Genomic DNA, 241,048 nt, shown 5'->3' on the forward strand with positions numbered 1-241,048 from the left:
ATCTCTGTGCGTGCCTGCACATGCTGGTGTTTCTATAAAAATTCTGCCAACTCCTGTAGGAAACTGTTTTCTAAAAATAGTGGAAGAATAAAGGCTGAATCCTAGATTAATTGCTTACTACTTTAAAGCTGTGATATCCTAGAAACTTTATTTCATTGAATACACTTTTAGTGTCTAAGCTAGTTACTATCATTTTGGGTAAGGCTGCAGGCTAAGCTGCCATTTTTTCCAGTTCACTGTTTTGATGATTTCTTTCAGTCTTGACATTCTTTGGCCCTTTGAGTTACATATGTATTACTAAAACATAAAGTGTGTTCCTGAAAGTAAAACTCTTAAATACTTAAAAGCAGTCATTTCCATACCATAAACAGCAGTAAACTACTTTAATCTCTTTGCTATCTTTGGAAGGACAAAGAATTGTTTTGTAACCAAGTGAATAAAATATACTCTAAAGCCAAATAACAAAGAGATGTCTTCATTTAATGGGTTTCCAATTGTTCCAGTTGTTTTAATATGAATAGGGTTTTCACCATCTCTAGATTACTGTAAGAGAAGGGAGTAGCTTCCTAGTTGAATGACCCAAAGATTTGATATCTACTTAATGTTCCACTCTCCTCCTCTCCCATCTTCCTTTCACTAAAGTAAAGCATTAATTTTCTTTGTATGATGTCATAATTTATAGTTCCTAGGCTCTTAATAGGTCTTGTTGCTCTTCTCTGGACCAGACCAGCTGGTTCTTGTCCTTCTGTGCTATCCTTCTAAAGATGAATACACTAATTCAGCTCAGGCCTTAGCAGCCTCAGATGATAGGAGGAGATTTACACTTCTTGGTTTTTATCAATTTGCTTCAGCTACAAGGAATATATCATTATTTATTGACAATTCAGTTGAAGGGAAATACAGTCAAAATACAGCAACATCACGTTTTCACATCTGCTGCTAAGCAGCCAGATCCTGGGGGTGAGAGAGTGTTCAGGGCAGGGGTGAGGTTTGGTTGTTGACTTTAGATTTATTTATTTATTTATTTTTAGTTTTGTTTTGCTGGTAGTTGTTGTTTGAAATCGATGTTAGATCAAATATATGGTCTCTAAACAACCTCATTGTGGAGCTGGCACATAAGCCTGCGTTAGTAATAGGTGTAGTTTTGTGTTTAGGGTGTGCGGTTGGTTGATTTGTTGTGGTTTTTCTCTTAGGAAATTCAAGAAGCAAAACTGAGGCTGTCTTTTTTTCCTTGCTTTTTTTTTTTTTTTTTAGATCAGACCATATTGAACCCTATAGTCTTGGGAAATTAAGGTGGTTAATGCTGTTTAGTTGTCACCATTTTCAAGAAGAGAGGAATTGTTTCACCATAAATGTCAAATTTATGATTAATGCTGTTCAAAGCATTAGACCCTGCAAAACACTGGTTGGTAGGGGACTCTAGGTATTAAACATAGTGGTCAACATTACATAAGGATTTCAGTCCTCCCTGCTTTATTCAGCTTTTTCTTTCTTAGTCAAACTATCATTTCTAACAGAATCCTGTAACCTTAAGAAAAGTGTCAGCTAGCAACTACATGAACTTCTTCTCTGCTGGTAACGTGTGGTAAACTTCCTATATTCCAAATTAACCAGGGATAATGTGTTTGCTTTTGATAAAATTTTGGGTTGAAGTGGGTTTTTTTCTTCTTTTTTAACTTCTAGAATTAAAAAGTTTCTAACTATCGTGAATTATCAAGAGAATACATTGTCATGGTCCCAGGCTATTTGTGTCGTTTCTTATCCCTGACATTTTAATTCACTACTGAATTTATACTTTGCATGTTTAAGTAGTGGTAAGACATGAAAGTTGTAGGGTTAAATCTGTAGACAGTGCTTTAAAGCTCCTATGATAATTGTTCTTAGGTATGTATTCCTTTACTGTGGCTCTTGAGACAACTATTTAATAGACAACATTTGAATAATACAAATGTGCAGTTGGTAAAAATGGATTAGAGTTTCAGGGTGGTACCAATGGGTGATATTTAATATTGAATGACATGTATTAAGACAAATGCTTTTATATATAATTTATTTGGCATTGTAAATGCATTTATCTTGTGAGATACAGACCCCCTGTTGCCACATGAAGTATTCTGGAAAGGTTTGGAGTAAATAAATAATAAAACCACTTTGATATACAATCTAACAATATTAAATATTAAGACTTTCACATGATTTATTTTAATACTTAATTAACTTATTTAAAGTCCAATGTAACTCTGGTTTTGTATTAAAGATCAGACAGGCAGAAGTTAAAATGCAGGAAATGTTATTAAATGGGACAAAATTAATTGCATTTCATGATCATCAGACTCACTGACTGTTAACCTGTCCATCAGTGGCATGATCTTGTTTGTTTTGTTCTGGACCCCAGCTGATGTTAATCTATTCCACCATGTCAGTCCGTTTTTATGTTTGCATCATTCTATTTTAATGATACATAATCTGATACATTTTATGAAAGAAAACAGACTTGCTTTATGCTATCCAAAGTTTGTCAAATTGTGCACTTTTCTTCTGAGTTAGGAAGCCTTCCTCCAAAGGCACACTGCTTCAGTGGCTGAGTAGAAACTTCACCTAGTTTTAAACTGGTAGCAGTGGAGGATGTTTGGTTATGGTGTGGTTTAAGGTTTTTTTGGTGTTTTGGTTTGGGGGGGGGGGGTTGGAGGCACTTGGACTACTGTTTTCTGTATTTAAATGAAGGTAGAGGTAGCAGTGATGGTGAGCGGAAGAGCTCGGTGCTATTAGATAGGTAATCCATGTGGCCTGAGTAAAAGTCACCCCCGGAGTAAAAGAGTGAAGTTTACGGGTTGGAACAAAATTTTCCAAAATGCCTCTTGATGAGCATCCTACTAAAAAGTATCCAGCTTGACATGTAGCAAATGGCCCTCATTTGCTAAAGTTCATGCTCAGGACTGTCTTCTGCTCAGCCCTCTGTTCAGAGAAAACATGACTTTTCCTTTTTTCTTTGTTTCTTCCTTTTTTTTTTTTTCATTCCTAGTTTAGGAGGAATAATTTGAGGCCCAGGAGATTTGGCCAAGGAAAGCAAACCTGGGGGGTGCGGATCTGGAACTGTTTCTAGATTATTTGCAAGTCATCTGTACTTCATTGCTTTAAATAAACACAATGCCTGTTTATTCTCCTAATACTTAATTCCTTATCTACTTCAAAATGTTTTCACATTCTGGAGAATCCTCACTTCTGTGTGCTAACATGCTTGATTACTTCATAAACTGCAAATGAGGGGCAGAATTGTGAACCCACATAACATGATGCTGTCAAACTTAACAAAACATGCATAAGACCATTACCACATCAGACATTTGCTTTTAGTCAGGTCGTTTTAATCAATTTGACTTCACAGGGCAGCTAATTTATCACTTAGCTAAACAAGTATTTCCTGTACTTGTCATCAATTTAAGTAATTAAAATGGTAAACTTTGCTATATGGCATGAAATAAAGGCCCAAAGATAATTTGGAGAAGGTGGTTGATACAGTCTGAAAGAATGAATGCAAAGTATTATTTAAATACTTTGGTACGCTTCAGTGGTTTTCAGAAATGTCATATTCCAGTTGCTTTGCTGCTACTGATATAAACTGATTTTTATTTTTAGCATATCCAAGATTAAACAGTATTGTTCAGCTCCTTCCTCAGTGTTAGTGGGTTCTCTTTTTCCTTTCTGTAAGCATAAAACGTTTTTCTTTTTTCACTTGATCATTCGGGGGTAAGAGAACATCGGAGCACAAGAGTGGGGCAACTGCTGCAATTTGTGCAGTTCATCTGCCCAGGTCCTGAGTACCTGGAAACCTGCAATTCCTCTTCGTTCTTTTCACCAGAGAGGGGGAATGGATGTCATAAAAGCTCAGAATTGCTTTTCCACCTACTCAGTTACACTTTCAAATTATCCTTTGTGAGACTCATTATATATCGCCTAATTTTGCCCAAACGATATGAATACTCTCCACATCGTAAACATCAGTTTTGATATGTTTTGGGAAGTTTCATATTTTGAATAAATAATTATTTTAAGTCAATATAATTACTAATGACTAAGGGAAATATTTTCCATGAGGTGGGGTTTAGGCTTTTAAAAATTGAATTAATTTAGTAATTATTTTTGAAATAATGTTTGCTATCCGTAAACTGCTGCTTTCAGTACTGAATATTTGTATTCAGTATGTATTGGAAATTAAGAGGTAAATTAATGTCTTGTGCCACATACAGTCTTCACGTCAACTGATGTTTTGTTCATGCAATACTGATTTCAAATTTACCAAAATTTTTGAGATTAGGGTAGTCTTACCACTTGTTCTCATGGTACTGAATCGCCTCACTTTCGTCTTATAACTGAATATTTATTATAATCTATTCTATTCTATGGACATTTATTATAATTTTATTACAGATGACTCTGCTGTTTTGTACAGTTCTGGATATAACAATATGCTATTTTGTTCGTGTAGTACATGTTTTTGCTGTGTTTTGCCCAGCCCCGTTCCAGACATGACTGGAGCTTGGTAGGGAGTACAGAAAATGATAGCAGCATATCTCACTTAGGCTTTTATCTTTGTCTTGTATTTCTAGATAGATACAACTTAGCATATTAATGGGGGTGATCTATGGCTGATTTGAAGCTGTTACTGCCAACATGGAAGTGATTTTTTGCTTTGAGTGTTTTTAATTATTCTTTTTTCTAATAACCATTGCAAACTCACCGGCCTGAATGGCAATGCTGATATAAGAAAGATGAATGTATGGCGATAGGTGATAGAAATTATATTATCTGTTAAAGCAGCTAATATAGGAGGTAAAAACCTGTAAACTCTCAGGAGCACAAACCTTCCTTAAAAAGAAGGAACAGAGTTAAAAGCTAAGTACTCTTTGAGAACAAAAGAGTTCTCTGAATTTGAATAGATTTGTGTCCTGGTTCTTGCCATTTCTGTTAGACCATAAAATACAACAGGTAGAATCATCATAGAATCATAGAATGGCATGGGTTGGAAGGGACCCCAAGGATCATAGAGCTCCAACCCCTCTGCCACAGGCAGGGACACCAACCTAAGGCCTGGATCTACACAAGGTTGCCCAGGGCCCCATCCAACCTGGCCTTGAACACTTCCAGGGATGGGGCATCCACTACCTCTCTGGGCAGCCTGTTCCAGCACCTCACCACTCTTTCTGTAAAAAACTTCCCCCTAATATATAATCTAAATCTTCCTTCCTTTAGTTTTAATCCATTCAACTAAAGTAGTTGATCCTCGCTGAGTAGAAAGAGGTTGTTAGTAAAGTGGATCTTAGTAAGCATTAGTAAATTTTTTCCTAATGGCAACAGTTACCTGTCTAATATGGAGAAGGCCATGGGGACAGAGAACGATGTGAGCGTGAGGAGTGAGTGTCTCCACAGCATCCTTGTTGATATCCAGTGGGGTCCGTAAGCCTGCCTTACAAGGGGTGGCCTCCACTGAGAACCAGGGCTGACCATACGGATGTACTGAGGAGCGTCCCTTACTGTTGGACTGGTCGGTGAGGAGCGAGCCCATGGTGCTGCCCTGGGTGGAGGCACGGCAGAGCAGGGGCAGTGCCGCAGTGGGGTTCCCCTTCTCCTCTGTCTGAGAATAGTTGCCAGGCGAGAGGTTTATCTGCCTTGTCTTTTACTTGGGCTCGTGGGTGGAATAGCGTCTCCTTTCATTTCTCTAACTAGATAAATGTTTCATGTGCAGCCTTAATTATTTTTTCATGTATATTAAAGAATAGTTGAACTCCCAGCGCTGGGAAAGGTGCCCGGTCTTTGGGTTTTTTAGCCCTTCATATTTGGAAGGGGAAAAAACCCTGTAGGAATAGATAGAAGAGTCTATTGTAGCTTTGACTGAGATGTTAGGGTTTAACTAGATAGCCAGTATCGAGTCTAGTAATCTTATAATTGGATTTCAGATGTTTATAACGTTTTTATTGTTTCACATTGAGAATGTTTTTAAATTGCATCTTATTTAATACGAACAATATGTTATAGGCCATTACAAATCAACCACAAACCTGTAAAGAATTAATCTTTCTCAGAGTAAGATCCCAAGTGTAATCATAATTGTTTAATAGTTCTCTTTGCTCTTTGTTAGAAGAGCTGAAAGGAACTTAAGTATAAAACTGTAAAGAAAATTGCTTGGACTAAGGAGTGACAAGACTAATAGGTAGTGGTATTTTTTTTAACACTAATCAAATGTATCCGTAAACAAACACAAGTAACTGATTAAATCACTGTGTGAGTATCAAAAGGAATTCTGTTCAGCAGTTTAAAATTGCTGTCTGTAAAATAAATTACTGCTCATATACGTTGTGAAGGCGTGGCATTTCAGGAGTATGTAGGAAAAAAACCGTGGATACAGAACAGGAGAATTTAGAAGAACAAACTTAGTAGAGCTAAGTTCATACCGTGTTCTGGATGTAAGACAGTGTAAGTCTGAAACACATTGTGAACTTAACTACATGGCAGCTGCTAAATCTGCAAAGGCTGGTACAGTCATTTTGTGCCTGGGTCTCAGCTTGAAGGGTGCTCGGGTTTGTGCCTTGGTCAGATCATGTAGCAACATCTGAAAATAAAAACTGGCAGCAGAGTTCAAAGTAAGCTTGTAACTTTTCTGAAGACAAAATCAACAGATCAGTAGAAAGGTAATGAAAATGATATAGGAAGAGAAGCAGAGCAGCAGCTAAAATTCCAGCAGGAGAAAAATCATAAACATCTTTCTGCAAAGTTGTTGTTTGGGGTTTTTTTTAAAGTAAATTCTTTCAAATTTTTCATTTATTTATCTAAGATACCAGGTAGTTATAAATATTTCTCTGTATTATGTAGCCATAAGGCTGCAGGTAAACATTGAAATGATATTTAAGCGGCTAGCAAGTTTATAAATGTTTTTCTCCAAGTTACCATTCATGCATTTTTCATGATTATGGCTTATAAATGATATAGGAAACACATGATGTCTACTTGCAATCATAATACTGTTCGTTGAGCTAGTACAGAGAGTTGTTGAAGGCAAGTCTGTGTTTTAGTGGTGTGTTTGGTCAAATGGTTATAGGATTGTAATAACTGGGCATAAAGGTGGACCACTGCAGAAATGGGCAGTCCTACCTTCCCTCAGATCCTGGCTGCTTGTTCCCAAGAGCATCAGATGTTCTATTCTAGCTAAAAAGCAGTGGGGGATGATGGTGCGATCATATCAGCACTGCACTGACATAGGTTCTGGGGCAAATAAGGGACAAAACCCTCATGGAGTACCTCTGAGAGATCATCTCTTCGGAAATAGCCTGGGCACATTAATTTGAAAGAAATGCCTGACAGTGGTCCAGCTAGCTTTGTTTATTATTTAGCATATTATTTTTTTCCACATAACTTAGTGGGAAAGTAAAGCAGATATATAAAAGTAGAAAAGTCTTAGGAATCCCAGTCCCCCTTTCATTTACTGACAGTTAACTGAACGTATAGAGGTCAATGCCAAGCCTCGTAAGAACCAAAGGAAAAGCATAATCAGTGATTTCTGAATTGATAACATACCAGTCCTGAAAGCATGGGTGCATTCTCTTCTCTCTCTCTTCCTGTTTGGTTTTCTGTATTTATGTAAAATATAATTTCCTCGGAATTAGAAAGTTAAGATACTGTAAACTAAGCAGTTACAGGAAGTGATGTTTAAAACTTAGGTGGCAGTCATAGGCAAATCAAAGCTGTTTGGCTGGCATAGGTCTTTCATGTTGCCAGTTAGATACATCTATTTCAAGGTGTTAATAAATTGCTGTACCGTGACCAAAACGCAGTCTTGACAAATGTGCTCTATCGCTTTTAATGCACTGGAAAGGTCGCTTTTCCTTCTTACTGCTCTGACCGTAACATCATCTGGTTTTCCCCCTTTTATTGGCATCCTCTCACTTGTTGCAATGACTGTTAGCTTCCAACACTCCTCATGAACTTGTAACATAGTTCTTGCTTGCTTAACGTGATAGTCATTTAAATGCCATTCAGCAGCATGTGCTGATGAACACGTGTCACCTACTTCATGGGCTTCGGGTTCTATGCTATCTCCCCTTTTGCCCTTCATTTTTGGAGTAACTTCCTTGTAAATACTCACTAGCTAGCTGATTTTGTTTCTTCAAATGCTTCTTAAACGTCATTTTTCTGGTAAGCTATTACAAATCTTGATAAAACGAAAATCAGCCATCATACCAGTCAGTATTACCTCATACTGTCATCTTTGCATATTTTGCATCCCTCTTGCAGTTGTCTTATAGTTGACCTGTGATTTCTGAAAAAGTAGTGGTTAAAAAGAAGTTTTTCTGGGATGAGAAGTCTAAAATCCAGGAGAGTGATAGTGATGGGTCTCATCTCAGCTTTGCTCTGTAACCTTCACCGTGCCTGAGGACTAGCATCAGTTCTCCATAGAATCAGATTAAGAGATGAGTTGGGGAGGCTAGAAAAAGGAAGGAGAGGCTTCTGCCCCACTTGATAGTATGTCAAAACCGCACGTGGACTTCTACTTGCAGAGCGATGGTTGGAGGTACTCTTACCAATTTCTTTTCGACTCCAAATTATAAAACATTTGAATGGAAAGACAGTTTTTCTGCTATTAGACGTCTAGTGGTGATGTTACACCTGGCAAATAGAGAAAGGTTTTAAACATTTTTGCTGTTGACTTGTGTAATTGAAAAATAGCTAAAGAAATGCTGAAGTGTTTGTTTGCTTGTTTGTTTTCCTGCAGATAAATACCCTTCAGTTGGAATTTACTGTTGCCAATATGTATCATTCTGTGTCTGAAACCAGTCACCCTTTGCAACCAGAGGATCAAGAAATAGGCATTGATCCCTTGCAGGGCTATTTGAACAAGCCAGGAGAAGGTGAGTTTTGTTATTTCTGTACTTTTTGGACTTTTTACCTAGAAACCTTATGGAAGTGTTGTCGTGATTACTGTGCCTGTCATAATTTGTTTAATTCTCTCAATGGAGTTGAACAGGGCAACTTAAAGAACATTTCACAAAGTATGTGTAGAACACTCTGACACTAATGAAAACCACGAAAAGTCAACTTTCAATTACAGACAGAAACATTAGCCAAATGTTTAATGCGCTGTCATCCTTTTTAAATCATAAACCAAACACTGACTTCAGCATAGGAATACTGAAATGCAGCATGGCTTTGTGATACTTCCTCAAGTATGAGCTCTTAGACTGCTTTGATTTTAGGAATTGTTTTCTGGCTTGAGTTTTTTTTAAACTCTCCAGTAAAGTTCAGGATGTTATTTTGGGTGAGATTATGCAAATTAAAAGGCTGATTTCTTTTTGTTTTCTTTTCTTTTGTTTGACTCAGCACCTATGTTCTTATTTGAAAAAGAAAAAAAAAAAAACACAAAAACAAACCATTCTGGAAGTTGAAATAAAATGAACAGGCTCTAAAGGTAGAAATTACTATGTAACCTAAAGTAAATTAATTAAATGCAGTATTTGGAAGACTCTAATGAACAGTGAGAACAAACTGCTTGCATAATGCAGTGCATGTCTGTGTTGCTTGTCTTTTCTACTTATTTGCCAGTAGTGACAGTATAGTTGGTTCGAAGAAAGTGATAAGCTTAACGAGAAAGCTCGTCCTTGTCATGAAAACATTCCTCAAGTACTCAGTTATACACAGTGGCACCTTAACTACCTGTAATTTTCCAGTCATTGAACACATGTACCAGGAGGGCAAAATAAAAAATTTATTTTAAATTACAGAGTTGAAACAACTTTGTCACATTTCTTAAGTCCCTAACCCAGATCATCAACCAGTTTTGTGTGGGTGTATCTGTCTATAAATCTTCTGTTAATACTGCTTATTTAAAAAGCTATGTCAAGTTTTGCTTAGTCAGGTTTATTACTTCAGTTTGTAAGAAGGTGATGTTTTGCTTTAAAATATATTGGTAAAACTTCATTGTCCCTTTGAGCTAATGTTTGGGTTGGTTTTGTTTGGTTTTTTTTTCCTTTTTTTCTGCATTAGTTTATAAAGTTTTTTTCAATGTTAGAAAATGAGAATGAATATCTAGGGGTAAGTATTTTAAAAGCTGCTGATAAAATGAACTAGCTTTTCCAGGTCAGTATTCCTCCTCTGTTATATTTGATGTCTTAACGATATGGAGCCATTTTAGTTTGATAATCTAAATACATTTTTCTGCATAATATTAGAAACTAAAAAAATAATCTTTTGCAGTAACCTAAACCGATAGCCATTTTCTACAGGAAATATAGCTTGCTTGTACTGTATCCCAATCAAAAGAAAGATAAGCATTTTCCTCTGATTTTTTTCTTTAAAAAAAGTACTGGCATTTCTCTCAACTCCATTTCAAGAAAAACCAAGATATTAAGCATGTTAAAAAACCCACTATAAATTAATTTTACCCTTTATTGTGCCCAGAAGCGATTAGTTACCTTGACTGAGAAGGTTTCTCATTTTTATCCCAACCTTAACATTTCTATGACATACAAAGTTATTAGTATTGAATTGATGTTTAAAAGTGCCATTAATTCATTTACCCCAAATGTTCATTAACAATGTAAATGTATGCTGATGTTCTATGAGACAAGGAAGTGACTAATGACTCTTCGCACTAACAACACTTAAAATGAATAGAAACTTTAGATAGCTAATCTTGAAGTAATCAAGACCCTCATTCAGCTTGGCATCTCTGTATGCTCTAAAACAGCTGTCAACTGTTAAAAATATATACACAACACACACATACGCACATGCGAAGATAAAGATATGTAAATACATGGTTCCCCAAGTCATAAAGGTTACCAACTATGGTACATTTTTTATGTTCTATCTATGTAAATATTTTATATAAAGCATCCATTTCATCTTCATAGGTTTTTTTACTGTGAAACACATACTGCATTTTAATTTGAAACTTTATATATCCAAAATAAGTCTTCGAAGTTTTAATATTTCATTTTAAATAAAGCATATGCTTGCACGGTGTTAGGATTTTTGGCATCAAAGTACACAGTCGTTCCTGTCCTTGCAGCCTGTCCATCATTATCTTCACAGAAGTATTGCAAGACAAGGTTTTTCAAGTTGGCCTCAAGTTTCAGGCATGATAAAAAATCACTTGGTGAAAATCTGTATCTTCAGGTCTTCTATATCATGTGTGATACAAATTTGCAAGAGATGTGGTCCATTATTTGGAGATGTTCAGGGCAATATTGTGGGAAATCAAGACACCTGAATTGTGTTTTTGAAGCTGTGCTGAAACCTTCAAGTATTACCTTGGGGGCATCAGAAGTCTTCACTAAGACGAGGCAATAAAAGTAAAGCAGGTCACTGATAAAGATGCTGAAAAGAAATACTTAATCACAGAGCTAATCAGATTTGTTAATCTATATGAAGTATTGTACTTTTAGCATGTACAACTGATAACCAAAACTTGATGGAGAACCAGCACGTGTCTGGTCCAGCTGGAGTTTTGAAATTCTCTCAAGGCATTTTATTAAAATGGAAGAAATTTCAGGATTGCTGTTAAGTTAAGCTGGTTGGAAAACTGCACACATAGACTGCTTTTTGTTCCTTTGCAGTCAGCTGGGAAGGATATATTGGATGGGATTCCAGAAATTTCTTGAGTCTAGTAGTACTTGGTGGTTTTATTAAAATCTAAGCAAAGGTATAGAAAGGAAAGATGGGGCATTTGGGACAGGGCTGTTATGGAGTAACATAGTACAATGGAGGGTAGACATACAATTCAAAGTATCCTTGAAATTTTGGAGAAGTGGCCTGAGAAGAGTAAGACATGGTTCACTAGGAACAGCTGCGGGGTTTAATGTTGCAAATGCTAGGCAGGAGACAATTACCTAGCTGAACAAATAGAAGTAGACCATAAAAGATGAGTTAAGCATCATTTGGAGAAAGATCTGGGCGTTCTTGGCACTCCAAATTTTATGTAACTGAGGAACTTTGAATCCTGAGTTGTTATGAATCGTGAGAATGTGCTTGCTGCAAGTTTACAACATTCAGGATAGACCATTAACTAATTGACAGTCAGGAATTTTTTTTCTATCCCTTTAAAATACTCCACAAAAGCAGGTAAGATAATTTCAGACTTTTTCTGATCGGTGATTTGTTATTTTCCTTGTGTCTGATTTTTTTTGAAGATGGAAAGATGTGTATTTCATAAATGCAGTCATAATCTTTTTAAAGTAGTATTTTTAATAGTTGGTAAGAAATTTGTGACAGGGATTCTCACTTGTCTAATCTGATACTTCAAATGGAAGATTGTTGCAGTTTTTTGTTGTGTTGTGGGGGTTTTTTTAATCTGGTTGTATTTTAATCGATATTCATGTATCTTTGTGTGCATTGTTATGTTTGCTTTGGACTATAGCATGTTGATAGTATCTTGCTACCTTTCTTATTCTGGAAATCTTCATGACGTTAATTTTATTCTAACTATTTTGGAAGCATTCCCTCTGAAATAGGGATCATCATCAAAGAAACTGATGAATATCATGGGGTTTTGTCTCCAGCAGAGACTTTATATAATAAAGACAAATTTCAGAAACTCTGCTTTTCTACTTTTCTCACTGTGTTTTGCATCTGACAAACTATTTTGTTCATTTCCAAATGCTAGGAGTTTATATTACATTGAAACAGGATAATTAGGTTAACTGTTTCTGAGCTGTCGTAAATTTTTACTCTAAGTTATAATGTTCACCACATTCTGACACAGGTTTTGAAGAACATAGTAGGTAGTATTCCCATTTCATTGATGTAGTGAGAAAGTTGATCCTCTAAGGACAGACTGGAACAATACATTTAATACTCTTCAATTAAATTTGCTCAATATCACAATTAATACAATTAAGGTCACTTGAAATGAAACTATTAACAAAGTGGGTAATTTACTTTAACAATGTCAGTGTGTTCTCACAATTACATTTGCTTTAATTAGTGTACAAGCTATTATTTAATAGCATACTTCACACAAAAAAATATAATGTGTTCTTTGTTCTTAATAGAAGGAAAGGGGAAGACTTTAATGTCTCTGAGTGTTTTAGAGTTCTAGGGGAGTATATTTCTTCTTTAAAGACTGTTGCTGGAGGTGACGACAGAGAAAGCTGACATAGCTGGAAGGACAAAGTTAACTAGTTACCTGGTTTAGGTAGATCAGTTGCCTACCTCATACTTTCTATTGCATCCCTCCTGATTCACAAAGCTGCCAGGAAAACCTGTAAGAGACAGAAAGAGAATGTTTGTATTTCCAATTTGGCTGTATTCTGGGTGCTTCCATTGCTCCTCTTCAGAAAATTTCTCTGTTCTAACCTCATAACCCTGATGACCAGAAAGAGCTGATATGTAGAACTTTATCTTGTGTGGAGTTTGAGGTATCTGTTTTATAACAGTGTCATACAGAAAACACATAGAAAGCAGAAGAGAATCAAATAGTAAGTATGTACTCAACCTTTTCTGGGCCTAACAGGACCCACATGCTATCAAATAATTTCCCCAAATCTTATGTGTAATTCACATGGGACTGTTTTAGTCTTGAGTTCATCCTTTTATGTTCATTCTGCAGTTAAGTGAATTTTTGCTGTCAGAAAATTCTATTAGCTTACAATCAGTCAGTAGGTATTCAGTGTTACTGGTTGGAGGTTTTTTTCCCTTTGAACTGCCTTCAGCCAGGAAAACAGTGCTAATGCATGTTGTCCTGTATGGCGTTTATCTGCCTCCATTTTTAGAGATCATATCCATGATTAAATTTAAAAGAAACAACCACAGAGGTCTAGATTTCTCTGTGCAAGAAGTGCATCCCTATGTAAAAGCAATTGAGAATGCAAATACAGTGTGTTCATGAAGCCTTATTACTTTCATATCAAATATTTTTCGATGAGTATGGTATGACGTCACGTCTGTCATGTAATGTGTGTTCTTTCATCTTCTCTGCAGGGAGGGACATGTACATGAAATACAGCATTGTGTTTTTAAGAGTCCTTTTAAATATGCATGCTACTTGGTGTTTTCATTAAAAAGACAAGATGGGAACAGAGAACCTCTTTGCATTATCCTGGGAGCAGGAGATGCTGAGGGTTGTGATTGTTCTTAAGGCCTTTGGGATTTCATGCCATGGTTTCACCTGTGTCCTTTGTTGGGGAGTTCTGCCCTCAGGAGGAAAGCTTTGGTGTGGCCCACCAACACAGTTGTCACTGGTAGTTCCAAACTTGGGGGTTGGCTTTTCCATTAAAGGTACGGTAGCAGAGAAAGAGCTGTCTTCAGCCTGGTTCACTTTGTATTGGATGAATAAAAGCAACAATGGTTTTTACATCTTCAAACACCATATGCTGACATAACAAGCGTTTTAATATTCATTTATTAATAATAAGTACTGTTTAGCCTGCTTTTAATTGAGCAGCAACAGGGTTGTAGTGACAAAGGCTATTGGAGCAGCACAGTATGTCTTGAGCTAACGCAGCCTGTCACTCGCTCCTGCCATACGACTCTTCCATTTTCTCTTCTGTTTTCTGTATTAGAAATATGTTGCTATTAACAAATCACCACAGAAACTGCACATTTACAAGTATGTGTATTTCATATAAAGTTGTTTGAAAATAGCAAGCACAGGGTCCGTTTTTTTTTTTTACTTCAAAGATTGTATGGGCATTGACATGCCCTGAGGTTGGTAAAAGAAGTTTGCCAGTTGTGAGCCCTTTAATTCAGCACCGTGCTGCAAGTCTGTATTTCAGAACTGCAGGAGTGTTTTGAACAACTTCAGCTCTGGGAGCAAAAGTGAGTAGCCGACAGTGTCTTGTGGATTTTTCTCCCTAGAACTAGTAGCTCCAGGCTTTTTGGTGGCTTCATGTTGAGTTGCACGTTAATTTCAGTTTGGAGGTTATACTGTGGTATGGGTGACTGGCAAAAGCATCACATAAGGAAATTGCTTTTGGTGGGTGTTAAGGCAGATATTAGAAAACAACTTTGAAAACAGCAGTGGCTCTTGATCTAAAATGTTCATTTTGAAAGCACTTCTTTCAGTCAGTGTATGAAAATAAGACTGTTCTCACTAATGATGTTGGCACTGCACCTCTGGTCAGTCATGTCAGTTGGGAGTTTCCAGTTCCTTCCAGACACAGCTCTGCCCAAATACTGGCATAAATCACTTGTCAACCTCAAGGCATTCTTCTGATAACTATTGTGACCCTACTTTGGGAAATGCTGATTTCAGCATTTCTTTTTTTTTTCTTTTCCTAGCTTTTCCCAAATCCAGCTTAAAGCTCAACTACTTGGCTCTCCTCTCCCTTCCTAGTTAGTATACCTGTAGTATAACACGTCACATAAAAGGAAATTATGCAAGGTGAATGAAAAAGATTTTTTTACTAAATTTTACTTGTTCAGAGAAGCTTAAAATACCAAGGAGACATTTCCATTTTAACTATAGTAACTTACTGTACAACAAAATTAAATCAGAATACTCCTTTTTAATACAACCTCTGCAAATGTAATTAAGAGTATGTTATCTAGCTAACTGTTAAAAGTTAAACAGAAGCTAACAATGAGAATAGAATCATTCTTTGAATACCTTACTCAGACCTGATACAAAAAATATAATGTAAATGTTAATACCCATAAACACTTCACATATTAAGTGTTTCTAAGCAATGATCAAGTGATGTTAAATGGCTATGTCTCTTACATATGGAAAAGGCAGATTCTCTTAATGTAAAAGAACTGAACTGTACAACTTTGATTGTACTTGTGGATGTGTAATAAAAGACTAGTAAATCAGAATTCTAGCTGAGGCCAGCATGATTGGTTATGGATAATAATTAAATGTTTGAGTTCGCTTCTGTCCTGACATGCAGAAGACTGTAATTTACAAAGCAGTCTGAATTGTGTGCAGCTCACTGATGTTACAGACCTCTGCATCTGAGATTAAATGTATGTTAAAACATTTTGAAAGAGTTTAACTGCCACAGATCTGATTGTATTGGAAATTGATTGCCCTACATTACATAAATATGACAGCATAGACAGGATCCTTTCCTGTCTATCATTTATGTGGGCATTTATAAAGATGTGGAATTCCTTATTTTCAAGAGGGAAGGGCTCAGCCTACTCTTAAGTGCCAAGTGGTACTGCAAAGCCCCAGTTTTAAGCTTCTAATTGACTAATAAGCCTTATTCTTTATCCTCCTTGGGTACTCCTGTCCTTGTCCTCTTTGGACATACAAAACTAAGAAGTATGGAAGGGGGAAGAAATAAAGCGCCATCATACTTATCTGGAGTGGTAAGAAATTATCTGGTAAGATGTGTATTATTTATGGACAATCTGGCCTTTTAACAAAGAAAAATAGGCCTCTGCTTAGATTGCCACTGCTACAACCGAAACAGCTGATACTTTAATGAACAACATACTGAGGGCCATCCAGGACATAAGGCAAATTAAGCGGGTTACAAACTGCATATCTTCTGTTTAGGTATAGGAGATCTCCCCAGCTCTGACAATTAGCTCCACTGATCAGGCAAGCAGACAGACAGAAACAGAAGGAGGCCATTTGTATCAATTTGAGGAACAGAACTAGTAATGAAGTGAAATATCCATACCAGGTAGTTTCACCTCCGCTTTGGAACAGATATTTCCAACTGCTGGTTTCAGCTTTGCAGCAGCAAATAACTAAATATGTGCTGCTTAACAAAAGCTTATTTTCTGTTGTTTACAAATCGAGAGCAAAGGAATAATAATACTTCTAACCTAAAGGGTTTTTTAAAAAGGAGAAAACATTTTCTGGACATACAAACAAATATGAATCTTGGTAACCTGACAGCTTTGTTTAAACGTTGAATTTGAGTTTCCTTTCATGAAAATCTTTTCAAAGTACAGCAATTCAGCTGTGAAAACCTGAATACATTAATGATGACAAAGAACCTCTGGAATGAGCCAACATTTGTTTTTGTTCTTTTACAACGTTTCCTGATGAATTGCACATACAGAAGTGTTGCAGGTTATTTTAATTTTCTTTTCTTACTTTGATAATAAATGTCTCCACTGTTTACCTTTTTGGTTAAGGTACCTTATTATTACTAATCAGCTTTAATTATTTATAACAAAATGACTGTGAAAGATGTTTCTTTGATGTCAAAAAAGTCAGGGACCTGATCCCGGTCCTATTAAAATTAATGGCTGGGTTCCAATTGACTGTAAAGGTATCAAGCCTCAGTGCCCTTATTGTCTGAGGGAAGCGGTAATGCAGCCCAGGGTACCGGGTTGTGGTTACTCACTTGGAGTTCCTCAGTTTTCGGAGCATTCAGATTACAGGCGTTTGGTCTCAAGATTTGGCCACGCAGTGACAGGGTGCAGACAACTGACATTTTTTAAAAGTCCTGGTCTTCCTTTTACTCACACGATGTGCAGCAACTGCAAAAAGGCTAAATATACAGGATAATGGGAGAATGCCTTTGTCTCTATAAACAAAATTTGAGTGCTAAAATTAGGGGACTGGAAGAAATGTGTGTAGCCTTTCTGCATTTGTCTGTCTTCTCAGTCAACAAAATAGCAAACCATCCCAAATCTAAACAGTACTAGGTAAGGAGCTTCATGTTTCCAGTGCATGTATGTGAGCTTGTCCTTAAATCTTGTTTTGTGTAAGTGGGCAAAACTGGGCTTTGTGGAAGTGAATAACTGGGTCTGGGTTCTAAATATTTTCAGCTTGAGATTTGTATGGATGTATATGTACACACGTGCTCTGTGGCAAGATTGAATACTGCTGTCAGATCTAAAGTATCTTTTAGTTATTTGTAAGCACTCCTGTTCAGCTTTTTCATCGTGTCAGATGTTTAGACCACTGCATCAGTAACCATGTGACTATAGTCTTTCAACTGCAGTACAAATGACACAAAATTATATAGCAAATTAGATTTATTTTCACTAGTTGTGGCAATCACACATGTTTATGACGCAGTTTGTGCTCCATGGTTTGATCTATTCAAAAAGGGAAGTGGGACCTGGGATGTTTGGTTTGCATCTGTGTGCTTACCTCATCCTATTAGAAGGTGTAGAAAGAAACTACAAAATTAATTCTCCATAGGAAGAAGAAGTAGAATATATGTTCTGATAGAAGCAGAAATCTGATGCAGTCTTAAACAGTGTAGTCTGTAGCAGGGCCAGGAACTGGACCCAGGTTGTTCAAGGTCCAGAAAACTGCCATGGTGACGATGCTGTCCTTCAGCTCTTGCTTTCTTGCAGCCAAAGGCAGGTAGCTAATTACAACAACAACAACAAAAAGAGTAACTTGTAAATGTCAGAGTTTTCATGTTTTATATACAAACTTAAATAAGCACTTTCAGCTTAGACATTTCAACTAAAGGTATTTTTAGTAATGGAAATGAAAAATACTTTGAAACATGAAGATCACTGTCACCTTTTCAGTATTATGAGTAATCAAGTAAACTTAAAATGGTTTAAATATGTTAAGCTATTCCCTAAACTTTGGTGAACAGTGGCTCTGTGCAGATACATACAGGTGTTACTATTAAAACATGATTTGGCCACAAGTTTAAAGATTGTGGCTCCAGCTTAATTGAAATCCTTATCAAAGTTGATCTGTTTGTGCTTGTTTATTTTGCTATTTTGTATCTCCAAATGCCAACTCCTGTTTTAAGAAGAGGGAAAGTGCTAAAATTTCTTAAGAGACTTTTAAAAAGTGAGCATTGCACACTGCTTTCACTGTTCCGTCATGGCATTAGGTACTGGGGTCATTAGCTGGCTTGCTGCGTTGCTCAGTGGACCTTGCAAATGAGTTAATACACTGGTACCTTCATGTTTACATTGCAACTACTGTTGAGACAGGTGGAATACCTATCTGTGGTATTTCAAGGAAAGTAGTTGGGAAAGTTAAAAATCAAAATTACAGTAAGTAAACTGTAATGGTTGCTTTAAAAAAACCCCACATCAACAAATAAAAAAATCAATTCAAACTTTCTCCTGTTAAACATCTTAATTTTGTACACAGAACTGGCAGTTAAATGCTTCTGCTTGGCTACCAGAGTGTTAAACAATAATATATAAACTCCAGGATAGGAAGACTACACTCAAATTTTTGAACAAATCCTATTCAGTTCAGTGCAACTGGGACCATGTAACCAAACAAAATATTAGCAGTAACCCCGTATGATACATTTCTTCACTGAAATTTTGCTATACCATTACAAATTATTTTTCTTGATCTTCCTAGAAGTTAAAAGGCACCAACTTCATCCAGATAAAGCTTTTACGGTGGTGATAATTCTCTTCTTCTGAGAAATTGGATTTGTAATGGAATCAGTGATTTAACCTTAGGAAAAATGAACTGTATAGTGTTTCAGTACTAAGTGCAATTGAAAGGATAGAGTTCGCATGTAATACATGTGATAATATGTTTTCAGTGATGTGGAAATGTTTGAGTTTCATTTTGGCAGAGTACATTTTCGATACGTTAGTTGTAATATCCGAAGATGCCATTGTTGTTTTTGTTTACTTTTCATTGGAAATATTTAAAAGGTGGAGCAACAGAACATGAATCTGTCCATTAGTGGATATTTCTACTTTGCACAGAGATGAATTCTCATCAAATTTGATTTGCCGACTGGTGGCCAGAACAGATGTTATCTTAATGGAAAAGAGAAGCATACTGAGCCACAGGGCCACCTCCAAACTTCTGTGACCCAGTATTGGTTCATTCTTTATCGAAGTATGGAAGAAAGTACTCCTTTGCAAAAGCATACAAAGCTCCATTCTGAGTTATCACAGCAAGGTGGCCACAAAATTATCGGCTGCACTAAGACTGAGATTTCATTACCACAAAAAAGTGTAGCATTATTTGTTGCTATTCTGGGAAAACGGAAAAGAAAACAAACAAACAAAAAACCCACCAAAGCAAAGTAAAGAAAGGCACACACCAAAAAAAAAAAAAACCCTGGCAGATGAGTTTTTCTCTTTTGCATTTAGAATTGGAAAGGAAGATGTAAATTGGAGCTTATGCGGTGGAAAGGTCTAGCTCTGTTTTGGGGTCCTTGTGACTATAATCAGTGCAAACTTCTGTTTTGGGGTTCTCGTGACTATAATCAGCGCAAACTTCTGTCTTAAAAGTTCTAGAATTAAAACCAACATAAAGAGCAGGATTAAATTTAATGCATTTTAAAAATATATACTTATGATGAACACGTGACAGTTTTAGTTGTGGCATTTGCACCCTTGTAACTGTGCCATTAGAATAACTTGCTCAAGTGAAGATTTATTTTTTTTTAAGAAGCTGTATTGTGACATACTTCTATCAGAAACAAACTTCTCATTTGTAAAAATACCATGTAAACCCTCTATTAAATGCTCCTTGGTGCTTATAAAGCACATGAAAAGCCTATATTAAATGGTCCTTGCCTTTTTAGCATAGTTTTGCTGGATTTTTTCTTTTTTTTTTTTTTTTTTTTTTTTTAAAGCAGCTATAAATGAAAACCACAGATTTAATTCTGGACATGAAAAATCTGCTGCAGATTTGTCGTCTTGGAATTAATACGATATTTATGATACTACAAGTCCTCTACATATTACAAATTTAGGAAGATACTTGCAGGTTTTCTGTGTTTTCAAAGACACTTACTCATATCTGTCAGATTCAATTTGAGATTCCTCTGGAAAAATGAGCCTGCATTTGGTATCTGGCATTTGCATTACTTGGCTAAAGACAGTTTTTCTGCGTATTACTCTGTTCCTTGATAAAGCTGTAGCACAATGCAGAAACTCTGAAAATTCTGAACATACCAAAGTGGGTTTAGGGTTTTTTGTTAATACATAAAGATGAATTTAAGTTGAACTTTGTATTAACTGTGATGGTCTCTTAACTCTAATACAGAAGTCAAATATTTATGGGTTTTGTGAAGCTGAAATCAATTGTCAGTTGCCAGTTTTGATAATGCAAAATTTAAAAGCATAACAATTGCATTAAAACAAAACAGATTCTTAATAAAGGAAGGAGTGATATCTGAAAATCAGATAGTAATTTGCATGTACAGTGGTAATCTTCTGTTAGCCTAGCATAAGAAGCAACTTACACTATGGATCCTACAGCAAGGGTGCTTAATATAATACTAAGTCTTTGGTGCAAGAGAATAAAAATAAGCAGTTACTTTGATTCCTTCATGCTGTGATTGAGTTAGAAAAAAGACATGATTATTGAGAAAGGTTCTTGGGTCAGGTTTTTTTGACGTAATTTAAATCTTTAATGCTTACTCAAGGCATTGAAAGACCAGCGTAGGTCTTTGTGAAAGGAGCAGAATTGTACAAGTACCGTGTTCAGCTGCCTGTTAGTGTCCTTTCCAGCTTGCTACCTAGGTCGCATTGATGGCTCAACCCATGCTACCACAATGAAATTGGTATACCTTGTAATTATTCCCCTATTTAGGTCTTTACTCTGACCATGAAGTGATTTTTCTGTTTATGAATTGACACCATTTTACATCAAAGGTGATGAGTCAGTTTTGGGACTTGTAACTTAACTTTAGTAGTTGTCATTGAGAAGTTGCTCCTAAGTCCTTATCTGGTTTCAATTTTGATGAGGTTAAGGCAAAGCACAATTTGAGGTTTTTGGATTGGGTCTGGTTTGGGTTTTTTTTCCATTTACAAACCATATGTCAACGCTCCAAAGGCCTGTTTTGTGGCTGGTTAAAACAAAATAAAAACACCTATAAAAGTCCCACTTTGAGAAACATGTACTAATTTCAGGCAAAAATTCTTTTCATTTGGTGTTTATGAATTGCACTTTTAAAACTTTGCCTAGAGGTAGGGAGGAGTGTTTCAAAAATAAAATGTTTAAATAAAATGACTACAGAAGCATGTAATCTTCCATTTTAGTGTATTTCTTCTTCTGAATAAGTTATGCTCTAATAAAAATTAAAGAGCAAGTTGCATTTCGAAGATCAGGTCATCGTAATTCATTGACATTAGGCCACATAACTGAATAATGTCTTACTTCAGTGAAATACATCAAATGAGATCAACAATTATGACTCATAAACATGCCTCGCAGGCATAAAACAGCAGGGAATTAGCATGTGAGGCTGATAAATATGCATGTAAATAAGCTCCCAAAGGAATAACATGGGTTTGATTGATAGGTTTAGAATTGGAACATATGTAAACCCCTTTATTCCTCATTCTGGTGTAGCTAAGTAAAGATGCGTTTTACTTGTTAAAAGTTTCAATAACTTTGTAAATCTTAATGCCACATCTGCTTTTGTGTGTGCAGGCACGTGTGGGTGTCACTTGAGAGATTGATTGAATTGTCTACAGGGTAGATGCCCTCACGCTAGGATTGTAGTGTTTGCCTATGTATATCGGAGCGGTTGTGTATGTGCACGCACATGTATGCATATTTAGGCACTGGGTATTAGGTGGTACTGAGCAAAAGCTTATTCTGGGGTTTCTGATACTCAGAGTTTACAGATTTAAAAGTTTGCTTTTTAAGTAGAAAACTTGAGTGTCGAGTTTTTGGTATATGCATGTGTATATTTATTTTTGCGAATATATTCTGCATTGAAGGTAATTGCTATTTATATTACAGAAAGTCCCACAAGTGCTACTACATTTAAGAGTCTGGCAGTGATTCTTTATAAACTTCCATTTTTGTTGGCATCTTGCAGCTTGAGCTCTTATCTACAACTTCAAAGTACCTATCACAGCAGTATCTTTATGTTGATCAGCACAACTGCTTATGCTGCGCAGAGATTTACATCGGTATTGTTAGAAAAGTATATAGTATACTTTGGGTTTATAAAACATTAATACTTTGCCTTACCAAATACAGACCAATTGGTTGCCATTGTCATGTGACCTGGTGTACATCTGCTTTATTACCTCTCCCTGCTACTAGGCAGTAAAAACTTTTCCAACTGATGCGCACTCACTGATGTGATGTTACATCACACTGTAATTATGTTAAAGTGATCTTAGACCGGTGGCAGGCAAGATGCAAAAACATTTTTAATAGTACAAAGTGTCTATTGACTGTAGATTTTAGTTACGTGTGGTTTATAGCTCAAGTCGTCATTCTGAGAAGTTTGAGATGGGGCTGGTATCAGAGATCACAGTTGTTCACATGTGAAACCCTCAGTTCTGTAATACCTGCCTTTTGCTTGGAGATACCTTTCTGTGGAAATAAAGCTTCGGCAAAATCACTTCCATCTGTTTAGATTTACAGGGCAGCAGAGAATGTATTTCCCAGTTAAGATCAGTAAATTCAGGAGCTACTGCTTAGTCCTGAAAACTGGCTCTTTTTACTGCTTAAAAATAAATAAATAAACTTGTAGCGCTTAGACACATCAGCATCAAATCTCATGTGGGTTCTCTTGGAGCAATTTATAGCTACCCTGTATAATTTGTATAGAAACGTTAAGATCATCCCTGCTCCAACAGCATCAACTGCTTATCCCAGAATGTAACAGCCTGTGACACCAAGAAAAAACAAGCCCTGTGTACAGACTAGGGGAGAGGATTTTGCATAACAGAGCTGAATAAGCAGATTGCTATCGGGAACTCTGATGGACCATGCTTCTAGCTGCATAGCGCTGTCCTTTTTCACAGAGGATGCCTAGATATGTCTTGAGCCAACAGAAATAGAAAATAAAACACTTTTCTCTTTTTTTTTTTTTTCCTTCTTCTTTCTTTTTCCCCCCCTCCCTAACAATGTGCCCTTTTTATAGTTGGGGCCTTGGCAGGCTGTCACTCTGTCTCCACTCCCCACAAGGAATGTCCTTGAATGGCCCAAGAGTAAGCCAGAAAATCGTTGCTAAGTATTTTTTTCATTCACCTCTAGAATTTTCCACATTTTCTCCAACATGTGTGAAGCCACTGGGAAATATGGTTAAATGAGTTAAGCAGACATCACCCATCTGTGCGTCTGAGGGAAAATAAAAACAGTGCTGTCCTTCCGAAAGCTTTCTTGGTACATAACCAAAATCAGAAGAACAACCACACTCTGAAGCTAAACCTAGGCAAGGCTCTTGCAGGAAGAAAGAGAGGAGCACTTTGAAGAAACTGCTTCTTATGGCTTACCCCAGTCTGGCTGGTGTGTGCCCTTTGCAGGACATGAGGTGGTCCCAGCTCCTCTGAAACACCCAAAGGCTACTGGACACCCCACTAAACATCGTTACACGTCATATCTGCTTCAGACTGTTAAAAACCTGGCATTCAGCCACAGCTCTAAATTTCAGTCCCCTCACAAGCCAAAATGATCACGTTGCAACCTCTTCCTTGTTTTGTATAAATGTTTTATAATTCTAGATGGAAAACACTGCAAGAACTCTACTTTTGCTCAAGTCTTGATTCACCCTTTAATTTTGCTCATTGCCGCTCTTGCCACTACTCAAATGATTTGTAATTTGTATCTCTCAAACGGTTCCCCCTTGGATTTCTCATGCACTGAAAAGTCAGATGCCTGACATTACTGTGTAAAGTTAAGTGCTTGGGGTTAATGAATGGCATTAAATTTTATGAGGTCATGTCCAGTAGATGTTAAAAGAAGCTTAAGGGAACTTTATCACTGATAGAAATTAACAGTTGGCACAAAAGAATGCCTGAGGGAGTTCAGTTCTAAGCAAAAATAAAATTGGTGGTATAAAACCTAAAATATAGAGTCATTGTGATTAATGTAAACATTTTTGTTAGGTAATTGGTTACGTGTTGCAGTAAAAGAAATGAGACCTCACAGTTTGAAAGGAAAGAATATTATTGTATTTAGAAAGCAATTAATGTTTCTAGTCAAATAAAAAAAAATCTACATCACGTACAATATTTATATTCTTTCAGTAAACATATAACCTTTGGGGCTATATTTATCAAATAGTCAAGTCTCCACTTATTTACATTAGGTTTTTTCTTTGGGCAAAATGTGTTTTCCCTAGTGGAGTGCGTTATTTTGTTTCATTAAACCTTTATTTCTACTCACATGCATTGCTTGTATTACAGACCAAATGAGTAAATTCTGTGTACTTAAAGTCATCTAAGGTTTGTCTTTTGGGGTGACTGATGGATGGCATGAAAATTCTGTTTCAAAAAGAAAATGGCTACATTAACTTATGGATAGATCTGTTTTGCATAATTATGTGGGGAACTATTCAGTAATTACACTAGTATTCACATGCTGTAATTTTCGTCGTCTTTATTCACTGTCATTCCGATGAGAGGAAACGGAAAAACTTGTTCAGACGTATATATTCTTTCTTGCTGTGGATTATGACCTGCAGTCACAGCATATAGTGCTTTTAAAAATAATGCCTGTGCTCAAGTAAGGCAGCCCTCCTCTTGAAATCCACTCCCACGGTACGGGTGTAAATTCTGTACCCCCATGCTTTAAGGTCTCTAATGCCACGTTTTGTATGTGCCTGAAAGACCTTGTGCAGAACCATTCCCTTCACATGGCTTGAGGTCTGTGCTGTTTGGGTGCACTGTTGAAGGTCAGGACTGCTCTGTTGCTCTCAAGTTGTTTATTTTTCTGGTTTAAGATGAGCTACGTATGTGAAACATGCTTCTCCACATTTTCCTTAGGTAGAACCTGGTCAAAAAAAACAAAGTCAAAAAGCTGATGCTCTCTGATGCTAGGTGACATTTTTGTCTAGCACCCAGACTCTTTTGGCTAAAAAATGTCACACCTTTACTGTCTTAGAAAACTGGGGTAACTGTCTGGAAAAATCTACTACTACTTAACATTTATCCTATTACCATGTGAAGTAAATCATCAGTCTTTTAAAAAACTTCAGGGTAATTGTTGTCTGCAAGAAAAATCTACTCATACTTGTCGAATTTACATTTTTTGAAATCTCATGTTTCTTACGTCTCCAAGTGCTTTGTACTTGCATCCTTAGTTCCGTTCTGAAGTGCCACCTGGGACTGACAGTACTCATCTTCCTCACAGGAGGCCAAGGGTGGAGAACAGTAGTCTGTCCCGTGATGGATTACCTACTTACTCACAGAAATGTTTTGTGGGGAGTTTTTCTTAGTATATACAACAGAGCGGCCATTGCTCGACAAACTACTTTGTGCTGTAGTAAATAGAAGTGTTTTGTCATTCTGGCTGTCAATTTGATATATTTTTATATTCTGATGTAGCTGTGGACTTTCATCTCTTAGACATCTTGAGTTTACTGCTAATGCATAAATACCTTTGCTCTTCACATTTTTCCAGATCCATCATTCACAACATGCATCGGCTTTTGCACCAGCAAAGTACACAGTTGGTGTTCTCCAAATTAACTAAGGATGAATTTAAAGGAATTTTGATTAAAAACTAGTGTTTTCATTATGCTTTGACGTATATTTTGATTTGGCAGTTTAAAAGCTCCAGCTCAGTACTACTTTTATACTGTTCAGTGACATGTTTTTTCATCGGAGAAATTTATAGAAAATGGGACGTCTCCATTTCACGTTGCCTGAGGTGTGGGTCTGCTGGATACACAATGTGTTCTGGGAATTAGCAGCCTTTAAGCTCAGGTATCCCATTCTGGGGCAAGTTCCTTCTGTATATTTAGTTTGATTAAGGTAAAGGCTGTTCCATTGGCGTTGGGAAGGTCCATTTCAGGGTTGAGTGTTTGAGTCTGTGTGGCAGTGTTGGTTGTCTTTAGGTTGTTGGGGTTTTCCTGAGAGTCTTGCTCAAGTTTCCTGGGTACTGGTCCTGTCATAAGGTAAAGGTATCCCAACGTGATTTTGGTTTTAGATTTCTGGGGTTTTTAACAGTACATTTGTGTATTTTCTTACCACTAGACTCTGCTGCTGATGGAACATCTTTTAAGTTTCACACAGATAACTTCAAACTTTACCCACAAACTACGTTGCTTTTTCAAAGTCATTTACGTAGTTGAATTGTTAAGGAATGAAAAAATGTGCTCTCTGTTGTGTTATCAATGATGGATAAAGGAAGTCAAAATCATATGCGCTTCTAAGATGTGGTGTTCATGGTTTAATAAATTAACCATTAGTTCTCTCTAACTTTTTTTGTGTGTAATGCTGCTAAAGTGCGTTACGTATTTACATTATTAAAAATGTGTCTTTTCAATAGATACAAGCAGGATCCTGTTTCTAACTAATTTAACAGATGGTCCTGCAGTTTATGTGGATATAAATCCAAAGTAGCCTGTCCGACCTAGAGATCTGACTGCTTCCAGCAGTGGTAGAAGGAGTTGTGGTACAGGAAGAGGGGGCTGCAGCTGGAAGGATCTGGAGGTGCCAAGCTTCTTGGGGTGGCAGGGTGCTGTGGGTGCCCGAATGCCTGTCCCTAGGTGTTTTAGTAACTGGCTGCTTCCCACATTGCTTCATGTGGGACTCCCTTCCCCTCTTACTGTGTGCTTTTAAAACTGTAGCATTTAATGAAAGTCCAGGCGTTGCCCAGTTTTGCACCTCTGTGACACCTTCCTAACTTGAAGCTTCTCATCTGCTTCCTCGTCCTCAGAGCTGAAACCCCCAGTTCAGCTGCCAGCCCCTCCACAGGATGCCAGGTACCTCCACTGCCTTTTAGCTTCTGATGTCCCTGAATTTCCGTGTCTCCATTGACAGCACCAGTGCAGCTGCTTTTCCTTCCCAGCCCTAAATGCTGGCTGTCATCCCATTCCAGGCAAGCAAGTAGCTAGTTACACATGTCACCGCAATAGCTACATGGGTGCTCTGATTTCAGGCTGAACCTCTTTGAGTACATGTGCTGGGCAAAGGGATGTGCTATGATTTTCACAGTGTTCTTAAACATATTTACACTTGAGGAAGAAGATCTTTGAGCAAGTACATTCTGCTTTCAGGAGAAACCTTTAGCACCCATCAGTGGTGCTGTAAGTCATCAGCCTGCTGTAGTTGCTTCCTTTGATCAGAAACAGCAAAGAAACAAAGCAGAATTTCTCCTGCTCTTTTTAACCCACCTAGTTATCAGGAGACCACCCTCCCAGACTTCAGGAGGTGAGGTTGTGTATCGCTTCCACATGTCTTGCTGCCTTTTCTCCTGATAAACCTGTTATTCTCAGTTGAAGAGCAGCTAGCTTCTTGTTGAAAGGGCAATTCTATTCAATAAAAGAGCACTTAATCCTTTCTCGTTTGCCTTCTACTATCATTTAATCTTGGCAAAACAACAGAATGTTAGAAAACTTCTGCTCAATCTTTTTTGGCTCTGGGATTTTTTTCCTAGACTCAGTGGAATATGCATTAGTGCCTTAGAATATGGAAATCAAACTATACTTACGTATGATTTATTATCCCAAACAGAAGGATTGCATCTATCTATAAGATAGAAATGTGGTTAAAAATAGGATGTAATTGAAGTAAATTAAAGGACAAGAGTAGCCTTCAAACATATAAAGAGATGGTATGTTTTTCTTATTGTCAGTGTAAATGGTCTCTGGAGACCACCTTTTTACAGCGATTGTGCATGTCTAAGATTAAGCAACGCTGTATGACCAGTGCTATCTCAGGAGGATGCTGAGTCATTAACTCATGTTTATTGCCTCTTGCCATCTTTAGATTATTGCAATTTATAGCTCAAAGGCCTTTTAGGTTGTTTATAAGTTAAAATCAGCTAAATTCTTCTGGATGCAAGTGATAAGTCACTCAGCATTTGTATATCATGGGACATAAGTTCCTAGCGATGATGCCAGGCAGCTTCTAAGATTTTTTTTTTCTTTCTGTGCAAACTGTGATATTTGTCCTTAGTTATACTGGATTACCATATCTCCCATTTTGCTTATGTTGTTAATCTGCTGTTTTGTTAGCTGAGTATGTTCTTACAGAGTTTACTGAAGTTAGAGATTATTTATTAGGTGTACAGCATCCACTTCATTCAGATGAAGTTAATATGTTTGTGCATTATCCTGGAGTCTTTCAGTCACATTTGATGATGACTTTGGAATTTATTTAAGTTATATGTGGTAAATGAACAGACAGGTTAAGCAACAGATGTGGACTGTAGTTCTGAGGATGTGAACAGAATTGGATGTTATTTACCGTGGACCAGAGACGGGCACACTATGAGAAACAGTGATTGGAAAATAGTTAGAAGAATCACACAGCTTATCCCATGGATTTTGTTTTTTTCTTTTATCAGTCTTATTGCTGCTGGTAACAAATTGAATCCAGGCATTACTGGAGTAAATACTTACAGCTTCAGTGGAAGTCACATTTGCTTATATAAGCTAGTATTGTGTAGTTCCCACTAAACGGGAAGCCAAGCAGTTTTCCCATCTACGTTCATTTTCTGAAGTGTTTAAATCACTATTAGCATCACAGTTAAACTCGGCCTTCCCATCGTGCTCAAAGAGATTATATTAAAACATCTCTGGATGTAAATTATTTAAGATTTTGGTACCTTACAATTACCTGAGAATTCTTCTCAAGTATTACCTTGAGCTAGTTCAGTGATATTATAGTATAATTCCTTACTCTGTGTATTTCATAAGGGTTTTTTTTTAGTTTAGGGTGCAGTGTGTGTCTCAGCCTATTTTGGTGAACACAGAGGCTTCATGAGGAAAAGAAATGTTGTAAGTCCTTTGAATAAACTTACTGAAATCTTGAGCTGCAACGGGGCAACATTTCTTACACACTGGTGCTATGTTTTAATTTCAAAATCAGTCATTTAGACTTTTGTATATGTTTTCCCATCCACACTTTTTCACACATGCATTTTGCATGTGGAAAACCGGTATGTTAATTTACAGGCTAACCTAATGACAGGGCTGGTGTTTAGGTTTGTGAATGCTCCGAAGCAGTTTCACTTAAAATGGAAACCCTCTTATTTCTGCGTGTCTTGATTTAAACTGAAGTGCGTAGACAAAATTATTTGAAACAGAGGGTTTTGCCTGGAGAATAGGCAGAGTTTACTCATATATGCGTATACACATATGCAGTTGTGATTTTATATGCAAAGATCATAGAAGATGCCACTTGATTGTCGTAAATCAGCAATCCGAAAGACACCGGAATTGACTGGATTTGAGCAACGTGCAGTACAGGATATTCTTATTATCTCCAGAAGTTTTTGTTTGTAATTGCAAACCGGTGTGGCTCCCCCTCGTAGTGTTCAGCAGCTTTCCACGGGACTAAACCAGGCTTTGATTTTGCACCTTGGTCTGTTTTCCTTACCTGTTTCCAAATGTGACCAGCTTTTCACTATCACAAGATTAGCGTATGTGCTGGTTACTCCTTGGTGGTTTACGATTGGGTTCCCTTCCTAACTCAAATAAGCTGAAAGGGGAAAAGAAAATACTCGTGCTTAATGTGTTTTCCTCATATTAATATTGAAGGATAAACAAAATATTTCAGCCTGTGTATGAATTTTGTGTATCTCCTGGCAAGGTCTCGCAGTTAATTATCTGCACATATTGCTAATTATTATATTGTATTATTTTTTATTTCACTCGTGGCAAAATACAGTATTTTTAGGGCATAGTTGCTGAAACTAAACTGCTACCAAAAGATCCGTGCGGAGCAACACATGGATTCAGAGTCCGTGTCTAGAGCTAAATGAACTTGAAGCGAGGGCCTGGAGAGTCAGGTTCGCGCTCCACAGGCTGCTCACCAGAAAGTTGCATCATATTTATTTCAGAAAACTCAAAAACAACTTGCTCAGAGTGAAATGCGCTTCCACTTTCCAGCCTAATAATTATTTTATAAATATCAGAAGTGCTGTGCACTTAATTCTTTAGCTGAAGGCATTATTTTCAGTTTCTGTACACTGCTCCGAGCTTGATCCATTTAATCATTTTAAAAGCTTATTTGGTGTAAATTGAATTTAACACTGTAGTTGCAAGGGTGTTATCTAAAAAAAAAAAAAAAAAAGTCCGAAAGATTGTGGGTAGCGCCGTGGCTGCCGGTACCAAGGATGGAGCCTGCGAAGGGGAGCGGGCACCGGCTGCATCATCCTCAACTCTGCAGCACCCTCTCTTGACGCGATGCCGCGGCGCCGAGCGCTTCCCTCCCTCCGCTCCTCGGGAATCTATCACAATGCACCGCGGAGAAACCCACGCGTTAGCCCCGCTAGCTTTTTACTTTTCAAAGACCTGGTTGGTGTAGTAAAAAAATCTCAATTTGCCGTATGTTTTGGGATTAGTTCTCCTTTCGTTTTTTATCCATCCCCCCCACCTCTCCCTCCACGGCCATTTCAGGCTATCAGCGGACCCAAATCAGAAAGCTTCAGTCGTCTTCGTCTTTCTGTATTTTATTTTTTTCCCCCTTTTTGCTGCAGAGATCCTGAAGACTTTCCAAACTGCGTATTTGGTGCTGTGGAAATGCAAATTGCCTGCTCTTTTGTAAACCTTTCAATTGTCAGGCTGCTCTCTTTCAAAATAATAGAGGAGCCTGGAATCGCCCATGCTAAAATTAAGAATTTATAACTGTATGGAACAGATGTTTTCATAAACATTTGCTATAATTAATTTCAACTAGGGGATTGAAGGAACAAAGCAGTTTTTCCCTCTTCAAAACTTTATTGCCTTTTCCCCATACAGCGAACTCAGAAATCTTTGCTTTAATATTGTTAATGAAACAAATCTACTCCTCTGTTTGGTTTTCATTGCAAGAAAAGGGAAGCTTAATCTGAACAAGATACCGGCCCTTGGAACAATGGACAGATATGCTGAATTTTGAACATCGCGTGTAAGGAATTAAAACACAGAGAACATAAGACTTTAGGTGCTCGTTTCTGAGCCCACAGCTCTGTGGCGTCGTTTGTCAGGGATTCCTACGTGTTAGAATAAATTTTATCCAGCTCAGATTGATTAATATCTGTCTATCTGTGGAGTAAATAATATGAAAGAATTTTATGTTTCGGGAGTTGTGAACCTTGGTGTTACAAAAAGCAAAGGAGTCTCGTGGCATTATATATAGTTTTAATGCATAGTAAAATGCTTATTGTATGTTGATTACCCCTTTATACTCACAATAAAGGTCTGCAATCTGTTAAGCAATTTTTTTTTTGTTTGCATTATATGAGGAACACATTTTGACTAAAATCATTCTTCCATATTTGTATTGTCACTAGTTTTTGTGGGATACTGTTTGGAATGTATAGGGCTTAAGACCAGAATTTTGGTGTTATTGTGAAGAAGAAAAAATATCCCTATATTATTGTTCTGGTTTTGCTAGCTCCTGCATATCGTATAAATATCGCTTGAGAAAAAAAATGTTTAAAGTTTTAAAATAAGCACAGCTTAATTGTTTTACACCTGAAAGAACCAGTGCAGCTGCAAGGATTTTTTTTTTGAGCAAACTAGAATTCCTGACTGATCTGTCATCTATAAAGTGTGCAAAGAAAAATAGGTAGCTGTCATTAAAATTACATTTCAGCTTTCAATAACCATTTAATGAGTAGCGTAATTATATAAGTATGGTACCTCAAGTACTTCACTCAATAATTAAAAATAATCTCATCTTTAAAGTGAAAGCGCTATAATTATTATTTGACTTAACCAGGACCACTGTTATGATCTCCAGTGGCACCTCAGATTGTTCAAAGTGGTTTTGAAAGTATAAATTAAAATTGGATAAATCATTAAATTATTAAGCTTTAAATATGCTGAAAATGAATATAGCATGGAATTTGGAAGTCATGTTATAAGAATTGACAACCTTAGGCTGCAAGTATGTATTTGTGTTAAAATTTTCCTTGTCTCTAATCATAAAACACTGCATTAATGATGGGGTGTTTTATATCAACCTGAACTTAAATTTTCACAACCGTTAAATAAATTTCAGTTTTTAGCAACACTTTAACCTTTGATTAGAACACAAAGAAAATATTAAGCCGAGTACAGACTCGTCAGCAGAGAGATCTATCTCCATTTTGACACTTGTAAGCAGGGGAATGCGCAGTTTGATTTCCTAAGTGGGATCACTTTTATCATGAATTCCTAAACTGCCAGCCATAAAACCCTTTCAGGGCTGACATGGGATTGGTACGTCGGTTAGCACTAGATAAACATACATCTGTGCCCACACGTAGGCATGTGTATGTGTATACATACAGAAATATGTATATACGTAAAGGTGTTTCTTCAGTATCAAAACACATTTCAAAAGAAAAAGGAAATGGATGGAGTGCAATTATTTTTAGAAGCAGGAGTAGGATATCCATCAAGCAAGGGGATGCAGGTCAGGCTTCTTGTCTTGGTAGACTTGCAAGTGGTTATGAGAGTATCCCACCCCTTCTCCATCTGAAGTCCTATGTTGAATTTTTGCATCTCATAGGAATAAAAAAAGCTGTTGTCAGAGAGGTAGTGAAGGAGATGGGTGAGAAACACCTGATCCCTACATGGTTCTTCACACGCTTTTTACTCTTGTTGAGCGCATGCTTGAGCTTAGAGTGCTCACTGTGCCTGGTGCGTACCCAGAGCGTATTCCCGCTCTTGAACTGGGATGCTGAAATGCTATCCAGTTTCTTCTTGTTGCCTGAAGTGGAAACTCTGCACTGCACCTTGAAAATGCTCTTCTTTGAGAAGAGATTATGCTATCAGTATAATAAAAGAAATACAATGCATAAATAGTGTGAATATTTAAATTTGGCTTCTCCTTGTTACCATTTCTACACAGGGTTTTCAGATAATCTTCAGAAAGTGTATTTGGCATCCTCTTTATTCTGGGTTCATCTATTTTATTGTATGTCCATAAACTCAAACATATTCTTAGAAGAAAACAGTTACTGTAGGTGACAAGCCTGCATGTTCTGGGTGAATCCTGTATCCTAGTAAATGTATGATTTACAAATCCTTCTCCGTGCATCTCTGAAATCTAAAGAAGCCAGCATTTGAAATGTTCTTTTTTGACTATTTAGTAAAAGTATTGATTTTGAGTTACGCAAACTTTCTTGAAAGAGCCTCCAGCTGTGTCCAGTTGTACCAGGTCCCAGCTTCCTTTAGCCCTTGGGCTCTGTTCATGGGAACAGACTTAACTAAAATAGGGCAACGGAATGGAATTATTTCAGGAGAAAGTGATCATTCTAAGGAAAGGAAGTTTCTTCAGTTAAAGCAGCAGGAGGAAGGATGCACAGATGATTTTCGGTCCCTTTGGAAGCATGATGCCTTGTTTTATTACTGTATTAAAAACAGTGCCTGCTCTAGTGCCGAAAGCTGGATACCTTAGCTGTGTTTACTTTGATACTGTTTTTGTTCTGGTTATTTCCCTTCTTGTTCCCCTGAAAAAGTGGTAAGATTTATTTTAACTTTGCTCCCCGCCCACCCCCCAGTTCTTGCATGTGAAGTTTGGAAACCTTTTCAGGTGTGGGGCAGGGTTGGCAGAGCATCTTCTCTTTCTTCAACAGAACCCTTCTCTCCATTTTTGAATGTCAGAAAAGATCAAAATACTAGGATAATACTGAATCAATTAGTTTTAAAAGAGACCACAAATTCTGTTGCCAGCATCATTAATCTTATATTCATAACTGTTCAGTATATATCCTTATTTCACCAGAAATTTGTGTCATTATCACTGAGGAAGATGTAAGTAATTTACCCATTCTGCTGAGAGTTCGTCATACCTTTTGAAAGGAGGAGTAAGTGGAACTTGCCTGAGGAGAGGTAATCCAGGGCATGGATTCCCACAGTTTATTGTCATTAGGTAGTGAAGCACCTGCCCTGTTCTCAGATATATTGATGACTATGAATGCTTACCAGGATTTGCTAGAAAAACTTTGAGGTAACATTTCAATAAAATTTAGGGAATTATCTTTTAAGTCAATTAATATTTTGCACCTTCTTTTATAATTTTTATTGTTTTCAGTGAAAGACATTTAAATCATCTTTCAAGACATTGTAACAAACCTACCTGTCTCAAAAGGGGGTAGACCAAGAAAATGACCTCACAAATGCCTGTTCCACTAAATGCTGTTTCTGAGAGCTTAATATACCTAGTCCGATCCATTTTTGGTAGCTGCTGCTAGTGATACAATGGAACAGAAAAAGTGGCTCTCAAAAAACCCCACAAAACAAACCAAGCAACCAACCAACTATAAAACAAAACCTCACCAAACCAAAAATAAATCCAATAATAATTTATATCAATATGAGATTTGTTAACAATGGGTGTACAATAAAGAATGCTGAGGTATTGTCTTCAGAGAGAGTGCTTCAGAATAAAGCAGCTACACCTAGAGTACTTTGCAAAGGACAACTAGCTGCAAGGGAATCCTTTCACACTGGGTGGATGTAGCAGAAGGAGCATCCCACCAAATGATCATTGTGGGATCCTGATGAAGGAATAACTTTTATGACTGAGATTCTGGTTGTCTTTGCAGAGTCCTATTGACTCTTCAAGCAGGACGAATGGTTTAGTTGAAAGGTGATAAAGGCCTGTAAGTTTTTTGAGGTACTCTTAAACCCCCATACTTCAGAAAGGAAGGAAATTGTGTTGCCATTCTTGAAAAAGTCCCAAAAGTATTTTTCAACTTAAAAATTTAGCACTGTCAATGCATTTTCTTTTTCAGTCTGACTGGTGTGATAAGTGAATGCTTAGGAGATGCTGAAGCACCAATAAAGTGCAGTAGTGTGCCTGAAAGACTGGTGAAGCATTGGAACATGCTGCCTTGGGGGGTGGTGGAATTGTCATCCCTGAAACTGTTAAAAAAAAACAGGTGGATGTGGCGCTTTGGGAGATGGTTTAGAGGTTACAGTGGTGTAGGGCTGACAGTTGGACCTGATGATCTTGAAGGTCTTTTCCAACCTTGATGATCCTGTGATTCTAGTGCAGTCAGGACCCATTTTAATGGGCTGTGTCCCTATAAACTATTGCCCAGTATCACTGCATCTGGGCATATGGCTTTAAAGGAGACTGAACATACTTTAGTCATTTCTCTGGATGGTCAGGATCAGGTGTGGAGATGGATAATATATGAAAAGGAGTATTACTTAAAATTGTCCTAATATGGGAGACTATTTTCCAAGATACAAGAAAAAAAGGAACAGATGGTTATTAATAACGAGAGGGTCAGCTCCTGGATGAACTATCTGGCGGTGTTAATTTAGTTAAATTTAGTAAACAAAAAGCAGATTGAATAAGTAGGATTTCCATTTTCAAAATAAATTGAGAGAGCTAATTAGCAAAATCAACTGGACTGAGCGATTTTAGGCTAAAATGTAGTAGAGGTTTGGGCTTTATTTTTGACAAAGGTGCGAAAGTTAATAAAAAATGCATTAAAAATTAGATGAGAAAAAAAACCTCTTGGATGGAAAGTTCTCTGACAAAGTCAATGATTAGGTGTTTTTTAAGAAATGTCTGGAATAAGAAAAGATCCTGAAAGAAACAGAACAGTTTGATCTGCAAAGAAGGCCTCCTCCTAGATAGCAGAAAGGGTGGGGTTATACTGACAGGTTAAATTGAATTAGATCATAAGAAACAAGCTTAACTTTCTTGACTATGTAAAGAAGCTTCCTTGGGAAGAAAACTGGAACCATTGTGCAGTGCAAATGGACAAATGGTCTGCACTGGAAAAGTTTAAATTTTCAATAAAACCAAAATTTTGGACAAGGCCTGGAAATAAATACAAGGGAGTGTTGGGTAGATATTATAAATTAGCACATCCAGTAAAGATTAAAGCATCTGCCTTGCATAATCACTGTCTTTGAAGCATTCTGAGAAATACATGGACCAATTTTTTGGGTCTTTTTAGTTTACATCTGATAGCATATATTTGAATGAGGGGAAATGTTGTACCCATACTTAGATTAAGAGGAAAAAAAGCGATAGCAAAGCAGCTATATAGGTTGACTGGTGTCTGTGTAGGGCTTTAGAAAAGTTTTAAGAAGAAGACAGGAAAAGCAAAAGGCATATTTTTTGTGCTGAATTTTTGTTGAACTGTAGATTGTGACCAACTAACCTGCTAGCCTTTCAAAATAGGCATATAGAAAATATGTTAAGTCGATCTGGACCTCAGTAAGCCATCTGATGTCATGCCGTGGGAGATGGTTATGAAATAGAAAGGATGGGGATTAGTATAGTAATTATAAGATTAATAGAAAAATGCAGATTTTAATTAATTATTTGTAGTGGAGTTTTTCAGCAGTTTATAGTGGAACTGATCTTATCCAGTACTTCTATTCATTGTCTTGCCACATTGGTTTTGCCAGTTCAGTAAGCAGCATGGAGGATACAAAGATGGGCTATGCTGTCTGTAAATGAATTAAGGAATTATTCTGGAGCATAGAAGAATTATCAAGTTAAGTGTGAGGTTGAGCAAAAATAAATAGTGTAAGACAGGACATGAATAAATTTTCTGTGAAAAAATTAGATTCTTTCTGTTAAGGGTCCTTCAACAGAAGTAGTCATTATAGAGAGGAAGGTTTCCCTGTAATCCTTGGTTTCTTTGAACATCACTGTTCTATATGTAAACAGCCCACAGGATGTATAACAAAATGTTTTGCAAACATGTTACTTAGGTAGTTTCAGAGAAGCTTTGAAATTGTACTATAACAAAAAATATCTGGTATCATGCAGTCAACTTGAAGTGTTCCACAAAATAGATTTATTTCTATGTTCCTTGACTTAGATGTTAGTAACATCAAACTCTCCTGTTTATATGGTATACCACTGTAACCTTATACTAAAAAAATTTTCTTTAATAATTTGAGAAGGACCTCAGAAAAATTCAATCTTAGATTTTCAGAACGTTCAGGCTCCAAATTGAAGATAGAGGGTGGGGGTCTCTCTTGCCAGCTTTAAGAGTTTGAAGGTGTAAAACTGAGACATTCGTGTAAGGTTTGTTGTTAACTGTTGTTGCTGTATATGGTAAAATCAACTGCAGATCTCATCAATATTGTGTTCTTTATTACCAGGGCTTGTTTTACAATAAGGGTCTTTTATTTTATCTTTGCATTAGGAGGATCAAATGAAAATGGAAGCACACACCACACCTCAGATTCTGATAGAACATTTCTTTCTTACAGGTTTGTAATTTTTTATATTTATCTTCTGATTTTAAAGTTTGACTATAATATGCAGCATGAGCTATTTAAAGCAAAAGAACAGGTCCATATATTTTAAGAGTATTGTGCAATCTAAATTGCAACAGTAGGTAGATTAACGGACATGAAGGATTTAATTAATGATCTGAAAAATTGTTGTCTGGATTATTATTTTTTGAGAAAGCTGTTCAAAGTGCTTAACTAACAAAAGTGTAGGATGTTTGTAAGCCTAAATATTTTAAAGTTGGGTTGTGGGGTTTTGGGGGTTTTTTTTCCTCCAAAGCATGCAATAAAGTAGCAGTTCTCACCTAAACTCCTGTCAGCTAAGCTGAACACCGTTGAAATATTTAACTTGACAGGGATCACCTTTCTCATCTTCTCCAAAGTAACCAGATGTATGGATGACATGAACTCTACTTGGTCATTATTTCAGGTCAATACCCAAAGGCAGGATTTGTTAAATTTCAGGTTTTCTGAGAGGAAAATAATATTTTGAGTCTGTTGGTGGTAAACACCAGTTTAAGAAACATGATGCTCAGCAACTTTTTGCAGCACCATCACCGAGCTACAGCCTTGCTTGGGTATGTACCAGAGGGTGTCTTGTACTTGAAAGCACAGAAGCAGATGTGGAGTTTTCGTCTTTCAGCCAGAAAAATACTACCTCTGCTACACATGCTAAATCTTTGTCCCTGTAACTGGTAAATTTATAGTAAGATCTGCACTAACCAGAATGACTGCATCTGATTTTGATGCTTAAGTATAGGAAAATAAAAGAAGCTTACCACATGAGTATTTTGGGTTCATTTATTGAACTATGATGGATGGCATCTTTTTCAGGGTTTTTTTTTCTAGTCTGCTGAAATCTGTACTTCAAAGAGAGGTAGGCAGGAAGGGAAGGAGGAGCCTGCCTGTTCAGAGCCCTCTGGGTGAGGAGTATCACACCATCCTGCATGGCAGGCAGGAAGCTGTGCTGGGCATGAGGAACTTTCAGGTGTGGGGTGGTAGGAAGGGACACAGCGGCCTGGAGACCTGCTGCAGGCTGGACACACAGACAGCTGAAGAGAGCGGGGAGTAAACAGCCTGGTCTTCAGGATGTTGAAAAGAAAGACCTCTCCTAAGGACACAGAGGGAATAGCAGAGTTTGTTGTGATTCAAACACCCAGAGGAAGCTTTTGGACTAAGAGCAAGGATGGGAAAAAGGGTATACCTGCAGGGACACGGTGGGACAGCAGAGGTTTGATTCACAAATCCTTCCAACTTTCTGTATTCTTCAAGTATGTCTGCTCTGATAACACCTGTTTTGTGATGATGTAAAACACTTTGATGGTAGTTGGGATGTTCATTTTGAGAAAAGTATGCTAGCAGATCCATTTGAGTTCTGCCTGACTTGATTTCTTGTCATATTTGCGTCCTGTAATGCACGTGGCATACTAAGTTAGAGGATGGGCTCGAAAATACCACCCAGAATAATCTTCATGGGGTTTTCAGGTGAGAAGCATATGATGATACAGAGACCATGAAGCTGTCTCTGAAAAGTAGGCAAGATCGAATTTAGACAGATCAGCAAAAGAAAAGAGCTGAGAGCTTTCTCTGCCATTAATTCCAGGACACTTGTACCTGAAAGCCATTCACTCAAGAGCTGCAGCTATTGTACCTGCCAAGGTAAAACTAGAAGAATCAACCAGCTTCAGCTAGGCTCTGGTTCCACAGGAGTGTAAGCTGTGGGGTTGGGATCCAATCCTCGCTCCTCATCCCTTCTTCGCTCCTCCAGTGGCACTCATCTCTAAGCCAGTCCTGAGGGGTTGAACCAGCCCAGCTTAAACTGTAATGAATCCTCAGCCATCTTTAATGTTCTACAAATAAGAGGAGATTAAAGCTGCCCTTTGTATCTCCATATTCTTTAGTCCAAAGTGCATATAAAAAAATATGATGTTGGCTACATCTTCCACTGAATAATAATCGCATTCTGTCAGAGAAGATTACAGCCCAACATACAAAACTGATATTAATATTTTAAAAGTGGTCCCATATACCACTGCCAGAGTATTGTTATAATTAGAGACAAGATGCTAAAGCAAGATAGTACCATATATATATATATATATATGTCTGTGTGTATATACAGGTATATATGTATATAAAAGAAACGTCTGACTTTTAATAGTTGGCAGGCTGATGCTGTTATTACCTAGTATTACAATGTTTAAGGTGTGAAATGAATATTTTCTGCTCAGTGGCAAGTAAGTCCCATCATATAATGAGACTGGCTGTAAATATGCTACTTGGGTTGGATATTGTGTCGATAGTTACAGTTCTGTGCTGCGTGTTAAGCAAAAATGAACAGCTAATACCTTATGAAAGATGCAAAGTGAATCCTAAACTACCTTGAAAGGTAACAATATTAAATGGTTGTTATTTCTTTAAGGACTCTATTAGAGATTTTGACTCATTTTAGGATGAATGAATATTTTTTCAGGAAGTCAGTAATTCGACAAAACAGATGATAGTCTTCTTTACCCAATGTATTTCGGTCTATTACATATGAAAAAAGACTGGCTAGTGAATTTTTACCCTAAAAGAGCCCAAGGCATGTTTGGATCATGGTAGATACCATGCTTGCAGAAGGCTAATACATGCAAAACCCTACTGGAAATTTTTCCTGAAACAAAAACTAGCTGCTTTATATTTTATCAGTAGCAGTATCTTTACAGTTTATTTAGGAGTAGAAGTAACTCCAAATGTTTAAAAATATATGAATGTGAATGTGTTTTGCTATAAAAGTGCTCTTAAGAGTGTATTATCGGACATGGAGGGGGGGTTGTTAATTGAGTCCAACACTTTTTATTTTAAAAGGCAGTTCTATACTATCCAGGACCAGACTCTGAGTGTATGTGCATGTATTAATAAAGGATGTCAGGCAGTTATCCCTTGATAAATTTAAAATTCTCCTGAACTGTTTCTATGGCTATATTTTTAACAGGATGGTGTCACCTTAGAGATTGTGGCTCTTGTTTGTGTTGATCATGGCACAGATATAACGTTGCTTATGTTCACGTAGTGAGCATTTCCCTTCAGGTCATAAAGTTTGTAAGTAATGTAAGTGAAAAGCACGTGTGACTGGCACATATTTCTAAATATTCAGTAAGTTTGTGAATGCATCCTGTCAGGTCACAGAAAATTTTCTAGTTGGTCTTCAGGGCCTGATGGAAGAAGCTTTACTAATGGAAATTATAAAAATTATTTCCTAGAACCACATCATCAAAATTTGAAGTTAACCATCAGAAAAAACTGAACAAGGATTTAGACACATAGTAACTCGCATCTTTACAAAGTAAGAAACTTGAGGAAAATAACTCTTTTTAATTTTCCTGCTGTGGTTAAAGCATTTTCTGGATGTGCAAATTGGCCAGACTTTACCAAAAAGGGAAAGAGAAATAGGTGTGGGTCTGTAGTTTCAGTATCTGCAATGCAGTGCCACTGGAAAGTAGAAATACTGTCTTTCTCCTGCCTTCCCAAGGGCAGCTGACCTTCTCCTCGCCAAAGAGGTGAACCCCTTGCCAGCACATATGACTACAGACTATTACATTAATCTGTTTAGCCTCAGTACCAGCTGCTTGCATGTTTTTAATTATCTTATTAGATGGTATAACAGTGACCTATGAAATAAAATGAAGGTGAGTATTTTTTAACTTTATTTTACAGGCTATTTTTCTAAATATATTTTAATGACCTAATTATGACTTTTAGGGAGAGCCATTGATGCAGACATTCAATTTGGCTGATAGAATCTAACATCTCAAGGACACTTATTTTCTTCCAAGGTGGATTCAAACATTAATACTGCTTCTAATAAATATATAGCCTAGAAAAGGCTCACTTTTCATACTTGTGTTGTTAACTTACTTTATGATTCAGAGACCCATGACTACTATGCCAGATAATTTCTTAATGCATCTCTGTTTAATTTCTACCCTGTGTGTCAAGATAAAAGTTCTTTTCTGTGTGCCTTAAACTCTACAACAAGTGACGACTGCTCCACGTTGTGGGTTATGTAGGCGACATACTCTTCCTCCGGCTGATATTTCAAACAGGCGGCAGATCTGGTGTAAGAAAGACTTTCATCGACCGTTTTCTTCCCCTGACTCCATACAGATTCTGCTTACCAGATGTTCTCTTTCTTACTGCAAAAAGGCAATGTGGTCCCGCTGGCTGAGGCATGTTTCTTGTGTGCCAGCCAACAACCGCAGGACTGATACTGAGCATACAGAAGAAGGACGGCAAGGGGTGCAAGCTGCTCCTCTCTTTTTCTGCCCCCTTCCAAAAGGGGATCGTGAAACCAGTTTAATTCCTGTTTGACCTATGGCTTTTCTTGGTGGCTGAGCCAGAAGTGGCTACACAGCTTCTGTCCTTATATGTTAAATACAGGGCGAAGATGTAGGCAACTTATATACCTCCACCTTGCAGAAAATTCTTGTTCTAATCTGTTAGGAAGCAACCCTTCCCATCTACACAAGCCTACTTACTCTGGTTCATACTCAGGTGGTGTTTATTGTACTTATAAGCAACCCTTTGCACTGATCACAGGTTTTCTCTAACAGATTTTTTTCTTCACATCCAAGAAGATCACTATCACACCTACTCAGAGTTTAGGAGATTTCTGATTTACTCTGAATTATTTCAAAATTACTTCCCTTTCTTTTCCCACTTAACCCTTATACAATTACCATCTCCATTCTGGTCAAAACTTCTGTTATTGACAACATCTGTCACACCTGAGCCACTGTGCAATCCTTGCCTCATGTCCTAAAGAATTTGCAAAAGATGTCATAAGACAAGGAGTAAACAGTTGTGTTTGAGGAACTGAAGCCCTTTATGCAGTATACTTTTTCTAGAGATCTTGAATTTCAACAGACATAAATTGTGGATTTCTTTGAACTTTTCCTGTGAATGCTATATTTCTTTCTAAAAAGTAGTATAGGTTTGCTTTCTGTTTGTATGGTATTTGATCCCTTAGAAAACAGGAGAAAGCAAATCTAACAATTGTCCTTAAAGCATGAAATGCGCTGAGCAGAGAATCAGAAAGGAAGGATTGAGCACTAGCATCTTTTATTGGCAGAATGCTTCTTGACAGATTGGTAGAAAAAAGAGTACATGAAGAGCAGCCATGGAAGGGAGAAGAGTAGTTTAGAAAGTGAAATTTTTTGTTTATTCTTGATTTGTTCTCTTGTACATTAAAATTGGCATGTGTACCACTGACACCATATTCAGCTGATGTCATGCTATTCCTTACTGTTTGGGGGTTTTTTATTGTTATGGATTTCCTTTACTTTTCCATACTCTATAATCCTTGAATGTACATGGTAGTTGAGAGGTGAATGAGGACTGGAGGGAAGAAAATGTCACATATCTTCAGGAATGTTAAGGAGGAGAACCCAGGGAACTACAGAGCGGTCAGTGTCACCTTGATCCCTGGGAAGGTTATGAAGCAGCTAATCCTGGGAACTGTGGGTTCGCCAAGGGGAAGTCATGCTTGACCAACCTGATAACCTTCTATGATTAAATGACTGGTGTGGTAGATGAGGACAGAGCAGCACATGTTGTCAACCTGGACTTCAGGAAGGCCTTTGACAACATCTGCCGTAAGATCTTGGTAGACAAACTTCTGATGTAAGGACTGGAGAAGCAGACAGTGAGGTGAGTTGGAAAATAGCTCCGAGAGTTGTGATGGATGGCATGTAATCTAGACAGCTGATAACCAGTGTTGTACCCCAGGTATCAATTCTAGATCCAGTTTATTTAACATCTTCATTAATGATTTTGATGATGGGGCAGAGTGTACCCTTACAAAGTTTACAGGTAACACACAACTGATATACAGTTGATCTACTACGTGGATGTGCTGCCATCCAGAGAGAACTTATCAACGTCTGTAGGTAGCTGAAGGGTATAAAGGAGATGGAGTAAGGCTCTTTTTATTGGTGCCCAACAACAAGACCAGAAGCAACAGGTGCAAACTGAAACACAGAAGGCTCCGTCTGAGCATCAGGAAATGCTTTTTCACTGTGAGGGTGACTGAAAACTGGCACAGGTTGCCCAGAGAGGTTGTGACATCACTCTCCTTGGAAGTATTAAAAACCAGTCTGGGCAACTGGCTGTAGGTGGTCCTGCTTAAGCAGGGGCTTGGACCTGCAGAGGTCCCATCCAACCTCAGCCTCTCTGTGATTCTGTAAACCCTATTGTTCAAAATCCTTAAAATGGAATTAGTTTTTTCTAAATCATGAAGAGGAAATGCCTGTGGCAAGAGGAGAAGGAATAAGGTCTGTGTGAGCGAAAAACGTGATTTTCTAAGCAAAGTTTTAGTGCTAGGCTGAGTAACATGAGGAGCATAGCATTTGAGGTCAAGAATGTCAGGTTAGAAAAATTTCAGAAGTATTTTGTTCTTTCTTCTTTTTCTAAAATCTCTGTTTTCCTTTATTGTAAGGACCATTGGTCATTTAGGAAACTTACAAAAAGGAAGGGAACTCAATTGAATTGCCCTCATTATTTTAATTTTGGCCCCCAGATTTGCACAATTCTTCCTTCTAACACCACATCTGGCAAAAAATAATTTTAAATATTTATTAAAAGCTCTGAAGGTCAGTCAGTCTAAGGAATGCAATGAACTTCTTCATTGTCATTCATTTAAAACTCAGGACTCGTATCACCTTTGCAGGAACATCACTAACACTGACAGGTGAATGGCACCATGGGGTTTTTTGTACTAAAGTGCACCTTTCATGATCTTAAACACATTGACATTAGCTTCTGGTCCAGTGACATAAAAGCAAGAACATCTGCCACAGAACAGGGAGTGAGTTCTTGGCTGAGCTTAGCTGCAAGAGAAGCTGGAGAGGATCAGTTCTTAGCTCAGGACTAGCTCAGTGTCGTCAGTGAGATCTTAAACAGAAGTGTTGTGTACTATACCTTTCTAACAAAACTCCTGGAGGTTGGGCCAGATGTCTTGATTTTCCTACACTGTGTTCAGAATATATCTGCTGAGAGATTTCATTCTGGGTTTTTTTATAAAAAAAAAAAAAAACTCAACAACCAAACACTGATCTAGTGCTTTATGTAAAACTTGAGGGCAGGTTTGAGGAATTACAGTTTTTAATCCAAAGAGTCTTGAAGACAAAAGCTGTCTCAAAATAATGTACAATTGAAATAAATGTAAAAAGCAAAAACTTGCTTTTAGTGAGATTATGTGGGTTTTAATGATGGTAATAAAACCTAGTCAGTTCAAGAGATTGAAGTTATATAATGAAATCACTTGTTTTCTTATGTCATTGCATGAAAAATGGACAGATTTACAAAGTTAAGATGGAATATTAACAGTTTCTACTATAATTTTGTGCTTGGCACCCTGTATATCATGAAATCATCCAAGGTTTCAAATCAGATGCATAATTTTAAATATTGTCATGACTACGTCAGTTCTAGACCTGCTCTAGCTTGTCAAGTGTGAGTACAGATACATTTTGGAGCATATTCCTGTAAGAAATATCTCCAGTCTACCTGTTACATTCTTTTTTTAGTTTGATGATTTGTAGAACTGTAACTTGCAACTTCTGTTAAGAACTACAGAAAGCTCTGAGTTTCCTCTTAACGTCTGTTTGTGTAACAAGGCACATGAACACACAGAATTCACAGAGCTCCAGTTAGGTGTGGGTATGAAGTAACAAAAGGGGAAACTCGTGAGTCTGTAGTGGAAACACCAGTTAGAAGGAAGTGGCATATACAGTCTCTCTGCAGCCTGCATCATTGACAAAATGGTGGAGGAAACTACCACTAGATGTTTAGAAGTTTACTGGGTGGCTCTCCCTCAATGCCTGTTTGTATCTCTCCCTTTGCTGTAGAGGAAGATGAGACACCTTGCCTAAACCAGGTGGCCAGTGTTTAGATGGCAGGCTCTCAGTAGGAGCTCCAGTCAAGTCAATGGGAAAAGAAATGTTCTGCCTGTACGCGCGAAGGATTTTTTCACTCTGTTGGGGGGGATTCAGAACTAGAAAGCCGTGACTCTGCAACTGGCAAATCAGTCCTGATACAAAAATAAACCCAACTGAACAAAATACCTAAATTTTGTTTCACTGTTCTGTAAACGTGAGCATGAAGTAATGAGTAGAGGAGAATGAGCTGGTGAAATTTCGATGACTGTAACAAGAATTCTTCTACAAAAGCTAAACAATTACAGGCTTGGCAGTGAGGTGGTTCTCCCACAGCCAAACCTGGCTCATCAGCCCAGAACCACCAAGGCAAAGTGGACAATTTGGAGTATGGAGAAAGGTATCTCAGGGTTCTGGCTCAGATCTAATGCTCTTACGAGAGGTGCTGGCCTTATTTCAGTTCCCTGAACTGTACTGCGCACGCACCACTAGCTTGCAGAGCATACACAGCTAATAACCTGAAGTATTTGCTGGAGTGTGTACATTAAAAAAAGTGATTTTACCTTTCTTCACTCAAACCTATTTAACTGTGTGTCAGCCAAAAGCGAACAAAACCCGGACTGTTCAGAAAAATCTAGCCTTTGAATGTTGAGCCTCCCAGCCACGCAGCCATGCATATCCACACTTACATGGCTGTTAACTCTGCCTCGTATCCTGAGGCAGGAGTTTGAGAAACAGAGGAAAATACATATATTTTCCAAGCAGATTGATAAGTCTTCACATTAAGGCTGTCAAGTGGATTTTCAGGGTTGCAAATAAAAACCCGTGTGTTTCAGAAATGGTTTTGTTTTAGAAACTTACTGCTTATTACTTGATACTACCTTTCAATTGTTTTTTCCCCCGTTTTTATGGAATTAACTCTGTTTTCATTACATTCCTGGCTCTTGCCTCACTTTTTTCTCAAATGTTCAGTTTATAGGATAGTAAATAATACAAACTATGCATGGTTCTTGGATGTATGCAGTATGATTGAAAAGAATTGTTGCTTCTATTTAAATATAGATACTGTATTCACTTATTGATGTTCCTACCGATAAAGACCTCATACTGCCAAACATATGATGCAATAATACGAGAATTTGTTTTCTTTCTGACGGCCTGTTCAGTAGCCTGTTGCTTTACTGGGTGCCTCTGGGGAGCTGATTTTGGGTCTCGGGACTTTAACAAGCACATTCTGAAGATTAGCAAAAAACGGGATGAAAAGTGAAATTGGCTTTTCTGGGAGCATGCACACCATTTTGTTTTAGATGATTTTGCCAATACTAACAGCACTGCTCAGGAGTTTTCCTTGGATCTCTATGAGACTATCCATTTTATCCTTCAATATTGGTCTAGAGGGTAGAATAAGCTTGAGATTTAGATTGAAATCTCAAATATGTATGCAAATGTTCACACCTTTCAACAGTATTGCAGTATTCTTTCATGAACTGAGAAATATTCCCTGCTATCTAAATATTGTAAATGTTGAATTGGCCTTGCTTCATCATGGACACCAGAAAAGGGGATTTCAAAACTTGGCATAACATATTTTTAAAATGCATGAGATAAAGCAACTACACACCCACTGTCTAATGACTTGATAGACAGTGATATCTTTGTTATCCACAATTTCAACTGCAAGTTAAATAATCGAGGAGAGTAACATTTACCTGGTAGGTCTGAGCCCTTGCAGTCCCAGAACCGAATCTTTGCCCCTTTCCAGTGGCAGAGATTGTAATTTGATGTAGCTTATTCACATTCGTACATTTCTGCAGGTTTCAGTGTCTTCCACAGAATTTGACATTGTCTGATCATCATTGTACAGAAATGCTGCTTATATATGGGAAGGATCTGTATATGTCTTCATCAGGAGCTTTATCCTGTAAATAGGTAAATGCAGAGGTTAACCCACGGTGATTACTGGCTGTGCTGTAGCACTCTACCTCAATTGCATTTGTTCCTCTTCTGAATAGAGTATTTCTGTTACGATGACCTTAGGTGGGCTACAGTTGCATTCTGCATACCCGTGCTCGACGCAGACGTTTTGACATCATGCTGCACATCAGATTTTAGCAGCAGAGCCAGAGGCTGATGTTCCACTACAGGCTGTCAGCAGAAGGAGGTCTTTGCTACCTCTCCCAGCACTACCACAGCTCAGTGTTGCTTCAGTGAAGCTCTGGAAACTGCTGTTTCAATTCCAGAATTATTTTCCATGCATCTTGTTACATTATTGGTGTCAGCCATTCTTGAGGAGTTTACAATTGCATGTTCCTCTCTAGCTGTGCCACAGTGCCATTCCATTCGGTCTTTTACTGAGATGTTAGGCCTCAGGTATCTAAATGCCTTTTGAAAATGGGTTTTTAAGTGCATGTAAATCTTTGCTTAGACTTTCTGATGTAAAGTCCTGCTCACGGTACTCCCTTCTGTACAGTGTGTTATCAGAGAGAGGCATTTCTCTTCCACAACTTTTATCTCTGAAAATAGTAATTGCCTTAACAGGTACCAGATCCACAAAACAAGTGCAGTTGGAAATAAAGGTGCTTATATGTGGTTTGCTAGAAGATCAACCTCATTACTTATAAGCAAGAAAATGTGTGTATTAGAACAGCCCCAGTATAAAATTCTTTTGCAGATTCAAACTCTTGCATGCATGTTTCCAGAGATGGAAAGGAACAGATCAGAATGGAAAACAGAATGAATCTGCAAACTTTGCCCCTTCCATTGATTTGCTTGCTTTTTCATTCATACATGTTGAGCACTTTTCCCACTTCTGAGTAATGCAACTGTCCCTAACTCACCACCATTAAGTATTTTACATGGGATGGTTACTGCATAGCTACAGTGTGTGAAATTAGGTCTCTTAAAGAAGCAGTAGTCCATTTCCTTTTCCCTCACATGTGCCTTATGTTATGAAAACTTTACAATAGGTATGACAGTATATTAGATGGGATATTTTTATTAGACTATGAAATGAAAACTATGTGCAAAAAACATTAACATTGGCGTGTGCAACCTAAAGGTGGTGTTAATGTGTGATCATGCATTTAATTTTCTAGCTTTATTAAAAACAATTGTGTGTACTAATTCATAGTTTTAAGTGGTTCCAATGGGCTGTTGAGGTCTTTCACTTCAGTGAAGCAAATGGGATGTGGTAGACTTGAGTTCCAATCTTCATTGCTTGTTTCACTTTGACCAGTGAGTTTTCTGCAAGCCTGAGTTAACAAGGCTCATGGGTATAGGTTTACAAAGTAGGGCTATATAATATTTAAAATTACCTTTTTAGAACTGATAGCTTGTTGATATTACACAGTGTTACTATTACTGAAAGAGTTTCAGGAATTGTAAGGCTTAATTTATTAGCCTTCATTCAAAATATTTGAGAAATCAATTAGTGAATGCCGTTCAGGAAGGATTTTTAGATATCATTCAGCTCTACTAAAACTGAAGTAGATTCCAGCTTCCAAGTCTTTTTTTTTTTCAGTTGCTCATAACTTTTCTTTTTAGTGATCCCCGCAGCCAAGGGGGGTGCAGAGGAGATATGATCTTGCCAAATTTCTTTTGGCTGTTTTAAATGTAATTTCATTCAAAACGTGTTTGGAATTGCATTACAAATAAAAAAAAAAGACAAAGCATAGTATCTGCACTAATATAATTTAAGAAGTGTTGAAATTACTTTCTTACTGTGTAGCAATCACTCCCAGCAGTTGGTGAAAAAAATAACCTGAAGAGTTTCTTTCCTCTCTGTTCTTTCTATTCACAGTTACACTGGTTGAAACCTTTTGCTAACTCAGCTGACATACAGGCATTTTCAAAGACGTTGTGGGAATGTCATCCACTTGCAGAACAATGTGCACAGCTTCTGAGTCTGACCTGTGGTGTGCACAGGGGAATGTGTCACTCTTGAAGCATCGCTACCTTAGGGAGGCAGCTTGGCAGTAGTTATAATGGCCAACGATGCTACAAAATTTACAACGGGAAACAAAGAATATTATATGTGATTGAAACAGGAGGGTTATTTAGATAGGCATAATATACTATAGTTACTGAAGTATAAATGACTGTGACAGAAAGGGCCAGATTTTTCTCAAGCTGTGTCTGCTATATACCATACGTTGTATTTAAAGGAGACAGAATTGTGGTAAACAGTTGTAGGCAGCTCACTGCAGAAGATGAGGACGTATGGGACTTACAGAGCCAGCAAGATGACCAGATAGTCTTTCTGGCTTGGAGAATGGGGGATGTGGCAGGGTGGGCTATGCCACACCATTGGAGTTACTTGCTATTTTGGTCACTTGGGAACATCGGCAGTTGGCAGAAGCTAAAAGGAGCCCTAATCCCAGCAAAGTAACACCACTTGAGTTGTCTTTGGCCTTATCCAGAGTACCTTCAAGAGTCAAAGTAGTTAATAATCAAGATACAGCAGTAAACACCCTTTTTTAAAAAAAAAAAATCAGTCCTAGCTGAAAGGTGGTGCATTCACAAACACAACATGTCTGGTCTCGGCGTAGATTGTAAGTTCACTTCTGTCACAGAGGAACAAGATGATAATTTCCTGGTTTGACAAGTCTGTTCCCCACCTATTCCTAGCAAATGTACCATTATTCTGTTCGGAAACCAAACAAGTTTTTTAAAAGTCACCTTCATTACTCATCTTGAAAGCCTGAAAACTAACTCTGGCTTTCATGTATTTAGGACAGTTTGCAAACCCAGAGTTCTTTGGTATTTACTATAACCCACTCTGCGACCCTCCTTTGCAACAGAAATCTGGTGAGAATTTACCCTGGAGTCACAATAGTAGTTTCCCTCTCTCTGGTTTCATTTGGTCTCCTAGGGAGAAGTAATAGTCTCCCACATGACAGTGGGAGAGGGAGACGTTTACCTTAAGGACATGCATTGAAAATAAATCCAATACACGTTTCCTTGCGCATAACCCAGCTCTTCACATTGAAATTACCCTTTGGATTTGAGAGTGGTTGCTCAATGTCTGCGAGCAAGTATCAGGCTACGAAGACCATCAAATGGGCTTATCCTGTTCTGGAGATTCGTTTCAGTAGAAGATGCAGGAAATATAGATTTAATTCTTTTATTCTAACTCAGTAGATGGTTTGGGACAATTAATTTCCAATTGTTTCCCAGTAGAGCAGATTTACTTGTATATTAATGAGGCACAGGTGTTAGGCCCCTGGTGCCTGCATGCCTGGGAGGCATATTTAGGTTGTTTATCTAGTCAGCCATAGGTACTGCAAGGTACTCAAGCTTGCCTTTAACAGTTTATACAGTGAGGCTTTTTAATTTTTTGATGTTTTTTTAAATTTGCTAGCACCTGTTAAAATTTTAAAACTGATCATGTAGAAAGAAGTAGGAGTGATTTCAATAGTAAATAGCACTAAATGTTAAAGAAAGTCATCTTCTATTATGCTTAACTGCCCAGCTTGACATTAAGAAGAAAAGAAGGTTCATTTAAGCAAATATGTCATGTGAGGAGCTAATACAGTCAACAGTATACTTTTCTGTTGCATATTTTTGGAATAGGTAGTTCTTTGTCTACAGCTGAAACATGAATGTGCTTATATTAATATTCATTTTTCTTGTTTATTCACTGAACTGCAGTACCAACATTTTAGAGGAAATGGAATAGCCTCCATAGACATTATGAATTTCAGTAGCTGGCATAATTATAGCGATCTACATATTCATTAAATCCAAAGAAGAAATGTGTCCAAAAAGACAGCCATGCATTTAGAAATGGTACACAACTAAATATATACATTTAAAAAGTTCCTTTCCTCTGCTTATCCAAAATTGTGTAGTGTCATATAGTCCTTAAATCAGCTAAGACTATTTTTTTTTGTTTAAATGTTCATTCCTTTTGCTTTTGCACACAGTAAAGAATGGGAAGAACTATTTGTAAACAACAATTACTTGGCAACTATACGGCTGAAGGGGATTAATGGGCAGCTGAGAAGCAGCAGGTTCCGTAGTGTTTGCTGGAAGGTAAGAAGAGAAAATATTTATTTACAGTTTGTGGTTGCAATATATCAACACATTACCTGATGCGCTGGAAGATTATTGATGCAAAGAATCATGAATTTTCCAAGAGACTTCATCCCAATGTTTTCCTACTCATTTTTATAATTCATAGGACATTTGCTAATCATATTGAGTTGCCTTAAAGCTGAATTGTGGGTGATAGCAAAAGATGCTTAGGAAAGAATCTCTTTGTGCTGGGTGGTGTGTTTAGAATTGAGCACCACACAGCCATCTCTCTTCTCGGTCTCTGCACAGTGAAGTCATGCACTGGAAATAAAAAGGAAGTTTGTCTCACGATTTATGTTTTGTGGAACTTGGGACTCCTTTAAAATCAGTCTGATGCTTCTGCTAAGCAGCTTTTCCCAGTGAAATGAGAAAATGAGGACCAATCCATCTTGTGATGAAGCCAAGTCTTCCAATCTTAAAACACAACAGGTCTTCAGAGGTCTCTTGTGTTTTGTAACAGTTGCAGGGAAAAGAGGAGAAAAAGAGAACAAGCAAGATGCTGTATGAAGTCCAAAAGAATTTTGTTGCACTGGCATCAGCATCACGTCTTCTGTTCTGCACTAAGTTTGATACTGGAAAACATTTTCACGGGTAGAGATGCTGTATGTTAACACTGGTAATTTAAATTGCTTCACTTGGAATTTCTGAAGATACACTTTGGCACAAAGACCCATGAAAAGAAAATGGAAATACTCTTTGTATAGGAATGAAAGAAATCTGAAAAGTTAAGCTTGAAATTTGAACTTAGATAGCATTGAACAAACTTAAAGTTAATGAAAATACTTCCTTCAGGAGGCCAAATGAATGTGTGCCATAGGTGTTGTTTCACCAGTCTGATGCTGCTGCTTGAGCCCCAAAATTGGTGGGGAGGGGTGGTGTGTATGTGTCACTCAAAACCCTGAACTGACAAAAGCATCAAGCCCCTCCCTGTCCACTGATTTTTTTTTAGAAATAATACTGGTTTTATTTGTATGTTCATATACAGATTAGGGCTCTGTTTAGACTTTTTTAAAAATTCTGTCAATGTCTTTGTTATGTTCTGAAATACTTAAGTATTTTAATAATTTTGGGAAAAAAATGTTGGTCAGTATTTACTGTTTCATGTCACTTCGTAGTGTGCAAAAAATAAAAAGCAAAAGAAAATGTTCTGGGGTTTTTCCTTATTTTCTATGTGATTAAGTAGTATCTTCCAATAGATGTTTCTTTCTAACCCTTTTTAGGCAGAAATGTGAAAGAACTGAGAAGTAAGCTTTCTCAAGGACTTTTTGCAAAATCTACACTTTTAACAGTCTTGCAGAATTGTAGAACATGTTACTTCTCTATAAACTAAAATTTTCCCTTTCCACATTCCTTAGGTAGAGTATCTCTGAGTGCTTAGTTTCTGTTCTGCATTCCTGTTTGGTTTTAATCACGTTGCTCATCAGTGTTACGTAAATAGGTTCAAGTTTTTTATACTTATTTCCATCTCTCCTTTGCATTTTGTTTCTGCCTTGGAAATCTCAATCAACTTTGCTGAAGTTATGACAGTTTACAAAGCTTGAGTTTGTGGCTTCAGATTTTTTTAATGCTTTGTTTCCTACCATAGAAGTGTTATTGTTTCTAGCTTCTTATTTATTGACTGAAAAGTTCTAAAGCCAGGAGTATTTTACAGGTCTTTGCTTTCTTCTCCTTGTGTGTAGAGTACTTGCTCCTCCTTTCTGAGCTGATTAATGCTGTCTGGTAGGATTTGCATGAAAAGCTCTGTTAAATTGATTAAACTTAATGGATTTATTTTGTTTTGTTGATAGTTATTTCTGGAGGTTCTACCCCAAGACAGGAGTCAATGGATTAAAACCACTTCAGACTCAAGAACTTCTTACAATAAGATCAAAGAAATTGTAAGTTTGTACAAAATAGGTTTTTTACACTCATCCATTGACATAGGTATTAACACTTATAATGTAACTGAAGAGGACTTGATTTTTTTCTGTTTATACCCAGCACATTACAAACCCTCGGAAAGCAGGACAGCAAGATCTGATAATCAACAACCCACTCTCTCAGGACGAGGGGGTAAGTTGACCTTTGGTTCTATCAACATATGTGCTACTAAAATTATCATCATCATCATCATCATCCTGACACAAGTGAGTTCTTGCTGAAGAAGGAAAATGGCAGGTGTTAGTATCTCCCTCCTAAATTTCCAAACTGATTTTTATAAACAGTGGTTCACGGGCTCTGCTGAACAACCAAAAATGTTCATTTCCGGGTTAATATTCCAATTTTTCAGGGTTTATCACAGGGAAGGCTGTGATGAACAAAAAAATCGGTGCTGGACAATAAATCCAGTTTCACAGCATTTCCTCTTTTTGACTGAAACGCTTTTTTCTTGCTGTGTATTTTCATTTTATACGCAAACTGGCTCTAATTGAAGGAGTGTTTAAACAGTCAGTATGAAGGGAATCTGTTAACTGCAAATACTGAAAAACCCTCCTCTGGAAGACTGTTCAGTCTTGGAAGTTTTTCTCCAGCAAAATAGAATTGTTGTATGTCTGGGTTGTGTACGTGCTGAGTTAATGTCTAAAGCACCAGGCTGCAAGATACGCATTTCTTCCAAGGTTTTTAATTCTTTTTCTCTATACTGTTAAAAGAAACAAAAGTTTCTTTTCTAATCAGAAAGCAGCCAGCTGCAAAATGACAGATCCAGATTTTAAGGGAATACTGAAAATGTGGTAGAAGTATTTGGCCTGACTGTCATTAAATGCAGAGCATCCAGCTCTCACTGAAATGAATGAGACCTCCTAGTAGCTTGGTATTTTCACAGATTCACAGAATCGTAGTGACTGTAAGGGACCTCCAGAGATCGAGTCCAAACCCCCCTGCTAAATCAGGTTACTTATGACAGGTCGTACAGTACAGCATCCAAATGGGTCTTGAATATCTGCAGAGAAGGTGATTACACCACCCCCCTGGGCAGCCTGTTCTAGTGCTTCAACTGTTCGAAGTCGTGATGTTTTGATCAGGGTTTTGAGGGTGTATATGTAAGCTTGGGAGCTTAATTTTAGGCCTTTTATTTTGCTCCCAAATGGAAACCCAAATTTTGTTTAGAGCGTGTTTGGTGTAGTGTTTCATATTTAGAATAGAAGGAGAGACCTGCTTGTGGCAACATGGGAGTGCTGATCATAGGCGCACTGGTGGCTCTGCAGCCAGTATGAGTGGGTCAGATGTAAAACATCTGAAGTGCTTCTGCTGTAGCTTGTGATTATACACAATGGCAGAACCTTTATTCTGCCTGTGATGTCTTCAGGAGACAGAAGACAAAGGTTAACATGTCAGGGAATGTGTGTGTGGGGGAATTAATCTATGAAACAAAGCCACAGGCTAAAGCAGGCACAGGAACAAAGAGCTAAGAGCCTCTGGGCTCTGCTGTGACGTAACGTTTTACCCTTTCAGTGTCCACGGGTTCGCTTCCTTTCCAGCAACGGAGAATGTTTCCTTCATCCTTTGCTCTGATGGACCTGGGGTGGATGCAGGGGCAAGGGAGTTTCAGAATGTGATCTAGCTGCCTGAAAAGAGCTAGGAGTTAAAAGGATATTAGTTCAACGTGAAACATTGTCACAGATATAAATACTTTTTAAGTTTGGAGGGTTTTTTTCATAGTTTGTAGCACAAATATAGACGCTAATTAACATTTTCTTTTCTGTTACTTTACCTTCCTTTTGCTAGATAGCATTAATTTACTTTCTTCTTTCTTTCTGTGGAGCGTAAGCCACCGTGAAAATGAACTGTTTATAGAGGAGCAAGAAATTCTGGAAGTAGCCACTGTCTCTGTACGGTATTCCATTCACTGGTGCTGCTGCTATCTGAAAACTAACCTGCATGAAAAGGCTGCTGTAGATTTTGTTCCTTCTTTATTTTATCAATATGGCCAAGCTGCCATCCCTTTAAAATAATGAATCAGTTTCATAATACCTTTTCTGGAGTACACAAGCAACAACATTTGCTGACTTCTTTCAGGTTAGCTTTTTCAAAATATTGGTAAGCAAGGCATGGAAAGCAAAGGAGGAGAATGGAAATAGCACAGATAGAGAAGTTAAACCTACTTCACACTCTTATATTTACTTTTTTTATTGCTGACAACTTTAAATACTGTGGTTTCCCCTATCAGAACTTTTTTAGAATGGCCAGTCTTGATCTGCACTCTGTATATGTACTGTCAGAATGTCATTTTCATAATAAGTATTTGATCATCATGCATTCCCTATTTGATTTTGCCTCCACTAAGACAAACTAGCTTACTTCAAAACATTTTCTTAGTATAGAAATCAGAACTTCTTCCAATTAGAGTCTGAGCAATCACAGGAGATATATATAGTACAATATGGTGGGACAGACATTTTCCATCAGTGAACTACTGTGGGGTTTTTTTTTAGTGGAGCTGCTGGTTCTAGTAAGTTTTATTTCACTCTGCCTTCCTAAACGCTCTTCACAGACACATAACAAGTAAGTTACAGACCTGCAGCCATCCAGGGAGCCAAAGAACTGAGCCTAGAACAAGGATCCAGGAGCATGACTGCTTTCATCTCTGATCTACACTGGTTTTCTCAGATACATTAGGCTGGTCATCTTTTTCACCCATAAAATATTGATAATACCTATCTACCAGTAATGTTGAGGATTAATTAGTTAATATTTGTACAGTACTTTGCTGATGTAGTATATAAGCCTTAAGTATTAACAGAAGTCTCTGTTTCATACAATTATTTTTCCTTATTTCAGAGTCTTTGGAATAAATTTTTCCAGGATAAAGAGCTTCGAGCAATGATTGAACAAGATGTAACAAGAACGTATGTAGATCTTTAAAAAAAATTCTCTATATAAATTTAGATTCTGCGTTTTTATGTGGTATACATTATATTGTGTTGTCTTAACTTTGGTTAGTGTAAATGTCAGGATTGTTGAACACGAATGTGTAGAAACATACATTAGATGTATAAAAATATGGCTTTCTAGGAGTGAAAACGGGAAAATCGAGCTAAACATTAAACCCTGGAGATTTATTGGTATCATTGAAGAAAAGCTCTTCTAAATTAAGATATTAGGCAATGTATTACTATGTGAAATTTAAAGTAGAATTTTCCATACCAAGCAAAGGGAAGGTAAGAGAAACTGAAAGGTCTTGTCACTAAATTATGATCATAATAAAAGATTGAACGGATTACTTTCTTTAATTCTTAAAACTTATTCAATCAATAATAAAAAAGCAGTTTGTAATTAGTAAGGGAAATGTCACTCATCTAGAGAAGTTTTTTTTATTTTTGTTTATAACATTTCTAGTATTATTTGTCAACATATGTCTTCTGAAATTTGTCCTAATATCACTGGGATTATTTTTTCATCTTCTTGGCCCTTAGGTCATTCCTGTGTAGGAACTTGTTTGATTTAGAACACTCAGTCCCTGAAAAAACTTCTTTTCAGAGTCAAAGCATTGACTGAAGTGTAGGTCTAATTAATTCAATTAATGTTTTTGCTACCATGTGAAATTCTAATGTATTGCAAATATTTTTCCTTATAACTTGAAGAAATGGTGGTAGTCATAGATTTTACAAATCCCAAGATCTCACATTTTCATTTACAGAAACAAAGTCGTGCAGTAGAAATCACTGCTCTCTGGTTTTGGAATATTTTATATGTCCGTCCCTAGACCCATTCTTGAATGCATTTTACCATGAGATGTATAATTAAAATCTGAATATGCTTTCATGTGCATTCTCACAGATGGTATTTTTTGTTTGTTAAAGGAAACAGTTCAGGATGTTCTAAGATTAAAATATATACATATCTAAACTATAATTGGAGAATGAAAAGTTGTATGGAGGTTATGTTGGATATAAGACTGTTATTTAAAAAAAAATACATATATATATATATATACACACACAAAGTGCAGGCTCTCACTCTGGCAAATGGCAGAATGAGTAATATTCACTAATATCAGTAATAGTGACTAAAGAAATTTCCATTTATGTATTTATTCAAAATAATGTCTACTTGAAACACTAGCAGCATACATTATGTGTCATCAATATCAAAATAAGTAAAATTATGAAGGACTGAATTTTATCAAAGTAACATGAATTTATTTTGTAAACTACTTGCCCTTATGTCACAGAATCACAGAATAGTTGGTGTTGGAAGGGACTTTTCGAGATCATCTAGTCCAATCCCTGTGCCAGAGCAGGATCACCTAGAGCAGGCTGCACAGGACAGCATGCAGGCAGGTTTTGAATGTCTCTAGAGGAGGAGACTCCACAGCCTCTCTGGGCAGCTTGTACCAATGTCCTGCCACCCTCCCAGTAAAGAAGTTCCTCTTCATGTTTAGGTGGAACTTCCTATATTCAGTTATGTGCCCATTGTGTCTTGTGTTGTCACTGGGCACCGCAGAATAAAGCCTGACCCCACCCCTCAAGTATTTATAAGTATTGATGAGATCCCTCATCAGTCTTCTCTAAGCTAAAAAGTCCCAAGTCCCTCTTCATAAGAGAGATGTTCTGGTCCCCTAATCATCTTCACAGCCCATTTTTGTACCCTCTCCACTATCTCCCTAATCATAAAACATAGTGTGCATTTTATGTATGCATATTTATCTCTCTGTAAGCTATCATTGGTGTATGAAGCAGCAAGTTCTACATTCCTTCCCTTTGGAATGTGAGTACCCTCTCTTTAATGTCCCTTTCATTTCCATCCTTCAAGTAAATTCCTGGAGTTACAATTTAAAGATTTGTCTTTATCTTATAGTGGTTTTTAGTAAAGGTTAAAATAATTGAGTATTATATTCAGTCACCATAGCCATTACCTTCTAGCTTCTGTTTCTTATTTAACAATTTTTATATTATTTGCCATCGAGTTCAGCACCCCATCATTCAAGTGTCAGGTGAATAACGCTGTAGAGAGTGGAGTTAACTGCACACAGAGTAGCAAACCAGAATCCCATCTATCAAAGCAGTAAACAATTTATAATGTTTGTATTAGAATTATCTGAAATGTTGTAATAATACATGGGAAAGGTGGGTAGAAATAAGCTTTTTAAATTGATAATGGATTAAATTGTTTTAAACTTCAGAATTCTGTTACCTAAGGGGAACTCTGATCAAGTCCTTTAATGGGTGTGTGTTCATACACATTATTGAATCCTTATCTCACCTAATAATTATATTTTTTAAACATAGATGCTCACAACTGGGCTAATCATCCTTTAGAGTCTGTGTACGTGAAGATTTTTAGGACAAATCATCTCTTCCTGAAGTAACTGTCTAGTGTAGGTCTGATGAGTCACACTGTAGAGAAGTGTGTTTTTCTTTGTTAATTATAAAAGGCTTCCAGTTTACCTGGATGTAGCTAATGTGTAGTCATCTGAATTCAGGGTGGAGTGAGCCAGGCCATAATGTCTAAATACAACTTTTTTGCCTGTTGCATAGTAAGTACTTCCAATATTCACAAGGAAAGTAGGGAAGGACTTTGTTAAGTTAGTCCTAACTCATTAGTGATCAACATTTCTAATTAATCACCTGACATATTTTTATGGTAGTGGAGAGGTTTAGAATGGATTTTCCTTTAGCTGTCTAGAAATGTGGACTTCTGAGCTGGAACCAAATGCCATCTCTTTTTGTCTAAAGTGAGAAGCTTCTGAGAATGAAGGTGGGAAGGAGGGTAAGGGATGTTTAATTAATGCAAGTAAAAACCTTACATTAGCTGTGGATAGCAGTACTAACCAAGTTATGACTATAATAGTACATTCTATTGTTCTACAAAGAAAGGGAGGTGTGTGTGAATTAGCACCATAGGAACTCATAAGAGACTTAAGAATGCAGTGATTAATTACTGTCATTCAAAAGGTGTACCAAGGAACAATACTGATTTATTTTGTGATGATTAAGAAGGTAAGGAATAAATAAGAATTTTTTAAAATATTCTGCAGAGATGGAAAGCAGCAGATTGGCAGGTGCACAAGCATCTAAGCTACCAGTCAAATCAAAATACACATCTCCTTGCTGGCATCACCTCGTACATCGAGGATTGTAAATGGCTAGATTGGATTACCCTTTTTATCTCTACAGTATTTTAAGAAAGCCAAATGTGTAGGGGGCATTCCCAGTAGATGAATCGAGTGGATTTCTTTTCTTTTGTAGTAGTATTTTTATTTTTAGTCTGCCTAGTTTCAGCTTTGAGTCTACCTAGTTTCTGCTCTAGGACAGTGGAGGCTGAAGATGAGTAGTGGTGGTTGGTGCTCTCCATCTCCTAAATAACAACCCCCTGCCCTTAACAAGATGGTGTAAAAGACGTTAGACAGCTACATCTTTCCTAGGCATGTAGAAGAGATGGGAAGAAAGAGCAATCCCTTGAGTATTGGGCACAGGAGACAACATCTAGTTTTTATGTAAGAGGAGGGACTGCTGCAGGGGAGAGCTACCTTAATAGCAATTTATTCCTTTTCAAGAAAATAGTGAGTGGGGCGGGTGACACAGTTGTTACTACTCTCTACCAAACCTTTGCAATTGCAAGAGCACCTTCCATGTTTTTCTGATTTAGTAGCTTTCCTCATTCCAGCTGAGCAGCAGGGTTGAAGAATGGCAGGGGATGGATTCTGTTGTTGAAAGAAATGATGGTCTCTCCGTGGGTGTGGTTAAGAGCCTTATTTCTGTCTACTGCCAAATTCATTGTATAAAGTACTTATGCGTCCTTTTATTTGGTTGCCAGCCTCAGTTTCTTCTCTGTCAAAGTCTGGCAGCTTCTGGTGTAGGACCCCTACATGGGCTAAAGGAATATTTTAAAAAAATACAGCTAACTCACACCAGCCTTCACTTTCAGAAAGCAGGAGAATTGAATGTGCCGTTTAATTGTAGTAGTTGTGGTAAAACAGTCTAGCAAAATTGTCCTGTCCTTATGCAGTCTGTCTCAGAAATGTAATTAAATGTAATATTCTAGTGTTCGTGAAAAGTATTTTTCCTTTGCCTTATTTGAGGATACTGTATTTCTAAAGCAGTGCTTTAATCATAAAATGACATTCTCCATAAAAATCCATCCTGAACCGATAGTTCCCTCATGATCTCTTGTATTTACATTTACTATAATTAATACTTCAGCCAGCTTATTCCTGAGTTTGTTATTATCCTTTCTGTCACAATCTCTGCTATTACTAGATCCTCACAGATATCTCTGTGTATTTTTGAGTTTTCTTTGTTAGTCTTCTCTTCTTAAAACTTCATAGGGCAGGCCTGAATAACAGTCCTTCAGAAATAATCTCTTCAAACCCCTAAATTATGTCGATTGCCATCTGCTGTAATGCACTTCTGGTCTCAGCTGTGTCCTTCCTTTACTGTAATATGATTAGTACAAGTGCAAACAAGTTTCCAAATGTTGGTCTACCATTACCCCCACCGGGTGCCAGGAAAATGCTACTTCCCCCCCCCCCCCCAGCCCAATGCCTTTCTCAGGACTTCAGTGTTGCTGCTTTTCAGTCCCCTTCTCTTCTCAGGTCCTTCATCCAAGGTTTTCAAAGCACCTTTCTAGGCTTAATTAGCTATGCGTCTGTGCTTACTTGTCAGCACCTCTGTGGGGTGAGCACAGTGATTATTGACACTAATAGTTTTATCTGAAGTAATTTGTTGTAATTCCCTGTATTGTGTCTCCGTGTCAGGTTTTACAACAGCTTTAATGTAATTGGTCTAAAGTTCAGCATTGGAAGCAGGAAAAACAATATTTGCTAGAAGAAAATTTACCTGTAATCCATGTGATTTCGTTTTAAAACTGACAATACAGTAGCCTCTATTTCAGCAATCTGGCCTGAGGCCTATTGTTATTGTCTTTTTAAGTATTATTCTGCTTTTCTTCTTTCAATCTCACCTCTTCCTTTTTTTTTGGTATCATACCTTTCAAGGTATTTTAAATTGTATTTGTTCCTGCTCCACATAGCTGGGTGTGGATCAGGGTGGTTGCTTTTACCATTGAGGTACTTCTTCAGTAAGTGTGAAAACACTTTTTTTTGTGCACTTATTCATTGAAGCGCATCCTGCATAACCACTTGATTTACTACTTCTCACAGTCAAGGAACAGGATGCACAGGTGAGAGTTGCTTCAGAATAGTTATACGTTCTAAATATTTCCATGTTCCTGGATTATATGCAGATTACATGATTTTGCCAGAAGTTTTTTTCCTTTTTCTCACTCTAGTTCCACTTTGATCCATTTCACTTAGTAATGTTTACCCTGCCAGAGTATCAAATTATTTCAATACTTATTCGATTACTTATTAAATACTAAAGACAGTGAAATGCCTACATGCTAATAAGGTATACTGGAGCTTGCTTAGAGCTGAAGCAAATTGGGATACTGGTTTTCATGTTGGTTGTGAGATATTTTAATAATCTTGTAATTAAATTGCTAATCATTTTTCAAATCTCAGTGAAATATTGAACCCTTGTGGATAGGTTTCTTCTGAAATACTCTTCTTCTATTTAATTCCAGTTTAGAAGTGGAAATTTTGCAAACATTTGCAACATAACAGTAGCTCTTGTACTTTTCTGTAGCCCAACTTTCATCTGGAGAAAAAGGAAGAGCAGGACTAAGCACTGTTTGTGAACTGTAGGGGAGACTGATGATCCAGTTACAGTTGCCAACCTAACACGAATTTAAAAAGTGGGAGCATGTCATATAAAGTACATTTTCTATCCATGGAGCTTTCATCTTTGTGGTTATTTTTCCAGTGCCTGAATCAAATCAGTACTGTTTGCAGCAGTTTTAGTTTTAACTGACTTGGTTTTTTTAGGGGAAAAAGAAGTGTCTTTTCCTAAGTGTTCCTAGCAGGTTTTAGATTCTTTAGTCAAGGGCTTGGCAATAAGTGGGGCAGTGTTTTGGAGTTAGTACTTGGGATTCTGTGCAGCCAGGGGCCAGAAGAGTCTTCTAGGCTTCTAGGTTTGACAGTAGGAGTCTGTACAGAAAGGAGAGTGTAGGTAGATCTTCACTTCAGTCATTCATTGCCTCTCATTCTGTCTCCTTCCCCTCTGCTTCAGCTTGTTTTCATGGCACGAAGGAGGAAGGGAACTTGATCCTTTAGGCAGTTGGAAACATATTGTACATTGTTTTATTTGGATTAGATTCTCCAGCTCATTCATTTTCAGTGGATTGGTGGTGTGTAAGAAGTTGACGATAAAAACAGTCTGCTATTCTGTTTCATTCTTGCAGATCTCTAGTCTTCATAATGCTAAAAGGGATTACTTATTTAAATGTAGCTGGTGATGTCATCATATCTGTGTAGCATATTAAGGTATATTAAAGAACATGCTTCAGAATTTTGGTTGCAAAATGAATGTTACAAGTCTTCAGAAGTATTCTTACTCTAGCAGCGCCCATAATTCACAGGACGGTGGGAAAGCTGACAAGGGAGGTGCTGTGTCAGCTAAAACCATATCTGGTTTCATTTAGAAGACCAGTGACTGTGATTCTGTGTGCTATATTGTTTATTTCACTGTATTTCTTCATTTTCAGCTTTCCTGAAATGCAGTATTTCCAGCAAGAGAATGTGAGGAAAATTCTTACAGATGTTCTGTTCTGCTATGCCAGAGAAAATGAGCAGTTGCTTTATAAACAGGTAATGAAAATACTGTACAGGTGGCATTCATTGACTCAACACTTTCTATACGGTTTGACAATAATGTAGTTCTGTTGTATCTGAAGTTGTATCATAATGCTGAAGTAATCAAAGAGCTGCTTGTCAGCTGGATAGTAAAAAAAGTGAAGCTCATTGAATAACATATGCTTTTTCCTCATAATGCCGTCCCTCAAATTGTTCTCTTTAAGGTTGCTAAGTCGTCTAACTTCAAATTTCTTTATAAACATCTTTCCTCTTTGGTGTTGGTTAAGAAAGAAAAGAAAAAAGAAAGGATTTCTCTGCTTAGTGAAAGGACATATGTAGCAGGACTAAAAGTGGTACTGAATAAACAAAAAAACATCAATAGTGACTTCCAAAATATAGGCAAATTTTATTATTTTTAGTTTTACATAACATCTTAAGTTTTTTCTCCAAGTGCTGAAGCCACACAGTACATTAGTGAATAGATCCTTTATCTAACCCTGTGGCATCCAAATACAATGCAGCTGACAAACGCCTCTTGACTGAGGGATAAGGGTGCTACAAATACCACTTCTGACATCATTACCTGAAGGAGAGCCTGCTCGAACCATTTCTGATAAACTAGTAAAGAAAGCCTTAAAGCTGCACTATCCACATCCATATGGGATGCAGGCTGAATTAATTGAACAGTTCGTTCTGAAGGTTTTGAGGTGAGTATAAACTTGATGCTAAATGAATATAGCAAGACCAATATGCAGAGTATTGACATAAGTGTATTTGTTTCTTCAGGCTCGTAACTGTAGGGTGAATAAAGACTGGCAGACTGAGGGATGCTCTGTGAACATGGACAAAGGATAAATGGTAGAGCAGCAGACTTTAGCTAGACAGAAATTTTTTCATTACAAAAATACAGGGGTTCCACAAATGTGAAGATTTTTATAAGACACTGTATACTTTCAGGCATGGTCTGTGACGACCCTGTTCTCAAGCCAGGAAATCAGTGGTGTTTCATGAAAAGAAAAAAAGGACACATACCAGCTGAAGGAACAGTTACTTCTGACGAACTGTCTTACACGTTGTATCATAAATCAAATCTGTAGTTATCAAACCTATGCAGTCTCCATCAGCTGGTTATTTCTCATCTTTGACAGACTGTGAGCAAGGAATAGCCTTGCATGAGAGCAAGAAAAAGTAAGATTTGTGAGCTGTATTTTGAAGGGCACTGCTAAAGAAAAAAACTTCAGCCTCCCCTTTCTAGTGAATATAGGCTGGAGAACTGATGGTGAGAAAATGGAAGAACACATTCCAGCTAATTTAGTCTATCATTTATTGAACAAGAAGTATTATTTTACTCCTTGATATAACTTAAAAGGACTTAATTACCCTCTGCTCATATTTAAAATCCTCTTGATTCCTTACTAAGAAATAATACCTTTCTGCATAAGGATGGAATATTTAGCCAGATCAAATTTAAAAAGAAAAAAAAAAAGAAAAGCCCTGAGTTTCATCACAAGCTGTTAAAGCTATTATTTTCTACTAGGTGACACCCCGTTTAACATAGACCATATTGTTAATAGTTATGGGATTTTATTGAATTAATGAGACTGTTATCATGTAGTAGAATGTCTTGCTGAGTTAATTGAAACTGCAGAGATTATATAAATGGTATTAATGAACTTTGACTGCCTGATGCCTCAGCTTTAATAAAGACTGCTTGGTGGGCTAAATGAACATAGGCAGATAAAAGAACAGGTTCAATTTTGCGAGCCTACAGGCTGTTGACAAAGAAAACTTCTTTACCTCTGTTTTCAACTGGTGTGCATCAGTAATGCAGTAATTGCAGGAAAGGGGTTGCCACAGGACTAAGGGGAGAGGTGAAGTGCAGGAAATGAAATAAATTTGGATCATGAAAAACTGTTGATTTAATCTCCCTGAAGCATATTCAGTTTATCACCCAAGTCTCATGGTGCTGCGCCAAGTTCACAGACAGCAAATGACTGTGGTTTTCCTCTCTTCTTGTGGTCATGTGCCACTTTTATTAGGAGCTTTTCTTTTTTTATTATTACTTCAAGGTGGGTTTGTTGGGGTTTTTTGAAGTCCTGCTCTTGTTAGCTTATTAGTAGCAATCCTCCTTTTTCTGTCCCCATGTCCCTTTCTTCTTAGACATTTCTTTCATGTCCATCAGTACCCTTCTTGGAATTAGCTAATAGGAAATAGAGGTTGTGATGGTGACAGGATACAGAGGTTTTTCACTCTTTTAGCAAATGCCTGTGTTGCAGTCAAGCTCCCTGTCATATGGTTCAGTTTTTACCATTGACTCAAGCCCCCCTTCCTATAATTTACACTACATATTTTCTTGAAAATAATGGTTACCACCAATTCATCAATAACAGATCACCTTTAAGCTGCTCTTTCCACAGTGACCTGAATGCAAAGCCTAGATTACAGAGTTCATATTCAGTATCCATCATGGGACTGGTTCTGTTGTTCTTAGGAATTCCTCTGTCTCATTTGTATGTCTACGTACAAAAGCTACTATGTTTGCTTTACATACACTTGGCCAGTAAATGAAAATCTAGACTTCTGTCTGTCAGTATCTGCACAGGACCCACGTTTCTCTTTCAGAATATTTGGAAAAAGTTAGAGCTCCTTTACAATTTGCATACTTAGAAATGTAAATAAAGCGTATCTGAAATTTACAGCATTTTATTGAAAAAGTTACATCAGCATATAGTCTTACAAGGAGCAATCAATAATGTTTGTTTAATATACATATATGCATGGAAGTTGTCTTTGTAGTAGGGTTTGAGGTTTTTTGACCAGCATGAAGTAACATTTTATTTGATGAGGAAAAGGATATTTCTGTCCCTAGTCAAATGGAGTAGAATGTTGTGAAGCTGTATTACAGATTTTAAAGACAGAATCCTCACTGGGATCATTGAATTTTTAAATAGCAGCTGTAAATATAAAATCTAAAGAGAATAGTATATTGTACTTAAGAATATGTAAAAATTACTCTTAGCATTTTTCTGTAAGATTGGTGCCAAAATTCTGGTCCTAGTTACACTGAAAATAGTGACAATTAAGCTAAATTAGTAGGCGAACTATTGTTCGCTCATGATTTGATTGCCCATAGAGAAGTCAATATAATTTTGAAATGCATTGATTCACTTTTCATCTAAGGAATGCTGTGTTTCTGGTTTTCTTTCTAAACTGTGGACTGTATTATGAAATCAATATTTTGTTGTAGCTGGGATGTGTCATAAAATTATCTGAGCTCTGTCAACTTACTTATTAACACTAAAGAATTTCAGTAAACTGCAGCATTGAAAAAATATGTGTATGCATATTACACTGGTGGCTTCTCTTGCAAGCTAAAAATCTCTAAACATTTGAAGTACTCTTGTAACTGAAAGATCAGAGGTAGCTTTTTGAAATCCTGATATTTCATCATCTGTTTGTTTTGTTTTTGTTGTATGTGGGCAGCCACATTATGATTCTACTTTATTATAAAGTTGAAATATTATTATGTTGGAAGAATGTATGATGTGCTTTTATCTTTCATAACTAATTCTTATTTTATGTCCTCTTTCTTTTCCTTCAGCTTATATGTTTACAGCTTAGGTGGTAGTTTTATTAGATAGTCATGTTTTTGGCATTTCCATTTCTCTTATTTGATGTTAGTGTATCAGGGCGAATAAAAGATCAGACATGGAGCTGTTAATTAACTGAGGACTGTTCATATGTATGCAAGTACAACCCAGATTATCTACAGTCTATTTAAATATTTTTGCCACTTATATTTATTCTAATTCTGGATCTGTCTCTCTGTCTCTCCTGTTCCTTTCCCTCTTGGTTTGACCATGAGACTTTCAGAAATCTGAAGTTGTCAATTTATAATCTAACCCATATTGTTGCGATTGGGAATTTTACGTCAGCTTCTGAAAGCAAGTGGCTATGTTGTGGTTAATCTTTTTTTTTTTTCTAACTGAATTTCTATTCAGCCTTCATCTTTCCAAGTAGTCCCTAAAGGTTCAGAAACAGAAAGAGTAAGGAAACACCCAAACCTCAGTACTTTTGCTTTTGTTAGTTTTGCCCAGTCAACTGACAGTTATTGCTGCACCCTACAGTTGAGGCTATAACCTTCATCTCAGTACTGAAGAATTAAATTTCCAAAGATCTCAGTTGATAGCACATAGAAATTTCCAAACTTTTCTTTTTCCTTCAACACTGCTAGGTATTGGAATTTCCTCATACGAACAAAAAATAATGACTGTCACACTTCCCATCACACTCAGGATAGATAATCATCAAGAGGGCACTTCCACATCTGCCTCACTGCATAGTTTGGACCACTAAAGGAAAATCCCCATAATGTCCAATAAAAGTGGAAGGCTTATAGTTGTCAGTGTATCTGCTTGATACACATGCAACTGATAAGCTAACTCAGTAATATTGAATACTCCTCAAATGCTATGTGGAATATCAACTGATATACTATCAAAACAGCAGGGTAGCTCCACAGGCATGTAAACTCTTTCATTGCTCATGTCTGTTCATCACTGAAAGGGCTGGAAAACCAAGTGGAGAGGTTTCTTAGCTTGTAACTGCAAGCATAAAACAGCTCCTGTCTGGGTACCCATCATCTAAATCCCAACAGCAGCTTGAAATGCCTATGGGCTTGGTGGGCCAGCCCCAATGCTCTTTCTGCCAACAGGATAGACAAGATGTTCTTGTGGACACCTCTTTCTGCCCAGAGCTTTCATCTGCAGTTAGGACTGAGGCTCCACTTGGTGAAGTAGTTGCACCTTTGAACTGGAACACTGCTGGCAGCATGTTCTTTGTCCATACAGCTGGGCAAGGACTCCACCCAGAGAAAGACCTAGCAGTGGTACCCAGGGTGCTGGTACCAAGCCCTGGCTGTACTTGGTGGTTTGGGGCTGAGGTCAGGAGTTCCCTCCTTCTCTTGGAGTGATCCTTGTGTCCAGAGGCAGCCAAAAGGTCTCAACCATTCATCCTACATCCCTTTCATCCCCAAAGGGCTCCCCTTGCTTCTTTTGTATGGCTGACCCTTATCGCAGCCTGTAGCTTGCGTAGTTCCTACCTGCCATCCCAGTCCACCACTGTGAGCCCAACTTCTCTGACATAACTAAATTGCCCAGTCATGATACCCCAAATCCTCCCTTCCCCTGATGTAATCTGAGAGAAGGGGCTGAATATCTGCTGAAGATGAGGTTTCATTCTGCAGGCTATAGTTTCACCTGCCAGTGCCTTGCTGCTTGCCAACTGGATTTGTTTCCTGAAGTGATTACTTCTGCTCCTGATAACAAATTGACAAGCCTCAGGTGAATCAAGGCAAATCAAGACTCCTTTTCGTTCCTGGTGAGCTCTGGGTAAAGCACCAATGACTGGCCAGGTTGGCCCAGCTGTGCTTCTAATGCTGACCCAAGTCCTTGACTATCCACCAGTTTTTCCTTTGCTGGTTCCTGCATGTTTCTCTATTTTTCCTATATCTCACTATAGATTATCTTACTATAGATTTATAGAATATCTTACTATAGATTATGTATATAAGTAATAGTCTGTACTGGAAGCGAACCAAGTCTCCTCTGCATAGTGTTGCAATGAGTTTATTTTTAATATTGACAGAACAAATTGTAAAAAAAGACCCAACTCATGTTATTTCTCATGTCCATTGAAATGGAAGTTTCATTTTCTAATTTCCCAGATAGCCACCCTTGTCTCTTTGAAGGCTACTGTTAGCTTTTATCTGTGGGTTTAGAACATTATCAAATACAAAATAATTTTAAATTTTGTAATTTGTCCCTATTGCAGATCTTTGTACTGTGGATCATGAATGTAATTGTTGTAAATAAAATTCATATTTATGAACATAGATCTTGGAGTAAGCTGCCAGGTGCAGGGTTGCCTACCATTGCCAATTTTTTGTCTGTTATGTTAGAAAAAGAGAGAATAACTTGCTTCTGTATATTTGAGAGGAATAAACACTTGGATTTAATCAGAATTTAAGATAAAAGCCATTGATTATGAAACTGTTATGTTAGAATGTAAATGTTAGTGCTTTTAGGTAGTCTGCAGCTAGTATTGCTGGCTGTCTGATGCTCTGCATTAGGAACTATTGCATGACTGGAAAAACTTACTGTAATTTTGCTTTCTTTTATGTTTAGGGTATGCATGAACTTTTAGCTCCCATTGTTTTTATCCTGCATTGTGACCACCAAGCGTTTTCACACGCCAGTGAAGCTGCGCAACCAAGGCAAGCATTGTGATTTATTTGTATAGCAATAAAAATCCACTCTCTATAAAAAAATAAGTAAACTGGCTGGACTAGAACTCATGCATTCCTTAATTCTTTGTTTATAATTGAGAAGTTAATATCAGGAATTGTTGCATCTTCGTACTTTGATGGGAGTGTCCTTATTTAATTTTCCCTGCCACAGCCTCTGAAATGGGGATTAAAAGTGTAGACATTGACTCCTTCACGGGTGAAAAAGGTGGGGAGAAAGAACCTAGGTTAACCTAAATCATAAAATCTGCTTAGCTGCCTACCTACTTTTTCACCTCATCCTTATTGCCAAAAAGGATTTGGTCTTTGTCATTGCAGAGGAGGCAGATCAGAGAACTACAGTCATAGAACAGACATGTTACCAACTATCTTATACCTTAAAAGACAAAACAAAATCAATATAGACAAATTACTGTGATTAATATTTCTTTCATCACCTGGAATGTAGCTGCAGTATCTGACTTTCCTTTGACTTGGTATCAACATTAAGTTTAGCTATTGATTCTCCATTCTACTCAGACTGTGTGTGTGTGCTTGTACACATATGTATAAAATACTGCATCACACATGAGTGTCAGCCCAATTCAGGTGTTTTTTTTTTTCTTGCCCTATATGTAAATTCATTTAAAAAAAATTAGTTGTCTTCTGGTATCGCTCGTATTTAGGTAAATTCTTTTTATTTGTCTTTTTGCACTCTGATTTGAAGTTTAGCAGTGAATAAAAGCCAATTTGATTACATGTACTTTATAATGTAACCTCTGTTAGCGCTCCTCGATGTGGTTGTGCAAATGCAGTTAAGCATAAGGGTGGAGATTATTTACAAGTGCGTGTTTTGTTCAATGTCTGTCCTTAGATATCCTGAAATTACCTAGAAGATGCTCTTCAGTGCTAAGTAACTTAAAATAACAGTGTGTTATGCACAGCATTCTGTTCCATCCCCACTGAAAAAGTGGAGCAAAGTAGATGGAAAGGAGGTGCTGTCACTGATTAATTGCTGTTAAAGTACAATAAAAATACAGGCTATTAAAACAAAATAAATTAATGTTTTGATACTGCATATTTGACCAGTAACCATTTTTTTGTTGTTGTTTGGGACAAACAGTGATAGATTGTGCGGCAATCAATTATTCTAGATCAAGCATATTCAAATAATACATTGTGACATTCAGTAATTTGTTATTTGGAATAATTAGATGGTTACTTCATTGTAGTGCAGACAAGGCAGCTAATTTGTTTTTGATCTTTATAAAAAGGAAAGACTTCATTTGTTCAATGGAGTTGCTCTTTTTAATTAAAAAGGCTAGTTTTCTCATTTGCACTTTATATGAAAGTTGGCTTATAAATACATAATAGTACATGCAGAACGCTGACCAAAAATAAACATTCACATTTGGATTGTTCACTGTTGCCTTTTTCAGCGAGGAAATGAAAGTTCTTTTGAATCCTGAATATCTGGAACATGATGCCTAGTAAGTCTTAACAACTTCCTTTACATTTAATTTGCACTTATTTGTAATACTTTATTTAACAAGAAGTTTCTGGGTTTTTCCCCTCCAGTGCAATGTTCACGCGTCTTATGAAAACTGCAGAACATTGGTTCTCAACTTTTGAACATGACAGTCAAAAGGTAATTACTGCTCTAAAAGGTATTTATTGTCTTTTTAAGCAAATGTGATTTTTAGTGTGATTGAAGTGATTTGAAGCTAATAAGGCATCTTCTGTTAAACAACTTGATTAAAGCAGGCACAACCGAATTTACATTCTGTAGAGGTTCTTCAGAATTTTGTCAGAAGCATTGGTGGAAAGCCTTCCAGTTGAGAGTTCCTAGCTGTCAAAAGATCACTTGGTAATCAAAAGCCAAATGTGCAAACACGGATTCTTCTGTGTGTGAGTGATGTTCTTGTGTAGAATTGGAAAGAACGCCTGTCATGGGTACATCTGTGTGCCCAAAACCTGTGCAAATGTCATGTTAAATACATGCATATAGGCAGTTTAAACTATTGAGGCTTGAATTGTTATCAGCTGTTTACAATATAAACAATTTTCTGTGAAAACAAAACTTTAGTTGTAGACTGTCTGTCAAAGGTCAGGATGCATCTTTCCCTGACTTTATCAGTCCACTTCTTTACTTTTATTTTCCTTCTTGACTGCAGGATATTCAAACAGAGGTCATGTCTGTACCCTCAGACACCACTGTATGCTACTGTTTATCACAGTAAAGCTTTCTCTGTGATCTGAGCTTGGTTCTATAGAACTCTTGTTTGTAAGGACCTTCTAGGGACCATTTAGTCCTTGTCTGTAACTGTTTTTCATGCATGGCCTGAGGGACAATTCCCTCAGTCAATTGCTCAAGATTTCCTTTGAATACTTTTTTTCCTATCCCATTCTCTGTTTACGTTTCTCTCTTTTATGATTCCAAAAAATGATTTCTGTGACAGAGTATATGTAGAAGGTTCTAATAAAACATAACCATATTACAGGTATTGCCAAGACTTTCAGTGTATTATATCCTGAGAGAGTGTTGCTCCAAACTTAGTTCCAGCTTGATTCATTTCAACATTTTTCATGTAGACTGCGGAGTGAGTATCTAGAGTTAACAAAAAATTAATAAGAATTTGGTTGGGTTTGGATGATCACCTGTGGGCATCAAAACCTGTATTTGCAAATTGTGATTAGGGAGCACTAGTTCGAGAGATAGTTTGCCTGTTTGTTGAAGAAAAAGTTGTTCACCTAAAATGCACATAAAAGTTTCCATTTTCTTCAAATGTTTCAATGTCTCTGTGTATATATTTTATTAGGCGTGGAGCATTGGCATCTTGGCCTATGGTATCTACAGTTATAAATTACTGTTTGGATTTGGGCTTTTACATAATTCTCAGTAACTAAGGATAAAGCATATGAGATACAGATTTTATGAACTTATTACATAGTCACTTTTATTCCAACAACAAAGCTGTGAGACATGTTTCTCTGAGTGTCGCTTTTCAGAATTAAGAGTGTTCAAATGTATTTGTTCAGATTTCTGTGACAGAGCTGGTTAAGTCTGAGGCTGGATTTTATTCTGGGAAATAACTAGGTCTGCTTAAAGATGTGCAGTGCTTGGGTAGAAGGTGAAAGTTTACATTGCCCTTTCCAGTCCTTTCATGGCATAAAAAATTAACAATGCGGAGCGCATGGATTAATATCTAGTTGTTTGTTCTTGTTCTTTGCAAACATGTATAATCTTTAATAATCCTTTCTTGTACGTATGCCTTTTACAATCATGACTTTGAGGGTTGGCTACATAATAAAGTCTGAATCTTCACAAAGGAAGCAATGAAAGCATGTGCTCTGAGAGACATGTTACATTTTATAGCCTCTAACAGTTGGTTCCATTATGCCCAATTGCCATTAGAGAAGCTTCTCCAGCTACTCCATTCCCTAGTGGTTAATGAGAGAAATCTGTCCATGGTTTATACATGCACTATGTCCTAGCCTCTCTTTACTGCTGTAGCATTTGTTTCCTAAATGCATGAATATATAAATAGTATTAGTATTGACTGCCAGTCATTCCAGTTTGTGTTGTTGTAGGTTATGTCTTGTGGCAGGATTCGGTGACATTGTTCCTAATTCTTGGTCTGAATTTTCCAGCTGTGTTTTACTGACGTCCATCTTTAAACTGTTTTTAGGGCTGAACCTGATGCTCTCCTGTGAACCGTACAGGACAGAGTATCATAGAACAGTTTGGGTTAGAAGGAACCTTAAAGACCACCTAGCTTCAACACCCCCTTGCCATGAGCAGAGACACCCTCCACTAGACAAGGTTGCTCAAAGCCCCATCCAGCCTGACTTCTCAGGGATGGGGCATCCACAGCTTCTCTGGGCACCCTGTCCCAGTGCCTCAACACCCTCATAGAGAAGAATTTCTTCCTAACATCTAATCTAAATCTCCCCTCCTTCAACTTAAGGCAATTACCCCTTGTCCTATTACTCATTCCCTTCTAAATAGTCCCTCTCCATCTTTCATGTAGTCCCTTTTTAGGTACTGGAAGGCTGCTAGAAGGTGTCCTCAGAGCTGTCTCTTCTCCAGGCTGAACAAGCCCAGCTCTCTGTCTTCACATGAGTGATGCTCCAGCCCTGTGATAATCTTTGTGGCCCTGCTCTGGACTCACTCCAACAGCTTCATTTCCTTCTTATGGTGGGGACCTCGGATCTAGATGCAGGTTGTGTCTCACCAGAGCAGAGTGGAGTGGTAGAAACACCTCCTTTGACCTGCTGGTTATGTTTCTTTTAATGCAGCCCAGGATATGGTTGGCTTTCTGGGCTGCAAGTGCATATTGCCATCTTATGTTGAGCTTCATATCCACCAGTACCCCTAAGTCCTCCTTAGGGCTACCCTCAATCCATTCTCTGCCCAGCCTGTAGTTGTGCCTGGGATTACCCTGACCTGTTTGCAGGACCTTGCACTTGGCCTTGTTGAAGTCCACAAGGTTTGTACAGGCCCACCTCTCAAGTCTATCAGGGTCCCTCTGGATGGCATCCCTTCCCACCAGCGTGTCAACACAGTTTAGTGCACTCAGTCCCTCTGCCCATGTTCCCAACAAAGGTGTTAAACAGCACCGGTCCCAGTATTGACCCCTGACAAACACCCCTCATCATTGGTCTCTAGTTGGATATTGAGCCATTCTTTGAGTGTGACCATCCAGCCAATTTCATTAAACCTCTGAACAGCTTGGTTGTATTAGTTTATCAAGTGTGTTTCTCTTTGGTCTGTTTCTTTCACTCCAGCCAATGTGATTTTGGGGAGCAATTTAAACTGACTAAGTGTATTGTCATTTTCTCAACCAAATTGTGTGAGAGGAGGCGAGAAGACAGATCATATGCACTCAAGTCATCCACTTAGTGGAATTTGCCAAATCAGGAGGCATGGATAGTCAAGACATTGATTATTGATCGCAACTGCTGTCCCCGCTGATCCTGTCATGCTCTAAAGATTTCTGTTAATGGGGTTCACTCCTGATGTACATTTTGATGAATACCATTTACTTCTCTCAGCTTTTAAAAATGGCAAGCCAACATATATTATTTGATGCACTTAGCCATGTTGATAGTTGGTCTGACAGTCAGCAATGTGTCAGTGCTGCATTATGCCAAGGTGCACAAATGCTGCAAGTGACAAGTAACTCCAGTTTTGGCACTACTCCGTAAGAGGAAGCTTGCATTAGCTGTGATATTCAGAATATATTGACACTTGAGCCGGTCTTCTAATTTTGTAAAGATGGCTTTAACCTCACAGACAACTAATGGTGTAGAGGCTGATCTGATTAACTAGCTGGTCTTCTCCTATTGCAAGTTCAGACAAGTAGAAATATCTTAAGGCTGAGATTTCTGTACAAGAATCTAGGCCTATAATCAAGAAAAGCATAAAATCACAGATTATGTGTGTCACCAGAGTTATGTGTACATGTAGTGGTCACGCTGAAATTAAGCTCAACTTGAATAAACCAGAATACATTTCATGTGTGTCAGCTGATGGAATATGCACAGCCTATGAATGCGTAGCGTTACAGATTATTATGATTAGATATATTAGATATATTGATAAGTTTATTGCAAAAAAATTACTATAGATTGGCATTTAATGTTAAGGCAATGCTATTGGATCATACTTTAAGAGTTTTTTTTCTGTATAGACTGGAAGGAGATTACTGGATACTCTTTTTTTCAGTATTTTGCATTCTAGTGTGTGACCAAGAAAATAATGAAAGAGTGGGAAATAGCAATACAATGGACAAACAAAAGTCAGGGTAAAAAGAAGGATGCCCAATTAATAATAAAGAAGATAATAGAATAACTAAAAAAGGCGATAGGAGAAATATTCTTTCTCAAAATACCCGCAGCTATGAAGAACTTTAGTATTTAAATAAGCAGCAACATTTCTTATTAGCCCCTCAGATGCTAGATGTTTTATTTTAAATTTCTGTTTGGTAGAAGAGAAAAAATTTTGAATGAAAGGATGTCATTTCAGTGAATTTTATTTGACAGTCCGAGGGAGCTGTTGCCAGAGCTTCTTAGATGAGTATGACTTGATACCGCAATAGCATGGCAAAACCAGCTCACTGTAATAGACAGATCAGTCCCTTTGCTGCAATTGCTATAGCAAAGCAACAATTAAGCAGATTTTAAGATACAATTTATAATCAATCAGATCCTTAAATAGAAATATTTTACCTGAAATCACTGCTCAGCATCATATCATATTTTCTGCAGTACAGAAATGGAGTAATTAAGAAAAAATATTTGAAGCAAAGGAGATCAACATAAAAAAACAGGCTTTTTGGTATAAATTATTATATGTTCGCTGCCCACTTGAATGTTAAAACATGTTGTAAATTATTGTGAAATATGGGTAAGTCTCTTTCTTCCTCTTAAAATGCTGATACAGAGAGAATGGGGTTGAAGAGGGACTATAACCATAGGAAACAACCTTGGGAATAGTTTATACAACAAAAAACCCTTTCTTTATTACTGAATGCTAAAAATAACATGCTTTTCACTGAGTTGAACCAAGTGAATTTCCCTTTCAACAGTTTATGTTGTAATGAAGTCTTCGGAAATTATTAACCCTTTGACCTTGATAAGGCTTCTCTATCAATATACTGAGCAAAAGGGTAGAAAAACAAGAACTATTTTTTTTACATGAAGCTTTCAGGTCAGAGAGCCATGATGACAGATTGCAACAGTCATTGCAAACTCTTCTCCTCTTACTGTTCTGATTTTCCCTCTTTTACAATTTTAATATTGTTTCTGACAGCTTAATTCTCCATTTCCCTTTCCCTTAAGCATTCTCTTGATAGGTTTGCCTTCTTGTTTATTCCTCATTCTCCTTTCTAGATGTTTCCTATTCAGTGAGGTTCATTAGTTGCTGCATTTCTTTCTAGCATTCAGTCTCTTTTTCAATAATTCGTCACTCTCTTGGAAGAAGAACAAATCCAAAGCGACAGCAGGTTCAAAGATGCTAATCCTCCAGTAGTTTTCTTCCTCTGTTTCCACTTGGTGTGTATCATGTTCCAGATCATGACATAATTTGCACAACCTTTAGGTCCAATCAACTACCTTCTAACCGTCAGGTTCATCTCACTGTTCTAGTTCTTTTTTTGTTTTAAAAGTTTTCTGATGCTTTATCAAAGTTGTGTAGATTCTGAGGTTCAGCCACTAGATTTTCTGAGCAAGGGAAGCCTGTTTAGAAAGGATTGTTCGGAAAAAAGTCATTTCCTACTTGTTATGCAATTTATTGTCCTCTGAGGGCATATATTTTCTACTAAGTTACCATTCATCTGCTTTGCTCTGGACCGACTCAGACTGCTGATATTGAAGCTAAAATAAAGCTGTCAACACTTTGTCAGAGCGTGAAAAGTAAAGCATGCACGTAAAATTTGACGTGCAGAATAAGAGGATGAACCTTGGCATGCCTGGGAAGGGAAATCCCACAATACCTTCCACAGAAGTGGATACTTGAGATTCCTCTTTTGCTGGAAAGAAACAGATTAATATTTTTCTGTTTCTTTGGAAGCCAATGATTCCAACTAAACAAATCTCTTCAGACAGTAAGACTTCATGGGATGTTTTATTCTCCTTGTTTCTGTGTCTGCAGGAGAAAGACGTGATTACACCTATGCCATTTGCAAGGCCACAGGATTTAGGACCATCTATTGCTATCGTAGCAAAAGTAAACCAAATTCAGGATCATCTGTTGAAGAAACATGACATTGAGCTGTACATGCATCTGAACCGACTGGAAATTGCTCCACAGATTTACGGACTGTAAGTGTTTCCAAGGCATTATTTAATTCCTTCGATTTTGATTTCATGATATTGGGACATTTTTTCCTTAAATTTAGGATTAGAGAAATGGGGTTAAAAGGAAGTACTTCTTATCTCCTAGAACTTACGTGATTGGCAGCGTTACAGTAAATGACACCCCACTGTTGCATTTGTGACATTGGCATTCCCAGTGGCATTCCCAGTGCAGATAAAGTCCATTCAGCTGCATATTAGAGAACTTTACCAAGACTTCCAGAGCAGTGATGAAATACATGCTGAATCAAGCATGTATTCTACATGTGGTTTTCCAGTGAGAAGAAATGGGATAATAGGACACAAAGAAAGGGGCGGGGCGGTGGGGATGGGAATCACTAGCATTAAATTGTTTATTTACTTAATTTTATCACCAGTTCAGTATCTGAACTTTCCCCTATTGCAATAATGACATTTTGGATACTGATGTGCTGGTATGATAGGGTATGTTGAAAGTCAAGGCATGGAGATAATTAAGTGTCTGTATGCTGAGTCAGCCCAGGTAGTCCTTTTTACACTAAGCTGGTTGATACCCATTCAGCTGGTTGTGTATTTTGTGTCCCACTTCCAGGGGGGTTATTGTGCCAGGTACAACTTTGGATGTAGACTTGTCCACGTGCTTGCACAGTAATAAGTCTGAACTAGTTATGGCTGCTCTAGCCAGTCTGGGTCAATACAGAGCATGCGATTTGGATGAACCATGAGTAGCTGTTGAGGAAGAATTTTGCCGTTGTCGTCTGGAATTCTAGACATTTGATTCATTTTGATCATTTCTTAAAGAGCTGGCAAGCCATATGTGCAGTTGCAGTGACAGAAAAATGACACTTTTAATTTATTTATTTTTTTTCTTCATGCAGTGATTTGAAATAAGGTTGGCTTTGCCTTAAATGAAGAAAAAAGAAAAAAAGGGCTTCATTTATAGGTGTGAATTTCCAAATGTTATTGTGAATTAGATTTAACAACTCAATAGAAAATGTGGAAAGGGAGGGGAGAGGTGACTGTGTAAATGTCAGGCCATAACTGCAATGCTTAACATTAAAGTCTAATTTGATATTATAGTGAAATGGAAAAATGCTACAACATAGTATACCCTCAAGAGAAGAGTTGAACTAAGTCTAGGCAGTAGTCTCAGACTTACAAATAGCATACATTAGGAAGATAAATGTAATTTATTTAAATAATTTTGGTAGGAATGGGTTACGGGAAGAGGAAGAATCAGCCAAGTAAACTGAAGGTATTAAAAATACCAAGAGGATAGATGTCCTACTACAGTATTTTTTACATAGGGTGAAGTTGTGTGTTTTCCTAATGTCTTCACTAGTCTGGAAAAGATAGCAAGCATCCCTAATAAACTTCAGGGGTAGTAATGAATAAGTAGGCAGTATAAGTATCAAAGAAAACAAAAAGACAGTGTTTCTTTTTTTTATGAAGCCTTATGAAAACACACAAAAATAAAATAAGATAAACCTCAGAAATTTGCAAACAGGTTTTTTGGGGCAAAAATAATTTGTACTGTAGGTATTCACTTCAGTATAAGATTTTGCCTTCAGTGAGAGAAATAATTGAAAGAAAAAATTAGACTTTAGCTCAAAACATGACATTATAATAACAGAAGAATGGTGCAGTCTGGTGTGGCATAAATAGAACTGAATCTGAATAAAGAAATTTACAGTTAAGGGAATGAATTATGAGAGAGAGCTTCAGGCTGACTATCAGGAAAACCTTACTAACAGGGAGCTGTTAGACTGTAAAATAATATATCAAAATTAACAAAGGGAAAACCATCAGAATATTTTAAAGACAAGCTTTGAAAAGCTCTCAGAAATGGGTAGTATCATAGACAATGTGTCTGCATTGGCAGAAGAGGAAAGTAGGTTGCCTATGAGGTCATATCCTTCTCTGATTCCCGATTTATTATAGAGGACATGAGAAAAAGAAAGGGAAAGGAACATGACTGCGTTGTATTATTCTCACCTTTAATGTTGTCTGAACCCTTCAGAATAGTAATTTCCAGTAGTGAGCCAGCTGACAGTCTCAGATGCTGGATCTTTTCCTGTATTTAACATTTCTTGAACTAGAAACTGCATTTCTTAAACATAACAGGTTATTAATAATTGCCAACCCTAACCCAAGTGCAGAATTCATGTGAGCTTTTTGTTGAAGTTTATTGTTTTGCTGAAATTTGTTGGATTTGCCAACAATAAATATTAATCTGTCAGCCTTGATATCAGTCAAAAAAATACAGATGGTAGAAGGAAGACTGGGAACTTCCTTCAAAGTTTTTATGGTGTTCCTGGTGAAAAGTATCAACACGAAAGGCTTGTATTTAGTGGCAGTCTCCCCTAGCCTAAACAAGTTATACGGTTTACTTATTTTAAAAGATCGTATTTTATACTTTGCATTCTTCTATAGCCTTCTGGGGCAAGGTAGAAACATTTCTTTCTTATTCTTTGTATTTTCATACAGTTGATTTCAACCTTTGATGTTTGCAAATAGTCCTTTTATTTTTCAACCCCTAGTGAGATGTGTTCCGCTGGGAGGTCAGGCTGTTGTACATTTCCATGTTCAGAAACCATCCTTTAAAATAAAATGTGGTCACACGCTTCTTTAAATTATTCTTTCCTGCTTAGAAGACCAACATTAATGGGTATTTCAGTACACATGGTACAACTCATTAATTTTGGTTGCTGTCCAGTAGTGCAAAGGTTGTATGCTGGTTGAGTGGAAAAGTATATTCATTATAGCCTTTATTCTATCCATGTGAAAAATTCTTCATTTCTCTCTCCATCAGTTAGTCCTCTGCAAACCACAGTGTCATTAGCCTCAGCCTGGGATGCCAGGCTGCATGCTGGGCAGCACTGCCAGTTTAGAAGAAACCTTTTCCCTGGGTAGTTTACATTTGATGAAGTTTTAGCTGAAGGGAGTGGATTTCTTTATCTTCTGGAAGGCATCAGTGAACAGACTTCCCATCTCCTGGATACCTCATTTCATTGCTGATCAGACGGAGAACCACGTTAGGTATGGAAACATAAATACTAGGGTCCTGGCTATGCCATACTTCTGTGACTGGGCCACTCAAGTTGGTGTCACACACAGTAGCAGCCTTAGCACAAGAATTTCTGTGGCTGGAAATTTTGTGAGTGCCCACATTTGTTCGCTTACGTTCAGCTGCTGCATATCCCTGTGATAATTACTCAGCTGCTATTGATATCAGCCAAAATGGAACAGCAACACAGAGATAAAGGCTCTGTGTCTTATCGTTCTTCAGTCTTCTTTATTTGCCATGTCTCCAGCTTGTTTTTCAACCCTAAGATAATGTTTTGCAGAAGAACATTGTTTCACGTTCGTGGTAGTACTGTGAATTGCATACAGTCTAACCAAACTGTAATAATTACCTAATCATATCTAATTTTCTACTTCGTAAAGTAAAGCACAAGGATAGCTTTAAAATAAAATGGAATTGATCACATTAACAGTTCAGTGACATGCTTGCTGATAATAAACTTTTCTCTAAATAAAAACAAAAAATGCTAAGATTGAACAAAAAGATTGGATACTCTGAAGAGTTGACAGATTGAATATTCAGTTTAATTGTAAAATTAGATGAGTTAACAAAGATTAATGTCCTAGATTAAATGGTATTCTAGTGTTAATTTATTTGACCCTTATATCTAATTCATGTTGAAGTACAAAATAATTATTGCAAAACCATTCTGCAGTTGCTGCAGTGGCGAGCGTTTGCAGTAGCAAATTAAGCAGGTTGTGCTGTCAGCTTGAGAAAGGACAAGGTTTGAGGAAAGTCTTCATACATCTGTATCTTGGACATTTCCTTCCATTTATAGGAATAGTTATTAGAGGACTTCTTTTACATTTCATTGAAAAGATGAATCAATTGGAGAAGTCCCACATAACATCCTTATTACTACTTTATTTTATGTACTGAGGGTTTGAAAGAGAATTGCATTGCATCAAATTAAATTCTCATAGAACTGCATGCAATAAGTACAGCCAGATCATGTAAATATATATGATGCTGTTGAACAGAAACAATGCACGCAAAGCCAATGACAAGGCGTTAGGTGCGAAAAGCCTTAAGAACAAAAATTAACTGTTGGCATAAACTCACTAGCTTCTGCATCATAACACTGATGGCAGTATTATATTGGTTAAGCAAACTCTTTCTAAGCACATATCCAACAGACAATAAAGCGCATGCAGAAGCGAGCGTAAATATTTCATGATAGCTTAATCTCAGTGCAAAAAAGTCCTTCTCAGAACATTCCGTGCCGATGACTGCCTCCCGCTGCCACTCGGCTTTACGATGATCAATCAGACAGACCTACTGCCTACTGCAGTTCGAGGTGCAGTTTTCAGCCCTTTAGGCTGGTGCTGCAATTATACTTCAGGAAGAAGCCTATCTCATGAAGCAAAGTGGGGGGGGAGAAAAAAAAAGGAAGCGAAGGTGCGACCTAAGTTCCAGGGTACGAGTGTAGATTTGAAGATAGCTTTAGAAAGGTTATGCTACAGCAAAGTCAACAGCAGATGTGCTGCTCCACTATTACTATTCTTAGTTGCTTTGCTATGAGCACTGCTGTGGGGCATCCACCTGTTTTAGTTTCTCTCCCGTGCCATTATGGTACCAGGCAGTATTCTTTTCTGTAACCATCTTGGTCTCTGGAGAGAGATTTTAAAGGATTTTACCTGTGCAGTAAAGGAACATAAATCATGTTCATGGTATCCAGGAAAAAAAAAAAATCCTACTAGTCATCAGAATATGAAATCTTCATGATCTCCAGATCAATTTCACAGTTCATCCAGAATGCCTGGGTTTATTTTGGATTCTCACATTTCAGCCAAAAAAAAAATGAGACAGATAATATATGGCATGGTACAAAGCAATTACAATTCCTCTGTAGTTTTTAATCCAGTGTCATCAATTAATTGGACAGCAATTACAATAAAAGGAACTTTAAGCTGTTGTGTATGTAGTAGGGGAACCACCAAAATCTGGCCTTACTATTAAAATAAATGTGTATCTAGCAATGGCTAAGACTGAGCAAATACAAAGTCTTTCTGAACAAAGTAATAATTCTCATTTGAATGTCCAGGACCAAATTAATCCTGAATTTAGTAACTGTTATTTCTGTTGATTTCCAGTAATCATGTTCTGTTTCGCTTAAACAAGGCATTGCATATAAAGCAGATTTTAATGGAATATAAATCCTAGCTTATCTGTCAGTAGAGGGCTTGTTAAGGATATAATGCCAGATGAACAGGCCTTTCTAAGAAAGGTTACCATCCACTGTTGGTCCCACAAATTAAGAAGAGATGCAGTCTACTGGATTTTTAGATAAAGCTTTTGGGGACTGACTCAGACCTCTGAAGACTTTGCTACAAATTCTGCCTTGCATAGTGAAAAAAGTATTGTAAGCAGATACCTGTAAGTTCAAAGTGAGGTGACAGAAGAAATCCCATGTGAAACTAATTTAGAAAGCAACAATATATTTCGATGGAGAGAGGGATTGCCTCACCTACTGTTGACATACCAGTTGTATTGCAGTGGCTTACTAACTCAAAGGTTTTGCTCTTGGCAAAGATTCTTGAAGTGTCAGGATACGTGTCTTACTTTCAGGCAGCAAGCCAATCCTACTGAACTCTGGAAGCTGCTTTTCTACATTTTGATGTGATCCTACTTGCCTTTTCATGTTCTTAAACGATAGATACCTGTTGCTCATTGCTGAGTTTCTCCAAAAAGCTTTCTCATTCATTGATTGAAAAGTAAAATAAGTAAATTTTTTGCCACTTCTTGTTGTGTATTGGGTTGAAAATTACAGTGTGATGAACTTTTAGTTTATCTTTTTTCCCCAAACTGTCACAAAAAGTATTTTAGTCTTACCTTAGACTTAAGATTTTAACATACACATAATGTAAAAAAGCCCACTCTATAAACAGAATGAAGGATTGGTTGAGGTGTCAAAAGTGTTCATCTGAGTTTTACTCTCCTGCCGCATAATTATGCGCTGAGATGATAATGAGTAGTACTGGATGGCGGTGAGGATGGAATGCAGATTTGTCATTATGTTGCTCCTTGATGCAGGTGATGTGCTTCCCATATGAAGTACAGGGAATTCTCTGGGAAAGAAACAAACAAGAAAGCCTCCATTTTGACTTTTGTTCCATACCCTTAAAAAACCCAAAAAAACTGGTGGCATTAACGTAAGTAGGTTCAGAGACCAGTGGAATTGACTAGAATAAAGTTTGAATTGAATAGAATAGAATAAAAAAAATAGAACAAATATTTCTGAAATCTGTGATGAAAATAGGAATATATATGCAGGTGTTTAGAAGGGTCTCTGTCTTCTATTTATTTTCTTTAGTTGATACCTTTTGACTATAAAAGCAGATCAATGAATGGAGAAGTTCTACTCTAGTAAGGAAGTATATTAAGTACTTACTTCTCCTTTGCTTTTTTTTATATTTAATTCACATCAGCTGTTCTGGTTAACCGGTACTGTTTAATTTAGTGCGTCATTGTGTTTCTTTCAGTGCCACAGAACTTGGCCTAGAAAACTCATGTTGGAATTTGGTACAGGAAAGGCAATGGGTAGGTTAAGTAACTGTTGCAGAAGGCAGTTATCTTAGCATATGCCTAAAAAAAAAAGAAATTGTGCTGACATGGCCATGTTAATTCTTGAGATTCTGTTAACATGATATTAGCAGGCAAAATCCAGCACTTCAGGACTTGCTAGCAACCAAAGTGCTTCCTGTAGAATGGCTAGTCTGCATTCCCTCAAAAAGTGTCTGTTTGCCCACTAGAATGCAGTTCATCTGGAAAAGATGGGACAGTGACAGCATTGAGAAGAACGGTTTCTTTTTTGATTTTTCTCCCTACGAAAGTACTGTTCACCAGGTAGTCAATCAGCCTACCTCTTGTTTCAAAGTAATATACCAAGCAGAGTTTTTGGATAGCCACTTCAGCCCCTGTGGGCAGCACTCTCTCCCCCTTAAGTGTAACCAAGTATTACAGGCTGAGTTGAGGGATTTGGAGAGGGGGGAAAGGTGGGGAATTCTGCAGACAACCTATATAATTCAGATTATATATTCTGAGTCTTCTCTGGCAGTTGGTTCTTTTGGGAGTTCTTGATATGGATAAATTCATGGTGGCATTGGAAGTGTGTGCAGCAGGAAAAGGCCCTGCCCTGAAAAGAATACGAATCTCCTAACTTGTAAAATGAGTGAGCCGGATAGTAGTTCTTTATGACCTTGTGAACCTCTTTCCAATGTCTTGCTACAGTTGTAGAAGATTCAGCAATAAAAAAAAATCTTGTTCCAAATAGGTGCATGCCTTGAGTATCTCTTCTGGTAGTGATGTGGGTCTGAACACGAATTTTTAAAAGTATCCTATGAAATATTAAAGCAAGCCAACCATATCCCAAGAATAAAATCCATTAACACGGGTCACAGACATGGGTTGCTCAAGAGTACTGCTGTTAATTAGGGTGCACAATTTTGTGTAACTTTTGCATATTGTATGAATTCACAAAATTTTCGTGTAGGTAAAGAACGAGAATTATGTTGGAGAAACATTTCTAAAACCAGAATTATTTTACAAAACTAATAATGTAAATATAAGGAGAATATTTCACCACCACCCATATTGAATGTAAGAGCATGAGGCCCTAAAGGGTTACATTATGTAACTTAGCATGAAGGCCCCACACATTTTGGCAAGAGAAAAATCTCTGCACAACACTGCAAAAAAGAATTGCCTACTGCAAAAGAGCAAAGGCAGACAAGAATCAGAGCTGGTTTTAAATACATTTTAAATCAATGAATGAGTCACTCTTGAATTTTTACTGAAAGCCAAGGGTACTGCTCTTCTATTTTCTTCCTCTGAAAACGCTCTTAGCGTACCATTTGCAGCTTGATATCATGGAATCACTTAGATTGGAGGAGACCTTTAAGATCGCCAAGCCCAACCACAGCCTAACCCTGCCTAGTCCACCTCTAGACCATGTCCTCAAGCACAACATCTACATGCCTTTTAAATACCTCCAGGGATGGTGACTCCACCACCTCCCTGGGCAGCCTGTTCCAATATTTGACCACCCTTTCAGTAAAGAAATTCTTCCTTATATCTAACCTAAATCTCCCCTGGTGCAATTTTGAAACCATTTCCAGCTGCTGTTGATGATTCCCTAGAATTTTCAGATAGCACGTTTTATAAGGAAAGAAGGCAGCAGATGCACCTATACCTTGTTACTCAGTTTTGAATGTAATGACCACTGGACGATAACTCCCAAATTTCAGAGAAGCAAAACGGCATCACCTAATAGAACATCAGCTTGGGAAGTCCACTAGAAAGCATCTCTTTTATAGGCCTTTTCATTGTCATCTGTGATTAGTAATGATCTGCATTTCTTTACATCTTATCACCTTACTTAAAATTAGGGCCAGGCTAGCATGCTTTCTCTAATTATCTAATTTTTTTTGTCCTTGAAGTCTGAAAAACTGTCCAATATAGTGATCTTTGAATGCCACACAAGCAATATATTTTATTTTGTTCTTGGTCTTGAGAAAGGGGAGAGAGAAAATAAATTTCAGGTTTTCTGTCCTTTAAATTTGTAATACGGTATCATGTAATCAAATATAACATAATGAAACTCCCACTGCTTCCGTTACTCCTACCAATAATGCTACCAGGGTTTTATTAGCAGAGGTGAAGTTTGTAAAAAATATTTTGATGCTTTGAATAAATCTACACACATACCTGCATCGTGCAGTGCAGGAGCAGCGGAACTGGGTAAAATGTTGTACGTTATTAAATAGCATTACAGTGCTTAAATCAGAATTCCAGGCAGCATCTAGACACAGTCTGTAATGGTTTACAACTTACATCAGTAAAATGTAGAGTAAGCTGTTGGGAGTTTGAGCTTGGGCCTTGTGGTTTATTCTATTTACCCTAACAATTACGTGTGGAAATGACATGCAGAATTGGCAATATCGGGTTTCTTTTGGGTTTTTTCAACAATGCAGTTAACCAGAAGTATATGGGACATCTTGAATCAAAGAATTATCCTCATTGTCTTACTTATCTATGAGAGAAATCACAAAGGAGCAATCAGGCCATAGAAGTAGTAAGTATTTCCCCTGGAAAGTTTGCAGCATGCCACGTGCTTAGTATCTAGAAATGTTAATGATAGCACATTTATATTTGTATAGACTGAACAGTAGAAAAGATAATTTGATCTTTTACCTTAGCAATTCATATATTAGTATTAATGGCTTGACATGTTATATATATTGAAAAATTGCTTTAAAAATTGACATAGATTTAATTTTCTTTTTTCTCATTTCAATAACTAGTTACAAAAAAAAAAAACACTTTGATGGTGTAATCCCAGATCCAACCAACGTACGTAGTTATACATCCTGCTTTACTGTACATCTGAGCTCTGGGACTCTCCCACCGAAACACATGCCTTGATTTATCTTCTGTCTAAACTGTTTCTTACATTATGACTCGGTGCTGCAGCCTTTGATATTCCCTGTGACATCATGAGACAGCTGTGTTACATTGTGTTTAAGCAGTACTAAACCTTTAAACTTTAAACGAATATTTTTCTTCTTGGAGGTATAAATAGAATATGTAATAAGCATCTGTGGGATATGCAATTAATGTCACTTGTGAGGAAAGACCTTCATGATGCACTTGGGTTTTGGCACTCTTAAATTATGAGCTCTTTACTACACTCATGGGATAAATTCCATATCCCCCAGATGCTTATTATGTATCTTCCATCTCCCTTAATTCCTATTAGCTGGATTAGTAGTTGTTGTGATGTTGAGGTTTATGGTAATTTAACTGGGGTGGTTCTCAGCAATCAATAAATAAACTTCAAAAGTTTAGTAATTTTTATTTTCTAGTAATTCCAGTGTATATGGCTGTAACAGTTTATATTAAGTGCTAGTTGGATATACTAGAAACTTTGGTGAACTCTGCACACTAGCATACCCCTTACCAAAATTTAAAAAAAAACAAGCAAATATATAAAAGCAAAATATTTCAGTGGCAAATGATAAGCTGAATAAGAAAGTTTTGAGGTGACTAAGACAGGGATATTTCCTTTATCATCTGAAAATACTAAAAATACCCTAATTTGCGTAGAGAATAAATATTTTGTTGATAAATGATGATATTATTAATGTTCTAGGCTCAGTCATTATCTGGAGAGTGTCAAACTGGTACAGAGTGGCCTAGATTAGTTATCAACTCAGGAGCAAATAAGATTTTTAAAAGACTCAATAAAGTCCAGTGATTAATTGTTATATATTCTGATTCATGCCTATCCCATTTTATCTAATTTAATAAAAGTCTAAAATGATGATTAATCCTTTCACACCAGCAGTTACTGGTACATCCATTACATGTCCAATCTGAATTCCTCTGCCAAGGAGTTAACTACTATTTTGAACTTGGTGTGAAAAATATCATTATAAATTTCATTAACCTGATCATCAAATTTAAAAAAGTCAACTCGTAAAATCCATTACTACATATCATGCATCGAAGATTAAAAACTGGTCCTCAGTGGGCAGGAATAGCCAGGATTTAATTCCCACAGCATATGTTTAAAGTGCTCATATGACATTATTGTATCTGTAATTATCAGAATTTTATGTTTATTAACCCAAGTGAATTAAGAATCTTGTTTTGCGTAAAATTTAGCATGCATGTTAAATTGACCATTAATTCAGAGCATATCAATGTATATGTGTTTACTACAAATGCAAAGATATTTGTTTAACATATTGTCATAATTTTAGCATTTAGAGAATTGCCTTCCTTCAATTTTTCCTTCTCAGATAAAACAATTTCCTTCAGTGCTTCCAGCCGGCTATCTTTGTGTGAATCCCCACGGGTGGCGCTGATTTAAATCTTACTTCAAGTAGTCCTTCTGGGGGAAACTTGAAGCATTTCATGTTTGCGCTGTATCTCATCTCTAACTAAGTCTTCATCCCCACTAAGGTGTTTTTTGCAGCCGCAACACTGTTTATCCTGCACCAATGCTCGAACCCATCCCTAGTTATGTCCAAGAGATGCGCCGTGGTTAGGTCCGAGAGATGCACCGCCACTACCCTGTATGTTAAATGTGCCTCAGTGAAGAAGCAGACACAAAACCTCACAGCGGTGAGGGATTTGGGGTGTGTTTATCGCTTCATCTTAGGAGGACTGCTCAAGGTGGAAATTCGGTTAAGCGCCTGCGAGCTCAGGGCCGCCTCCTCTTCTCCGTCCCCTTGCGGGATTTGAACCCTCGACCCGTTGGCGCCGCCGCCTTCAACCCGTCCCAGGGCCGGGGCCGGGCTAGCCCCGCCCCAGCCCCGCCCCGCGTGGCGTGCCAGCGGTTTCCTAGGAAACGGCGGCGGCGCCGGCTGCGGCCGCGGCACCGCAGTGGAGGGAAGGCGGCCCAGTGGCAGCGTGGCGGCCTGCGGGGCTGTCTGGGGTGTAGGCCGCCCCGAAAGGGTGAAGGTTTTATAAACAGCGTTATGTGATGCAGCGGGGGAAAAAACAGACGGTAGTCGGGACACCCAGCCTTTATCTTGGGCAGTGAAATGCTGGTTATTTTTCACTCGTGGCTGCAGAGCAGGGTGGCACCAGGCAGAGGGAGCAAACTCACCTGGTTTGAGAAAATAGGAACTGCGAGGAGGTTCGCTGAACCAAGCCCATGGTTATCATTTTACGCTGTTATTTTATGTTATTTTTTACTGGAACACGCCTCCCTCCCAGAAGAGCTTTTTGGCTGCAGGGTCACTAAGATTGAGTCCTGGGAGGGCGGCAGTGCTCCTGTCAGCACCCGGCTTGGGCTGCTGCCTTCTGCACTTGGCACTGCCCTACAGCAAGGTGTATGGGACTCTCACAGCTATTATTACGTACCACAGGGAGCCGTGCGGCCGCACCGCTCAGTGTGGGTTCACCTGACACATTCTGTCTTGGATGGCCCTAATGGCTGTGCCTGTTTCCCTTCCCCCTGCTCAGACATTCTGTAGCAACAGCGAAGTTGGGGGAAGATCCCTGTTAATCTGTAACATCCCTACCTGGTGAAACACACTGTTCTCCTTCCTTTTGCGGTTGGCTAGTATCGTTTCAGCAGCTAGTGGTGGCAGTGCAGAAGTGTTTCCAGTCAGCCGGGTGACTCATCAGAGGCGTGTATCACATATGCAGGTTCTCAGGTGTGGGACTTGGAAACATGAGTTTCTACCAAAAAACAGCTTAGGTTCTCCTGGTATGAAGAAAGGAGGAGAGTGCCTAGGTGGTTTTACTCTTGGATGGAACAAAATTTGTTTCTAAGGCTCACCTTTAAACCGAGAGAATTTGTCCGTTGTAAAGTCCTCGCCTTTAACAACCTCGTTGATTAAGTAATCTTTGATCTATTTTTTGATGCGTTTTTGATCTAAATTATCTTTTGATGTGTTAAATGCTGGGCTTAGAGCAGCTTTTTCTTCTAACAAATAGTTTAAACAATCTGCCTGCAGTACTTTGCATAAACTCCACCAGTCTGAATAAATGCTGTCCATAGAGGCTGCAGGTGAACGTACATCGTGTAGTAGCATCTTCCAAAAATTCAACTCTCTACTTTATGGGCTGGAAAAATACTGAGCCATATTTCATGGAGACCAATAAAATTCTGTGGCTTGTTTCAGTTTTTCAACATTGTAGAGAATTATTTTCTAAACTCTGTGGAGGAGTTGATTTTATTTATTTTCCTGGACAAAGATGAGCAGTGTTATGTTTCATTAAGAGAGATTTAAGCAGTTAGTTAAGGTTACTGATAAAGACCCTTTTCTGTTTTATTTTGGTTTTACATTTCAGTTGCTATTCCACTGAAAAATCTCAGATATGATTAGTTGGCTTTTGGTATGTATCCATTCCTGAAAAATGGCAGCATTTTTTCTTGAGATGCTTTCAGTAGATGGCACTTGGGCAGAGGTAACTTTGGCTTGGCTGCAGAATCACCTCACAAGAGAAGTCATCTGTAACAAAATGTTGCACCGATATATCTGAATCTTCCAACTGCCCAGTGATTTATTTTTTCTTAACTCTTAAAGACCAGTAACAGTTGTGTAATTTTCATAATTGCCACAGTATGTTTGGGAGCACACAAGAAAGCAAGACAATATGGAGAATATGCGGTTAGTAAAGGGGCAAAAAAGTTTGAGGGGCTATTGAAGGACATAATGTTTGGGGCAGGAAAGGGAGGAGAAAGTAGAAAAGAGGAGATGGGGAGACCAGATGTAAGACCTCACTGCTTGAGCTGCTCAACCCAGGGAATAGAAGGTGTGTTTGCAGTGTAGTTCAGTCATTAAATAATGCACAAGGGTTTATCTCACATGGCTGGTTCCAGTGCTCGCCTGGTAGTCCAAGGAAGAAATGAATACCCAGTATGTAAACCTGCACATGTGTAAAATAGGTAAATACAGTGTAGCCTTAAATGTAGACTTTCTTGTTCTTTACGTGTGTGTAGGTGCAGATAAAGGCTTACGAATGCAGAAACTATAAAAACCCAAATTGTTTAGCTAACTCCTAAGTAACAGGCTGGCAAAAAAAAAGATGCGGTTTAACTGATTTTGGTATGAGTAAAGGGGGAAAGAAGGTTCTTCTTTTTTTCCTGTTTCCTCTAGTTATAAAAATTACAGTGATTACACATCATAAAGCCTATCTGTAATAAAACGCATCAGCTGGCCAAGGTTTTCATCGCTCACTCAATAATCCATTAATACAGCAACGCTGCCCAGGCATCTTTATAATACCAACTCGGAGGTAATTTTAATCAGCTAGACCAGCTGGTATTTAACAGCAGCTGCTGGAGACGCCACAAATATACTCAATAGCTGACATCTTTATTTGCAGTTTTTCAAGGGGAGAAGAGATCCTCCTGTGGTTACTTATATTAAGCTTTTTTTTTTTTTTTTAAATATATATAAGTATTGGTACCAGAGGATAATACCTGAATGTTAGAGGGAATAGAGTTAATACAGAAAATAGGAGCTACATTCTTGGAGTGAGAGTGCTTTTTCATGAAGTGCTCTTCATAAATGAACAACAAAAAAATAAAGGGTAGATGCCAGCTTTGTTGGAGTTTAGAACCTTTTCCTGGGTACATTTACACTAATCTCAGACATGGCTTGCAGCATAAAATGTACTCTGCAGTGCTGCATCGTCCTGTCTTACTGAAGCTTTCCTGTGTCTCCACGATATAAATATGTGATAAATAGTGCTCTTGGTAGAAAAAAGTGATGCATGCTCACATGTGTTCAATTTTAACTGACATGTATTTCTTTTGTCCTCAGTTTTGGCTTAGAGCGTCTGCATGCAGGAGTGTGTATGTATATATCTATGCTTAAAGACACGGGTGTTTGTGTATAAATAATACACAATATGTTTATTTGTACTTCTCATCTCTTATAAGGCTAGAGATGAATTCAGCAACTGAATAAAGCGCTGCTCTCTGCAGCAGTAAATGTGGAATACTATTTCACATTGGGCTGGGGGGGGAACAAGCAGAGGCAACACGAAGTTAACAGTCACAAACACATTATAAATAAAAATTTAATTACACTTGGGGGAGCTTGGCTTACAAAGCTCACAAATCCATAATGGAGCTTGCTGGTAATAAAGGCCTGATCTGTTTGTTAAACTCCAATATTCCTGTCCTTCTGTATCTCTTGTTTTATATAAAACTTCAGTTTCTGCATTGATTACCGATTGCAAAAAAGACTGGCTTCACTGGTAAACATTTTTTTTCTCTCAGATACCAAATGTCATATTTCTTTATAAAGAACATAGTTATGACTCTTAGGTAGGGCAGGGGAGGTTCCCTGAGAAGTGTTAGTGTATCTGTTTTCGTTGACTATTTATAATATGTCATCCTGGATGGTATCTGTGTTTAATATAACTTTGACTTGCTGGAGATAGGGTTTTATTAAGGTATAAGCAAATTCTAAGGTAGCAGCTACTCTGTAATGAAGATTTCAAAAAAATGCTAGTAATAGTTTAAACAGTTATTAACATGGAAGTAAATACAGTATGATTAAACTTCTTAGAGATGTGTTTCTAACAGTACAAAGTAGTACATAGTTTTAATTTTTCGTCTTTTTTGCTTTTAAATTCAGAATCTCATAGTTGAAAGAAGTTGATGAAGGAACAAACGTGAATACATGGATATAAATCCACACAAATTTGGGGCTGTAGTAATCATTTGCAGGTACTCATTTGTTAGTCCCAGTGAGTTACCTCTCTAGTCAAATACGGATCTTTTGGAGACTGTGATTGACTACTTCAAATTAAAATCCAGTGACAGAATGGATTACTGAGGTTGCAATTTGACTAAAAAAATACTTAGCAAGCATGTTTTCTCTTATTTGTAGCGAAAACAGTCTGTTGAAGTTTGTTTAGTGTGTTTGACAACAGACAGTTTGATATATTGCTGGGCACAGCAGTAGGTTGGACTTGAGTGGTATTAGCTTTCACTGTTTTGATTAATGGTAATTGTTTCGATGAAAAGGCATGTTTTACGTACAACTCATAGTTCTGGAAAACAGAAGTCAACTTGCAAGATCTGTAATTACTGTTCTGAGTTAGCATATAAAAATGCTTGGAGAACATGCAGGCAAATCACAGTAGGGTTATGGGGGGGGGGGGGTTGTTGTATGTCTGTTTATTTTGTATGGGATTGCATTTTGTAGTTTTATACACTGCTTCCTGTCTGAGGGAATAAATCTTAGGTTTTATCTCTCCTTGAATGCTGCAGTGTGCTTTAAGATACATTTCTGAATTTCACATTGTAGTTTCAATCTTGGGATAGTGAAATTTTTTCTGTGTTTTCAGTCATCAATAACAGCAACAAAAGGTCAACCTAAAGACTCCCAGGTCTCCTCACCTCCCCACACAGCCCTGCAGGGAAGGAAAAGATACCGTTCATCTCTAAAGTCTGTTTTCTCTGGTTAGAAAAACACTGTCTTCTCCCACTCTCAGAATGTATTTTCTAGTTCTCCTAGGATACTTCCTTTTTAAAAAAAATAAATAAATAAGTATTTTATTTTCAGTGTGTTGTCAGGAAAGGGAAATAGCTGATTATTTTTGTATTTAGGTAAATAAAAGATTGCAATGATGTGTTTAGATATAAGCCAAAACCAGTATAGTAAAGGATGTCAACTATTATTACTAATACCATCTTTCATTTATATAGTGCTTTCATCCTAAAAGATTCTAGTTTCTAGAAAATGTAGATTTAAGCCAAAAACACAATTAAAAATATATCTCCTTGTCCCTGCATGTTAGCTTCGAAGTATTGTTTGTCAGTTTAACAGACAGTACCAAAATATCTTTCTTGTGCTTTGCAGATGCAAAAATGTACCATGAAATGAATATGCTGAAAGTACTGTTAAACCATCTCTAGAAGAAGAGAAAATTGGTTTTATAGGTTCCTCATTTTATGACATGCTTTCTTCTCAGATTTTAATATTTTGCAACACGTTCTGAAAGAAGAAATGAATAGATAGTGGTTTTCTATATCTGAAACATGTAGGGGCATCACAACCTACCTGAATTGTTCCCTAGATAGTATTAAAAAGAAAGCAGTAATATCTAAATTGTAGAGGGAGGCAACTAGACTTCTAAGTGTGGTGCCAATGTTTGTAGTCAACAATGAGACATTAAAAAAATTGTAGCCCATGTTGATAACAGCAGGGTTTGAGGTTTGTATTATTAGAGCTTGCCTAAAAGTATTAACACACAACTCATGTATAGCCTTTATATAAGCTATGTTCTATTATATATTTTGGGGGGAAATAAAAATCTGTAAAGCATGAAATTGTGGTGTTACAAAACGATTATTTCTAAAAGTGAATTATCTCGTCTCATAGTAGTACTAGCTTGGATTGCTATGTTAGATGTCAGGTGGCTTATTTCTGAGCAAAATACAAATTAATAAGTGTACGTTTTAATACTTATCTAAACCAGTGACAAGAAAATAAATACTACTTTTTATTTACCTTGCAGTTAACAACCATGTGTCATCGTGGCATCTTTTATTGAAAGGAACTTTATTTAAGTAGCATAAACTTGTTGGATGGGCTTCAATTAAATGATGATTTGTTAATGCAAATGTGTAGCGAATGACTGGTAGTACATCTGTCTCTTCATCCATAGGCCATTACTGTGCAGCATTAGCACATGATTGTAAAAAACTGGAAATCATTATATGCAGGTAGTACATATTCAATCAATTCTGACCTTATGTCTCCGACGAAATAAAAAAAAAGTGTGCAATGTAAATGATATTTAATCTGAAAAAAAAAAAAAAGGGGGGGGGGGCAGAATCTTTGAATATCTGCGATTCAAGCTGTTAGATGATGTGAGGTGACTGCTGTTTGGGATTGATTGTTATTGGTGGCCCCAGTGGGGAACAGCCAGCACATTAATCCTCTCTTACTCCTCCCTCATGCTCCTCCAATCCAAATAGTATTTTTGTTTATATTAGGAAATAAATACTGTTCTGTTTCTCCGAACGCTCCTATTTTTTTTTTATTTTTTTTTTACACCTCTCTTTTGGAGATTGAAAGGAAAAAGCTCTGTATTGATGACCAATGTTAGCCAGTTAAGCAGGCAGTGACAATTAATACAACAAAAAATCGTACAATTAGCTTCAGCTCCATAAGTGTCTAATGAGCCATTTGTCAGTCTTTTGGTGAAATAAACTACTCTATCTTAATTCTCCACTCTTGCAGCAAATAAATAGAAGTTATGAAACACCCGGGCACCAATAAAATATAATTTATTTTGCAGGGCATGGCAGAACTCCTTACATATCTAAAATGAGCATGTTATTTACAAACGACTTGTGATACTAATATAAAAAAGGATCTCAATGTTAACTGCTTTCGTTCTGCCATAGATATGTTTTCTTCCTGATTTGTTTAATCATTTAAATGTGTAATTACTCCTAAAGGCATGAGAGTTAAAATGACTTCTTCTGACGTGATTAACTCGTAAAGCTGAAACAAACCTTAGAGAGGACCCTGAGAAATGCCAGGGATCAGCAGTCTGCAGCCAAAACCACTGTCAGTTTCAGGAAGGACAACATATGCATTTCCAGTTGGGAACACATCCTTGATGCTGTTCCCTCCCTGACCCTTCTGGCCTTGTCAGTGGTACAGCCACACCACAGAGACAGTTGCTGTTCAGATGCCAGGGTTGGTGTTGACAAAGGTGGGACCAACGCAGTTGGGCTGACAGAAGATCCTCATCCAGGCAGTTGTGACCAGTCTGTCGTAGCCCCCCAGAACTCCTAGAGCCCTGCCTCTTCCAGACCTTGCCAGGGATGGGCAGGGGAAGTGGGTGGGACATCTGATCTGAGGGACCTAAGGGAGGCTGTCTGCACAATTATGCAGGGCAAGGCCATTCTACTTTCCTTCCCCATTCAAGTAGATCTTTTATAACTTAAACTGGCAAAATTATTTCAGACCACCTGAGTGATTGCTCACTCATCATTTTAAAAAAAGTTCAAATTTGACTCTGGTTCAGTCGTGTGGTATCTTTCTGGCCATCTGTCTTCCCAGGCTGGTTTGAAAGCTGTCAGTAACTTGGTATTTTTTTAAAGAACAAGACAGAGTGTGATCTGTGGACTGAGCTATTAGGCCTAAGAGAGGAAGAGGATATTCCAAATGGCTGAAGCCACATAAGAGAGCACTCTTACTCAAAAGTCAAGGGCAGAGGGAGGTGATAGCTGCTTGTAGGTCGATCTGATGAGACAGAGGAGGGAGTGTCAATATGAATGGAGAAGGGTTACCTTCACTGATCTAGGCTTCAAGAAGGCCTGCGATTTTTTTGGCAGGTTTGGGTGAGCACCCAACCAGTTCCATTGCTTCCAGGTGGATAATTGCTGCATAGAGGAAAGCAACTACGTTTGGACATCCATAAAACTGATTTGGGAAAACCATACAGCAGGTTTTCAAGCTTGATACAGCATTTTGTTATAATGGTTATTCCATGATGGTACTTCTTTACACTCAGCTGCTTCTGCAGCGATAACAACCCAGGTTCTGACAAGTGTTGAACAAAAAGAATTATGAGTGAAGAAAAGTAATCCCAAAAAATAGTGGACAGTAATGATTCAGGCAGATACTAAAGTGGTAATGGACATCTCTCTCTGTAAAGCTGGTACAAACCATTAAAGAATTTGCTCCAAGTGGGAATTTAGCATTTCTGGAGGATCAGATGAAATAATTCAAGATGTTATTGTACAAGAGGAGTGGGAGAAAGGTGTTATTGGGGAAATTAGAATGTTTAAGTTGTAGTTTATAAAGGAGATCTATGGATCTTTTGTATCCCCAGTTTTGAGCTAATGTAAAAAGTTTATTCTCATCATACTCAGATGAAAAGGTGAAACGCTAACTTGTTTCATTTTGCTGGCTTTAATCATACCGTCTTGAAGCCCTCTGGGGAAGTTACTTCTAGTTTCTTCAGGGAAAACCCTACATTCTGAAAAAAATATTTAAATTCTGGTGCTTATTCTGATGCTTATGTTAGGTCAATGTCCTAAAGTCAACCATCAGCCTATGGTCTAATGTGTTTGTTTGGCAACCAGTTCTTAGGAGGGCCACGCTGGTTTTGCACACACAGAAAGGGGATTCAAGTTCTTTTTTCCTTTACTTTTCAGTTGTCTTTTGTTGGTAGTGTTTTCAGAGCATGGACCTTCAATCTTGAAAGAACATAGGGTAGCCACCTGAGCCACACAGATACATCAAGTATCCTACACTTACTGAGGTTTCCCCTAAAATTGTTCAGTTACAAAATTTTATCCTTTGCCTAATTCTCTCAGTATATAGTTTATTGTTGTAACATTTACAGATGACAACAGAAAAGATTTTTCATGATACCTGCTGCACTTTATAATATGTGCCATAGCAAATAATGTAATTGAGGTCAAAATTCAACTTCTGTTACAAACAATTGTTTTCAATAGTCCTTCACTTCAAGTCATCTCCTTTGGACTCTTTTCTTCTTACTCCAAAATATTCTCAAGTCAGACTTCAAAGGAAAGCTGAAACTAGCATTAGATGAATAGGAAACAACTGTAATAATATTTACAGACTCAAATAAATGCTGAAATATATTTATATTCTAGAAGTATTTTATTTTGGTATTTGGTTAAAATTCAAATTCGACCAACTCTCAGTCCTCGAATAGCCTCAAATAAAGACGGGTGGCATTGCTTTTCTGAGGACCTAGAATTTACAGCTTATAGGCATTTTAAAAAACTAAGTGTGGAGTATTCTGAAAAAGAATTGTAGAGAGGCTTAAAGCCTGAAAGCCATCAAGTTCTCAAGCCAACCTGCCTCCGCTGGTCCACCCTGCAGTTATATATCGAGCGTGATGTTATATAGTATGGACTATTCCTTTGGCCAGTTTGGGTCAGCTGTCCTAGCTGTGTTCCCTCTCAGCTTCTTGGGCTCTCCCAGCCTTCTCACTGGCAGGCCGGTATAAGAAGCTGACAAATCCTTGACTGCTTGGCAACAAGTAAAATATTAGTGTGCTATCAACATGACTCTCATCCTAAATCCCAAAAACAGCACTACACCAGCTGCCGGGAAGAAAATTAACTCTGTCCCTGCCGTGCACACATCTAGGAGCCACAAAATTGATGACCTGTGTAAAAAACAAATGCTATCAGGCTACCTGTGTTTCTAGAAGAGAGAGGAAAGAAAGATTAAGCCAAACTGCTCAAATATAGTTATTAGCATCTAGTTTCCCCATTCTCCTGATCGTTATAATCTTTTCAAGAGAAGCTTAAGATCTTGAGCTTGACTTGCATAGCCAAGTCAAACAGAAGGTGAGAGGATACAGTTGGTCTCTAGAAATGTGCCAGGGAACAAATATTTGGTAAGAAATGGAGCCAGTGAAAGTTGAACAATGTTTTCAAAAGCAAAATGATGTAAAATGGCTTCAAATTTATATATTGAATGTCAGGCGGTTGTAAGGGGGTTGTAATTATGGCTACCTCTAATAGGAGTGAGGTTCTGCAGCTCTGTGATAGGGAGAGGAAGAAGAACAAGAACCTCAGTATAAGATGAACCTTAATAAAATGAAAACCCATAATACATTAACTCACAATCATAGGGAAGTGAACTCTCTGAGTCCTCTGTGGATCTTTTAATCTGCCTCTGACCATGGGATTTCTGTTGTTAATCCAGATGTAGCATTTTTAATGGGCAGTCTTATCAAAAGAATTTAATGTTTGCATCAGTAAATGGTAGCATTTGCTTAATGATGAGTCATTCTTACAGACGAAAAAGAGTCTTTGTCAGTAACTCGTAAAATTTTCTTAGTCTTAAAGGTGTTATTGCTGGGTTTTTCCCCAGGAAAATTCCTTCAGCTGCATATGATTTCTTTGGGGAAAACTGCAGTTTTTCCACTCTAAATGATAAGATTACATTTATTATTTACACTTAATTTGGAAATAGGCATTGTGTGAAGTGCTTATTTTCGAGAATCCCCACAGTATTTGGGAGCTTTTTTTGTGTTTTCCTTTCCATAAGCAATAAAGTTATAATGGGGTTACGGGATCACACTGAATCTGCGCTAAGGCATCTGCTAAAACTTTCTAGCAGAGCCTAATAAAGCCCTGCCCCATTTGTGACATACCAAATCACATTCTCCTTGCCTGGTCTGACAACCACAGCTCTTAAACAGCTGCTGGGGTAATTTGCATAAAGGAGATTGTAAATGTCTCATCAGAACGCATGCAGCGCAATCCACCCCAAAACCACTGCCTGAACACCAGGAAAAGAAGATTGTAGTCATAAAAATTGTGGCTCTCATGATTTTAGATTATGGTCTCCACAGTCTTACAGCTTTTGCAAAAACCAAGCTTTTGTTTAAAATAAAAAAGGGAAAGTTTCATTTACCGATACAGAACAATACGAACGGGTGCAGCGTTGCTCCCTTGACTCAGTCTAGCAGAAAATTGACTTCAGCATCTAAGGTATATGCTGTCCCCTCCTCAGTTCTTCACCCCAATCGTAAGTGAATTGGTCCAATTGAAACCATTTAGCGCAACATTCGTAAAACCAAATTATTTTTATGGCAGTGAAAGGAAAACAAAGAAAATGCAAAATAAAGTTAATGCAATACAGAGGATTCGATAAAGAATAAAAAATGCACAAGTTAATACAATATGTTAGTTGGCTGCATGCATCTGCTATGTTTTATGATGCATATTTTAATAGAAATTATTGTTAAAATTACATGTATTTTGATAGAAATTGAAGCTAAGGGAGATGTACATTCAGAGCTAGTGTTTCAGAATGTGGATGGAATTTGGTTGTGTGCGTTTCCTGAGTTTTAACTGTGTAACTTCAGATTCCCGCTTTGAAGCATCATTATTCTTTGCTTTGAATGAATTATACTGGAGCAATTTGGCGTGGTAATGAAACTCAGCGTTATAACTATACAATAGAAAAGTCATTAAGCTCCACAAAGTTAGTGTCTATGTCCGTTAAAGCCACTATTAGCTCATCGATTCTGTACTCAGCCCAATTTGTAGTGCAGATTGAGGTTTATTTGTGTGGTGCATCCTTGGTTAAAACACCTCCTCTGGCCTCATTTCCTGGAAACATATGTCATGCTTGCAGCTACGCCGGTCTCAGTTGCATCATCGTCAATAAGTACAAAATTGCTAATAGTAATGGAACATATTGTTGTCATCCCCCTTTCACTACAGTTTTTAATCATCCGGGGTGCATAAGTTTATTTGCACCCAAGTCACCTATATCCTTCCCATTAAGAGTTTACTTACTATCTCAGTAAATCTGTAATTCACATAATTAATCATTTTGCGTATGTCTGTGCAATGGCACAACTGACAGCAATTCGTTCAATGCCTTTGAGTTTTAATACTCATTATCAACGTTAAATCAAAGGGGATTTGTAGTCAAAAGGTTATACAAGGGGCATAACCTCAAAAAAATCAAAAATTAAGTAAGTGAACCATTTTGCCTTCTGTAAATTCCAACCGGTTTAGGAAAAGTTTATCAAATCACTGTAAAGGTTTTGTTTGTCCCATTGTCTAGCGAGATGTCTAGTTCTTAGGCAATGATGGTAAATCAGTAGTTTCAGTGCAGGTTCAGCATCAGTAGAGCCCTTGTCTGGCTGAGACAATAAGAAGGTATTATTAACATAAACATATCTTTATGCATTGAAAAAATTCACCATCAGTACTGCAAGAAAGTTTTCTGAGACACCAGGGAAAAAAATGCTTCTGTACTAAATATATCTACATCTCTTGGCTAGTATTGCTGACCAAATACAGGAAATATGTGCCTGAAGGAATATGCTTCATTTACTCATACCAGTAATCAAACAGTTCATAGTGATGTGGTTGGCTAATAACATAGTAATAAAATCTTTTCTTTAAACAACCATTGTAGTTGAAAAAGTAGGCAGACTTTCATGCACACAAGTTTTACTTCAACTCTGAAGTAGACCTACCAAATTGAAAACCCGACTTTGAGTTAAGGTTATTGCTCTGTGTTTAATTAGTAAGTTATCAGATAGTAAATCTGAAAAGTATCTAATACTTGTGGAGTAGAGATCTGTTAGTAGAGGAGTCATGTGGTAAGGTGGTTTTTGACTAGGGATGGGAGAGAAGTAATTTATGGATTTTGAAATACAAGGTTGAGGGAAAGTACAGTGTGCCATAAAACTTTTGGGTGGTTTTTTTTTTTTAATTTATTTGTTATTACCAAGCTTGTTAATGTCTCTAAAATAGTATCTCTACATTTCACTCATCAGTTTTCAAAGGACCTCTTTGCAAGTAGAATTATGTTTTATACTATGCACTGTCCTTGCTTCAGATATGCAGCTTCTTCCTTTCTTGATGTGTGTATGTAAAATTTTTATTTCTGAAGGACACCTTCAGAATCAGAAAATGTGACCTTTTTTTCTTCCAATACTGATAGGTTAACTGATAAATGCTGCCTTTGCTCACCTTAGGCAGTGCAAAGAAGAGAATATCCTTTGTATGTATGAATCTCCATTTCTGGCTCCGATGTGTGAAAAAAAAATCAATTAGTGCACCATTTGATTCCTGAAAATATTAATCATAATTGTTTTATTGCAATATTAAAATACTGCTTTTTAATTTAAGGATTTCTCTGATAAATATTTTAATACATAGTGTTTGATTAAAGTTATTGTGCTTATCTTTCACTAAGAGAGGAAAATTATAAGGGGCAATAATTTGCCTATGGCTGTATCTTCTGTTTCCTAAATTGGTGCCTCATCCTGTGGCATTTGCCTTCCAAAGGTGCATGTGCTTTCATTTCTTTTATACTCCATACTGTAGGTCTTACTGTCCTAACCAGGTACTTTCCTAAAGTTAATGCTGAATTTTAAAGGTTGTATTTAGTACTAATCATTAGACAGAGTCAAAATGAACTCCCAGGAGCCCACAAACTCTCACAAAGCCAAGGTGAAGTTGGACATGATGTGCATTTTCAGCAGGCAATAGCATAGAAAATCTGAATGTGATTGCTCCAATCATTTTTGTGCTACAATTTGTTTACTTCAAGTGAGGTCTTAGGGTATAAACCTTTTTGAACCTTTGGTTAAAAACTTCAGGGATAGCCCACACTTTCAAATTCTCTGGTCCATATCAGGGCTGTTGCTGAGTCAGCGTGTTTTGTACATCAAAAGCTCACTATACGCTCTGTGAACAGATAGTTTGGAGACCTTGTAAGTTCTGTATGAAAGTAAAATTCATTAATGATTAGTATCCTGAAGAGTGACCTTCTAAAAGTGGGCATGGGATCATGTATCTAAGATTGTGGAATACCATCCAAGGCAGTATGAAAGTTTATAATAATCATTGGTGATTTCACATTGTGATCCAAGTGACAGAGATAGATGCCACCTCCTTGAAGGATGGATTCTACCTGTCACAGCCAACTGAATACTCAACAGCATAATTTCCTTCAGATAAAATACCACCTAGATCCCAAACAACCATAAGGAGGAATTCAGTCATGAAATCACAAAATCGCTGAACATGCGGAGTTGGAAGTTCGTCTGGGGATCATCTTGTCCAACTGCTCTGCTAAAGCATGACCACCTAGAGCAGGCTGCAGAGGATCATGTTCAGGCAGGTTGTGAGTATCTTCAGAGAAGGACACGCCACAAATGTGCCTAGAGGAATTGTTTAAGGTATCACAAATCAGTGCGATATGTTTTAGGGTGCTACTCTGTTCCCACAAACCAAAGGGAGTATTTCAGTTACCATCTGGCAAGTGGTTTCCAGTGCTAGATGATGCTGTGCTGCCTGGGATGATCATTCTGTTTAACAGACAAATGCATTTGGCTCCACTAGACCAGATGCAGCACCAGGCACATTTTCGGTTTCTCACCCTTCAGGTACATTGTGGCATCATTATGCTGGAGAATGGTCAGACAAATTATCCTTTAGACACAGCTAGTCTCCAGCCCTTCCTTTTCATACCTCCCTTTAGGGACCATTTATCCCATATCTGATCACATCCCTCACCATATCTCTATTTCTCTAAAAGCTAGGCACCAGTCTGCAGAAGAGCCTACCTGCATTCATGGAGATGCCTCCGATGAAACAGGCATTCACCTCCACCACATCAGACTGACACTTTCCCCATCTGCATTTGCCAGTCGTAGGAAATGCCAGAGGATTAGGATGTCAGGCTCATTTTCAAGCTGCCTAAAAACAATCCTGAAACGTCCCTGGTGCACCTCTCACATTAGCATTGGAAAGTGATAGGTTCAGAAGATGATATTTCTCTTTAAAAGTTAAAATACAGTTTTAAGGAAACAGATTTATGTATAAAGAAGACAATAAAATTCAAATTATTGTTATTTTGAGATATCATATTATTTTAAATATTTAAGTGTGAAACAGATTTTCTGCCACAGAGGTGGGGAGGCATTTTTAGTGTCCCTTTTCTACCCTGAAATTTCCTAGTAGTGTACAGAAAATTGGGAATTTGAATTCTTTGCTGGAGGGATACTTCTGATTGGTAAAAAGTGATACAAAGTACTTTTTTATTTCTAAAATGTACCACCTGTTTGAGGTAGAGTGAGATATAAAACCTGGCATAGTTTTCATTGTGACTGGTTTTGGTCTATATATAAGAACAAGTTAATATTAAGTGGTGAATTAGCAGTCAAAAATAATGTCTGGAAGTTCCAGTCATGCTTGCAGTGCCAAGAAAAAAACCAGAAACCCACATACACATAGTAGAAAGTTCCCGAAAATACTTAATCCAGTATAAATAAGAGAGAAATGGAGAAGAAATGACCATCACTGTCTCTCTACAATGTTGGCTGGAGTTGAGACACAAGAGTTGTTTAGAAAGTGGCTTGCTGTAAGACTTGAACTTGTGGTGCCCAGATGGCCAGTCCCAAATGTATGTGTCAATGAATGTGTGCCCAACTCTCAGGACAGCCCAAACTGTCTCGTTTCCTATCCCACATCACCTAGTTGTGCATGCCAAAATCTCGGCCTAGGACAGAGCTTCAGAGGTTCAGGCTGAACATTAGGAAGCACTACTTCTCTGAAAGGGTAGTCAGGCACTGGAATGCACTGCCCAGGGAGGTGGTGGAGTCACCGACCCTGGGGGTGTTCAAGGAAAGACTGGACGTTGTATTGAGGGACATGGTTTAGTGGGAGCTAGTAGTAATAGGTGAATGGTTGGACTGGATGATCTTTTAGGTCTTTTTCAACCTTGATAATTCTGTAATTCTGTAAATTCCTAGCACAGAGATTTAGTGAACTACTTTTGCCAAAGAGTAATGGTTATGGTCTCATCTGACTTGTCTGTATGACATGTATGAGTATGATTTTACCTTGGGTGTGGGTAGCATAGGTTTTAACTCCTCTCTCATCCTCCTATTTTGCTCTAAATATTGAGTATCAGTACTAGCTGTAAATATAGCGTATATTCAACTAAACTATGACCAAAATTTGTTGTCAAATACCACGTAGAAGAGAAATACATCAAACCCATCAGCCTTCAGTCTCATTATTCATTAATCACAGTTGCATTCTCACAATGGCCTACAAAGGAGAAAGCAGATTTCCACAATGGAAAAGAGCAGAAGGTGCCTTCTCTCCATCTCAGCAGCTATGTTCTGGGCAGGGAGACGAGTGTTCTGGAGACCCCTTTGGAGTGAACAAAAAGATCAACTTTGCCACTTTGCCTCCTACCAGCAGCCACTGTGGCAGGGAGAAAGCCGAATCCATTGCACAGGCCTAGGCCTGAGCCCAGCACCAGCATTGCATACACATTACCCAGAGGTCTGTCTTGCTCTCCACAGCTCCTAAGAAAGACATCCTCACTGATCGTTCCCTTCCAGCTAAATCCCACTTAAACTTAATCTTGCATCTCTTCCTTTTTTCTTGCACAGTATTAATTTCTCTCCTTGTTTCCCTCTTTGAATTATTTGCCTCCTTTACACCCAATCCCTCTCCACATATGAATGTCTATGTGCACAGATGGGATTTCTAGGACAGTCAGTATATCATTTTACACAAACTCTGTTATTTAAAACCAAAGTTGATCATCTCAATCTAAAGGGCATAAATGGAAAAAAGCAGGTTTTTTCAGCTATAGAACTAGTTTCCATTAAAAGCTGGTCTGTCTGATGCAAAGCAAATCCAATCCCTCCTTTTTACTGCCTACTTTATTTTGGTGATACTTCCCTATTAGTAGTGAGCAATATGAGTTGTGGGCATCATTCTTGTTTTCTTACGTGGATATTGGTCAAAGATTTTTATGCCCAAAAGTCTTGTCAATTAAAATTCTTTTAATTCATTAAATAACGAGTTAAATTCAGTTTAAAATATTATACCTGCTCAGAGTCCTTCGTTTATTTTTATTTCTTTACAATTACTTTTGTGGTTTTAAATGATGTATCTGTCTCATCACACTGTGTAAAAGATCTGTACAGATGGAAGACGGTGATTATAAAATGAAAGCTGCCATTAGGATAGAGGTATCGGAAAAATAGATGAAAAATAGTAATTCTTAATCTTCTTTTTAACAGTAGCTAGTGAATTTCTACTATACTGTGGGTTTTCTTAAAGTTCTGGGCTTATTAAAAACTTCTTACACAGGGTCATTTTACTGTCATTTCCACAAGCATGGGTGTTTCCTCCCCACATGTCTGAAATAGGGAAGTACGCTTTCATCAGTTGGATATATGGCAGCCCTGTGCAGCAGGATTCCTTAGTGCTTCCTACTCGTTATTAATAAGGACTAACTTGTTGATTCCTAACTGTGGACATCTAGTCAAGTTTGGAGTTGTCTTTGATTGCAAACATTTTGATTTTGAGTGACGTGCCAATATAAACACATTTGCGTTAGCTGATTTGCAAGAAATGTTGGAGAAGTGGTAAGACTACTGCTATGCTTCCAGGAGAGTGGGGAAAGGCAGGCAGCTTTCCCTTATTAATGAATTTTTAAAGCTTTTCCTTGTGCCGTAGACATGAACTTTTGGAGACAAGCAGTTAGTCTGACCAGGAAATTAAAAGAACATTTAAAATAAACACAGTTTTTTGACATATACTTTGTGGTTTAAAAAGATGGCTCATAAAACTTGTCAGCTTGTGTAGCTGTCAGATCAGCTGACCAGCGTGATGGTAGTGCTGCCCTGTGGTCCCTCTGCTTGGAGAGATACATTTCAAGCGCACGGTAGTATGTAACTCATAGGTGTATAAAATCATAATAGACCATTTCATCACGTCTAAATAAGGGTAGGTGCATGCTGTCTGAACAGTTAACCATCGAAAACATGGAATACAAGACATTTGACACTAATTTTACTGGTCAAATCCTCCCCTGAAAGAAGTCTGCCTTGACAAGCCGTTGGCGAGGTACGTTTTGCAGAGAGCGCCTGGCTTGATGGGTCGTCGCGTAAGCTACTTGACATTTGTCCCCAGTCAGACCGGATGCCACATGAAAAATTTACTCAGGCACGGGGCTCCCAGGAATAAACATTTCTCTGGTGTTGCTCACCGGGGACTCGGCAAGGTGAGCGGAACTCCAACTTGTCACGGATGCTCTGTTCTGACAAACATAAGTAGATGCTAATGGCTAAATCGTGACAGAATAAAGTCCCACAACCATATGGCTAATTGCCACAACAATATCTTCAGTGTTATTAATCAAGTTTTCATAGTGTGCCATGATAATTGGAATAATTAGAAACAGCATAGGCATTGCTTGCCTCTGCCGCACATACTGCAGACAGGGACCTGGAACAACCGCAATTGCACTTTCTGTGCAGCGTTGTTTAGTGCTTTCCTTTCCAGCAAATACTGTGGTTAATTAATGAATTAGCTGTTTGCCACCAGAGTGTTTTATTGCTAGCAGGGCTTCTGCAGGGGCACATAGGTAGCTAAATGAGACCACTAAGCCCTTGTGCGTCTCCGAAAAGATGCGGAATTCCCATCAGGCTGAAACTCCAGCACTTTGTTTCACAAAACTGGAAGTTCTTGTTCTTGTAACTAATATGTAAAACAACTTCTTTTAAGTATATACTGAAAGGATAAGACTACAAGTGTGTTCCTTTTTGGGGGTTGTTTTTTTTTTTCGTTTAACAATTTAAATGAGAGCAAGACTGGGGTAACAATGATGCAATTAACTTACCAGGCAAAAGGAGTTAACTCTTACTTGCCTGACCCTGCTTGATAATGGAACTGGTCTCCTAATGTGTGTTCTGCCTTTGAACTGAGGTTATAAATAAAGCAGCGGTTCTAACAGTTACTTACTAAGCAGCTAAATCATCACCTTGAGTGTTACCTATTGGAACAGCCTCACTTGATTCTTCTGTTCAGGCGTACGACAGCGGGGGGGGAAACGCTTGTGTTTCCTCGGTGCATGCATCAACATGTAGTTGACTGGTCACTAAAACTGGCAGATTGATGATGATGACTCCCTTCGCTGGATGTATGAAGGCATTTAGCCAGACTAATAGATTGAAATGGACTGCTGCATGTACGGCCTCTGAACAGCTTCTTAATTTAGTTTTAGAGCGTACAATAGATGTAATATTGAATTCAGTGATGATATAAATCTTCTCTCCTCATTTTTAAAAAAATAAATAAATTTCTTCACTGGAGTGGAGAGTCACAAAGAGATTTTGCAATGTTATATATTTCATTATAAAGGGGGTTGCAGAAAGCAGCCCCCAGTTCAGGTGGTAGGTAGGAATTTTTTCCTTTTTAGGTTTATTGCTGTTTAATTTTGACTCTCAAGGGGAAATAAGTCTGTTATACTGGGACGAAAAGGAGTATAGAAATCCAGGATTCTCTCCCCACTGAGGGCTGCTGTGAAGGTGGTCTGACCCCTGTGTGCAGCAGCTCCAGACAGGGAATTTCCAGTAGCCTTCCTTCCTCTACAGAGTTGCTGTAAAGTTGAATGCTCCATTCATTCATGAAAGATATCCAAACAAAATCCTAGATGCATAGAAAATGATACTTTAAAGAAGTATCTAATAGGCTTTTCCCTGTTTTGGTGTCCTATTATCTCCGCACATTTTTCTTACCAGTTTATTGACAAGGAATTTATTTATCTGTGCTGTTCTGTGTTCTGCTGAACCTGTGTTCATATTCAACATAACTAGCAGGAATTTTTCAAACACTGAAATAAGGCTGCTGCAAAAGATATGTGTAGGTTAGGTTTTGTTGATGTTAATGAAGTCTTCATTTCCGGTGCCTGTTTTTATTCTGATTGTAGCTGCCAAATAGCTTATTACGTTGTGGAGTTTTTTTCTTAATAGCAAAGTATCACAATTTCAATTTCTTACACTTTCAGCCCAGCTGAAAGATTATCACTTTGTAAAGGCCATGTCCTTTTACTTCAGATATATTTGACATATATTTATGTAGCTTTATGAGATAAAGGAGGCAATCTGATATATAATTTAATTAGCTTAAAGATACCATTTTAATTTATAATGCATATTCTTGGATATATTGCCATCCTTAATTTTACTATGAAAACCTAAAACTGTCTTCTTTATCAGGTGAATTCTCTGTACCACCAAAAAAACACCTGTGGTGTAGAAACGGGATTAGAAAGGAAAAAGAGAATAACAAGGATTGGTAAACTAGTGATACAGTCAGAACAAGCACATTGCCTTGTTGGTTTGAATACAGTGAGTTTTCCAGCAGCATTTCCACCTTCTGGAGAACTAAAAAAAAATTAAGTCTCCTGAAATTTTTAATATGTTTTATTTAGCCTACCAGCAAAAAGTTAATTTGCTGTTATATTTCAATACAGAGTGAAAGAAGGATGGTTTGATTGTAGATTTCCAATTTTAAGGACAGAAAAGTACTTTTATTTAATTGTGATAGGGAAGCCTCCAAGATAGACTATAAAGTCTCCAGTATTTTATCAGTAGTTATTTGTTTACTTTAGAGCTATCAACTAAATTACCTCTCTTCCTTTTATTTTAAAAGACATGTATTTTTGATTAAGCCTTGTCCAAGTGGATTCTACAGAGAAACGTAGCAACTCTATAAAAGATTTAACAATCTGGGACGGTAAAATAGTAGAGATTCCTCTTTTAAAGAGAGATTATACAAAGGGATCGTTGTATCTTTTAAACCTACTGCGTGCATCTTGAATCAATGGATAAAGCTATTAGCAAATTTATTTTATCATCTTAAGAACTGTGCTTTAATTACAACACTGAGAGTTGTTTTTCTAATATAATTTCTCCACTTTAAAACCAAATTTAATCATTGCTGTTTAAAGATGGAAAAGTTGGGGGGGGTGGAGTTCCTAATTGCTAATAGCTGGTATCAGTAGGAACTTCACTAATTTAGAAGTGCCTCTTTTGTTTCGATAGGTTTATTGCAGCAAACAGTGTTTAAAATCATTCACCTGTAATTATTTTTGTTAAAAAAAAAGAAAATGTTTTTGCTACTCTGCAGTGATTTTCAAAACAAAATGCACGTGCATCATCGGTGTTCAGGGCTGGGACTGTGGGTTCGAACTGCATAGAGGCAAAGAGGGGTAAGAATTTGGTAGGCACAGCTTCAGGGTCATACGTTTTTCTCTTATGTGTGTAGATGTTGGTCATTATATTAGGGTTTTAAGTAGGCAACAGAGGTGAAGTCCCTTACTCCTTGCACCTAAGGAGTGGTTGTCATTGACTTCAAAAAGGTATTTTTTCCAGTAAAATGTATGAGTCCCCCACTCCGGTCCTGCTAGTTTATCACCATAACTATCACACTGAGCCTTGTGCTTCATACTGGGGTGTTGGCCCAAGCTGTTTAAATTTAGTTGTGCTGCAGAAACATAGCAGTATTCTTCAGTCTTTTTTCCATGGAATGAAAACACAGTTTAGCCCACATAATTTCTAAATGAGTCGTTGTGTAACAGCTGGACCCTTCATGTTGTTACTTCTGATTCTGATTTTAAAAATGGGTCCCTCCACTTTGGTCTGTGGTGTTTGTTGTCAACGTAAAGCACCTTTCTAAAAAGATCTTGGCAACTGTCTAGAGTTTTTCTCCTTTAAAAAAAATAGGTAATGGCTGATACTGTGTTAGTTACTTTATTATGATCATTCTTTGTGTCAGTAGCTACTGGAATGCAACAGTTTTATCCACCCTTCATAGTAATGAATGCTCAGTAAATTGTTATAGTCCAGTAATTGGATGTCTTTAGTATTTACTGCAAACACAGGCTATCAATGTCAATACAACGCTTGTAATAGCTCTTAATTACTAAGCTTTCATAAAGTGTGGTGTATGTGCAATACTAAAATTGAAGTATTTTGACTTTTAATGTTTTAGGAGGAATGGACGTTGTATTCTTTAAATTAAACACTACATTTCAGTGCTATTCTCTGATCATTTAAGATTTACATCCACAATATAAATATCCTTCTAAAGGTCCGGTTTCTCCCATCTTTCCTGCTGAAAAATAATGGGAAACTTGTTTCTATGTTCTCTTCTAAAATATTAAATTTATAATCTGTGGTTTTGAAGTTTTTAGTGCTATGGAAAAGCCAGTTGCAGACTGCTCTCTGACACTAATCAAACCCATTTTCAAATCAGATGAGACTTTCCGTACAAAGAGAGGCTGAAGGAGCTGGGCTTGTTCAGCCTGGAGAAGAGAAGGCTGCGGGGGGGACCTCACTGCAGCCTTCCAGTACATGAGGGAGCTTATAAGCAGGAGGGGAATCAACTTTTTAGGAGGGTAGACAATGGCAGAACGAGGGGGAATGGACTAAAGCTAAAGAAGGGAAGGTTTCGATTAGATATTAGGGGGAAGTTCTTTACAGAGAGAGTGGTGAGGTGCTGGAACAGGCTGCCCAGAGAAGTGGTGGATGCCCCGTCCCTGGAGGTGTTCAAGGCCAGGTTGGATGGGGCCCTGGGCAGCCTTGTGTAGATCCAGGCCTGGAGGTTGGTGTCCCTGCCTGTGTCAGGGGGGTTGGAACTGTATGATCCTTGGGGTCCCTTCCAACCCATGCCATTCTATGATTCTGTGAGAGAGGGTTTGGTTTTCCACCTTTTCCTATAACACAATCTTACATTCTTGTAGTATCTGAAAACCAAAGTAGCCTCTGAAAATGTTTGAGGAATGTTTGAGGGATGAAGTGGAGAGGGAAAATCCCTTGTGATCTACCCAAGCCAATATGCCAAGCTGAAACTGGTGAAGATCCAAACAGATAATGAAAACAGTCATTTTGTCTTACAATGTTAGTCCACGATTACTTTCAAAAACAAATTTAGATCCACACTTTTCCAGAGGTGGACTGTCACAAATTCAATGGGGGAACCACTGGCAAAGCCTGCAGATAAAACTACTATTATAAAAAGTATTTGAATATGCAGAGAAACTAGAATTCTCTCAAGAAAAGGTCAAAAGGAGGTTCACCCATTAGGTAAAGCAAAGGTGAGCCAATTACAGATAGCTGAGGAGTTTGTTTCAGGCACTCATATTACTAGAGTTTTGCATTGAGAAGATCAATCAGATAAATTGCAAAATCAGAGAACTAAGTGAAGATTATACAGGTTTATTAGTTTAATTAGTCTGAATTCCTGCCTTTATAGAACTTTATCAAATAATCTCTGAGTCAGATGCAATCTTAACATGATGCCTATCCAGAATTTTGCAATAACATCTGATCAGCGTTTAAAGATTTCGGTGTGGAAAACCAGCATATCTTGAGGCAAATTTCTCCAGTGGTCTACTACTCACTGTATGGGGTTTATTTTTGTTTATGCAGTTATTGTACCTTTTTTTGGAGAGTGGAAGGGAAGCACTGCTTGTGGTTATCTTTCGTGTATATTTTACGTGTCTTTTTGTGGGTATGAATTCGTGTATCATCTGTCTTTCCTTGGTGAAGCCATGCTGATGATTTTCTTGTCCTTCATGTGCCTGGAAATTATTTTCAGAATTAGCTACTCCATCATCGTCCCGGGGTCTAGGTGAGGGCTGACAGTCCTGTTGGTTCTCTGGGTCCTCCTTCTTAACCTTCTTGAAAATAGAAATGACATTTGCTTTCCTCCATCTTTGGAAATTCTCCCCAGTTGCCATGATCATACAAAGATTGTATAAAAGAACTTCCAAAACAAATTCAGAAGAACATCAAAACTTAAAACAGTACAACAGAACAGAACTACATCAGGGATCAAGCCCATAGCAAGAACATGAAGGAAAATTATCTTCCCTCTAGCAGAGGCTATGCTACTTCCGACAAACATGCCCAAGGCACACAGCAGTAGTTAGTGGTACCACCCAAGAACTTGGCTGTAGGTGGCAAGCAGGACTAAGTGACAGTGGCAGCTAAGGAAAGTCTGAAGCCAAGGGCAGCATGGATGCCAAAACCAGTTCCTAAAGTTAGTTAAGAGCTAGAACAGAAACCTACCCAAAGCAGACTGACAGATTCAATAATTTTATTGTAGAATATTCCTAAAAATATTAAACATTACTGATAGGAAGAGGCAATGGAACATGTTTCATTAAGTTCATTACTGCAAGTGAGTGCATTACAATTGGTCTGGCTTAAGACAGTGATAAGTGCTTTTGTGAAGACATGTGAATTCAAATAATTATTAGGAACTGATTTTTGTAGAAAGAAAAACCTTCTTTAATAAGGAAATGCATAGAGTCTTCCAAAAAATGGAAAGAATCTTTCTTAAATACAAAACTCAGCTGGCTTTGCCAGTAATCATACAGAAACCAAATGGCAAGAGAAATAATCCAAATAACAATTAGATGCTCATGTCACAAAAAATATTTTTTAAAATTAAATCAAATTTAATTATTTTAAAATAAAAATCAATATAAAAATACATAGAAGAGCAGGAATTTTCAGTGGGACAAATTAAGCCATTTTCCCCAGTGGAAAGAAGGCAAAAAAGTATACCATGTACTGGATGCTTGTCTGGCGGTCTAAATTTGAGTAGATTTATATTAATAAGCAAGTGTTCATTATCATTATTATTTAATTTTAAATATTTATTTTCTGTCAGAAAACCCTGCGGTTTGAAACCCACATAATCCATAATGTAAATGTGTACTTTCATTTTTATTTGTATTGATTTCAAACACCATAATTTTTGTCTTTGAGTATAAGTATTCTTTAAGGCCCACACTCTTTATGCCAAAGAACAGAAGATGTTAAGATGCCTGTGGATCTTAACATAGCTTTTAAAGTTGAGGGTCTTTTGATATAACTATGCAAAACTTTAAAAATGAGTGGAAGCCCAAAAACCCTCCATTGTATCCGTCCAACAGTAGCAGCCATGCGTTGGGTATTTGGTGTGATGGTTCACCAAATCTTCCAGCTAGTGCAGGAGAAACCAGAGGAAATCAGTGTACCCCACATGAGAGCGCAGAACTAAGGAATCCCACCTATATCATGGTTACACCAAGAACTGTATGTTGTTCTCTGGCAGAATAGTAGTCCACACACAAGCCTGAAATAACTTAAAACAGATAATGCAGGTGTATATGTACATGTAAAAGGAATTTTTATTAGATAATTTCTGTTACCTTTAATTCTAAGGAGAGGCCAAATGATTTGTTAGATGCTGGCACACACTTTTTCCCTCCTTACCACACGCAGTTTTGTACGATTGACAAACACTGCTGTAGATAGTATGGTAGAAATCTGTAATATTTAAGTATTTTGAAGACTAAGGAAAATCTGATCATCTCGTCTGCCTTCTCAAATGACAAAGGCCACATGATTTTATCTAATAAATCCAGAATTAACATTTGAATTTATGGTTGAAGTAAACACATCTTGCAGCAAGATGTCTGTTTTCATTCCCTTCACAAGTTAAGTAGATTAAGGCAAAAAATGCAACATATGCTGTAACAATATCTCACTGTACATCCTTTATGGGTGATGTGCATGCGAGAGTATGCTGTGTGTAAAATTCTCAGTGTTTAGATCAAACACATCAGAAGTTTCTGTAAATCCCTGAAAGTCTGGTGAGCTTCCCACATAACTTCTTATACCAGCTTTTTTTACTTTATTGGGATTTCACATGCTTCTTTCTGCTCTGAAAAAATACTGGATTTTAATAAGGTTCTGTTTATTTTAGAAATGTCGTTTTGTTAATTGTTGCACTTGGCTTTTTCTCCTCTGTGATCATTAAGAGTTTCTTGTGCAGCACGAGCGATACTGTCCTCCACAAGACCCATGCTGAAGAATAGCTGAAAGAATAAGTTGTGATTATACTTAGGGCATGTTTCCTTCACTGTCTTGTATCATTTGAAGGTTGTATTAATCTCCTTAGGACATTCTGTACAAAATCCCTGAGCTGTATAAAGCCACGAGAGTCTTAATAAAAACAAGATTTATTAGGAAGAGAGACAGAACACTGGAGAAATGGACTGTGTAACAAGTCTAAGCTGAAATGTTGCTAAAGCTTGTTTTGATTGGTCTTCTTCATGTCATTAAAGGAAAGTAAAGTGTCTTACACCCCTATAAATTTCATCCTCTCTGACTGTGTCTGGCAACTGCCAAATCCAGGAGGGTTTCTGGTATCAAATATCTTGTATTGAGGATGCTTTTGCTGTATATTTGCAGTTGCCTTTGCTCTTCCTTCTCATCCATGCATGTGTTGATGAGCACAGCTCCAGGAGCAGTAGCCCCTGTGTTAGCCCTGCCTGCTGCTGGGTACCCCTGCAGATGGTCAGCCAGGGAGGTAGATACACAGCCTTCTTCAACTGCAGCCCACACGGTGTCCGTAGGTTAGAAACACCAGACGTCTGAAATCACAGCGCGGGTGTCAAGTCAGTCCAGAGTAGTGCGTACCACCTGGCACTGAAATATTTAATTCTTTATCTTCCATAAAGCCTTACGCTCTTTTGAAAGTGTTACACAAATGTTGGTCCTCATCCTTTTTCCATATCTTATTTTTGAACAAGCAAATCACAGCGCAAGTCTGCCTACCCTTTCTCCTAAATTATTGACCATGACTTTACATAGTAAATTGCACTGGCTACAAATGTTTGCTTGAACATAATTCATGACAGAGTTTAAAGAGACAGAGCGTACATATCATCTTCTCAGTCAGTAAACAACTGATGTTAATGTTGGCATTTCTCAGCTTCCAAGTGCTTAGGCTTGATAAGATGGTGTTCTTTTCAATACTTACAGTCCGTTTAAATGATTTTCTTATTTAAAAACAACAAAAAAAAAGGCAGCAAGACTTGCACTGAGAATGAAATGACATCCCGCAAAATCCTACTGACCCTCTGTTGCTCTGGAAGACTCCCACTAGTGAATCTCACAGACATTGGAAACTAGATGAACAGCATCCTCCACCGTGACATCCGCTGAGTGGCACCAGCCATTACAGATGGATGATACGCACCTTTGCCATTTCCCATGCAGGAAGGAGGGTGCAGCTGGGGTGAGCAACAGTATGGCAGATGCACCATTCGGTTGGTGGGGAAAGTTAGGAAGGAACAGAACATACTCTGTGGAAATCTGCACTCTGCTGCGTTCAGGTCAACTAAGGAATCATCAGATTTCGGCATTTCTTTTTAATATACACAGCAAAAAGGAAATACTGGAGACCTTGTTGTTTTGATTCTAGACCTTCTTAATTAAAAGCTCAGGGGAAAAATAAGTTAAGCATGTGCAGAATTCTTTTTTTTTTTTTTTAACCCAGTTGTAATGAATAGTATCAATGAATAAAAAAATCATGCCTTGAGCAGATGCTTGGAGTGGAAATCATACTGAAGATTGAGTTTAGCAAAAGACTCCTACAGTATAATTTTTAGGCAACTTGTGGACAAGTTGTGGGTAACTTCAAAGTCATGCTTTCCCTTTCCTGATGTTATGTTTTTTCTTACTCTTCCTGATTTCATTGTGGTCTTTTGTCATCATAAACATTTCAAAACTCTTTGTATCTCCTCATCTTTAACCATTTCTTAGGTTTATTTAACTATTTAAAAAAAAATTCTTTGCCTTACAAGACAACAGATAACCAGCTAAATATATATAACATATAATTTAATTTTATTGATGCTTGAAGAATTGTCCTGTAAATCTCAGTCAAAATGGTTGTGGTTTTAGTTAAAACTGGTAAGGCTGGATCATTGCCTTATTTAATGGCTTTACTAGAGCACTTTTCTCCTGCTTTCTCTATATTGTAAGGTCATTAATGAATCATTAGCTATTGCTAGTAATTACTGATCTCTTGAGAATATTGGTTTAATTATATAGGAATTATAAATGGAAGATACAGTTACATATTCTACAATGTAGGTTGTAGTACCTTGGTGTATTATGGCTTTAAAGAATCTGTATTTTTTTGTAGATTTTAATTGCTAAGTATGCCTGGTAAAATATGAATTACTGTATTACCGCATGTGATAAAAGGTATACTATTGTGAGCCTTGCAGTCTGCAGGTGTGACAGATGTAAGGCAAGATTAACAGGACAGAACAATAATTAAACCACAGACAGCCGTCTCAAAAAAAAAAAAAAGGTTTATCATGTCCAATGCAATTATTAAGTGTGTCTTTAAATTCTCTGCAAATATTTGTAAAAGCAGTAAGAACGTGCTAGTTTGAAAGATGGCCTTTCAGTGCGGACACTTACTTTAAGGAATTAAGATCCCTTTTTATGAGCATAAAAGCTGAGTGAAGTCCTGCCATATGGCAGCGTGGTTCATAGGCAATCGGGTCCTTGGTTTATAGATGCTATGAGCTAAATGCTGGTGAAGAAAATAAGAGAGCAGTTAGTATATATGCATTTACAACAGTATGAATTGCTTACTCCCTTTCAGACAGAAAGGTTCAAATAATTAACAGTAATATTATGGTTGCAAAAGGAAGTCCAGTTGTTCTTCAGCAGTCTACATCTGTGAAACAGGATACCTCTGGGGACGGAGATTTAATTTTCCCTGGAGAAAATATAAAAGCAGGAGAAAAAAAGGAATGACTTCTGCTTGAGCAGAATAAACCTGCATCTACAAACGATTAACGCTGCATAATGAAGTAGTAAAGAAGCAAAAGAGATTTCTAATAAAAGACTAATAACAAATCCCATTACACCATGGTGTATTTTTTCTCTTGAAGTGTATTACACTTTTAGCAAAGCTTCTGAATGAGATTTGGGTAGTTGCAAGCAAAGTCGGCTAAAATGCTTCAAGCTTAGCTGGAATTTCTCGCCTAACAGTTTGTGTAACTTGGAAGTTGCGGTTTTACAGGTGGGAGGGATTGTTAGTGCAAGTAATAGGCTTCACGCAGAGTTTGGGTAATGTTTGTGTCACCATAGGAGAATAGCCTCCTGTAGGCTAAGCACTGTAGGGTAATGTCCCACTATATGGTAAAATCCCTTCTATAGAACAGACGTGGTATTAAATGCACTAGGTAAGCCTCACTTTTGTGTTAACAGTTCTTCTGACTTCTCTTTCTGAGGCCTGAAACTAAGGTCTCATAAGAAAGGGGTTTGATCAGAGGGGCAAATACACAGAGTGTGTCGTAGCTACTATTCTGGCTTTTACAATGACTGCGCTAACATAAAAAGTTGTCAGACCCTTGAGGGTAAATGTTTGATACTAAGGATGAGATGATGCTGGCTTTTGAAATCATGTCTTGCAAGGGACAAAATTCTGTGTAGTGATCTCTGAAAATCTGTAACACGTAGTTTTTGTGGCTCACGCATGTGGGGGGGGCAGTAAGAGTGAGCCCAAACCTTGATTCACTGAACAGTCCCTTTGAATTTATTTTGTAAGAGAGTCTTTTCCTACAGATTGTTGCTGTCTTAAAAGCTTGTGCTCGGCTGATGTGTTGGAATTCATTTGTCTTTAAATGAACTTTTGTTTCTGGAATCAGGAAGCAAAAAAACCCAGATGCCTTAAACCAGCAAGTTGGGACAAAAGTGGTTAAACGTGAATTCTTGCAAGTGAAACTAATCTTGGTGAAATTTCTAGTTGCCTTTTTAGAAATTTTTGTGAGTTTTAAAGAATGACTTAATTTGCTTAGCCGAAATTTGCAATCAATCTTTTCTTGCCACTGAATAAACAGATTCCACATGCGTAGTGATTTGCATATCCCAGCTAAAAATGTAATTCATTATTTTTAAGTCCATTTCGTAATAACTATTTCAGGATTAATGTTACTAACTATTCTTTAGCTCTTTCAAATGTAACCTTCGATAATCCTTGCCACCTAAAAAGGTACAAAGCTAGCAGGTCTGTTCTGGAATAGGAAAGGGAAGTGCCTTGAGGTCAGGGAGTCTGTATGAGCCAGAACTGGAAGTAAGAAATCTTGAGAAATAGTTTTCTTCTCAAGCAAATGCTGCTAGATACTTCACAAGATAGATTTTCACATTTTGCTAGGTATGAAAACAGAACAGATATGAACAGGAATTAAGACATAGTTCATGTGCAGAATATCACTAAATCTGGTAAAGATTTAAATTGGATTTAATCAAAATAGCATCCATAGCATATTTTACATGGACCTGCAAACACTGTCGTCAGTGACAGGGAGAAAGCCTCTTTAAATATAAAGTGTGGCCTGATCCATTTTAACTTCTGATTGGCATCTGCCTCTGAACTGGCTTTCGTTTGACTGGGCTTTTCAGGGCTCATAGAAAAACACTGACTTTACTCTCCTCTTCTTGCTGTTCTGGGCTATTCTTGCATAACATTTTCGCCCTTCCCTCTTAGATCACTATCACATTCAAATGCTCAAAGATACTGTATATAGGATTGATGTGTTCACCCACGTAATATTAGTCAGTTAAGCTTCTAGAGTCTGTATTGTGTCACTTCTTTTAATGTACATGCAGTTAACATTCCACCAGTAGAATTGGTTGATTATCACAGATCTTCACGCTTTGCAGAATTTTCTGGTAAAACGTTTTGGATCATAGTTGATCCTTAGATACGTATCCTGACTTTAACGTACTTGGCAAAGCAGAGAGATGTGAATCACACCTTTTCTTTTTTGTTGTTTTTCAGGCGGTGGGTAAGGCTCCTGTTTGGACGTGAATTCCCACTTCAGGACCTCCTGGTTGTCTGGGATGCTCTGTTTGCTGACAGTATCACCCTGAATTTAGTTGACTACATTTTTGTAGCCATGTTGTTATATATTAGAGATGCCTGTAAGTATCAAGTATCTTACAACCTTTTTTTAAAGAGAACACAAACCTGGTTTTCAAAGCAAGAGGACTTTCAGAAGTGCTAAATTTCCTTGTGACTTCTCTAACATACTGAAAATCGTTTTGAATGCTAGGAGAGGAGCCATTTGTTACCGGATGCGGTCTGCTGTATTTATGAAACAAATTGTATCTTGGAGTCAAATGCAGGTTTGTTTTCTGAGTACTTCTGTGGATTTCTATGTAGTTGCAGATTTTATGTGCGGTGGTACAGGTATGTATAGAGCTCCACCTTCTGACCAAGCCGGTGAATTGAGTAAAACCTCCCTTCGACACTGGGAACATTTTTAAGCTGTTCTGCTCTCAGAAATGTGAAAACGCACAAGACAATGAGTCATAATTTTTGAAGATATATCTTGAAGGAAATGTAAATGCAGAGATGAGTAACAATTACAAAATAGCTTTATTCTGTGCAAGAGTGGCATCTTTTAAAAAAAGCAAACATTTCATTTTATTTTATTTTAGTATGCCTGAAGTACGGGCAAAGGTGAATTCTTATGGTTTAATGATGACTAATAAATGCCTTAAGTTGGGATAAACAAGAAATCACAAAATTTTTTTAGCTTATATAATTGTGAATGGGAGGAGGAAGGTATGTAATGATTAACTAAGAGCCATTTATTTCTGTCTCATCACATTTTTGCAAAAATTTCTATATGCAACTTCGCTGCAAAAACGTATGCATTTTGCAGTAAAATGCATGTCTGTCATTAAATATATGAATTCTGTAACATGCATTTCAGAGTTAATTATATGCAATCTGTAAGCTTTAGTTGATAACACAGTCATGTATTTGACACAGTGTTGTATTATAGGGCACGTGGAGGTTTTTTTATTTTAGGGTGGCCCGATCTTGAAAATATAACATGCATGTCCTTCATACATACTGTCACTCCACTGCCTGCCTTCCTGTGGTTTTTTTAATTACTGTTTAATAAACATGCAGCATATAGAGCTACCTTACAGTCCTCTCAAAGAAGTGGACATTTAATTCAGTTTGGAGGTTTCAAAATTAATGCTGCTGTTTCAGGATGATCTGATTCCAGGTCATTATGTTCTGCAATCTAAATCTGTCATGTTTATGTGCTTTAAACTGAAATAATCTTTAAATTTTGGGGATAGATAAGTAGTGCAGATGCATGTAAAATGTTTCTTGGCATTGGTGTTTTATTTTGTTTTAAAGTTTCCCTTTAAAAAATACTTGAGAACTATATTTGTAAGTGCTCTCTGTCTCTGAGAAAGGGAAAGTCATTCTGGATTTGTTTTCTTTTGCTTTGTAGTGCTCATCTATAAGTATCGGTACAAGGTAACTAAAAATGTGAGCTAGAAATGCATTCTAGGCATCTGTTTGAAATCAGTCTCTCTCTTTTCTCTGAAATCCCCAGGCTTAGTAAATAAAGTAGTAAATAGCTTTAAAGTGGAGTACATTTGCCCAAATGAGACGCAAAGTCATCTCATCAGGATGGCTAATACTTCAAACATACACTGTTTCTGTAATAAGTAATGTTTTGCTCTATAGTTGGACCTAATTAGTTACTTTAAGCATATTAGAATGGTGAAACAAAATATCTCATCATAAATAGCATAGAGTCGCTCTGAAATGTGGTTCAAAATTGTGTTGAAATATTTTTTAAACATTTTCAAATAAAATAAGTTTCTAAAAGCTGCTTTTTATTTGGTGAAAGGAAATGTTATCTCCTAATACTCAATGCTGTTAATCATCCATAAATAAACCATCAGGAAATTTTCAGTTATAAAACTTTAAAACAATAGGAATAGTAATAGAGCTCCAAAGATATTATGTTACAAAACTCTCAAGCATATGCAATGATAATAATACATTAATGAGAGCATTTGAAGGTTTAAAAATTATGTAGATTCTTTTATACTGACACATTTGGGTGTGAGGGAGAAGGTGCTGGTTTGGGAATTGATGGATTTTTTTTCTGTGTTTTACTATAATGTTCTCAAGGACATGATTTTAAGAAAATATTTCAACTGTACTTTTCAAATTTCTATTTTAGTTTTGAAATCATCTTTTTGTTACTCAAACAATGTGTTATTCAAGGAGGAGGGAGCATTTAGATGATTAGAATCTCGTTTATACATTTTAGAGATTACAGGTACATACTCATGTATGTACACAGCCTTTCTGTAAACTGCTCCGTTCAGTTTTACATCTGTATCCAAGCAGAGCTTCATCCACAGAGAGATAAACCTTACAGGCCAATTGTAGGGGTTTTTACCAAAGTACCTGTGAGTTTTAATAAATTATTTTCTGGATTTTTTTTAAAAAATGCATGCAAAACATTTTTTTTAAAGTCTGTCAAATTGGAAACATGAATACATTACTTTTTTTTTTCCCCAATATGTATGTATAGGCAGTTGTTGATGAAATCATAATGGAGCAGAGGGTGTGGTGCAAGAATATATGTATTTTATATGCTTCTTCAAAGAAAGACTAAAATGAACAAATCTGGAAGACCTTTCTGCATTTTGCATAATAAAGTGACGTAATTTTTACACCAGGAGCCAATTTTGACTGATCAATGTTATCAGTGTTAGAATAATTCTGTTTTTATCATGTTCCAACTTGAAGACTAGCTGTGGCCATTGTTAAGATATACTTTTATTACCTAAAAGCACTCTGAATATTTTGAGGGAAATAAAGGAGCCTTAGTCTCTTTTTAGAGGAGCTGATTTGGGTTCTTTTATTATTGTGCAAGACATTTATATTATCTATGTTCAGTTCAGTTTGGGACCTACTAAAGAGAACACAGACATGTGTAAAGCAGCAGAGGGAAGTAGTCCTACCCTTCCTGGGTTGGGAAGTCTTCTGGATACAGGATTGGTGGCACCAACCATTAAACTCTTCAAGAAATAACATGTGGCAGAAAGTTAGGACTTGGTTGAGGGCAGATACAGTTAGTTTACATGTTTTCCACTGCTATTATTGCTGCGTGTGTCCAGGAATGTTTATTGGAACAACAGAGAAAAGTCAGCCTCATCTAAATCAGAAGGGAAAAAGCAATTTAATATTCCTTTGGGCACTGCATAGCAAATATTAATCAAATGGCAGTGAGATTGCTTTCTTTATGTGGAGGAGTTTTTCTACTTCTTTCCTTAGAAATACCAATATTGTTCTTTTTTTTGGAGGAGTGAGAACTTATTCACAATAAAAGCTGGATCCAGTTTTGACTCTAACCAAGCCAGTTAGTGAAGGAAAAACATGGGCACACCAGCACCAAGTTTTTTACAAGGCAGCTGCCTACAGTGTAAGGTATTTCGCCACTGAGCTTCAGCATCATCCAGCTACTACTGAGACTGGCGAAATTTGTATTGCACAGATTCTCTTTCCAGAAACTATGCTACAGTTCATTCTTAGAAATCCTTTTTAACTCTAATGTGGATATTCAAAAAAGGGGGATTTTGTTTTGGTTTACTGCTATTTTCTTTTTCTTTTTTTTTTTTAAGAAAACTACCACTCTGTTGGGTAATATTTTGTCCTGAAGAGACAAGAATCACAGAATGGTTTGTGCTGGAAGGGACCTTAAAGATCATCCAGTTCCAATCCCCCTGCCATGAGCAGGGACACCCTCCACTAGACCAGGTTGCCCAAAGCCCCATCTAACCTGGCTTGAACACTGCCAGGGAGGGGGCAGCCACAGCTTCTTTGGGTAACCAGTGTCAGTGCCTTACCACCCTCATAAGGAAGCATTTCTTCCTCATACCTGATTTAAATCTGCCCTTCTTCAGCTTAAGGCCATTACCCCTTGTCCTATCACTACATGACCTTGTTAACAGTCCCTCACCAGCTTCCTTGCTTCTCCTTTTATATACTGAAAGGCCACAATTAGGTATCCCCAGTGCCTTCATTTCTCCAGGCTGAACAACCACAACTCTCTCAGCCTTTCCCTACAGGAGAGGTGTTAATTTTTTGGAGGCTACTCTTACCATTTTTGTGACCCTCCTCTAAACCTGCCCCAAGAGAGCCACGTCTATCTTGTGTTGGAAACCCCAAAGCTGTACACAGTACTCCAGGTGGGTTCTCATCAGAGCAGAGTGGAAGGGTAGAAACACCTCCTTTGACCTGTTGGTTATGCTTCTTTTGATGCAGCCCAGGATATGGTTAACTTTCTGGGCTGCAAGCACACATTTCCAGCTCATGTCCAAGAACAATTTCATTTGAAACAAAGAAGAGTACCAAACAGTGTTTCAGCAAAGTAATGTCTTTAACCCAAGATTCCTCAGCAAGTAAAGCATTGGCATTGCTGTTCTCTACATGACAAAGGCAGAGCTGGATCTGAGGAGAAAACGCTGAAGATAAAATAAATGAAAAAGTCAGCAGGTCTTACCCATTAAATTGTTAGAGTTTTTAACTTTCTTTGGATGATAAGGTTTCATTTTAAAGTTTAACTTTCAAGGATAAGAAGGGACATGGGTCACTGCCCAACAGTTTTGGGTTTGCTTTTTTTTCCATTATTGAATTGCTTCGCTACTATATATTTAAAAAAAAAAAAGTTAAAAAAAAGTCATTTTAATCCATTTTACATTAGAGAATAGACCACATACCGATATGTTCAAAAGAGAAATGCATTGGCCTTACTACCTATCGTTTATAAAAGTATTTAGACTGTACTATCCATTTTCAGTATTTTTATTTGCTTTGGTAAAAAGGCATCATGATCATAACTGCAGTACAGTATCTTAAATTTGATTTACGTGTGTTTGGTTTGGTATGTACTATGTAGTGCTCGCATTATCCTGCTCTGAAAGAATTCTGACGGAGACCATTGTATTGTGTTCATTATGCCAGCTTTGTGACTTCAAGAAGAAAAAACAGGTACCTGAATGTGAACAAGAAAAACAAAGGGTAGGAAAAAGAACAGGCAGAACAGATAAAGAATGAGTAGGATAAGTGAGTGCTTTACAAATGAAAGCAGATGTATGAAATTACAAGCTGTCGGATCAGCAACGGAAATGAAGATGATAAAGTGGTTCCCTACACAGATTATAATTATTCATTTTGCCCAGTCCTGCATCTTTCCCCCATAATCCTCTTGTTGAGGGAGGAAAGGTACAGGAGGATATGAGGCTTATTCACATGAAAGAAAAGAAGTGAAACATTTAAGTCTTTCTTTCCACAAAACAGTCATTTATTTTGCCTTTTATTGATTCAAAATAATTTTGTGTTTGCAATGATCCTTTCTAGTGTAGAGGCCTGATTAATTGAAAGTATTTGTTGCCACAGCTAAAGTTCTCAGAATAGTAAAGTTTGTTAAAAATTTATTTACAATTACTGTTGTTGGAGGCTGTCTTTATGTTGCAGAGTGCAAGCATCATTAACAGGCGTTGCTTTGACAGCTGTGGCAGATGGATTGCCTGGATTTAGATGGTGCAAAAGAAATGAAGTAGTTTACATAGACCTGCCTGAAAAGATGTCTTTAATAATTGCGCTCATAATTAGATTGATTTGGGGGGGGTGGGGGGGGAAGAAGAGATGACAACGACAAGCAAAGAGCCATCGAGTATACGCAGATTCAGATAGTCAGGTGCAATTACATGCTGAATATTTCCTGAATAAGTAAATAATTCTAATGAAGTTAAAGTTATATTATATTTTTAAGTATTTATGAAATTGAAATCTACCCTTTTTCCTTTTTCCTGAAATTTTCATGAATAGTTTCTGGTTTACGAGGAAACAAGGAGTTCCTGACATCATTTCATATATGTATATATTTAAATGTGTGGGCACATATGTGTATATGCACATAAGAAGAACAAAAGATATTTTGGCAAAGAATTGTCAGAGTGGGGGAAAGTTATCAGAAAAGCAGGGCTGAATGTAAAATTTCACTTACAAATTATCATACTTAAATTTCAGTGTCTGGAGATGAGTGCAGTGTGGGACTAGTTCTCCAAGCTCTGATGACTGTATTGCCTTGACCACCACTGGCTCCAGCAGGTTTTAGGCTACAGAGATCTACATATAGACATCTGGAGCTAACACATAAAGTTAGTGATAGGTTGAGTTGTCATTAACAATACTGGACCAAGAGTAGCCATGAAGCTTGATTATACAATATCTTTGAGCACTGCTTGAGTTCTAGGAGACTTAATGAGGGAAAGGAGGTGCTGTTCCAAGGAGGAAAAAAATGTACTCTTTTGGACTATCAAAAAAAGTAATATTTCACAATCTTTTTTTCTTTCTTTTTTTTTGTTCATGTAGTGATTTCAAGTAATTATCAGACCTGTTTGGGACTTCTGATGCATTATCCACCTATTGGAGATGTTCACTCCCTTATCCTACGCGCACTTTTTCTCCGAGATCCAAAGGTAAGATGGTCTTTTTGTAAATAGAAGCAATAAATCTCTGTAATAAAATTATGTAAATACCATGAAGTTAATGACAACCTACATTTTGGGGACTAAACTAGAGTTTCAAGTTTCTTCTTGCCTGGCAAAAAAGTTGAAGGAAGGAGTTGGTAACCAAGAGCAGATTACAAGGTTTCTTACTCCTTAAATGAAACTATCCTGCTACTTTGCTAAAGTTATCCAGGAGTTCTGTTAATGCAGATGTTTTTGCTCTGTAGAATACATTTGCTTGGTGCTTACATTGCACACGCATCTTTCATAACAGAGTATACTTTTGAGTGGAACACTAATATTTTATATAATCTAATAAACTGTGTAGAAACTGTCATGCAATTTCATTGTAAAACCTATTTCATGAGGTTTCTGCAGATTTCAGTTAATCCTTAAAGCACTACCCCAGCCCAATATGTAGTAGCTGAGTGATGGTTTTCAATTAAAAACAAGGCTGAAAAGATTAACATGAAAAAAAAATCAATTCATTTCTTTAACGTTACATATATTCCTAGAATATAGTTTCTGATCATCGATACAAAAACCAAAAAAAACCCAACCTCTTGGTGTTTTAGAATGGTGTGTGTATTATGTGTGGCTATAACGTACAGCAAATGCCCACAGTATAGTGGATAAAGTGTCTGTTTGCAGTAATCTTCAGAGTATTCACATCTTTGGCAGATAGCAGAATTTGTGCTGCCGGTTTTGAACTGTCTTTGTGCATGTCCCATTAGTAGGCTGCCAGTGCAAAGTCTGATTTCCCTCATCTTGCTGATGCACGTCACCTTTGAAAGTGAAAAATTCATCAGTTTTGCGCTCTGAGTGCCTTCTGCAGAATTTCATTCAGTACCAGTGTTTACACTTCTATAGATTAAGAAAAAAATTGTCTCATCGTCTCTATATCAGTTTTTTGCAGAAATCTGCATCCTTACAATTGCTTTCTTCATTCCTCTCCGGCACTAAGATTTCTTTCATGACAAGAAGGATATATTCTTTTCAGAGTGTTAAGAAAGTTTAACAAATATTTCTTAGGATTTCAGCAGGAGTCTGTGCAATCAGACTGCCCAGCGTTTATTTATGTACCCTCTTAGCAAAACAAGGTAGGACTATTTTCTGTAAGGGAAGATACAAAGTGAGGAAAATTGTACTAAGATAGCAAACTAAATCCAAAATGTAATCTGTCATTTATTGAGGGTACATGTTAAAAGATAGAACAATTACTGATTATCCGGCTGTCCTCCAAAGCATCCTAGGCAGTATGCAAGATATTTTACCCGCTGAAGTGGACAAAAATAACCCACCAACTACCCATGAAAGAAGCATCATCCCTGTTCTGCTTCTTATGTGCTTGTCTCCAACAGAGATAGTCAGGCTCATAAAAGCTCAGTATCCTATTAATTAACATTCTTGGGTGTGCCATGCACACCTTTCAGGGAGATATTGGCTATAGGTCCTGCCTGGTCTTTCAGGTATTTTACACCTTTGCTCTCATGACTGAGTACTTAAAGCTCTTTGATGCAAAGAGTGATTTGTCAATTCAGATATGATTAATTACAATTGTTCCTCATTTCCAAGCTGTACTTACCTGCTTGGGAAATACTCTTAAGGTTAAAAAACTGGGATTTCCAGAGAATGAAGAGCCCTGCGTGACTTCCAGAAACCTCTCAGTTTAGGTTGGCTCTTTGGGTTGAGACTGCATAGACAGATGTGGACTTCTTACAGTAAGGAAGTTGAACGGTTTTAAAGGATCAGTTTGAAAGAAAAAAATAGCTTCTGGTCTGAGAAGAATATGCTTTCAATGCTATGACTTTTTTTAACTTATTTTTTAACTTCCCCTCGTTAGGATTTCAAGCTTCACTTGTATGTCTTTTTTAAGCATATGTTGCTTTAATCCAAAATATTTCTGAAATGGAAGACTTGTTATTCTATAAGACCTACACATAAAAATTTCCAAATCTGTCAAAATTTTTCATTACACAGAATGAAAGGGAAGCCTCAACAAAATATCATGGGTGCTATAGGAGTCTAAAGTCAGTACATAGTTTATACACCAGTATAAGTGGGAGAATTGTGATAGCTTCTTTTTTTGTTTTGCTATCTGCATAAAGATAATTCAGTTTGCCTTTATTCCCTGAGCAGATAAAAGGAGATTGGGAGAAAAGACAAAGAGATTATAGTCAGTAGTGTAACTTGTAAGTGATGATTAGCAAATTCAGTGCTTAATGATTTTTCTTCCTCCTTTGATGTTTTCCTGTGCATTTCTCTGTCACCAACTTCTAGTTTCTAATGGGAAATTACATTTGACTCAGTACAATTTAGATCTCCTGATCCAGGGCTGAGTTCTGTGTGGCATTTCTTCCAAGATTTTGCTTGCGTGAAGTCGGGGAACTCTTCCATGGGAGACCTGTTGCATGGTCCAGTGGCTTATTTCATTATTTGTTGAACATAGCAAGACTGTTTGTTTAGTGTCGTTCCAAATATCTGAGGGAGGCTTACTCTTTGCCCCTTGGAGCTCTAAATCTCAGCTGGATGAGAAACACAGTTTAGAAGTTGTGGGCAGGGAGGGACAAACAGGAATCTCTTTCTTGAAGGTCTGTTAATATATTTTGTCTTTGGGATTATTTTTGCAGCTAGGTAAATGCCAAATAATCTCACTGAGGAGGAGTTGTGGGGTGTTTGGACAAAGAAAGGTTGGCAGTATGGATATGGAACGGGAAGGTTCTTAAGGAGCAATCCTGTCACAAGTGGTGAAGTAGTGAAGGTGGACCTGATGTGGGCTTTCCATCTGTAACTTCTGATTCTGGAGAGAATCTGGGTTTGCATATCTAATCACATACATTATTTCTTGTGTTTCTTTAGTCTGACATAATGGATACTGCTTCCTTGCTTACTTGTCGTATAGGCTATTAGGAGAGCTAAATAACAGCTCAGTGAACCTGTCGCATTTTCTTTATCACTTTTCACTGCAGACATCACCAGGAGAGCAACCTAAATGTCAAAAGAAAGCTAGACCTAAAAGGCAGGTGGCTTTTTTTTTGTCTGACAGATGGACAAAATACAATTTCTTGACCTTTTGTGGAATCAAACCTTAGCAGGAGCCTTAGCATTATTCAGCAATAACACTAATACAAAAGGTAATTAGTGCTTGCCATTAATGTAATGCGTGCATCAGCTCTCCTTTTGACTTAGCAGACCCCAGTTGGCAGTCGGGGCGAGAGGACGTTTTAGATTCCACATCCCTGATAAATTTCAGTGCCACGGAAGAGAAATATAGATCTCCATAATAGCTGAAAACAAGTTAATGCACCTATCTCTGAAGGGTGGCCAGGGAGATACTAATTTTACAGGCATGAGTATGGATCAATGCAGAATAATTGTGTTTCAGCCTTTTCTGCATTTGGCTAAGCTCCGGTTCCTAGGAAAATGTAGAATGAAGACCTCAGATCAGTGTTGTTGTCTTTGCACGGGGTGATAAAGTTAACCTGCTTAGTAGAGTATTTGTTTCACATTTCTAGTCTTCAAATAGACAATTACCTCAATTATTTGTAGGAAAGTAACTTCTATGCACTTCTAGTCCTTCTGAATATAAAAGTAAAGCTTCTTAGGGAAGAATGAGCTATTAAAAGTGTGTATATATGAAATGAGAAAATAAAGGAAGGAGGTTTTTTTGTGTATATCCAGAAGCATTTACTGAAGGTGTGTCTCTGTGTATTTAATATCCCAGGAGTGGCTTATTTTCTTCATTTTTTTTCCTTATCAAAACCATTGAGCACTGTTAATTTTCAAAGCAAAGGCTGTGAAATTAAGAAATAGAGATACGGAGATAGGACAGTGGAAGAATATAAAGTGATTAAAAAACATAGTTCTAACTAGAGTTGTTCAAATAAAAAAAAAATTAAAAAACCCAATTAGAAACAAAAGTCATAGAAAATGTGAACATATTGTGTTCCTTAAATAACCAGATGTTCTTTCCTTCCTGAAGGCAGCCAGGGCTAGGAATAAAAGGTTTGAAACTATTGTTTTAAGTTAACTGTGAATTTTGCAAATCTGTTTTCACCCTTTAGCAAATAAAATTCTAATACAGCAACATAAGCAAAGTAATTTTCATCTTTGGGTGTTCTTATTTGTATGTTGTTCTGTTAACCTTATCACAATGACTTATTAGAAAACTTCAGCACTAGACACAATATCACGGTTTTACATTGCGTATGAAGAACCTGGCAGCCATCCTTTGTCTGAAAGCTTACTATATATACTCTGAAATTGTTTTGTAAAATAAGTTTTGCTTTCAGATGTTTTAACATGGTGAGTTACACTGTTTGTGGAGCCAAGCTAGTTAGGAACTTAATTGAAGGAAGACACCTTTTTTCATAAGCCATCAATTAAAACAAAAAAAAAGGATGCAGTGGATGCGTTTACTTGGTTGATGGGAATTAGTTTGTTAGTTATGTTAATAATAGTCTAGCTCCTGCTGCGGATATTTTCTGAACATTGTGTTTTAAGCTATTTGTTGACATTGAAAATGGTTTTATAATAATTCTAAGGAAATCCACAATGAAGCTTACATGACATTTCAAAGAAGTCGTATTAGTTCATCATGACTGAAATTACAGGCGCTGCCAGAAAACTTAAGGAATAATGTATGGTCACGATCAGTCATATAATGATTCGTCGGGGAAATCTGCATTCCAGCTTTTAACACTTTTCACAACCTGAGCAGTAAGTGACAAGGGGAAAACACATTACTGGAATTTTGAACTCTTTGTGCATTTATTTTCAGCTGAGTTTTCTTCTTAAGTAGCTGCCACCGTCTCAGAGTTTTCTCCAAGCTAGTTTCATGTGCCTGAAAGGCTGTTGAGTTTCACTTTCTTCTTCTTCAGATAAATTCTTTTCTATACACTCATTAACTGAGGTGCTGCTGCAGAGCTGCAACTGTCCTTTGAAAGCTGCCGTTATGTCAGTATTGTTTGTTTTGCTGTTTGTGGCAGGAGAAAAGCAGGTTTTGGGTTGTTTTGTTTGTTTGTTAGCATTGTGTGTGCAATCTGGCATTAATTACCTCTCTTTAATGACCAGATTGCAGCCAATGAGAAGTTGGGATCTGGACATTAGCAGCTCATTAATTTGTACCTACACGGAGAGGTACTGCTGGGGGGGGGGGTCCAGTTTGTTACAGGGGTACCAACCAGGGGGAGGGGGCCCCGAACAAACATTCACTTTTTTTTCTCCTTCTCTTTTGGTTTTTTTCCTAATCATGAAGAATGTGTCTGATTTTAAAGGAGATTTTCAGTTATCCATTAGAGTGGTTGGGTGTGTGAATGGAAAGTGTCCAGAAGCTGGGATAATGGATATCCCAGCGCAAAATGAGCTGGAATAATAGATATCCCAACACAGTATGAACTGCCATGAGCAGTATGAGTAAGGTCACCTGCGCTTCAAAGGAGAGTTGCCTGGACAGGAGATGTGGCTGATAAAGGAAACAAGGTTTTCCAGAAAAGCTAAGTACGTGTCTCTTCGTCTGGGAGGACAGGAATTAGGGGAAACAAAAAATAAATGCATTCAGTGATTCAGAGAGAACTTCTATTTGCCTTAATTTCTGAAGGATTAAGATATCGGATGTTTAATGCAACAGAGAGTTTTTTTATGAGCAGCAATGTGTGAGGATCTTCAAATTGACTTCTGGTTTTATAACCTAGTTCAGTTCCTTGTAGTGAACCCCAGCATTTTGGTGGTCTAACTTGCCGGTTTGCAAATACAGTAATAAACACCTCACTGTAAAGAAATTGATGGCTTTTCATAACTACATGCTACTTTTTTTGATGTGGGCCTGTACAACTGAGAATTACCTATATTCTATATGCAAAAGCCATGGTATTAACTTGGTCATGTTCTTAACATCAGATACTTTTGCTTTTCAGGGAGCACACCCTGTTTTAAGAATCGTTTTAAATGTTCAGTTATTGTGTTTCATTAATAGAAAAAGGTACGACAGGCAGCCATGAGTTTAATGATAAATTACTTGGAATAACCATGTTGCCATAGTACCACATAAAAATAGTAAGTGTACCATGAACTAAAAATCCTCTTCATTTTTGTACATTTGTTTCAAAACCTTCGTTCCCAGTGCACCTATGCATCTTAAAATATGGAAAGGCTCTCTGGCTAATGTTCATAGTAGAACAGCTTTCTCGTCTCTCCCAAAGTGAACTGCAATCTCCCTTGATATGTTAACCATTTAGTTGATGCACCACATAATCGTCATCTCCTTCATGTCACAAGCAATATTTTCTGGAAAAAAATTTTGAGAAGTGGTTGATTAGTCATCTACTCAAGACTTCAAATGTGAAATCTTTCAAAGTCCTTCTCATTCCTTGGTATCATATGGAACACAGTAGTCATCACTCAAAGGAGAAGGCTGTTGCAGTTTCCCAGTATTGCTCTGTTTAGCATTGTATGCACAGGCCCACTGCGTGGTTAAGAACCCTCAAATACTGTATCAATGCAAGCTGAACAGCCATTACATGTAAATGAACAGGAAAATGATGGGACATAATACAGAATAAAGCAAAGCCTCCTGAAGAGTGATACCTCCTAAAGATGTGCCACAGGTAAGATGGTGCAGAAACAAAGTACTTGTCCCGTTTCGGTGTGCAGCCCAGCGCGAAGGTGCTGCAGTCTGTGCAGCGAGAGCAAAGCCCCACAACTTAACTTTGTTCTCATTGCCAGTCTTGTGTGACCCAGCAGAAGAGCAGCTGGCCTGGAGGACAGTGAGGAGTCTGTGGGGTGGCTGGTGGGTGGAGAGACATGGAGTAATGCCAGTTAGGAAGCATTGTTTCTACTTTCCGCTAAGATTAAAACTAGCACGTGATAGTGTTGTAAAGAACAGCAAGCAATATATGCATTATTCAATAAATACTCAAAGCAACTACTTGCTCATCAGTCACTGGGCTACGAATTGCAAACACAAGGGGAAAAAAAGTGCATTTTTGTATCTTCTTGTTGCAGATTTCATAATTGTGCCTTTTATCGAGGCATTGTCCCTGCTAATCAGAACGCATGAGATGCAGCTACATCATGTTCAGACAAGAGGGGTGATTGGGGAAAATTTGGAAATAGGGAAGGAATTATTCTCCTGTGCTGCTCAGCATTCCCTTTAATATTGACCAGGAGTTCATAAGTTCTGCCATGTAAAGGGCAAGTACTTTAGAGAGCAAGATGGAAGAGAAAGTTGTGTTTGGAAGCTGAAACTTTAAACTGTTCTTTCTCTTTGAGCAAGTTGGTATCCTTAGTAGCAAAGTAAAAGCAATCCTGATTGTGCTTGATGGTAAAGCAAGAAGCTGAAGCACTTCAAGCTTTTAATGACTTTAGCTACCAATAAAACTTATTGCTTGTGAATTTCTTGGGGCTGTTTCTTTCAAATGATTGGTTTACTTCTGTTTAAAAAGTCATCTAAAGCTACTGACCCTCTCCTAAAGAGTAATGATGTTATTTATAAAATTACACTAATAAAATGCACTTAACAGTGTTAGAGTAAGGTGATTATGGTTCTTCTTGTGTGCAACCTGACAATTTAGTTAATCACTTCTAGTTTGCAAGGTAGTTTATCAAAAGGAAGGGTCTAAAACACTTAAAAGTGCTTTGATTCTACCTAATCAAAAGTTCCCCATATCATCATTTATTTATTTGACTAAAACTTGCAAAACACAAACTGTGAGTTATATAAAAATAGATTCATAACTTTTCAATAATGTATGAAAGATTAGCTACTGAATCATAACCAATCTATTATGATGGAACTTCAGTCTCTTCTGAAATAAATGTAGATACAGTGCTGGTGTATTGACATTTTATAGTAAATATTAATGTATTAATTGCTGTATACAGAGATATTTGAGTGCATTTGTATTGGAGAACACAATATACTTTCCAATATAGAAGTGAGAATGGAACATTTTATCCTTTGCTATAACTTTCTGTGGAAAATTAGGTTTGGAGATGTGAGGTAGGTCTCTTTGTCCTTTGTCTTTTCAAGGAGCAGTAGTTCTCAGAATGGCTCTACATTATCTTCATTATTGGAATCCCCATTATTTCTTGTGCCCCAGCACCAGGATGTCAGCTTCTCTCTGTGTTTTAGAGGAAGACTTGGATTTCATATTCTTTTGCTGTGTGTGTGCATGGGTCTCTTTGAAAGAGCCTTTCTCACTCCCCTAGGGACCTTTTCCAAGTGTTTTACGTAGCATGTTACACAGGGAACATAAATTAATCCGTTTCTTTTCCACGTAGCAGGAATAACCGGATAGCACCTTAGAACGTTCGTGTTTTTCCCTGAAATGTGAGATTTGTTGTACAAGCATGTATCTGGAGAAGAGATAATGCTCTAAGTGTGGTTGTAAGGGTTTTCTCAGTGCAAGCTTTGGATAACTGCATTACTCACAAAGCCGTCAGTGAGTTATGCAGGTTGTCCAAAACGAGTGCCAATAAAACCATAATGTGGTAGCTTTTCTGTACATAAAGATGTCATATTTTAAATCTCATAATTTGGAGCATTCCAGGGTTTAAAGCAAGGCTCGCTGTGTGTTCCCTTCAAAAGCCTGGATCTTTCCTCCACAATGTTGTAAAACTCCTGTTCCTAACCGCGCAGGGCTGCAAGATGCCAGAGCATAAATCTGTCACGGGGTAGGGCTGAACACTGTCAGATTTATACCTCACTATTTAGTTAATTTACTTCTTAAAAACCAAGGGTTCAGCTGAAAAATAGGCGACTAAATTAAGAGGCAGATTTAAAAGGTACTTAAGTGATTCTGTTGATGCAAGATGGGGATTTTACACAGGTTATGAACTTGAATGTTGGCAGGTCGGAGTCTTTTTGTCTGGAATATCAATAAAAGCTGATTTGGTAGGATTTGATCTACCCGTTAAAATGCAATATGCTGTAAAACTATAAATAAAAAAATAAAATAAAATAAAAAATATTTTCCAATTGGTTAGGACAAGAAGCCAAAATATACAACTAGAAATTTCTTTCAGTCAAGTCACTGAAGCATTTTTAAATCTCACTTGTCATTTTTTTCACTTCTTCATCTCTTGTCATAGAATGGCCATGTGAGAGAAGGCATGTGTGTATGAAGTTAAAAACAGACCATAACGCACAGTATTTAAAATATCTTCCTGGTATCTGAAATTTCTAGTTGCCAGGGGAATGAAGGGTTGTCACGTAACAAAACTGGAGATAATTTATTTCAGCTTTATCAGAGTTCAGGGGTTTCTTCCTGCCTTGACCCAGTTAGCTGAATTCCTTTTCCTTTTTGGAAGTTTTGTTGCTTTTGGGGGAAAAAAACACTCCCTAATTTTTGTTAGAGATAATTAAGTGTGGTAATTCTTCATGCTGTTACTGCATTGTAAATAGTGAGTTCTGTGACCGAGACTCACAGAATCATTCTGAAAAATGTAAAAAAGGAAACAACATTCCAAACGCCACTGTTAGTGCACGGATCTCCTGACTCCTGTGATTATAGGAAGTTCTTTATTACTTCTGTGCAGGATCCTTTTCCTGTTGTGCTGCTTTCATAGATGATAGATGCAGATAGATGCAGGCTGTCGGCCCCTAGTTTGGATGATATTTTGCTATTGGCTTCGAATCACTTGGAAATTGGCAGTAGCACATGATGCCCTCTAATGTCTCGCTGCTGTTTTGTTTTTTGAATCTTAGGAAACATTTAACTCACTGTTTCATAGGTGGATTTTGCAGAAGGTTTAACTAGGGAGGAAAAAGGAATCTAGAAAATTAGATGGTGAAGGCAGGAGGAGGAAAATTAGATAGTGAATGCAAAGTTTTGTTCGGGAGTGGCATTTGCATTGGGTGCTCTGAAACATGGGATGGGCGCGTTGTTTAGTATACAAAATATTTTGTTACATTTAGGTAATGTGTTAAGCTGTTGCTTAGTCAGGGAGCTGCTTGGGCACCGGACAAAAGAATAAAAAGAGGAAAGGTGAAATTCTCTCTGCAGCTAAGCAATGAGGTAATCATTACTATGCACTTCGTATTAGTTATTAGTGCCTGACTGAAGAAACTGTATCCCTTATCCAGATCTGAGCTGCTGTGTTTCAGCTCTGTTCCAAGACCAAATTTTGGCCATGTTTGTATCACCTTTATTGAAGAAAGCAGCATAGTTTAAGAAAGAGGTAAACCTTTGCTGATTGCCCAGTCACATTAGAAACAAAAGAAAGGCAAAGAAATAACATTGTAATAGAAAAAAAAAAGTTTTAGACAGTACAAGAATTATGAAAAAAAATCCAAAATTGACTTGTCAGTTACAGAGGGAACAAACTGGCTCCTTTAAAAATATTTAAATAAAAGAACACGACTGCATCATTATCTTCCTCTCTTTTTTAATATATGTTTAGTTCATTCTGTTCTTTGGTTTAGGCTTAAAATATTATTAGTTTAGCGAAAAAGATATATGTTTGGCAGCATTTGTTTAATATATTGAAAAAACTAGTTTAAAAAAAATCCCGCTTGGCACTTGTGAGATGATTATTTTGGTGAGCCTCTTGCTGCATGTACGTTTAATTCACTGCTGCTCTGTTTTGTTTGGGTTTTTTTCTCTGTTGCATTTAGGTTATCTAGTTTCAGATACAATCTATTAAGTGGAATATTTTACGTAGCTGAGGTTTTCCCACCTGTCTACCCTAAAACACCTGCAACATATGTTTGTGTAACCCTGCAATGCTTTGTGGTTTGGGCCTTGAGAAATTCCCCCAGAGCTTTTTGCTTATAAACAGCTGAGCAATTCATTTCTCTAATGACGAGTGCTTTTCCCTTGGCATTGAGGCAATAGCATGTTCGCTAAAATAAGTCTCATTTTTCATCAGACATATTGAAAATCTTTTTTCATTGTTGTCTCTTATTCTGAACCTTCAGATTTTGCACAAGATTGGATTTGGAGGGGTTTTTTTTTTCCCTGTTAATAATACTAAGGAGGGAGGGGGAGGAAATACCTCAACAAAGAAGAAGTGAGTGTCGTGCAGATTCCTCTGCTTGCACCTGCATGTAAACTTTTACAAATAATGTTTATTCAGATGGTGAAACGTTACATGGCAGCGGTAACCTGGGTTTCCTGGCGCGTTGTGGAGCAGCCTGCCTGTGACTTGTGTCACACGCAAGTGTGCTTTGCTGTATCATATCAGCTCCGTGGGTAATGTGACACGATATGTCTCCGGAGGGGAGGGAGGAAAAGGGTTTTACTAGGGAATTGGAGCATATGGAGCGTGATCCTTTAGCTGGTGGGGATTGATTTTCAGCGGTTTGTGTGAGTTTAGGGAATCTCTGCTGCGTTCGGTATGATTCCGACCACAGCCTCTGCCCCCCCGCCTAGGAAAAGAGCAGCTCAACTCTCGTCCCTGTGTCCCTGGAGGAGAATAAAGCTGAATAGAAACTCCCCACAAACTCCTGCCAGCCAAGGGAATTGGAGTGGTCACTCTGGTAACTGGGAACAGAAACGGGAGGAAGGTGTTTAGGACTTGAGCAGTCAAATCTAAAAAATCTTTTAGGCATCTTTTTTAAATCCCTAAAAAATCTTTTAGGCAAGGAAGGGCTCAGAGGCAGGAGTATCTCAGAGATACCTGAGACATTTTAAGGCATCTCTTCCCTTTGGGCCGTGGTTAAACAAATTTTGAAAAGATAAAGTCCAAAATTGCATCAATTTCTATGTGTGCTTCTATATCTGAATTTCATACATTTTCCTTTTAAAAAAGGAAATTTTAAGAAAATTGGGCATTTTCTACCAGTTGGAACTAAACTCGCTCTTGCTAGAAATTAAGATTAGGAGATTTACAAAGCCAGCAGACTGCTCCTACAGCATGGGTGTGGGGTAGAGGGATTTCTAGTATTGACACAGGCAGCTTTTCTCTCTGATTTCTGCGCTCTCTTTCCTTAAAAGGGGAAAAACATAAATGTGTTAACATGTATAATTCCATTACACAAGTTCTTAGGGACATTCAACAAACCACTGATTTGAAGGGTTGATTTCTCTGTCATTTTAACTGCATTTTTATCCTTTAAGAAGAAAGATTTTTTCTGAGATAGTAGCCAAAATACTTAAATTGTAAAAGAAAATCTTTACTCACTTAAGGAATAAAAAATGTAAATAGGATCATCCTAAATTGCACTGTGTAGAGAAAAATTGTGATTGCTGTGAATATTTTAGACAATAGAGTTAAGTTTTTCTGTAAATAAATGTGGGAAATTTTTTTTCTGCCCTAATAAGTGGAATTGTAATATAGGGGAGAGCTGAAACTGGATTCTTAGAGCGCAGAGTTGGTTTCAAATTGGTAAGGAAGAGACACTGTAACAGTGTAGATTTTCCTTTCTGCTGCTTATATTTAAAAAGTAACATTTACACAATGTCTTCGCAGTGACATAAAGATCTTCATAAAAACATATTTTTTGCTGTCTGAAGTGTAGTTTTCACAAGTATTTAAATTTTCTGTGGGAATACTTCACAGATAAGATACTTGTCTACTAACATGTATGTCAGGAGGCTTTTTTTTGAATAATGGAATTTTCCAAAGGGATATCTCGGCAGTGTTACAAAAGGAGTTGCAGCAGTAGCCTTTGGTATTTACTGTCTTGCATTTCTCGTGTTTTTTCAACACCATTTTTTCTGAGGGCTTTTTTTTTTCACTGCATGTAATAGTACTTTAAACTGCTTCTTCCTTTGATACCTTAAACCTCATAGGAATTTAAATAGGCCCCTGTGAAAGTAATGCTTGAGCCTCATTCATATGTTCAGTTAGATCATTATTCCTATTAATGGCTTTAAGTGCTTAGATAGTAGATCAGCCTTTCGTGTCTTGAATTGCTTGTCATTTCTGCATAAATATGTTTCCAGAAACCGTTCCACATTATTTTTTTCCTTTTTTTTTGTGCAGAAGCAATGAGTAATAATCTCTTTTTCTTATTATTTATTGGGTGGTGGAAAAGACATTTCATTGTTTTTTTCTAAGTTTAAAATATATACTGAGTTACTGGAAACAAACTGCAAAGCTGGATACCATCTGGTAACATGATTTTTTTCAAAGGGCTGACGTATGACTTAGAAGTGCCAGGTTCTTTTAACCGTATTACCTTTCCACCTTGTTGAAGTGGTCATCAAGATACATAAAGAAAAAAGTTATTTAATTCATGTGAGAAAAGTTACACTGTTTGAGTACTCACATAGTAGGTGCAGAACCATCAGTTATCCTCATCACGTCAGTTTGGATTTGATTATCATAGAAATGCATTGAATTACCAAACTGGAGCAATAGTAACTAAAGCTGATTCATTGTTATTGCTGTCAGTTGATGAGGACTGACTTATAAGCCATATGAATGGGTAGAGTTATGCAAATACTGTTTTTATAACAGGAGAAGAAAAACGTGCAGCGGCCATTACGATGTGGGTGGTAGGGTAGATGAAGATTTTTTTGATCCTTGTCTAATAGCTTTTAGTTGTTGTTTCATTTTTTAATGAATGTTATAAACAGGGTACATTTTTGAAGTCTTTAATGTGTTTCCAAACATTTCATACAAGCTAAAGTATGACCATGTGAAACGATCTGGAAATTCCAAGCCTTAAATTTGACCCCAGACATCATCCTTGCCTTTGATATCTACCACTTCTTGAAATCTTTCTCTCCCCTTTTGTGCACGTGCAATATTTTCATCTTTAAAATGCAACTCCTGTATCTTTCTCCGAAAATAAGAAGGTTTCCAAGAAAGGAGAGTTATCTGCAGTTACATGGAAAATGAGAGGGTGGAGTATGGGTACTCCGGTCTGTAATGAAATCACGAAGGCACATAGACAGCATGTGAAACTGAAACAGCTGAAAACTGACTCTGTCAAAAAATATAATGTACTCTCAGCAGTGAACAACTGTTTCTGAAAGGTCACTGCATAGTTCATTAAAACTGTATTTAGAACTAGCAGGGCTTGTGAAGGCAGATCAGAATATAAGGCAACAGCCTATGAATCAATAGACCTTTAAAGCAAATATCTGGGAAGGGTTTAAAACCATCTTATAGATTATATCTGATCATTATGCAGAAATGTACCATTGTGGGTTTTCTTGCTCTAGAAATTAATTACTTTAAACCATTTATCTTCTAAATTTTATATACACACACACACATATAAATATATATAAGGTCCTCTGCGTAGATCTCTGTTATTTTTATTTCATCTATATACAATTACTTAAACTTACAAATATTTACTTTTGTTTTGTATTCTTTTCAAATAATGTCCTTCAGGTTGCATTAGTTTAATCAAAATATGTTACACATTCACTGTGGTCTACACTTAATGCTCAGTGGATCATTAGACCCAGAAAGGGATGACTGCGGACCTACAGAAGGCAGGATGCTTCAGCAAAATAGTTTCATTATGGCAGAGGTGGAAACTAACAAGTGGTTCCCGTTTTCAGTATTAATCATGCAAGTTTTATTATAGGAGAACAGTTCTTTATTCGTGGCTACTGTTTTGAGCAGTGTGAAAATTTGGAGAGGAAAAAAGGCTCTGTGTGCCATCTAGTGGCAATGTTCGGGTGGTCTTGCTAAATTTTAATTCTTTGGGTAAATGAGACGCTGCTAGTGATGCGTTCAGTTCAAAACGTTAGCTGTAGTTTCTCCTTACAGTTGCCATTTTCTTCTAAGGCACATCCCTTTAGCGTGGAGATGGCAAAATTCTCTACGTGAGCTAGAGGAATGCATCACATTAGCATCTGACCTTTTCCAAGAATTACTGACTTATTTAGAAGTGTTGCCACTCCAGCCAACAGCCCCATCACTGTGTGGAAGAACACTAATTTCTGTGAGCATGGGCTAGACTTACTGGTAATGCTTGGTGTTATTTCTTAAGTGTTTTTAGACTTCACTTTTATGTAACTGGCATTACCGTCTTTAGAAACCGAGAAATCCTGGGAAAATAAGTTATTCTTGACATTTCTGTTCTTTGCTAATGAAAATGCATATTGTCTTTGCTTTAGATCTCTCAGACAATTCCAGTAAGATACCTTTTCTTTAAAAAAACCATTATTTATTTTTAGAGAAATCCAAGACCAGTGACTCACCAATTCCAACAAAATTTAGATTACTACAAAGCACGTGGAGCAGACTTGATGAACAAAACCCGGTAAGTTATTTCTGAATATGTCTTCACTGAACTAAGTGGAAGTCACATTTATCCCAAGCAGGAACTATATAAGCAGGAGCAGAAGCACATGCGTCTATTTCATGGCATTTATTTTTAATCTTTACCTTGCCTATTATTATATGAAAAAAGAAAGGTTTACAGATAGTATTGTAGTCAGCTTGCTGGCATTTTTTAAGGCTAAGGACATTAGTATGCCTTGATGTGTACACTAAAAGCAGGGGGTAAAACGATGCCAATGTGAATTCTGCAGCTGAACTACTTCTGATAATCCATCTAATCACAATGTAGGAGTATCCATGTACCAGAAGCGGTGTAAATGAAATCAGAAGAATGTATATCCAGTTTGAAGTGATTGATACTAAACCCTTCTGCAGCGTTCCTCCCTTGTTTTAGAAGCAGTTGGTATGTGTACAGCTACAATTCTTTGCCAGGGTGATTTTATCTGGTGGTCACGAGTGCAGAGGTGCCCGTGACACAACTGGGAGGCCATGGCGTGGGTGCCGCAGGTGGCCGGTGGCTGCTGGTGGCTGCAGGGCATGAGGCAATGCCTTGCTTCCGTTCATACCTTCCCAGGAAGTTTCCTGGAGTGCACATGGCCCTGGCCATGCACAGTGCCTGATGATTCGTAGGAACTTGCTGGCTTTCAGGCGTTTGCATCACTGTCAAATTCTGTTTAAATCAGTTACATCAAAAGCTAGCTAAAATTAAAGTGGAGTGGATTAAAAAGATCTTAAAAATGGAGAAAGGAGCAGAAATTAAGCTGAGCAGACTGACTGCAAAAGCATCTTTTTTTTTTTTTTTATTTTTAAAAGTGGGCTTTAAAATCAGGTAGAGTCAAAAAATCACTGGATTCTATTGCATTTTCTTAGTGTTTTTACTTGTTTATTTAAAAAATAGTCTCAGGAGTTGCCTGAACTTGAAAAATAAGCTATTTGAAAACTCCAAAAGAAACATTTAAAGAATTTTGAAAAAAGAAATAAATCATAAAGCCCAAACAAGAATTACACCTATTGGAAATCTAAATTTTAAGGAACCAAATATATATAAATTTACACACACAGGACAGACATCGAAGGAGAAGAGAAATTGTTTAGAATCATTCAGGTAGAGGAATAACTGGGATAAATTCATCTCAGCATGGGAACACTTCGAGTAGGTCGAATGTGGTAAATCTGTTTAAGATTGGACTAAAGAGAGAAGTGGAAGATGTAACATTAGGAATTGTTTCTGCAGCCAGCAGAGAGATGGATTAGATCAGCTACCAGGTCTTTTTCATCTTTAATTCCACAGGCTCAATGATATATTTAAAATATCCTGGCAAATCTCTAATAGATATTGCTTATTTTATCATATATAAATCTTTTTAATCCATCATATTCATATATTTGTCTCTCGTGTCTCATAATGGCTACTTACTGAAGAGAGAAATGCCTTTGAATAAGGCTTGCTTAAAACAAAACATTTTCATCTTCGCAGAAAACTGCAGAGATTGAATCATCTTCCTACTGCTAGTTTAAAAATATGCTATTCACAGTCAAGGTCAATGATGCTTATTGTGATGAAACAAAATTGTTTGCTTCATAGATGGAATTCACGTCTCCTTGATACTCGGATTCTTAAACTGATGCCTTACTTTTAAATGCATCTGCTGATAACTCTACAACTTAATCAATCAGCATTTTTCTTATAATTGTTGTGCATGTCTGGTACATTTAGATGGCTAAAATGTAGCCATTGTGTTTAATGGCTGTAATCATCCTTTGCATTAATATATCAGACATTTAAATGGTAAGAAATAACATTGTCCATATTTTCCTGAACTTCAGCTCGGTTTTACCATACATCTTCCAGACATCTAGCACCTCACTGTTCTTCACTTTCTGAAGCTACGATTCAGAGAAAACATCTACTTTGGACCACCTCTTGACAAGAAGTTTAGATAGCATCATTATTTATTTCTTGTACGTGTATGTGCACTGAGCTGATCATTTACAGTGTCAGTGCCAGCAGAACCAAATCACAGATGGTTATTAGGAGCTGTGATAACTATCCTCTCTAGTTCTTAAACAATTAAGAAACATTATTGCACGGTATTGTTAAAAACATTTTTTTAAACATCACATTTTGGACGTAACATCTTAGAGAAAAAATTTTATGTTTATTGATCCTGTAAAGTGAAGTTTCTCAAAAAGTCTCTTTCCAACTATCCAAAAATGCCAATAAATTAACTTCACCTGGTGAAGTTAAAGCATATATCAAAGTAACAAGTGAAATAGCGTAGAAGGAAAAACAATCATTTTTCTTAAGCATCATATAGTTGAAAAAAAGAAGAAACAAGAAGGAAACAAGCTGTTGGACATAACTACACAAGCCTCTGTGGACCATCATGGTTCCAATGATGGAGTTAGCTCAAAGCATCTGGTGACTTTGTTGCCTGTGAAAGAAAAAGATTACTTCCAGTAAATGTCATATTTTGTGCAAAGTCAAGGTGTTTTTCTTTTTTTACTGATTGTCAAGGATCTGGAGACAAATACAGAAATATGAGCGAAATCAAAATTATTTTCCAGGTACAAGGTACGAGTCACCCATATTAATTAATTTGTCATTTATTTTTTAGGTAAAGTTCCCCAAAACATTGTGAAACTGTTTTTCCTCAGTACAGTGGAACAGTATTGTTTTTAATTAAATGTGGTTCTTATGTCTATTTATATCACTGAAGTGCTGATCAGTAAAATAAAACCTCAGGAGCAGAAAGGTCTCTTTGACTGTGATACATTTCTGTGAAGGGGTTTTCAAGAATTAATTCTATAAAACGAGAAATATTGCATGAATAAATAGGAATGGCTTTGCTGGTCTCTGGGATATGTGAACACTTCTGCTGGAATTAGAAGCTTCTTTGCCTCTATTTTAAACAGATTTAACGGTTTGACAGTTTCCTTGTTCTTAATGTTGCATGTAACTGAAGTGAATTAAATAGCCACTGTAGTTAAAAATAAAAAGCAACAATGATAAGGATCGTGATCTGGTATACGTGTTACATCCAGAAGCCATTCTTCAGCCTTTTGGAAATGAGGATTCCTGTTAAAAAACACATGGTTTGAAGTGGCTGGGCTGGGCAGAAGGTGGAGTAAGTGCAAGAGACATCTCGCTCTGCCAACCTAAAAATACAGTCTAGAGTTAGTTTTGCTTGTTAAAAGAAATGTCTGGGTTTGAGTTATTTTTAGCATTTAAGAGAACTTAATCTAGCAGAAGTAAATATTAAAGCAGTCTTTGATTCAAAGAAGTGCCAAAAGCCAGTTTTATGAAGTTTGAGGTGCCTTAGAGCTTGTTTTTTGTCACACTCTAATTTTTTCATTTAAGAAGGCAAATTAGTAAAACTGGTGGAAGCTTGCTTTGTTTGGGCTTAGTTTGTATTTAAGGGCCAAAACAAGTTGTCCACTTCTGGGTGCAAAAAACTCGCACTGCACGTGGTCCCCATGGTCCCTGTGTATATTCCAGTGTGACTGTGGTAGAACACCCTCTTAGTCATTTTAAGATTCTTTTCCCCACGTTTTTGGAGAACAATGCATGCACTGCTATGTCTGTCCAAGCTGTTGCCAAGGATGTGATGATTCCTCCTCCTCTTTCCACAGTGCCAGTGCTAAAGCTGCCCCGCTGAACATTAACAAAGTCTCCAACAGCTTACTGAATTTTGGCCGAAAGCTCATTGCTCCAGCCATGGCTTCAGGAGGGTCTATGGGTGCTCCTGCTGGCGGGAGCAGCTTTCCTCCCCCTGCAATACCCATCAGAAGCGCAGTGGAAGCCCCCCAGCACCACCACCACCAGCACCACCACCACCAGGCACAGCAACAGAGGATGATGAAGTCCGAAAGCATGCCAGTTCAGCTGGGCAAAGGTAAAGGTGAAAGCTGGGGCAGTGCCATGGCAGCGGGAAGCTTTGTCCTACACTGTAAGGATTGAAGGAGGTTTTTTTGCTGATGTTGTATTGATAGGGACATATTAGGAGGAAACAGCAAAAGCAGAATTATACATCCCTGCTAAGTACAACCGCACATTTGCAGTGTAATATGGAATTAGATGTTATCTCCAGAATGTACAAATACTACAGGAAGTTTTGAACCTTTAAAAAAATATTAACCAGAAGTTGCATCAGATGTAACAACAAGATACATTTTACCATAAACATTAGCCAATTAATTTTTCAGGCTTTTAAATGCAACATATTTTTAACTGTAAGACTGATTTCATATAGGCTTTTTCAGGTTATTGGCACAAATCCCATGCATAACAATATTAGCCAAATACAAGTGGAAGAAGTTAGATCAATTAGTGAGCAGTTCTTAATAAACAAAATCTTATTCCCTCTAGAACATGTGGAGCTTATTTGAGAAATTACATGAATAGTAACATGTATTTGCCTCTTAACGATTTGTGATAGCTCCCTGAACTTTCTCTGTTTGGTAGATGCTATTTCTTTTTCTTGAGCCTAGCCTTTGTATTTCTATTTCTCAAGGACAGTTTATTCAAGCAACAGTCACAAGCTCAGCTTTGGTAGGGGTATGTAGATCTGCTGCTTCCAGCAACTTGGCCTTGGTAATGGTCGTATGTTTGAGGGCTAGTGCTGGTTGGCCCAAACAACTACGTAGCATTGCATCATATCTGAAAGGGTAAGAGAAGGGAAGTAGCACTTTGTAGATGAAGTTGGTGTCCTGACCTATATGGTCCAAAGTTAGTCCTTTCATGATGCATCTCATCCCCAGCAGACATTGAGGGAGCAGAATTCAGAGAGAACTCAGGACTGTTGTCTCGAGGTGCAGGGATGCAGGCACTTCTGAACGGTCACTAAAGCTGCTTGGCAAAATCCAGATGCACAGCTTCTCTCAGGACCCTAGAACAATCTCAGAAACTGCTCCAGCAAGAGATTTACAGTCCCTGATGCTGTGCAAGCATGAAACCAAAACACAGTGATTCCTCTGCTGTGCAATGGCCTTACTTGGTTGGTAGTTACTATTGCCATGTATGGTCCTGCTTGAGTCCTTGATGCAAATCCTGCTGACATCAATGGAAATAAAGTTAGGTGTGAAACTAAATCGTTACCACAATTTTGGATAGGATCTTTCGTTTGCTTTTTAAAAACAAGCTATCCACAGTTCCCGTATCACATGCCTGCATTTTTACCTTTTGTGTTGCAAAATGGTCCTCAGATAATTACTTTATGTTCCCTACTTAATATGAAAAAAAAATTGTAAAATTTGAAGCAATTTTTGTAGGTGGAATCAATGGCATCTTAATCTTAATCTAGCTGGTCAAGGAGGACCCTGTTTACACTTGTATGTGCCAACTAACATGTTGCATCATCTGGAAATACACCTGACGCTTTCCATATAAGAATCAAAATTTTTAAATGCAGTCATATTTGGTCATTGTCATGTATAAACTGTGCATATATTTCTGAATCATCAGGAATACAGAGGTTTGGTAAAGTTACCAAGAAATTATGCATATTGATGATGTAGGGCGCAAAGAATTTTCATGTTAAGAGGAAATAAAACATACTGCAATACTACAGTACCTGCCGCTTCCTTTCACTCTATTCTATCTACCCATATTTCTACACCACTTGCAAAAGTAATTTAAAGATGACAGATGTAAATCTACTTCTATTTAATAGGTTCAGATGACAGTGAATTTTATTTTACATACTGGTGCCATGCTTGTTGTTCCAGACCAGTACAGTTACCAGTATATTCTCTGCAGTTGGAAAGAACTCGTGCGTGATGGCAGCTAACCATGTTTGCAAGTGATGTATTTTATATTTTCAAGAGAAATGTAAATGGCAGTGGAAGTACAAAGTCTCTTGGAGGCTGCCCAGTGAATTCCCAATGAAGTAAGTTTAAATGTAGCAAAAGCTTAGCAAAAAAAAAAAAAAATCTCTACGACAGAGAAAGGTTAAAAAGACCCAGTGCAGCACCATCTCTGCCACACCTTAAAAATGAGAGTAACTTCTCAACTTCTATGCAAAAGGACAGCAGCATTACCACCTCCAGAAAGCACTGTTCAGCATCCTGGAGAATGAGGGCAGTCCCCACAGCTCTGAGAAGTTGTGGACACTTCTCTCCCAGGCATTAGGATTTAAGATTTAGGTTATACCCATACCCAGAGAAGCTGTCATTCAACTCCTGTTTGTGCTGAACTTCTTACATGACTTTTTACCTTCTGCACTGCTATTTTTCAAACTCTGGATTCTGCTGTAGCTTTTGAATATCTAGAAACTATTTGGTCTGTAACTGTAAGGCTCCCAAGTTACTGCCTAGCTGTCACTAATTGTCTTATCTTCCTGTTCTTCACTGTGTTTTCACCTCCCTGCAGCCTCCTGGAGCTTGGTTATTTATCTGAGATAGACCAAGGTGTGGATTTAAGGCTTAAATGGATAGGCCTTTGCACATGCAGGTGATCATGAATGAGCTCAGCAAAGCTCCGTTGAACAACTTAACAGACTGAAGTGCTCTTAAATCTGACAGACATCGAATCAGTAAAGGAAGTTACCCTCTTTTTTCATATTATAGTCTTTTCAGGTTTTGAACGCTCAAGTAGTGCTGATAGTTTAATATATAGAGGGTTATGAGTTCGAAGAGATAAAATTAATTGCCTGATCTACTTTTTTATTAAGTGTGAAGAAGTCCTTAGTAACAAAATGTAGTGCAGGACTGGCAACATAATCGTATCCCAGTTTAACGGGTCTGTTAAGGTAGTTAAAACAAACCGGCAGCAGTGACAGGTGTCATTCGTGCTGTCACCTCCAGGGGTAGCTTGTGCTGTGCTCTAGATGAGGGATGGATGGTTTACAGAATCAATGGTAACTGTTTCTCACTCCGAAGTTTTGGTGTCTGCTGAATTTCTCGAAGGAAAAAAAATGCACATAATTTAGATAATGTAAACGGAAAAACAACAGACTGCTATTTAAAAAAAAGTTTTTTAAAAACCCAAACAAACCACCAAACACATAATTGCAAGCCTGTAACTCTAGATGAGTCTTCACCATCACAAATCACAGCTGAACGAAGTATCCAGACACCTAATTGGAAATTCAGTTCCTCCTAATAATATACTAATCCAATTCAGCCTGTCCTCAGCGCAGAAGAAGATTGGGTATCATTACTGCTTACTTATGCAAGGTGGCCTGCAAATAGAAAAGGGATTAAAATATTTTCTTGATCCTACACAATGAAGGAATTCACTGGCACAACGTTTGAATTCAAATCTCAAGTTCATTGGATTGTCAGTTGAGTTTATTCTCTTGAAAGATAAAACTATTGATAATCAGAAAGTCTGAGGAAAAAGCAGAAATGTTGCCCTTCGAGTTCCACTTGATTAATGAGCATTTAGAAACCGAATAGTCTTCGGTTACCAAATGGCAGTGTTTTGCCAGAAAAAAAAAGGCATTTCACTTTGTCACCTATACTGCCAGGTAAAGTTTTCCTTCTAGGTCCCTTCACGCTGAAACCCCAAAGGCTTTTTAGGGAATGCTGTTTTATCACAAGGACACATTAGAGGACCAGTTTGAAGATGAAGTTCTGCCAAAGCTGTGATCAGCTATTTAAAGAGTTTCCAGGCTACCGTTTGTTTTTATGAGTTGATACTTCTGTGGTATTTCTTACAATATGAACAGAATTTCCACAGGTGCTGAATAGGCCCTAAAGAAATTATTTCCCTATTTAGAATTATTTATGAACTGGAAAATTAGTATGGTTTTTAGAGGGGAAAAAAGAAGTTGCCCTTAATAATAGCAGAACTTAATAAAAAGGAAAGAAATAAACCCCTGATTAACAATTTATTTCCTTTTAAAAACATAAATACTTGTATTCTTAGCTAATTACATATTTTTACTGACAGGAAGAGTATGATGCTCTCAGACTAGCAGAATGACACTGTTGGTGGAAAGTACCAGAAACAAAATGGGTTTGATTGTTTGCTTCAGTTCTGCTTTTAATATAATGGGTCGCTTTCACACGTGTCTGAATGCAACCTGTAATGCTCTGGTTACTAAAACTTCCCGTTTGTTTTATTTTTCCTGCTCTGACAATATCATTCGCGCTCGAAGCGGGGTCTTCCAGCTGAAAACCCCAAAGCTGCAGCAAATCACTCTTGTTCAGGAGACCTTCTAACGCTGTTGTTTGTTTGCCAGGCGAGGCAGGCGCAGGCAACGATGCTGCTGGCAGTGATGCTGGGCTGCCGGTCCCCGCGCAGCATCCCCCTGCCCTCCCAGGTATCTGTCTGTGCCTGCAGCGCTCCCCTCTTCTCCTCTTCCCCGGCTGCCTAGCCACCCCCCGCGGGTTTCTCCATGCGTGGCGTCTCCATTCACCGCCATTGTCCTTCCACCGAGTGGCACTGTTGTGTAGAGAGAAACAAAGCAGCCTGGCTCCATCGCTCCCTGGCTGTGCTGTGTTGTGGCCCTTGCGTTGCATCCGCCGTACGCCAGCATCCATCTTCGTTAAAAATTTGTGTGTTTGCCTTGTCCTCTGTAGCCCATTTCACAGTTCGTCATGTGGGGCGAGTCGACCATCAGTGTCTCATTTCGTTGTGTTACTCCCCTGTGGTTAAATTTGAGGCAGGGATTTTGAGCTGAACACCACCTTTAATGCGCTTGGCTGAAGAGGAACTTACCTGCCTCAGCCTGAAGAAACAGGCATAGGGATTTGTGTGATGAGATGGTTTGAGTAAGTCTGAAAAGTGCTGGAAGCCTTTGTTCCAGTTTCTGTGTAGGAGAAAAAGGGAAACTAATTTATCTGATCTTTAAAAGTTTTATAAAACTCATACCACACTTTGTGCAAATTTTAGTACTCTACATCCTGACTATGGCAAATGCAGAGTAATAGATGAGCAGATCCGAATGGGTTTGAATTATATATGGATCGTGCCTTACTTCTGTTCTTCTTGGTATCTTTGTCCTTGCTCTCATCGTAACTGCGGAAGCTATTGTAAGGGCCAGGCTGAGTGAGACATCAGTTCTGTATGCCTTTGGTGCTTCTTCCTCTGATTTTTCATATATTTCAGTACAGACCTCCAGAGTTCATGGTTTTCTCCCCTGTAACTTAACTCAAACTTAGGAAGACCTGCAGCTTGCTTTTTCTTTCAGTGTAAGTCTTCTCCACTCCCCTCATCATCATCTCCCTTTATTATAATCCTTATTACTGATCATGTTGCATTTAAACTTTCCATCTTCTTTTCAAGACATGGCATGTCTCTGCCCTCTGCCCAGCCAGCAGTGCCAACAGTTGAGTCGCTTTTCCCACTGCCTCATCCGTGTATTTCCCAAGCTGTTTTGAGACAGCGGGTTTGTAACCCTGGGGTCAGCCCCAGCAATCATTAGCAACAGGCAAGTACTGAGCAATTAGAACCCAGCGTACGGAAGTAACGCTCACTCCTCCTTTTCACCTCAGAAGGGAGTGTATTTTTAGAGGGTGATATCCTGTGCATCATTACAGTGAACTGTTTTTGCATTTTAGAGTGTATATATATATATTTTTGAGACATCCTACACAGTAATGTGTTCTGACTACTGCTTACATCAGGGATCCTCAGCTGTTTGTTCTCTGTGCCTTATAAGCATTTATTTGATTTCCATGATTGGGGTTCCTTCAGCCTGGTTCATATAGGCTTTACGACCTTCTGGTATACACTTAGATGGTCAGAGATTAGATTTTTCTAATCTTCTTTTAAGAAGGCATAATGTATTTATCTGAGACTGATAGAATGAGAGAGGAAGATGAGAGTTTTGATTCAGCTACGTTCACAGGTTGGCGATTAAAGTGCTAAGGAAGAAGGTGATGAGTTTGGTTAGTTAGCTAACTGTAGTTCATGGCATCACTTTATACATTTGGATTGATACACAGAAGGTAAGGCTTCTGTTCTTTTTGTTGATTTTTTTTCCTGAGGAATAATCCAAAATTAGAAACTCTCTCAAATGAACTTCTTGTTAAGCTGTTGAGTGAGGAGAACATGCCGCACTGCTTAGTGAGAAAGATGCAGAATCAGTGAGATGCAGGACAGAGAAGATAAAAAATGGCATTGTCTGTAATCCTCCTGAGAGCCTGAAATCTGCATTGGTGCTAGAATGTTATCTCCAAAGTTACCTATGGCTTGTTAACACCTCAGAAATCAGAGCACACATCATAGATCTCAAAGAGTCAAAAGCGCTGTGGTGGCTCCAGTTCTTAGAGCAGCTCCACTAAACTTCTGTGTTGGGAAAGTGATGGGTGGCTTTTTTGTTACATTAAGGAACACATGTACGATTGGAGTGACTTGTCTTTCAGCTTTCTTCTATTTTTGTAAAAGCGATGACTCCTCTGGAAATTGGAAAAGCCTATTACAACCCAAGAACTCTGCTTTATGACTTGCAACACACTGTAATTATTCATAAGTGCTATTCTCTCTGTCTTGCTTAATTCTTAATCACATCGCCAAATAATCCATGTCACGCTGCTGTTCACAGGGTTTGAGTCAGAGTAAAAATTTAGTGTTTCCTGATGGTAATTTTCTCAGATTTGTTTATTAATGCAGAAGGGTCAGGTGCATCTGAAGCTTTCTTCTTGCCTGAGTATAAACCATACAGAATTAATATTTTTATCACTTCTGTTTAATGCATCTTTATCTTAGTTTTATTATATCTTGTTTTGTTTTTATTTTTCATCTCCATTATATCTTATCATCCATAGGAACCAGGTAGTCAAAGCTCTTGGTGTCACTTGAGCAAATTCCCTTTTAAGGGAATCTGTATAGTTCTGTACACAAAATCCCAGCTATACATATTTCTTTTGTTTGGTTATGCTAGTTGCATATTCCATACCTCTAAATGGTGATCCATCTTTTGAAGTGTAGCTGTTTAGTGAGCAAAGCAGTGGCCATAAAGCAGTTCTCTGTCTTTTCAGTTTCCTATTATATTTTGGATTTCTTCCTTCCTTAGAGACAAAAGACAGAATATAGAAAACAATATCCTTATAAACCATTTTTCCATCATTTTACCAAGCTGTATTATTTCATGTGCAAAAGTTCCTCAAATACATTTGAAGGATCACTTAGTGTTACCTGTGAAATTTTACCAAATGATCTGCATATTTGCAGGGGAAATGGTCTAAGCCTGTCCCTGCTTACTTCAGCAGGGTTGGACTAGATGACCTCTAAAGGTCCCTTCCAACCTAACACATTCTATGATTCTGTAATTCTAGCCCTGGCCACAGAGGATGAGTATATGAAAAACATACCTTGCTCCTTGTTTAACTTTTTTTAAAAAAAAAAAAGCTTGATCCTATGTGGAAGATATCATCTTATTACTAGGATGGGAAAGAGAGCCCAGTTAGTCTGATTTATTCATAATAAAATAGTTTTTTCATTGTACTTTATTCTGTCCTCCAAACAGATTTTTAGCATTTATATTGGCTGCTGTGGCGTGGCTGTGTGACTTTCTTTTGTAAATACTTTGTTTGCTAAAATATGCCGTTTCATCTATTTCAAAAGTATGTTTAAAGTTTTACCTACTGTAAAACCACACTTCTATTGTAAATCGCCACTGTGAAATGCATGAAAAATCTCCTTACATAAAGGCAATCGTAAGGATAATGGAGTTGCCAAGTGCATGATTTTCTCCTAAAATTAGAAATCTTCTAAAAACTTCTTTGTGACTGAATTGTTGTTTGCCATGCAGTGTTTTCTCCTTTTCCATCTTCAGAATTATTTACAGAGTCAGAGATTCATCCTCACCTGGTTGATGCATATCCCTTTTCTCGATAAATTTGAAGGGAAAAATTAAGTCAGATCTACAGCCTCCCATCTCCCACACTTTAAGGAAGATGTTCAGACTAAGTGGTAGGTGGTGAGTGACATGAAGAAGGCTGAGAAGAAACAGAAAAATGCAAAATGCAGTTGAATGAAGTTGGTGAGAAGGAAAGGATATATGAAGGAAAAAATTGGAATTTGGAAGTTGCAGAAACAGAAGAGGCAATTGGAGGTGTCTGAAGAAGAGGAGGAAGCAGGCAGAGGAAGTTCCACAGGAGTATGAGAGGCAGGATGTCAAATGTAGGAGGGTCATGGGACAGAAGAGCAAAGTCAAGCAGAAGAGAATGAAGGAGAAGGTGGAAAACAGTTTATAAAACACTGAGAATATTAAACTTAGATCCTTTCTGGGGTTTTGGCCTTTTTGGTCTGTTTTGTCACATGTGATGTTTTATACTTTCCTTGTTCAGTCTCTTTATGTTAAACAGTCTTCTTGCTAAGGGGATATCTCAGATAGATCTACATTTATTCCTTTAAGAAAATGTGAGTTGCTTGTTTAACGTGGCTGCAGCTGTGCAATACATACTGCATGGGTCACACACCATGGAGAACATGGCTTGGGCTTTGTCCCCACCTGGCAGGTGGCCGAGCTTGGCACCGCTGATTTCCACACCACTTGACAATCACCATTCTAGGTCTTAAATGACTGAATTAAATTAAGATGTTTCTGTATGAGGAGGTTTTGCTAGTTGTTTCCTTTTGTTTGAAATGTTTGCTCTCAACAGAGCTGGTTTCCTTTTGTATCTAACTCGGAATTTCTCTGTTTTCTGTGGTTCTGCCTCTGTTTTCTTTCATTTCTTTGTCTTCTAGTTCTATTTCTCTAAAAACCTGTAGCATGGTGGAAGGCCACAGTGCATAATGATGGGGAGACTAACCCATTCTGGAAAATGAGTTAATTTTGTATTTTCAGAGTTGGTAGTGCATCCAGAATGATAAGATACTAAATTCATTGTAAGGTCTGTGCAGTAATACATGGCATATCTGGGAGTGTAACTGGCATAGAGGGTGGAAGCAGCTCAGAGCAAAGAAGGATGAGCCTCTGGCATCTGCAAGGGAGGTGGTTTCGCATTCAGTCACAGCCTTGCAAAGAAAATGCTGGTGCACCTGTGACATCTGAATGATTGTTCTTGATGCTATAGATGGTAGCATGAAAAACACACCAAAAAAAAAAGGAAAGGAAAAAGGGAGAACATAGACTCATCAGCAAGAATAGCTGACACATGGGGAAGGGAAGAATCATAGAACTTCCATTTTGCATCCTATTTTACTTTTCAGAATGGAAAATGCTAGAATTACATTGTTCACACTAGGTTAATTTCCTCATGAACATAGGTGAAAGGTTTTTTTAAACTAGCAGCTGTCCTAATGCAAGATTTTCATAATGAAAATTAATGAAAATCTGACATATTGGTTTTTAATTCTGTAGCTCTTCAAAATAACATTTTAAGTTAAATATTTCAAAACACTTTATGGGCCTCAACTGATCCAAATGGTCCTTGCCAAAGGCTGCCTGACTGCATACTGTCATGGTGAAACGGCCCAGACATCTGCCCAGATGTCTTCGCTAAGACAGTGGGCAACACTAGATTCTTTGGAAAAGCTGCATGAACGATCAATAACTAAATATCGAGTAGACTTCATCAAAACGTCTTTTAGGTGGAGCTGGCGTTAAAATGCGGAGAATAAGGATGTACATTCTTTCCCAAACTTACTTTTTCCTGTTGTAATCTAGGTACTGTCATCTCGATTTTCAGTGTCCAACTCATTCTTGGAATCTGCTGATCTTATTCTTATCTTTTTTGCCAAGTTCTATAGTTTATTTGTTGAGAGTAAAAGGATTTCCTTTGCAGTGTTGATGACATCAGATTATATTTTTGTTGTTGCTGTTATGAGATGGTAGTTTTGCTCATTATACCACCCAGGGAAGAGTTTGTGGATATAATAGAGTATGTATATTGACATGGTTTTATTTATATATATATACACACACACTCAAATATATGTGTATATATATAGTTTAGCATATATACATACACTATATATAGTGTGTTTGGGTATATATCTATATATACATTATGGTTTTGTATTGTTCTGTCATGCAAAAGTTAAGTTCCATGTATGTCAGAATAGTCCTTCAATCTCACAGTGCATGCTGACACACCTGAACATTTCATTCTGTGTTGAGCTATTTGTGAATCTCAGTCAATGTCAGTTAAGACAAGGAAATATTTACAAGGAAAATAAACTGCCCGTAGATTAATCCTTTTGTTACTTTACACTTGGTTTACAGGCCAAAGTTCAAAAATCATCAGCTCATCCCCGAGCATAGAGAGCTTGCCTGGAGGACGTGAATTTACAGGATCTCCACCACTCTCTGCATCAAAAAAGGATTCCTTTTTCAGTACAATCTCCCGCTCCCGTTCCCAAAGCAAAACTATGAGCAGAAAAGAATCGGTAAGTTCTTCAACTTTTTAAGCTATTTTAATGTCACACTGCATTACTTGTTAGACCAAATAATTTCTCCCATTCATTAAGCACTTGCAGTTGAAAATGTTTCCCTAAGTACACATTAATGACAAAAGCAGAAATTAACTATTTAAACTGTTTCTGTTGAGCAACATCTCCGTTATGGCTTCCAGCCCATAATCAATCCTACCTGAAATGAAACCAAAAGTCCCCGTTGCCTTTGAGAAAGGGAAGTCCTGTAAATTTATTTGCTTTGTTAGACTTTTGGTGTAGTCTCAAAGTTTAATAAACAGTTCGGTGGGGAGCACAAATGCTCAGCAGATCCAAACATGTCCATCTGTTGTCCCTGAAATTCCTTAATACATCAGAGGTTTCTCAGTGTCGGTGGCATCTGTAGTCTGCAGTCACAGTTCTATTTCTTGCACAGCCCTGACCTGCCATTTGGCCACAGGATACTATTATTTAAACAGATTGTTTTCATCTAAGAAAATTGTCTCTTATCATTGGGTGTGTTCCAAAGAAATTCTCATCCTGTTAAAGATATTTTAGGAGAGCTACTTTGGTTTGGTAAACCTCATGGAGCAGGAGGATTCTTCTTTATTTTATGTACACATTTCTCTTTGTCTTTCTGCTAATCAGTAACCAGCTGCATAGTAAATGGAAAAAGTTGGGGGGGTTGTAAAATGAAGGCATAAGGGGCTTGTCCATTCCATTTTCACAAATATATGCTTGTATAACTTCCTGTTGATTTCAATAAATAGGAATTGTAGTAGCAGTATTTCTGTGTTACTCTATTCTTCAGGTGTTCAGACATAGCGTGCAGAAGTTTAATCTGAACTTCTCAGCACCTGAACAGCAGAATCTTTAAGTCACATCATATTTTGAATTTGATATTTAAATAAACACACGTTTTAATGAATTGCAAAACTTTGTTCACTTTTTCTTTTCTGAAAGAGAGTTTAATTCTCATTCCACATGCTTTAATGTTGCTTAAAGGAAAGCTGTGTTTTGTGGTTAGTCAACAAGAAACTGTAATTTTGGTTTCTGTTCATTTAAGACATATTGAATTGAATTTAAAAGCTAAAACAACTTAGTCTCTCTCCAGCTGTCCTCGTGAGTTAAAGAAAAATAAACATATCAGTATTGATTTTTTCTTTTTGTGTGGCTTAACAAGATCTAAATCCAGCTGTAATTTGCAACTATTGTTCAGGTCAGAACTTTGGGGACTTGTACTAGTAGAGTAAGAATAATTCCTCCTTAGTTCTTAATAGGAAACATAGAAGAATTTTCCATCGTAATATTTATGCTTACTTAGAATTCATTAACAATTAACAAGTTTTTCAGGTAAATAATTTCCCAAATTCATGATATTTTGTTAACTGGTTTACATTTTTACATTTGTCCATAATAATTAGCTAGATGATGTTACTAAGTAGTGGGGAAATTACGTATGTCGGAATATGGCCACGCATCAATCACTTTATAAAAAGATGCTTTTAAAATCAGTCATTCTTGGTATAATGGATCAAAGAGATTCGATTTCCCCTTCATCTTTACACTTGTAATTAATGCCTTTCCTAAGGAAAGTGGAAATGGAATACATTCAAAAAATGCATCCTTCAACATGGCGTTGAAAAGGAAGGTGTTTTAACAGACCATAGGCCATTACTGCAACATTGTCATGAGAAGAACTGGTATGTCATCAGCACAGGTCATACCTTTAGTACTGTGTCCAGTTCTGGGCTCCCCAGTACAAGAGAGACATGGACATGCTGGAGAAAGTCCAGAGAAGGGCCACCAAGATCATGGAGGGAACGGAGCATCTCTCCTGTGAGGAAAGACAGAGACAGCATTCATCCTGGAGAAGAGAAGGCTCAGGGGATCCCATCAATGTGTATAGATATCTGAAGGGAGGGTGCAAAGAGGATGGAGCCAGGCTTTTCTCAGTGGTGCCCAGAGACAGGACCATAAGAAATTGGCACAAAAATGAATCACAGGCAGCTCCATTTGAAGATCAGGAGATGTTTTTTTCATTGTGAGGGTGACTGAGCATGGGCACAGGTTGTCTATGGAGGTTGTGGGGTCTCCATGCTTGGAGACAGTCAAAGGCTGCCTGAACATGATGCTGGGTGTAGGTGAACTTGCTTGAGCAGGGGCTTGGTCAAGATGACATTCAGAGGTCTCTTCCAACCTCAACCAGTTTATGATTCTGTAACAGGGTAAACTGGAATGTGACGTTTCTAAATTCTTTCTTTCCTATAGCCTGTCCAACAATCTGGACTTTCTGTGGGAGAGTTGTAATAAAAATTGATACTTAACTTGATTCATTGCCTCCAGGAATAGGATGTGCCCATCTCTCATATTAAAGACTTCTTAAGGTAGTAACAGTTGTGTTATATTTAGTCTTCTAGATCTTTTTTTTTTTCCTCTCATATGCAAAGATCAATGGAATAACTTTTTGCTGGTGTTGTCAGAAACAGATGTCCCCTGTTTTATTTAGTTAAGGAAGTGAATCTACAGCCTCAGGGCTGAATGCACAATATCAGATCGTGTTTTGGCACCCCATAGCAGCCTGATTTTTTTCACATTACTTTTGAGTGGCATTCAGCTCTATGTTAGCACGAGGCCCACCAAATGTGTTTGGAAGTCTCTTTTGTGCTCAGCAGTGTGATGGTTCCCTACCTCCTTATATAGTTTGCATCTTTCTCACAAGAATAACTTAGGCTACAGTTTCCGGAGCTGTCTTCCCACAAACAAGAGCAGGAACATTTAATATTATAATGCACTCTAGTGCCTGTTATCTTCTGGCTGGGTCAGCATTGCCGGAATGAAGTCCTAGAAAATTTCCTCTCATAGCCCGTCTACTGCCCTCTCCTTTTGGCACAATTGGGAAATTGGGTGCGTTTGTGGTCCATTTATTTCTCATTATGTTTAATTTACATCTCCAGCAACATTGAGGACAGTCTTCCCCTCTTTCTGGCAAATAGCAAAGCTGCTTAGACCTCGATTCCGGCAAATACGGTTGGCTGGTCTCAGTTCCTGGCAGAATAGTCTGTAAATTGCTTTCAGCCATAGAGATGTGCCAGAGAGGGAACTTAGAGTTCAACAATATAAACATTTTTAAAGCTTTCATTTAAAAAAAAAAAAAGAGAAATATGGTTTTGACTGAGAAGAAAGTTTTGTTTTGGAGAAACTGTATATTTTAATAAGTGTATTTCTATATAGAATGTTTCAAGTTAAGAAAAATCTAATTATCCATTTGGAAAATATGTTAGTTTGAAAATTCCCAAGAAGGAAACATTTCTAAGGAAAATCTGGAGCAGTTTATTTTATTTAATAAAATGGTTTACAAGCATGGTCATTCACAGTTCTCATTTCTTAGCAAAAAAATCCTGAGAAAAGTGGCATGCATCATGTTGATTGCAATTGCAGAGCCTTTTTAATTAAATCAAATTTGACAACATATGCTCTTGTCCCCACAAGCAGGTAGAAACAACTGCCACTGCCTGTGATTTTACACAGCTATTCTGACTGATTTGAAGTTAGTTATGAGTACCCCTACAGGTTAGAAAATTAATGTATGCCATTATTTTCAATTAAATAGGCATCTGTTCTCTGGATTTAGGAACCTGATTTTAAGCCTGCACACTTGACAGTTTTGCTCAAGTAGAAGTGGTAATACAAAAAATCAAAGACATAGTAAAAAAAAAAAAGCTAGACAGCCCACACCAAAAAATAAACCCAAACAAATAAACCATGCATGCAGAAATTCCTTTGAAGAAGAGCAGGCCTTTTGTGCATGGTACACATCTTGGAGACTTTTTTTTTGGTTCCCATATATCTTTTTCACGACTGTTGTTTTTCAGATCTCTGTAGAAGGCTTTAAGCAAAGTACTTGTCAGTCCATCCTTAGCGGTGCCAAACATTTATTTGGCAATGCAAATGCTATGATGAATTGTCCTTTTTTAGTTAAGCATTATAACATGTGCCCAAATTAAGTTAGGACCTCTGTACAACAGCCAATTCCTTGATCAGTATGTTGGGTTTGTTAGGCCTAAAGTTAAAGACGTGATGATTGTTCTCAGTGCCATTAAGTTTAACGAAGTTCAGTGCCTTAACATTCAACTGCAGTTAATACTGGAAGATGTTTGTCTTCCCTGTTCTGATGAGAGAGGCCAATTCAGGCACCTGAAAAAATGCAGTTTATTTTGTACTTCAGTGCTTGTCTAATTTCAGGGATAGATGAAAAGAATATTAAAACGGAGATGCTGCCAGGTTGTGTGAACGGAGTTCATAGAAAAACCTCTGAGATCTTTTGAAAGTGTGTTTCTTTTCTCCGTTGCCTTCTTCAGGCTCCCCCAACAAGCTGTGGCACAAATGAAAGAGCTGAAAACAGCACAAGGAGAAATAAAGCTGCCTTATAAAGTTTTTTTTATTAGAAATACTTGCGAGTTTCATATAATTTAGTAAAGTGACAGCTGTATGCATGAGTGGCAGCTTTGAATCCTAATGCTCCTTATCTTTCTTGGAGTGATTCATTTCAGGGAAAAGAAGCTGTGCTGTGATAAAAACAGGAAGTTAATTGCTTAGAAAAAAAAAAAAGATGAATAAAAACCCAAGTGGCTCTGCAGTGCTTTTGCTGTCATATTATGAGCAATAAACATGTATACAGAACAGATCTGTGGGGCCATTTGGAAGATTTTTCAAATGTCAATGTAAACTGTTGTCTTTCTGTGGTACAAGAGATTCAGATACGTGCAGCTGAATTAGACTTGCCAGGAACTTCTGCACAGAAGCAAATTAGAATGAGACTGTTCAAGAGGAGGCAGTAAGAACTCTTATAATTATTGGGCAGCCATTTAAAAATAGTCAGGGAGAATTTAAAAAACAGCAAAATCATGAATGGATGAGACTGTCGCAATGTTTACAGAAGGATCAAAGTGACTTAGGAGCCAAGAAGTGGGACTGTTTACTCTGCAGCAGTCATGTTGCCAGCAGCACTGCGGTACAGAAACTTGCACGGTGCATCCGTTTCCACATATTAATCATGAAGTTAATGTTTCAGCATCCCAGTGGCAAAGGAAAATACAGTTGAGAATCTATCTCGGTGGTTTGAGCTGCCCTTTTTGCCTTTTCAGTGAAAACCTCATCCCTTCATCCTGCTCCTCTAAGATAACACCACAAAATTACTGTCCATTTCCGTGAAGAGCTGAAAGACCTGTGCTGAACTCTCAACAGAAACATGGACAGGGATGAGAAACATCTCTCTAAATCAGGCTAGTCTTTTAGTTGGGTTGGGGCTTTTTTGGGAGCGGAAAGGGTTTCTGTGTTTGGGAGACTTTTTTTTCCCACTGAAATAAATTGTCAGTATGTATTTAAAGCTTGATTCTTATTTTTGTCTGTGATTGGTTAAATCAAATCATTGCCTATAAAACCAACAAAACTTGTATTTCTGTTCAGTGTTCTGTTAGCTATGTAATACAAATGGTGTATGTTTACAGTTTCTTCATAATCACTATACTTAAGCTTTACCCTTCTTAAACTCCAAACAGTGTAATCACAGATTCTAAAAACCATAAATAATAAGGTTCTGCTCTGGTCTGCATCCTCAGTCATATTACAAATCGTATCAAAGGTCAGATACATCCAGCCTGAACAGTGTAGGGGTTAGTGAACCTTTTATGCAACTGATGCCTAAAAAACAATCCAAATATGAGTTTAACAAAAGGGAGAGAGAGCTCTTCATAAAGAATTGTGTGTATGTTGAACTGTGTATATATTGAATTGCTTAGTCAGGCAGCAAAATTGAAAAGCATGATTACATAAGTACATCACACCAAATCAACCATTTCAGTAACATTGAGCCAGTCACTGTTGTAATATAATACTGAGGCACGGAGCATGAACTTTATTCATTGAAGAATATCTATGTATTAATTGTCCCATACCTTCATTCATATGGATTTAAGAATGCTTACCACAATGTTTCAGAGAGCTCAAAATTCATAAAATGGTGGGGGTCTTCCCCTCCTCACATTCCTCTTGCATTGGCCACAGTGGGCCTACGTAGTCTGAAAGGCCAGCAATGCCCATACCTGGTAGGCAGAAAATCTGTCAGATGTGATACTGAAACATAACGGAGGAAATGGGATTCCCTTTTGTGTGGGTGCTTGTTTATGGCTATTTCCAAACTACTTACAGTCATACCACCTAAATTAATAGCAAAGAAATACTCCAATATGATTAAGTCAACAATGTCAGTGGCAGCACCGAGAGAGGCCTTTTATCAGCATTTCTGTTCAAAGGGATAATTTCTGTTTCCCTAAAGCTCTTTCTCTTCTTATCTCTTCCCTTACCGAATGAACTACTACCGATTCTCTCAGTTGTTCAGTGCCTACCCATCCACAATCAGTTATGCAAAATATTTTGCATTAAAATCTTCCAGCTTTTTATAGGGTTTTTTTGTTTTGTTTTGTTTTTAAAGTGTCTCTTGGCAGCCCCATAGGGCAGTGCCAGCAGGTGGACTTGTGCAGGCAGCAGGCAGATAAGTACGGCTTGTCTTGCGGCTGGTTGTAGAAGAGATCTCTTTCCATCCCTACTGTATTTGTCTCTAGGCAATAGCTTCCTCCATGATTTGTGTTTATCCTTCTCCCTCTTTCTGTTAAGGAGAGATTATGAGTACAGGAGTGGGATGTTTCTAAGAGGAAGATACACCTAGGTTAGTTGAAACCAAGTCCTGCTCTTGCTCCAGAGGCACAGTTGCTGGTTTCTAGCTCCGTGACAGTGGGACTGGTGCACCTGGAAGCTGTTCCAGTAATAGGTTCAACGGTGGGACATGCTTTGGAAGATGTCCAAGCTCATGGTCCTTTGCCACTAACATCTCCAGGCAAGGTGGGACTTTGCAAACTAAGCTGATTCCAGCAGCGCAACACCGGCAAATTGACTTTGAACTGTTTAAGATGGAAATTCAACAGCAGGACCTGGTGTTCAGAGGCTGTGAGCCAGAGTTCCAGCTATTTTCAGGATTTTAATTGAAATGAAATGGATCTGTCAGGGGGCTAGAGAGATCCTCTGAGGCTCATATTTCACTTTCTTTAAAATGTCACAATATGTAAATATTTTTAGCTTTAAGAGACAATAAAATAAATCGTTACCCATCAACACAATGAAACAGATATTTTGGCTCAAAGTCACTAATCTTCTTAGTACAGATTATAAATAAATATTAATTATAAATAAATATTTTTTACTGTGCTGTCCTCATCAAACTGAATTGCAAGGAAGAGGAACAGGGAGTTAGTGTAGTTTGGAAGGAGAAATAGCTGACCATGAATTCTTATTTCTTGTATTTCAGAAAAGCTACAGATACATAATGCTTAAAATACACTTGTGTGTGTGTATATATATCACCCATCTTCAAATTTAAAAAGAGTAAGAAAAAACTATTTTTTCTTGTATATTAAAAGTGTGGACCTCCTTGAACAGTGCTGTCTCTAGAGTGTGTTTGGAAGGGAGAGTTCCTGGGTCATTGGCAATTCTGAATCAGAGTTGTAACCCTTTCAGACTTTAGGTGGTTTGTTTGCTGCTTTATTGTGGGGGTTAAGTACAGAAAGGCTGACATTTTTATTTATTCCTTTAATCCCTTACTAATAACCTGTTGGTTCTGTTTACGTACACATGGCTTGGGGAAGCCTTGTGCAATGCTATCCCTTTCTGTGTTGCTACTGAAAGCACGGAGAAAGCCAGAATTGTACTAATGCCCAAAAATATGTGCCGTTGCAGGTGAATGCCTTCTAGCATTTTAATTTATTGGCAGATTTGTCTTGGTCTCATCCTAGTTGAATATTTTTATCTGTATTATAAAATTCCTATCTTGGTTTGTGATACTCTGAACCAGATAATTTAATAATTTTTTTTCAGTATTGGTGCATAACCTAATTTAGCTCATCTCTTAGGAGTTACAAGGGATATTTTATGGGCCTGTCTTTCATCCTTGATTTTAGTTTTTCATTTCTCTCAGTCCTGTTTGCCACCCCTTTTCAGGGGTTGTCACAGACATATGTTCACTAAAGATTAGGCAGTGGCAGTTCTCTTTCAGGTTTTGAAAATGGGTAATTATTCTTCTGAATTTACTTCTTTGAGCAGAAGAGTATGCATTGTGCCCTGAAATGTTTTAACATTGACAGCACTGAATTTTGAACCTAGTCTTGAAGGTTTACTTTTAACCTAATTCATTTGCGCTTACTGTGGTGTCCCCTGGTTTATTCTGAGACATACAGTGCTACCAGAGCAAAACTGCCATGCTGGAAAGCAGTGGGTCAAAGTAATGATAAGGCAGAGGAGAAAAGAAAGGAAAAGAGAAGTATGCTTCTGTAGATTTTGTATTCCCCTCCACCATTTTCTTTATTTACCTGACCTGTTTGTGCTTTAAAGGTTCCAATACAGGAAAGCACTGAAATAAGTATATAATTAGTAGCTAGTATAAAGTCTTATTCACAACTCTGAGCAAATAGGCCTGAAATTAAGAGAGAGTTTAAAAAAAAGAGGAAAGTAAGATAGCTACCTCATACCATCCTTGGATTGCTTAGAAGCAGTCTGAATTTAAATATTGTAAAATAGAAATGTGACTCAAGTTCACTGTGGGTGAAGTCCAAAGGAACAAAATATGTTTGCAGGATATATCTGAAAATGCTGTGCCTAAAATCATAGAATCATAAAATAGCCTTGGTTGGACCCTTCAGATCATCAAGTCCAACCATTACCCTAACCTGCCATCCACTACTAAACCATGCCACTCAGCACCTCATCTGTCTTTTAAATACCTCCAGGGATGGAGACTCCACCAAATCCCTAGGCAGCCCTTTCCAATGCCTAACAATCCTCTCTGTGAAGAAGTTATCCCAGTATCCAATCTAAACCTCCCCTGGCACAACTTGAGGCCATTTCCTCTTGTCCAGTTGTTTGTTACTTGGGAGAAGAGACCAAGCCCCACTAGCTGCAGCCTCCTTTCAGGTAGTTGTAGGGAGTGATAAGGTCTCCCCTCAGCCTTCTCTTCACCAGGCTAAACATCTCCAGCTCCCTCAGCCACTCCACATAACATTTATTCTCCAGCCCCCTCACCAGCCTTGTAGCCTTTCTCTGGACACACTCCATTCTGTAATGAGGGGCCCAAAACTGAACGCAGTACTCATGGTGGGGCCTCACCAGCACTGAGTACAGGGGTGACATTTTAACAATGTTTAACATCAATGAAAGTATATTCAAAATAGTAAAACATCCTGGCAGTTGTGAGGATCACAAAACATGAGTAAGGTGTATTTAAAAATATATTTGGGATATTTCAGCTAGCACAGGGACACAAAAATAGTGGCAAGCAGTCGTTCAGCACAGGAAAACAGTATATAACCTCTCCTTCTGCAGGAATTAATACCCAAAGGCTGTATCTGTAATTCTTTGTGTCCTCTCTGGGTAATAGATTAATACCTGAGATAATTCCAAATCGTGCAAACATTTCACAAATACCAAAATTCTCAATGTAAAAGTGACAATATGTGTGGCATCACTAAATCTGATATGCCTTGGTGAACTTGCATCTAATGATTTCACAGCCCCTTCCACAGAGAAGAAACTTTTCTCTGAACATCTGCAAAACAAAATGCATTATGAAAACTCTCCTGAAAATCCTACCTTTCCATTGACAGCAGTTTGGTTGCTAACATGCTGAAGCCATGTCTATAAGATTGACTAATATAGCCATATTGTTTCCATGTCCTCCCCATATGTGTGCCTGCGGCCATCTGTTGTCTCTTGGCTTACACTGTTAAGTCCTTCAGAGAAGCAGGGTTTTATTCTTTACATTTGTATGGCACCCAGCAGAGTGAAGTCTTGGTCCTGATGAGGACCCATGAGTGATACAATTAAATAATAGATATGTTAAATTAGTAAATTAAGAAAATTTTGTCCTAAATTCCAGTGTATATAATTCATTGTTCAAAACCTGTGGTTTACAGTTTAAATGTCAACATATGCTGTAGAATATTTTGTGGCTGGCATGGGTCATAAAAATACTACGGGGGTGTCAACCAGCATTTGGTTGTCAGAGGTTCAAGATTAAAAGGTTAAATCTTGTACTTAATTGATAGACTAAACGATGAAAACTGAATAAATCCTCACAAAATAGAAACAGTAACCACTGCTTTTTACTCCAGGGAAATTTGTATAAAATGAAATGAGAAAGCAATTTATGCCGTGCATCTGAATCTTGTTTGACATGTAAAATACTACCAATATCCAAAAGGCACACTCTGTGTGTATTTTATGAATAGGCACTTAAGTACTGGTAAGAGCCTTAGCAAGTCCCTGGCTCCAAGATTTCCTTGTATCAATCTTATTTTTCTTATTATTTTCCTCTAAGTGTTTTGATACTTCACCAGAATTATTTTCTAATTTGCCATGCCAATTTGCCAAGAGCTCAGGGGATGTTTCCTTAGTGGTCTTATTACGAATATTGAGAGAATTAAAAATATGACCGGGCAAATTAATATAAGAAAAGTCCAAAGGCTGTCAGTTACCAAAAAAACCCAAACAACTGCACCTTTAGTTCAAGAAATTCCTGATCTGCAAATCTGTGTAGCCGGGGAGAGTATTCTGATCAGTACACCTACATGTGTGTATCATGACATACATTTTTCACTACATTTTATCCAATCCATCATTGACCATCATTAGACAAGACAGCAGAAAGACTGGGCTGTTCCTCCAACACAGTTCTGCAATTTTCTGTGTTATGTTTTTGATTGCAGCATTATTGTTTAAACAACTTAAATACCTTTAAATACTCTTTGAAGGCAGTTTCTTTTCCGCTGCACTTAACCCTTGGTGGTGCTGTCAAGGTAACTCTTACTCAGAAGCTTTAAGATGGAGTTTGACATTCTGAATGTTCACAATTGAGGTGCTTGGACATACATTGTTGTAAGCCTTTGACGTAAGAGTTTACTCTTCCTTGAGTTTCTACATGAATAAATCAAACAAAAATACATTTTTTTTCTTTCATTTTCTGGACAGCAAGACTGAAAACTAAATGTTAGTGTGAAAGATATTAACAGTCCTGATTTTGTGCATTTGTATTCCGTTTTCCAGCCTGTATATGAAAGTTTTAAGCTACATGTCATGTATTTGGGAGAAGACTTGTTCAAACTGATATAAACAAGGTTGAGAAAGAGCAGCTTTTTCCAAAACTGTATGTCTTCAGACCTTGGCTTGTGTAAGACGCTAAATTCCAGTGCCCTCATCCACATCCACAAACCTTATTGCAGCTTGTAAAGTGATGAGCTGTAAAAGGATAGGATTACAATGTCAAAACTGTAAAACTTCCTGTAATCTGTGCTTGAAGGTGCTGACCACTTTCAGTTAGTCACAGATGTTTTTCTGAAACAGTAAAATTTGATGAAAAACAGGTTATGGTAGAGGCAGCACAGATCTCATTATGAGCTCAAGAGAGAAGGAAGGATATAAAAAATTTATTTCCATAGCTGTCCTTGTAAAGGTGAGAAGATAAATGGAAGGAAAGGTAATAAAAAAGCGAAGAGCGAACTTTGGACAAATGGAGAGCACCAGAAGTGTATAGGTAGGAGAAAAAATAGCAAAGAAATGGCAAATAATTAATCATAAAGAAATTAGTTTTCATGGCAAAAGAAAAAAAGGAAATATAACAATGCAAGCAAAGTTCAGGATGTGAAGAAGAAAGGTGAGTATGAGAAACATAAGTGAAAGTCAAGTTTATTACAAATTCCAACAATGAAAACAGTTGGAGATGTGTACGTGGAAGTGCTCAAATAGAGTCTTGCTTTGACTGGAGGTTGCTTTATATTGTTAGTGAGATGTGAATCAGTGTGGTATCACAGATCATTTACTTCCTTTTCATCCTCATATTCAGTTCAAGGTGTTACTCATTATCTGGAAAGTTGAAGGTGGGGTGAAATTATTTGAAGACCCTGGGACTAAATTTTCAGCAAGTAGTATTAAGTTGCTTTTCTGCAAGATTGCATCACTAAATTTGCACATCCGATGCAGCGATCCTTTCATTTGATTTTCTGCTTGATTTGTGTCTCTTCCTCATAATGCATCTCCTATTATTAGAAAATGTTGAGCTTAGATGTTTTATAGGACATGTTTGGTAAGTTGACGTTGATTTTTTTCGTTTTGATTAGTTATTTAAATTATTGATTTTTATTTTCTGGTCAGCTGGTTAACCTTTGAGAGCTGTGACTGAATGATTTTGAACGACTGTTCACGTGTTTCTGGTACTGTGTATGTCAGATCAGACAAAAGGTCAGTTTCTCAAGGAACCGTAGACCAGAATGTTTTTCTTTTGACTTACATTTGGCCCGTTCAAAGAATTTATAAGTCTCTGTTCATGCATAAGAGAGATCAAATCTTCAATGCTATTTCTACACAAAATAAAAGTGGTATCCAGGGTACTCACTGGCTTGGCATGGGGAAACACAAAAGTTGGCACTTAGAGAAAAGCGCAGTGAATACTGTCTGGATGAGAATTAAGAGCATCTGCACAATACTGGCTATAAATCAGTTGTTTCATTCAGTATTGGTAAAGAATTCAATTTCAGAATGCTGAAAAATTTGCCCTCTTTTCTAAGGGACTTAGTGATTTTGTTGCTTACCTCTCTGAAACATTAAAACACTTGTAATTTGCAGAACAGATTTTTAAATGATACCATGAAAAGGTTAGTCTTAGAAATGTTGATTATAATACTTGGAGCAGGACAATCACTAACATTGGGTCACATCAGTGACTTTGAATACAAACTCTGTCACTTCTATGAGTAACTTCTACCAGTGCTGCACTGCTCTTTTAGTGAAGAATATTTCCCTAATTGCCATTTTGAACTGTCTGAGGGACAATTTTTGTCCATGGTCCCTGCTAGTTCATCTGCCAGTGCTGGAAGGAGTTTGAGGACACTTTCTTTGTAGCTCCATGGTGTTGCAGGCTCCCAGAAGATCACCCTTAGCCTTCTCTTTATCAAAATAAACAAGCCCAGCTCACTCGACCTTTTCTAGACCTGTAACCATCTTAGTAGTCCTGCACTGCTGGACCCTTTCCAGATTCTCAACATCCTTCTTAAACTGGAGGCCCTAAACTTTATTCAAGGTGAGGGCTCACAAGCACTGAGTAGAGGTTGATAATGACTTTCCTGGATCTGCTGACCACATTCCTCCTATATTTAGCCCAGTGCACTGTTTACATTATTCACAATAAGAGTGCTTTGTTAGTACATATTCAACTCAGCAGCCGCTGCAGTACCTTCCAAATCATTTTCAGCATGCATGGAAAATAGCAAGTTCCTTCCTTGCCTGTACTGGTGTGTTGGGCTTTTTCTCCCCAGGTGCAAAGTTTTGCACTTATTTCTAAAGTTTCTAAACCATAAAGCTCAAAAAAGGATTCTTTTGCCTGGGTTTCCAGCATCTCCTAGTATTTCTGAATGTAAGTTCTGCCAGTCAGCACAGCAGCCACACCTCCTGGCTTTGCGTCATCTGAAAATCTGCTCAGTGTACATTCTCTCATAAGGACTGTTGATGAAGATACTGAACAGTATCTTCATAGCAGTCCATTGACTCCTGTGCTCATTTCCAACCACCTGCTGGACATCAAGTGATTGACTTTAGTCTTTGAGTTTAGGGTCTGACCAATTTTCAGCCAACCTATCATCCCTTAATTCTGTCCATACTTCCTCTTATTATAAATGGTGATGCTTTGGGAAATAAGTGTCAAAAGCCTAACTAAGGTAAAAATATATTGCATTCACTCCTCTCCCTTCATCTGCATGGCCAGTCATTTCATCATAGTGGGCAACCAGACCGGTCAAGCATGATTTGCTCTTGGTAAATCCTCGTTGACTTTTCTTGATTATTGTCTTGTCCTTTACATGATGAAAATTGATTCCAAGAGGACATGCTCCACGTTTTTTCCAAGGACTAAGGTGAGGCCAACCATCATATAGTTTCTTTGATCCTTCTCACTTTTATTTAATATGTATATAAAATTAACTTTTCTCAGGTCATCAAGGATGTCCTGTAATAGCAATGATTTTTTTATGGATGATAGCTAGTGGTGTTACAATCACATACGCTGCGGTTTCAGCACCCATTGGTGTATCCCATGTGACCTCATCTATTTGGACACATACTACTTCTTCAGGTATTTACCAGCCTGTTGTCCCCCAACTCTTAGCCATCTCTCTCCTTTCCATACTGTACATGCAGAGGTCTGGGAGCAGACTTTGCCTATAAAGCAAGAGGCAAAAATGGTATAGGATGCTGCAGCTTTATCTGTCATCATCTTATCTTACGTAATAAGCAATACATTTACATTTACTTTGAACCTCGTTTTGCTGCTCATGTAGAAGTCCTTCTTGTTACCATTTAATGTGACCCATTAATTTTATTTCAAGCTGGGTTTTGTCCTTCCTAGTTTTGTTCCTGTCCCTGAACAACGATTGTGTGCTTGTCCTTGGTTTCCTGTCATTGTTTCCACACGTGCTTTCTATTTCCATCTCTTTCCCATTTTAGTTCATTAAGAAGCTCCTTACAACCTTCTGCATGCCTCTTCCATTTATGCTGCTTCCTCATGTATTTCTGGGTCAGGTCCTTGTTCTAACAGATTAGCAAGTCTGTTCACAAAGATGTTATTCCCTCTCTTTGACAGGTAGACCTATTCTGTAAGTTGTCTTCCCTCACCAAATTGGGTGCAACAAGCAACATGGTCAAAGCCCAGCTAGTACCACCAAATATGTAGACTTACATGGTCTACTAGATACATCTGCTGCCATCCAGGCTTTTGCCAGAGGACTAAAGAGAAACACTACCAAGATTTCTGTCCCTTTCACCCTTGCTCTACAGTCACTTTTGAAACAAAATAATTTCAAATCACCGTATCTTTGGTGTATGTATGAATAAGGAGGGGAAAAATTAAGAACATTAGGTGAGCCCAAACAATCTGTCAGCAACACCACAAACTAAAGCTCTATGCAAGTGAAAAACCTCTCTAGTTGATCAGTCTGGCTGGAAGAGTCACCAGCCACTACTGTCACTCACCACTTTCTCTTGGTAGTGCTCTTACACAATATCCAACCTGGTTTCTTCTTCTGAGGGAGCTTGTTCTTCCCCTGTGCTACCTGGGCCCTGCATCACTTGTGGGCAGCCCTCCTGCTGCCAGAAGTCACAAGCTTCCCTTTTCCACCCTCGTAGGAGTGCATGTCGTATTCCCACTGTGTCTTGCTTTGGTTACACCTTCCTTGTCTGTTGCATAAACTTCTGTTCCTTGAGAGATCCTGTCCATCACCTGTTTGTCACCCTGGATGCAATAAAACACGCTTGCCTCTTGTCACTCCTCACCTGCTGCTGCGGCAACTACAGCAGAGCATACCTCCCTCCATGGAGGTAACCTTCAGGGGTCCATCTGCACAGAGGTTGCCACAGTACTGCAGGTGAGAGCAGGAACAGGGGTTATGTCTTGTACCAAGTCATCACCATTTGGGTCTTCTTATGCAAAAAGCACATCTGGGTCTTGTGTGTGTCGAGCTCCAAGCTAACTGGCTTGCTTATTTGCACGTCCCACTGGCAGCACACCACAGTGCCCTTCCTGAGGGCACTAAGTCAGTCAACAACTCCAAGTGCTGTCACTCAGCCTCGTGCAAGGTTTCACGCTTGGCAAGCAAACTCTTGCACTGTTTGTGAGTTCCCAGCCACGGTACCCTCCTTTGTGAGTGCTGGCTCTGCCGAAGGTCTCTGTTCCCCATGCTGGATCCTGCTGAGCTGTAAGAGCGGTGCGTGTAGTTCACTCAGCAGCAGTCTCAGTTCCCAAATGAAGAGGCACTGCTGTACATTTGAAAAGGCTGGTTTCAGAATATGCCCAAGTGGATGGGGCTGCCCAAAAGCTTTTAAATGCAATTTTTCCCCATTCTGATCCATGAATAAGAAAAAAATAGTCTGGGAAACATGAAACCTTACTAGAAGTTAAATTTTCTTATTCTCTTATAGGAGGTAAACTAGGTTTCAATTACTGGCTAATGATTTTAGAATTTGGTTATTTTATAGTAAATACTGAAATATTGTCACATTTCCCTATCTTACAGCTACACTTGCCTTTCGCAATTGTATTGATGGTAGATTAAATTGGTGGTAGATTATTTCTTGCAATTGTTAGCTGTGTTTTCTTGGGAAAGGTCTTCAGCAGGGACATGCTTGAATAGAAATATCAATGCAGATAGGCTTGTGTAGGCAGTGACAGAACTGCTGACTTTAAGAGAGGCAAGTCTCCCGGCAACTAGAAATTGGCAATAGAAAATCAATCCCTTTGAGGCATAAGTTGTAGAAGTATGAGGTTGAATAAAATGTAAGGAAAAAACAAAGAAAAAATTGTTTAATGCCTGTAGATTGTGTGAGAAAAAAACTTATATTAGTGCAAAGTTTCTTTTGCTCAGCTCTGAATCTCAGTTTCTGAGATTGAGTTCCCTTGTATGTTTAAATCAGGATTGATTCCTTTCCTTTATTCTTGCTGATCAGTTTTGGATTGTATTTTCATTTAAAAATGTAATTCTCACCCTAATGTTTATCACTCTCTGATGAACGATAGATAGATAGATAGATAGATAGATAGATAGATAGATAGATAGATAGATAGATAGACAAACCTCCAAAGAAAAACAAAACTCCAAAGAAAAACAGGAGCCTAAGAAGTTACCTTCCCTTCTTCTGTTTGAATTCAATCACATACTAAAATAAACAAAACCTTCTTAATTACTGTATGTGACTAAGCTTTGAAGGAATTTTTCTAAAGGAGTGGTGAACTTTCTCTGCAGTATGGTCTTCAAAGTCAAGGCTAGATGCATTTGTTAGTCATGAAACAATGAGTTCAAGGAAGATTTCTTAGGTGAGGTGGCTCCCATTGCTTAGACAGGGCATGTGGATAGATAGTAATGTTTTTCCTGGGCCTTAAAATAAGATTTTTAAATTACACTTGATGCATTTTATTAAACATAAGTACAGAATGTAGAGAACAGATTTACAGTATGCGAATCAAAAATAGTTTTCACTTAAAGATTGCACAAAACTTTGTGTGGAAGTGCAGTTGGCTGAGCACGGAAGTGAAGAGCTTTTTATACAGATAGAGCTTAATGTGTTATACAAATAAATATGCCAAAATATATTGCAATAATACGTCCTTGAGATATGGCATTAGGTCTTACTAAATTTATGCCTTGAAATTAAAACAAAAAGGAAATTTTCTGAGCTTTCAAAGGAATGGCTGTAGAAATTAGAATTTTTCCCATTCAATGAGTTTTTTCAGCCACTGCTGTGGTACCATGTTTGCACAAGCAAAACCAGGTAGCTAATCCATAAAAGAAATACGGATTTTTAACCTTTCTTTGATCAATGTAGGCAGATTTTTGGGTTTTGTGAGTCTTTACAAGGAAAAAGAGCAGTATTAGTAAACACTGAAACATTAAAACCAAACTCTATTTCCAGGAAATGGCAAAAGAATTAAAAATTATTTTAATAAATGCAATTAGAAGGTGACTGATTTCCAAAATCTCCTCAAGAGTAAAGGGATAGGAAAAAATAGAAGATGTCTAAGCATGGCAAGGATTAGTTTACCACTTTTACTGTGTATCATAGAAATTTGGGCTTTTTAATGCTAACAGTCTCTTAATTATAGGAGGAGGAATTGGAGGCCCAGATTTCATTCCTACAAGGACAACTGAACGACTTGGAAGCCATGTGCAAATATTGTGCGAAGATGATGAACACACATCTTGGTAAGTGCAGTACCCTGTATTAACCTGTAAATCTTTGCAAAGGCTCTTTTAATGTTTGTATTAGAAGTAAAATAGTATTTATGTAGTACAGTGCACACTATTTTACAATTTGTGAAGTGAATTTTAATTGATGTGCCTAGTTGTTCTATCAGATGCCACCAACCACCGTATCTTTATACTGTCATACTTTTAATCTTGGGAGCATGTGCTCACTGACAATACTAAGAAAAAAATAGAGGCATTCCAGCACAAAGGTCCTTTGTCTGTTCTTAAGGTTTCTTCTACTGTATGAGACATGCTGGAGCTCACATCTCACTTTGTAAGCCGGTTTGTTGTCCAACAGTCACAGAACGATACTTAATGCCTGCAACCATAGTTGGATAAATTCATACACTGTCATTAAATGTAACATCTGCACAATCTATGCTGATCACTTTCATTCTATAGAAATGTGTTACTTTAGGCTGACTAGTTTGTAGTATTTTGCTCAGACCAGGAAAAAAATATTAAAGTTGGAGTTAATGCATTGGGAAGAGAATCAGCAAAGACATCGATCTAAAATTTGACATACATATATTGCCAAGCTAAATCAGAGAAAGTAAACAAAAAGACTCAATCAATTCAGGTGTAAATATGCTTAGCTACACTTTGATAAAAGCAGCATTTTTAAACTGTGATGAACTGGAGTCCAAACAGTAGTGTATTTAGTTATGTGAGAAAGCACTGTTAGTAAGAAACCGAGGCACAACTCCAATAATTTCAAGATCTGTTTATAGCCTCCAACACCACAGTCTAAGCAAAATAATTTAAGAGTGAAGAGAACTAAGTATATACCAAAGTTTGCCAGATCAAAAAGATAAGATATGAAAGCCATGTTATACTTATATTGTCATTTTCATTTATGTAAGCTTTTTAGTAGCCACTGTTAGGAGTCTAAGAAAATCTGTAAATACTGTTGTATTGGAAAGTTTGGAATCACAGCCTTCAAAAGCCAAGTGGAATCCTCTCACCCTAACAGCTGTACATATTGTATTGCTTCTGTGAGGGTACATGAGCATTGGTGAGACTAGAAGCAAGGGCAGGGAACAAATTATTAGCTGCTGAAATGATGGGGAAAAGATCACCGTGACCGGAAGAAAAGCTGGACTTCCTTTCCCTCGGGAAAGAAGGCTAGGAGTGTTTAGCAGGGATATCAGTCAAGTAGAAGCATTTCCCCAGCAACTGCTCTAGACTAGAGAGCAGAATAAAACCAAAGATTCTACAGGTAGTCTGGTTTTTGGCACTGGATCCATGAAATGACAGCAGAAGATTTGCGTCATGGCACCCCTGCACTGCTCTCACAGCCTTCTAGCCTAGGTTCTTCTCCGAAGTCCCACTCTCTGTACTTTACTTCTTCACAGTATTCCTACACGTCTTGTCAACATCACGGGCTATTAACTATTAATTTGGGTTACACTAATGCATTTAAATCGTGTAGAGAGTAACAGTTACATGCAACAAACAGAGCACAAGACTGAGATACCACCAACCTTGACAGCTTCTGTACTTGTAGCAAATTGATGAGGTGACGTATCCCCAAATCAACCGGCAGATGATCCATGGGAAGGCAGGAAAAAAACCCAGGAAGATTCTTGCTGGTCTGACCTGTACAAAACAACTTCTGATGTGCAAGCTGTCCATCACGTTCATACCAGTGATGTGAGCAGTACATGCCATCCGGCTGTCCAAGAAAATGGATTCTTTATAACATCACAGAACACCCCCTGAGAATTATCTCTGGTGTCCATCCACTGCTTGGAGCTTTTGAATGACAACAAAATAAAACTCAAGGCATATCTGGTCATTTCTGGCATAAGGGAAAAGTCACCAGGGGCTGCTACTGCACCTGGTCCAATTGTCCCCCAGGTATCTCTTCCCCATGAAAATGGCTTCATTTCAGAGACCGCAGAGCAGATGATGATGACTTGCGTCACTCCTCTTGGAATTTGTCGGGACGTTTAATTTCAAGCATATTACTTCTTCCTGTGAGGTTGAATTTTTCTGACTTCATAACCTGGCTTTTGTCTCCTGTTGCACTCTTGACAAATTAGCTATATACAGTGATTAATCTCTCCACACTCTCTTTGCCAGGTAGGAAACTACTAGATCTATTTTATATGAGTTGCTTTTTAGACCTGATCGTTTTTGTGGTCTTCCTTTCAGTTCTTCATGTTTTTCATGTGCCTTTTGAAGTGGGTTAATCAGATCAGGATCTGCTGTACCGACGAGGTGTGCTGCGTGGTGCACTGTACCAGCAGTGGGCTCAGCAAAGGGGTTACTTAGCAAAAGGAAGGTCATCTCTCTCTACCCTTATGTGGCATTCCTCTTTTCAAACATTTTTGAATGCACCATCACATTAGTGCTCTTTGATACAGTGATAGGTTGAGGTGATAATCCATTATGACCTTTAAAATTTGGTGAATCACAGCTTTCTAAAGAGATGATTTTATCCTGTAGGTGTAGTCAGGAAATGTTTGTTTCTGTATGTGTTCCTTCCGTTTGATTATATTAAAATTCACTTCCTGTCATTTGGCTTTTTAGCTGAATAATTCAGGTGACTCTGCAATGTGCTCTGTTTTCTTCTACCACTCTAACTGCAGACTTAGCCATCCTACACTTAATAGTAGTCTAAATTATTGATGAATACATACAGATATGTAAAATTTGGGGAGCCTTCCAGAAATAATTCCTTTAACAGTTAGAGAACACTTTTAAGAATTATCAATAAGTCAGTTTTTTAGTCTAAGGCACACATTTGGTAAAATTTAAGGTTCTTATTTCAAAAAAAAAAAACGAACTTTCTTTTTAGACTGATATTTTAAATAGTTTATATCAGACTTTATTATTTAACCGATATTCTTTTCCCTGTATTGACTGCATTATATCTGGAGGTCACTTTTTAACAACACAGTATTAATTCAAGCTTATAAAAATTCATACCAATGACCATTCACAATTATATAACTGGTATTATAAATCAGAATGTCAAACAATTACAGAATGCTCCTTTTGCAGCTTCCAGTGAAAAGATCCAGAATTTTTCAGCCATCTTTTCTCAGATTCTTTCCTTTTCAAGGGGGATCCCAATGACAGGCAGGAGCAATTACTTCATAACAGAGGTGTCGTAGCTGAAAAAGGATCAAAAGAACCATTAGGTTACCTATACTGTTTTGAATCCCTGGTAATTTATAATCTATTTATATCAAATCAAATTATACCCAGTATATTTTTAAATTATGTCTTTTTCAAAAATAATTTTATTTATTTAAAATCTCAGGCATAATTCTCCTCTTCGCTGTATAATCACACAACATTTCTTTACTGAGAGTATTCTAGTTCTATAGGTTTCAGCAGATGTCTGCTAATACCCTATGTTCTTTACACGGAGCCTGAGGAAAGACCAGAGGGGCAGAACGGCAGTTTTCATTTAGTTCATATATTCAAAGATGCTTTCATTAAATGTTTATCTCCTTCCGTAAATAAACCGCACAGCGTACCACACAGCAGCGACATCATTAACTGCTTGTGATATCAGGGGATGTTACCATGGGAATGAATGATGGTTCCGAAGTATTACCGCTCGTCGCTATGTGGAGAAATTAGAAAATAGGGTTTTGATTATGAAGACGGAGGAAAGTCATTCTGTGATCTTTGTTTCCTTCTTAGGGCTGTGCATTAGAAAGAGCTGTTTCTTCCCTCTTCTCCCTTAAGCACTGCTAAGGTGGAATGCCTTTTAATGCCTCCAAGGACAAATGTGAAATTTTTATATGGAAGATGGCCAGGCAGGAAACCAGATTTTACTTCTGTTCTCACCCTTGCCATAGCTTACAAAAAAACCCCAAAACTATATTCAATTTTTCCATTAATGAAATGAAGATGCATCCAATCTTGTAAGCCTGTCCTGCAATATAAATGCAGAATGTTACTCAGCTGATAGTAAAAAAGTATAGTTGTCCTAGCTACTACCGTTCCACCATCATCACAGAAACATTTCTTTGTTGTTGCTTTTTCACATACACTGGCCTTTTCCAGGAAATAATATTGTCCCTGGTGCATTCAGCAGTATGGTAATGTTCTTCAGCATTTTTCTTTCTGTGAGGTACTTTTCTGTCAGTGCACTTAAGTACCTCAAGGTTTAATGATTCAGAAAGCCATAATGTACAAGTTAAGTATTACAGTATTATAATCTGTCATAATGTTATTTACTTTCTGAAGAATTTTGATTGTTTCCTCCTTTCTTTCACTGTGCGGAAAGAAAAGCATCAAGCTTTCAAGTGCATCCAGAAGATTTTCCCTGGTAAATGTGATTGCTGTCTGATATCTTAGAGCAGATCATGAATGATTTGAGAGACATGCACGCAAACATCACTCAGAGGGCTTCACTGTGTCTGCTGGAAGCCTCCTCACTTGTCCTTCACATTTGGCATGGAACCAAGTTTGAGGCATTAGTTCAACATGAAGTCTGTCTGGAGGGTCCTAAAGAGCAAAGCTTTGTTACCTCCCAGGCTCAAGCCAACCCAGTGCTGTTAAATGGCTGTTCAAGTGGCACCAGTAAATGACGCTGCCATCTGACACCATCTGCTGTTCTGGTATCTTTAGGGTTTGGAGCACATCGGCAGTGGCCCAAGATTTAAAGCACAGCCTCTTAACAAAAAGTAAATCAGAACCCTGGAGGTGTATCAATTCTCCATAGGCAAGTACTAATGTGAGAGATTGTGAAGGACATTTATTAGCTTGCCAGTTTTGTTCCAGAGAGAAAAATGCTGAATTTTAAAATGTTGTCTGTTTATAAGGGACAGGAACCAATCCATCACTGTTCTCTGACACAGAAGAACCTACCATTTGTTTCCAACAGAGACAAAGTTTCAGACCTCCAAGTATGTGAAAGTTTACCAAATAATTATGCATACAGTACAGGAAGTCCTTTTCACAAGAGGCAATTTAAAGGAACATTGGTTCAGTATTAACTTGGATATGGGGATCTTTATATAGAAACTATTCTTTTTTGATGGGCAATTTATCAGGTTATGAAAGTAGAGAAACTAAGGTCATTCCACACTTGCTTTTGTTTAAGGGCAGCAGTGTTTAAACGCAGAAGGTTGCTTCCCCAGCTAGCTGAGATTCAGAAGCAATTTAGATGCTTTCTCACCACATAGGGCCTCAGTTAATAAGCCCTGCGGACTCACACTGGTTCTGCAGAGAGCTCTGCACAACACCCTAGAAATAAGTGTAAAAATAGCCAGTTGTGCAGAAGAAACCTAAGTCTGCTTGGATTTATTAATCTGATCTTCATACCAGTACTGCTATGCTTGAGCCAGCTGCCAGAGAGACATTCAGGTGGGTCTCAGAAATACTTTTCCAGGTTTTTCAATAATTCTTGTCTTGGAGGCAACGTCACGAAAACCCCTCGGCTCTGACCCACACCTAGTGTGTTTATGCTTATGGGGCTGGTTGGGTTGTCCTTATCTGCATTTACTAATGTGACTTCTGCTACCTGTAATATGTTGCTGCATCCTTCACCAGTATTCCAGTACGTCTCTGCCCCTCAAGTGTGGATTATGAAATGGACATGGGAAGATGTTGTTTTCATCCCCCATTCTTATAAACACCACCAGCATTCTGTCACTGCAATGACACGCCAGCTCTCAGCTCTCACAAGTAGCCTGTAGATATATTTACAAAATGCCCAGAAGTTATGGCATCACAGTAACAACGAAAAAAAATGAAATCCAGTTCTTGGAGAGCTCTTTGGATGGGATGACAGGATGTGTCTCTGCCACAGCCATCAGGCAATGCTGGCAGTTGTGTGACTCACGCGTACGCTGCCTGACATCTCCCAAACAAATAATATTTGGAAAACTCACTAAACGGAATTCAAAGCCACCTTTTCACTCTGGTTATTGGAAACACAATGAGCAAGGAAGGGAAAATATAAAAATGGAGGGTAAAGACTTATGGGATATAGTTGCTACTATAACTTCATTTATTGTGTGAAATAAATAGCAACTTTAAAGGCTTAATTAGGCTGACTTCATCTGTCCCTTCTTTAACAGTGAATGCGACTGTTACAAGGATGTATTTCATTCTAAAGATCATTTGCAGTGCGGGTGGGAGAGCAGAAAGTTGCCTTAGTTGTACATGATTTAAGGGCTGATATATTCCCCAATGTAGATCTGGATGCAGTACTTGTAAAGCATATGCAAGTTAGTACTGAATTCCTGTTTTATGTATCATGTGGTGAGACGAAAGGTTATGACATCTTTGTAAGGATAAAAATGAAACAGAAATTATTCTGCTGCCATGGGTTGAAATTAAATATCATTTGTTGAGGTAGTAAGTGTATTAAATGAGTTCTCTTATTCTTGCAACATAAATAAAATGCCATCATTTATAAACACAGCCTGATCAGAAAAGCTGGGAGTAAAAAAGGCCACATCAAACGCAGCCCCACAAGTCTAAGGGGGTTGCCCCTTTGGTTAAGAACAGCAATGTAAAAAACCCTGTAAAAGCAGCTTACACATAAGGAACATTAACAAATTTATTAAAGTGAGTACAGGAATGGTGGCTGGGAAACAGATATGTTTTATATAGCACAACTTTCAGACTCTCACTTCTGGTCATGCTATATATATGTAGGAAGAATAGAAGTGTAATTCTTCACGCCCCATGAATTTAAAAGACTTTTTTTGTCCCTTGAGGGTAACTGTTAAGGTCAAAAACACACAGTTAAGCCAATAGGGACCTAGCTTCTTTTTTACAATAGTGCCAATCCTGAAAGCCCAGCTGTGGTAGGCACCCACAAACCTGGCACCTACATCCCAGTAGTCTGGATGAAAATGATATTAAAATGGTGAAAATTGCACACTCCATCATTGCTTAAATTAACACATTTGCCTGCAAGATTCATCAAATTCCTGTCACAGTGTTTTCTTCTGTCAGCTTCATGCTTCCTTTCATTTGTGTGGTGAACATCTCCTTGCTGCTGCCAGCCGCTGATCATCCATCCTTTCCTTCCCAGCATCTCTTCAGAAGTGTTTTTCTTTCTCTTCCTGTATTGGTTTTAGAGGAATAAAACCTTGTCAGGAGCTAACTTCTGGCATGACTGAACTGATAATTTCCCCATTATTTCCATCAAGATCTTTGGTATTATTACAGCTGAACCTTACTACGGTTACTGTTTTGCTTATTATTATATTCTTCAAGATCCACCTTTAAATCATCTTAGCTATGTCGTAACCAACTGGGTGAGCAAGGGCATTTATGATACGTTTCTTTTGCTCTTCACACTTTGTTCAGCCTTTCACATTCAGAATACATGTCATAGTTAGAGGAAGGGCAAAGAGCTACTCGAATGGTCCCAGACAAGTTCCCATCTTCAGAACAGAGCAGCGGTGTGATTCAAAACTGTACGGAGGCAGTGAACAGAAAATTAGCATCACAGCTGGGGTTGACTTGCTTTTCACTTATAATTCCAGCACAAATCCAGCACTACTGTCAGTCATCCACTCCTAAGGACTTCTGAATAAGTGGTACAAATATGTCTAAGGGCTTGTGATACCTCTTTTTTTTTTTTAACAAGTTTAAGTCAAAGCTAATGTAAATTACAATCTATCCAACTAAGCAAATTATTTCTGACATCCAAATTTTCAGGCAATAAAACAGAAATTACAGTCATCTGATGCAAAACCCTCTGTGGATACTTCAAAAATCTTTAATAGTGTAACACTGATTTTAGCAGTACTGCCTCGTCTTCCTCATGAAGCTTCAACACTAATGTGTTCTTCTGCTACAGGAATGCCATAGGCTAGAAACAAAAGTTTGTAGTTAACAGAGAGAATATAGTTAATAGACTGAGATTTCTTAAATTAAGGAATAACCTCAGGGTAATCAGAAAAGTCTCCAAAATCAGTGGAAGAAAGTTATACAATACATGTGAGTAATTAACACAAAACAGTTTGAATGATCCCCTCCATTCCTTCTTTCCTGCCTCCTGGAGATAGCACCTCAAGTAAGTGTCTTTGCTATATCAACCTCCATCCTTAAAGAGAACTGAAGAGTCCTATAGTCACAGTCAGGGTCCATAATTCCTTAGTCCTATAGTCACAGTCAGAGTCCATAATTTCTTTCTGTACCCTACTTGAAAATTGGAAGTGCTTGTTTCAAACTCCGTATTTCTTCCTAATGAAGAGTAGTCTTTAGTTTCAATGCTTTAGCTTTTATTCCAGGTTAGAATAGCTGTAGGAAACATACATTTACAGAACAGCAGCCCCAATAATTTTGTTAGTAACATGTATTTGATGCATACAGCATAAGAATGACAGCTTAAGTTCACCGGCTTCATAGCACAGAAAGATGTGGATGTTTTTTAATTGAAAAATGTAAACTAAACTTTTGCATCCAGTATTCTAACCAATATTGCTGCTGTGTACATTGACAAAACTTACACAGACTAAAATCAACGCACATCTTCAGTACAAGTTACTCAGCTATGGCTGTTGAATATCAGTTGACCAGGTAAATATGTAAACAATTGAGTGTTGGTGTTGTCCAAGGAGTTTTGGTTGCCATAGTACAAGAGGGACATGAAAGTACTGTAGAGTGTCCAGGGAGGGCAGTGAGGATGGTGAAGAGTCTGGAGAGGACAACTTACGATGAGAGGCTGAAGTCCCTTAGTTTATTCAGCATGGATAAAAGGAGGCTGAGGGGAGACCTCATCACCACCTATGGCTTCCTGATGAGGGGGAGTGAAGGGGCAGGCATCAATCTTCTCTCTTTTGTGACCAGTGATAGAACCTGAGGGAACAGTATGAAGCTGTGACAGGGGAGGTTTAGGCTGGATCTTAGGAAGAGGTTCTTTACTGAGGGGATGGTCAGGCACTGGAACAGGCTTCCCAGGGAAGTAGTCACAGCACAGAGCTTGACTGAGCTCAGGAAGCATCTGGACGATGCACTTGGTCCCGTGCTCTGACTAGGCTGAGTGGAGCCAGGAGTTGGACTTGATCCTTACGGGTCCCTTCCAACTCAGGACAGTCTATGATTTTACAAGTTAATGTGTGTTCTTTGACCCTCCATCTTTTGAGAATAGAGTATGCAACAGTAGCCTTTTACAATAAAGTCTTTACTGCGGAGAAGATGCATAAGATGCAACAGGCTGTAACTTCTATTGAGTTTTGATTCTGGCTTTTCAGGGTGTCAATAGGAATAACCAGATGAGAATGCTTTAACATCATATGAGTTTCTCCACACAGGTCAAACGCTAAAGCTAACTAGAATGAAATTATTTGTATGCTTAATAATTTCCATAGGTCCTCATCATAAGCAATATAGGTTGACAGCACAGTAGAAACTAATCACTGCAACAGTGTGTTTCATACAGATAATGAAAACTCTAAACAACGATCAATTAAAAGAAAACACATAGTGATAAATTGTGACGTATTTATCAACACAGGTTGAGATTACAGTATTCTATACTTGAGAAAATGATCTCATAGAGAACTTTAAAAACAGCTTTCACAGTTTGTTGTCATTTATTCTATGTATGACATGCATTATAGAAAATTCTGTAAGAATGTTTTAAATGGAATTTAAGGATGTTTGTTTTCAAAACTCTCAATCTATCCAGGTTTTTATGTAGCATTTACCACAATAGTATTTGAGTACATCATTCAGTTTGTAAAATCAGAAACCAATTTAATGAGTTCAGCCATACAAGAAGTAGAAAAACCTTACATTTTCAAAATCTCTATGCGATCTACAATAACTGTCTTTTACACAACCATGGCAATTTTAAGGTGTAATATCTGCAATCTATCTGTTGCGGTATGAAGGAAGTGTTTAGATCATAAGGCAGTGAAAATGTATAGTTTCCCATTAGAAAAGGTTTCAATTTCTCATGGCTATTAAGTTTGTCACTTATGCAGAACGAATTCTCATTTGCTTGTCACTTCACACCAGAGTAATTTTTCTATTTCTAGTGAATGTAAACAGCAACAGGAAGAGAACAATTCTGCAGGAGGAGAGAGAGAGAGAGAAAAAACAACTTGCTTTGAGCTTTAGTAGAAATACTTTGCTTGGAGGTGCTCAGAGGTTGGTGGTCCTAGTAGGTGTTCATTCTCTTTGAAAGCATGGGATGCCTGGGAATGCACTCTTGTCCTGGTACACCTTGGTACTGACATGGACATAAGGTGTATGTTAAGCGTGATTTGGTTGCCATGTGTAAATTAGAATTCAGAGTTGATTTTGACTTTGAGCAAGGGAAGGACAAAACAACCCTTCATGACCCTACCAACCTCATTTTCTGTACGTCTGTGATTCTGTGCATTGCTGTGAGTTGACGATTAGTGACTTTTTGCCACATATTTCTCTGATGTCACAAGCATTACCTCACATTAAATATTGATAAAGTGTTGGCACTCCACACATGACACATGAATCACAAGTAGATACTATATAAATACATAATTTATACTTAGGCAGTACTTCACAAAGAATTTAATACTTGGGATTTGATTCTTAAAGACTCAATTTTTGCTAAGTGATGCTTCTAATGGAATGTGTAACTTTTACAATGAGTTGACATTCACAATGAGATAGACAAATGAAAGTTAGGATACAAAGTGGTGTTACCTTCATCACACACAGATCACAAACTCTGTTGTTTGAGAAGGAAATTTATCTCCTCTCATTTGTATTTTTAATGGTGGAAGGAAAATGCAGTACTTGAAAACATCCTGTGCTGCACTATTAAACCCTGCTATCACTATGTGATGCAGTGTAGTCTTTCTAGAAGGGCCACAAACCACTCTTACATTCTACGTTTTCTGTCCAGTTCTAAGGAGAGCGCATGTTTTCCTGCTCAAAGTCGGATCAAGTTCAGGTAAGAAAGAAGTTGTGGTAGTTCGGCCCCAAACAGCAGCTGAGCACCACACGCTGCTCTCTCACTCCCAGAGGAGAAACAGACAGAGCCCCCGTGGGTCAGGATAAGGACAGTTCACTGACAAAATTACCATGAAAGGAGAACAATAACAGCCCATGGCAAGTTTCACTTATACCCAGTGATAACAGAGTACCTTATTGTCCTGACAATAACAGACTGCACTGACATGAGGACTGACCCAATGCTTGGGCCGCCCTTGGACAGCCCTGGAGGTACCCAGGAGCATCCTTCCCCAACCAGCCCCTCTTATGGGGGAGTCGTGTCAGGTGGTGTGGAAACAGCCCGGGCTAATTCAGCTCACCCATGCTGGCTGCTTGGGGAGGTTACCTCTGGCCTGACCAGAACCAGGGCAGAAGTATATGTTGTGAAAAGAGAGAAAAATTTATTATCAGAATCCGATCTCCCAGTCCATCTTTCCAGCCCTCTAATATTAGTGAAAAAGCAGTGCTGCTATCATTTCTATACTGTGCAGGAAATGTTGGAAGCATTTTCTGTCATAAAAACAGTCATAAAAAAGGACTGGAGTATGAGCCCAGAAAGTTGCCTGTGCCTTGACATCCGTGGGAACCTTGAGATTATTTGCTCTCCTATTTTATTAAAATAAGGAGGCAAAGTAGCACACATAGTTGTCCCCTCACTGCTGCTTACCTTGGCAATAAGAAGGTACTCTTGCATTCTGAGTTTGAGCTAGTTTTTCAGTAGTGGAAAGCAAGAGTGAAAAAAAGTCAGGTTAACGTGATTCTGGCACTGTCATTTGTTCACAAGTCATTGATCAGGAACTAGTAGTAGAAAGGCAGCATTCATAATACAGCTTGCAGCTATTTCAAGTTAGCTCCTCTCAGCAGGAGTCATCTTCCTGGAAAGGCCCCACAGGACCTGCTTAAAATAGTTATCATTAGGAGAGAGACACACTGCAAAAAGGCAGCTGTGCAGGAGAAAACAACCTCAGAGAACAAGGACGTTAAAGTTATTTCCAGGTTCAGTTTTTTTCCACCTCCATCTGATTTAGCATCAATATAAAGTCCTGTCTATGCTGTGCATTCATCCTGTATGGCTGTAGCTCTTCCTTTCTCCCTGTTCTCTGGTGGAAGGGAAGAGGTGCGTGTCTGTCTTCCAGGTGCCTGACAGGACCTTGCCAACAGCAGACTAGTTTTCCCACTCATTAAACACAGCTCTGGGGTGGGTTTCTTGCAGAAACTTAAGTTTACTTTCTTAATAATTAGGCCAAGCTTAACAACTTTTCCACAGTGAGAGGAAAGTTTTCAACAGCCCTTTTCCCTGGCTGGAGAACTCGGCAGTGTCTGCACACAGCATCATGCAATATGTAGCAGTTCAGTCATCAAAGAGCATAAGCCTTCTCTAATTTTCCTGCTAGGAGCTGCTGTGGATTATTTTCCTCTTTCATCTCTGTACAGAGCATGATAGCATATCTACAGTTTAAATTTCAGAAATTAAGTTAGGGAGATGAAATAGAAATCTTGATTTTTTTTTTAAATACTTCTACAGTGAGCTTGCATGTGAATTTATTTACAACTTGGGATAACTGTAAGAGCAAGAAATGAAAAATATAATACATCTTAATTCTCAGCTATTTCAACTAGCCTGCTGCTGCCCAAATCACTACTCAATGCATTGTTTTTCAATATTTTGTAGAAAAGAACAAGAATGTGCTCATTCATGTGTTACTCCTCTGTAGTTATAGTTGGTTTCAAAGTATATCAAGGCAGCTGATCACAGTCTTGCTGAGGAAGTAGCTATTTCTTTACTGATGTAGTATCTATCAAATGAATCAGCTCATTTGACAGTAACTGCCCAAAATTCATTCTGATCATTTATATAAAAGGCATCCCCTGGGTCGTGAGTCTTGTTCGCGGGCAGCCATAAAGGTGGGTAACGCTGCTGGCTTCTGATGAAGGGAACAACTCGTTTTACAGCCCCAGGTTTTCTAAGGCTCAGTCAAGAGTGCAGTCAGGGTACAACAGTTCATTTTGTGAAACTCACAGGTCTGTTAGTATGCTGTTGAAACAAATCCAGGCTCGTGTAGTGGCTGTCTGGGATCTCCTACATCTCACAGTGGCGCACTGACCAGCAGGTGACAGGTTGCAAAATTCACCTTTTGTTTTCCTCTGGTGAGAACTTCACTGAAACAGAAATATTTTCTTTTTTCTGTAGATAGAATTTGGCATCAGCTAAAAGAAATCTTGATGAAAAAAAAAAAAAAGAGAAAAAAAAAAGTAGCCAGAAATATTTTACCTAAGCCTTGCTCTCTTAAGTACCATAGAATTGTAATTTTTGAATGGCAACAGCTATCCCAATAAGATATTTATAGCATAGTCTCGAACTGGACTGAGTTTTGAATAATGCAGATATCACATAATCAGGTTTTTTTAATTATTGTATCAATGTTTGTTTTACAGGTAGGAAGGTGTTTTCACTTCCTAATTGATATCTGCATTTCAAAAAGGTGTTTATTGCTTTATAGAATTATATTAAAATTGAAGTGGCGTGGTACTCAGAGCATCAGATAAGGAAAAAGAATCAATATATGGCCAACTCAATTACATACATAAAGCATTTCTCTCAATACAGTAACATCTCCTATGAGGGAAGAATAATTAGATGACACATCTCTGCTTAATGTAAAAGTCCTTCAGCTGAGCAGTATCATATCAAACACAGTTCCTAGCACTCTTAACAGTGCTAGTGCTTTTTTTAAGTATTTATAGTTAGAAAAGTATCTTGTGAGATGCAGAAGGGTAAAATGCAAAGCTTTTCACTGCACTTGAGAGCTCAGTTTCCCAGTCCATCTCTGCAACTGACTGCTCTGTGAAGTCCTCCCAGCAGTCTGAAGAAGCTTGGTCCAGGGAAGGACTGCTGAGCCCTGGCGCAGCAGTTCATGGTGGTGCAGATGCAGAGGTATGTACTGAGTCACTTGCCACCTCTCTGCTTCCCACCTCTGCTTCCAGTCTGCATGGATTGTGATGGGTGGTCCCACCAGGACGTGGTCAATGGGGCACTCATGAAAAATCACATTGCCCGTATGCTCCTCTAGCTAAGTAAGGAATTAGGTTTTTTTTTAATTTCTCTCTACTTATTAGCCAGGAGAAAAGAAAGAGGACTGGTAAGTTTGGACTCCATCCTTACCGTTTATTTGACAGTTAATAAACTCTGTGTTCAAACAGGATTAGGGTAGTCGGTGAGAAGCCATGGGCAGTTCAAGGGCTTATTTAGAAGGATCCATTGCCAGTTCCACAGGGAAACCTTCATTTTGTTTCACTGTACTGAAGAAGGACATCCCAATTTATGACCTTCTGTCACAAGTCAATTAATAAGAGGGAGAGTGGCTTATCACAGTGATTTGCATCTTGGGGCATTTTCTGGGGTAAGTGAAAGTGTGCTCTTTGTGTCTAAATTTATGTCATGGAGCAAACTCCAAGTGAGATTTTTTCCAGAATACATTTTATTGATTTTAACTGATTAAAAATAGTAGACCTTATATATCCAGGACATATGTCATACTGTACTTTAAAGACATTGCAAATTGAAAGAAAAATATAAGAAATACAAAAGTTCCATATTGGAAAAATTTCCTGCATTTCCAGCCTTTCCTCTCCTAACCTTTTTCTTCTCTGAAACTAATGTTAAAATCTGGTGTTATTCTTGCTAAAGTAAATATGTGATGATACAAACATTTTTATTAACTTTTACTGCTAACTTAATATCATTGTTCCATTCATAAGTTCTTAAGAATTTCTCAGCATATCAGCTCTTCAAACACAGATAGATTCTTTTCCATTTTTTTGAAGTACTGACTTATAAAACATCTCTAAAGAACAGAAATAATAGTAGATTAATTCCACACCATGTGGAATGCCTCTCAGCTTTTGTTGTCTCGCTCTCATTTTCCTGATTTTTCAGCTTGCCCTCATTTGATCTTCAGCAGGTTGGAGGTTTGTTTTGAATTATTTTCTTAGTCCATCTGCTTAGTCAGTATGCATACCTTATTTTTTTTATATGTGGGTTTAATTTATATGGGGATCAAACACTATAGAAATGGTTTTCTTTCTAATGCTGTGAAATGGAAAAGACAGTTGACTTCAGTGATTCAGGCTGTGATTAAGCATTGCTTTCCTGCCTATGAAGACTTAGGACTTCTGATGTTTCAGGTTGCAGACTTTTTAAAAGCAGGAAGTCATTCATTGTTGAACAGTGGAAATTGGAATCTAAACTATTATTTTATAAATAGATACTAATTTATTTTATTTACCAAGTTAAAAGACTAGACAATTTAGATGTAAAATATAAAAAAGCAAGTAAAATGTTGAATTAATTATGCTTTTTCTCCATTCAGGATGTTACATATTTGTGGAAAGCTCTAGTGTTATATTATTTCTAGCCTTCATAATGCAGTCTTTCTGGTGTGAGATTTATGCTAGGCGTTGTTCAATTATAGCACATTTGACTTCATTGCTGCAGGACCCTGCCACTGTAATATAGTAAATAATGGGTGCTAAATAATGTAAACATCAATCTCCTTGTTCAGATAAGCTGCTAATGCAAAGCTGAGTTACCCTGCCCCCTCCCCCCCCCCACTGTGGCTTTTGACCTTGATCACACCACCTTTCATGGACACCTGTTGCCTTTCCTATCTCTATCCTCTTTCATGTCTTCTACTTTTCAGATTGCTTCTTTAGCAGTTCGTTTAGCAGTTAGGCTTGTGTCCTTTCTCCTCATTGCCCTTTACAGTCTTCATTTATGCCCTTGACTTATTTCTGCCCCCCACACAATTTCAAACTTCTCTGTTTATATGTGGGTTTGAAATCCGCCTCTCTATCCATCTTTCTTCATATCCAGTCTCCTGCATCTCATTCTTCTACTATTTATTCTGTAAACACAAAACTCAGGCCAAATTGCTCAATGCTTTTACTTGAAACTTCGTGTTGCATCGAAGTTGGCAGTGTCATTGTATTTGTCCTCATCAGCATAATCTGTGACAACAGTTTTGGCTTTTCACTGGTTCAGGCCCTGAAAGTGTAGAATGATGTTTTTAAAAACAAACAAATGCAAAGCAGGTGTGGAGTACTGGTACAGAGCTGTAATTGGGAAGTGCCTGGGGTACAGATATTCATGAGCAGCAAAGCGTAGTTCCCAAATGAGCGTCACTGAGGGATTTGTGCTCAGCTCTGTCTGTGAAGGACAGGAGTGGCACAAAGGAGTAGTACCCTTTCATTTCCAGTTGACGTTCTGTGAGTCTGTCACTAGGAATCAATGTTGTTTTCTTAAAGAATTGAGGAGGACAGTAGGAGCTAGGGGGCTGGAGAAGGATCTGACACAGTTTTAAGGCTCCGAACAGCTATTGGATGGAGCTATAGTTTCTCTACAGTGCTGCCCAGGATTTCCTTTGCATGGGGAAGACCAGCACAGCTACAGCTCCAATGTGCTATCCATCCTCCAGCCCCAACTCCAGCAAACACCTTATACCACATACCGAAGTGCACCGTATCTTAAGTGTGGGGGACAGGGAGAAATAGCCAGGCTCTTTTCAATTGTCTGTGGAGACAGGACAAGGGGCAATGGCCACAAGTTGGAGCACAGGAAGTTCAGCACCAATTAGGGTGAGGGTGACAGAGCGCTAGGACAGGCTGCCCAGGGGGGGTGTGGAGTCTCCTTCTCTGGAGATATTCAAGACCTGTCTGAACACCTCCTGGCAGCAGTGCCAGGCTTGGGCTGGCATCACCACCACAGCTGTTATGGATACCAGCCTCTGGGGCTGTGTGCAACATTGTGTTTGCAGGCCACAGGGTTTTATTGCAAGAGCGTAACTCAGCAGTAAATTGGCAGCACCTTAGAGCCTGTTTAATGGTTTCGGGTTTTTTTTTCCCCCACATTGCAGGAAATATTCAGGAAGTCATATTACAGGAACACTTGGAAAAAGAAGATGAAATTCTGGTTTCCTTGGCTGGTTTGAAGCAGGTATAACTATTGCTTAACTCAACCTTCTTGTATCCACCAGTGCTATTAATCCTTTCTTTCTTTTTTTTTATTTTTCTCCTTTGTTACTCTTTTTGCATGATGCTTTTTTGTCTTGTAGCTGTTTTACTAATACTCAGGCATTTCAGTGTACTTTTATTTCAAAAGGTAAAACTCAACTAAAAAGAATTCAAATGACTTGCACGGTATTTGCACCCTGTCAGGTTCTGAAGGCCTCAAACCAGAACTGGAGCAGTGCAACACCAAGTTCTGGATTTAAGCCACACCGTTGTTTTTCTTAAAACAAAATGCACGTGCTAGGCAATAATCATGCCTGTAAATGGGACAACACATAAATGTCACTGAATTAAAAGTAAAAATACTACCAACATAAAATGAGGATGCTCTGAGCATCTGTGGCTCTGATTATACTGTCCTCTGCTTATAATAATGCATATAATCCTAATGGCTTCTCTTTATATTTCTTGGAGACTTCTTTTCCAGACTCTGGTACAACCACGTTTCACTGATACCTAGGTCTCTAGCCAATATAGATATGAGTATTGACTTGCTTCCTATCTCATCGATGCACATATTTGGGGGAAATGGTACATATTAGAATTCCTCCAAATTTCTAACCTACATTTTTCCCATCCCATTCAACAACAGATCAAGGACATCCTGAAAGGTTCCCTGCGTTTCAACCAGAGCCAGCTGGAAGCTGAAGAAAATGAGCAAATCACGATAGCTGATGATCATTACTGTTCCAACAGTCAGAACAAAGGGACAGGGGATGCCCTAAAGGGACCTGTTATGACAAAGCAACAGTTCATCTCAGCACGACAGGTAAGAAAAATAAAGATCTCATACTGGTCATTGATAGAATTGGTCTTGTGTTTTTTGGAGGGTTCCTTCAGCATGTGCAGCCATTACATGGGAACACCCCAGCATTCCTGGTGCATATGGAGCTGTGGTTTCATTTCTCTCGAGCTACTGTCCTACCCATCAATTATTTTTATTGTTGCCTTATGCTCTACGCACAAATCTTCAAGTCTTAACTGTTATGCAGTGTTTGGGGGTTTCTTCTTTCTTTGAATCACAGAATCACAGATTAATTTCCTGCAAGAACATGTTAAAACTGGAGGTAAATGTTCCCATGTCAATTGATTATTCTCACTGTCCTTGTCCTCCGGAATCCCATTATGTAAGAGCTGATTATCTGCATTGCAGTGTATCCATGGCCAGTGCCAAAAAGGAAGTAGCGAGGACGTTGCTTTTACCTTCTACTCCATTGTATTGACTTTCTCCTTGAATCAGTAAACAATGTTTTCACATCCAAGTTCACGCACAGAAAGAGGTATTTTTCTTTCATGTGAAAAGGTCCTTCTCTGCCTAAGACTCATTCTGACTGAAATGTGATCTTAAAAGCAAGTACTTTTGTGTATGCACAATTGTATCATTTTCAATATTAAGAGTTAAGTCTGCCACGCTAATACTGGTCCTCACACTCGTAAATCCAGCGGTCGAACTATCACCTTGGAGTCTGAGTCTGCAGTTTCCTCTTGGCAAATTTAATTAAGAACTAGAGGAAATATTTATTCATTTTCAAATAATGACACAGGGTTGTTCCGATTTATTACTAGTGGGAAGAGGGGTTTGGAGCAGGTCAGGAGAACCCATGTGTTGAATGTGCGGCTGAAAGACTGGTGCCGGCATAGGAACTTTGGGTTTTTTGACCAAGGGAAGGTGTACTCTGCTCCTGGCATGTTTACTGCTGATGGGGTTCACCTGTCCCAAAGGGGAAAACGAATCCTTGCCCAGGAGATGGCTTATTGAGCATGCTTTAAACTAGTTAGGAAGGGGGAAGGGGACATTACGAAGGCTGCTGGGGTCAGGCAAGTGCTTCGGGAGACACGACGTGAGTTGACGGTGGAAGAAGGTAAATGCCAGCAGCACAGTGATGGACTTGGAGATGTTGTTCCATGTGATAGTAGGGAAAATTCTGTGGATTGCCCTGAGGACTCCTCAGTGGAGCCACTATTGCCCATCCCCTGTCAGAAATCTCGCTGCTATCTGTTGAGGATACCTGCATCTGCTGCCCCACTAAAATGCCTTTATACAAATGCAGGTAGCATGGGAAACAAGCAAGAAGAACTGGAGATCTTTGTGCGGTCACACGGCCACGATCTCATTGCAATCACAGACACGTGGTGGGACAGCCTGGATGACTGGCACGCTGTCATGGATGGCTATGTGCTTTTCAGGAAAGACAGGCTAGGGAGGCGAGGTGGAGGAGTTGCTCTTTATGTTAGAGAGCAGCTAGAATGTATTGAGCTCCACCTGGGGAAAGATGAACCATCAGTTGAGTCCTTGTGGGTAAGAATCAAGGGTCACGCTAGTACGAGTGACACTTGTGGATGTGTACTACAGGCCCCCTGATCAAGAGGAAGGGGCTGATAGTGCTTTCTATAAGCAGCTGGAAGTAGCCTCGAGATCCCAGGCGCTGGTCCTTATGGGGGACTTCAATTACCCAGATATTTGCTGGGCAAGCAAAACGGCCAGTCATACGCAGTCCAGACAATTTCTGCAGTATGTTGAAGACAATTTCCTGCTGCAGATGGTGCAGGAACCTACAAGGGGAGGGCAGGTGCTGGACCTTGTTCTTACTGACAAGGACAGGCTCGTTAGGGAGGTGAAGGTCAGGGATAGCTTAGGACAATGCAACCACGAAATGATAGAGTTCAAGATCCTGTGCGGAAGAAGCAAGCCAAAAAGCAGGATAGCTACCCTGAATTTTGGAAGAGCTAACTTGGATCTCCTCTGCAACCTATTAGGAGCTATCCCATGGGCTACGCTGTTAGAAGGAAAGGGAGCCTGTGAGAGGTGGGTAGCATTTAAACAGCACTTCTTCCAAGCACAGGATAGGTGCATCCCTTTGGGTAAGAAATCGGGAAAGAGAGACAGAAGACCTGCGTGGATGATCAGGGAGCCAATGAGTAAACTCAAAGGGAAGCAAAAGGTTTATGAACTGTGGAAACAGGGTCTGAGCACCTGGGAAGAATATAGGGATGTTGTCAGGGCCTGTAGGGACACCACTAGGAAGGCTAAAACCCGCTTGGAGATGAAGCTGGCAAGGGACATAAAGGATAATAAAAAGAGGTTTTTCAGATATGTGATTAGTAAGAGGATGACCAGGGATAATGTAGGTCCCTTGCTGAATGAGGAGGGTGTCCTCGTAACGGGTGATGATGAGAAGGTGGAGATACTGAATGCCTTCTTTGCCTCCGTCTTCACTCCAAAGGCCCCTCGGGACCCACAGATCCTGGATGAAAGTAGGAGTGTTTGGGGAATGAAGAACTTCCCTCTAGTTGAGGTAGGGGTGGTCCAGGAGTGGCTCAAAGGGATTAATGCACACAGATCCATGGTCCCGGATGGGATACATCCATGTGTGCTGAGGGAGCTGGCGGAAGTGATTGCGGAGCCGCTCTCTATCATCTTCGACAGGTCTTGGAGAACAGAAGAAGTGCCTGAGGATTGGAGGATAGCCAATGTCACTCCAGTCTTTAAAAAGGGCAAGAAGGAGGATCCTAGAAACTGTAGGCCAGTCAGCCTCACTTCTGTCCCTGGAAAGGTTATGGAACAGCTTGTTCTGGATGCCATCACCAAGCAACTGGAAGAGAAGAAGGTCATGAGGAGTAGTCAGCATGGATTCACCAAGGGAAGATCATGCTCGACCAATCTCACAGCCTTCTATGATCTCATCACCGGCTGGGTGGATGGAGGGATCTACCTTGACTTCAGCAAGGCTTTCGATTCTGTCTCCCATGACATCCTCATAGCAAAGCTGAGAGAGCATGGGATAGATGAGTGGACATTGAGGTGGGTTGAAAACTGGCTGTCCGACCGGGCTCAGAGGGTGATGGTCAGTGGAGCAGAATCTGACTGGAGACCTGTGACTAGCGGTGTTCCCCAGGGCTCAGTGTTGGGTCCAGTCCTGTTTAATGTCTTCACTGATGATGACCTTGATGAGGGAGTAGCATCCACCCTCAGCAAGTACGCCGATGATACAAAGCTGGGAGGAGTGGCTGACACACAGGAACACTGCACTGCCATCCAGTGAGACCTGGACAGGCTGGAGAGCTGGGCAGGGAGAAACCTAATGAAATTCAACAAAAGCAAGTGTAAAGTTTTGCACCTGGGGAGGAATAACCATCAGTATCAGTACAGGCTGGGGAATGACTTGCTGGGGAAGAGCTCTGTGAAGAAGAACCTGGGGGTCCTGCTTGACGACAGGTTGGCCATGAGCCAGCAGTGTGCCCTGGTGGCTAAGAGGCCCAATGGGATCCTGGGGTGCCTCAGGAAGAGTGTGGCCAGCAGGTGGAAGGAAGTGATCCTCCCCCTCTACTCTGCCCTGGTCAGGCCCCACCTGGAGTATTGTGTCCAGTTCTGGGCTCCCTGGTATAGAAAAGACAGGGACCTCCTTGAGAGAGTCCAAAGGAGGGCTATGAAGATGATTAAGGGCCTGGAACATCTCCCGTATTTGGAAAGGCTGAGTGAGCTGGGACTGTTCAGTCTAGAGAAAAGAAGACTAAGGGGGGACTTAATTAATGTTTATAAATATTTTAAGTATGGGATGCAGGGGGAATTGACCCTGTGGAGACAGGACAAGGGGCAATGGCTGCAAGTTGGAGCACAGGAAGTTCCGCACCAACATGCAGAAGAACTTTTTCACAGTGAGGGTGACAGAGACCTGGGACAGGCTGCCCAGGGAGGTGGTGGAGTCTCCATCTCTGGAGATATTCAAGACCCGTCTGGACGCCTATCTGAGTGATGTGTCCTAGGGAGCTGCTTTGGCAGGGGGGTTGGACCCGATGATCTCTCAAGGTCCCTTCCAACCCCTATGATTCTGTGATGCTGTAATGTGGTCTCAACCCGACACGTAGTCCGAGTATACATCCAGCCTCAGGAGCCGAGAGGTGTCTGTGGGTCACACAGTTTTCATGTACTACATGAGACTGTTAGTAAGCCCACTATGAGCAACGTGAGTAGAGGTTGTAAAAGCTGAGGTCCTGCAGAGCATTGATGTGGCATCAGTTCTGTATGGTCTACTTTTTGAGGTGCAGTACATTCATACGGATTAGCCTCCTCTCCTCCTGTCTTGTTGAATCATAGAATCATAGAACGTGTTAGGTTGGAAGGGACCTTTAAAGGTCATCTAGTCCAACCCTGGAAGTTCTAATTACAATAAAGAGCAGCAGCCCTACAACAGAAAGAAAAAGAAAAAAATTAGGGTTAGAAATGGCAGCTCAAGACCACTGTTAGTATCCCAACAGTCCGTGCTGTTCACAAGCCCATCATCTTTAACCATGGTGTCTAATATCAAACAAGAGGAGAAGAGCTTTGAACCCCTTCTAATAAAGCACCGGAAAATAAACCTGCTGAATTTAGTGGGCTGTGACATTTAGCTGTTAATTGATGAGGTAGGTCAGTTGTTGGCCCAAACTGGCCCCCAGCCCAAGCTTTCAGTATTCTTCTCTGCTGAAGAAAATGGGCTGCACTGATGCCCTGGGTCAAGCTGGGAGAATTTACAAAGAGCTGCAAGGGGATTATAAATTCCAACCACTCCTAGATCCTTTCATGCGTTTCTTGCTAAACAAATTTTCTGTGACTTTGGTAATGTGTGTAATTCTGTTTGATGTGACTTACACTGTAGAGATTTTTTTCTCCAGTTGAACGATAGAGGTATTTTCTATGACAGCTAGAAAAGTTACAGGTGTAGCTATCGTGTGATTGAGATTAAAATCTGGTCTTTTGTGCTTGGTTGTTATGTAAGTATAAATTATTTATCATATTTACTTTTTTTTAAAAGTGCTCTCCCTCTTTTTTGCCTCAAAATCCCCTTCTGGAATGCAAGGATAAGGATCCAGCCCTTCTTTAGAAAGGAAAGCTGCAAAATTAAAAATGCAAAAATATAAGATAAAGGCTGAAAGAAATAGAGCATTTTTTGGAATGTTTGGCTTTGGTAGCAGCATGCAGTTGACAAACAGAAGGCTTCTGTTGCTAAATAATGAATGATAATTAACACATTATCTTGCCTTTATGTCTGTTCAAAGAAGAAGGCAAAATGAGCTGCTGTTCTTCTAAGCTTTCTTGAATTGTGTCCTTACAGTTAGTTTTAACTCATTCACAGTATGAAGGCAATTGAAATAAGCCTGGTCCTAGTAGCTGATATTCATCAGGAAAAAATGTTTGGAGAAGCCATATGGCAACGGGCGTAAGGTTGTTAACTTTCAAAGCTACTGGAAGTATAATTCTGTCATTTTTCATTTATTCAGTAGTGGCAGCAGATGGGAGAAAACATGGTTCACGTCAGCATGAGTTTCCTGAAACAGAAACAGGCAGAAGAAGAAGGAAGGAGGTATTTTACCTCTGGAAATATCAGTACCAAGATACCAGTGTATGCCAGGGATAGGCAAACATTTATAGCATTTTGGAGTCACTGTCTGTGCTCTGCTGTTTCTCCCATACCTCAGTGTGCTTGTAGGTCACTTTAGCTGAACCAAAAACTGTGGGCAGAATGACAAGTAGTGTTGCAAAGCACAACACATAACAAGAAGAAACTGAGGTGAGTAGTTTTCTGCCCTTTTCCTTTATTAAAGGGCAGGATGCCTTTTTTAACTGCACAAAAGCACAGTTTTGGAAGCAGAATTTGCAACACCAGCATGAGGTGTTTATGAGGGAGGGCCCTTGCTGGGGCCCGGTGCCAAAAGGAAGGCACCCCGTTAGCATCTTGGGGAGTGTCAGCGAGGAAAACACGGATCTCTCTGGGCGAGTGTGTCACTAGGTAACATCTGTGTCGCCCTACGCCATCTTTCATGTGAGGGCTGCGAGGACTGAAATAGCCTGATCCCGATAGCTTGGAATAATGAAGTGTATCATTCTGCAAAATGAGGCTGTGCTGCGTTCCCTGAGAGCTTTTAAATAGAAGTGTGGAAAGCAGCCAGGTGAATTATGCAACCCTGGCTGTTTAAAGGAACGTGTATTTCTGTTGTTCGGGGGGCGGAGAGGGGGGAACAAAGTGCTGAAATTTTGAAGGCGGTATTTAGAGCTCCCAAAAAAAGCATCACCTGGCCCTGTCTTGTGGCTGCACAGGGCCCCTGCAAAGCCAGGCCACTACTAACACCTTGGTGGAGCAGAGCCACGGTTGTGCACTGCCTGTGTCCTTGCACCCCTGGAGACAGCAGCCGATTGACTGACAGCTCATGAAGCCAGCGTTTCAGATAGGCCAGATGAAAGCAAAAAAGCTAATTAATAACAAATGATGTCTCAGCCCAGAAGTGCTTAAACAGTGAAGTATCCCTCCTTGTAGCATAGATCTGTTTGTTTTTAACTTCATAAAAAGTGCTTGAAGTTGTTGACATTTGAACTACCCTCATTCTGCACAGAGCAGGAAGATGGAGATCAGTTTTGATAGCACTCAGCACAGGATAGTTGTTCATGTTTTTAAAAGCAATCTGCTCAATTTGGTATGAGTTTTATTAGGTTGTCCATGGAAAGAGAATTATTACTAAAAAATAAATAGATTTACATTTCAATCAGTTTGACAACTGTCTTACATTGGGACCTTTTAAAATTGTAACCAATAGTCTGGAATTAAGATGATTTCAAAATAATACTATATATTATTATACCTAGATAGCAATATGGTAATATTATACCTAGATACTATCAAGATAACACACAAAAGAATCAGATATTATAAAACCAGGTTGTTTTAAAAGATTAGTGTAAAGGGATATATTTCAATCCTCATTCATATAAATTTTTGGAAGGGAACAGGTCACAGTTCTGCATTTGAACATATTTTTACACTCAGATATTTATCTCGTTTGTGACTTTTAGCAATTTGGCACAACTATGTAAATAACGACCAAAGACTTCCAGCTCCCAGCTCCCTCATTTCATATTACAGTCATTGTTAATCACTGGTGGGTTTTGCTCCTGAGTGACTCTACAGTTCTCTTCCAAGAGAGTTCTGCTCTGTAATCAGTAATCAGAGCAATAGAAAATTGTTTTCAGCTGTAATAATAAATTCGGCAAAGTAATTTTAGCTGGAGCCGTGGATACTGTAACCCCAAGTTGTGGCTTGCCAATACTTGTGATGACCTCCATACTCAAGGGGCTTTTTTGTACTGTGCTGAAGGTCTGACTTTATCTCATTCAGATTATTCCTGTTCTTTTTGGTTCCAGCTTGCTTTTTTCCTCTAATACCTGCAATCTCTCTTTCACCCCAAAGCGAATTTACATTTACACTTTTCTGGTGAAAGAGACGCAGCCAAAGGGCTGCTTGTTGACACACATGTTGACATACACGTTTCCCTAGCTACCCCTCTACTTCTCCTTTTTCTCAGTCTTGCATTAATGTAATCAAATATATTGGTTTCATTATCACACCACTTCAGGATTCTTGACCCCACCGGCTGCTTGGCAGGTTGCGTTATGCTGAAAAAACTCCTGTGTCAGCAACTAAGAAAGCAGTTGTCTTCTTGTCAGAGGAACATAGCACTAGGTGGAAGAAAACTAAGTGGTGTCCATTGGGCTGCAACCAAGCTGATAGGCTGCCAGTTGTCAACAACTGAGAAAGCCTACTCGCCTGCGTATGACAGTCTTTCCTTCTAATTACATACAGCTCTGACTGTCAAAAAGATGGATTTCTCCTGAATGTGGCTAGTTGGAATATAAGATTGCAGTTCATTTTCCGGTACACCAAGGTATAGTCTTGATCCACAACCCTCGCTTTCTGCTAGAGTTTGGAAATACTCAAAACCAGCAAGCCTGGAGCCCTGATCTGCTGAACCTGAACTGGTGCCCACTAAACCAGGTCTATGTACGGCTCAGATTTCACATGACAGGGTTTTACTTGGAAAGTTTTTATCAAACCATTCTTCTGACAAGCTCAAAAATGCCACTGTATGTACAAACCAGCAAAGAATTCCTCAGTACTACTTCATTAATTACTACAGAAAAATAGCAGTAGGGATAATATCAGTGAAATTCTTCATGACTGTAATGTATGTGTTGGATGCCAACTGCTGTGATCACTGCATGAATATACTGTGATGATGAAACATGTAAGGCTGCTGTACCCAAGAACATATTTTTAGAGTGCTAGCTTTTCTAAATAACAAATATTTACTATTTCATCAAAAGTGAATACCTGCTTTATTTTTTACTTACTGATTTGGGCATTGCTACGTTTGGATAGTGATGATTCCTTTGCCGCATTCCTGTATCACAGACATGCATCATCAACCTCACTGAGTGGCAAAACTGGTACTAACTTTAAAGCCTTTCTGTGCTGTTTTCTCGCAGACTACAACTGATTCGAGCACTAGTGAGAGCAAGAGCGCTGATGACTATATTATGGTTTCCAAAGAAGAGGAAGGAAGTAGAAGTGCTGTCCCAGAGCCTGCGCAGCCCCATCAGACACACAAGGAGGCAGCAGTGAAGCCAGAAGGTCCCTCTCGTTCTTCCTTGATATTCTCTGACCCACTGATGGGCTCCATTTCAGCTTCCTCCAGCAACCTGAGCTCCAGCCCTGATGACGACAGTAGTAACAATAGCAAAGATTCTGACTTTGCTATTGTCAGCCCACTGGACATCTAAAGAAACAGGTTGGGAGAGTTTGGGAGATCAGTTGTTACACCTCAGCTCAGATTCCTATGATTCCAGGGGCTGGATAGTTCTTTGGATTAGAAGGACAGAAAATAGGTAAAAGGTAACCCATTTCAGCCACCAAAAGTCTAAATTAAAAAAATAAAAATAAAATTTTAACTCTTCAAAAGAATAGACACCTTTTAATAACTACTTTAAATAAAGACCCAGTAAAACCCAGTTCTAATATACAGTTATTCTTAGTTATAGAGTTATCTTACTTAGGAGCTTTGTTACTATAGAACTGTTGCTTTCCCAAAACATAGAATAGTATGTGGTAGGTACCATAATGGATTAGGAAATGTGTAGATACTTGGCATCAGACCTGAAGCAGCAAAGACAAGCTAGATTTAGTATCGCCCTTTTACAAAATATGCTTGACTGGGTTTTCTGAGTAAGAAAGGGTACTGTTTCTTCGGAGACCGTGATTAGAGAAGTAGGGAATGTATGACAGAAAGATTAAAAGCATCACCCTGGCAGTAAGCTTGTTCTCAGTTGTGGAATCCTAGTTTATTCATTTTCATCTGGCAGTAGCCTGAGGTGTGTTCAAGGCAGAGGTTTGTGTAGCTGTTCCTCAGCACTGTCTTGCAGGAGAGTTTGTGACAAATTTCTTGAGAACAGGGACAGATACAGCAGAGCCTTATTTCCCTTTGCCTGCTTCTTTTCCTCTTGCCCCCAGTTCACCTCTTTCCCTCTTTATATCTGTCTGCTTCTACTTCCCCTGGCCTTTTTATTTTACAGAGATTACCGTGGTTCAAACAGTAGGTACAAGGGAAATTACAGTACTTCACAGCATAGACCTGAGCCAGTTGTACTAAAACTAGCTTGAGTATGGTAACTTACCAGGGAAGGGTGCAAAGTGAAAGGAAATGTTTGTATTTAAAAGCACTTTATGTCTTGCTACTATTATCTTCTATAGACTCTGTTTACATATATTCCTATTCGATTTCCACGTTTCTAGTCCAGAAAAACATAATTGTGCAGCAGCTTTAACCAACAGAAAATTACCAATTAACTCTAGAGCTTCTTCTTCTATGGAAAAGTGTGATTTTTTTTTTTTTCCCATCAAGTACATTAAATAATAGTTTTTTTTCCAAGTAGATACGGGTTATACTTGCCGATCCCTTTCAACTCCGTTGGAATTCACAAAAAGAAACTGGTGGTGAGTGGCCACCTGCTCTGGTAGGACCTAGCTTGAGCAAGGGACACTAGAAAGTTATTCTATTTATAACAACAGCAAAAAATAAAATAAATTGCATTATTTACTTTTAAGATACGTATGCATTATACCATGCAACAGGTTCATAATTGCATGGCGAAGCTTGTGTTTGTGTGGAGTTCCGAAAGGTAGTTATTTACTGCTTAGTCTGTAATTGTACATGGAGTTAAGTGCCGTATTCCAAAGATGAGGTGACGCCGTAGTTTGCTGGTCTTAGATTTTACAAGGTCTGTGTCAGTGACTGCAATGAAGAGATAATTGTCGTGTAATTACATGGTAGCTGACATATCCTCACACGCTCAAAAGCCGCCGTGTAGTTCTTCTGAGATTATTTGTGCCTTGTGTATGATAAAGTGCTGGAATGTTATGGGCGAGCCCAGCATCATACCTCTCTGCACCAGACTGATACGAACAGTCAGATGACTGTTTAGATGGAAGATCTTCAATGCATGACATTTCAGAGAGATGTTTGTTTTGGTTTAATTTTAAGCTTCGTAGAAAATCACTTTGGAATTCAGCATGCATGCCTGTCTTCAGGTTTATTTTATTTCCCCAGGTTTGCACGAATGCCAGGGGATTAGGTGGCTGTTGATTTATTTAGGTCTTTCAAGCTTTTCTAGCCTTAACCCATTCGGGAAGGCTTGTGCCACTCCACCGACAGAGGGGAATCTGTTCAAGAAGTACCTATGGAAAGAAATACCCTGGTAACAGAGATAAGTTTTATATTCTGTGATACATAAGCCTTCAAAGATTCCAGTACTTTGGCAGGGGAAAATGTTTTTACTTCTTTTTTTATTATTATTTTTTTTACGCACCGGTCTTTTGATTTCTGTTCTGATTGTTTCAGGGATCACTTCACTATTTTCTTGAGCAGTCTCATTGCCAGTGGAAGAGTGTGATTTGCACAGTTCTTTTATTTTTGTAAGTTAGTTGTATCTTTAATATTGCCTGTTTTAAAAGAGCACTAAAAGTGTACAAAGATCAATGAGCAGAATGCCTGTCGTGCCGTGGGACATGATAAAAACATCTTCACAAGCAGAGAGGTGATTATACAAGTAAGACCAAAGCAAATGCCAGCAAATGAATCTGCTTTGGTCGTACCAGGTCCTTCCACATGTCAAATACGTTGTCTCTGATACTTGATCATAGTGCAGAGATAGTTAGGTTTTTATATATTGATTATGCCAGACTCCTATAAGTTAGACAAAGAGTCGTCACCCTGTCTTGCATTATGTTAAGAATATATCAAGAAAGAAATTGTCATTTAAAATACAGCATTATTCTTTTTCTCTGAAGATAACCTGCTCATAACACTCATGGATAACAGTAATCAGATAGAAAAAATGTATGCATTGCAAATTACTGATGAAAACTAATACAGTATTAAGATACGTATCTGAGACTGTTGTACTGTATTCTCACATCTGTAATTTATGACTGTTTAAAGTCTCTTGCATGTGGCGTCAGTTGTATGTACTGCAGGAAGGCAGTATCATATTTTGACTGGGTATTCATTTAGTCGTGGAACTTTGTATCTTTACTCTGGAAGAACATCTAGCCCACTTTATTAAAGAAAGAATTAACAAATTTTCTGGGCTGTGTTTGTACTGTTTTCTCAAAAAGGAGGGAAAGCTTTTTGACTAGAATACTGGAAGTATCATTTCTGAGAACAAGGGAGATTAAAAGCTTTTAAACTATCTCATTACCTATATAAGCACAAAGATTATTAATATTTTAATCAATTTTATATATATGATCCAGGGAATAAAACTTCTTGACATTTATCTCACCCAAACAACACAGAACATTTACTATTTTACCATATTGATTGTATTGGAAAATAACAAACCAGAATTTAAGGTGTTATAACCTTTCTGTAATTTCATTCAACTTCATATAGTTACCTCGTTGTGTCGCAGTCACAGTCCCAGTATCTGTACAGTACTTTTCTAACTCTACTTTATTTCACATTCTTAAATGTTTCCTGTGATTTTCCAGTATGTTCTCCTCATTAGATGGTACTGAGGCAGCTATTTAAAAGATTCAGTTTCAGATTTAAGGTGTACTTGTGCCTGGCAGTTACCGTGTCACCTGTTCAACTACAGATACAGCAATCCTAACGTGAACAGATTGCTGAGTTCTGGGTGTCAGCCCTTAAACAATATTTTTTGGTTTTGTGCTGCATGTGTTGGTCTTGAGTGAATGTCTGTAATGGTTTATTAGACTCAAAAAGGAGAAATTTCATAAAATAAACTTCATTTGCCTATGGAATAGTAATTACACTGTCTCGTAATCTGTGCTGTTCTTTTAAGAGTGACTATATAACAGTCTCTGCATTAGTGTTTCCTGTGTCACCGAATCTGCTAGACTCCCACTTCAGTAGCTAGCTAAATTTAGAGATGAAAGAGCATGAAAGAAGGTCATCAGAGAAGCAGCAACTTAAAATGTGCACATAGGCAACTTGTTCGCCTGCTGCTCGCAATATATTTAACCACTAAAATGTTGAGGGAGGTTTTAGCTATGTGGGAGGATTCTGCAAGAGGCAAAGTGCATAACCCTAGAAACAGATGGGCCAGAAGGGATGCAGCGTGACACTCCTTAGACTACAGATTCAGTAGTGTAGGAACCATCTTTTTCTCTTGAGTTTGTGCTTCTAGCATAGTTTGCCATGGTCACAGGTGCTCTCAAAATTAGGATAATAATAAAAGTATGCTGATTATTTCACCAGGCTTTGCTCTTTGAAACAATGAGCTGGATGTAATCTGAAAACAATAGCTCATCTGATAGCAGTAGCATTGTATCAGAGGAGTTTGATTCCACGCTGCTTAAATAAGTGCAATTGAACAGGGGTACCTTAAATAAATAATTAAACATGCACCAAAATTAACAGAAAACCCCACCCCAGAAACAGGACAACAATGTCAACAAATGCAAGAAGCTGAAGTTACCTCCAGACATATAACAAGTATTTTCTAAAATGTGCTTCAGGTGGTACTTGTGTACCTTGTTTGAGTGTGCCAGGTATGTTTGTGCAAACCTGCCTTTGGTTTAGCTTGAAAAAATCCTACCTGGTGCTTACATGCAGGAAGCATTAACATCCATCAGCTGCAGAGGGAAGACACTGCGGTTCCGTTTGCTATGAAGGGTAAGAGTTTGATCCTTCAATTCCCACTGTTTTAACACTTTCACTGTCTTCCATGGTGACAACATGAGAAACCCTGTAAGCGTTTCCAGAGACCTGATGGGAACGTTGCTGCCTAAGCCATCGATGCAGATGCAGAACTTTGAGCTGTAAAAGTTTTCTCAGCTTTGCCTTTCACCAGAGCTTCAGGGACTGTGGTGAGATTAGGTTTTTCTCTGAAATTTTAACTAGTACATAGCATTCAAAGATGCTATAAATTATCGTGTCAGTATTTGAACCTCTTGGAATAGAAATTGCTACCTGGGTTTGAGATGGAAGAATAGTTGTCACAATATCTTCATTTCCCACCTGCTGTGTTAATTGAATCCAGGGGATGGGAATATAGTAGCATTTTCAGATCAGCATTGAATTGCCCTTTAAAATAAGGTAAAATAATCAAGCAAACAGACATTAAAAGGCAGATTGTCAGAGGTGTCATGCAGCTTTCTGCATAATACATACCTCTGTGCAGTACTTGGGAACATGCAACATTTTCATCCATGAATGGAGGGACTTACAACAGCCTGGAACACGTGGCAGAAAATGCATGTGAATGTAAGCCTGTTCCTAAAAGTAATTTTAAAAGCTCCAAAGATTAAAATATATCAAAATGGGTTTTAAAATGTTGAAGTGCACACAAAGCTTATTTAGGCTTGCAAAGTTTATCAGGTCCCAGTAAAGTTTCACCTAGTTTAGAAAAGTGTTACATTTTCATATTAAAATCTGATTACTGTTTTTTCCACCATGGGGATTCCCCATTACCACTGCCACTGCTCTCTGGGTTGCTGCAGTATTTGCACCCAAATTCCATGTTACACCCACTCCACTGGCAGCCCTGGGGTTGAACAGCAGTGGAGTAGGTTTTGGTGTGAGCACTCTCGACCCTTAGTTCTCCAGTTATCGCCTCATTTACTTCCTACCACCTCGCTGTCCCTACCTGTGCTTCATCCACTAGTATCTTTGCTTACTCATCACTGATTATAAGGGTTACAGGTCTTTTGGCATCACACCTGCTGTACATGTGCAGCAAGGGACCTCCAGCCTCCAGGTGATACCACAGCACAACTTATACAGGCACCTAAAGGTGGGAGTTTGGGACCACAAGGAACTTCTGGTGTCTTGGTATTATTGTGCTTCAGACCAATAACTTTCAAAAACCTGGAGAAAATTAATTCCAGTGTATGAGCAATGAATTGCACATTTACTATGTTGTGAAGGAGTTGTGATGGGGGAATTTCCCAGCAGACCCCTTCTTTCCAAACTCCTTTTGTTCTCTTTCCCCACAGTCAAGCCCATCTGGCAGTTTTGTCATGCCGGACATAACCCATAAAAACTTCAGCTGTTTAATCTTATGGAATAAATACATTCTCAGTCACTGTGATCAAAGTTAGCTGTTCATTATCTGAAGACTCCAATACCCTTTGCCTGCAGCCTGGCCACCAGCCCAACCAGGGAGCTCCTTGTTTTCCTGTAAAATCTGAAATCTTACGAAAAAATCTCACAATACTTATGCAGCAGGTGGTACCCATATTGGGTTCTCATAACTTCCCTGTGGTAAGCTTTATTCTAAGTTTTATTGCCTAATATTTTCTCTATCCATGTTTCCTTTGTAATTCCTGCAAGCAAGACAAAAATAGAAGAAAAAATTCTGGCTTTGCTTATTCTTTACTCCCTCCTCTCTCTTGTGGCAAAGCATCTTTGCTGAGGATGTTTGGTTCTTTCACCTGTAAAACAGCCTATTTGAATTTAAACTCCTTATGTGGTAGAAATCTGATGTGTTTTCTCTTTAAAATGCTGAAATAAAAAAATTTTTTTCTCCAAAACTTTCACCATACAAAGTGGAGCTGGAGTTAAGCATCAACTTCACAAAACCATAAATGGGAGAAGTGTGTATCTTCTATTTCTAAACCCCAGCACATTTTGGTGAACACATTGGACCACAACTGGGCAAATAATACACTTGCCAGGCTGTAGCATTGTATTTTTTAAAAAACATTTAAATTCACCATTTTCCCTGTGGAGAGGGGAGCAGCCTCAGGCCCAGGAGGCCGATAACATGCAGTACCAGAACTGATCCGTGTTCCTCAAGAGGGGTCATGGCTGTATTCAGGGCGGGATGCTCCTGGGTGGGGGGAAAGGTGGCCTGTGGCTGTACTTGGAGGAGACGCAGGAAACCCAAGACCACGCCACGCCGGAGTGTGCCCCCATTGTGTGGGGCACAGGAGTGCTCATCCAAGTGCAAGGGCCACAAGCTGCTGTGGTGCTAGGAAGAAAAATAAAAATAAATTAGTGTTTGCTGCCTTCCATGGCCCTTTAAGCTTCAGCATAAATAAAAATGGGAAAGCAATTGCCAAGCATCATTAACCATGCTGGCACTGCAGTCTCTGCAGAGTGCTTTCCTCAGTGTTTTCTTCCTGTGGGATGCAAATTTCATTTTGTTGGGTGGCTTAAATAGAAGAAAGACAAATCTCCTTTTTCATATTTTGGCATTTTTGCTTTATAGGGATTATTATTTTTTTAAGGAAATGTTGTTGGTCTAAGTCAACAGAGAGCCTGGCAACTTCTCTGTCACCCATACAATGAGTAACTTTCAAATTCTTGTAATCAAAGGTTGGGTTCTTTACACGGTGGGATTAGTATGTTTGCTTACTTCCACAGAGTAGAGAAAACAATGTCTATCAAGATGTGTGGGAGAGGCGAAATATCTACAGTTCTTCAACTAAGTGAGCACAGGACCCTGTGTTTTGCCAGTGCTTATTTAGGCACATCTGGTCTTACTGGGGAACGTTACATGAGGAATACGGCTTCTGCAGAGGGGTTGGGGTTTTTAAGAAAGAAAATCTGTATGTTGTTTTAGCATTTTTATTTCTAACTTTTTTTGCCTATTGTTTTCTAAAATCTTTGGTTCTCTGTAAATCACTTTTGTGGTGCTTCTCTAAGGTATGGCAAGAGTTTGTTCTCCCTCCTCATCATTTTCTCTGTCTTCCTATCTGCACTCTTGGCATGTGCGTGACCTGCAGAACCGTCTGACCTCCCCACCACCGCCTTCCCCAGGTTTATGAGAGCTCCAGTAGCAAATCATTTTGGGAAAGTGGCAGCACAGCACGTGAGGGTATGGCACAAATCACAGCCTGAACACAAATTACTAAGTCACGCTTTGCAAGAAAATCTTCACTCTGACCTTGGAAATCCACAAGCGTAACGAGAGCCACGGGCTGTCGAGGAGTCTGGCCTTTTGTGGGGGAAGTAATCTGTATGATAGAGCAATGTACCATTGTTTAAGAACAATTGTCTCCTTTGCCATCAAAATCCAACCTACCAGCAAATTTGTAAAATGCACAGTGAAGACCTCATAAGCACGGATAAGCAGCCCCAAATCTTCTCATTTCATGAACCTTTGTCATCAATGCACACTGTGGACGCTGAAATGATCAAGATGAATGCAGGTGTTGGGGGCTGGTGATTAAATTACAAACTCTGATTTCTCCTGCTGCTGAGACCCAATAGAAACATCAGGAAAGAGGTAAGTTCAACAAATTGAAAAATGCCATGCTCTCCTTCAGAGTGTTTCAAACACTGGTTTGATACCATTTAAGAGAAAGCCACCTTCTGGCTCAAAATTACATAATTTTGAAATTTGTTGCAATTCCTTACAGAAAGTAGGGGGAAAAAGTGAAATACACACAAAATATTTCACGTACATCAATATATTTCAGATTGTGAAATTTTTTAATTCCTTTATCAATTTACTGCTTTTTGGATGAAGGGGAGCTTATCTTTGGTAAGAAGTCAAATCAACATCAGGAGGGCAGGCCTGTGCTGCCAGGGAAGTTTAAAATTGAGAGAGACCTAAAATGGAGAGTGGGGCTTTGCAGCTGACACACTCACGGCCAAGTCAGGCATTTTATGATGCTGGATGCAGAAGGTTTCTGGCCTGGAAATCCTCACTCCTCTAAGAGAACTGGTCAACAGCACGGTCAGGAATGGTTCATCCATGGATGCAAACAGAGGTATGTATGTGTTGGCTGTCCTTTGTGCATGCTCGGCTGTCCTTATGGCAGAGGATGCTGCACCAATATCAAAAACATCAGCTGTGTGATTGGCATTCACCATATTTTGGATGAAAGACTGCTAGTCGAAGCCAAGGTTTTTAGCAGTGTGCTGGGCACGCTTCTCTCCAACCTCATCACACGTGCAGAGCCACCCTGGGGAGAGGTAAATCCCTATTTTCAGAGCCTGCAACGCAGACCTGTCTGTTCAGCCCAGCCTGCTCCGGTCAGATCTGCCCTGGGTGCAAGTCAGCACACTTCTGCTGACCCCCACGGTCACAGCAGCTCACTCAGATCTTGATCTGTTTATTTCACATCCAACAGCTGCTGTCCTAGATAATGGGGTGAATCAATGGTTCCTGGCCGGGCTTGGGGTGGCAGTGCAAGCCAGCAAGTCAAGGTAATGCAAATGCTCTCCAGAAACAATTCCCCACAGCAGCCACTGAGGGGAAACTTTATTTATTTATATATTATAAGAAGTTCTGTTAAAATTTGAGAATTTTAGAAAGATTGACAGAGGATTAAGTTTATTTAAAGCACTTTGCGCATCAGCTACATTCCTACACAGGTGACTTAGGTAACCTGGATGCTGAGGGGAGCCTTGCCACCCCTCCTGCTCAATCAAAATAGCTCTGTGCTAGCTGCCGTTCATCACTACTGCCTGGACACCCATAAGAGAAGATGGGTCCTTGTCCCACCCAGAGTCACTGGAAATAGTCCCTGCAGATACAGTCCCAAGTACGCCTTGGTCTTCAAAGATAGCAGGCTCTGGTGGCCATGCTTTTGATTCGTGGATCTGGATATTTGTGCGTAAAACATCTGTGTTAAAAGTGGTTTTATGCCTCTGCTGCAAGCAGTTTACCACAGATCCTCCCCATTGGCTCCCACCACTGCTGCAAACAGTGCTAAATCACGTAGCAAAACCCAGTGAGGGCGGCAGCGGCAGCGGCGGCTGCTTCTTGGAAGTCCTCGCCTCAGTTCAGGGAACATCTAGAAGAGGAATCACAAGTCACCCACGTCAGGGGAGGCAGGACACATCAGCAATCCAGTTCCGTGACCTCGTGCATGGCCTCACTGAGACCACTAGCAGCATGTGGACAGCACGCACCCAGCCCTTGACCACTTTGCAGCCACTGCATAGATTTTGGGTGGCTCCGTGGTACACTTGGCACCCATGCTGCAGCACAGTCCCTCCCCACACTCTGCTCTTGGCCTCTCAGCATTGGTTGGCAGAGCGTGGCAGGGCAGCTTAGTGGCAGTGTGGAGTTTGCAAAGGCTTTCAGTGTGAGCAGGCACCGAGCCTCATCCAGGCTGGTGTGTTTTGATTTTCATGCGCCTGTGAGGCAACTGGTTAGGCTGCGTCTGGGCGCTGGGGGGCGGGGGGAGAGGTTTTTGTTTTGTTTCTCATCAGCATCTCGCTGAGAATCTTCACAGGGTTGTTCTTGGGAGTTGAACTCGGAAAGGCTTTTGCACCTTTTTTGGGGGGAAGTGGGAGGAAGGTGGTCTCTCTTTCAAAGACAGGAAAGTGTTGGGTTTTGTTTTTTTTTTCTTCTTTCTTTTAAATGTGCATCAATCCACCTCCTGATGACAGGCACACATCCTCTCTGGTGCTGCTCCACACCACAGGTAGTGGTCATGGGTGACCGATGCACCCCCGAGCCGTGCTCCTGAGGGGCCATGTGGTTCCAAGCTCTCCAATAAGCTGAGCATGAAGAACCCCATCATCGAAGGTCCTCTGCAGAGCAGCGCGTGGGCCAGGCACTGCCCTGCAGCCTTCAAATGCCCAACAGCTGAATGAATCTGCGCTGACCTGAATCAGCATTAAAAATAGATCTCGAGATACAAGACTGGGGAGAGGGGAGAGCCTAAGCATAAGCCCATAGCCACTGCTGACTTCTGCATTTAAATAAACTCTTTTTGAACAGCAAACCAGAAGCCAACATCTAGGCTGCTGTTACGGAGTCCAGGTTTTGGCACCATAATTACTGTTGCATTCAGAGTTTTCATGAGTTTCTTTATTTTACATTTTGTATCACTTAATGAAAGCAGCTAAGAGATATTACTGAAAACGCCTGTGCAGTATTGATTAGAAGGATAATTTAAGGAATATTTGTTAATGGGACACATTTTCTGTTTCATAAAAAAAAAATACGGGTTTTGTTTTCTAAAAAAATGTGACATAGTGCCCTGTGATTCTGTGTCTTGTGATTTTGTGGCCTGCCTCAGCTAAGGATCGAAGATGAGTTTTGCAGAGTAAAGGTGTAGGAGGGAAAAAGAAACTAACTGTACTGTGATAATGAGGGGAGAGTGTGAGAGCAGTGTGAAGACTGTTGTCTCTACTTGCCTCAAAACAGATCTCCAAACAGCTCAGAGAATAAATTTAAATATACATGAGTAATAAACACATTAGTCACATATAGGGGTTAATGAAGTGTTTATGAAATAGCAGCTTTGTAGCACTGTCCCTTCAGGAGTAATTTGCTAAGATGGATCTGATAGCACATTCTTGGTTTTTCCTTATCCAGCATAAACGGCTGCTGAGAAAGGAACATGAGAATAGGGATACCCATCCCTGCTTCAGGATTAACAATCAATTGGAGAAAGTTATGAATTCTCCTGGAGTACTTGTGCTTTGCCAGATGCTACTTTTCCTCCAGTAAATTCATAGACGACATTAAAATCAACAGTGGAGCCTATCTCAAGCTTGGACTTTCATGCAGCTCTTGGTAGAAACAAGGATTTGATAGGGGAATGGAACCTGCCATGCAATTATCATTTAATGGCCTCAACGCAAGGCAAAGTGCTGCCTTTTCTGCCCCACTTTGGACACTTGCCCATACTGTTTGTTTTCCTTGGATGACCTATGACTAGGAAGTCTGAGATTCTCCAAAAACAAATAACTGCAATTTCTTCTACAGTCTCTGCAGTCATCATGGAAACAGAGAGCATGCTGTGCTCCCACCCCAGCTGCATCAAGATCTACCAGCTACTTAGGTGTCATACAGGGAATCAAGGACTCAGATATGTCTGCTTTGCTGTAGAAGACCAACGTGACAACTCAGCTAGAAGTCCTGACAGACAGACAGTGGATAGAACTGCACCCACCAAGAGCAGGAGCTGGTTGCTCTCTGGTTTGGTTATGACCCCATGTCATCGGCAGGAGTAGTGTGGGCTAGTGGGTGGGAAGCTGACGTGGGACCAGACAGACTTGAGATCTCAGTGAGTTAGGTGTCTAAATACCACTGGAGTGGGTATTTGGACTTAATAACGGAAGTGCTTTGCTGCTTCTGAAAATACTGCCAGCAGCTTTGAAAGTCTTGTCTTAGCTGTTCTGCATGCCATGTTCCAAGCTCTGGAGACAATAATTATAGCTCTGCCCTAATACTGCATAACGAATGTATGAAAAATGGTATCTTGGTTTGCTTCAGATTGATAGCTGGAGTGAGCTTATTGATTATGGCATTTCTGAGGACTATAAACTTTTAGAAATGAAAGAAAATGAGTTGGCTGCAGAGTTAACTTTGAAGGTACTACTAGATAGATTTATCATTAGTGTCATATGTTTGTATAAACTCCAGGGAGGGGGGGAAAGAAAAGCTGGAATGGCTCAGATGCTTACACCACACCAGCTACTCTCTGCTTTGATTTTCTACAGAATTGAAGACTAAGGCCATTTTTGAACAATAGCCTGGATCGAATAGGTGCATGAAACAAAAGTAATCGGGTGAGACCACACTTGCTACATTTCTGCTGCCCTGTCAAATCATTCTGTGACTGCAATAGCTCTCTGGGCATGGAAATATTGACTGATAGATGCATGACTTCTTCTGAATTATCACTTGCGTATGTGTTCTAATGCAGAGAATACAGACAGTGCCTATTCTTTGCCAATGACTGGAAAAGTAACTCGTGCTCTCGGTTACCTTCGTGGTTTTTAACAATAAAGGCTGGACTAGCTTTGTACTTTCATTAGGGAGTAAATCCAGCACAGAGAAAAAAGGGTGTTGGGTACGTCAGCCTCTGCACTGTTACGTGCCAATTTAGCCAATATCATGTAGTGCACTCGCTCTGCAGCATGAGAGAACGAAAGAATTTAGAGCAGGTTCTTTTCCTCAGAGTCTTTCACAAAGCATAGCTCCAGGTCTTTGCAATTCAGCCTGTTCTGCAAGAAGGAAGAAGTAATTCTGTGTGTAAGTGTGGTTTGTTATTTCGAGGTGTTTATTTTTTTTAACATAAAAGTGCTGAACTTTATTTTAATTCATTAGTTCATTTACTCTGCTGGAGAGGAAGTTTCCTGCAGAAAAGGAAAAAAAAACCAAATGAGTTGTAGAAGTCTTTGCAGAACAAATATGGTATGCTGTGGTGGCTGAATCTGGAAACCAAGACTTCTCCTTTTAGAAAGTCTGAGAAAAAAATACCAATGCACTCTTATATATGGGATGTCTGCAAATAATCTTCCTTAGGCTAGAAAGCTCTAGTATTAACAGAGGTCCTAGTATATTTGGGGAACATAACCAGGCCCTTATGCAAGGATGAAGGAGGTTTGGACAAGGATGATCTGTCTGAGATCAAAAACCAACCTATTCCCAATTGGTTTGAAACATTTTGGCAGTTGCTGTATTTAAACTTGTTCCTTTTGTATGTAATGAAAACCCTCACTAAACCAACAAATAACTAGCTTGCAATGTTTATGTGGCTTTAAATGAGATATTAGCATCATGGTATTTGACTATCACCACAATCATGGAGAGGACTGTTCAGTCAGCTATTAACTACCTTTAAAAAGCAAATTCCCCAGTGTGCCTTTGACACAGTAAAATTTTAGGATGCACAGAAACTCCTGTCAGATGCCTGTCAGGACATTGCCAAACTGGTCTTTCACAATGATCTTCAGCTGCCACTTGCTGTGTGGAGAACAGCTGCCCAGTCCTCCATACCTGAGCATCTTAAGTAGCAACATTGCTAATGGACCTTCCAATCTCCATCTTCTCCATCTTCTTATGGTAGAAGACAGAACTCAGCACAGGCATGGGTATTGCTTTGCTGGAATTGATTTTCACTTCTTTTTTGGGGAGGAGGAGGAGTGGCAGGACTCCCTTTGTGACGGAGAAGGATCTTACCAACAGTGCTAGAGCTGTTTTTAGAGAGGAGGGACGTGTTCAAAGACATGACTGGAAATCAGTCCCTAAAGATCAGAGATGGAGTTTACCTCACACCTGGAAACCTGTTTTGGAGCTAAGAACTGTGAATACAGAGTAACCAGTAACATGCTGCTTTCCCCAAATGCTTTCCTTCTACTTTTTTTTGTTGTTGTTGTTATTACTGTGTTTCTTACAAAATACTCAGTTTCATTACTTAAGGGTATGAAGCCTTTGCCTTTCAGATAGTATGATAAATAAGATACAACAGGCTACTTTCAATGGAGAAAAAAAAAAATCACCTGCTGAGAGTGTCCTTGGCGATACACTGAAATGTATGTCCTTCAGGAAGTGGGGAGATGTTCTTGCATGTTATCTTTCTGTATTTCCTGTAAGGCTCTGTGTGTTGGTTGGAGTAAACAAGGGTACACCCAGGCCGCCGCTGCAGGTTATTATGAGTTCAAATAGCAGGTAGTTCATGCTATTTGTGTACAAAGTTTCAGTTCCTTATTACAGTACCAAATCTTGAAACTAGGCTTACACACCTCTGCAATATTTGGGAACAACGTCTGTTTCTCTAGGAAAGATTCCTTTAGCAAACACAGATATTTATACTTTGATTATAAATTCTGTACATTAAATAATTTATGTTGGCCGGGATTCTCAAATAAAACTAGTGAAAATGCAAATAATGCTTGTTCCTTTTCATGAGAAAGCTTCTAAGAGCATATAAATATTTTGTTAGAAGCTCCATTTCAGCTAACAGACCTCCAGAAATTAGGGCACTGAGCTGTAAACTTCACATCCTGTTTTTTCCTTAATACCATCTGGGGAAAATAATAGCATCAAGGCTTTACTGTCTTTCCACAGATCATACACAAGATAATGGTGCAAGGAAAAGACTATCACTTGCTTCGTTGTGTTGAGACTGTCACCATTTGCAGGAAGCCTAAACCTTATATTAATCTCTGAACCATGCTGGCTTTCTTTTCAAGCAGAAGTTTTACTTTAAAAGTTACATGTGACTTGAGATTCTGGCTGCCTGAAGCTGCTGTGGTCTGTGGGTCTTCTCACAGTGGCCATATCTCACCTGACTCCTCGCTAAGAGATGATACACACGCTCACCGCCCCAGCAGGAGAAACATGCATGGGGAAACTTTGACTCTGGACTAGCCATATCAATACCACTGAATGTTTTTTTTAGATCCTTTGTTAATCATCTGGTGTGTTATATTGCCAAATATGGATATTTCCTCTAGACTTTCCTCAAGCTGCTAACACACACAAGCCTAGGAACTCCGCGTTTCACAGCTCTACAGTTGTTGCAGCGCTTTTACAGGAAGAAGCAGCCTGTTGATGTTCTTTTTGCCACAAAGGATTCAGATGTTGCACAGAGGAAACAACAAACCTGTCAGCATTGTTACCTCGTTCTCCACCCTTCTGAAAAGAAAATAAACTTCTGGGCCCTTTCAAAATGCAGCAATGGGCTAGTTGATGATGTCCATCCTGGACTGTGTTTTCAGAAGATGGTTCCCAAGTGGTTACTGCTAAAGACTCAAGTTTTCTTTTTTACATTTAATGTAACAGGAATAATATTGATGGGTTTTGAGTTTTTGTTTGCTCATTAAGCAGTCAGCAGGGGCTCACTTAATGGAGCACAAACTCACAGTTATTACATTATCGCTTAATTATTCAGCACTGACATCACTGCATCTTCACAGCAGGCACCCTCACGACTCAGAACGGGGTGTGTTTCCCTCCAGCTTTCCACGTCTTGATGGAAATAGGATAACAGGAGTGGCTGGAGGCAGCGCTGGGGCAGATTGAGATTGATCCTGCTTAACTGCATACAGGCTTTTATGCCAACAAGTCCCTCAGTGCAGAGTGTGAGCCGCGGGAAGTTATTGTGAAATTGGGCAACTACAGGGAAGAGCAGGCAGTGGAAAGGAGCCGACAGTAAAAATGTCACACTGCTGTACAGCTGTACCCACCGAGGTATTTTTAGGTTGTTTAATAGATAGAGAGGAAGTCAGGGATGGGTGTTTTGCAGTGGCAAAATAGTGTTCCGGTAAATTTCCTGAAATCTCAGTTCTTTTGTTGATCCACAGGTAAAACACATTTAAGCTCCATGAAGCCGCTGGTTTTTGTGTGAGTTACTTTCTAGGATAGGTTTCTACGGGCTCCTTGGGGGGTTAGCTGTTTCTGGAGTCTTTCCAAACAAAAACCTGTCGAATGGCTAGGCAATACAAGCCAGGCTATCCCACTTCTCCACAAAGTGGCACAGGGGGATGCTCTCAGAAAGCTTTGCATTTTTATTATCATAATGTAGTTTGAGTCACTCTTCTTTCGAACACGTGGTACAGCAAAGGCCAGATACCATACAATGTAAGATCTTAACAGAGTCTCTTTGTACAACTGCAAAGCCAGTCATTATTCAGGTAGTAAAATTGGGGTCCTTGTGAATTAGGGTGTGAGTCAGTGGTGTTCAGCTTTGCAAGGCTACGCTCCAGCTCACTACAGAAAATGTGGAAGACCAGCAAGGAATTGAGGCAGGAATACTCTCCTTGAGGGTTGAGAGGCTTTTTTTGTTGGTGTGTGCAGAATAATATGTTCTCCTAGTGCCTTCTCATGGGAAAAGAAAAATCCATTTGGGCAGAATTGTCTTTTATGGAAGTGGTTGGCAGATTTACTCATGCCTGCAGATAAGTGATGGCTTGTAATATAAGGGAATAGCTTTCACAGAAAGTCCTGGATGCACAACTGTCAAGCATCTTATATTCAGTGTTAAGAATATACCACCACACAGGAATTCATACCCATCATAGTGAGATGGAGACCTGTGAAGTCTCTGGCAATGACTTTACAGATAGTGTTCTGTGTCATCTATGATTTAGAGATGATTTTAAAGGGTGATGTGCAAAGGCAGAAAATGTTTTTATTACATCGATGCTGTCATGATGCCTCCTTTGTGTTGAGCCTATGGATCTGGCTTTGGGAACTTGCAGCCACAGAGGGATCTGCTAATTCCATTCCCTTCTTATTTACTTTTTTTCCCATCATTTCCTTATTACAGTTAGCAAGGCAACACAGACAGCATTACAATTCGAAAAGACTTTGGTTTGTTTAGCAGAAATTACTCATTTTCTATTGCTAGGTATTTGTCTGGGCAAAGAATGTGTGTGGGGCTGCGTGGGGGGGGAGGGGAAAGGGTGGGAATGCAGACAAACTACTAGCAACGGATGAGGTATGAGAAAACAGCTCTGAGGACTTGTGGGATACTGAATATCACAGAAGAGTGACCCCAGATCTGTAGATATGGTTTGAACTTTACCTACCCAAGAGGTAGGTTACTGCCTGATATGATTTCACTGAGTTCTTTGGATGTTTTGGTGGTTTGAGTAGATTTTAGACATCTTTGAGTGTCTTATTAAAGAGCAGGAGCACATAAGAAGTACATCAGATGTCTGATATATTTCTGTGTAGTCTGCATATCACTTCTATGGACTCTGTACTGAAACTCATGGGCTTTTCATGAGGAAAAGGTCCTCTGTATGTAACACCAGGTGAGGTGGGAGGACTGGCAGAAGCCAAGGAGCAGCAGCAGGAGCCCTACAGTCTGGTGCATGTAGATGTAGGGGTTGTGAACCCCACACCAGCATTCTTTAAAGAGTTGTCTTCACTGTAAGCTTAACCCAGATGACTGGCATTTGGGTGGAAGCAACTGGAATAGCTAAATTCAGGTGTAAGGATCTATAGTGTAAAACTCGAGCCCACACTGGCATCGTACTCAGTCTTTTTGGGTTTAAGACATTCTGCAGCCACAGTATCTTCTAAACATCATGGTTCAAAGTCATCCTATGACTTCCTTCCCTCTCCGGCAACACTGGGTTGTTTTTTTTTTTGATAACATTGTCCAGCCATGGGAAGGGATGATCTTAATTCAATTATTTATCCAATAAACAGTTTCTGTTTATAGCTTTGTTCCAGTGGAAAAATAAAAGCTATAAAGAGCCAAAGATGGTAACAACCTATACTAGCAGCTGGCATCTACATGAGTCTATTTTTGAGAAAAGGAGGAGGTGCCTGATAAACCAAAGACACACTTGGGCAGTCCCTGTGGCCAGCCGGCTGTTACCTTGAGAAGACAGAGCAGCTACAGCAGTAGCTGGGCTTTGATAGCCGCACAGATCTGCTCCGAGGAAGCCCATTGTCTCAAATGGCATGTGTTGGCTGTACCAGAGCAGGACACACAGAGGTCGTGCCTGCTGTGAGGAGGAGAGGAAAATGCCAGTTCTGAGTTGACTACCTGTCCTCAGTGCTAATCAAGCCAGTTCTTAAGTGCCGTCCTGGAAATTTGCCCTGCAGCTGTCTCTGAGGCTGCTCCATGTGCAACCCAGCCAACAGGTCTTCTGCTGCTTCTCCAAGTGCACTTATCCCATGGAGAGATTACTGTTCACTCATAGTGGCAGCCTTCACAGGTGGAGGTTTGTTACACAGAATATACCAGAACGGTGCCAAAACATACCAGAGAGGCATCATTAGGATTTTAACTGCTTCTTTTTTTTTTCTTCTTGTTGCTGCTTTTCAGACATTAGTGTGTGTTACCAGTGCATAGGGAACCACAACTACACAGAGAGCAGTGGTTAATAATGAAAGTGCAGAATACCAGGAGGGGTATTTTTCAAGTTTTCCACAATGAGCAGAATCCCCCTATAGTTTATGGTTTGTATTTGGTAACATCACTCTGCCTCCCACCTAAAACCTGAACTTTTAATGCTCCCCTTCCTTCATTCTTTTCTGCTATTGGTCAGAGTTGTGACTTGTGGCCTTCTAGGGCTGAGAACAGTGTTTCCTGACTGTGCATTACCCCAAGTTATTTTATGCACTATTTGACAGCATTGAGATGAAACAATTAACGGTAAGTTGATTGCAAATGTAACACCTCTGCCTTGCAAGTACTCTACCTGGGGAATTAATCTGTTGCTTTAACTTGATACAGAGAAAGCCTTGTCTTCATTGCTTACTGTGTGTGCAAAGAGATGGCTAATTGAGCTCTTGTCATCTTTGTTGCAAATGAAATTTCTGCATTCAGAATCTGTAGTCTCAAGAGCACTACTAATCATCTTAAAGTGAAGTGCCCTTTTACCACAGAACTTCTATCTACATTACCAGAATACCATAGATTGATCAAGAGACTGGGATACGTGTGGGGTAGTGTGTGTGAAAACAACCCATCTGGCAGATGTGCCTCTGGCCTACTTGCTTTCTCTGGATTCATACTTAGCACTACTATATGCTTAAAGAAAATTGATGCAGCTACCTAAAAATGCTCAAATATTAATACTTTCCTTCATAAAGCTGGAGTTGCCTCTAAAATACTCCCATGAATTGAAGTAGGGGCCTCAAGGAAGGTGGCCCTCCCCTCCCGTAGCATGAGGAGATGCAGCCCCACTCTGATCTTCTCATAGCTCCTTCCTACTTTGTCCCTCTAATTTATTCCTGAGAGGCCGAGGCTAACAAGGGAGTGATAATTATGTGCTGACTGCCTTTATTAACCTTCAGTGACCTGCTCCTGTTGCTGGGCTGGCAGGACCCCCTCCTCCCCACATAACCAGGAAGCGACAGAGGTCCTGCTGGTGCCCCAGCGAGTGTCTGCAGTCTCACACGTGAGTGCAGCCATCTGTTGCTCCCTGGTGATCTAACACGTGTAAAACATAAAATTAACATGATGAAGGCAGTCAGGGGCAGGTGAAGCTGGAGACAAGAGTTTAATCTTCCCCTGTTCATTTATTCTATCACAATCCTTTAAAAGGCTTTTTTCTGCAGCATGGTGATACCTGTGAACAGCGTGGCTACTCTTTGTGCAGAAAACTCTGATGTGTTTCTTCAGGGTATTTAATTTTGGTGCAGGAATGTCGTGTATGGCAAGTTACAGAGCTATTACTGACAGGAGGCAGTGCACTGTGATTCACGTCCTCTGTGCTTCAAGAGAGTCTGAGCTGAATCCCACGGGAAATTGAGGAGCTGCTTTCCAAACGGCACAGCTGGAACAAAGAAGTGAGAACCTGCTGGCACAGTACTGCCCCCTTAGCAGAGAGTGGACAGGCAAATGTCCTTTCCCTTCTCTCCACAAAGGATTCCCTTCCCAATATAGGGCTGACTTTTGCCCTGAGGAAGAAGAGTACAGTCCAGATGACATCCTGGACAGAACAGGTAGGTGCTGCAGTCTGTTCCTCAGCCCATTGTGGCATTTGTGGTGAAATAAGAACATTGTTTCCTCCTCCATTCACCTCCAACAACTGCTGTCATGGCCAGATAGATTGATGCTTTTTTTTTTTTTAAACCTTTTTTTTTCTTTCTTCTTCCTTTTGTTCTCTGAACAGCAGTCTTTCCACATGAAAGAGAGATTACTTGCTATATGCTCCTGGTTGCTTTAGCTTTCATTTTCCTTTTGTCCATAAATGCAGTTTTGTTTCTTTAGCTTCCACTCAAACTGTGGGGTGCAGATGCATATGGATAACATACCTCAGAGCAGAGACCTTCCAGCCTTGCTCTGAAAAGGTGATGTCCGTGGCTGGAAGCAGTGGTCTGATGTTGACGTGGTGTTGCATCACAGTGAGCTTTGCCTCTCACAAGAAAATCCTTAAGACTGTAAACTGAGTAACAACAAGCAGTCATGTTCACTCCTAGAGCAGTGCAGATGTGCAGTATCATGGGATTATTTAAATTATGTCCTTGGCTGTGCTGTTCAGGACCCACAGTGGGAAATTAGAGATAACTGAGCTAGCTGGAGAGCTGCACTGCACCTGCCCTCAGGCTCTGGCAAAAGTAATCTTTCTGGTCTGTTGAAAATGTGACACCATGCACCAGTCATGTTTTTTATAATCCATGTTTTGTGCCTCTACTCTGACAGCTCCTATTGATAACACTATATTATCCAGATCCCTTGATCACCCTTGTATAGCATAAACGTAGTTTTGAAAGTTATTAGACATATAAGAATGGCTAATAGTGAGTCTTCTTCAGATTGCCAGGGAATGGCCTTGGTTTGATCCTTCTATGATAGTTCTTTATCACAATCCCATATAGCCTCCAACCCTCCTCTCTCAGAAGGATTTGAATCATAGCTGTGTAACGAACTACCTTCAGTAGGAACTTAGGACTTTAATGAATACTTTGTGGCCTGACTGGCAGAATTCCTCTGGTTCATAAGACTTCAGAGTTTTAAGGTGAAAATCCTGCAGGATCCACAGATCCAGCACCTGCCACAGGTGTAGATGCAAGGAGTTTGTAGTGGTTTGTGTAAGGGTTTACTCAGACTACTTATCTGTCTGGATGTGCTTTCAGGTTTTTAAGGACTTTTATTCCCAAACTGTCTTTCCAAAATGGGATTACTGAAGTTAAGCAAGTATGCCTGCAACCAAAGAGAAAGCAAATTTGAAACCAGTGAAAAATGCTTCCCATACTGCATAAGCTGGCACGTTATATATGTGTATGCCTCTCTTGAACAGTGTAGAAAAGTACCTGAACTCTACTCATGAATTATCTTCGGATACATAAAATTGTTCCATTTAAGTCTTCCTGGCTGGATTAACCCTATTTCATCAATCTTGTGCACACCAGCACATCTTTCTTTGCTCCAAAGCAGTACCTGAATTAGAGGCTGAGGATACTTTAAGCATCTCAGCAAAGCAAGCAAAGTTATTTTCTATATTGGCACAATAGAAGAATAGTTTTGTCTTCAAGCAGGACCTCACTTCCAGAAGGGTTAGTTAATAAATTCATGATAATTCACATTTTTCTTTTCATAAAAGCAGGGATATACACCATCAAGTTGACTATGTCCTCATGGACTGGACATTGAAAAGGGAAAAGAAAAAAGTTAGGATGCATAGAAATGCGATCTGAAGTTGCTTGCATTATGTAGCCTCTCCCACTCTGCCCCAAAAGCCCAAATTGCTGATTTTGCTCAGCCATGAGGCACAGAGGAAAGAAGAAAGATCAAGGTATTTTAGATGGGGAATTTGAAACAAACAGGGACAGAAAAGGGAATGAATAACTCAGTTAACTCTTATTTAAGCAACATTGGTAAAAGTCCTTTGAGTGACCTCCACAAAGCTTTGCTGAAGCATTCTTTTATACTCTTCCATGAGATTAAAGCTAACCTCCATAGCTTTAAATCTCCTCTTTCACAGATGCCATATGCTATCACTCTCGATACGTATAAAAGAGAACTGATTAGAGAGACACCTTGAAGACACAACTTTACTGAGTCATCCAGTTTTGGAGATACATAAAATTGTTGCTGGTTTCTGGGCATTTCTCCTGAAAGGGTGAATGAACTGATGAGGCTGAAACTGTCCTTGGCTCTTTATCGCCTGCAGAACCAGCCACCGCCTCTAGCGAGAGGACAGAGAAGAACTGCTGCGGGCAGCTACTCTAACAGTGCTTCACCAAAGCGATTATGCAGGATTTGTCTGGCATTGAATCACTGGCTTGTGTAAACACCAGATGTAAATGAAATGCGGTGTCTTAACTAAAGCACTGCGTTTTGGCCAATGAAAGCAATATATTATTAAAGATAGCATTACTGTTACCTATATTTGAGTTATGTACCTGTGGCATCCTCCCTTTCTCCCCCAGCTGTGCCAGGGGCTGTCCTGACACCCAGACACTGCCAGCCCAGTGCCATGAAAGGGTGCTGCTGAGGCCTCTGCATCTGCCCTGGTCTTGGGGTGGGCTCAGAGGCAATGCTTCTTGACATCTGCTGAGATCAAGTCTTGCTCTTTGATGTCCTGAAGAAGGGCCTGGGCTCTAGCAGCCCCCCTCTTCTTGCCCCAATGCCTGTACATCTCTCCTTGGGTGGGAGGGGCTGCAGTGGCTACAGGCTCACTGAGGAGAGGCTCACGAGGGGTCTTTTTCTGGCCAGAAGGAGGATGTGGTTGTACCATGATGGGCTGAGTGTGGGGAATGAGGGACATCCTGCAAGCACTTAAAATGCAGGGACACAGCCTTTGAGGTCGTTCTGTACTCCCAACGGCTGCCAAGTGAATTTGCAGACAGACGCCAGGAAAGGGCAGAAAGCTGTTTTCACAGGGCCCTTCGCTTCCCAGCCCAGGCTCCGCACCACTGGTGTTCCCAGTCTCGGGGAGGGCCCATGTTGTGTGTCCAGGTGAGTGTAGGGCACTCTTCATGCAGGAGAGTTCTTGCTGGGCAGCAAAAGGAGCTGGAGGTAGATGTTCCTCTGGAAGGTGTTATCTGGGGCACCTTTCCACAGCTCTCCACAGACCTGTGTGTAGTGGAGAAGCATACATGCAGCTGTAGTCATTCAAAGTACTGAACCCTGAAACAGCAGAGCATTTAGGTGCTGTGTGACAAATGCAGAGTCAACAGGGCTTTGTAGATGTTTATTGTAAATGTAGTTCTAGAATATGAAGAGGACAGAGAGAGAGCAAGAGAGAGATTTATACAGTGTATTCCCATGAAATTTTTCATAGTCCTACAGTAAGTATGTGCCTGAACTTAGAACTGGACTTGCTCTTGCAAGACCTTGCCCCTACAAGACCTTGCCCCTGCAAGGTCAGTAAGATGTTTGATCTCCTTCTGTCTCCTGGAAAAAACTGCATTGTGAAAACACTCTTTGTGGGTCTGCAGAAGAGGACAGCAAAAGCCATATGCAAAAGAACAACTGGTGACAGGATTACACTGCAGCTCTGCTTTGGCCTGCTGAAAAATCAGCAGCTTGTGACATGGGGATCAAAGACAATCAAGAAGCTTTGTTGATGTGTCTGCATGAGTTGGCCAACTGGCCAACAGCAGAATGAATGATACTGTAGAGTCAAAGTCTGCACTACTAGTAATCATTTTGCAAATAAGCAAACAAAAATATAAACACAGCAGATGTTTTCAAGTGTAAAGGCTGAGGCCACCAAGGTTAGATAGTGCAGAGACTGAAAGGGCCAGGAACTGGTGATACGTGGTAATGCTACAGATTTATTTACAGACCCAAAATAAAAGGCTGCAGAAAATTGAGCTAGCTCTGCATTTTTGTGCTGCCTAACCAGGGTGGAGTAGCTTCTTCCCTTCATACTGGCTTCTTTTCTGTTTGTCTGCAGATATCCCAGCCAGCGATGCAGTGGGGGGCTGCTCTGTCTCCCCTTGCAGATCCCCACCTGGGAGGGGAGGAAGAAGAGCAGTGCCTCGTACTCAGCACAATGCTCACTTCCTACACCAAGCGGGCCAGCAGCTGAGGACAAAGTCCGAGTTTTTCCCAGTGCTGTTCTGCTATGACAAAAATAATTCAATTAGCTGACTGAAAAAATGTGACTTAGAAGTACACAGAGCTGAGATGTGTTCCTTCCCAGCTAAAGCACATCGCTACGGAAAGTCATTAACCCTGCTGCAGAAGAGCTGTAAGTATGTCGACGCTTTATTAATCACGTGACAAGATGCAAGGTACCTGTTCAAGTTCCCAGCTTTACTTCAGCCATCTGGGGTCTGTACAAGCCATCTGATAACGGGCTTGCACCACTGGTCTGTTAAATGAACTTCATTAACCTCCCACTCTGTAACAGCGAGTGGCTTTATGCAGCTTTCTCTTTCTATCATGCAATTCCCTGAATTACCGAATAGCCAAGGAAACCAGTGTTCTCCAAGGCTGGAAATGGCTGGAGAATAGTTTTCATCACAGCAATGCCGAGCCTGAACTCTTTAAATTAATCCCCTGCTCCTTCTGGCCTCTTTAAGATGGGAAGGTTTGCAACTTTCTTTTTTATTACTGTGGCACCACAGAGCAAGGAATGAACTGGCTTTTCCATTACAAAGCACTTTTTAATTTCTCAGCACGCTGAAGCCTGGCACACAATGCTAACCCGAGATGCAGGAAGTTTTCTTAGCAGCTTAAAGCGAATTAAGCTTTCTTTGAGTTTTGGGAGCAAACAGGGTTGTTTGTTTCTGAGGGGAAAAACTGGGTGGTTTTAGCCGGAGCCTGGCAAAATAGAGTATATATAGAGCCAGGAAAGCCAGGTTGTTTTGCTGGCTCTAAATATACTCTTTCCCCTTACTCTGAGTAAGATTTTATTTTTAAAAACAGATTCCAGCAATCTCTTAGTTCTTGGTTTGAGTAAGTTCCCTCTTTTTCACAGTTCATGTACTGCACTTGCCTTTTTTTGCTTGCCTTATATTTTGTTTGTCAGTGCAATGCTGAAAACAGCCACCCCATGTCCTTGACTTGTCAGCACAGGATGGGATCGCTCCTGCCCCTGCTCAAGCAGCCTCTTTGTGTCACCCCTTTGCGCGCTATGGTCACAAACAACGTTCATCTAACCCCTACATGATTTCAAGGGAATATAGAGAAGGCTTATAGTGTCCTGTGAAACAGCACCAACATAATGAGGATCCAGGACAATTATTTCCAAGCTCATTTTCTTTGTTAGATCCCTCAGAGACACAGGTCTCATTCCCTAAAGAGGAGTGGGCTTTTCTCCCCTCCATTGCTTCTGCTGAGAAAATCTTAATAATATTGTTGGTAATATCAAGTACTTTATGGTCAGTTGCCTCTGTTTTATTTGTAAAGTATTCTGAGATGCCTGAATAAGTCCAAAATACCCTCCAGCCACAAGCTGCGCTTGAGGAAAATGGATTGAGTGAACTGAAGTCATTAGAGGAAGTAAACAGTGTTAAGCAAGATGTATGAATGTAGAAACCTATGTTGCTTCTTTGTCCATTTCAAGATCACAGCGTAATGTAGATCTATGGTCTCTAGCTTAATTTTGAATTAAATTGGTTGCTGACTGTGTGTCAAATGTTATTTTCTTACAAAAATTATGTACTGCCTAGAACAGGGCGTGGGTTAAATTAATGTACTTTCTAGTTCCCCTTAAATCACATACAGGATCAGCATAAGCAGGGGTTGTTTTGGGGCTTTTTTGCTTTTATAGCACCAATACAACAGTAGAATTGCCCAGTGTGCGCCGCCATTTGAGTACTGCCTCCTCCTAAGGGCAGAATTGTCCAAGTGCCTATCTGTGCAGTGAGCATAATGAACATTGTATTAATTTAGATCCACCCTCAAAACCTAAACTAAGAAAAAAATCTAAATGGAAAATTATTAAAAATAAATGTCCTTTCTCTCCAAAATCAGAAGATGGAAAAAAAAGTCACCCTTCTACACAGTTAACCCTTCCTGTTCCTTGGGGCCTGTAGACCTCAAAGCGATCTGCCAGGGGGAGTTTTCATCTGTATGTGCTTCATCCTCATTTAACAGTGGGAGGAAGCTGATACAGCCCATCTGTTTCATTTTTGAGGTACAGCGTTTAGGAAGCTGATTTGCCACGCGTAGTTTGACATGCTGAATGACAGCGTCAGGAAGAGAGCTTGGGTCGCGGGTGTGCACTGCTCTTGCTGGCTGAGATCAAAGCAGCCCCTTTCCTTTGGTGCATCTGTTGCAGGCGGGTAGCTACGTAAATAGCCTTGCAGCAACACTTGTGCTCTGACTTACCCCATTATTTGGTCCCTCAGAAGAAAGTAATGCCATGTATGGTTACAGATACTTTCTCCCATAGGGGAAGTGATGTCCAGTGCACAACTTGCAGTCCCATTTTTCATTCTAAAAGACTTTAGCCTTCAGACTGATTCTTTAGACTAGCAGAACTACACTTTCTACATGAAGAGCCTCTTGTGACATTGCTTCTGACTCCTGTCAATAGCTCATGTTCCACTAAAGCCACACCAAACACACAACAGGAAAATAAGTGGGGGTTTTCCCCTAACTTTTCTGAGCAGTCTTTGCTTTTGATGCAAACAGAAAGCTCTCAGTTGTGGCCATAGCATAGAAGTCACATTGTGTAACCACCTCTTGTGATGGCATGATCAACTTGGCTGGGAAACTTGCTCCTTGAGCATCCTACTGTGTGCATCTACAGGGGAAATTTAACTGAATACTACAAAGCTGGAGGAAGTAAAGACTTGAATAAAACCTTCAAAAGGCATGTAAAGCTAGTTTCTCATTTTAATTAAAACTGTAATTCTCTTCCTTCATTGCACAAAGTAACTTTCTAGCTCTAAGAGACAAGAGCAGAAACCCAATGAAGTAAAAACCATTGCAATTGTATGACACACAGAATAGAATATATTTAGTGTCCACAGCAGCAGCAAATTAGAGAAATTAAAGAAAGTAATGAGAAACCACAGCGTGTTTTTGTGGCTGCCTGTTACCTATTGTAGTGTTAAAGGCTGCAACTGGTCAGAGAAAAAAAACAAAGAAAAAAACCCACACTGTCTTTTGAGTCAAGGTACCTGTGAGAAATTAGCTCAAAGGGCCCAGGCAGAAGGATTCAAAATGGAAAAAAAATAAAAATCTCTGTATTCATATTGAAAATTCTCTAAATTCATTCTGTCCCAATATTCCCTGCCTGATGGGAACCCTCCCTGACATCCAGTTCAGTGCCAGCTTGGACTTTTCACCTTCCTTTATCTGTACAGGCAGCCTGTGCTCAGGGAGCTTTTGTAGAAAAAGGTACAGCACATATAGTATTGCCGGAGCTTTTAACAAACGGTATTTAGCAGCGACAGACTTAGCTGCCTCAAACAAGTTGAGGTTGATCTGTAACATCATACAAAAGCTTAAACCACACCAAAAACAAAGGCTGCTCAGATATTTCAGGCTTGCTTCTTTTTGAAGTTTGGGGTTTATTGTTTTGCATTACCTCACGCAAGTTTTGTTTCCCATGTGCTTCCTCAAACTGGCCAGATCCTTGTGCAACCCATTTGGCACCCATCCACTGAGGAGAACGGGCTCTGCAGTGGACATTGCTCCAGCACCCACAAGCCTGCAAACTTCCATGGTTAAAGAGTCAGGGCTAAAAGATAAAAGGTGGAAAGTAGTTGTCTTCGCTCTCAAGGAGGAGATATTTCACACAAAGCCAGGAGCTAACAAAGACAAGCTTCTTACCCTCGAGGTCAGGCTGCACAGGAAGGGAGACAGAGCCACCTCTGTTTCTGTGTCCTCAGGATGCCATGAGCCAGCAGAGGAAAGGAGCCAAGCCAAGGGAAAGAGGTGACACCCAGGCACAGTGAGCTGCTACACACCATTTTTTCAGAGAAGGTCACCAGGCACCTGAGGCAAAATTAAGTGCTAGAAAATCCCCTGCTAGCTGCATCAGAAGCCTCCATTTACAGAGTCCTCCCACATCCATGGGGAAGACCCACTTGGGTTTGGCTGCTCCATGGGCAGAGCTCTGCCCTGACCACATGCAGTCACCACTAACCTCACCCTGAGCTTGCTTAGGCCAGGGACATCAGTGTCTGGTCACCACCAAGGGGGGGTCCCTCCAGCAGGGCCACAGGCACACTCAGTCCTCCACAGCTTCAGATCCCACTGCACATACTGTGGGCAAAACAATGGCAGCTGGGAATGGTGCTAAAAAGAGACAAAAATATCCCATCAGGTCCTGCTTACCAAAGCTTTAAGGCTGGCAAGAGTCATCATGATGAGCTTTCCCCACCTCTTCCTCCAGCTACATTCATCTTCTTGTCAGGTCTTCTTGTATCCAAACAATAACAAATGAGCCAGCAATTTAAACCTTGTTCCCCCAGCCCGCCTAGGAAGCACTCCAAGTCCTGTCACTTACCCAGTCCAAATAGTGTAATATTTTTGCCAAAGCTTCTCCAGACCCCACTTGACACCTTCAAAAACTCTCACTCCCCAACCTGCACCACAGCCAGCCAGTAGCTGCTATTAAATGCAAGCTTGTCAAAGCTGAGCACAGCAGGTATTAATAACCAGCTGCTGCTTTTCTTCTCAAGCAAAGCAATGAGAAGCTGCTGAAGATTTGTTTACATGATTCTTAAAAAGCAAAGTTCTTCTTTCTCCCCAGAAGCGTTATTGATTTAATTGAAGAACTCCCCTGGGGGAGGGGGTTGCCTGCGGAAAGGTTACAGCCTGTTAAGGAAAAAATTATCTCCATCAGTTGTCAGCTCTTTAACCTAATGATGACAATCTTGAATAGCTTGCTCTACTTCTGCAAAATTACATACAGCACTTAATTAGATTAATTAGCAAAATAGAATTATCATAAAGAGTCTGGCTCTACGTTGCAGTGCCAGAATGGAAGGTGCAAAAAAAAATTAGTCTTGATGAGACCTGTCACTTATTAAGTAGCAACTGGTAACTGCTGTGTTTTGATTGTTGGAAATTTGGTTCCATGTCAGTTCCAAAATCTGAAAATTGGGCTCAAAAACTTGGGGTTTTTTGATGCATACTTGCAATGAACACAACTCAGAAATGTTTGTTGCTGTCCTTCCAAAGGGGGATTTTTTGGTACACTGAATCTATGCTTAAAATAAGTTGAGTTGCTGTAAAGGGAAGTAGCCAAGGTAATGAGGTGCCAATGTCAGGTTTCTCAGTGTCCCAGTACAGTGTAAGCACAAGCCTTACTCATTTCTTTAGAGCAAACCATACTTTAAAAAAAAAAAGTGCATCAATCAATGGTCTTTGCCAAGCCTGAGACTTGTGAGACTCATAGAAAGATGTTTTGCGGGTTTGCAGTAGACACCAAAGTGAGTCAATGTTATGTTTCATATTTCCTGCTGGGGAGCATCGACACTCACATGATGTTCAACAACAAAACCCAAGCCCTCCTCTGCGCTTTGTTTTATGAGCATAAATTCCCGTTTCACACTGAAAATGACATCTGCTGTTACTGTGTCTATCACGTGTTTCAGAGCTGTACGACATTACTTCAACCAAATGCTTATAGCTGAAGTAGTGGCATCCTTACAAAGGTTGGATTTGTATCTTTTTCTTTTCATGGAAGACTATTAAATTAATGGTTCAGAAACTTCCTGGACCTTTGACTTTGTTCCTAACTAAGCATGGTCTGTGCAGTCCTGCAAAAGAAAGCACAATACATTATTTATGCTTGTTAAAGCACAATACCTTATGGTCCAGATTGGGAGGGGGAGAGACATCAAAGGCTGATGACATAAAAAATTTCAATTAAAATTCTTTTACAAAGCAAAATATCAAGTAAGCTTAGCTTGTAATCTGATAATTCTGTACTGATACTCTGTGTCATGCCTGGTATCATCCATTTAAAATAATTAAAACTACTTAAATTATATTAATATGCAATTAACTTTGAATGGGAAGACACCATCCTGAAGTGTTTCTAGTGCAGTGCCATGGAGACCTGATGGTTGCTTTCAATTTCTTTCTACTGATCTGAAAAAAAGTTATTATATCCAAGGATACAATTTGCAGAGGACACATATCACTGAAGTGTAAACAAAAGTGAAGTAATTGGTACAGATGGATTTGTATCACTCCACTACATGACAGCATTAAAGACAAAACGTGTGACTAGCAATGGGACTCCATGTGATGTATCAGTAGCAGGGATCATGCCTGCTTCCTCTCATTCCTGAAAGGCTATATATGTTTCCTGGTGTCAACACAAGAATTTATGCTGGGATCAGAATGGATTAGTGAAGGAAGGCAAAAGAATGACTTGAGGTCTTGGCAGGGCACTTCAGCAAGATACTTCAGTGAAATGCATGATATAATTTGTGCTTCAGGGTGATTAGACTACATGAAAGATTTCTGGTTATAGTGGGATCTGTTACCTGGTGAAATGAGTGCAATTCAAGGCAGACAAACTCCAACTAGAAAGACAGCGCAAGTTTTAACCATGAGAAAAATTAGCCTTTGAAAAATATAACCTGCAGGAATGGCTTACTTTTTAATTTCCATCATTTTAGATTACTTAGGAAGGGAGGGATGTGGATTTAAAACCTGCTGCAGGTGAAGAGTCTTTGGGCAGCAGACGCTAAGCGAACTGGTGTTTGTAACTGGTGTTAAGCAAACCAAATCACCTAAGTCATCTGAAGTGTTTCCACCTCAGTCTCTCAATGGCTCTTTTTTCCCATGTGTTGAAAGGGTACTTGCAGAAATTCTCAGTAAAGTGGATCTGAGAGCAACTTAAGCCTGCACAGTGGCATCCCTCATGCTGAGGAGATGGAGCTGTGATGTTTTCTGCAGGGGAACAGCATAAACAATGGCAGCTTCGATCATAAATTCAGCTGTGTGTCAACTTTCAGGAAAGGTGGCAAGTCTGTTATAAATAAAGGCAGGCAAACCAGCTGAGATAAAGTTAGAAACAGCCTCAGCCTGGACCACAGACTAATATTTACACAAAATGTGTGGAAAAATTGGAATATAAATAGCTGCCAGTAACTAAAGTCAGGATATTTTACTTGAGTATAGTACCCCAGGGAAGACATCTGATGGTTGTTTCTATCATGACTGATATTTTCAAACATGGGCTCCCAGAAGTATAGCTCAATAAAGCTTGGCTTTTAGTGGTGTAGCTCTATTTTGAGAGTTTCTGTCTACTTATAACCATTCCCAGCAGCAGTGATGACATCTATCTGGCCCAGCCTTTGCCTACCTGGAGCTGAGTCCTTCTAATTAGCACATGAGGTCTGGCAGTGAGAGTGGCAGTAGTTTAGATTTGTTGAAGTCTCCTCAGAGACAAAACCCATATCTCTGCCCCAGGATAGCTGGAAATAGATTGTGATGCCCCCCCCCCCCCCAAGTAATATGTTACACATAAAGCAGACAGGGACTTCCTGCTAGATCCCAGGGCACTGGCACGCCTCCCCTCAGTCCCCCAGACACACAGTCCTATGTTCAGCTGCCTCAAGTATGCTTTGAGGTCTGCAAAAATACATAGTTTTCTTTCAAAATGTTTGAGGCCGGGCCAGCCCCAGCTTGCTCCAAACACCCCTTAAGTTATTGTTTCTCTTCTGGCTTCCAGGACACCAACCAGCTCTTCCTCTACTTGTAATTTGCTTCCTCAGGGAAGCAATTTGGAGACTGAGCTCAGTTCTCCTAAAGGTATGCACATCCTTCAACTGGCAGAAGGATGAAGAACCCCTCTGTACAAATTAGATTCGTCTCCCTTAAGACTTCGCAAGTACGAGCAGTAAAAGATACCTTTGGTCTGAGCATTTGATGCAGGTCTCTGGAGACCTGCAATGACCAGACTTCGGTGCTGAAACCAGGAAGAGCCCATGCTGGATCCTACCTCAAAGTGTACCTCTGATGTGGTTGATAACGTGCAAGATCCATGCACAATGTCCTAGGGAGCTGCTTTGGCAGGGGGGTTGGACCCGATGATCTCTCGAGGTCCCTTCCAACCCATATGATTCTGTGATTCTATGATTCTATGATACCTTTACGATGTTTTTATGTCCTTGCATAGACTTCTATACTAGAAGCTCCTTTTGTAGGGCAGCCCTCTCTCACAGAATCACAGAACTGTAGGGGTTAGCAGGGACCTCAAGAGGTCATTGAGAGCAGACCCCCTGCCAAAGCAGGTTCCTTAGGACAGATCACACAGAACATACTCCAACAAGACTCAATGCCCTTTTCCTTCACCGGTGCTGCGTGGCAGCATCCCCTTGGCAGAGGAAGCCTGAGGCAAGCGCGCACAAGCACTAAAGAAAACCATCGCTGCCATTGTTCTGGATTTATTGTACTTTCGGTTACCGGCTCCCCAGTTGCCGAGTTCTCTCTGTCCGCCTGCGTGGTCAACCTGCCGTAGAAGGCGACCGTAGCTGTGGTTGGTCACACACTTACCACAGAGCATGAAAGGCCTGGTGGAAGACAGTTAAGGTACGTGAATGTGTCAGCTGTTGACAAGGTGTTGCATCGGTGGGGAGTGCATTCACACGTACTGTGGAGCAGAGAATAACAACTTGCAAAGCACCTGAGCCCTTTATTGACTTATCAAAAGGGAAAAACCCAACCACACTCCTGCCCTGCTCTTCGCTTGCTCGCCCCGTGTTTGTACCGTGCGTGGGGAGAACTGCGCCGCGTTGGGGGTGGGTAGGGGCTGCTTGCCTGCTTGCCCACTGCTGTGACATCAGGATTTGAAGCACTGCGGGGGAAACAGTTAATGAAATGAGCACGCTCCATTTCTCAGTCATTTAAACTATTTTCACTTGTGTCAGGTTTCATTTTACCAACCCCTCGTGTTGTGTCTGAAACCAGTTGGCAGTTTGAAGCTTTTGAGAACAGTTTCACAACGGATCATCCACTCTGTGGTAATGTGTCTTTATGATACCAGCCCAGTGTTTTGTACTCCTTCCCTTTAGACCTTTCAGCTGAATTTAAATTTAACTTTGTTTTCGGTGCAAACATCCTTCCAACTCCAGATCGCCTCAGCATGCGACAAACCACTGGAAAAGTCTGAGCTTTCAGCTTCTGTTTGCAGTTCAGCTGGCTACAACAATTTACTTGAGAAATAGTTGGCAATCCAGCCTATTTTGTCATCCTCCCTGTTTCTTCTGCAATGTTAGAGCTCTTTCAGAAAGTCTTAGAAGAGCTGTGCGCATGAGGAGAAGAACAAAGTCCCACTGCTGAGACATTTAAATGCCATAAAATGTCACAACATCAGATAAGCTTCAAGATCTTAAAAAAAGGATTAAAAGTGCAGAGAGTTTATTGGATACTGACATGCAGTTAATAGCACTTTTGCATGCAATGACTTCACGCAGCGTTTCTGTGCAGTTTTAAATGTCATGTAAGTGTATAAATTCCATTCAAACATAACCTTTATTATGAGAGCATCAATAACAGAAAAATCTAATTAAAGGATAAAAGGCTTGGTGGAAACATAACCTTTTTCATATCAAATTGGTAATGAATTAATAGAATTCTATGAGGGATATTGTTTCAGAGGGAGACTGACAAGCACAGAGAAAACCCTGCCTTCCACCGCACAGTTTAGTGGAAGGTCCTCCTCCCTCTTCATCTCTTCAGCAGCCCATCCTCTCCCTTTGTAATCTTGACAGAATTATTATTCCACGTGGTTGCATCGAAATACATGAAAACAGCATCTGGGCCTCTTAAATCCATCTCCCCGACCCGGTTTTCTTCAACGTGAATCATCTACACTGGGACACTTGCCACATTGCCACAGTCTATTACACCCAAGTCCATGGCTGATGAATTGCAGCTCTGTCAATCGTCCTGTCTAGCAAATTGCCAGCGTATGAGAAGGACCCCAGTATCATTTCCAGCATTACAGAACACCATGGACAAAGTGATAGCAGGCTACATTTCCCTCATTTGATGCCTATCCCTGAAAACTAGGCCACGGTGTCCTTCAAACCATAATGAGAACTACTATTGAGAGGCCTGTCAATCTATATAACAGAAGAAATGAGGCTTGACAGTTCAGAAAATTGGGGATAAGTACAGTAGCAGATCCAATTACTGCAAAAAGATTCATTTTTTTCTCCATACTCAGTCTGAAACAACTAGAAATGACCCAGGCCACAGATGTTGCATAATTTTGACAATATAGGCTTAGGTGTTTGTAGCTGTTGATTTTGGCTGGGAAGACTTAACAGGTGATAAACTTCCACTTAGGGTCCATCTATCCCTAAACCATGGTTATGTGCAAGGTATGAACCAGCCACATCACCCTGCAGCTGGACCATCAGGATAGCTCTCATCCCCTTCTGCTTCTTTTATTATATCCCTATAGAATCACTGCAAGAGTGTTTTCCATCTTGTTCCTTGCATTTCCAAACATCACTTGCGTTTCCTCCACACTGATCATTCAGACACAATTACTCTTCCTTCCAGGCTAATTGAAGATATTAGAAGTCATTCAATACATACCGTAGAGTGAGAGAGTCCTCGCTGACAAGGAGAACAAAGTCTCAGAAGGGCATCTGAACAGCACCAGATTTTCAAGTGCCTTTCCCCAGACCCTTTTCTCCCCAATACTGCAGGGTTCCCACACTCCTCTTTCAGAGGCGCTTTCACCACCAGCCCCCAGCCCCTTTCTTTCCCAGCCAAGTTCTGGCAGAAGAGTCCTCGCTACCATCAGCTAGCTGATAACGCTGTGGTTGTTGAGTCCGGCAGTTCGAAGTTCTCAGTCTTCATTTCTGCGGCTCTTTCCCCCTGCCTTGAAACTGCTCTGCGGGGCAGTTTGATCCCAGCTGCAGCCCCCACCAAGTCAGCAGCAGTCGTGGGAGGAGAGGACAGTGACCATGATGGAAGCGGCCGTTTTGGAAGCTGTCAGCACTGGGGAAAAAACAAACATGGCAAACCCACGTTTCTGAAGGCCCTCGGAGGAGCCTGTCAGAACACTGCAAGTAAAGCTGTGCTTGCTGCCATCTTAGAGAGGACAAGGACCTTCACATTACAGGCAGCCATTGGTGAATAGCAGAAATATCACAAGCCTAAGCAAGAAAAAAAGAGATTTGAAGATTAATTTTTTATTTCTGGGCACCATCACATGAGCTGATAGATACAATGAGGACTTTGAAAGCTGGCCTGGGTGCCCCCATCTGGGTGTCTTTCGTTGCTTTCAAATTGGTTTTCCAGCTTTATGTAGCAGCCATCAACAGCACTGCAAAGCTAAAGACATTTCTTACTGTCAGGTACTTCATGGATACTTGGCTACACCACTGCAAAACTCATTTAGATTTCTGCATTGCAGGTCATAGTCAGGGTCTGTGGGACTCCACGCAGTCTTGTGGTTCTGAATAGGTCTGAGATCTGTCTAGTCCTTCACAGTGAAGGCGGGGGGAAGGCTTGTTTAGAACATTTTTGTGGTATGATAATGGTAATTGTAAGTCATACTCCCTAAATATATAACAAATATTTTAAAATTTACTCAAAACCACAGGAACTGCCATGTGCCTTTAAATACATGATGTATCTACCAGACCATTCACCATTGGCCTGCAGCAGTTCTTTCAGCAGATAGGTCAAAGTTCTCTCAGTCATTATCAAATAGAAATTATTTTAAGCCCTGAAGCATGACATTTAAACCCTCCCTTGTTCAGTGCAACACACTGTAACTCTGAGATTCTGTATAAATTGTAAGGTATCCTTCTTGAGCTTGCAGAGTCAGGTGGCCTCAGTAAAATCCCGTGTCAGTGACTACTACCGATGGTAAAGAGAAAGTACTGGCCCACATGGATTCTGTATTTCGCAGTCTTTCACTTCATTAAAGGGTTTCCCCATTTACCTACCTTATCTGCACGTGAAACAGTTCAGTAGAACCTAGAAGTGGTAACGTTTGAGTATCAAATACAGCCACCCTGGTGGTGTTGCAGATGTCATGCCCTGCAGCAGAGACCATCAGGCTGTTTTAATCTGGATTTTCTAATGAAAAGCCTGTGAACAGAATCTCAAGCGCAAGGGTCTGATTCTTCAGAGAGCTGCAGCGCTTGGGGGAATTGCATCAGTAGCATCCACGTTACATGCTTGGGCAGTTTGCAAAAGCTGCAGTTCCAACCTGCTCTGTGTATCTCCTCCACCACAGGTGCATGTTATCTTCTCAGAGTCCTACTCCTAGGATCACATTGCTCTGGGTAACATGGCTGTGGCAGTCGAAGCATTATCACTGTGCTTCTGATTAACTTGAAGCACGCTGTTCATATCTGATCACTGTTCTTGCACTTTTCCTCTGGGCTTTGAGCTGTGGCAGAGATTTTATGTGGGTAGAAAATGCCATTTTTCTTCTGCCAGAATTCTTCTGGGGGGATGCTGTCAGAGTGCTCCATCACACGTGATGGATCATCACTTACAGAGAATTATCTCTAATGTAAAATTGAGTTTTTATCTTGAACTGTCATGTCTGAGAAGTCTCGCCTGTGACATGGGGGAAGGGAAGGAGCTGGATTTAGTAGCTGATTCCTCCCCCAGGACTGAACGTATCCTATCTCTCATACCCAGTCCTTTATCTCCTAACTGCTGCCACCTCTCCTTCCTGAGTTAACAGGCGTTAATACTGTCCTCATGCAGCCTCCCCCAGCTTTAGGCTGCACTCGTATTACAATGACCAGACTTTCACTCCAAAACTTCATCACAGTGTTGACATCACTAGCCTTCTCCATGCACTCAGGCCCTTATTATTTGTGAGCCATTAGCTGCTGAAATCATGTTGGAAAAAGTGCTGGGAAAATGTTCAGTTGGCAAATCAAGACAACTTTCTCCAAGCGAATAAACTTCAAATATTGGTTGTGAATCAAGGCTCAGGAAAGAGCCTTGCAAAAGGTTCTGCAAAACTCTGTAAGCACAAAATCTTGCACCCCAGAGAAGGATGATCAGGAAATACTATTTCCAGTGCTGCTTGCCGACTGCTCCCTGTCACAGGCATGAGGGTCTCTGAAATGAAGAGACAGCCACTGCACTCCTGGAAAGCTCCCACCCCACCTCCACAGTTACAGATTCCTGGTCCAAGAGGTGATGATCCTTATTTCTCCACCCAAAGAAATCTTTTTTCAGTAACCCTGGCATAAGCAGCACCAGTACATTATCTAAAAAGGGTATTTGAATATTTTGTTACACATTCAGACTTGAGAAATTTAATCACTTGGCTAAGGGTATGTCAAAATCCCAGCAGGTATCATCAGTTCTGGAATTCCGTACAGAGACTGAGATCTACAGCTGAAGCCTAGGACTTCTAAGATTTCTGGGAGGGTTTTGGGGTTTTTTTTGATCCATAAAATAACATCTGAGATAAAAAGAAGTGCTCTTGCTGTGAACCACAGCATAAAGCCCATATTGTAAGAGTGCAACAAAAATCTTCTTTTACTTTCTTCCTAGACAGTAAAAGCATTGACCTTCTCAGTACTTGAGACTCCACACAGACATGCTTGGCTTGTAACCAACTGATAGGATTTGTATTTCAAAAACATCTTCACCCACCAGGAGCTCATTTGAGCACGACTGCTAAGTAGATGCCAGTGAAGAACTATGTAGGGATCAGTGCACTTTGTAAACCAGTGTCTATTAAACACTAATGTACATGGCATTCAGGCCCAAAACGCGCTGCCTTCTCACGACTGCCTATTTATGTGTGGGTTTATTTTGCTCCGAGACACCTTCTGTGGGGGGTATTTTTTTTTCTGCAGTTACACACTATGTTTCTGCTGCTGCTTCAAACTGCGGTAGGTGTCATTTCCTCCAATTTATCAATGGAGGAAGCTGAGGGCCGGAGAACAAAGCCCAGGCCTTTGAGTTCCTGCACTTGGTTTCCTGGCCCTGCTGCTTTCCCTCTCCCAGACGGTCACCAATGCACCGGCCAGCGCTGCCCCCGGCTGAGATATCCCTCTGCTCCTCGTTTATCTCCGCAGAAAACAGATAACTAATAAAACATCTAAACTCACTCAGAAAGCTCTTGCAGGGACTGCAGGTGGCTTGGCAAGGTTCACACCAGCTCAGCCTTTACTTGGTCATGGTTCCAGCTCAAGCTGCCTCCTTTCACAGTACATCTCTTTAATGCTCCTCTCCGGATCGTGCACATGCACACCACCCTCCCTCTTTCCTCTCTTAACATGGTGTGTCCAAGGGCCACCAAGTGGGAACTCACATGAGCTGGAGTTACACAAGTACATGTGCCAAAGCAGCTGGGGAAGATAAATGTTCACACATTATGTTCAGTGTTCACACCTCACTGCTGTCCCAGCTTTGCCACACCAAACCATGTTGTCAAGGGAAGAAACGCTCCGGTTTTGTCCCAGGTTAATGTTTTAGAGCCACCAGGAAGCATCAGGGATCCCACTGGATGGCACTGGGGCCATTTGCCTGTGGGCAAAAATTCTTCTTTTCTGCTTTTTGTTCTTATTTTCCATCCAATTCTGCTTATCTTCATCCTCCTCACCTCATGAAGTCCTTCCCTGTCTTTCCCACTCAGCTGACTACAATGGATGCTACCCTAAGCCTGTGAGGAATTGTTGTTGCCCTTGTACTCAAGTCCTCTTTCTAATCTTTCTGCTGTACTGTTTTTGGCTACCCTGTCTTTCGACATCCACCCAGAGAACAGAGGTGATGAGTCAGAAAGGGAAGTTTAATCGTGTCCAGAAACAGAAATTACCAGAAAACCTCAAGAGTTTTACTGCCTTTTTCTTACTGAAAACAAACAAATTGTAATGAATAAAGAGCATCACATGGGTTAGTTTTCAAAATTATTGAAGTGACCTGTTCCACAGCTGCTTTCAAAATACCAAGAGCAAAGGGAATCAGGTGGTGCTAAGAACTGCAGATATTTGGGGGTTTTTTATGTTTACCAGGGTTCAAAATACTGGAGGTCATTACAGGACACGTGAAGATCTCTTCATTTTTTTAACCAAGATATTAAATACTCCATTTAGAATTGTTCAGAGTGAGTAGGTATGCACAGAAAAAAAGTGGTGAAGTCCTACACCTATTACAGTCATAAGAAGCAAGCTGGTGGTTTTACCAGTTTCAGAAAATGGCATTAATACCCCATGGGCTTGTCATTCTGCAGCAGGAGCTCTCTAACTCTTAGCTATTTGGGGATAAAATGATTTCACAGTGAAATATATGTCATTGCATACACATACTGTGCCATGAATATGGCGATATGATTACCCTTTTGGCAATCATTACTCTCTATATTCATTTTGAACCTTCAATTAACACAAGTAAGTGGGCTGAGGCTTAATGAAAGATCTTTATACCATACACAGGTGATTCAGGACTTTCCTGGACCTGTGCAGCAAACAATGCACATAGCAAGAAGAAATCAGTGTTGCCCATAAAAGAACATTAAAGCAGTAGCAAAGTAGGAAATCATGCAGTGGAAGGGAAACTCAAGCACTGCAAGAGTGGAGGATTGTGTCCTTTCAGATTAATTTACTTGATTAGTAGACCAGAGTTATAGTCTTTAGTCATCTTGGAACTCTCTTCCATTTTTCATGCTGGCAATTCTGAATCATCTCTCTATCCACTGCTTCAGCTTCAAAACAGGAAAAAGTGAATACAGTAACCAGCCATGGAGCCTTAAAAATATTCCCTGCTGTACGAAGTAGCTGAAAAAAAGGCTTGACTCATACAGCATCTTTCACCGTGCCTGTACGGGCAACTTCGTGAAGTTGTGAGGGGCACCAATCTGGTACCCAATGCTGCAGCAATATGCAAATGTGAGGAGAAGGTAAAGAAACAAAAGACCTGAGAGGGACCTGAAATTTCTCAACACTATTTAAATCTTAATCCTGGGGGGAACCTAATGAGGTTCAACACTGCCAAGTGTAAGGTGTTGCACTTGGGACGGAAGAATCCCAGACACAGATACAGACTGGGAGAAGAGCTTCTTGAGAGTAGCCCTGCTGAGAAGGACTTGGAGATTGTGGTGGATGAGAAGCTTGACAGGAGCCAGCAGTGTGCTCTTGCAGCTCGTAGGGCCAATGGTATCCTGGGCTCCATCAGGAGAGGAGTGGCCAGCAGGGACAGGGAGGTGATTGTCCCTCTCTACTCTGCCCTCGTGAGGCCCCATCTGGAGTACTGTGTCCAGATCTGGGGCCCCCAATACAAGAAAGATGTGGAACTGTTGGAGAGGGTTCAGAGGAGGGCCACAAGGATGATTAGAGGGCTGGAGCACCTGCCCTACAAAGAGAGGCTGATGGAACTGGGCTTGTTCAGCCTGGAGAAGAGAAGGCTGCGGGGGGACCTCATTGCAGCCTTCCAGTACCTGAAGGGAGCTTATAGGCAGGAGGGGATTCGACTTTTTAAAAGAGCAGATAATGGCAGGACAAGGGGGAATGGACTAAAGCTAAAGGAGGGAAGGTTTAGATTAGATATTAGGGGGAAGTTTTTTACAGAAAGAGTGGTGAGATGCTGGAACAGGCTGCCCAGAGAAGTAGTAGATTCCCCGTCCCTGGAGGTGTTCAAGGCCAGGTTGGATGGGGCCCTGGGCAGCCTTGTGTAGATCCAGGCCTGGAGGTTGGTGTCCCTGCCTGAGGCAGGGGGGTTGGAGCTCTATGATCCTTGGGGTCCCTTCCAACCCAGACTATTCTATGATTCTATGATTCTACTGACTCCAGTAGGAAGATGATCACTGACAGTAGAAGGGCTGCAGCTTCACCAGTAAAGAAGCCTGGCCCCCAGCCCTGTTTTGAACGCTCTTGTGCAGTTTTTGTGGCACGAACAGGCTCAGCAGTGCCCCTCTGTAAGTGCTACCAGGGGAATTCTTGGAGAACAAGTTGTTTTCTGTAGTTGTAGCTGTGTTCAGAGGATGGAAGGCATACTCCTGGGCTCTGGAATTAAATATCCAATGGCTGCTACATACCACAATAAGCACAACAGATGAGGAGGACAGTTTAGGGAGTAAAAATGCTGATGAAACTTAAAAGATGCTCCTTTCTCAAACAGGCACTGTTTATCCTTTTTTTTGTGTTCAAAAAAAAAAAGAATTTGCTGTTAGTGCCTACATGGCTAAGCTGTATGTCAACTTTCTCCTTTCCCAATTAGTATTTTCTTATAAATTCAGCAATATATTGCCTTAGGTTTCCATACATATCAGTACTCACTGATTATCAGAAGCAAAGAAAACCAAAAAAGGCAGTCAGACGGATAGTTGTTTGTGTTTTGACTCCATCTTTCATGGTTCAACAGCTGAACTGTATTGCAGCACATTTAAGAAAATAAAGGCAAAGAAAAGTGTGAAGTCAACCTGCAATTAATTTTATTTGGAATACTGCACTAGATCTTCTATATAATTTAAAATAAACACTGTAAAAAATGGACTAATAATAAAAGTAAATTGCATCATGGAGGCGAAGAACCCTTAAAGAAAATACAACTGAGAAAAATATGCTAATAAATTTAGTTTTGAAATGAACATCACTGG

General features: G+C 39.0%; 1 protein-coding gene across 1 annotated transcript; it reads left to right on the plus strand.

Annotated features, from left to right (window-relative positions):
- Positions 1-8,800: 8,800 nt before the first annotated feature.
- TBC1D5 (TBC1 domain family member 5) lies at positions 8,801-199,733 on the plus strand (the record flags this gene model as incomplete). Its single annotated transcript, XM_084260539.1, has 20 exons — positions 8,801-8,900; positions 37,871-37,937; positions 51,799-51,907; positions 53,737-53,826; positions 53,930-54,001; positions 56,708-56,775; positions 63,473-63,575; positions 69,746-69,843; positions 71,283-71,333; positions 71,422-71,491; positions 77,498-77,667; positions 119,238-119,380; positions 125,664-125,770; positions 140,884-140,969; positions 144,623-144,885; positions 155,110-155,273; positions 173,020-173,119; positions 189,991-190,070; positions 190,737-190,913; positions 199,440-199,733. The coding sequence occupies 20 exons, from the start codon at positions 8,801-8,803 to the stop codon at positions 199,731-199,733; spliced, it is 2,412 nt and encodes an 803-aa protein (XP_084116665.1).
- Positions 199,734-241,048: the final 41,315 nt, after the last annotated feature.

Source organism: Gallinula chloropus (assembly GCF_964237585.1).
Source record: "Gallinula chloropus genome assembly, chromosome: 2".
NCBI lineage: Eukaryota > Metazoa > Chordata > Aves > Gruiformes > Rallidae > Gallinula > Gallinula chloropus.